Raw genomic sequence first — 288,358 nt, forward strand, 5'->3', positions numbered from 1 at the left:
AGATCCCGGGGTGAGCAGCACGCACATTAAAGTTGAGGAAGTCCCGCTGGACTTCAGGCACTGTAGGACAAACATTTTGCAATGTGAGGGACGGGCGCATCTAGAAGAGCAGGCATGCTTCTAGACACCAAAGTTTCATAGAACATTCCTTCCTGCTGCTTTATTAGGGGGAAGAACCTGTGCTGGACCCACTATCTAGCTTTAGGAATCTACTCTGAGTCTCCGCTTGCAGTTTGGAACACTGGCTGTAAGGAATCCAGGAAGCATCCAAATAAGGTACTTGTTGGTGGCGGGGGAAGCGCTTTGTGGTGGGTTAGGAAAGTGTGGACAACTGGCGTGTTTAGTGACTCTGAAACGCGCTCTGGTAGTCACCGGGAGCGACGAACCCCTGGGCCGTGTGGGAGGGCAGCTAGAGGAGGCTGAAAGTGAGCCCAAGTCCTCCCGGGGGCTGATCCAGAGGCTGTTGATTGGCAGGCCCGAGCGAGCAAGGGCTGGAAGCTAAGAGCGAGAGAAGGCTCTGGGCGGCTAGAGGTCCTGCCCAGCTGTTGCGAGGAGTTTCCTGTTTCCCCCACAGAGCCGAGTGAAGTTGAGTGAGTCACTCGCGCGCACGGACAGACGACACCCCGCGCGCGCACCCGCTCGGGCCAGGAGCCGGCCTCCTGCGCAGCTCCCCTCGGCCGCCGGGGGCCTCCGCCGGCTGTAGGCCCCCCTCCTCTGGGCCAGCCGGCGCCACATCTGGACGGCACATCTGCCCGGCCCTCCAGGCGCGGGGTTCCCATAGGGCGCGGCGTGGACGCGCAGCCGAGGGCTCTGGGGAGGCGCCGTCCGCTGCGCTCCGGGCTCGGTCTATGACGAGCGGCGGGGTCTGCCATGGGTCGGGGGCTGCTCAGGGGCCTGTGGCCGCTGCACTTCGTCCTGTGGACACGCATCGCCTGCACGATCCCACCGCACGTTCAGAAGTCGGGTGAGTAGTCCCAGCCCCGCGCCGGACGCGCCGCCGAGGGGCACCAGGGGCCCCTGCGCAGCGCTTTGACAGTCGGCCCCGAGCGCTGGGGCGGAAACAGGGGAAAGTTGCCCCTCGGCTCCCGCAGCTGGAGAGAGAAAGTTGGTTTGCAAGGAGGGCACGGGGTCCACGGGGCCCCCTTTGTGCGCGCGGGAGAGGCGGTGCGCTAGCAGCGTTCGCCCGAGCCCCCACCCCCGGAAAGGGAAGTTTATGAAGTTAGTGATCTGAAGGCGGTCCGGGGAAGCAGCGGCCCTGAGGAGGCCGCCGAGGCCGCGGGAACAGCCGCACACCTGGGCCCCGGCGATGCTGGGTGCCTCCGGATTCCTTCCCCTAGCCATTTCCAGCCCCCAGAGGCCAGTTACCTGGACCGGAGATCCTGGAAACGGCAACACGTTACCCCCTCGGCCGGTCCTTGGCCCTGAGTTCCTGGAAGCGAGTTCCAGGCAAAGAGAGCAAGGATTTGCAAAGGAGTTCTCTGGCTTCCCTGAGGGTTTGGGGTGGAGGGGCAAGCAGTGGAGTTGGGTAGGTAGATGGGGACGAGTTACGGAGTGCCTGCAGGCTGCCTGGAGAAGGCCTAGGTACCTGGAGGGAAGCATTCCAGCCTTCAGGGAAGTGAAGGTTGTCCAAGACTGTCATTCAGTGCAGAGTGGTGGTTAGAACCCTAAATCCTTGGGCCCACCTGATCCTTGTTGCTGGAGCTTTCTAAGGGGACTTAACAGACAAACAAATAAGCAAAGCAGGAATTCGGTTCTTACCGACTTGTTATGGAGAGTGCAAGAAACCTTGAGATATTAAAAGTCAGAGTGCGTGCAGCTCTAGGTGTGCTGTGTCTCGGGGAAGCTGGGTGCTGCTGGGGCAAGTCCTGCCACTTTCTCAGACCCCAGGTTTTTTTATCTGTCACATGATTGGATATGGCTCTTGGTTGACATCTTACCACCACCTGCGCCACAGCCCCAGGCACCTTTTGGTGACTTGGAGATGTCCCGTGTCAATGTTGTTTGAAACTATAGAGACACCGAGAGGCCCATCACACGGAGGTTTTTTACTTACCATAAGGATTGTCTAAAAGAAAGAGGCAAAAAAATCCAAAAGGTGCATTTCAAATGATCTAAAGTAGATGGGAAGTTTAGCAGTGCATGGCTTTAGTGAGGGGTGGCATGAAAATCGCTGTTTTAAGGAACTCAAGATATCGCCTTGTGGCAAGCAAATAAAAAAAAATAAATCTTGACACAGATGTGAGTTCTATGGTTTAATATAATTCCACAGCATTTTGTGCTTGGTTGTTTTCTTGAAGTACCGGAATGTTCCACCAGCTCTGATTTTTATGACTTTGGAGCAAAATCAGAGCTTTATTTTTGGCTAATAAATATTATGTCATCCATAATTCTCTGTGTTGAAAAAAGGCCTTGCAACATCGCCTCAGCTGAGGAAAGGAGCAGATGAGTGGGCCTTGGTTTTGTTAGTTAGCTTTTGTTTACAAGGAAAAGATTTATGATTTGCAAATTCTAGACTCAGGGTAGTTCTCCCGTCAGTTTCATTTCACCTGTATGCATGCAGTTAGCTCACAAGCAGAGTGACTTTTTCTTTGGGTTTTTGAACAGATTTACAAAGCCCGGAGGTATCATGTGTTTATGGAATTGAAGTTTCCAAGTGGTTGAATGAAAGAGTTGTTTTGAATTTGTGTTCATTTGCTCCAATTAAGTTTTTCAAAGATGGTTGAGGGCTGACAAGGGCTCTATACCAAAAATGAGAAACGTAATCTCACTTGTGTTTTAGTTTTCTGTTAAATAGTTTCAGGATTCTTTTATCATAATTGGCAGACCATGAGAACATCAAAAAAATTAACGTAAGACGAACTATAAGAATTAGATTATTTGCTGCCTCCCATGGGATCATCTCAGAAACCCAAAATCCTCTCTTCTGTCCCGTGGAAGTTAAGGGTTTCAGTGTAAGAGCATATTTCTCGAAGAACTATCTTCCAAAACTTTGTTTTGAACTTCATAGATTCCTATGTGCCCTAAATTAAGAAAAATGCACATTAGGTGAAAACTGGGTACTTGACGATTCTTAGACTCAAGAAAAGATTCTTGCGGGGCTCCATATTGGTAAAAGCAACATTGAGGTTAAGCTTTAGTAAAATCACTTTTAGTGACATGCTTGTTTTGTCAGGGTCAGGGATGAGAAATCATTAGGCCCAGAATTTGGTCTTTGGTCTACTTGCTTTTTTTTTTTTCTTTTCATTCTTCCCCCTTAGAACACATTTTCACCTCCACGCCACTTCCCCTAATAATATCTTATTTTTAGTGAGTTATGGTTGACACAGAATACTTGTCCTATTTTGAGCCCACTATCTTCTTTGAGGCTCAGCATCCCACGACTTCTCATTATGGCCATCGTGGTCAGAATCATCATTTTGCATTTCAGTTTAGTGTTCCCTCTGTTGTCAATGTGACTCTTTGGAGTTTGTTCGAATTCGGTTTCTGTTGAGTTTTCCCATTAGCCTCATTGACGCTCATTTTTCCTTGCTGACAACATGTCTTCCTTGAGTATCTGCTGCTAGGCGGATTGTGCAGACCTGCTTGCATCATCTCAAGCGAATGGGATGGAAGCAATGTTGTCCCTCTTTGAGTACGCCGTGAAGTGAGTTAGAAGCAAAGAGAATGACGCGTATCTGGGTCCCATTTGCTTTGGAAGTGTCATGGAATTCTGCTGTTTTATATTCTAGACTTTGTCAACTATTCTTAAGCAAGTTGCAGTTGCATGTTGAACATCCCATCCCAAACCCTCTAAATGGCTATTTGAATTGGTTTGTTCTCACTTTTCTGTAATTGTTTCGATTACAGACTTGGGCCATCTTTCAATTCCACAGTGGCCGGACCACAATGGCAAACTGAAATGACACCAGAGTACTTCAGAAAGTTTGTGCACAAATGGAATTTAAAATGAGTTGATAATGGTGCAAAAATTGTTTGAATTCCATGCAATTTCTAAGTATATGCATCCGCGTGAACATTTTGAAGGCTGCTGCTGCTGCTGCTGTGGGATGCCCTGATTCTTTAAGGCTTGGAAAACCTTCCACAGCACGGGCTGAGCCTGTCCTGTTTTCTGTGTTCAGGATCTCGCATTGTGCACGATGCCATGTTTTGCACTTTGGAAATGCTGATCTGTGCCTGCGTGTCTTCCAGGGGACATAGTATAACTGATGTCAGGCCTTCTGAAGTCCAGCAGTCAGTCCTTTTCCCCTGTGGATCTGCCCTGGGTAGTACAAAATTTTCACTTTCATGTTAGCCCTGACCGAAATGTGCAGTTTGGCTGGATTTTCTTATATTATGTAATTGGTCCCTCTATTCCGGTGAAATATGGGGGGAAGAAGTTTCCACTTGCAACAAATGTGATGACAAGCTGCTAGAGGGTTTTACCCACCGTCTTTAGACACAATTGTAAACCAACATAAAGCCATTCAAAACCATCGCAAAACTTTTCAGATGCTTTGGCCAAAAAAAATCATGCAGTAAATACTGAAATTTTTTTCTTTTTATTTTAAAACTGAAAGGCTGAACTCTAAATTTAGTTTTTCAGTTTTTTTTTTTTTAAGTTTGGATTTAAAAGCAATGAAGAAGTGTTGGGTGAAGGAAAGTGTGGCCCTGTCGCAGCCACTGCCTGCTGCTGTAGAGCAGTTTGGATATTATTTAGGCCCAATGCTAACCACAAGGTGGTTTAAAATAGGGTGAAGGGGAAGTGTACTTCCTGGCGGCCACATGGTGTGCCTAAGCCAAGTTCCACGTAAAAGCACAACTCCACCACCTTGTTAGCTTCAGGCTTCCAGCTCCTTCACGGTTTCAGCAGAGTTAATTTGTGACTTTCGATGGAAATGTCTGAGCAGATATGCTTGAATAGCAAGAATTCTCCCCACCTACTTTGCTCTCCCTCTGCCCCTTGTAATATCGCTGGCTGGGAACTTGCTCTCTCCGAGTAGGGCTAGATAATGATTACTCTACTTGTTGGCCTGGCCCGTGGGTTAAGAGGGTGGAGAATGCTGCGTGGGCCCCTTGGCTCAGCTCAGGGAGATGTTAGGGAGAGCTAACGTTGGACAATCTATCCCAAGCCAGCTTCTATAATATGATCTAAATAAGAAAATGTATAAGATCAACTTTGTTGCCTGTTTTGTAAAATGTCACTTTGAGATATGTGTGTGCGTGTGTGTGTGTGTGTGTGTATGTGTGTGTATGTGTGTGTTGTCTCCCCTGCATTCTGCCAGGCCCACTTTCATGATCTAGAAGTATATTGGAAGGGAAGTGAGGGAGGGGCAAAAATGCAGTATTTGAGACAGAGGAAATTTACTATTTCACATCGTGGGTTTAGTGCTCCTGATTGAATTGACTTGCTTTGTCTGCTTGATCTGCCTCTTCCTCCAGCCTTTGTCTCACAATAAGTCAAGATAGGGTGGAGTTTCTGGGTACATAGAAACAATAAAGTTGCCAGGCTGATGATGACCTGCTTGGTGGGGCGGGGGTGGGAGGGACCCTCTATGAGGGAACTACGGTTTTGCCATTGACATCAGTTGGATATGGGCCATATTCAGAGATATTTATTAGAGATCACAAATCCTGAGTACATAAGAGCTTCATCCATGCCCTGGCCTCCAACAGGTGCAGGTGAGCATAAGAAGAATAGAGAAAAAAGAGAGCAATTAGACACTGACGTTCAGGTAATCCAAAAACTCGTTAGAAGTAGTCAGGATTCTTCTACCTTCTTTTGTGTGAGGGTGGCTCTGGCTTTCACTTGCCAAGATCAGCTCCTAAGGTCTTGGCAGCCAGTGTGCAGCAACTGTTCCCTGCATGTTGTCAAATTCCTCAACGTACCACGCCCTGTTTAGACTTCTTAAGAGTTGTAGATCATCTGCCTTTATAAATAATTAGAAGGATTTTAGCTGCAGGTCAGTCAAGTGCCTGGGACTGGTGGGAATTTATCTGGGAGTCAAGATATGCAGCTCTTTCCCCAACTTGCTGTTTTTCTGATGAAATATTTTCCTCCAAGTTTTTTTTTTTTCGGCTCTCAGCCCAAAAGACAGTGTATGGACAGGAGATCTAGTGTATGGGCAAAAGGGTGCCACGTCCTGGGTTTGGATGGCATTCTGCTTTTGTTTGTCTCTAACCGGGCCTATGCCTGTGGGGTGAGAAGACTCCGGGTATGCCACTTGCTATCCTGTCCCATTTCTGAGATCATGTTTTTGGGTACTGAAGACCTTGAAGTCCTTGCCTTGATGATTGTAAGTCAAAATCTATGAAGACCTTGGTAAACTTCAGCTGGAGGGATCCTTCAGTGTGTGTGGTGTGGTGTGGGGTGTGTGTGTGTGTGTGTAAGAAAGAGAGGGAGAGAAAGAGAGAGGAAGGTATACACTTGATTGTTCATACTACATAATTCATAGTGTCTCTCTTGAAGAGGCCAGCATTCAGCTCATATTGATGTCTCTGCATACCATCCAATTCCAAAGAAGAACTTGCAATACGTGAAGAATTAGTTCAAAAGATTACCCAGTCTGCCAAGATGTTGGGAAGATAGATTTATCAGTCAAGGTAGGAGAATAAAACCTGGTTGAATGACTATAAATGCTGGACCTATGCTATGCGATCCTCCATTCTACTTTTGCCCTGGACCTTCCAGGGTTAAGTGTGCAGCCGGCATCATCTCTGTGCCACTGAGGGGATGCTGGATAGTAAATAGATTTTGTTTGTCACATCCTATTTTCCCTGGAGCAGAGGGCATTGCTTCTTGATTTAAAAGAGCAAGCAATCTTTCTCTTAATTATAATGTTCTATGTCCCTTAAGAAATTTTTTTTTATACTTTGTAGTTTCTCTTAATGGAAATTTAGCTCTTCGCATTTGAGTTGTTCTACCCACTTTTTCACTTACACAATATTTTTTTTTGAGATTTCTGCCACCTTAGTTATGTTTGTGCGGTATATTGAGACCACTGGTGCAAGGCGAAGCGTCATCGGAATGCTTTCTTCCAACTATTTCACCTATTTTATTTAAATAACCCATGTGCTTCTGAAGCCTCTTTCAAGAAGGCAGGAATGGCAAGGTGGTTTAGAGAAGACAAAAGCTCCCCAGTGCTGCAGAAGGGAAGGAACATTTTGGGTCAGGTGTGGACATCTTCAGCGTGGACCACAGCATCTCTGTTTATGAAAGTGGTAAATGATTACAGAGCATGTGAGTCACTACTGCTTTGTGGATTGCTACCCATCACTTCTAGACTTTGTAAAATTTGTCTGCATAGAGAAATCGACTTGACCTTACGACCTTGATAATTTCTCTCAAGAGAGTTAGTTGTTGGACAAGATTCCCAATGTGGGGAGTGGCTACCTGCATCATGCGAACGCAAGCATCATGTTGAACACTTAAAGTGTATTACGTAGCCCTCACTACAACTTCAGGTGGTAGGTTTTACAATACTCTTTATAAGTCCTCCAGAGATGAAGACATTTGTCTGAAACTACCTGATTACAAATGATTATGCTGGGGTTGCAACCAAGGTGGCCTGTTTTGGGGATATAGACTCACTCATTTATAGAGACCAGGCTGGCTTAATTGAAATAAACCACTTGTCTGCTAGATTATAGCAAAGGTGTTGGATGGTCCTAGAGTTTAAGAAAAATTATGATGGTTGAATTATCTGATTTAATTTCTCTAGCAAAATAAAACAATACTTGGTTTCCATACCACGGATTCGACATTGTCCTGTCTTGTGACTTCGGTGGGAAAATGAAAAATGTGCATCAAGTGATACAATCTTGGCTGAATCTGGGAACCATTATGCCATCAGGCAGTTGAAGTTCTGAGTGCAACAGGCACTTGATCTGGAAGGTTTGGAGGAGTGCCTGATGGCATCAACTATGGCTGTGCACTGGAATATTAAATGGTATCATGAAGCTCATGGAACTTGGTCTTCAAGCCTTCTCCCTGGTCTGGGTCCATCACCTGGCACTGAGAAAAGCCCTGGCAATGAGGATAACAAGTGTCAGGTCAGACAGTATTTCAGAACTCTTATGATGCCCTGAATCTTTCAGTTCATCTATAGAAGTTGCTTTATAGAAGTTTTCCCAGATTTGGAAGCAATTAAATAGATGTAGGTAATGTTATCCATGATGAGCTGTGGAAAGAAGTAAACTTGTTCAATTTATTCAGTAAATTGAAAGAAATTCTGATCAGTTGTAGAGGAGACTGACTTTTTTTTCTCTGTGTAGCTGTATATTGCAAAATGTCAAGAAAAGAAGTGGTCAAATATAATGCAGGAAAAAATTGGGACAAAGTATTTCAGACATGTGCTTAGTAGTTTGATGACTATTTTTTTAAAATCCAGTTTTATTCATGGAATTTTCAGTTTTTCAGAATTTATAATTTATAGAAGATCATTTTAACTGTAAATACTTCCATAGGTAAATTTCTAGTCCTAATTGTATAATTTTTTTTTTCTCAAAGAATGCCCCTGAAATGTACAAGTTTCAACTTCCATAAGACCCTGATCTATACCTCGCCTAACCATAGGGCTTGATTTTGGCTTGGGAAATAAATGAAGAGCTACTTCCTGCTCTTCCCAAGACAGAGAGACAGTCTATTGTTATGTCACCAAACCAAAGCTCTTCCCCAGATTTAGCTAACCCTTCACCAGTTTTCCAACTTTAGAGCCCTGTGACAAGTAGAGAAGAAGTTACAAAAAGGTCATTATCACAAAACCTAGGTTTTGTATGAAAGGTAAAGCAGAGATGACCGTTGTGTTGAGATTGTTGGACACTTGCCTAGGTGATAACAAGCAAAGACTACAGTGTGTGGTGCCTGGCATCAAGGCATTTGATTGACCAGGTTATGTCCTCCGTCTCCCAGGTCTCATTTACAGTTTGTGTAAAACTGACAAAACTTAGACTAAATGAGATCTCCGTTTTTTTTTCTTCTGTTCCAAAAGCTTTCATTCTCTGGGATAGTAGAGAATATCATTGAAGTTGACTTAGAAAGCATTGACACAATGCTTAACAAAACAGCCGTAAGTCATAACAGGTTAAACTGACAAAGACTGAAAACCTCTACTTGGAGTTTGATAGAAATGACTGTTACTAAAAAAAAATAATAATTATTTTGAAAATTTCGTATGCACTAGCATTGGCCTGTTTATCTCAGCTTAGCTCAACCATTCTGGCCAAAGAAAGGACTTACTTGGCTTTTGTAGTGGTATCATTTCCTTTTGGTTCATTTTGGTGTTGTCAGGATCCCCATGGTCTGAAATGGGAAAAGTGTCTGTGAAGACTTTTCTAAAGCTGCATATGTATTTTGAAAAGCTTTGTCCTTTCTAGAAGTGAAATTCAAGGAAGTTTCTGGCTTGGCTGGTAGGGGTTGTATATTGGGAAAGAGAGAAATGTTGTCTAATTATTGTTCTGTTGCCTTTTAATGATTTCTTCCCCAGTTTTCTTAAAATACTCTCTAAAAAGACTGAATTTGTTCCAGGCTGCTGTTGAGGCGGGAGAGCTGCTCTGAGTGCTGTAATTGGGCCTCTGTAGGCTTGCAGATTCTTGCTAGTCCTGCATGGGAATCTTTGAACCACTCTTATGTGAGTGACAGTCTTTCTACCCGTGGCGTTCTTGTTGTATTCTGCGTGACCCACAGCATTGTGCCAACACAGACCATGCTTTCATTTGTCACGCAAACAGAGGGATTTCAAAAGACCCATGGAAAAAGGATTTCAAAGATATATAAATCTATCTATCTCTCTCTCTATCTATCTATCTATCTATATTTGTTTTGTATCAAAAGTATTTGAAATCTGTGTCTGTGAGGGTGTCTTCAGAAACTATGGAAATACATGTATGAGAAATAATGCGTGAATTTCAGTCTTTTGCGATAAATGTGATTTCCATGAACTTTTGGAAATCCCTGTTCATGATAAAAGAAGAAACAAAAAACAGTAGTGATGTCTTTTAAATTCATGATTCTGGAATTTCTTATTATCTTGTAAATAGTTTCTTGCCACCTTCACTTTCTTCTATTACAATAAGTTCTACCATAAGAAGAAACTTCTGGTCTCGCAATTTGCATTACCTCTCTTGCCAGCCATTGATTTCCAAGAGTGAGCCAAGGGCCAGTGTTTTCCTTTGCTGTCTACTTACCGTTCTTGTGGCCCTCAACCATGGACTGGTTTGTTCTACTTTCTGACTCCTTCAGGAACTTCATTGTTCTCTAGACAGTCAGTCACATTATCATTTGTATTGAGGTCCAAATGTTGAGCTCCAGCATCCTGACCCTGCAAGCTGTGGTTGGCTATTGTCTCCCAATGACAGCAACTCAAGACAGTCTTATCTCTTACTGTTCATGGAAGAGGCTGGAACCAGCAGCAGTAGCCCAGCCCTGAGAACGAATTCAAAATGAAGGGTCTTGGGTCCTTCCTTGTACTTCCTGCACTCACTCCTGCATTTGTGCAAGATAGTACCAGGACACCTCGTGCTTTGAGAAGCACTGTTCTCCTAGCCCGAAAGCATTTGGGAAAGAGGAAGTGAGTTATTGGCAGTGATTCTGGTGCGTAGCACCAGGCTTGTCTCTGTTGTAAACAAAAGGAGGATTCAGATGGGAGTTGAACTTCTCTCTGAAGGCCCACCTTAACTGTACGTAATAGCGCACTAAGACGAGTGGAGGAGAGGGTGTGCTCCTGGCAAGGGTTTTACACCAGTCTCCTTCACTGAAGCAACCTTACTGGGTCTTCCATCATTAGATTATCTTTCCTTGACCATGAACTACGGAAGGAAAAACTTTGTTTCTGAACTCCATGCCAGGTGCATTTACCTCCTTAAGCTTTTGCAGTGACACATGTAGGCCTTTTTGCATGCTAGATTTGATGTTTCTTGAAATCTGTAACATTCTGTTCTATACAAAGTATGTACCCAACAGATTGATTAAAAAAAAAAAAAAGAGCAGAGAAACCTTGCTTTGCAACACATAGCTCATGTTGCTTCCTGTTGCGTCAAATCTCAAGTTATTCATCAGAACACGCCTAACATCGTAACATCTAGAATCCTTTTATCAGATATTTATTTACCTAGTTACACCCAAACCATAACCATTTGGTTTCATTTTTAGTCTTGAATTATGCTTCTACTATCCTACCACTACACAAAGCTGAACTGTTTTCTGTCACTTGCAAGAATGCTTGGACCCAACATGATAATTCAATTGGTTAATTCTCCCCCTGTGAGTGCTGGTACCCCGATTAGGTGCCGATTCATGTCCTGGCTGCTCCACTTTCCATCCAGCTCCCCGCTTAAGGTCTAGGAAAGCAGTAGAGGACAGCCCAAAGCCTTGGGATCCTGCACTCGTGTGGGAGTGCAGGAAGGAGCTCCTGGCTCCTGGCCTCGGATCAGCTCTGTTCCAGCCATTGTGGCCATTTGGGGAGTGAACCAGCAGATCGAAGATCTTTGTTTCTCCTTATCTCTGTAAATCTTCTTTTCCAGTAAAAATAAATAAATACTTTTTAATGAACCTCTTAATTGTTTTTTCCTCAGCGATATCATTTGTCACTTCTCTTGTTGACCTGCAGGCATCAGCATCAGTTCATGTGTTCTCCAAGTCATCACTTTGGATAGATGTTCCATGCTACAAAGCCTTCCGTGGATCATCCGTACAAATCCTAAGCAATCTGACATGTTTCTACATGAGGTCAGAAATGGCTTCAGTAGCTCTGTACGCCAATGAGACACAAAACTGATTTTAACAGGAGGAGCCTCTTCCCCATATGCTTCTGTAGGTGAGCCTCACATCCTGGGTGGCCACTTGACCTAGACTTGGTCATTTATGCTTCTGCCTTCCCATCACCTAGCTTGTGATAGTTCTCTATCCCAACCTCTGCCCCCATACATTTTCTCATTATCTACCAGACTCCTACCATTGCTGCAGTTCCATCCTCTGAAATACCACCTGCTCTAAGTGTCTCTTCTTCTGTGGGTTCTTTCTTTTGCATCTCTTCTGATTTTACTCCTTTTGCTCCTGGTATATCTACAGGACTTGTGTCTCAATCATATGGTCCATTCACCATGCTACCTATAGTTATACTTGTAGGTCAACTCCTTTTATTAAAATGAAAACTCTTAGAAGAAGAAAATCCTGATTCTATACTAGTACTTAGCCATGACTTCACACTGCACATGTTGGTTTATGTGTTGGACATTTTGCTGTTGTGTATTCTTTGCTTTTCAAGGCAAGATGGACTCTGGATCTAAGACAAGGTGTGGAGATTTTTCTTCTACACCCACGTGCCTCCTCACCTCCAAGTGTGTCGGTGGCTTTGTTGTCTGTAGTCACCTTTGTCTCACTTAGAAATAGGCATGGGGAAATCTTGAACGATCTGTTGTGTGTAAGTTGCTCTTTACAGTGAGATTAGCTCTGTCTGCGGTCTTTAGTTTCTGTGAATTTAGGGGTGCTGCAATGTGTGGGTTTTAAGGACTGCTGTTTTTCCATCCATCACAGGCTGCTTTTGATTCATTTATCCTTTGTGTGAATTTTGGGTAGAGGATTCCATTCACTGTGACTCTAGAAACTAGAAAACGTTATTTACTCAGGACTGCTGTTTGCGCACTACCTTTCATTTTAGTGAATCAGGAGTTATCTGCCACCGTTGGGATTGTTGAAGAAGGGGTAGCTTAAGGAGTGTTGGTGTAATGGAGAGGGGCTGAAGACAATGATCTACTTCACCAAGGGCAAATATTTCCTATTGCAAAGGGGTAAGACTGCACTTTGCAGTGAACTGTGTGGCAGTAAGAGGTGCTTAGATGGCGTTAGACACAGAGGTAAGATGCCAGTGGGAACTCAACACACAGTGCATGTTCAAGGCCCCGTGTGGTTCCAGATTCCAGTTTCTTGATAAAGCTCACTCTTGGAGGCAGCAAGGAGGCTCAAGTAGTTCCATTCCTACCATCCACATGAGAGTTCTGAAATGAGTTCCAGGCTCCTGACTGGCCTGGCCTGACCCTGGTATTTGTAGGTATTTGTGGAGTGAACCAGGAAATGAAAGATGTCTGCTTCTCTGCTTTTCAAATGAAATGAAACATGTAAAAACTAAAATGACGAGTGCTAAGGAGACTTCAATATGAATTCTTTGCAACATGGGAATTTAATAAACATGAGTCCACAAGGAAGATCTTAAAGCATTTCAGTCCATGGTCTCCATAAGCTCCCTGCAGACCTTCCTCGAATGAGCCTGCAGACCAGGCATTAGGAAGTGTGTGCTTCGTGTCCAACTATACTTCCAGATCCTTCTGCTTGCCTACTCATCAGATCATCATGCAAAAAGACACTCCTTTATGGGGATTCTGGAGCCACCAGCAAGTTTACAGATGGATGAGCTGTGCCTGTTACACTATATCTATGGGAGAACATGATGTAAGGATTTGGGTACTAGGTTTTATTCTTCTGTGACACTGTCCAGGTTGACATGATGTGCCATTGATTAGCTTTCAAAGCTACTGAAAACATTTATCTTCTGAGAGTCTAATGATGATGTAGAGGAGAATATTTGTAGCAGTTATGCAATCACATTTATTTGGCACTTTATAATGCATTTTCACAATCTCTGTGTTGCCCATTATCAGTTTATTAATGAGATGCCTGTGATATTTCAGGGCACAGGGGGCAAACATTTCTTAATCGATGACTTCCTTCTTGAATAACTGTTGCAGTGGCAATTCACTCTAACCTTCTATAAGCCAAGCTCATTGGGTTTTCCACTCCCAAGATGTAAATTGTTTTATATGAAAGCAAAGTAAGTATTGAATATCTATTTGAGTTCTGCTAGATAGAACAATTTTGTTCTTCTTGGTAACTTTCTTCAGACATTCATCTTTCTGAAGTTCTGGGAAAGGAAGTGAAAAACAGCACTTGACCTCTGCTACAACGTACTGTTTTGATCATGATCAGTTCTTTAATAAAATGTCTTCAAGAAAGGAGGAGGACGCCTGTGAGAAGCTTGAGAAATGTTGATGGGTCTACATTACTTCTCTTTAATCCGCTTCCATGTTACCCAGTGTGACCGGGATGGCTGATTTGATTCTTGCACTCTGTAACTTGAAGTGCCTTGAAGTTACAAGAAAATGAGGGAATCAGAGTGACAGCTGATAATGACATTGGAGAAAAGCATCATTTAAACTTTTAAACCCCAGTTTGCTAAGGCCCAGTGTGCACGTCACCAGTGAGGACCAGAGATGCAGGCCAAGATGTTGATTTTCTTGGACTTTTCTGCTTGTATCCTTTGCCTTGTATCTTTTGTTGTTGGAGTAAATGTTAAACTAAATATTAAAAGTGACGTAAGAGTCACACATTTGTTATTTGCCTTCTTCTCCATGCAGATACAAATAAGCAAACAATCTAGTGCCAGGAAACCACAAAAGAAAAGTGATTTGGATAATCTAGCTGCCACAGAGATTCACGGGAGGCAGAGAAGGGGAAAAAACAAATTCTAGTCTGGTAGCATTGAAGAGAATGCATTAACCCTCTCTGACGTCGTGACACTTAACTGCTACTACATCAACAGAGCAGTTCATGGGGCCAATATTATGGCACAGCCTACGCGGTGCTGGTCTACAATGTTGGCATTCAATATGGATGTCAGTTCAACTCCTGCATGCTCCACTTCCAATGTGCATGCCTGGTAATGGAATTCCACACGCCTGTGTTTGTCTTGACCCAGCTGTAGCTTCTTTGGCTAATGGGGGTAGAGTCGTGAATTGGCAGACGGAAAATGTTTTTCTTTCTTTGTCTTTCTGTAACTCTGCCTTTCAAATACATAAAATAAGCTTTTATTTACTTATTTTTTTTTAACAAAAAACAGGGCTTTATTATTGGCAATACAACTTCACTTACATGTCATATTTAATCTTGAAAATAATCCCCTAAGATGGGTGTAATTATTCCATTTTACAGATGTGGAATTGGAGGCCCAGAAAGATGAAGCCACCTACCCAAGCTGTAATGGGACCATTCATCCACTGAGACATTGTAAAGTACCATGAGTTTGTCTTTTCATCATTTTGCCAATTTCAATCATTGTGCTGTCTTACTGCTTCATTTATAAGGAAAACTGTGTAAAGTGTGTGGTTCTTCATGCTTCCAGAACTACAGTGTGGAGCAGGCAATGGAAGGCTTGACATTACAAGTTGAGTCCTTGCTTGAAGAATTGCAAGCTCTGTATAGCTAAGACGGGAGAAGTTCCTCCTTCCAGCCACACTTCTTTGACAGTTTTGTCCACCCGTCTCACTGGAGTTCAGACTATGTAATGAGTCATTTTCCTTTTCCCCTTTTCTTGTGGGGGTAGCTTTGCTTGAGACACCGGGTAGTCTGCCTTTTCGAGTGTTCTGTCACTTTTGCCAGTAGACTACAGTTGCCATTTAGAAAGGGTTGCGCTGCTCATTCTGGGTCTGCGGTTTTGCCGTTCCCTCTTCAAGATGGCCAACTTGATATGGGTATTTTTCCACAGATGCAACCCTTATTCACCACATAGATGGAAGTCTGGTGTTACATTTTGCTTCTTTTCCTAGAAGGAAAAAAAAACAAGCAAAAACAAACAATAACACCCTCTATGACTGGCAGAACACAAGCAGCCCAGATACTAATTTTTAGTCAAATTGTTTTATATAAAAGTTGCCCATTGAAGAGTAGCAGAGAGAGCTATGTGGCGGTGATGCTTGCCAAGGACCCTGTGAAGGAATCGCCTTTAGTGGTCTGTCCTACCCTGTTAAATTATGCTTCTGCTTTCCTAAATTCTTCTCCCATTCTCAGAAGAGAAGCTCATTGGATCTGATTTGGTGAAGGGTGTGGTAAGCGAGCAGTGCACTGTAACACAGACACCTCTCCCTGCTCCTGCACACTTTAGGTGATCATTTCCAGGGACTTTGTTAGGGCTGGGGCTTGGTGTCATCTTTTCTCCTTGGAGGGGATTTTCCATCCAAGATGAGCCTCATGAAACAGTGACTGGTGTCATGAATTTCCGTGATAGGTGGAGGGATTTTCGTCAAACTGGGAGAGATTTTGATGTGAGCTTTTTGTGTGCTTTTTTCTTTATAATATCCAGCTATTATTATTATTATTATTATTATTATTATTATTAGTCTGGAGGCTGGCATGGTTTTATATCAGGCTAATTCTTCTCCTGTGGCTGCAACTTCCCATGCGAATGGTAGTTTATGTCCCATATGCTGCACGTCCGATCCAGCTCTATGATGATGGCCTGGGAAGCAGTGGATGGCGGCTCAAAATTTTGGAACCCTGCACCTGTGTGGCAGGCCCAGAAGAAGCTCCTGGCCCCTAACCAGCCCAGCTCTGGCTGTAGTGGCCATTTAGGGAGTGAACCAATGGATGGAAGATTTCTCTCTCTCTCTCCTTTTGTCTCAGTAATTCTGACTTGTAAGTAAAATCATATGTATAATTCTATTTCTTTTGGAAAGCAGAGAGAAAGAGAGAGGAAAGAGCAGAGAAAGATCTTCAATTCGTTGGTTCACTTTCCAAGTGGTCACAACATTTAGGGATGGGCAGACTGAAGCTAGGAGCTAGGAACTTGAAGCAGATATTCTGTTGGGCACAGGGCCCAAACACTTGGTCCACCATCTTCCATCTCCCAGGATGTGTATTAGAAGGAAGCTGGACCAGAATCAGAGCAGTGGAACCGACACACCAGTATGACATGTGTGTTCCAAGCAGTGGTTTGTGCTGCTGTGACACAACATCTATGTGCTTTGTTTTGAGAGGGGGTTCTAAAGTCATTGTTCCAGAATAATATTTTTATGGCATCTTTTTGAAAAGTACAGTTTCTACCTACTGATTCGTGATGACTCAGATGTCATTTGGCCAAGAAAATAGAGTTGAAACCTTCCAGAAATGGTCCTTTGTCAACTTTGCTATACAGATGAAGCTCAGCACATATTTGATGGCACTACGAGCATGACAGAGATAAGGAAAGACACGGCTCACAAGTTTCTGTTGTCTTCCTGTTTATTTTCGTCTGTCCGCTGATGCAATTTTCAGAAGGGTTTTGTTGATAATTGCCCTCTCTGATCCAGGCTCTCACTGGTCGGCCACATTTGTCTCCTTGAACTCTCTGTCCCCGGCGCCTTAGAGATCAGCACACATTAGAGATTCAGCTTTCTCAGGAAACCCACTCCTTCCACCCTTCCATCCTGTTGTAGCACGATTTGCAAACCGGGAAGAGCCACTTGGAGGCTGGTGCAGCGCTGTCCAGGAGTTCCATGTTCCATGTTTCTGACTGCTCTGTGTGTGTTCCTGATCGAGTTCTCTCCTCCTCATACAATAGGTCCTTTCCTGTGTTCCATTTATGTTTTAACCATGCTTGTGCATCGCAATCCAATGAGTGCTTTCAAAACAACCCTGAGATCTAAGATAAACTCCTAGAAGCTCTGATTCACTGCCCAAGCCTAGGACCCTGGCTTCAGTGCTGTGTTATAAGATCCCCCCAGATGATTTAGATGTGGAACCCAGGTTGGCAATCACTGATGGCAATGAGAAAGCCTCTCTTGGGGGCTTTTTAAAGGAAACATTTGAAGAGAGAGAGAGAGAGGAAAGAAAGAGAGAGAGAGCACACGCAGAAGAATGACTGGACTGTCTACTGCGAAGAAATACCATTTACTGGGTTTAAAAATCTCCCCTCTGTCAATTTTAATCCCAATACAGCAAATATGAGCAAAGATTTAGAGTAAAGCTTTAGGACAATAAGAATCTCTTGACTTCCAGAAACTGACCCATGGACCAGAGCAAATGCAGGTCCCTGTGAAAGGCTGCCTTACTCTCTCTAGGTGGTTCAACCGCAAGACCTAAGGAGGCACAGCACTGAGGGTTGGGGTGGAGGTGCGAGATAAAGGCAGCTTTTCCGAAGAAGACAGTTGGCCTGGGTCTGCAAGGCTGGATATAACTCATAGAGATGCACCATTGTCCACCTGCCACTTCAAGGATCATGCTTCTCCACTTGTTTCAAAGAAACCAAGAGGAAGCTGGGAAGTGCCTGTAGGTTGACATGTCCACTGGCTTCACGGTCACAGGTTTTTGATGCCATTAACCGTGAAAACACAAGCCCCCCGGGACAACTCGTGAGCAAACTCTTCCTGGGAAAAGACAGGCAGAAGGAGCTAACTCTTTACCAGGCCAAAGGCTTTCTGATGAAAAGGGATTGGTTGTTCAGCAGAAAAGTTGACAGATTACTTAACCCTAAATACAAGATCGTGTAACTTAGGCTTATTTCCCTAGTTACTAGCCTTTTACAATCAGGGACCAACTTAACAAAACCACAAAGGGCCAGGAGTCACAAAGTGAAGGAGAGATCCCCTTCTTTTCCCGCAATGGCAGTGCGGTCAACAGAAGGTTGGAGACGCATCACAAACCCCACCCCTTGCATCAAGCTGGCTCCTGATCCTACACTGGGGTGGGAGGTCCATCCTCTGCACACTGGGATTTTAAACAAACAATAATGTCTTCATTGTCTGTGAAGACGTGAAGAGAAGCGCTTTAGTGTGTCACTTTGCATGATCCTGCGTCTCAGCCTTAGCTTCTGCCCAGATCGGACTCCAGGCGTAGTCGCCTCCGGATGCCTGTGGGATGAAGTGCAGACAGACGTGCTAAGGACATCATTCCCCAGGATGCTTACAGGTTTCTAGGCCTCCATTCCAGGAGTAATCTCAGAGAAGCGCCTGGCTTTGTAATCCTAAAGACTCCAGAGTCCTAGTTAGGTTGCACCTCAACAGTCATGTTGGATTGTGTGTCCTGCCGTGTCATGATGATGGATCTGAGACTAGGACACATGGGGATGATTCAAGAACAAATTACGCATAGCAAGATCTCCGCTTGTCCAGAGAAGGCATTTTAGGGAGCTTGCACTTCATTGTCTTCATCATGAAGTTGATATCTAAGGTGTCATCATCTTCACGGTACCTACTGCACAGACCTTGTGTAACACTGCCTGAGTTTCCTCTCTGTACTGCACCGTGTGTTCATGAACCATATGTGGCAGGCACAATTAAACAGCTGAATTTTAAATATTTATTTCGATTATTGATGTAGGCACAAGTGGCCGGTGATAACCCTAAGGGGTGCAACAATTACACAGTCTCTTTAAAATTCTCATTCTGCTCAAGTTCCAAACAGGCATGCTCATGTCATTTCTTAGCACCTGTAATCATGGAGACCCAGGCTTTTTTTTTTCTTTCCCTGTTCTATTTCTCCAGTTCTCAGTCTTAGAATTATAGGCTGTTTCTGTCCTGGAAATCTGACAGTCACATGTTTATGAAACCTGCCTAAGACACCCTAATTATAATACTTTATCGGAGGGTGATTCTGCCAGGCTTGTTTATATCATCTGTGTTTTTAGTTTTGATCTTAAAAGGGCTGTAAAAAATAGTATTTTGTCAAAGGAGAAAAATTAGCTACAGATGGAGTGGTTGGGATTATAAACAATTCAAACTCCTTCTGCAAATATTGGGCTAAGGGAAGTTATAGCGGTAGATCCAAGTCATCAAGGAGAGAATTGGCTTGGGAGAACTGCCTTTAATTGGGCCTAGCTTTCTTCTAGTGGCCATCGAGTGGCTTTCCTGAAGGCATCAAGATTTTACCCCGTGAATAAATTCCCCCCATTGTCGGTCAGGTCTCTGCCATGGTCTGCAAGAAAGTCTTCAGGCTGGCTGGCTGCGATTTAAATCCACAGGAAAACCAAGGAAAAAAAAAATCCAATGTTTTCTCTAAAATATTAATTTCCTTGCTCCGGGCTTCTGTGGGCTTTGGCTGGAAACTTAATCTGTGCCCCTCGATGTTGCATTGTGTGTCAGTCACTGGAATGGGGCTTACTGAGAATTACTAGATGCCTTAGGAGTCCAAGGAGTCGCACTTGCTATAAAAAAAACAGCCTTTAATCTTAGGCTCGGGGACTTGCATTTTGGGAGGATGTGCCAGCTGATTTGAGCCCCCACAGGTCTCAGCTTGTTGTAGACCTTCGGTCCATATCTCTCACTTCTGGAACCTCCTGCTGCTGCCACTCACAGCTGAGAGGTTTACCCCCTAACTCCAGCTCTTGTCCCTTAGGTCTCCTACTCCTGTCTTCACAGACACACTCCAGCAGCTAATCGACTAATACAAGACACACTCCCTTGGCAGCTAGATGAAACTTTGATTATCAGTGGCATCTGGGCCAAGAGTCACACACCTTTTCTATGAGATGGCTTTTGAGCTCTAACTGAGTTCTGGTGGGACCCTGACCACTTTCATTTCCAGACATCCCGGAAACATAGGAACCCAGGGAGTTTGGGGATCCCTTTAGGTCAGCATTATACCATGAATGATGATAAAAATAATACTTCGATTGTCGTGGGTGGCCGCACGTGGTTGTGCAGTCCCTTGACACTGAACAGGTGATTTCCTGTGGTTGTAAGTCAGGTGTACTGAAATACCACCAGCCCATGTGTGTACAAGGTGCCTGTGCCGACAGCGCACCTAGTTGTGACCTTAACTTCAGAGGGTCGTGTTTCAAGGAAGCCGTGGCTCAAGGGGGCTCCATGGCCCTCCAATGCCTGAACTAGCTCTTGCCAGGAAAGAAACTGGCTTTGACTTCTAAAGTGACTTGCTTTGGTTGCTGATTCCCATCACTCAGACCCTGAGCCTAAATCTTAAAAAAAAAAAAAGGACAAAAATCGTTGCTCTATTGACATCTTGTATACATGAATGATTTTATAAATTGTTCTAGTCCCTCTGTGTGTATAACTGCATTCCTTATCTAGCAACTACAGATATGCATCTATTTTTTTTTAACAGAAAAGGGAGATATCTCATAGAACTGAACTATGAGAAATAAATTTCTGTTCTAGTTAAATTACCCAGGGTTGAGTATTTTGTTAAAGCAGCACAAATGGAGGAGGCTGGCACCAATTTTTGTGGGCTTCTGAGGGCTTGGAGGAGAGCTGATTTACTCATTGGGAGGTTGCATCATGACCACTCACCTGGCCAGCGCCCCTTCATGCTATTTACTGCAAACAACATAAGGTCATGACAGAAGTGAGTAATGCCCAGGAAAAAGAGCTCAACCGTGCACTGTGAGAAAACAAGCAAAACTGCCCAGTTTAAGGGCAGATTCTCAGATTTCCTTTCAAATTTCCTGCCCTTTATTGTCCTTTCTTGAAGTCTTAACAATGTATGAGACTTGTTTCTTTTTCATTGCACTTCCTCTGCTTGAAAAAAAAAAAAAAAACAACACCAAGGGAGAGTTTTCAACGCTTTGTGTGTGTTATCTTACCAACCAGAGGGAATCCGGCCTTGCCTTTTTGTCTTCTTAAGCCAGCCTGGCAAGGGTCAGTTGATTGCTGCTAATCTGTTGGAGATCTCCCTCAGATCCTTTCAAAATGGATCACTGCTTTCGCAGAGTGTTTGAAACTACACCAGGAGTTGTCTCCACTTTCATTTCCTTAACACCAACTTGATTTTTGATTTGCATTTGGGGGGGGAAATCAACCATGAATAGATAGTATGATGGAAAGAACTTGACTTTGAAGATTGGCTTTTTTATTCAGCCAATATGTATTGAGTTCCTACCATGTAATAGCTGTCCATCGTGGAACAAGAGACCTCACAGTCCCGCCTCCTCTGGCCAATCAGGCTGTTGACCGTGCCGATCTCAGCAGTTTGTACTTGAACACTCTTTGGAGAAACAAGAGCAAGGATAGTTGCACACCCATTCATGAGACATCCTCAAGGCACTGCTCATGCAGTGGGATGGTTTTATACAATCATGCCTGATTTTATTATCACACATCATTCAAGCTGAGCCTAGCAAGTGTATTCAGAGTCATCGCCAAGGCACCTGTAAAGCTGAAGGCTGTTTGTTTTAAACTCTTGCGGCAAATGTCTTTGCTCTAAGTCAGTTTCCTCCACACCCCCCATAAAATCAGAGGAAATGCCTACGAAGTCTGCATGGAAAGTGGTCCTTTGTCACCTGACATGGTTTTCCTTCCTTTTGACCTCATGATACGCAAATGACACTGTGCAGTGCTGTTCTTGTGCTTGCAAACTTGGCAGCTGCAATGATCAAGTTTAAGTGTGTGTGTGTGTGTGTTGACCAGAACATGGTCCCTAAACTGCAAGCTAAGGCATTGTAAAGACTGGATTCTTGCATGGCTGAGAAAATAAGCCAAATATACACTAAATGTTCAGGTTTGATGAACCTGAAGTCAGATTTCTGGCGAATAGATCATTGCATCTCATTCCATTTCTCCAGGACTAACAGGTTTAAGTTGGACACATTGGAATTGTTCTGCTTTCCTGGTGTTTGGGGTTGAATTGTGCATTAGTGAAAGGAACTTTAGCATCGTCACGCTCAATCCACCTATTTGAGGGGAGAACAGGCATAAAAGGGTTTTTTTTCCCCAAGATTTATTTATTTTTACTGGAAAGACAAATTTACAGAAAGAAGGACAAACAGAAAGATCTTCATCCTCTGGTTCACACCCCACGTAGCCGCAATGGCCAGTGCTGAGCCAATCTGAAGCCAGGAGCCAGGAGCTTCTTCTGGGTCTCTCATGTAGCTGCTTTGGGCCATCCTTGACAATTTTCCCAGGCAACAAGCAGGGAACTGGAAGGGCAGAGAAGCAGCTGGGACTCGAACCTGCATCCATATGGGATCCTAGCACAATCAATGCGAAGACTTTACCCACTAGGCTACCACTTCAGGTCCATAAAAGCGGCTTTGTAAGTGCCCATGAACATAAAGTTGACCAGTGGTTGTCAGGGCTTCTTTGTTTTTTAAAGATTTATTTATTATTATTATTTTCTGATTTTAATTGGAAAGCCCAGATATACAGAGTGAAGGAGAGACAAAGATCTTCCATCCCCTGATTCACTCCTCAAGTGGCTACAACAGAACGAGCTGAACCAATCCAAAGCTAGGAGCCAGGAGCTTCTTCTGTGTCTCCCACACGAGTGCAGGGTCCCAAGGTTTTGGGCCTGTCCTTGACTGCTTTCCCAGGCCACAAGCAGGGAGCTGGATGGGAAGTGGAGCTACCCGGATTAGAACCGGCTATGGGCTTTTTTTTTTTTTTTTTTAAGATTCCATTATTTGAAAGGCAGAATGTCAGAGAGAGGAAAAGAGGGAGAGAAATCCTTGATTTGCTGGTGCAACCCCAGAGAGCTGCCGGAAGGCTGCAACAAGGCATGGCCAGGAGCCAAGATTTCCATATGGATCTGCCAGGTCCTTGGATATTGGGTCATCATCAACTGGATTGGCAGGTGCAGTAGCAGGCAGCTGGACGGGCACTTCAGCTGGCACCTGTGTGGAATGCTGGTGTCTCAAGACGTTGCAATGCCAACACTGGAGGAACCTTCTTACTGTGCCCTGGTTGCATTGTCTCATCATGATGCATTTCAATCCAGCCACAATCCTACAAAGTCATTTTATGTGCTTATTCGAGAGGCAGAGCTTCAGGAAGAAACGGATAGCTTCTAACCCGTGGCTTACTCCACAATCATCCGCAATGGCCAGATCTTGGGCAGGCTGAAGTGAGAAGCCAGGAACTCAGTGCAAGTCTCCACACAACTGGCATCACCGCAGCCTCCCAGGTTGTGCATTAGCGGGAAGCTAGAGTTGGAAGCAAGATGTGGGATGCTAATGTGCCAAGGTGGTACACAGATGTCTTAGCCAGTATCCTGACCCTAAGGCGACGTGCCTGGCCCACATCATCAATTTTTACATGAGGAAATAGCTTTGAGGAGAGGAAACGAAGAAGTCCTATTTGCGACATCTCTGAATAGAAATTCGTGGAAACTGCAATTCTGAAAGGGTGTTTATTTTGGAACCTATACCTGAGAAGAGTCTTCAAAAAGTTTATGGAAAAAATGAGCATTATGAAAAAAAACAAAAACCACATGGATTTCAAACACTTCTTTGTGCTTAAATAAATTTCTTTCAATTTGATGTTTCCACAGTCTTTTTTGCAATACCTTTATACTTAAAAATCTAATAATGTTCTCGGCTGTTGTTCTTTTAAAAATCCCTCAGCAGCTGTGGATCAAAGAACACCATTTTAGCAAGACAGACAAGCCGAATTTTTTCAGTATTGTAGAATTTCGTAGTTGTAAGGCGCTTTATTGCCTCCCCACCACTGCGTGGTAGATTTGCTCATTTTATTCATCCTGTTGCCAAATCACAAAGGAACTGTCTCAAAGCTGGAACAGATCAGCCCTTGCCTGGCAAATACGCCAAAGTCAGCAAAGGACCTGAAAATTAAACTTGATTCTCAAGTTACTGTTTATTTGCAAACCCTAAACTACTGATGAGCAATATTTTAAAAACAGACTGGCTCAAACATCCAAGTACTCTGGGGGAACTTCAACACAACTGTGATGGATTCTGCTGTATCACCCAGAACGCATTGGCACATGGAAACAAAAAAATATATGATTACATTTCAATTTGTCTGTTCACTCAAATTTTCCTGACAGGCGTTTTGTAACTCAACGGACTGGTGCTTTCTGTTGATGAGTGGGGATACATGTAGCAAGCCCTTAATTCTCTTGTACTTTTCTCCAGTGCCAGAGCCAACGCCATGTGACATCTTCCTTCGCCTGTTAAGTCAATGTTGTGTGTCACTTTGTATTTTCACATGTGCTTCACGCACCTAAGTTTGCTCTTCGGCTGGACCCCGAAAGGCCCCGTTTCCTAGATCAGGAGCTAGCTGTCTCGAGGAGGTTAGTGGCTTGCCTGTTGGCATATAGAGAAAACAGCAGAGTGATGCACTCAGGTCTTTGAGCTCAGAGTTCTTGGGTTCCTCATGAAGCCCTTCTGATTACGCGTCTCTCAAAGCAGATCAAACCGCTCCAAACACCTTCTGCAAGGAGCCTTCTGCTCTTGCTCCCCTCTCCATTGTCACTTGGCTCCCAGGGGCGACACCGACACTGCTGCCTCGCTCTTTTGGCATGGGGATATCTGTTATATGGCTGAAGTGTCGGGTGTGCTCCTCTGGGACCACTGGCCTCATCTCTGAGTAGCCTGCTGTGTCGCTGGCTTGGAATCTTCAGCCCCTTTTTAAAAGTGCCTTTAACTGTCCGTTTCCCCAGAACTAAAATAATAATGATCAAATTTCCTGGGTTTTTTTTTTGTGATGATGAAATGAAATAATCATCGCAACACTTAGAATTCAACTAAGCATGGGGTCTGTGTTCAGTCAATGGTGATAATAGCAAGTTACTATTCCCACACAGATCTAAGTTCCAAAGTCGATGACCTCTTCCCTTAAATGAAAATGTGATTATCCACATGAGAGAGTTAAATGCTCTGTAGAAAACACCCGTATTATGGAGTTAAATCATGACATTTTACATTCCAGTTAAGTCTCTACTATTAGGAGGTAGAACAGAATGATTAAATTGAAGTGCGGTTAATTGTAACTATTTGAGTGGCCGCAGGCTGAGAGTATATGATGTGAAGGGGTTGGAAGGATGAGAAGAACATGAGGATGTAGGCAAACACCCTCCCATGCCATGGGCTGTTTCCATGGAGTGATGTAGCCCTGCTGGGGCCAGAGGCTTGTGTTAAGCTGAGTGCAGCTCTGGCTTCACATCTGAAGTATCCTAACCTTGAAGCATGGTTCGGGGGCAGACGTTTGAAACTGGTGGTTAAGAAGTTGATTGGGATGTAAGTGCTTGAGTTTGATTCCCAACTTCCGCTTCATGGTTCTGTTTTGTCCTAACGCTGACCTTGGGAGTCAGCAGGGGATGGTTCAAGGTGCAGGCTTCCTGCCACCCAACTGCCAGCTTTCCAATGACCTGTCCTCAGCCATGTGGACAATTTAGGGAGAGAACCACCGGATGGGAGGTCTCTGTTTCTATCATCAACATAAATAAATAGGAGTAACAAAACTTGGTTCACATTTTGGACTTAACTCAGCTTCCATGGCTGCCCGTAGCAGTCTCTGCTTAAACGTCTCCCAGCCCTGTCTCACAGCGTATTTGGGGGTCAGGAACAGTGCATCTGGTGCCTTATTGCATCCTCTTTAAAGGGCTGCCTTCTCTCAACCCAGCAGCATCTCCAGCTCTTTTTACGAAGGGAATATGGAAATCTGTCTGCTTTGACCCATATTTACACTTGAGTAATAAAACTGTAATTGGAAAACCTTTCCCGCACCAGGGCTCAGTGGTACATTTTGCAAAGGCATCGGGGGAGTCTTCACAGAGAAATTTATCAGTGAATATCCAGGTCTCGCAGGAAATTAACATCCCAGCCAAACTCCAGTTTAGTTAATGCAAATGATACAGCACGAGGCTGATTTTCTTCTGATCTTCCAACAACAACAACAACAACAACAACAAAACCCATCTCACTGGGCTGGGTGTTTGTTCTTTGCATTTTCCCTTAAGCTGGTAGCACGTTGAGATGAAATATTGTTTAAGTCTTAAATGAGTAACTTAATTAAAAAGCACATCTTCGTTTTGACTTTTTCTGTTCCTCTGAGAGAGAACTCATTTGTGTACGTCCTCTTACATGCCCCGTGGCCCCTGTTCCACGGGTACAACACAAGGACCCTCTCAGAGCAGAGCAATGGCACCCTTGCTTAGAGGTGGCTCATTGTGCTGGGAGGAACACATTATTTTAGCTGAACTGAACTGTTACACAGCTTCATAAATCACATGCTTATTATCTCGTCTCTATCAAACTGTGCCATTTACCAGTATTGTTTTGACTGTCACTGAGAGAGTTATTTAATCATCTTTTATTTTTGCTTATCTGTGGGTCATTTTCTTTGTTGCTCTAGTATGCCATCCAAATTGTACCAACAGAGAGAGAATCGGTTGCTCAGTCGTGGCACTTTACATGAAGTACTAATTCCATAGCACTTGTCAGCAGAAACCTACTGACTCTTCTCAATGTCCCTGTAACAGTGCCCCGTTGAGCTCCTTTCGTTGACACGCCATCCCTGTTTGCGTTGATGGGGCTTACTTCTTTCGACGGGTTTCCTCTCTTCTTTAGTCCTAGCTGTTACATGCTCATTAAGGTCTCATCTCACTGTCACACTGGCATCCCGTTATAGTTGGTTTAAGCCAGTCCCTTCTCTGTTCAGCTGTAGCTTGCATTATTCTATACCTGGCATCATCATAATTTCCTTGTAAATTAAACTGCAAAATTCTCTAGTTTAAGGGGATGGTTAGATGTTCAATATGCAAACCCGGGGAACCATTCCTTATTTCCTTCATTTACTTGCTTAGTGAATGCAGTTGTATGTCTCTGTAAGTTTTCCTTATGGCAATTATAGTGAGTGGTTCAATTTGTGAGCTAAAAGGCTACTGAAACCCAACCCCCCAAAGCTAAATTCTCTCAGTTAAACAAGTAGAAAGAAGCATCAAACACAAACACACACACACACTCACACACACATACTCACTCTCCCCTCTCTAGCACATTCATAATCACCTCTATAATAGTGAATTTACACTGGCCTTACATTCAGGTGATCTCCAAATGCCTATACCCGGTGGTTTATTTGAAACCCTTGAAATCTAAGTTTTAAACACAGGTATCAGGTTTATTCAGATTGAGAAGAGAATGCATTTTGAAGTTAGGTGGACAACGTGTGATACGCTGTCTGGGCTCCTGGTGGGATTCCCCCTGGCGTCTTCGACTCTTTGTATTCTGTAAATCATGTAAGTTGCCAAGCCAGAACACCTGTGTGCCTTGACTTTCAATCTGTAAAATGAACCATGAAAGCTCTGGAACTTTGTACCCCCTTCATTCTGCCTACTGCCCCCTATGACTCCTATATGAAACCCTCTACTGATGAAAAAGATTCTTGAAAATCATTTGCCTGTGCAATCCACACTTCAATGGATTAATCAGCTAATGTCATATTCCTAAAAGTGAAGTTGCTAGACTTCACTTCACGCCCATGTGGTTTGGGTACCTGTCACTGACAAACGCAGGGAAGGCAGCCCAGTTTATGCCTGTGCTTTGTCCATGTGTGCTACCCACGCTTTGCTCAGCTCAACGTGTTATCTGAGTTGACATTATTTCCCAATAGGATTTAGATACAAATGGTGTCATGCGTTTCTCACCTATGTTTCTCTTGTTAGCAATGATGTAGGCTTACCTTGGTTTTAAAGACCTTATTCTCTGGTGACATGGAAAACAATACATATGGAAAGCAGCTTTTTACAAAACAACAATGTAGAAAATTGATATACATTATTTGTTTCCACTGGGTACTGGCAATGATTTCAGATGGCATTAATTCTGACATTTGTTGAACACTTACTGTTTTACAATGCAGGCTTTCAAAGACATTGCCAGTTCAGAGAGATTTGGGAATATTAATAGTGTCATCCTTGGAAGGTTTTAAAAAAAAAGCATGGTTACTGGTTACTACAAAAACATTTGTGTGGGAGCGAGAATTGGTGCTTTCAGGCTATGTTTTCTCCATTTCTTTCCTGTTCATACCAGAGTCACACTGTTGGCTCCATGAAATTATGCCTGCCTAATCCTGGTGGCCCAGGATCGTGAGGGTTTGGGATGCTTCCCCTCTCCTGCTCTCAAGAGATACTCACACTTATGGAGAGAACTGAGGCCTACACACATTTTAAAAACTAACCCAAAGGTCCTTTATTTCATTAGAAATTGCAGTTATGAAGTGAATATTCAGAAAGGTTGGAGGGCCAGGCGGTTGGTATAGTAGACAGGCTGCCGCTTGGAATGCATCCTGTTGCGGAGTGCTGGGTCTCAGTCCTGGCTCTCCTCCAGATTCCAGATTTTTACCAGTCTGAACCCGGAGAGGCAGTAGGTGATGGTTCAAGTAGCTGGGTACCTGCCACCCATGTAAGAGACTTGAATGGAGTTCTAAGCTCTTAGCTTGTGGTGTGCTACAATTCTGTCTGTTTTGGGTGTTTGGGGAGTGAAGTAGAAGATGGCTAAATTCTGTCTTTCTCTCTTCCTCTCTCCATCTCTTGCCCACTTGCCACTCAAAGAAACAAACTAGCCTTTACTTTTGGTTTAGATGGCTGTAGTAATTGGCCGTAGTGTTTGGTTGGCTGAGGAGCATCTTCCTTCCTTGGGAAGTCCTGTGGGAATTTTCCTAGGCTGCCCGACTTCTTCTTTGTTCTGGATTGAGGACGGGTGCATGTATTTCTGGCCAGTAGACTTGTCTGGCCTGCTTTCGAGGGCTGGGCTGCTGGTTGCCAGCGGCACAGACCATGGACGGCTGCCTGCCAGGTGGCTGTCTGTGTGTCTGATTCTGAAAAGCCAAATGCAATTAAAAAGCTTTTTTTTTTCAGAGAACAAGTCTTTCAATCACAGGCCCATATGGTGATCAGTGCCCCGGGCCTGTGCAATAGGCCAGGCTTGAGAGCAAAGCAGATGGAAAGAAGTGTAAGATGAGAAATCCTTGTAAAAAGGTAAAGCATGGCCTTTATATTGTGCTAGATCCCAAATCAGCAAAGACAACGAAGCAATAGTCAAAGCCTGGATTCCCAGAGCACTTGCTTGCTTGCAACGATGGTCAGTTTCAGATGTCTATGGCAAGTGGTAGCCTCTGGTTCTTTAATCAAACACCAACCTGGGCGTTCTCTGAAGATGTCTTCAGCAGCTGACTTCATCAAGGTAGTCGCCCTCACTAACATTAAATGGGTCGTACAAAATCAGGAGGAATCCTGTGAGAGCAAAAATCCAGATAGGAAATTTTGCATAAAGACTGAGGCATTGATTCCTGCCTGGGGTCCCAGCCTGCTCCATACAATTCAGTCGCCATTCCCGCAGTGGTGGGAGCCAATACACAATCCCACAGCGACAGGTTGGAAAATGTTCTGCGGAATCTGTGTGTGTCTTAACATTCAAGATGCTCTGCCCTGGCTCAGAGGAGTCTCACATCAGTTGCCATGATTATCCCTTGAGCTTGACGATTTCAGTGGCCCTGCTATGAAATACAGGGTGTTAAGCAGGGTGTTTGTGGAATAAAGACATTCTTAAATCCCTTTCCCAGTTATGCCAGTAGATAGCAGTAGTTTGATACAAGATGATTCAGATATAAGAATCCTTTTCTGGCCACGTGTTTAGGAACATTTTATCTAATGAGTCTGCTGATTGTAAATCCCTTTTTGGAGATAAAGACTAAGAAATCATTAAAAATTACTAATATGAGGCCTGGCACGGTAGCCTACTAGCTAAAGTCCTCGCCTTGCACATGCCAGGATCCCATATGGGCACTGGTTCTGATCCCGGTGGCCCATTTCCCATCCCAGCACTCTGCTTGTGGCCTGGGAAAGCAGTCAAGGATGGCCCAAAGCCTTGGGACCCTGCACCCACATGGGAGACCCAGAAGAAGCTCCTGGCTTCTGGCTTTGGATCGGCACAGCTCTGGCTGTTGCAGCCACTTGGGGAGTGAATCCTCAGACGGAAGATCTTCCTCTCTGTCTCTCCTTCTCTCTCAATGACTGTCTTTCCAATAAAAATGAAGATAAATCTTTAAAAAAAATTCCTAATATGTCTCTTGAGCAAGTCTGAGCTGTTGTGGGATTCTCATCTCTGACCCTATGAGACAGTTGCATACATAGACACTCTGCAGTGCTCACTTAATTCATCTTCTCAAGACATGGAACCTGTGGGCACTGACTAGGGGGAGGAAAATGTGAGCCCACATCAGCATGGCCATATGACCTGGAGTGAGCAAGGCCTTGACGTTACTCATGGGCTGGGCGAGAAGGGAAGTGCGATGGGCCGTGTGATCCTGTCATGTGCTGGGCACTACTGCCTTCGTCGTGTCCTTCACTGAGTGCTATTCTAGGTAAAACGTCTTCCCTAGAGCCTCTTTCTGAAGAAGGGTATACCTGATGTGTCTGCTGAGGTAGAACATCCCCAGCTGTTGACGGAGGGCTTGTAGGCATTCAGATAGACTGTCTCAATTTGGGAGCTTCTTCAGAAAAAGGCAGTTAGAGTCGCCTGACTCTCTGGACTGGAAACAACTTCCAAGTTGAGTTCAGGATTGCGGTGGGATTCTTTGCGAGGGTTTGTTACAGCATTTAGAGCAATATCCTCGTGAGTTGCTGTTCAGAGGATGTTTCCTTTGCCAGCCAAGCTCCTGGCTCCTCACATAAGCTGCCCTGTGGTTCCTGGAGGTTTGACTGGTATTGTCAATACCTGTGGATCAGATTGCCCGGATGCAGTATCATGTGTCACAGGTACGCTTCGCCCTCCTTACACCACCCCATAACTGCATCTCACCCCGGTTGTCAGGACACTAATGGAGTTCTCACTGATTGTTGAGGACTGCTCCCAGGTGGCCTGGTTCCCCTCCCCACCGGGGTCTTTGGAGCAGTCATTAGCTTTTATCAAAATCAGGTGATCCCAGCCAAGGTTAAGTGTAGCTTGGTTCTATGAATTAAACTGCCACTCCTACCAATACATATATGTACAAAAAAAAAAAAAAAGCAAAACCAAAAAACCCCCAAGGGCCTGTGTCTGTTGAGGAAAGAGAAGATTTGCTCACAGTGCAGGCTGCAGGTTTGTGCACTGCCTTCTGGACAGGCCAGCTTTGCTATGGTAGGGCGCCACCAAGGGTCAACTCATAGAGACTCACGCATGGCAAACGGCACTGGCATGCCCTGCATGGAGAGGTGATTGAAACACACTAGGTGGTGAGAGTGGTAACTTTTGGTGACAAGGACAGAACTTTTGGCAACAAGGATATCTCTTCAGCTGGCGACTTGTGAGGTTTTCTGTTGTAGCCTAGACCGATTTCCTGATCCTCAGTTGGTGCTGAACACATTTAACTTATCATGTATACACCTCCCACTCAGAGAACAGAACTGATTGCCTTTTATCCAAGATGCAGGGAGAGGCTCTGTCTTGTTGGCACCTCACCTGAGTGCCACTCTAGGGGCACTAACCTACTCAGGCTGTGATGTGAGTAGCAAAGCGGAACAGTACACAGCGGTTAGCTTCCTGGGTTTTTTCTCCCATCTTGCTCTCTCCTCTCCTGCAATGAGCCCTTTTCGGTCAGTTTCCTGTTGTGTTTGCAAGCCTCGGACCTAGACCACTCATGCCAGGCAACACACTTATGGCAGCCTCTGCTGCTTCTAGCTCCAGTCCCCTGCTTTCTTTTTGTTTTGATTGTGCCTGACGCCTGCCCATTCTCTAACCCTTGTAGGCTTTTGCTAGGAAGGAGTCAGTCGGTCCATGCAGGATTGCTCTCCGTCTTGTGTATGAAGTTGCTGCTCACAGCTCTTCAGGAGTGCAATTTTTTTTTTTTTTTTGCAAGGAAGTTCTTGTCGGGGCAGGGTATGAGGGAAGGGTGCTGCTTTTTGTGTGCTTTTTATGCTTTAAAATTTTCTTTATTCTGTTTGGAGGCACACAGAGAAATCTCCCATGCATTGGTTCGTTCTCCAAATGTCCACAATAGCCAGGGCAGGGCGGGACCTTGAGCTGGGAACTCAGTCCAGTTCTTCGATGCGGGTGACAAGAACCCAGACACTCCATGGGGAGATGCGGGTGATGTAACCATTATAGCAAAGACCCACGGGTGCCCATGGCTTTTGTTGTTGTTTTGCATTTCATTCAGCGTCAGCTTTTTCACCGTGTTTGAACGTGAGAGTCACACGGGGAGCTTTTTCCGATCCTGGTGACCCTTCTGTCTGCAGAATGGTCAAGCCAGAGAATCTGGGAGTGGGACCCAGGCATCACCACCATCTTCTAGAGTGATGCAGTAGATGACTGCTCTGAAGGCAGATAACCTCCCAGACAAGTCAGATACCCTGAAGTGAGACAGGCCTCCATTCCAGGTCAAGGAGGTTTGACTTCACAGCTGTAACGACAAAGCTTTCTAACCAGCAAGTAGATATTTGTCCACAACATACTACATACTAAAACAACACACACACACACACACACACACACACACACACACACACACACACAATGAAGCAAAAACATAGCCTCACTTGTTCTTATTTGTTTTGGCAGTGTCTTATTGGAAGACCTAAAGGGTTAAATTAGTTGTTACACAAACAAAACCAAATATAACCATTGCAGGAAAAAAATATACGTTCATTGTTGTGTTAGTTCCAAATTTAACACAGGGTTCAGAGAGCATTTCTGGCTATATTTTTAGCTAAGCATAGAACTCTGGGCCTGGGAGACATTGAGGATTTTAAAATAGTTTCTTACCTAAAAATATACTTCCTGAAATGAACTTGAGGCCTGAGAGGGATGAATGGGTTTATTTATTTTTTCTTTTGGATTTACTGTTACCACAAGAAAGCAAATCTTAAATTTATGTGTGCTCATATTTTTAGAGACCCAGGAAACAGGTGTTACCCCTAAGTGACAGAGGATTGCAGGATACAGTGTTAGTGATGGGCATTTAAAATTCACAGAGCAGGGAGGGAGTGTGGCTGGATATGGTACCTGCTCCTCTGAAGGCAGGAGTATCCCCAGCACAGGGAATGCACGCGAGACTTGGATAATGCCTGTGCAAGGGTGATGCTTTGCAGAAGTACCTCTGGCTCCCATGGGCCAGCCACTGACCCAATGCCATGTGCAGTCTGTGTGCCTGCCTTTCCTGATTGTGGCATGGAATATGCATGTTATCTCATGTGTGTTGATTGAATGCCTGGCAGCCTGACTGAATGCCTTACTTCGCTTGGCCTCCTGAACTATGACTTCAGTCACCCATGTCCTTTCAGGTAATCAGTGATGAGGAGGGAGATTGGAGAGGAGGCAGTGGGCAGATATTCCAGGTAGAATCAGCTTTTATTTGCCATCCTGACTCTGCCTCCCAGTGCTTGGGATTGTGCCGGGAGGGCCTCAGTGAGCAGCCAATGAGATCCCTTAAGACAACGGGCAAGTCAGATCTCATGGAAGTCGTCCCTTGCCAAAAAGGTTCTTGAAGCTCTTGGATGATGAACAGCAAGGTCTGGTGGAAAATTTCTCCTTTGGGCTGACCTGGCTATGTCTGTCCTTTGTGACAGTTTGGTTGTAACCTTGTGTGTCTTTGGCCCAGGGCTCTCCTGTCTGGCTCCTCCATCCTCTGTACTTCCTTCACTATTTTGGGTTACCAGGCTCTGGTCTGTTTCCTAGTCTGCTTGCCCAGTTAACCTGCAATTTCCTTAAGAGTCATTTGCTTTGTGTTCCTAGGGCCCAGCACTATGCAGTGGGCCAAGCCATGGTTCGTTATTGATTGATGAGTGTTTCATAAAAAGGAGTCCAACACTAATCCCTCGCAACCAAGGTCACATACAATGGCTTCCATTTAAAAATAGCCTACATGAGGGAATTCAGATCTGATGTAAAGAGGATATTTCTCCTTACTGTGTATTCGTTCTCATGACATAAAGTTCACTTGAAATTGCATAACATTTTCAGGAATTCTTTGGCAGGCTGCCTGGCGGTTGGATAATTCTCCACTGTATCTCTCTCTTCCCCCAGTTAATAATGACATGATGGTCACCGACAACAATGGTGCTGTCAAGTTTCCGCAACTCTGCAAGTTTTGTGACGTGAGGTCTTCCACCTGCGACAATCAGAGGTCCTGCATGAGCAACTGCAGCATCACATCCATCTGCGAGAAGCCGCACGAAGTCTGTGTGGCCGTCTGGTAAGGCAGCCTCCTGGGCGGTCATTCTTCCCTCTCCACTCTGAGGAGGAATGTGTGTCTGCCACGTGAGAGCCCAAAGCGGGTCTTCGGCTCTGTGAGTGAATCTGTGTCCCATTTGCATTTTGCTTCAACTGCTTCTTTTCCGTTTACTCTGTGCAGTTTCCGGGAGTAGTTAATCCATTTTCCAATAGACGTGCATGTGTCTGTAGGAGATGGCTTTGGAAGGGTTGTAGCAAAATGCTCATTATCTTTTAATTTCACTTTCTATGAACTATTAAAAATGCCTCCGTGTGTGTATGTGTGTGTATGAGAGAGAGAGAGACTATAGTTGAATACTTACAATAATAATACAATCCATCTGGAAGTACTTCTTTGTATTAATAGCAGTGGGAAGCAGGCTTTTGCCTTGGCAGTTAAGACACCAATAGTGACACCTGTTAGCAACAGATGCTTGCTTAAGGTCTCCACTCCCTTCCACCGCTATGGGGAACCCAGCTGGGGCTCCCAGCTTTCAGCTTCGGCCTAGACCCTGCCTGGCAATCGTGGACTTGTGTGGAGTGGACCAGGGGAGGAGAGCTCCTTGTGCCTGCCTGTGTCTCTCCCCTTTTCATCCTTTTAAGCTAATCAATAATTAGATGCTAAGAATGTATCCCACTTGTCATCTTACTGATTCTTCCTCAGGACCCCATTTGTGGCACCAGGAGCTTTGTTTTTTTTCTGGGGGAAGGGGCAGTCTTAGTTCTTTATTGTAGCAGAAGTGGAGAAGAAAAGTTGGGGGTGGGAAAGCACCTCCCACATGAGAGGATGCTTGGGGAAAAGGAACACTGGACTGCTTGTTCAGAAACCCCAGTTGTAGCCCTCATAACCACCAAACTACACGAGACTCCTGCTCTCCACTGTCTTCTGTCTCTTTCTCATTATCTTACCCCCTTCCTCCATACATGCACATGTGTCATTCGTTCTTGTGCATTGCTTGACAAACTCCTGGATTATGAACACAGAAGCATAACAAGGAATAAACAACCTGGATCATTAAAGAGATTCCGATGTTTCCACTTTACAGCCTTTCATTTTGGGGTTAGACCCTATGTCTCCTAGCCAGCTGCCCAACAGGTGTCTGAACCTAAATATCTTGCCTTCTGAGAGCTTCGCCAGGCCGCATGTGTTTAGCCTTGATGGAGTCTTTGCAGATTTCCATATGTTCCAAGGGTTGAACTGCTTTCTGAAGAATTAAAGGGATGTGAACAACAAAGATGCAAGCCTGCTGTGTTTCATGCATATCCAGGTTTGCCAATGCTTTTGAGTAAAGGGGCTCTGAAAAAAGTGTGTGCTCAGAGAAGAAAGCTAATGTGATCAGAAGTTTGGACCATGTTGCACTCAGATAGTGGCTAGGACACCTGAGCTCTAAGCAGAAAGAAGATAGGGATTCAACTGGGAGAATGGGAGAGACTCAAGGAAGATATTGTATAGCTGTAAAAGCTGGCACTTGGCATGAGTACATCCTGTGCCAAGTGCTTGTGTAGCACTCCCTACTTCCGTTTCCTGTTCAGCTGCCTGCCAGTGTGCGTCCTGGGAGGCAGCATATAACTTAAGTGCTTGGAGTCCTGCCACCCATGTAGGAGAGCCTGATGGAGCTCTGAGCTCCTGACCTTGCCCCCACACTGGCTTGTGCGTGCATTTGGAGGGTGAACCAGAAAATGGAAGCCCTCCCTCCCTGTCTCTCCCGCTTTGTGTCTCTCTTTCGAATCAATTAACCTCAAAAGAAGAAAGGGAAGGGGTATTAGGTGGAAAATGAGCTCTCCTTTACTGGGACAGTCCAGTAAATTTCAAGATGGGCTTGGGGATCTCAGCAACAAAAAATGGAGTCCCTATACCAGACAGCTTCAAATTCTTCCTCAGGTAGCCCTGTTCTCTGTTTGTTGTTGCTGTTAAGATTTATTTGTTTGTTTGTTTATGTTTGGAAAGGCAGATTTGTAGAGAGAAGGAGAGACAGAAAGATCTTGCGTCCTCTGGTTCACTGCCCAAATGGCTACGATGGGCAGAACTGAGCCAATCTGAAACCAAGAGCTCCATGTAGATGCAGGGTTCTAAAGCATTGGGGGCATCCTCTGCTACTTTCCCAGCCACAAGCAGGGAGCTGGCATGGAAGTGGAGCAGCTGGGACATGAAGTAACACCCATATGGAATCCCAGTGGTTACAAAATGAGGACTTTGGCCACTAGGCTACTGGATGGGAAGTGGGAGACAGGCAGGTCATGAACTGGTGCTCATATGGGATGCAGGTGCTTGGAGGTGGAGGATTAGCCAGTTAAGCCAACATGCCAGCCCCTATTGCTCTGCTTTACTTAGATACCCACTGCGGTGTGCGATAATACCCACCCTACAAGTCCAAGTGATTTAGGTTCCTCTAGGCTACAGTCTTGGCTGTTCTCAAAACTGTGAGTGTGCAGGGGTAGGGAGAGGAAAGGCCCTTGCTGCTTCTGCCTCCCTGCCACAAGAATAAACACGATAACCGTGGCTTTGACCCGTGTGGGCCCCATGGAGTGGGGCTTTTGGTATTGATATCCCATATGGGACCAGTGTGAGTCCCAGCTGGTGATAATGTGCCTGGGAAAGCAGTGGCGGATGGCCCAAACCCTTAGAGCCCAACATCCGGTGGGAGACCCAGATGAAGCTCTGGATCCTGGGTACAGCCTGGCCCAAACCCAAATAATGGGGTCATTTGGGGCGTGAACCAATGGATGGAAGATTTCCTTCCCCCAATCCCCGCTGTAACCATACTTTTCAAATAAAGAATATTTTTAACATTGTTTATTTTCATCTGTTTTAAAGGCATAGCAACAAAAAGACAGAGGCCTTAATCTATTGGTTCACTCTGTGAATGTTCACAACCATCATGGTTAGGTCAGGCTGAGGCCAGGAGCCAGGAACTCCACTGGGGCTCCCACATGGACGGCAGAGGCCCAAGCATGAGAGCTAGGACCTGTTCCCTCCCAGGTGCTTTGGAAGGAAGCTGGATTGGAGGCAGAGAATATAGGATTAAACTAATACTGATACAGTCCCCTAACACTGGCCCCAGGGACAGCTAGCCAGTGCACCCCAGCCTCAGAGCTTCCAGCATTAGGCAGAGGCTGTATCGACAAGCCTGCAGGTACTGCGTGGTGTTGCAATATTCCCTCTGTTCACTGTGGCTCTCTGTTCCCTTGCTGGGCTTAAGGAACCCAACATGAAAGCATTAAGGCTACCGTAACTATTTCCAGGAAGGCCAGAGTAGACATGAGGCTACTTTTAAAAATAGCCAATGTGGAAACAGAATGATGTTACCATTTTAAGGGATCCCAGTGCTTTTCGTAATTCTTTTTTTTTTAATTAATTTTAGTTTTCTTGGTATTCATGTGTTCATGCATCCATTCATTTAGATTATACCAATTGTGTGCCACTTCTTTGTAAAATGAATCTACTTTTGCTAAATCGGAAAAGTAGTTTGGAATAAAAATTAATTTCATTATACTGTTTCTTCTTCCGGTGGCTCGGAGGAAATGGCACGGGATAAAAAGAAGTCTTTATGTATTCAGCGATGTTTTACCTTCCTGTGGTCAATTGTGTCCAAGGGTGTTTTTTTGTAAATGTAGCTCAGCCTGGCAGGAAGCTGGTATGGGATGGATGGAGAAAGCGGATAAGGACTTTACCTAGGTCCTAGTTTTAGTTTTCTAATTGCTTTCTTTTTGTGATCTTACTTTTCTGAGTAACTAAGAGATAGAAAGCAAGCCCGGCAGAAATTACTGAAAGGGCTGCCCAGTAATTACAGAGGAGCTGTATTTCCTGACTCGCAGTTTCTTCCTTGGTCTCCGGAAGATAGGCAAGAAGGAGGCCCATGCTTTATGCTGAGTGTGTCGGAGATTCAGCAAGCATAGCCACATAGCTTGCAAAGTTCCTGTTCAGGAGTGTTGGGGCGAAAAATGGATAAACATTTAAGTCTGCATCGTTTGCTATGTGTTCCTGTACATTTTCTTTTCTTATTTTCTTCTTCCTTTTTTTTTGCAGAGATTTATTTCATTTTTATTGGAAAGGCAGATTTACAGAGAAGACAGAAAGATATGTGCACTGGTTCACTCCCCAAATAACCATGATGGCCAGAGCTGAGCCAATCCAAAGCCAGGAGCCAGCAGCCTCTTCCAGGTCTCCCACACAGGTGCAGGGTCCCAAGGCTTTGGGCCGTCCTCGACTGCTTTCCCAGGCCACAAGCAGGGAGCTGGATGGGAAGTGGAGCAGCTGGGACATCACTACAGGTCCAAATGAAGGATTCTGATTGTTGCCCTGCCGTAACAGGAGGAACCTTCTTAGCAAGGGCTTGTTCCACTTGTGCCTGCTGGAGGCTTAGCTCACAAGCCCTTGGACTCTCCTCTGGAGAGAAGCCCACGTGCCACTGCCAAGGTCCAACATAGGCGCAACGGGGTGGTAATCACTGACTCCATTCCTGCTCTGGCTGCTCTTCCCTCACTCTCAATCCTGCTCTTCCCGTCCCCTTGTGGTCCTGTGGTTCTGCAGCATCCTTGAATTCAACAGTGAGAAAATGGGCCTTGTCAGCCTTGCCCTTTCTTTTCTGGCTCTGCACTGCTCTCTGTTTATGGACCACAGAGATTTCTTAGCTACTTCTTGGCTTCTTGCTTCACACATTTTCCTCACTGTGAGCAGTGAATTTGTGTAGGGGACTGTGTGTGTGTGTGTGTGTGTGTGTGTGTGTGTGTGTGTGTGTGTGTGTGTGTTGGCACATATATGTGCTCATTTCCATGCATTCAAGAGTCCTTCTCAAGGGAGATGACACAGGCAAAGCTAACTTGACACTGACTTTGTTTAAAGCCAAATTAACCTCCTTTTGGCTCCTCTTCCATGTAGAGGAGGTTTGCCTCTGAAAAGTTGAGATGGAGGGTGTCAGACCCAGCCCCATGTGCCACATGTGGGACAGTGGCACATTTATGACAGAAGCAATGGGAAATGGGGAGAGGGTTGATGCCTTTTTCCTGGAATGCTGGAGTTTCATTTATAATAAGCCTTTGCTATTGTAATGGTGAACATTAATCATGTCATTTTTAAATGCAGTGTTCACCTAGCACCCACTTAGAGCATTTCCAAGGATCCAGAGAAAATGCTAAGTTAGTGTGTGAGCCCTTAGCCTTATTAGTCTCCCAATATGTGACGTGTAGGAACAGTCTAAGTAGAAATGATCAGTTGATGAGATTATGAAATATTTCCCTGAGCTGTAAATGACAAACACCCTTCTTCCCTGTATTTTTTTTTTCCTCCTCCACTGGTCGTTTCTGTCACTAGGGAAAATCCAATTTGTTATCTGGGGATGTTTCTTTCCATTTTCTTGGCAGAGCCGGCAGCTGACAGGGAGGGCCCTGTGACCCAGCAAATGGCAGGAGAGGAACTGTCCCTGCTTCCCAGGCCTGCTCGGTGAGAACAGGCTAGCTCGCCGGAACCCTGGCTCTGCTGATGAACTAGGCGCGCTCAGCAGCCTTGCTATTCAGAATACGGGACTACAATTATCCACAGAAGCTGGGAATCCTCTTTATTCCCATGACTTCCCCTTCACGATTTTTTAAGAAAAGATTTGGCTATCTGCATATGTATATGTTTGAAAGGCTGAGTGATAGAGAGAAGGGGAAATGAGAGAGAGAAGATGAAACACAAACTCCCGTTTCCTAATTCACTCCCCCCATGCTTCCAGCTGTCAAGGCTTGGGCGGGCAAGTGGTCAGGAACTCTGTTGGAGTCACCTACATGGAATGTTGACGCCATCCTTTGCTGCCTTCCCACACACATTAGCAAGAAACGGGATTGGAAGTGGAGCATCCAGGACTTGAACCCATCCTTCAGTATGGCTTGCTGGTGTCCTGGGGGATGACTTAATACCTTGAGCTATACACAGTACTGATCTTCTTAAGAGCTTTTAATAAGACTAATTTTTCTGGCAGTACAGTCCGCAAGGAACGCCATCAGTGTGCTAACATCTGGGTTCTGAGCTTGAGCAAAGGGACAGGAGACTGTTGAGCAGGATGTTGGAGATGTCCCTCCTGTGTGTTCCTTCATCCATTCTTTCCCTCTCTGCCCTTGTCACCATGAATCTCTGCGCTCCAGGAGGAAGAATGATGAAAACATAACGCTGGAGACTGTGTGTCATGACCCCAAGCTCGCCTATCATGGATTCATGCTGGAAGATTCGGCCTCTCCAAAGTGTATCATGAAGGAGAAGAAGGTGTTTGGCGAGACTTTCTTCATGTGTTCCTGTAATACTGATGAATGCAATGACCACATCATCTTCTCAGAGGGTAAGGTTTTTGCTCTTGCAGTTGGGCCTGCCTCCTTCTGTAGCTCAGGAGACCACTTCTCCTTCGGCAGGACGGGAACCCGTCGTCCTGGTGGCAGGGGGGCTTGGGAAGCAGCAGGGTTGGTTCTGCTCTTCCCAAATCTGGCTCACCGTTATTTGTCTTTGACACACTGGTGCCTTTCTAGAGCAATAGCTCTCCAAGTCGAGTGTCTGCAGAGGATGGATCAGCATTGCATGAGACCCTGTTAGAAGTGCAGGTTCTCAGGCCTTACCCTGGATGGGAAAGGGCACAGGGATCTGTATGCTCACAGGCCCTAGAGGTGATTCTGATGCAGCCAAAATCTGAAAACCACTGCTATGGAGATTTGGGAAGGGCACTGATTGGTCCTGGAGGGAGGACATTGGATTCAATTCAGATGATTTGGCCTACATGTTCCTAAAACTTGTCCCAAGTGCACTTGTTTTCAGAGTTATATAATAATAATAGAACTTAAAATTTCAATTAACAGAATAATATGTTGTATCATGCTTGACTAATCTAGCAATCCCCCGCTGGTAGCGTATCTAGGTGTCTCCAGTTTTGCACTTAAGGTTTTCCTAAATGTTTTTTTTTTCTTAGATCTTGTGCTTCTGTAGATTTCTGCAAGATGGATGGCTAGATTTGAAATTTCTAGACCTAAAACCATGCACATCTCAAATATGGGGAATCACTGCTAATTTCCCATAACCTCCCCAAAGAGACCTCTGGGATTAACTGTGCCCGCGTGGGATGGCAGCAGAGCAGGCAGTGGCTTAGGTCGGCCCCAGTTCACTTTCTAAAAGAATTCCAAGGCGTGTGTACAGACATCTGCATAACACAGTCTCCTTCTGTGTCCTGGTTGGTTTGCAATGGAGGAACTTATTTCAAGCCAATGGATACATGTTAATAAGCGAGTTGCAAATGTGACATTGCTGAGTTCAGTGTTTGCATACTTCAGTTCAGGTGATTGCCGCAGTCATCCGTACACATTATCCCTCCGATTCATTGTCCAATGACTGTTTCTTTCCTTATGAGTTGGGGTCATTGCCATTTCTCGTGTAGACTCAGGAAATGCCACAGAGCCTGTGACTCAGATGTCTGGGTGTTTCCAGAGACTTCACAAGTATCCTGGGGTGGGTGGATGGGGGCGCTTGCCATTTGAACATCTCTCTTCTTTGCAGTAGAAACTTCTACCCTCCCCCTGCAATGAAAAGCAGCGCTTATTGGGGGTAAAATTTAGAGTTCCAATGTTCCTCTTACTGCCACTGCTTTTTCTTTAAAAGAGCAAGAAATGAAATCTCTTGCAGCCATCTCAATTTCCCTATGCCACACCAGACACAAGGCTGGGAAGTGGAGTGTCCTGTGTTGTTCTAGCAGTCCACAGCTACACCACGGATGACAACTGCTTACACCTTCTGTTTGTCTTAAATATGTAAGGAAAGAAAGTTGAGCCACACCTTTCTCTCTGAAGTGCAGCTCTTTTATGAGCAGTGCCACTGTTGCTGACAGCTGATGCTCAGAGGAAAGCAGCTATTATGCGCAGTGTTCCTCACACCGTCTCCGCCTTGTTCTGCCTTCATCCCCTGGCTGCCCCAGGGACACACACCATGAGTATCCCTGTATGTAGATGAGAAAACCAGCCTTAAAGAAGCATAAAGAAGCCTCTCTCCATCCATGATGAAGCAGCTAGTAATTGGCAGAGCTAGGATTTATAATGAGTTATGGATAGTGCTAAAACTTGTGAGCAGGCTAGCTGGCCTGCGGCTATCTTTTCTTCCCTTCTCCCTCTCTTCCTCTGCCTTCTTGCACTCTTTCTCCCTGTCTTTGTTAACAGATTACCTGTGCATGCGATAAAATAGTTAAATGCTATAAAGTAGGGTGTAGTGGAAAGTATGTGTTCCTTTTAAAAAAAATACATTTATTTATTTGAAAGGGAGAGAGAAGAGTGCCTTCCTTCTGCTGGTTTACTGCCCAGATGGCCATAACAGCCAGGACTGGGCCAGACTGAAGCCAGGAGCTTCTTCAGGGTCTCCCATGTGGGTACTGATGCCCAAGCACTTGCCACATCCTCTGTTGTTTTCCTAGTTGCATTAGCAGGGATGTGAATTGGAGCATCCGGGACTAGAACCAGGGCCTGTATGGGATACCCAACGCTGGCCCCAAGTATTCCTTTCAGTATCTTCTAATCTCTGTGACCCTTGGGCGGGGGGCATGGTTTCCAGTCAACCATGCATCCTTCCAAGCACCTTTCTCTGCATAACATTGTGAATAAATCTGGAATTTGTTAAAAACATAACACTGATTTTTTTTTAAGTCAGATGCCTTGATATTTTCTTTACATGAAATAAAATTCACCCTTTTAAAAAGTGCAGCCTGCTGACTTGTGACAATGGAATACAGCTGTGTGGCCATAGGCGTGCTGCAGAGCATGAGCCCACGCTAAGACTATGACCACCCCTTTGCAGGCAACAAGAGGACCTTTATTATTCGTACTTTAACATTGTGGTTGTTTTCTTCCTGCATTTTGTGAACTTCCCAATGAAAATTATGGCCTTCAGACAGCAAGGTACTGCGGTGTCCTTGAGCCTGTGCTGACACCTGGGCCTGTCTGACACACAGGGAAGAATGTTCAGTCTCTGTGCCGTCTAGCTTGCCTCTGCCGCTGCACGTAGCTGCTGGGTGAGGCCAGGCAGGTTAGTTTAGGGTAGACTAAGGTCAGCTCACCTCCGCTCCTTCCGGGCTCCTGGAGGTCTCCACTGTGGTTGTGGTCACCGAGTAGATGTGCTGAGAAGTCTACAGGCAGGCAAGGTGCACGGAGACAATCCTTCCAAGGCCCAAGTTCAAGGGAACTAGTTGTTGAGAATGATGAGGACGAGCAGAGAGGAACCCAGCAGTCTGCCTGTTCATGCCAGAGCCAGGACTACGTGTAGCTGTCTCCTCCCAGCTCTGGGCAGTCTTGTTTCCTAGTGGGTTTCAGATCACCTGGCTTCCAAGGGCATTAGCAGTAGGGTTGGAAAAATACTTTGAGAATTGAATCGATTCATATATGCCAAGTGCTATGACAATGCCCAAGCAACCATTGTCTGCTATTACTGTTCTCTGGGCTTTGCGCAGAGCGCTGGGCCTGGTGCTGGCCTGAAGCATATTGCCTGGGTGTGTGACTCCGATGTCTGCCCTGGCCTGGAGGATTTGTGGTGCAGCTCTGACTGCCTATGAGTGCTCCAGCAGTGTGTTCAGACCCGGGAGGAATGGCCCCACAAGGCTCTAGGAGGGGCTTACCTGGTTTGGCTTTCTACTCAGTTCATTTGGTTTTTCGTTTCTCTCCACATGCCTCACAGAGGCCCTAAGAACCTGCTGAGTCCAGGACTTCTAATCAAAGCCAACCACACCCCTGGCATTGTTGGATAATATTACAAATTAGGCAGGCTGTTCCTGTTTTGATGTGGTGTCACAGCAGGGAGCAGCTAAATAAAACCGAAAAGCTGGCAAGAACCTCTCAGATCAGCGTTGGGAGGAATTGCAGCTCGCTGCTTGTCTGAGGGATCCCTTCTGTTCTTGAGAGGAGGAAAGCTTGCTGGAGGCTGTAGGGCTTTCTCTTTGGATGGCCAACTGGTGCTGATGATCTTACACTGTTGAGTGTTGGGATTCAGGGAGACGGAGCTGGGGAGAGCTTCCCCAGCAGCTGGCTGGCACATAGCAGGTGCTTCCTGCCTTACCCATCCCTCCCCTGGGTAAAGGGGGAGGATGGATCTCTGGTGAAGGTGCAACTCTTGATGTTTGAAGACCACTAGTGGTGGCATCACTGCAGAGCTTGTTCAGAGTACGCAAACTTGGGGCTGATGCTGTAGTTATAGTAGGTCAAGCTGTCAGCTGTGGCACCAGTATCCCATAAGAGCATCAGTTCAAAGTCTGGCTGCTCCACTCCTGATCCAGCTCCCTGATAAGGTGAAGATCAGTGGAATTTGACTCAAGTGTTGTGGCCATTGTGGGAGACGTAGATGGAATTCCAGGCTCCTGGCTTCAGCCCCAGCCATCAAAGGAACATGTGGATGGAGAATCTCTTTCTCCTTTGTCTCTTCCTGTCTCTGTCACTCTGCTTTTCAAATACATGTTCAGAGGGTCTTTAGAAGTGTGCAGCCTGCACACCTATGCCCAGCAGGGTCCTCAGTGGCCTGTGGTAGGGAGGGAGTAGAGACGGGTGTCTTTGTGAACTTCCTACATTTAACTCCTTGAGCTAATAAGTGCAAGAAGAATAAATTTGGTTTTCAACCCTGTTGATTTGGAAATTACCTAAATAGACTTTACTCAGCTCACTTGTGAAATAGGAGTTGTTCATAGCAGTGAGGTGAAAGTTCATTTGTCAGAGATCCTGCTATGTTATTTTGGTGTGGATTCATGCACAAAGGTCAGAGACCTGCTGGGTGAACTCTTGTCTTGTTCCCATAATGCTCAACTCAGCTGACAGGCCCACAGATATGTGCACTTCTCCTCTGAAATTCTCTAAAGCAAGAATCTATTTAGGAAGGTTTCCAAGATGAATTTTAAAGATCCTGTTCCGACGAATCTACAAGAGAAATTCATATGGTAGCCCTGATCTAGAGGCATCATAATGCTGGCCCTTAACAAGTGTGGGGCTGACTCAGTTTCTTTCTAAGCTGTGTGTGATGATCATATGCTGGAGCTGAATCCATGGAGGGCTAGTGCAAACCCATGTTGGGGAAGTGAAACATGTTTGTGTGTTCCCCCTTGAGCCCCAAAAATTGGATTCCTGGTCATTGTACTTTTCCTTCTTAGAACTAAACTGATAATTCTAGGTAATGAGAGGCAGACCTTTGGCCTTCTAGGACAGTGGATTAGCAATGGACTTGAGTCTCTAGACATTCAACCTTTTGTTTGCAAAGCTGGAGGCACAGATGTTCTTTAGAAGAAGTGCAGGCAAGGCGGTCCCATGCCCAAGAGGCTTCAACTGTGGGATCCCACAGATTGGAACCCACTGTTGGTGTGCTCACCTGTGCCAGCCACTTCCAGGTGTGTCGTTTGGAGTCCTTGAATCATAACTTTTCTATGCTGAAATGAAACCCCATGGAATTGACTCATCCAAACATTTCACACACACAAAAACTGTGTCTCTTGGGAGTAATGTGAATTTCCCAGTTGGCTGCCCACCTTCTGGCCACAGGAGAACCATACAAGAATCAGAGTCTTGTCCCCTCATCAAGGAGCATCCGCCCTTCCATGTTTCCATGGCAGCGCAGGTGTTTGTGAATGTATCTGCCTCCTACAGGAGCCTGTGCACTTCACACAGGAGGCTTTCTGTTCACTGCACCACATCGCAGACCCATCCCTCAGCAAATTCCTGGGGGGAAAGCAAGTTCAACCTAGACTAATGCTGTCCCCAAAACTCTGAGGAGTGACTTGTATGTGACGGTCTGTGTGACGCTCATCTTTCAGCAGGTACCTTAGGACAGAATAACAGCATGGGCTTCCCCCATGCTGTGAGGGAAAGGGTCTGGAGTCTCTACCCCATCGTCCTTGGGCGAATGACGTCACTTCTTCTTCCCTTTTGAAGAATGGGTGTAGAAACAGCATTGACCCTACACAGGGTTTCTGAGAGCCACACGAATTGATGTAACAACAGTGTCTCACATGGGGCAGGTATTCAAGCAATCTTGGCTGCCAGATGACACTGCTGTCCCATTAGACTTGAGTGTCTCACTCTTGGGTGTAGCCAGGTGAGTGACAAGCCTAGTACCAGCACCACTTGTCCCCCAGCTCCCGTGCTGGCGACACGTGTAGGTGTGATGCCGTCTGGTGAATCAAAGGGATGTGGGGACACTGAAGAGAAGGCTGTCGGGATGCTGTTCTCACTGCACAGGGAAGCTAGCAGGAATCCTTTCAGCTCTCTGTCTTGGAAAGACTGCTGTACCCTTGAGGATCCATTTGTTTCTGATCTTGAAGACACTTTGAAGCGTCTGGAGCAGGGGTCAGCAAACTTCTTTGATAAAGACCCCGATAACAAATGTGTTCAGCTCCGGAGGATGTAGATTCTGTAGTGCAACCACTCAGCTTTGCCTGTGGAGCAACCAGAGAGAGGATGCAGGAGATGGAATATGATCCTGCGACCATTCACAGAGACAAGTCCCAGGCCAGCTCTGATGGAGACAAGAGCGTTTACGTATTTCTGTCTTTAACATCATCAGTGAAAGTCAGAGTCAAACTGAGCCACGTGTCACACCTGCATTTTGTACACAAACATCGCCTTTGCTTCCCTGTTTTCCCACATTCGCATTTCATTTGACACGATTTTAGCTCTTAGACTTTTCCCTTTATCTTTTTCTTCACACTCTTGTCTGATTGCAAGTTGCATGAGATCTGTGGGACGGGAGTTGTTCATAGATAGCTTAGAAGTCATTTCTGACGTCAAGTTCAATCTGTGTAGGTCGGTAGTCCTTTGGAGTACACAGCTCCGGGTGCATGTGCATGGCCGAGCTGCGAGCCCGGTGACTTTGATGTTCATGTAAGGATGCAGCACTCTAAGCTCAGAGAAGTCAAGGGAGACAGACTTCTTGAAACCACGATTCCATTGCCTCCTTCCTCGTTGTTGTAGAATTTCTTTTAAGTGAAACCGGCCCCTTTGGTTTGCAAGCCCAACTCTGGCAGGAAGACAAATGATTTTTTTTACAGTATCAGACACGCGGTTTCCTGTCTATGTTTAACTTGCTAGCAGAACATCTCAGCCAGCTGGGTTCCCTCTGGGCCCATTGTGACCGTAATGACGTGGCCGCACGCCATGCAGCAAGCCCATTTTGTGTGTTGGTCACAGGCTGTGAGTACTTGATTGACTGGCTTACTTACGGGGTAAGGAAAGATTGTGACATGCAGCCCCCGTTCTCCCAAACTTCATTTTGCTGCAATATCAGAGAGCTGGCTTCTTGGGCGGAGGGACTCTCCATTCCTACCTGTATGACATGAGAAGAACATAAGTGGTTTTCAGGCAGCCCTAGAGGCTTTTGGTAGTGCTGCCGTTCAACCATGCAGTTCCTCTTCAGAATAGCTGCTAGCCAGCTGCGTCTTTTTATTTCGAAAGAAACAAATCAGATTTACTTCCTGGTCTAAGCACAGAAGGGGAAAAAAAAAACAGAGAATGGAAATACAGTTGAGAAGAGTGAGGAGAGTCATGAGCCCCATCTCAGGGCAGAGCAGTCAGTCATGAGAGGTGAGGCTTTGCAGCGGAAGGAGGCTTGGGCTGAGAAGCAGCGTGAGTTAAAAGCATGCTGGGACTGTGGCTCTGCGCCTGCATGTGGCTGTGGAAAGATGGACTGTGCACGCCAGAGAGCCAGGTGACTCATTCCAGTGAAGCGAAGTGTGTGTGTGTGTGTGTGTGTGTGTGTGTGTGTGTGTGTGTGTGTGTGCAGAGACTGAAGCTGTTTTCTGCCATCACAGCAGCAAAATAAACAGGGATGCCCCGAGGACAGACGAGGGCCCTGATGGAGAAGGTTTACACTCTAGACCCTGGCTTTGATGAGGATCAGGGCAGAGAGGAAGCCAGTATGGATGCACACCGTCCCAAACGCCAGCCACAGGGTCCCATGGCTAAGGAGCAGCGCCTGACCTGCAGGCTTTGGTGTCACGCCTGCCGTCTCGCACCTCTTCTGCTGCAGCCTCCACGCGTTCCACACCACAGGCTGTAGCAGGTGGGGTCAACAAAGACACTGCTTTGCAGATGCCCCATTGCTCTTCCGGGACAAGCACCCAGGGAGCCAGCTGAACCGAGTGAAATTGCCTCTTGTTTCTACCCATGCTGCCCTGCAGGGGCTGTAATACTCCCGTTTTCACATCTGGTTGATTTACTGTTGGAAAAACTCCCCTGATCCTAAATCATGTTTGTATGTTGCTAATTATGCAAAATCTCAATTTTAGCACCAGTAATTATGACTTTTTAAATTAATGTTAATTTTTAAAGAAATGATTCAGATTTGCTATTGGCTTGAAAACTACACACACATACATAAGGCTACTTGGAAAAGTCACCAAGAAACTGCAATTAGGAAGTAACTTTATTTTGAAGATAAATATTTGGAACTCTATGCATAGTTTTTCCTTAATGTACATGTATGATGCTTACAAACATCCCTTATAGCACAAATATTTTTTTAATTACAGCAAAATAAACTGTTTAACTTGTTTTCCATCAATATTTTGATGTGCTTTCATTCCTCTTTTCATGCCTCATGAGGGCATTTAGTTGGTCCCAGGGTCAAGAACAATTGATCCAAAATGTAATCATTCAAATCGCTTGCATCTTCGGGCTCCAGCCTATTCAAAACACGCATTTCTTCCACCAGGCTGACGTGGAATGTTCTCAGCTTTGGCTGCACATTGGAAACACCTGAGGAGCTTTAAAGCCTTCTCATTAACAGAGCCTCACTCCCGTAGTTTGACTTAATTGGTCTGGGTCCTGGTATCGGGGCTTTTTTTTGTTTGTTTAATTCCCTAGGATATTCTAGTTCGCAGCCAACACTGGAAGTCACTGGACGCAAGGCAAACTGTGCTGCCAAACCTTTTTATATTTTCCATCACGTTACTCACAGAACCTGGAAAAGGTCAGTAACAATTAGAAAATGGAAAGCGGCAAAAGCCTATGGTTAGAAGAGGAGACAGACAACCAAACACCTGTATGACCCCATCCCAAGAAGTAACAGATGCCTTCATTTAAAAAGGTGTGCTTTTTATAGTTTACAAGAGCAATTACTTCAACAAGCCCAAGGGCCTCCTTGGGACGAGGCATTGGAGGTTTCAGAACCGATCCGATTACACAAGGTATGACTGAGGGGTGTGATGGCAAGAGGTGCATGGTGTTAATGGGGGAAGATCCTTGGGGAAGGGGCGGTTACAGAAAACTCCCAGTTCAGGTACAGGAGAGAAGGGCGAGAGTGTGGTTTGGTAGTGTAAAGACAGTGCATGTCCTTCCCAAGTTCTCCCGTGTTCTGGGTGGGGGAGATGCTGAATGAATTTAAATGGAACCTACCTCTGACGTGGAATTTCATGAGCGCGTGAAGGGGCTGCAGCCAGCACGAGACAGCATCCAGAGAACATGGCAGGATGGGGTGGGCACGTTCTACAGACCTGGCTGTGTTGGTTTTGCTTCCATGAAGTCATAGCAACAGAAGTAGCAACGGTCTCCATTCCCATGGAGGACTATGAAAGATGCAAAGCAAACTCTTACCGATGTCTCACACCTCCTTCACAGCTCCCCAGAATGACCAGTTGTTTGAAGCATTCTGGGCAGGTGTGAGATAGTCGTTAAGTTCAGAGAATCAGTTACACGGCTGACCTGGTGATTGGGATTGGAGCGGCCACGGTGGAGACAGCTTAGTTTGAAGTGTGTACAATTGGAGTGAAAAAACAAAAATCGCTTGAAATTCAGAGACTCCTTTCATGCTTTGGGAGAAAATAACCCCAGAGTCTCTCCAGCACGCCAAAGAGCACCGCCGCTAAGCTAAGGGTTAAATTCTGCATGCTGGGCGAGTTTACTGTTCTTCTGTTGTTTCATTAAAATGGTGTTTTATTGTTTGCCCAACTTTGTTTGCTCACTATTGAGATGATGAATGGGGAATTATATCTCATTGTGCACTCCCCTACCAGTTAATTGACTGAAAACTTCTCATGGACCACTGTCTGATTGGTTCATACTGAATGCAATAGAGCCAGAGCTTTGCAAATACTTCTACTGAGGAATTTCTTGGCAAGAAGCAAGCGTTTCTCTGAGAACAGCAAGGAGCTGACTCTGTTGTTCCTAAAGCTACCCTTCTGAAACGTGGTGTCTGAAGGAATCACCTAGGAAGCATGAATTACTTTTTCTTTTCTCTTTTTATTTGAAAGCCTCAGAGACAGAGAGAGACAAACTAAGATTTCCATCTGCTGACTGATTCCTCAAATGGCCCAGAAATTCAGAGCTATATTGAGTCAAAAGGAGGCTAGAACTCACTCTGGGTTTCTCCCATGCCAGTAACAGGAAACCAAGTACATGGCACCATCCATACCTTCTTCCAGAGTAAACATTAGCAGGAAGCTGGTATGAGGAGGGACAGTGGGGCGTAAACCGAGCTAGGCACTGATGTTTGAAGGCGAGCATTCCAAGCAGCATCTTAACTAATGGAGCAACGACCTGTCCCATCTTTGGAACTTTTAAATGCAGATTCTACTCCAGCAACTTTAGAGAGAGCCCAAATGTTACATTTACTTATGCAGCCAGTGCTTCTAGTTAGACTCGCACTACACACAATGGAACTTTTTAAAAAAGATTTTTTTAATTGAAAAGGCAATTTACAGAGAGAAGGAGAAACAGAGAGATCTTCCATTCATTGGTTCACTTCCGAAATGGCCGCAATGCCCAGAGCTGAGCTGATTCTGAAACTGGGAGCCAGTGATCTCCTATATGGGTGCATGGAGGACTATGAAAGATGCAAACTCATCTTAAACTGCTTTCACAGGCCACCCGCAGGACACTGGATGGGAAGTGGAGCAGCTAGGATGTGAACTGGTGCCCACATATGATATATATGTTTAAATAGCTTGGTGTCTCTGCGTGTGTGTGTGTTTGTGTGTACACACACTGATTTAGAAGACAAATCAGCCCATCAAATTGGGAGCTTAGGTGAAATCATTACTTGGCTTTCACCAGTGTGAACTTGAAAGACCATGTATGGGTTGTCTTAAGGAGCCCTGTCCACTCGGGTCATTGCACAAAGCAGCATTACAATTGCTCAAGTTGATGACCTTGGAAAATTACCTAAACTTAGTCCAAACTTCAGCTTTCCTGTCTGTAAAATGAGCTTAAATATAATGGCAATCTCTATCCCAGAGGGATTTTTTTTCTGTCAATGAAATCTGAGTAGTGTTCAAGCTAGATGTGCACTAAATGTTGAGCTCCTAAGTATGTCTGTAATTGGAGGAGGGCAAAAAGGAGCACTTCCTGTTTCTAAGTAAAGGACAAATACTTCCTGTTGATCTCTTAAGGAAAGGAGAAGCATTTCCTGTTGGTGTCTAAGTAAAGGACTCGTGCCTGCACCTTGCACTGGTGTTTTCCCTGGCAGAGGCCCAAGGGTTAATACTGCAAGAGGGTGTGGGTGGCTCCAGTTTAGATAAAGCCACATCCTCAAGCTTGCTTCCAGGCCCAGTAGCTTTTGTTCAGGTTTTTTTTTTTTTTAACCATCTCTTTCAAGTTTCAAGACTGGCATATGTTATTCAGTCATCTCCTGCCTGCCACCCCTCAAACACACACAAGCACTCACACACACCCCCCAAGAATTTTTACATTTTATATGCAGGCTTTCAAAAAGTCACCGGAAGTTTGAAGGGAAAGTAGAATTTGGTTTCTAACTTTGAAGTAGAGATTTCTAGAATTTTCTTCAGTTGGTGCCACACCTAAACTTCAGAGTATTTCTGAAATATTTGTTTTTCCCTTGGCCTTGAAAGGAATAGAAATGAGCCGGGAAGATGTTTTCCATTCATGGCCAGTAATTATAAAAGAAGTTTATCAGTGGTAAATGAAAGGTTCATCTGGCCATTTTAATGAGTGGGAGACATAGTAAAGTAATAATGCTGTTTATGTTTAAAATGTTCTGGTTTCATTTCCTCATATGTGAAGGAGATTGTTCACCTTGGAACAAAGTGAAGAAGTGATGCCTGTCCAAATCCTGACACTATATTACAAGTTGTTGTTGTGACCTTAGTACAGAGACCTTCAAGTTTTTTCTCTACATGGCCAGAGAACAAATATCTTCACTTTTCTGGGCCAGATATGATGTCTGTTTCAGGAACTTGTTTGGTTTGCTTTTTTAAATAATGCTTCAAATAAAAAGAAGGAAAAAAAATTCTTACATCATAGGGCTCTTTACAGCCCTGGGCCCTTGGGCCATAATTTATCACACCTTGCTCTAGAATCTGAAATTTCAGGAATATAATCTCACACCACAGATACAGAGGGTGGCATTGAGATCCCAACAGTCCCAGCCACCCATCTTTGTCACCTGCAGCCCCCAGAGAAGCCAGCTGACTTGTAGTTGCAAGGTAATTTGTGTTGCTACAGATATGGAAAGCTGAGACACATGGATGAAGCAAAGCCATTCTTTAGATAACAGAGGTGGAGTCTCAGGGATATTCTACTGCATTTTGAATGCTGTTTCATTGGTCCCTTACTTTAGCTCTCCAAGTTAACTCTTCGTTAGATAACAGGGACTATCCATATGTCTCCGCAAAATTGTACCACCATAAACTTAACCTTTAAAATTGTATTCATTTTTTGAAAGGAAGAAAGCATTGGTTTATTTATCTGCTCATTTGTTTATTTCATGATGATAAACAGCCCCTTATTCTTATTCTGGGTGTGCTTCGAGGGCAGTGCCACGCTCTTCATAGAATGAGACATTTGAGTGAATGAAACTGTTTTTGAGTAGCAGGTCTGCTTTTCATGGATACCATCAAGGACAGAACTTGGCAATAAGGTAATAGAGTTCTGACATTCTTTCTCAATAGAATCAGCCCAGCCAAGTTCTCACTGAAGCATAACTGCCCTTCACTGTCTCCTGTCCACTGTATGCTTCTATGTATGTTTCTCTTCCTAAGAGGAAATCTGTCTTATGAAAGCCAACAAGTGAGCCAAAGTGTGACGATGAAGACATTATACTTAAATAGCCAGCATAAGGCACTCCTCATCAACCCAAGGGGCTCACTGGAGTGTTCTCATTAAGAAAATCACGTGCTATCTTGCAGTTCTCTCATCTTGTAGCAATGTTTCCATTTTTACTATTAAACATCCCTGTTGCACGAAACCACAAATTCTATGCACAGTGAAAGGAGGAGTATCCACTGGAAATGAGGTAACCGACTTCTAGAGACACCTTTTCCAGATCCTTCTCCCCAAAGCTGGTGGTTCCTGACCACACCAGCAGTGTTCCACACTGGAGCTTGGAAAAGAGCAAAGACGATGCCATCACTATGGAAAGATTTTTTTTAAGATTTATTTTTATTATTTTTTTATTGGAAAGGCGGATGTACAGAGAGGAGAGACAGAGAGGAAGATCTTCCATCCGATGATTCATTCCCCAAGTGAGCGCAACGGGTCGATACTATGCCGATATCATTCCCAAAGCTTTGGGCCGTCCTCGACTGCTTTCCCAGGCCACAGGCAGGGAGCTGGAAGGGAAGCGGGGCTGCCAGGATTAGAACCGGCGGCCATATGGATCCTGGGCATGCAAGGCGAGGACCTTTAACCACTTGCGCCACCGCGCCGGGCCCCACTATGGAAAGATTTTGAAGCTAGCGTATGTGATGCTTTCTGAAGGCAAGAACTGTGCCATTCTTCCTGCATTTCTGGTACCTCTTGCCATGCCGTGAGCTCTGTTACCTCAGAGTAAATGCTTTGTCCTCAGTGTAAACGGGCTTCTACGTGCTATAACAGCATAAGAAGAAAGACAACAGTGCCTGCAGTGAGCGGGCAGAGCGTGCTCCCAAGTTCCTGGAGTAGATAGAGGAGAGAAAGATACAGAACCTGCAAGATGAGTCATTATTGTTTAAGTTGTAATGAATCGGTGCATAGGAAATTGCACAAGATACCATTACATAAGATGCTGTGCGTCGGTGTAAAATAAGGTGTTTTTCCAAGATTCCTTAGGCTTCCTTTATGGAGAGTGACATATATGCTGAAATTTGGTGGAAGGGTAGGGGATCCGAATAGAAGCCTAGAGGTGGGGAAGACAAGTGTATATAAGCATCGCTGAAATAAACATGCAGAATACAGTATTCACAAAGACCATGTGGATGCTAAAATCTAAATGAGGCACAAACTCATTTCCTGACAAGGGGAAGCTCTGGGTACCTACTAATACCAACTCCTTCTCTCTTTTCTTTTTCCATATCAGAATATACCACCAGCAGTCCTGACCTGTTGCTAGTGATATTCCAAGTGACAGGTGTCAGCCTTCTGCCACCCCTGGTAATCGCCATAGCCGTCATCATCATCTTCTACTGCTACCGTGTCCACCGGCAACAGAAGCTGAGCCCCTCCTGGGAAACCAGCAAGCCGCGGAAGCTCATGGAGTTTAGCGAGCACTGCGCCATCATTCTGGAAGATGACCGCTCTGACATCAGCTCCACGTGTGCCAACAACATCAACCACAACACGGAGCTGCTGCCCATTGAGCTGGACACCCTGGTGGGTAAAGGTCGCTTCGCCGAGGTCTATAAGGCCAAACTGAGGCAGAATACGTCTGAGCAGTTTGAGACTGTGGCTGTCAAGATCTTTCCCTATGAGGAGTATGCCTCCTGGAAGACAGAGAAGGACATCTTCTCAGATATCAACCTGAAGCATGAGAATATCCTGCAGTTCCTGACAGCCGAGGAGCGCAAGACCGAGCTAGGGAAGCAGTACTGGCTCATCACCGCCTTCCATGCCAAAGGCAACTTGCAGGAATACCTCACTCGGCATGTCATCAGCTGGGAGGATCTGCGCAAGCTGGGTAGCTCGCTGGCCCGGGGCATTGCCCACCTCCACAGTGACCACACCCCCTGTGGGAGGCCCAAGATGCCCATTGTCCATCGGGACCTTAAGAGCTCCAATATCCTGGTGAAGAACGACCTGACCTGCTGCCTCTGTGACTTTGGGCTCTCCCTCCGCCTCGATCCTACCTTGTCTGTGGATGACCTGGCTAACAGTGGGCAGGTGAGTCGGAGCTGGTGCTGCTTGTGCCTGCTCTCACTCTTCCTCTGGATTCACATCTCATGCACCTTTGCCTTAAGTAATCCTGAATTGTTGCCTAGAGAATCTACTTGAAGTAGGACGTCCACTCTAAGAATGACCCACTCTCTCTTGCCCGCCTGTTTTTGCTAGTGTTTAATATTCACATCATGCCTAACTCAGAACAAATGTTTTTCTCCACGAGCCTGTCTTCAGTTCTTTTCTGATTATAACTAGTTTTCTTTGTGTCAAATACTTCTAGCACTTTATCTGTGTCTCTTAAGGTTGTATTCAGTCCTTTTCTACTCTTCTGTCAGTTGATCTCTTTTCACCGTCTTTAGAGATGTTCACCGCCTTGCCCCAGGTGGTGTGTATGTGGTCTCCTAAGGCATTTAGCCCAGTTGTAACATGTGCCAATGATGTTTGTGAATAAGGGAATAAAACCACTTTTGAGACCTTCTCAAAGACCGAAACGGGCTTCTTTTTGACCAAGGACATATATATTGGAACACAAGTTGACATTTCCATGACATCTGTTGTGAGGCTGAACCCTGTGTTTTTGCACAGTAGTGACCACCAAGAACATTGCCATGTCCTGGAGCCCAGTAACAGAGCGGGCTTGGGGAGTGCTCAGTTGCTGTTCACTCAGGCCTCTGTATCCATGACAGCACATGCACTGTTGGGGTAAACGTGTTGCAACATGGAGGAATTCAAGTGCCAGGGTAATGAGTCATGCAGTGACCTATTAAAAAGAAAAATGTCTTCTAATACTTGCCAGTAAGAAACATTCCTTGGAAAGATCTAATCAGCTGGCTTAACCCTTCTTAGATCCTTGACAAGGTAGAGTTTCAGTATAAAATTGTCCATGTAATATTAAACATTTAAATCATTCATTTCCTAGAAATATTTTTGTGCTCTCTTTTGCATTCCATATTTGCTTATTTATACTGGTGATAATTAAACAGTTCTTCATCTTAAAACTATATAGCACATCTATCAAAACTGTAAAGTGATCTCGGTTCCCCCCACCCTGGAGAAATACTTTTATTTTTATTTCTTTAAAAAGTCAGAGTTACCGTTAGAGAAACATATACGTAATAAAAGAGAGAGATCTCCCATGTACCTGGTTCTTTTCCTAAATGGTCTGGACCAGGCCTAGCGCAGGAGGCAGGAGCTTCATCCAGGTCTCCCAGGTAGATACAAGGGTCAAAGCACTTGAGCAGTTCTCCGCAGCTTTCCCAGGCATCTTAACGGGGAACTGCATCCAAAGTGAAGCATCCAGGTGTCGTGCAATGGCTCAATGGCTAAACCCTCCCCTTGCAAGTGCTGGAGTCCAAAATAGGCACTTGTTCACGTGCTGGCTGCTTCACTTCCAATCTAGGTCTCTGCTTGTGGCCTGGGAAAACAGTAGAGGATGGCCAAAAGCCTTGGGACCCTGTACTCATGGGGGAGACCCGGAAGAAGCTCCTGGCTGCTGGTTTCAGATCAGCTCAGTCCCAGCCGTTGGGGCCATTTGGGAAGTGAATCAGCAGATGGTGGATCTTTTTCTTTGTTTCTCCTTCTCACTGTAAATCTGATCAGCCTTTCCAATAAAAACAATTCTTAAAACAAAAAAGTGGAGCAGCCCAAACTCAATCTAGCACCCATATGGGATGCTACTGTTGCGGGTGGCTATTTAACTCTTAATAACAGAACATTGGCCCTGGAAATGCTTTAATTTAGTAGAAATTTCATGAACTAATACTATACCTGTGGCCTACTGTTTTAGTGCTGTGGGAGTGAACAAAGATTAACACACAGTCCTTAAGTGATAAAAACTGGTCATAATTAGTGATTTTTACTCTAATGGTTTGGATTTTCAGGAAAGAAGGAAATATGTAATTTGCAAAAGTAAAAATAAATATCCAAAATGTTGCAGTTATTATCCGGGTTACCTGCAAGAATATTATTGAATGACATGATGACCTGTAATATGATCTGTATCTCTGATGCTTGCCACTTCCACGTTTTGACATGCTTTTTTTTTAGATCTCTAAAGAGTTTTCAGGGGAACAAAGTCTATCTTGAATGGGCGTTGTGTCTTGCCGTACAAGTCTCTTGATTTGAAACAGCGTGGCAATTTTTCCTAAGATCCTGTGCATATTCAGGGGGACTGTGTGAGCTGTCTTGTGACAATAAAGATGTGGCTGCAACTAACTGGTGGTTGCCATGTCTGTCTTTGCGCTAGGTGGGGACTGCAAGATACATGGCTCCCGAAGTGCTAGAATCCAGGATGAACCTGGAAAATGTGGAGTCCTTCAAACAGACTGATGTCTACTCCATGGCGCTGGTGCTCTGGGAAATGACGTCTCGCTGCAATGCCGTTGGGGGTACGTAAAGGCCACTGCCAAAGTGCCCTGGAGAAACTGGATTCCAGGGGTTGCAAAGTAATTCAGCTATTCGAGAGCTATGTGGAGTGGAGTGTCATGTTTGGAATGCCATCCTTCTCCGTGACTTCTTCCATTGAGTTCTGTACAATTTTTTTTTTCTTGACATATCTTTCCCCACAATTTAACTATCTAGCAAGAGATGATCACGAATAGTGGGGATGCAAGAATGAATCCCACCAAATGAATATTTAGATATGCATCTGATTTTCTTTCCTTTCTGAAGTTTTCCAGAATTGCAAAATGTAGGGAAAAACGTTGACTCGAAAATTCACTTACATAGGCGTGGCTTTCTTTTGTGCAGATACAGCAAGCAGAATGGTTTGATACATTTGTTTAGGTTGTGAAAGGTCTGACAAAGTAAGGTCCATCAAGGAATGCCACCCCTAAAGGGGTAATTGTCCAAGGCTAAATAGGAGACTTACTTTTCCTGATCCCAGCACAGTAGCTGAGCTCTACCCTTGTAAGTGTCCTCCATTGGTAGTTTCCATCAGGGTCTTGGGTCTCACCTTCCCAGCCTTAATTTGCCTGGCAACCCGGTGAAGCCAAGCTCCCTTTAAGGTTGCATGACCTTTGAATTCATCTTTAAAATTCTGTTTGTATATACTTCTTATACATTTTATAGGATTGGTACAGTGTTTCAACATACAGTGCAAATAAATCCAACCAGGCAACCTGCCTTTCTATTTCCTTGTCTTTTCTTCATATGTGCAGCTTACCAGCACCCTTTCCCCACTTGTTTTCATACATTTATCAACACACCAGCACCTGTTCCTTGTGTTGTGTATCCTTGAATGCCCTGTATTCAATTTCTTCCTATACTTCTAAGTCTGTAGTTACCGCTGTTCTGATTTCACATAGACTATTTGTAACTTCCACATACAAATGAAAATAGGTGGTATTTGTCTTTCTATGTCAGGTTTTTATTTCTTTACGAAGTATTGACAATAACCAAGGTTTAGGATCAGTCTGGTTGTCCACTACATAAAGAAAATGTACTATCTGTACACAATGGAATATAAATCACCCAATTCTATTTGACTTTTGGTTTTATATTAATTGTAACTTACAAGAGTCATTGCAAAAGAGTACAAAGTTTCCACATAAAAAAATACTTCAAAAGAGTTCATGGAGAACTGAAATTAAAAGGTGTATATTTTGACGCGCAACTTTTTGAAATGCATGAATAGTATTTGTGTATTGCACCTTTGCGATAGACGACTTGAAGACTCCTTGCATTCCACCCCAGCTTTACCCAGTGTTAGCATCGAGCCTAAACCGTAAGGAATGCCTTACGAGCAAATGAGCGCTGGTGCAGTGCTCGTAATTAATTCACAGACGTTATTTGAACTTCCACCCTGCCCAGGACTCCACACTGGCTCTTCCATCATTTCCTTTCTCTCCTTCACCCTGGGATAGTCCTGTAGGCTTGTTAAGAGAGAGCAATTTAGACCAATTGTATTATAGATCATCTCTCACTTTGGGATCTCTGAGGTTTTCCTTATGATTATATTGAGAACATGTGATGGGCAGCTCTTCTCAATGCATCATCTCAAAGAGGCCCAGATGTTAAGTTTGATCACTCCATCAACGTTGTATCTGCAGGTTCTCCCATCTGCAGAGATAGTGGGTTTCTGTTTATAATTAGTACATATGTTGTGGGAGCACACTACACATCTGTTTTGCAAAGATGCCATAATCTCAGCCAGTGGTTTTTGAGGGTCTACCCACAGTGCTTTGCCCAGGGCCGTGATTACTGTAGCAATGCATTGCTTCATTCTTCACATGTCTGCTTCAGCTGAAGCTGGGCCAAGCAGACGCCAGAAGGTGGGAACACATTGTGGGTTTCCCATATGAGTAGCTAAGTCCCAAGAACTACAGCCGTCATCTGCTGTTTCCAAAGGTGTGAATTGGCAGGGAGCTGAAATTGGAAGTGGAGCTGGGACTTAAGTCCAGGTGTTCTATCCACATCCCATAGCATGGTCTTAAATGTTGTACCAAATGCCCACACAATGTATTTATTTTATTGGATGGGTTCCCAACATGGCCATTATTTGTGTTCTTGCTCATATTCCTACCACTTTGGAACATAGCACCAAGCTCTGTTTGTTGGCATCCCTTCGGGGTTTTGAGTCTTGCTTCCTTCTAGAACATATTTGGCAAGTCTGTAGGGTGCAGCTAGGTTGCCTCCCACCCTCTGTGTTCCTGGGCCCCTCTTTGAGGACCACACTGCCAAGTCTGGCCAACACTGTTATTTTCTGTTTTCCTGCTTGAGACTTCCTCCCCCACAGGACTTCCAAAAGTAACTGTTTTTCCTTGCACAGTGAAATCCGTTTTAAACAAGTTGCAGCCCCTGAGGATAATTTTCTGCCTGAAAACTTGGACAGCCCAAAAATGAATGTTTAGAATGGTGTAAGTTGAGACTGCTGTGATGCTGCTGTTTTCATTGTACATTCACCTAGATTTCTCTGTCTTTTCATGTCCTGTCTCATCCATTATTCTATAAACATGAGCGGGGGATGGTGTCTCTGTCTTTCCTCCTGTCAGTGCAATCAGCTTATTTGGGCCGAGGGTGAGCTTCCTACTTCCATCATCTGGGACTGAAACCCTTTGCTGTTGGTCTTTGCTGAGTGTGGAAGAATCAAGACGAGTAGGGAAGAAGTGAGTTCACCCACATTTATGAGATCTAATGAAAATAAATAAATCTAAAACCAAATGCAGCATAAACAAATTTTCCTACGGAAGGAACAGCACCTGGATTGTTCAACTCATCTCAAGAAACCTTTCAATAACCTTTCTGATAAGAACAGAAGGTCTTGGGGGAATTGAAAAGAGGCCATCCCAGTTTTGCTTGCTTTGATCTTAATCCCACAGCCCAGTTTCTATCATCTCGGCTTGATCTGCCTTCACTTGGGTCCTGGTGCACAGCTCTCTGCTTGATGAAGTGTGGAGATGCATGGACCCACTCTTGTCGGATGGTCCCCTCTGCCTGTGTAAACCATTCTTTTATTGACTTCTTTTCTTTGTGTCTTAAAAACATGGCAGCAGGTGTAACCCTGTCTTCCTGGGGGAGAGTTTCCATTCATAAAGTCCCATGGGAAGTCCATGTTACCTCTTGTGGGGGGTGCGGTGTGCCTCTTCATGTTGTCCTCATGGTGGCTGTTGTAGAAACCCCCCTGTGGTGGTCCTGACCTCAGGACACTTGCAGCCCAATGGAAACAGGTGCTCATTTTTTTTCTTCCTTTGATTTTGATAGGTTTATATGTGCAGTTAGATTTTTGTTTTCCTGTTAGAAATAGGATATGAGTTTGTTACAGTGGTTAGAATGTTGCTTGGGATGCCTGAAGCCCATATTTGAGAGCCTGGCTTCCAGCCTTGGCTCTGCTTCTGGGGCTAGCTTCCCAGCACTGTGCCCCGAGGAGTCCGCAGTGATGGCTCAAGGACTTGGGGTCCTTGACTTGGGGAGACTGGATTGAGTTCTGAGCTCCCAACTTTGGCCAGGAATGAATCAGGAGATCGGAGATCACGTCTTGTCTGTCTCTTTCTCTGCCTCTGATTCCCTGCCCTTCAAAGAAATCGTTTCTTTTAAAATTTAAAAATAAAAGAATATATCCTTCTGGGTGATGTGCAACTTTCAAGTGGAAGTGAGAGGGAGAAGGGTCAAAGGTGTTGCTGCTCACGGCCAGCCTCGTTTCTAAAAAGGAAACGTGGGATATGTGTTCCTTTGCGTGGTGGATTGCAGGGTGGTTTTCCACTCCACATCATAGGTCAACCAGTACTCTGCCCAGGTGACTCTCAACAACAGAATATCTCTTACCCTCCTTCTGTGGTTGGGATGCAGCCAGAGCTCTTCAGGTCTCAGCTTCACTGGGCTCCTCCCTACTCTATCATGCTGCAGTTGTCATGGTGGCTGTCTGAGTTCTCACTCTAGGCCTATTCAAGCTGGTTACCAGGGCAGCAACACCAAAGTGGGCTTTCAGAGCTAACGGCTCGGGATAAACTGGATGTCTGGATCAGGGGAGTACAGTGCTAACTCATGGCAGGAAATGAAGCTTAGGTCAATTCTGTAGGGAAAGAAGAAGATCCCAGGGTCTCGTTGTGCATACTGCTTTCTCAGCCGGCCTCTCTTCTGTGCTAACACGTGCACAGGAAGCACGGTACGGATGCTACACCACTGCCTTTAGGCAGTGACATTGGCAGTCATTTGGAGCCCAGTAGGACAGCCTCATTCAGCCCCAAATCCCACATGAGCATTTAAGGGATGGGCGGTAACAGGCCAGAAAGTGCTCTCCTGACGAAGGGTTTTTGGTGGAGGGAGAATTGACCCAGATGAAGAAAGGCACAGAAATATGATGACTCCACCAACGGTTGATCAATCAACTCATTCAGCCTAGCAAGAGCACCTTGATTTGTACCATGACTAGCACCATTTTACAGATGAGACCAGTGATGCTTTAGGAATCAGGAACCAGGAATCAAAGATCAAATTATAGCCTAGAGGCTCTAACCTTCTGGTGCTGTGCTGTCTTTTACCATTGGAGAATGCATTGCACACACAGTGGGCTGCGACTTACATTATTATCATGGATGGGGCACTTAGAGCTCCATCCAGGTCTCCCACCTGGGTTGCAGAGTCTTCAGCAATTGGGCCACCTTCTGCTGCTTTCTCAGGTACAGTACTTGGGAGATGGAGCAGAAGCAAGGCAGCTAGCACTCAAACAGATGTTTCTGTACACAATGCTGGTGTTGCAGCTGGTGGGTTAAGCCACTGAGCCGTAATGCTGCCCATATGCAGAGCCATTTTGGAAATACATGGGAGAGACAGTCATATGCAGGGGGTGCATTTAGAGATGACCTTTCTTGCAGATGTTGGCATCAATTGATTTCCTTTTCTTCTCTGGAAGAATTTCTGTGAGCAAATTCCTAAGGCTGTTCCTTTCTATCATACACCTTCAAATCTGAGATAGTAACCTCTATATCCTTACATCTCCAAAGGACTAACCCTTCATTCATTCACTCCAGAGAGCTGTAATGCAGAGCTGTTGTGTGGCACACATTCTAAATGCTAACAGGGGAGCAGTCCAAGGCAGTCTTTGTCCAGGGGCAGGGAGTCCCATCCTGAATTGTTGCCGTAAAGAAGTAAATAGGTAATGTGACATCAGGAGAGGAATGCGGTGATATGGTGATTTTAGAAAGAGAAAGTGGCATGAAGGCTAGATATTAACAGAGCGTTATTTCAGACATCCGGTTTGCTCATGGGTTAAACTACCAGGCAAGCAAGCCCTTCGGCACTGGTTGAAAACAGAACAGAGCAGAAGAGCACTGGTGTGTTGCTGTTTTGCAGAGGAGAAAGTTCATGAAATCCTCATTCAGCAAAGACAGATCCGGAGAGCAGTTCTCTTTTACAAAGAAGTCTCTGTCCCAGCCTTGGTTTCTTTGGTGTTTGTGCAAGGGTTTGTGGGACATGTGGGAGGCGGGTGGAGGTGGTGGCATTTAAGGCTCCCTTTGGTGAACACAGCAGGCACTATTGTCACGTCATCCCCAGCCACGACTGGCCCACAAGCAAACTTGATTCCAAATGCCCGAATTTTAGAGATTCGCTCAAAGCCCTCACAGAGCAGCCCATCTGAGCAAAATCTCTCTTTTTGCAATCTTGCATTTATTTTAATATCACTGCAACCTTTTTTTGGTTGCAAATCATATTGATTTATCTGAGAGGTGAACAGTGAGTGCTCTCGTTTGTTAGTTCACGCTTCAAGTGCTGGCCATAACTGGGGCCAATCCAGGTCCCCATTTTGGGTAGCAGGAGCCCTATTATTCGAGTTGTCACCACTGCCCTTCAGGGTCTGCATTAGCATGAAACTATAATCAGAAACCAGGGCTGGAAATTGAACACTGGTACTTCATTGCAGGACATCACCGATGTCTTTATTAACCTCTAAGCTGAATACCTGTTGTGCCATATCCGTTTAGTGAGGAATAACACAACTTCCAGATCGGCTCCTGAGTGTGTTGTCAAGCTGCTGTAGTCTTGTAAGGAGGACAGGAATTGCCAATGAACCCACAGGGGTAGAGACAGGAAGAATAAATAGAAGGAAGCAAACAGGAAAGCTTTAGAGAAACAGCTAGAAACCAGGAATAAAACATCTTATTTTCCTGACTTTGAGGAAAGCACAGTTTGGAATGCAGTTAAAAAAAAAACCGAGGGGTACTGCTTTGGGGAAAGCTGTCAATAGCTTTGCTGTCCTGCTAAGCTAGAGCTGCAAGACAAACCCAGCTGTGTCCCAGATGCTCAGTTGCAGAGGAGGAGTATTGCAGACTCACAGGCCACCATCTGAGCACTGCAGGGCTGCAAGGAGAGGATGACATTGTTTTTTCCCAAGAAAAACTGGAAATCTTGAGAAAAACTGAAAAGCTCCAAGGGTCCGTTGGTTACAGATGGCTTCCATCGGTGACCAGGGAGGCAGGGAGGGGAGAGGGAAGGAAGAGGAAGTTGCTGCCAAGAAGGGAAGCTCAAAGGTTTCTGGAGACACTTGAGGAACTAAAGGCCCTTTGGTCTCGGTGCACCTTGCTTGGGAAGTAGAGAGAACCTGACCAAAGCTTGGTTTGATTAAATCATTCTGCGGTGTGGACATCTGTCTTGGGTTGGTGTTCCAACCCCATAAATGAGAATTTGAGTAGATGATTAGGAGGAAATTGCAGGAAATGCCAATGAGAAAGTGGGAGAATGAACCAGATAGGTGAAGGAAGAGAGGAAATGGTATCTTATCCGGTGTGTCATCACTGCTTGAGACAGGAGCGTAATTGTATGCAGCAGTGTAGCCCTCTCACCTCTGCACCTAACTCAACAGACTCCATCAGATCCTGGTTGGGGACTGCTCTGGGGCCAAGTTGAGGGTCAGCTGTCCAGCACTCCCAGCCTGCAGCAGTGTAACCCTCTAACCTCTGCACCTGACTCAACAGACTCCATCAGATCCTGGTTGGGGGCTGCTCTGGGGCCAAGTTGAGGGTCAGCTGCCCAGCACTCCCAGCCTGCCCCATGTGCAGATAAACAGGCTCTACAGGGGAAGGATCACAGCTGTGAGCCATGTGATTCTGGCTGCTAATGGTGAGCACATGTGACTGTTTTCATGTCTCCCATGGAAACTGAGGTGCAGAATTCTAGCATCTCTTTTCCAAGTTCTTGAAACACAAAGGCTGTATGGTAGAGTTGGCACAGAAGCAACCCACTGTATCCTGCTTACCATGCACATTTTCTAAGAACTGACATTTCTAAATTCTTAGCCTTTTTAAAAAAGCAGGAAAGTCCAATTTAAAACTCTTTATCTGGTTTTTATTTATTTCACTCAAGAGACAGAGAAAACATACTCCCATCACTAATTCACTCCACAAGTGCCTGGCACAGCCTAGAACTGGGTCAGGCCATAGCTGGCAGCCAGGAACTCAATCCAGGTCTCCCACAACCCAGATATTTGAGGCCATCATCACAGCTTCCCTGGGCCTGTGTGAGCCAGAAGTTGGAGTGAGGAGTGGTAGCCAACCCACCCACACACCCTTATGTGGGATCTTAAACTCAGCTAAGCATCTCTCTCACCACCTACCCATGGCAATTAATTTGTGTGTGTTGGGGTGAGCTGGGATGGATAAAGCATAGCAGAGAGATCGAGAAACCCACATTACCTGTCCTTGGTAGGGCCTGATTTGGCCCAGGAGCTGCAAAATCAATGCAGGTCTCCCATGTGGATGGCAAGGACTGAATGACTTGAGCCAACATTGCTGCCTCCCAACGTCTGCCTTGGCAGGAAGCTGAAGTCAGGAGCCATAGCCGGGATTCAAGCTCAGGCACTCCAACATGGGGTGCTAGCAGTGTGAACTATTCAGGCTAAACAGTCCCCAGTTCCAACTTATTGAAAAACAGGTTCTTGTTATTGGGTTAACCAGGTGTAGCACTCCCGATGGATGCTCACTCGCCCCTTAACTTCCTTCTTCTGCAGTCCTTTACTGCAGGGAGACATGAAGTTGAGCGCCATTTGATCAGACATGCAGAAGACCTAGAAGATCCTGAGCCTTTCTTCCACTAGACATGCCCTTATCTGGTACCAATGCTTCAAATGAGGAGGCCTCGCTCGTCCTCACTTCCACTACCTACACCTTCCCTAACCACAGAAAAGAAAGAACATGGAAGTAAAGGTCTGAGTTTATTTTGGTGCAAAAACAGTTTTGAAATCCATCCATAATTACTTTATACCAGCATTTTTCCATGTGCTACAAAGAATATATCTGTACCCTAACATTGTTTTTGCATCAAAATAAGCTGACTCTTCTAATTCTGTCTTCCATGGACCAGAAGCTCTCTGGTGGAGAAAAAAGAGCATGTATGTCTCGTAAAAGGCCAAAGGAGTTTCAGCAGAATATTGATAGCAGTCCGTGCAATTCTAGATGCTTCTCCCTGAATCTGGGGCATTCTTTTGGTCTCACTGTTTTCATCTGTAAAATCAGAGTGCCAGTCATGTGTCTGAAGATGGCCTGGTAGCATTCTCTCTCTCATCTAGAACCCATGAGCTTTGTGTAATCACTTGCATTTGCTTTTCTTTCAGGATGCAACCTAGAGATGTGTGTGTGCGTGTGTGTGTGTGTGTGTGTGTGTGTGACATTTGATGCACTGCAGGTCCAGGTGTGGCCTGTGCAGACTGCTGGCCACAGGAGTGATTCAGATTTGTCCTGGCTTGGGGGAGGGCAGTGTGGACACTGAAACTCCGGGGGTGTCTGAGGACTTTCTGGGCAGTTTGCTGCTGCCTCAGCACCCAGGCAGGATTCCTTTTGCTTATAGATCATTTCTAATTGTGTTTTCACCAGAAGCCTTAGTCCCTTGGCAACTAGGGGCAAAAACACCTGCTCCTTCATTAAGAAGAAAAGGAAATAGCATGAGAAATACTCATTTACAAACAATAGAAACAAATTTAACTCATATAAATTATCACCATTCAACCAAAACCACTTTGCAAGAAGACATTAGGAGAAATGAAGGCATGAGAGATGTGCTTTTTGTCACAAACCTTTATTCAGTAGTCTCATAGTAAGATACATCTTCTAAAACACATATTTAGACACCAGTGTGAAAAATAAGTAGCTGAAGAATATGCAGTATGGATCCAGTGATTTTGCCAAAGTGGCTTGAGCCTTTAGCTTCTAACTGCCCGGAGCCCTAAGGACGGAGATGGAGTTGCTAAGGTTTAGGCCAAGGACTCATTGCCAGCTGCCAGCACTGCACCCTTTCTGGGTGGTCAATGTGAATATTCTCCCCTGGGGACCTCCACCTTGAATCTTACGTACCCTCTCCCCTTCTACTGATACAAAGTAAATAAGACAGAAGAATTGAGACCCAGTTAGCAAATGCCATCTAGGAGGGAGTGGCCTCCATAATAATGTCTGTCAGGGTCACCTTTTAGGTCCTTCTGGAGGCCCTAAGAATGGCCTGGATTATGTAATCCCAACAGGAAAATCAGGCACCGTTGCTCAATAGCCAGGATCCAACAGCAGCACTGATGACTCAAAGGCAGAGGGAGACATGCATAACTGGGCACTAAGTCCTCTGGCTACACATTATGGGACATGAGAATAAACAAACAACTAACAAACAAAACAAAGCGGGGGTTGGTGTAGAATACTCAAAATGAGAGAGAAGATCAAAAAAGAAAAAAAATATCAAAATCCATGGTACAAATTAAAAGCAGGCATGAATTCAGGTGTTTTAGAAGCTGCATGAATAGGAATTTCCTAGAGGTTGAAGAAAGACTAGCTTGAAACCTGTAAGTACTCCTGGTTGCCACAGCATGGTTCCTCTGAAAGATAAGCTTTACTCTCAAGCAGATGGCATCTGCCAGTTGGGGTCCAATACCTCCAGACTTGTTTGTCTTGCATTTAGAAGAAAAAGGAGGATCCCTTGAGTTAAGGATCCAATGCCCTGCACACAGTCCTTGGCCTCCCTTGCCTGTGAACTCTGCCAAAAGTCCAAGATGGGAGGCAGCCCTTGGACCCCTTAGGGTGGCTGGCGACTCTGACAGCTTCCCAGGGTCTTAGGGAAGTAGGAAATGACTCAGCTGCCAGTCTTCCTGCTCAGGCACACTATCCCTGGCTAGTGATTATGGGGATGGGGGATGGAAGGAACAGACTGGCCTCCATTGGGTCAACACTCACGTAGCCACCACAACAGGGCTGCGCCAGCCTCACCCAGGAAGTCAGAAACTCTTGAGTTTCCTGCAGGGACAACAAGGGCCCAGGCACTTGGGACGTTTTCCATTGCTCTCCCAGGTGCATTAGCAGGGAGCCAGCTGAGCAGCAGTGCAGCCAAGACTCGACCCACCCTCTGACCAGGCATGGCAGCCATCACAGGTGGAGGTTGCTAACTTGCTACAACACAATGTTTACTTCACCCTCCACTTGCTTCACAGCATGGTGTGGAAGGCCTTCAGAGTCAGTGAGAACAAACTCACTGAGAGAAAGCAGAAGTGCTGATTTGAAAGGCGAAGGGGGTACAGCAAGGGACAGGGACACCCTGGGACTCGTCTAGCTTGAGACTTGAGCCTTCTCAAGATAGACACACATCAAGGCTTCCTTAGATGAATGTGTGACCAAGAGTGAATGAAGCTGGTCTGAGAGGTACACCTAGCAAGAGAGGAGAATGCGCCTTGCTGATGGCTGTCTTGGCCTGGTGGAATATGGGATGTGGCACAGTGATTGTTATGCCATGATTCATTGAAGACTGAGTTTCAAAAGAAGAAAGTCAAAGAAGCAGGAGGAGAAGGGGAGGAAGTTAAAGCAAACCTGTATTTGTGGAAGAGTTCTCAACTTACCTGCTTGACACAGGAAGCTTGGGGGAGGAATTGCGCCATAGTTACTGCACCAAGAGGCTAGAGGCCCGTGTCCCTTATCACCTTGTTCCTGGCTTCAGGCTCTCCCTGTGGGGAAGGTGGGCATGTCCACGAATCCCCACGCCAAGCAGCTGCGATCACCCAGGACCAATCCCCGGGGAAAGGTGAAGATGGGAGTTCTTTTGACCCACTGCCAACAGCAGCTGAGGTCTGGTGCTCAGGAGATCGTTTATACCACATGTACACCCTCTCCTAGCCTATGCATGCTTCAAGGCATACCACTGTGACATTATTGGGCTGGATGGATTGTGGGATAAATCTGGGGGAGGGGAAGGGAATGACAGGATGCTATACATTTAGTTATGAGGCATAGGTCAGAGTAAACCCTGACTGGGCACCAGTTCTAATTCCCTTTTTGTTTGTTTGTTTGTTTTTGCTTGAAATCAAGCCCAGTCTGTGTTGTTGAATGCCTGCAATGGCTAAGGCAGAGTGTCCGGCACTGAACCAGGACTTGAAAGACCTAAAAATGTCAGCCTCTGCTTTGGACCTTAGGAGTTTATAATCTGGCTGAAAATGGCTAGAAGAAAGGGAGAAATTGAGGAAGGAGATAGAATGGGGAGAGAGGGGGAACGAAGAAAGGAAGGAAGATTTTTAAGTATCACACAAATCAAAACTCAGCTCTCATCCCTAGAGTGGTTTGGACTAAATGCTCGGGCACTTGAAAGCAGAAGTACATGTGGCATCCACACACAGCGTGGTCCTTGTTGTCTCCCAAGAATGCTTTGCTTCCCTGTCTTGTTACACACTTCCCTTCCTCAGCTGCACTCACCGTTCTCACTGGCCCTGTGTTTGCTGTTGTCTGCACAGAGGTCAAAGACTACGAGCCTCCATTTGGTTCCAAGGTGCGGGAGCACCCCTGTGTGGAGAGCATGAAGGACAACGTGTTGAGAGATCGAGGCCGACCAGAAATTCCCAGCTTCTGGCTCAACCACCAGGTAAGGAATGGCTGGCACATGGGGATCTGGTGCCCTTGGCTCAGTAAAGCACTCTAGGGAGTACCCTGCACAGCTGTGGCAGTAGCCAGGCCAGTTGGGAGTGGAGCAGCGGAGACTGACACACTGCCTAGGGGAGCAGCTGACGTCACATGCAAACCCTGTCCTATGTTATAAAATTGTGTACAGTCCTCACCAGCTGTTGCAATAGCCTCTCTAGAAGGAGATTCCGGGAGAAGGAACTTCAAGTTCCAGGCAGGTCCCTGCGTGTTCTTTGGCCATGGACAGTTTTGTTTATTAAGAAAATCAATGAAGTGGATGACCCTCTTATTTACTCAAAGTTCCAGCTAGCAGGACTGGGCCACGTTCAAAGAGAACTCATCATGAACTATGTGAATGTTGTTTGTCACATTTTGCAAACAGGCCCCTTTGCTTTGGGGTAAAAAAAAAAAATGTTTTTCTTTGCAGCCTTGGCTGTTCCACCAGGCCCTCTCCATCAGGAGTTTATGTTTCATCCCCTCTGGGTTCCAAGTGTTTCCTTGTAGGAATCCAGCTGCCTGACAAACCCTGCTCCTTTTGCAATTGCTAAGAACTTCCTTCCGGAGCCGAAGATTCCTACATGAGTGTGGCATGCAGTGGGCTATGTGCAGGTGTGTGCAGGTTGCACTCTGCACTGGGCCCAGCCTATGGGAGCTTGTGTGGCTAAGGAGACAGTACACCCATTACCCTGGACTGTGGGAAAGCAAAGAAGAGGAAAATACCAACAAAAGAACAGGAGGCACCCTAACAGGCATCTCATTTTCTTTCAGCAAATGGTAGCTAAGGCTGAGCAGAGTAGGGCAACGGCTCTAGACCCTCGAGGAGACCAGGCCGACTTAGTGTTTAGGAGCTCTTTGGTGAGGGCAGTGGTAGTAGAGAGTGAGGGGGAATTGGCTCCATGTCTGAAACACCCAATGAGAGAGAAGAGTGTGCTCCTGTCTGTCCTCTGGGAGAAGCCTCTTCTTGCCTCTTCTGGATGGATTTCATCATCCCTGAAGGCTACAGCTAAGTTGTAGGTTTTGCTAAGGACAGGGTAAAATCAGATAAGAAGCGGGGTAAAATCAAATAACGCATACACAGAATCAGGGCAGGTAGATGGAGCGGAAGCCTGGTTTGGGCTAGCGTTGAGTAGGGCTGGCTTCAGGGCTTCTCCTGGGTTTCCAACAGGTCATTTTTGATTGTAAAACTACAATGAATGTTCTGCATAAATCCTGAAATCAGAAGGTGCTAGCTAGCATGTTATGTTTCTTCCAAACTCAGCTGCCTCTTCTGCTGTATAATCCTTTTAATGAAGCCATTATTCATGATGCTAAAATTCTGGGAAGAATTTGCATAACACATTTTTTCTCTTAATGAGATTTGTTGCCCTATTGATTTCAAGTTAATGCTTAATATTTAATTTAATTTACTGCCTGTAATTATAGTGCCAGAGCAAAATAAATGTTACTTGTGTACCAACAATAACACTCCACTTTTAACAGGGCCATCAATCAATACTGTCAATTAGGTGAATTATACAATTAATTCGACACCATGAACTCATGAGGTGGGGAGAGACACACTTGTAGGTGTGTTGGGAAAGCTGTCGATGTTAAAAGGGAAGGTGGGGGAAATGTCAGCTCTCCAGTGAAGAGCTGAGATCCCATGGTCCCACCATGGCCACCAGTGTGAGGGACCACTGGTGGCAATGCTGATTCCTTAGCTGGGGAGACAGCTTTCTTTTTATAGCTGTCACATCAGCTGTTTACCTTCTGTCTATTCCCTCTGCCTCCCTGACTCCAAAAAAGGGATTTGAAATAGTAATCAAAATATTTGCAATGCAGAACGATAATTAAGGCAGTGCTCAGCATTTCTTGAGTGTGCTCATTGGATGGGGTTTCTCGAAGCTAGGATGAGCCCTATCGTATGAGTTAGAGGCACACACCTCTGACCTACTAGGACAGCAGTTTCCCTAGGATTGATTTAGTGGTAGAGAGGAACGGGGGCCATCAGAGATCATCTTGGGAAGCCACTCCACTGTGGCCCAGAATATTCTACAAAAAGGAACCAGACCAGTGACTGCACACCAATCTGACTTTGATATTCAGTCTTGTTAGACTGCAAAACAGAACAAAACAAAAAAGCTCTTTCAGGAACAGTGGAGATCAGTAATGACCTGAGCTTTAGGTGGAAGACGGGAGGAACAAGTGGGGCACAAAGTCTTTCTAGAGTAGCTAAAATATTCTGCATGCTATGGCAGAGGAAGGTCAATGCCAACAGAAGCTGCAACACCAAGAGAAAAACTAAAGGTGAACTGTGGACGTTGGTTAAGAACAATGTGTCACTGTTGGCTCACAGACTAACAAGTGTACGTTGTGTATGGGAGATGATCTTGGTGGAGGACTGCATGTATACACGAGGGGTTACTTGGAAAAGCTGTGTACTTTCCACTCAGTTTGGCTGTGAGCCTACACATGCTTGAAGTGAAAGGTGTGAAAAGAGGGCCTTGCCACCCACCAAACCAGCCCCATTCAAGTGTGTGTTGTACCTCTCTCCCACTCCAGGGCATACAGATGGTGTGTGAGACGCTGACCGAGTGCTGGGACCATGACCCAGAGGCCCGTCTCACAGCTCAGTGTGTGGCTGAACGCTTCAGCGAGTTGGAGTACCTGGACAGACTCTCTGGAAGGAGCTGCTCTGAGGAGAAGATTCCCGAAGATGGCTCGTTGAACACTACCAAATAGCTCCACTGGCAACAGACTGGGCCACATCCAAAGAGGCCACTGCTCTCACCGAAGAACAGAAGCAGCAAGAAGCTGCTCCAGAATGGATCAAGGCTTCCTGGAAAATCAAGGGGATCACTCCCCTCCCTGCCAGCTGGGGCGGATGAGCAGAAAGTACAGTGGCAGGGAGCAGATGACGTAAAGCATTCTATACCTTTGGCACCGTCATAGGATAAGCTGTGTTAGCACTTCCTCAGGAAATAAGATTGATCTTATTATTTTTTTTACAATAGCCAATAACATTTGCACTTTATTAATGCCTGTACATAAATATGGAATAGCTATGTTTTATATATATCTATATATGTCTATATCTATATATCTATATATATATATCTATATATATATATATATAGCCATACTCTGAAAAGAGAAAGATCGAAGATTCCCAGGAAACTGGTGGGGGTTTTTTTTGTTTGTTTTTTGTTTAATTTTGTTTTGTTTTGAGAGCTCCAGATTGAGCGAGGAAGAAAGGGATGTGACAGCATCAGCACTTGACAATCATTCATGTAGGGCTCCCCCGCCTATGAAGTGGGGGTCCTCGTGTGGGGGGACATGCTGTGTCTCTTGGACACACTTCGGCCCACATTACACTTGCTGTTGCCATCATGAATGCCCCTGGCATGGGGGTTCTCTTTCATCCCTGGAGCTAAGTACAGTCGCACTGTTTAGGGAATGTGTTGCGGGGGTTCCTGTGTGCCATTGTTTCTCCCGGAGTTTGCATTTGAGCTCCAAGCCCCACTCCCATAGGATTTGTGGAGCTCTGCTCCCATCTCTATACATTTTAATGGTTTGATCTCCACACTTGTTGCCCCAATGGTCACCTTCATAGAGTACAGAACAATCAGGGCAAGATTCCTCAGCCATGAACTTGCCACTGCATCTACTAAGAAGAGTGTTCATTGTGTAGATTCCCTCTCTGCCTGTTCCTAGTCCCTGCTCTCAGGTTGCTGCCTTCCATGAGAAGGAGCAGCCTCCCCACCAGCACCAACCCCCAAGCCAGCAACTTGCTGTGTCTAGTTTTTCACCACCCCTCCCTTGGCTTGAGTCTCCAGCTTTCTATCCTAGGAGCCGCGGATCCCATCTTCCTGAGCTCTCGAATGCTCCTACAGGTTTTGGCTCAGTGGAAAGGATTCTAGTAACACAATCCTACCACTGTGAGGACTGTGTCCTCGGGTAAGCTGAACATAGGTTTGGCTCAGCCAGCTAAAAAAAAAAAAAAAAAAGGTTGAGCCACTTTTGAAATGTTTGTAGCGTCTTGCAGTTGAGCCTGGATCCCAGGTAAGGGTAGCTAATGGTTTCCAGGGCTCTGCAGTACACATTGTTCATGAAATGAAGTTTTGGACACATTGAAAAAAAGCTGCTTCTCTTCTTGCTCTAAGCATCTATCCCCTAGACTAGGTCTTTGACCTTGTCTCTCACCAAAGACTCTTGTGAGAAATGTACACTTAAACAGTTATTCTCTGACTACATATTAGCATTTTGTCTATCTGAATTTAAAATTTGACATTGGCCTTTGATTGGACTCAAGGGGACTTCATCACGTGGTCCCAGTTAGCCCAAGGTTCCTTTGGGTTTCTCCCTCTGCACTGAGGAGGCCAATGCTTTCCCCATCACTGCAAGAGAGGATGGCCAGTGAGGACTTGAGTGTGGGACCCCAGCATCCCACCTACACGTAGGGAATCTGTGTGTGTCCGCATGGACGGGAATGAAGAAGGAGCTTCCGTACTCCATAGGAAACTTGTTAACTCCACAAACAAGCGTGAATGCTGCGAGTAAGGATCTCTTCTGTTGTTTCTTGTGTTTAAAGCTACTTATCTTCAGCCAGATGGGGATACTAGGGAGTGCCTGGGGGTTGCGGAAGGCTTCCTCTCATGGAGGTTTCAGATTGCGTGAAATGGTGGGACTTTCCGTGCCCTGCTGCGTGCTGCAGTAACACCAGGGGAGAGCCCTTAGGTTCCCCTGGCACCCAGGGGCTTATTGGTGCCTTCCCAATAGCTGTTGCTCATTGACCTCTAGTGGTGGATGTCTGGAATACTGGTCCATGCATGGAATCTTGCGAGATGGGAGCGCCTTCACCACTTCTGGGGCATCATCAGCTTAAACTGGAACGTGGTGTTCGATGATACTGTGGCTTGTCTTATGTTGTTTTTCTTACTCAAGAGAAAAGACCAAGGAATAACATTCTGTAGTTCCTAAAGATACTGACTTTGTTTTTCTTTTTACTGTTCTATGTAAAGGGAAAGTTTTATTCTTTTATGGAACACTTAAGCCATGTTCATGTATTAAAATAGGAATGTGAATGCTATATACTCTTTTATATCAGAAGTCTTGAGCACTTATTTTCATTCTATGCATTGTTTGTCTTTTATATCCATAAAAATGTTTATTAGATTGAATAAAGCAAAAAGACTCAGGTGAACTTCCTGCCTCCCGTACCTGTTCCTTACAGTTCACACATTTGCCTAACTGCATTGCTTTCCAGTGTGTACACAAAACATCCCTAAACCAACCCTCCCAGCTTTTCCATATTGATTATTTTTGTCAACCGACAGACTCTCCTCTCTCTAAAAAAAAAAAAAAAAAAAAAAAAAAATACAAGTGAAAGTTCACTAATAATGAGAAGCGGCCAGTGCTGGTGGTCTGTGCCTTGTCATGGTGACCTGACCCGATGTCCCTTTGTGTCCCTTCCGTCCCATGGATGGTTCCTTCTGGGGATTGGCACAGCAGAGGCTGCAACTAAGAGATAGTACCTGTTGCTTTTATCCTTTCTGTCCTTTCAATGGCCAGTCCATGAGCTGTGTTGCTGACTCCTGTCACTGGCTGCGCTTCTTGCCTCTTCCTTCCCACCCAACACCTGGACTTCATGAAGTGTTTTAATCAGCTTAGCTGAAGGACGAGATGCCCTTGGAAAGTTGGCTTGAGGCCATTGCTCCTGTGAAAGAAAGAGTGGATGAGATTTTCTTTCTGAACCTCATGTTGCTTTAGAAGGTGAGCGATTTTGTCACTTCTTCCAAGTCAGGAGTTCGGCTCTGAAGACGGAAGTTCCAGGCCAGGGTTGTGAGCAGTGGATTAAGCCCCCACGTGAAAGTGTAGCCTGCTCCAAAATTGCTCTGAGTGCAAGCTGTTCCACACGTCCAACGCATCCTTCTGCTGATGTGTCTGGGAAAACAGGTGGTGACCCAAGTGCTTGGGCTTCTACTACTCAGTTTGTTTATCTTGTTTTTAAAGATTTTTTTTAATTTTATATTGGAATGTTAGAATTACAGAAAGAAGGAAAGACAAAGGTCTTTTGTCTACTGGTTCACTCTCCAAGTGGCTGCAATGGCCAGAGCTGAGCCAATCTGAGGCTAGGAGCCAGGAGTCTCTTCTGGGTGTCCCACACATGGGTGCAGAGTCCCAAGACTTTGGGTCATCCTCCACTGCTTTCCCAGGCCTCACACAGGGAGCTAGATGAAGAGCAGGGCTGCCAGCACAAGCATAAATGGGATCCTGGTGCATAGAAGGCAAGGACTTTAGCCACTAGGCTTCTACTCTGGGCACAGGCTCCTTCTCCTCTTAACACAGACCCAGATGGGATTTCTGTCTTCTGGCTTTGGGCTGGCCAGCTCTGTCTGTTACAGCCATTTGGTGAGTGAAACAGCCAACAGAATATCTGTATCACTCTCTTTTTTCTTGCATTTGCCTTTCAAATAAATAAAGGAAATTGAGAACTAGAATTGTGACATAGTGTCTGCAACAACCCTATGGATGCCACTTTGAGCCCCCAGTTCTGCTTCCAGTCCAGTTCCCTTCTAACACACACACACACGGGAAAATAGCAGAGAACAGCTGCAGCCATGTGGGAAACCTGAAATAAGCTCCTGGCCTCTGACTTAAGTGTGACCCAACCACAGTCATTGCATTTAGGTCATGAGCCAGCAAGGGGAGATCTGTCTCTCTTTCTCTCCATGACTCTGCCTTCCAATTAAATAAATGTTTAAAAGCAGATAAATTAAAAAAAATGTTTAAAAAGAAATAAAAGGTGTTTATAAAGTCAAAAAGGTAAGATCCTATGTAATTGATGTAATAGTGCCTGCATCAGGGTGTCTTCACCTTGGCACCACTGACATGTTGTGTCGGCTAATACTCTTAGTAGCAGGGAGTGGTCCTATGCATTGCAGGAGATTTGTTATCTCCATGGTTGATAAAAACTAAATGCTAGTAACATCCATTTCCCAGCACTGACAACCAAATGTGTCTCCAGACATTACCCATGTCTCCTGAGGCCTGTCGAGTCATTGAGCTAGATGAAGTGTCTTACAGTAGCCCTTCTATCCAGCTGCTGCGTGACTAGTAGCAGATGAGGGATTACCTGCTCCTCCACTCACCAGCTGTGTGAACTGCTCCCACTGTCTAACCTTTCTAGACCTCCCTTCATCAAGTGTCAAGTGGGATTTGCAAAGCTCCACCCTCCATCAGACACTGTTATGGCAAGAAGTACACACGAGGCTTAGCGAGTCTTATGCTTGGGAAAGCTTCAGTACATGTTGGCCATTGCTAGGTAGGTTATGTTATGAGGGGCTGGCTTTGTAGAAGTGATCCCAACAAACAGAATTCAGAGAGCACATGGAGCACATGTGTTCTACAGGCATGTAGAAAGGGTCTGCCTTGTGTGAGCATTGTGTGTTCTCTCTATTATCCAATTTGCTCCCCATTCACCTGGGAAGTCCTAACATAAAATGTTTGCCAAGGGGCCTGACGTGGTAGTCTAGTGGCTAAAGTCCTTGTCTTGCATGTCCAGGATGCCATAAGGGTGCTGGTTCGTAACCCAGCTGCTCCACTTTCCCATCCAGCTCCTTGCTTGTGGCCTAGGAAAGCAGTAGAGGATGGTCCAAAGCCTCGGGACCCTGCACCCGTGTGGGAGAGCCAGAAGAGAGTCCTGGATCCCAGCTTTGGACTGGCTCAGCTCTGGCCATTGTGGCCACCTGAGGAGCGAACCATTGGATGGAAGATCTTCCTCTCTGGATGTCTTTCACTCTGTAAGTCTGACTTTCCAATAAGAATAAATAGATCTTAAAAAACTCGCTGGGAGCAGAAACAACCGGAAGGTGAACAGGTGCAGTACATGGTTCCCAGTCTGTGAAAGGTGCCCTGGCATCTGAGATGATTTCAGATGGTGCCAAAGTTCCAAAACACTGTTTGAGAAGATCTGTTTTGATAGTGACATTTATTAGAGCGATGATAAATATGTTCAGCCTGGGCTTTTACAAACAGTATTACTTGAAATACAACCGAGTCAAACATGGCATTGGTTTTAAAGCACATTAGGTAGAGAATTGTACGTACAGCAGATGTGGGCATGAGCCATTGAAGTCAGGGTATTCCATGTGAATAGGAAGCACATGTGTACTAGTTGCCAACATCTGTTGGGCACTCCGTATGCATCCTGTGCTATTCTCTCAGTTTTGCCTTACCTTTTTTTTTAAGGTTTATTTTATTTTTATTGGAAAGTCAGATATACAGAAAGGAGGAGAGACAGAGAGAAAGATCTTCCATCTGTTGATTCACTCCCCAAGCAGCCATAATGGTGGGAGCTGGCGTCCATGTGGGATCTTGGCACATGCAAGATGAGGACTTTAGCTACTAGGCTACCGCACCAGGCCAGGGTTTTGCCTTTTCTTTACCTGCCTTTTCTCACACAGTACTCCATTTTTAAGTAAAGAACTTGACACAAAGAGTGAGATTTTCCTAAAAGTCCCAGCACTTGCAGTCTTTAGCAGCAGGGTTTGAACCGAGGTTGTCCAACTCCAGAATTCACTCTCAGCCCTTTAACAGGAGATGAAGTTACAGTGAGAGGGAGCAGTGTGGAGCATCAGCCTAGTCTAGGGTGCTGATGGAAGAAAGCAAACACACAGCTGGGAAGAAGATGCAGCTAGCTCTGGAGGGGAGAAGAGTGACCACAGGAGAGCCCAGGAAGAAAAAGCCTTTTCTCAAACACCCAAGGCCTCCGGGCTCAGGCCCAAGAGCATCCGCCAAAACAGAAGCCAAGGCCTTCGGGTGGCCTCATTGCCCTCACCATAGCCTGCTTTGCTGGCGCTCTTTCAGTTCCTGCTACTGCAAGGTCAGGAGCATTCCCAGTTAGTCTCCGAGTGCCTTCAGCAAGGGCTCCCTCCCTCGCACCCTTCAGCATCTTCTCAACGCGGATTTCTCTTTGTGCCCAAGAGTTTCCTTTTAGTGGTAGCTGTTTTTGTTTTGAGTGCTCTGTGCAAACCACATGCTAATACTCTGTTCCTGAGGGAAATCATTTCCGGAGGTGACTAGGAAGTTTTCATTGTAACCAGGGTATCTATCCATTGTCGCCAAAGCCACGACAGTTGGCATCTGCTTTCTTCAGAAAGAGGCTGCCTAATCATTGCTTATCACATTTCTAATTAGTTTCTTTTTTTTTAACTCACATAATTATAGCTGTATACTTGTGGGTTTGGGAGCATGCCTTTCAGGCCTTCTTTGCAAACGGTGCTGATCAAGATTATAAACTCGCCCATATTTCTGCCAATCAGCCTCACAGAGTAATTTAATTCTAATATACCTCCTGATCTTCAGCATTTAAAAATAACTTGTTAATAGCCTTCCTATTCTAATTAAGCTAAAATTGCACACACTGAAATGCTTACTCCATTCCCTCCCCCCCCCCACACACACACCCTATTGATCCTTAAACATCTTTTTCTGCATGCAGCCTCTGCCAGCAGAGTGCTTCTGGAATTGTCCTCAAAGTCTTCCCTTGGTTCATGTCTACCATGATGGACAGCTGTATAACATGGTTGTAGCCCTGGGACCATGGGATCCTCAAAATATTCTTGCAGAATTGACTAGTCATAATGCAAGGTTAAAATTGGAATGTTTATCAGGAAGCAGATGTCCTTGGTTCAAATCCAAGAACTGCCATTTAACTGTGTTACTTTTGTAAGTCTCACTTGCTTTTCTTGCTTTTTTCATGAACAGGCTGGGGATCATGATAGGACCCACTTGGCAGAGTTGTCAGGGAATTGAGATACTTTAAAAATTTAGTTGGAGCAAGCATTGGGGTGGTATGTATCAGACCACTCTCTGCAACACCGGCATCCCTTGTGGGTGCCAATCTGTGCTGTGGCTGCTTCATTTTCAGTCCAGTTCCCTGATAACTTGTGTGCATCTGCTAAGACTCCTTTCTCTAAAGAAGTTTGCATTTACAAGTTGTAGAAATTAAGAAATAAACGTGCTTCTTTGGGGGCCAACATACAACTCCCTGTAAAGTTTTAGCCAATTTTTCTGGTAGGAATTTTCCAAAGATGTAAATATCCCAAACCCAGTGTCTTAATCATCTGAGACTTTTCTGGAGATGACTCTGACAGTTTGGAAGTTTTATGTGGGTACTTTATCTATGTTAATATGAAATAATTGTGATCTTGTCACTGTGTAATAAAACATCACATAAAGATCTCTGTTTTTCCTTGATGATTTCATATACATTGTATGCAGCTATCATTTTTCTAGTAGCAATTATGTTTTGAAGTCTCATGTAGCTAGAATGCAAGGAGTAAGGGAATTTTGGTTCTCCGTTGTCAATGCCCATATTTCCTACCTGCTGGGCTTATTCTGACCTGCTTCCTCTCTGTTTCTTTGTTGGGGGCTTGATATTGTCGCAAAAGCCTGTGAGCCACAAGTGCAGACCTGCAACCTGATGTATGGTAGATTCCTCCGTTAATACTCCTGGATATCCAAAATCCTGCCTGGAAGCCTTCAGCAGGTGTCCCAGCTCCCGAGACACCACAACAGTCATTCCCTCTAATCCTGGGATTCTTCACCCTTTGCGTTTGTTTTGGCCAGGCTCTACTCCTGTATTTTTTTTCTCAGTAGATGGACGCCACCTTAGCACTGAATCATTAGCAGCCAAATAGCTAACTCACTTCATCCGTGAACCTTCCCTGGAGAAGGAGATATTTGCGTCTCATTTTTCTAGTTCTTCAAAGAAAGGGAGTGGGAATGGAGGACCAAGTGATGATCTTTTGCACAATCCGACTAGATGTTCCTATCTTGCTGTGAAAGAATCCTTCAGACTTCTTTATCATATTGCCCTGTGTGATTAAGGTGGCCACACTACCTGCTGATAGTTTTCTTGAGCTTGTGTTTAGCTACTTTTTGAACCTCCTGGATTCAGAGCTGAGGACACTGAGGAAATACTGCAGAGAGAGCAATAGCATGAATTTGGTGTTTATTGTCAGGATAGTACAGGTTCACAGTCCCTTATGTGCTGCATTACATTTGAAGACTCAGAAAATATTAAAAAGTGTGTAGCTCATTTGGTTTCTAAACATGACTTGAACTGATCTGAGCCTACACACACTTTTATTTATCTCATTTAGAAAGAATATTTATATATTATGTGGCAAAAATATCAGCATGGTTGAGTAAGAAAGTGTCAATTACTCCCTACTGTAGGGCGTCACGTACTATATACATCACATTATCTTTTCTATAGTCTTCTAGAATTAAATATTTACCGGCCAATGTGTTTTGTGTACACACACACATAGACACAGAAAGACATGTGCATGCCAGACATATGTTGAACTGGCAAACTTCTTTTTATATGACCATTTAAAGGTGGAAACAATAATTTTCCCTCAACACTTCTGTGTTCTCAGCTAGGGTCCTGACAAGAGAGAGAAAGATAAATAAAAAAAAAACAAACACGTTTGTTAACATGCGTGACTCATGTATACATGGGAGATTCTTGGGGTGAGGGGATTGTAATAAACCTAAGACACAGGCTTAGCAATCAGGCTTAAAAACCATCTTCAGTGGGAAACGAGATAGAAATGCATGAGGATGGTGAGAGAAGGGGAGCAAGCAGGAGTCAGTTTCTTTGAGCAGGTTCAGCTCATTGCCTCCTCCACCAGGAGCCACTGCTGGTTTGTGCACTCCTAGCCCATAGCAGAACACCCTTACAACTGGAGATTTCCTTGGTAAAGATGATTTTCCGCTAGAAAAGGAAGATAGGAAGATCCCTTCTTTGTTAACAGAGTTCCTCCTACATCTGTTTCTCAAAATGATCCTCCTGCCAAAGAAACAGATTGGGGTCTAGTAAATTCTGGTTTCCCACAGTCATTTTTCTTGTAATATAGCTTGGTCTCTTGCAGTTATGATTGGAGTGGCATATTCTTGTATCCTGTGTGGTGAAAACAGGACAAACCTTTTTAAATAATCCAGAGCTTGTACTTCCAAATACCAGAATCCAGCAAGTGAAATTTAAAGCAAAAAGGAACAAGGCTAACAACCACTTTTAATGTTGACTTATTTTCATCTACTTGGAAAGCAGAACAAGGAATGGGACAGAGAGAGAGAAAGAGAAAGAGAAAGAGAGAATGGCAAAGAGAGAATAATCTTCCAAATGTCTGTTCAGTTTTTAAGTACCCACAAAGACCAGCCCTGTGTTAGACTAAAACCAGGTACCTACAACTTCATCCAGGTCTCTCACATCCATAGTAGGAGCTTTAGTGCTTGAACCATTCTATGCTTCCTCCCAGGATGCATTAGCAGGAAGTTGGACTAGAAGTGGTATGGGTCGACAGATAATAAACGACAAGGAGCTGAAAGACTGCCACATCCTCGGAAACACGACCACTACAGCCAAATCCCAGCCCCTTACACGTGGGTCCAACATGGCTGCAGCTCCCCAGATCTAATACCCAAAATGCACCTGAGCCTCATTTCCCTTCAGGCATGAGATGCTGTGATGCCACATGTATGCTGATCCTACATGGATTTACATGTGTACCATGTGTTCTGAAACACTGCATAGGCACTATCCATGTGTGTATTACATGAGGGTCCCCTACCCTGTAAGGGAGAATCCAACCTAGGTGTAGACAACAACTCTCCCTTCCTTATGGAAAGAAGCTGCCCCCATCCATACTGGATTGTGATCTCTACCTTTATATAAGTCCCACCTACTGCACCACCATCTCTGTCTCTTCCTCACATTCCTCTCTCAAGCTGAGACAAGACAGGGACCAAATTCACCTAGGGACCCTGTCCCTCACAGCAGAAGCTGATCAGCCAGGACTCAAATCTCCACTCTGATAGGGCAGGATGTCATAGTCTCAACTGGCAGCTTAATCCACTGCAGTACATTGCTTGACCCCAAGACTACCCATTTATCTAACCACCGAGTCTGGTTAACATTGTCCAGCTAAAGGAAAGCAAAGGAGTTAGAATAAGGTAAGATGCTCATGGAGGTGAGGACCAACATGTCACCAACCTGGAGGAACCACACATGTTCAAGGTAGGTCATAGCCCAGCAAGCACAGTCCTGACTAGAGGGGCACCTTGCACTGTCAGCCCACAGCACACTATGGACACTGTCTCCAGAAACCAGTCAGATGAGCAGTGAGTGTCTCTCATGCAGAGGAACTACACAAATGCTCTTCCATCTGTGGGGCTGAAAAAAAAAAAAAAAAAACAATGTTCCAGCCATGTGCTGAGTTAGAGCAACAGCTTCAGGATTAACGTCTCCCTAACTTGCCCCACCTGTCTCTGAATCACCTTTGATTCATGTTCTCTTCTACAGCATAGGGAGCAGGTTTTACTTGAGTTTTCTGTATCTGCAAACAGATTGGATTTACCCAAGGGGAAAATAATTCCCTTCTATTTTCTTATTGGAACCTCATTCATCAAGAAAGCACTCATACCACAAAGGAAGACACTGAAAATCAAATACTACATCCAGGATCCAGATACATTTTGTCCCAGGCCATTTTCGATAATTCGGGCTCAGGCATTTCTCAGGAAATCTGTTGCCTGCCTGTGTCGACTTCTGTGTTACTACAGCACATATCAGAGACATGAACACTTGACAAAGAAAAGATACTTCCATGCATCCCAAATGTACAGGTTGTGAAGTTCAACTAGCATCATTCAGGTTCTGACCAGGGGCTGTATCACTTGGTAGCTGATGGCCCTTGTGCCAGAAGATTCCCAAGGCAATGCATGGCATCACGTGGCAAGATGCAAGGACCATGCATGTACATGCCTGTGGGATTTCTGTCTCCTTGTAAATCCCTTATGATTTAATCACCTGGGTTCCACCCCAGTCCTGCCCACTTCCCAAAGGCCTACCTTTGAATACCATAGCCAGATTTAAGAGCCCTCCCTCTTCTTCATACCTCTCAATGGGGATTACATTTCAGCACATGAAGCTTTAGAGGAAACACAAACTACATGAAAGCAATAGCATAACCCTCTAAATCTGTCTATAGTCCACCACTTTCATATTTCCTCTGAAGAAGGTATTTAAGCCTCAATCATCTGTCCCTTCTTGGAGTTTAACATTTTCTATAGCTTGTGTACATATGAACATGCATGTACATTTGTTAGGTTTTTCTCTTGTCATCCTGTATTTTGTTGTAGGGTTATTCGTCCTGATATTATATGATGGGTAGGAACAGCAGCACTCCTTTTCCCATACATATTGTCATGTAGTATGAAGCTGCCATCCATGACATATAGTGGCCCTAGTGACCCCACAGATTTATCCTGGAAGCCAAAGCCATCATGGCTCAGCAAGTTAATCCTCTGCCTAGAAGTGTCAGCATCCTAAGTGAGTGCCCATCTAGTAGGGCTATTGATCAGCTGGCAGAGGCTGGCACTGGGGGCTAATTCTGTCAGGTCAAACTGCAGAACCACCTAGAGAGGACATAATCCAGGAGTGGGAGTGGCCTAGTAAGGAAATAGTGGGCACTTTCTTCTTGGGTTACCACTCTCACAGGGGTGGCTAGACAGAAAGGCACACACCAGTGTGTGTGTGGGCTAGGTATTTTTTTGGAGATCCCTCCAACTGAACTATGGATCTCAGAACCCCAACCATGAAGACACTACATCAGCCAATTCTGAATAGGTTTTATTGCGATCGGAACGGTAAGATTGGCAGCAATTCAGAACTGTTGAACCATCAAAACTGCTTGAGCAGAACCCTCGGAGCGTGCCTCATATTGGGGACCTAGAATAGGTGGGAGGCTGGTTGGGGCATTTCCCTTTGTTTCTCCCCTGACCCCAGATACAGGGGAAAAATGATATTAGTGTGGAAACAATGGTATTACCCACTTTTCTGTAGTCCTTGACCCTTTGTTCCCTAATCAACTAAGTAAGATTATTTAAAAAAATGCAAACAAAAAAGAAATAGTGAAGCTTTGATACATTTGTTTAAAACCTATAACTTCACAGCTGAGAATTATTATTGATGGTCTGTCAGAGAGAGTTGCATCTTTCCTTCATTCATTGCTGAGACCCCATACCAACAGATGAGTAAAAGAAAAGAATCATTTGCATCACATGAGAATCTCAGCATTACTCGGGACAATGCAGATCCTATGAACAGTGGCTTACAAGGATGATTGGAGTACAAAAGATCATGACTGCATGGTAATGGGTTGGGGGCAATAGAGCAAGGGTTGCTTATGCAAACTCCTTTGCCTTCTGGTATAGGGCAGAACCTCACTGACGCATGTTTTAGGACCTTCTTGCAGAATAATTTACTTGCAGAATTCTCTTGCGGCTCATTTTAGGGAAGAAAATTTCCTAGGGAAAGATTGTGCAAACCCCTGCAGCTCCACTCAGGGAAGCAAATGACCTAGCTGGGTGAACCCATGGGACCAAGCAAAATACCCTATCACACTGTCAATGCTGTGGTCTCAAGTCTAACCCAACAGTGGTAGTTGGTGTTGCCACAGTCAGCCTCTGCTGGCCTGCCTGCCCTCTAGCCTCCTGCCATGTGTCCAGTATACCTGACTCTGCTTACTCTCTCTCTCTGACCACTCTAGTGAATTCTTTCACCACCTGTAATGCCAAACTCAATATTTTACTTCCTGTGACATTATGGCCTGCATGGACACTTCTTCTTTGGTCACTGGAAACCAGTTGTAACAGGCAACACAGAAAATAGAGGTTGATTATCTCCACTGTCTCTGGTGCACTTTCAACCATTCTTTCTTCTTAAACTAAGTGTCCCAATGATCCTGGCTAGGGGAGCTCCCTGGTGGAGTTTGAAGGTCCTTGTTTATGGATGCCTCATATCCATTGATGACTTTTAAGGTAAAGATTGTGTTTCCACCTGTTCCATCTTACTAGGATCCCTTTGTCCTTCACCAAAATTGAAATACTGCTCCCTCCCCATTTTCCCCGTTGCCCACTCTTTGTGGCAGACCACTTCATTGAGCATAATTCGGGACCCCATCCAAGAATGAGTACAACCTGCCACACCACCACACTACCCTGGCTGATTTTCCCCTTAACTTCAGATGTAAAAGTTACTGTGATGGGAAAACTGGAGAAGGAACAGTTATTCAAATCAAGGAAAACTGTCGGCTGTCAAGTTCTCACAGGTGTCCAAAATCTTACCGGTGACAACTGCTTTTGATTAGTCAACGCTTTTGTTCACATACACTGGATTTTGATTGTATGTGGAAGATAAGGACACAAGGTCATCCACTTAGCTAGGATGTAGCCTAAGACTCAGACATTCGGTTGTCGTTATGGCAGACAGCGTCATAAAGTGTACAGATGAGCAGCAGTAGTGGTACAAGTGGCAATCACTGGTTTCTAATTACCAGGCATGTTTTAGAAAACAGCACTTGGCACAGCAGCCAGTGACCCAGTTTTTTCGTCAGCTCTCATGTGCAACCAAAATTTACTGTTGCTGGAATGCCCCAGTTTTCTAAATTGTATCACATCCTTTTTCTTGTAAGCTTTTCACCCACCTGCCTATTCTACTCACTTCCCTGCAAATTTCTCTGATACTAAAAGTTATTATTTCCATTTAGCAGAGTCAGAAATTTGCATCGCCTTGGATCTTGACAGCAATGCCATCTGCACACACTGCAAAGAATTTCCAACATCTGCTGCTTCTCAGCTAACCCCACCTCTAATAAACGAATTTTATTGTGTAGGCTTGGCCTTTACAATATGTAATTTATTCATTTCCAAATCATGGTGATCCTGGATCAGTGCATTTAATTTATAAAAAAAAAAATCTCTAATACATGTCCTGGCTTCATGAAATGCAGACCTGCAACCCACACCTGCCAAACCTCTTGGCCAAGTCAATCCCAGTCCTTGCAACTACCATATTTTCAACCTATAATCCTTTTCCTAACTTAAATCATATGTGTTAGTCAGCTTTGTATTACTTTAACTAAAGTGCCTGGGAAGGGCTTCCTGAGAAGGAAATTGTTTGCTATAGCTTACACACTGGAGGCTCACAGTCCAAGGTAAGGTGGCCCCACCAGTCTGGCAATAGCAAAACATGTGCTGAGGGAGGGTCAAATTGCAATGGAATAGCTGGCTAGGTCTGCTGAACGGGAGAGGTCTGCCAGCCACAAGCATCATCCAATGTTTAACATTATATGTTCAGCAGCTCCTTTCACTCTCACGTCTCCTTTAGCTGCAATCTGGTGGGAGGCACCATCTGAACAGCCACTCTCTTCCAACTTCCTGAAAGAGTGCAGGAACCAGAAGGAGCTCCTTTTCTCTCTCTTGGCAAACCATGAGGGGAGAAGGCACTGAAGTGCCATCTCTCTCTCCTTTTCCTTTCTCATACCTTTTCTCCTTCTGGTCCGTTCTACTCTTCTCCTCCACACACGTGTGTGCTTGCTTTCTCATCTGTTAAATAAACATTGTACACCTACGATGCTTCTCTAAGTGGAAGGCAAGGAGCTGGAATGCAATTAAATCCTACTTCTCCCACTTTAACATGATGAGTTAAGAAGAGAGAGACACGGGAAGAAAGTTTGGCTTAGGCAACTAACTCCCTCATGAGAACTACCTTCCAAGAGCAAGCCCCCAGTGACCACTTACTCCCTTTTAGGCCCACCTGCCAATCTCCATCATTGGGTCAAGTCTGCAGCCTAACCCACTAGCCGTTAGTATTAATCCACTAACTGCTATCATAAGAACTTGAAATTTAAATATCTGCTTGAGTTTTGAGAACCAAGTTCTGCTCAGTCCATAACAATAAAAATATATACAATAAGGTAGGAATTGGGCCTCTTTTCCCAAGGTAGCATATCCATGACTTTAGAATGCAGACTCTAACACAGCATTGAAGCCACAACTGAACATGTTCTTCCATGGTTTACAGAGACTGGAGAATCTGACAACTCCTCATAATTTGCACACCAAAACTAGGCAGAGGTGTGTGCTCTTTCCTGCAATGCCATCAAGTCTCTGGATAGTGTCACCTCTGGAATGTGTCATTTTGCTCTTAAGGATATGAGAAGTATCAAAATGTTTCCAACAGTTCCAAATCCTCCAGATTACAACCAGTGATAACATCCAACAATAATACAATGTCTTAAATAGGTTCAAAGCTAAGATGCCTTCGGGAAACATAGTGTTCAGGTTCTTGAATAGCTGATATAAGACAAAGACATCCTTTCAGGTTTAGCATGAAACTGTCTCCAGAACAGCAATGTGGGAGTATCAGGATACCCCTCCAAGAACCAGGTTCTCACTCCTTCTGTCCTTCAAGCCACCAGCAGAACGTAATTACACCTACAGAGAACACGCTTCCATTTTGCTTTCATACCTTTCCATGCATGGTCTGTGGGAGGATATGGCCTCTTCTGGGAAAACTCCATGCCACCCAGTGAACAGAATCAAAGTTGTTCACATCTCTCTGATCACATGAGCTATAGCCTGTGCTTCACAAGTGCTCCAATGTCACCAGCTCTCAGTGGGAACTGCCAATTCCAGAATACCCCAAATTCATCTGCCCTAGGTAGTAGTAAGCAAATGTTAGCCAGCCCATCCATGACTTCTGATGCTATCAGATGGATGCACTCTCCCTAGTCTGTTGGGAGAACATGCCTAGATTCAAAAAGAAATGTGTACCCCAAGACGAAAATTTTACTGAGACAAGTATTTCTGCTGAAGGGATACTGTACCAATGAGAACATTTAATGCCTCTGTTTTAACCCGTGTCTTGGGGTTAAAGATGACTTTAAAGTTTATTTTTGGGAATAATTGTTTCACAAGCCATTACAATCACAGCCAAGTCCCCTGCCCCTGCAAAAAAAAAAAAAAAAAAAAACCACCTCATCTCCAAAGTCAAACTATTGCATCCACCCATCAAATTTCCTTACATTCTATTTGATATGAGTTGATATTTGACAGCAGTTGATATGGGTCCAATCCACCCATGTAGTACACATTTTTTAAAAAAGCTATAGACAACCTCTCAGTACAGAAATCCTTTAAGGTGGCGGGGCAGGACAGAGGCAGAGAACCCATGAGCAAGGATTGCAGAATAAAGCTGATATCTAAATTTCAACCAGAGATTTTTAGGTCAAGAGAAAGAGGAAATAGCATCAGAAGAAGTAGTGCATCTAAAGGCTTTGGTCTGCAGGGGAAAGGAGAAGGGCAAGATCTAAAGGAGGACTGATTTGTGTGGGCTAGCATAATGACAAGCCGAAAGTTTATGCAACTTGGAAGCATGCAGTGTCTTTGAAGCCACTTGCAGAGTTTGATCTTTATCCTGAGAACTGAAGTCCTTCCACTGAGAAATCTCTTACATCACCGTGATCTAGCAGTTTGTTGCAGGAAATTCTGTCTCAGAAAGTTAATGTAAATCAATGAATAACTTGATCATTTGCTTTTGGAAATTCTTGCCAACTAAATTATCCCAACAAGTACTTGACTCATCTCTCCCTTCAGGACAAAGGAGCACTTGTCTGTGCAACAAGAGCAATAGCTGGCTTATCAAACAGCGGTTAACTCATCTAGGCTGGCATCAAAGCCCTTGGCTCGTTGCAGTTACCAGCCCTAAGTTGTACCCGTGAACCGTGCCTCCCATCAGTTCACCTTGGGCAAGGCACTTTAAACCACTAGTCTAGACCTGCAAGCCTGCAAGTAGCTTCCTGTGACTGCCTTTGAGAAGGCACCAGAGCTCATTTAATCCCACATTATTGACCTCTGCCATAGGGTTGATCGACTTAGCCTTGCTTGACTAACAGATTTCCTGGTGTGTGTGTGTGTGTGTGTGTGTGTGTGTGTGTGTGTGTGTGTGTGTGTGTGTGTGTGTTTTCTGCTGATCTGGCAGCTTTTCATCAACCTAAGGGCCCAAAGAAAGTCCCATGGTTTTCAACAAAGTGAAAGATATGCTCAGTTTTGTGTTTGATTCAGTTTGCCGAGTAGACAAAGCATAGAGTCAATTTATGAATGTAGTAAAGAAGCGATTGCTGCAGGCCAAAGGCTAGAAGACAGCAGGTTGGAATTTGAACATGACAATGCACCTGGGAACAAATAGGATTAAATACATATTTTAGAGACAAATGGAAGAAGCTTGCAAATAGATCAGAGAGTGGAGGAATGAGGAGACTGAGTGTTAAGCCTGAACTAAATTTTCAGTTTGCCAAATGAAGTGGAAAATATCATTCACTGATTTGGGAGCTATGGACAAAAGAGGGATGTGGGGAGGGATGTGGGGCTGGAAGGAAGGGATCATGAGTTAATTTGGGACATGCTGAGCTAGAGGTGTCTCTGAAACACTCAAAGGGGTTTGTCAAGCACAAACAGAGCAATAACTGGAGTCACAGGAAGTTTGGTTCTCCCCTCCACTGGGTTTTCTGTTAAAATTTCTTAGCATTTCAGCACAGAGTATTCTTTCCACTATTGTTCTCCAACTTCAGGGACATGGAAAGGACAACTTCTGTAACCTGGGGCAAGAAAGGTAACACAGGTCCCTAATGCTGTTGTTGGCCAAGTAATTTAGAGCCAGCAGTAGTGGGATTGCTTGTTTTTGGTCTTTCTGCCACAGGCAACTTCCAGTAAAATGAAGAGGTTAAACATCTGAGCTGCAGGGTGATTTGGATGTAGAAGTGATCCTTGGCTCCCGCACTTGCTAACTTGATAATTTTGGGGATTCTCAAGCTTTTGAAGATGGATTTATAAGATTTCCATCTTCTGGTTCACTGTTCACATGGCTGTGACAACTGGGGCTAGACCAGACGGAAGCTAGGTATCTGGAGCTCCATCTGGATCTCCCAAGTGGGTTGTAGGGGCCCAAGTGTTTGGAACATCTTCTGCTGTTTTTTCCCCAGGTTCTTTAGCAGGGAGCTGGAGCAGAAGCAGAACAATTAAGAAATGAGCCAGCACACATTATGGAATGCCATTGTTGCAGGCAGCAGCTTATACCACCCTACCACAACGTTGGTCCCACGAAGTTTCTGAAATAAACCAGAGAAAAATAACTTCTACTCGATGGAGTTTTGTGAGGAAGTGTATAGGACCACATACGATAGTTGTCATAGCACTTTACTATGTGGTAGGGAATCTCCATGTGTTGCATTCACCCTGTGCTTTTTCATCACAGTATTCTTAAGCTTGAGCAATTGGCTATGGGTGTGCCTTACCTGAAGGACATATAAGAGTCCATTATCATACTGTCATGATATCTTTAACAGTTTGGTTGGGAATCCAACTTTTAATGAAGATGCATACTGTGTTCACACTGTTAGCTGAACCTTCTCTGAAAAGGTGGACAAAACTCCCCTTCTGGCACTGCTGCTGCTGCAGTGTGCTCCCTGAAACCATGAGCTTTCTTCCTGAATCCCATTGGACTAGGTAAATGTAATCCACTTTTTTCTCGAATTAAGTTGTACAGAATAAATCCTATGCAAATTAGAACAAATCAAACCAGCTCTAATTGATGGAAATGAGTTCCCACAAGACAAATTTAACTCAAATGGAATGGGATTGAACCTGAGACACAAAATTACAACAGGTTGCAATTAACCTATCTCAAGCTCTGTTATGTGAGTTTCAACCAGTTTAAATTAAGAGCAACCGAACTGGTCCTGAGAACTTAGAGTGAATTCAATTTCCCTCCAGCTGAAAATCAGCTGGAATGGAGTCAAGGGAGATTAAGACATTTCCAATTGTATCATTGCATTTCCAAAAGATTAAAATGAGCCAGACAGACTGACTAGATTCTGAGTGGTTGAGTAGAAATCAAACTTTACATTTCTAGGTTAATTTCAGAACTTTCTAGAGAAATATGAGGGTACTTCAGAAAGTTTGTGGAACATAAAATTAAGAGATAAGCTTATTTTAGTGAGAAGAAAATTGAACTCTATGAAGTTCTAGCCTAGTATTCATTTCCCTGAACATTTTTGAGACCAGATATAAAATACTGTTGTAAGAACCAGTGTCGGGGCAGCTCTGTGACACAGCGAGGTACGCTGCCATCCGTGTTACCAGCCTGCCATATGGGGGCTAGTTTGAGTCCTGCAATGCATGTTTTCTTATTTTCTTTATAACTAGCAAAGCTGTTTGCATAGTTGTGGCTATCAACGTATTTAGCCAAACCAAAACAACAAGTAAAACCAAAACCCTATATTTGTCAGTCTCCCCTGAAGAACTGTGTGGCCAATGTTGATGGTGGTGGGTTCTTTTCAATTCTTGGTGTTTGCCATATGAGAGAGACACCTGGGAGCAAAAAGCTTCAGTCATATGTAAAATCTGGTGATTGAATCCATCTCTATGGAGCAAAACTGTAGAAGGATTCTGTATCTACAGAAGTAATCCCTAACAGGCAACATGGTAGAGGTGCATCCAGTATTTCAGAAGCTATCAGCACCCCTACCAAATCACCTTGGTACTTGCTAATCATCGTGGAAGCTTTAATTGCAAGCACATGGACTCTACCCAGAGGATCACCAGTAGATGAATGGCCCCTGGGTTCAACACTTGATCAACATATCCAGTCCATCCTTCTCTGCCTTGGGATGGGGCATCTCTGAGGTTTGCCCCACACCTGTTCCCAGATGTTAAGTAAAACTGAACTGTAGTTGTCCATGGCATGATTTGTTCACTATTGTCCACAGTACCAATTCCCTTTCTTCTGTTTTTTTTTTTTCTTTCACCCATCTGTAAACAGTGCTTCCTAGCACCACCAAATGAATGTGTGGCCTTCCTTCAAATCCTCATCTCCTTTCTGCCTTGAGTGTAACCAAAGGTAAAACACCATCTCCAGGACAGAGCAAGGTGGTGCAATAGGTTGAGGACACAATAACATGGTTGGAGAGGGATTAGCCTAGCAGAGGCAGAGAGGGTGTGATCCTGCGGAATAGGAGGGGGTAGGCTGATTTTAACTGTTAATAAGACAGTCTCTAACCTACTCCCTCAATCATGAGGCTAGAATGTCAATCAAGTACAGTTCTCTTCTAAAATGTATTCATACAATCCAGGAAAGAGAAGATGACATAAAAAGTCAATAATATTTAGGGTATTCATGGTTTTTTATTTCATGAAACCAAATTTTGCAAACATCAATTTTAGAAGCATTTTATATAGACATTAAAATGAAAAGGCAACAAAATATGCAAAATACTCATGCCCTCCCATCTCCCTCACATACACACACAAATATTAATCACCAGAGAACTTGAACTAATTCAGAAACAGATTAAATTATTTTAAACCAATGGAGGTATTGAGAAATCATGCACAGTAAAATGAAAATATGCAATAAAAGTAAGCATTACACATCTGCTCTTCGCTGTTTGAAATGTAAATAGATACAAGCTAATGATGGAATATGAAAAGATTATTGAATATGCTAAGTCCAACACTAGAACACATTTAAATCATTCACCTCTAATATATGGGGATCGGAGATCTCGTATATGGGATATGCAGATGGGAATTATCTCCATATCCCATCTTCTTGAACTTTATACTCACAAATATGAATTCTATCAATTTCTTAGTTAAAAAACATTCTGAGAAATCTAAGACCAAGGGTCAGAGAAAGAATGGTAGTTATCCATTCTAGGAAAAATGGGGGCAGGATTTCTACTGAAAGGCCTCTAACCCCGTGATTCTCTGCCTAATAAAATCGTTTCACTGTCAGACACTACAAACTTGCAAAAGGGAATGTCGCATATAGCCCTGGGCTTCACTCTGGTTATTCGCTACAAGGCAGAAAGCATGGTAAGAAATGGGCCAGTCACATTCAAAGAGTAACACACTCGCACACACCCATAAGGTTCACACCCAGCTAAAAACACAATGCTTTTGGAAGATAGTTACAACTATTGCTTGCTGATGGAAAACGCCACATTACAAAGTGCTTTTTTTAAAAAAAAAAATCCTACTTCCTAACTTAAATGATCATAAATAAAGGTTTGTTTTAACTATTGAGAAAACACATTCTGCAGGCACAACACATGATAAAATAAACCTGTTTTATATTCTGGCTCTTAAAAATTAGCTTTGCCACGCTCCTGATGCCTTTTAATATTTCTGCAATAAATGGTAACAGCTACATTTTTCCAAAGACGGGGCTTGAGGGCTACTAAACTATTTCGCCTCCCTTTGCTGGCAAAGCGTCACACTGATTATCCAGTCACTACACAATTTTCTTTAAAAGCACAGGCTGCTGGGACCCTCCTTGAGTCGCTCACTCACTGTGACTGAGGCATAGGATTTGGGAACCTCTCCCTCTGAACAAGTTTGCAGGTGATACTGATACTACCAGCACTGGGGCCACACTTAGAGGACCACTGCTTCAAACCATCACATCCTCTGCTCCTTGGAGAGCAAAGCAAGCCTAGAGAACCCAGAACCCACGTGAGGCTTACAAAGCTCTCTTCAAGGCCATATCTCAGAGACAATCCTTGTGAAGCAACCTCCCTTCTACCCCCTTGCCCCCCACCCTTACTTTCAGCATTAGCGTGATCTTAGGGCTCAGCATGTAAGGAACCCTTGCATAGCATTTCCGTTTTGATGAGTCTGGGCCGGGATTACTTCCTGTTTTGCATCAGGTGGTGGCTACAATCTACTGTGTTTTACAGAGACGTCTTCCCCAGGGCAGGATCCATGCCCCCCCAGAGGAACAAAAGCCACAGCTACATGTCTCTCCCTAGCAGTTCTATCTCATCCAGCAGGAAATCCATGTCCTCCCGGCTCACATGAGGGCTTATCACCACCTGGCGGAAGAAGTTGACTTTCCCTCGGTGGGGCTGGTAGCCCAGCATCAAGCTTCCTTTCTTCATCATCCTCTCCTTAATGGCTGGGGCCACCTGCGTGGAGACAGAAGGCGCGGAGGTGAAAGATCATACCACCACGGTGTGTCACCTGTCCTCTACTGATGAGAACCTCATTTTGATATATGAGAGGTTGACACTAACAACTGAGAACTCACAGCGTATGAGTTAAATTTCAAGAGATCTGCCAATTCACATCATCTTCACTATTAATATGTGCAATGATAGAGGGGGAACTTTAGGCATATGCAGATTAAATAAATTTCCCAAGACCTCTGGCAGTCTTACTCCAAACCCAGGCTCCAGAATCAAAATAATTATATACAGTTCTGCCTCTTTAACAATAAATTGGGTGTCCCCAAGGTCCTAATCTCAGAAGCACCAAATGTTATATTCCCAACTCGCCTTAACTGTAAAATACTAGCGTTCCAGCATTTTGAACAAAGTGAGTCATAAATAGAGAAACTTGTCTACTAGAGAAAGTTGTCTACTGAGGAACAATTAATATATGTATTATATACACTGCTATTTTTCTAAAAGATTTATTTATTTTAATTGGAAAGGCAGATACACAGAGAGGAGGAGAGACAGAGAGGAAGATCTTCCATCCGACGGTTCACTCCCCAAGCAGCAGCAACAGCTGGAGCTGAGCCAATCCAAAGCCAGGAACCAGGAGCTCTTCTGAGTCTCCAACGTGGGTGCAGGGTCCCAAGTCTTTGGGCCGTCCTCAACTGCTTTCTCAGGCCATAAGCAGGGAGCTGGATGGGAAGCGGGGCCGCCAGGATTAGGACCAGCGACCATATGGGATCCCGGCATGTACAAGGCAAGGATTTTAACCACTATGCTATTGCACCGGGCCTTACACTGAAGACCAACAGTGTATTAGTTTATGTGTTAGTCTATTAATAAGTCTGTATATTTTTTTATCAGTTACTATACTTTGAAAAGTACATAAAGGATCTAGAAGAAAATGAAACTTTGGCATCCTCATGTGTGAAATAAATGTACTCTGTATTTTTTTTTTAACAACAGATGTTTGTTTTTATCTATTTGAAGTGGTGAGAGAGCAAGAGAGAGTACAACAGTCTGGAAGGCAGGAGCTGTGAATTCAATCCAGTCCTTGAGCCATCACCACTATGTGCCTATTAACAGGAAACTAGAATCAGAAATGGGACAGGACTTCAATGTAGCACTCCTAATGGAATGTGCATTAAGTGCATATTAATAGACACTTGTGGTCCCAAGAATCATCTTAATCACAGTGCCAAATATTTGCCCCCGCCCCTGTTTATTAAGAGGTATAAAGATGCTTACAAAAGTGTAAAGTCCATATGTCAAAGTTTTTTTAGCTTGCATGGGAAGTATGGAGCTGGGTAACACAAATTCACATTTTTTTTCCCTCTAAAAGGTTAATGTTTGAAGAAATAAATTCCATTTAAGGACCACATGGAAAATAAGTCCCACTTAAGGACCACATTTTCAAATCAGTAACATACCAACTCAGCAGCTGGGTTATAAACGCTTAAGATAGGGAAGGTTAATTTTTGAGAGTTATAAAAAGTTGAGGATGTACTCTGGCTGGCCTGGAAATACAAGCAAAAGCTTTTCCATTTGGGTTTTATGCTAGCTCACTGAAAAAGTGTTGAGTGTGCGCTACTCGAGTATGTGGAAATACAATATAACGAGTCTCTGCTGTTGTTGTTGTCTTCTCAGAGTAGCCACTTAGCTCATCCAGAAGGGAGGAAAGCATTCCTGAAGCACGTCAGGCAGAACGTGCCTTCAAGTTTCCAAGGAGACTATTATGATTTCCAGTTCCCATGAGCCTTTCTCTCACACATCATCCTGGTTCGTAAACACACCAATGCCTTGCCAGTTACACCCTTCTAAACCAAAACTACTCCAACAACACAATCTCCTCTACTCCAAGGACAATGGAAGAAGGAGTCGTTTAGAGCCCTGGGACACTCTGTATTAGACTTGAGCCTTTTTTAAGAGATGGTCAAGGGCAATTTTGAAGAAACACTTATTTCCCTTTTGTGTTAAGTTTGGACCTGAAATCTTACAAAGCATCGACTATCCCTTGCTCATAACGCCACCATACACTTTTTCAGAAAAACCAAGCCACTATTCTAGACAAGGGTGACAGGTTTCCTACAGTATAAAGAGGCAAGGCAAGAAAACATATGGGTAGGAAAAGATAAGGGCAGAGGCAAACTTCACGGAAACTCTGGAACATTGGGTTGTATTCTAAAATGCACCACAGCTTACATTCTGAGCTTCGCAGAGGTTAAGGAAATCAATGCTGTTTCTGTACTCAGACAGCAGCAAAGGTGTCTAAGGTTCATTCCACTTAGAAACCTAGGTGTACGTAGTTTAGATAACAATGACAGACAGCACCTTCACCATCACATCTCCCCCCAAGAAAAGCCTCATGAGAGCCAGCACTGGGAAGCAATGAACTAAGTTGCTCCATATGATACAGCATCCCAAACGGGCACTCCAAACTCCTGGGTTTGTCTTGTTTAGGAGTTCCTAGCTACTGTCCCAGTCCATTTGAGCAGTGAGCCAGAGGAGGATCTCTCTGTCTGTCTCTCATTTTCTATGTCTTTCAAACAAATAAGTAAAATAATTTTAAGTAACTGAAGTATAGTTTTGAATATTCCCAATGCATACAAATGATGCCAATGGAGGGGCTGGAAATGCTAATGATCTTGAATTGATCATTACACACTGTATACATAAATTCCAATGCTGTTGCCCAGAAATAACTACATATATATTATATATCAATTAAAATTAGTTAAATAACTGCCAATTTGCATTTCCTATTAGCAAACCTGAAAAGGTTCCTCATGTAAGCAAGAAAGTTCTCAGATTTTTCTGTAGGCATTTATTTTGGGTCTTTAAATTCTTCCTCTCGTGTAAAGCATGAGAAACACCAAGCTTCTCAGGCAGACTTTTTTCCCCACTGGTTTTTCAAGATTATGAAGAAATGAGTAAGTACCGTATGACTCAGAGAACCAAGCCTGGGTTTGACAGTACATTACATATTTTATTTATGTATCTGTGGACTGCATTTCCTAGAGGCAGCTTCTAGTATGTAAAGAGGGGAGGATGTCCTTTGTCTATAATCGCTGCTGGGAAGAAAACTCATCAGCAACATCGAATCTCTATAACAAATATTACTGTTACAGCAGTAGTAATAGATGCTATTACTGTGAACAAATATTTTGCCAGTTGTTTACCATTTGTGATATTCTCCCACATGCCTGATTCCCACAAACTTAGTTTATTTAAAAGAACCCCACATTTTTGGCAATTTTTTGGACCAAGGATGGTCTCATGAACAGCTAACTTATAGCCTTTGCATTTGCAAAATCAAGTGTTTTCTATTTATAAAGCATCTGGACATAATCCAATGCTGGGTGATTTGAATATTCTCTTTCACTGATCATAGCATTCTTCATCTCACAGGATGGAATATTCACCAGGGGGGGAAATACACACAAACCAAATGTAAGTATCCGAATATTGCTCTTAAATGAAGCATGCATGGCGGAAAGCAATTTGGCAGGAGTGAGATTGCTTTCTGCTTCTCAATTATTTTACTGCTGGTTTTCCTTCAAATTGTAAATCAAATTCTGTTCTCTCGCCTCTATGCGCCGGTCCCTGCATCTCAAGTGGAGGAAGATCCTGACATTTCTATTTTGTTGCACAGTGACTTAGGCTACACATTTCTGTCGGATTTCTATTTTTTTTTTTTTTTTGCTAACTCCATACATTATGTACCAGCAATAACTTAGTCATTTACACAGGATTTCATTGTCATACCATGGCAGCACAAGACAGCATTTGATATTTAAAAGTTGCTTAAGCCCAAGGGGAAGAAACATTGAAATGATTCTTTCTCTGGCCCAGTACAGCAATTTGATAATAAGTGACTAGCTGGACACTGTCATAACGTTTGATTAAAATAAAATAGTAATACCCCTAAAATCACATCTTTGTTTAAAAATGTGTTTCATTGTAAACATTAACAATAATCCATTTTTTAAAATAGATAACGTGGTTCTGAAACTCGCTATAAGACAGGATCTGTTTAATTTTCTTCCAGGTATTACAAAGTAGTATTTTTGTGAAATAAAAAAAAAATGGTAGGAAAAAATGAAATTAAAAGATACAAAAATTACAGATTCAATTTTGTGGCTGTTCATTCGAAAATTCAACTGTCAAGTCAGCCTGCTAAGTTGCTTTGAAGTCTTCAAATGGAATCAATCTGGATTTCTGCCTTCACACTTTGGTGACGGCTGCTCTGCTTTCATTCCTTCCACTTCTTTAGCTGGGTATTATTTTAGCCAAGAATCTTTATGTTACTTTGCTCACTGGCACGAGCCTATGTCCTTTTGAACTTTTTCTATTCCACCACATCTCTATGCTGTAGTTGACGAACATGTCGCAGTTTTAACTGCTTCAATTATGGAATGTCAGGGAAACCGTGGAGTCCATCAGGATCCTTGCAATCCATTCGTGGAACCTCTCTATCAGTTCAACATGTCCCTGACTGTGATCCTCTTGCAACTTCCACCCGCATGTTCACCCTACAGGCTTACCACAGCCTGCAGTGGAATAGGACAAGGCTGGAGCCCAGAACTCCATGTTGGTCTTCCATGTGCATAGCAAGGACTCAAAGGCTTGGGCCACATTTGCTTTTTTTCCTGTTCATGAGCAAGTAAACCTTTTTTGCAGTAGATACACAGGACTTGAGCCAGCATTCGATATGAGCTGTAGGCATCCCAAGCGGTGGTTTAATCAGTTGCATCATACCACCCACTCCATAAATAGACTTTTAAAACAATAAACAACATAAAACCTATTCTTAACTCATATGCTTTACATAAATATATAGACAATGAGCCATATTTGGTCTTTGGCAACCTTTACCATCTCCTTGGACTGCATGGAAAAATACTTTTTAGTCTATAAAAAACGGCTCTCTAAAAGCAAAAGTACATAGAACATCATGTTCATAGGCTCTCTCTCAGAAATTCTGCATTGAGCCAAGAAATGATAAACATCTTGATCCTCCTCCAGCAGAACAGGAAACACGAAACACAGATGGGTAGCAACTGCTTTCTTTCAGCTGGCTTTTCTGAAACATATGCAAGTACTTATTTATACTTCCTTCTCAAATAATATAGATTTCAAATAATTTCCACCCTCATATGATAAGTTGGAGAGAGACCTAAGAGAGCTTCCAAGCAAGAGACTGAAATCTCTTTAGAGGAAAAAGCATGAAATGCTTGCACTACGTCCTCAGGACCAAAACTGTTGAGAATCAACCTATCTCCTTTCTTCATTGAGTTCTCCTCCCTTGCCCTTTTTTTAACAGTTGGGGGTCATCTCAGAGAGAGGTGCAGTGTAGATCAAGGCTGGAGCCCAGAATTCAGAAAATGAATGCATCCGAGGACTGAAGTATGCTAGTTGCAGAGAAGAATCAGCCAGAACAACTCAGAGGACTTAGCTGGATTTATATATGCTCTCCTCATTCTGAGACAGGTGCAGGTCAGTGCAGTTGAAGTTTGGGAACCAAATCAGGTTTTTTTTTTCCTCCCTCAGTGTGATCAAGAGGGAACAGTCACAGATCTCATCAGCTGAAAGCTGGTCAGCGATCAATGAGAAGTTAACCATGCAGTCTGAAATGTCCAGTCCCACAGACATGGAAAATTAGATCTATGAGAAACATGCAATTCTTCCATTTGTTCACTAGTTTCTCTTGTATTTGATTCCAATCAGCAAAGCATTACGATTGCCTTTTCATGACTCAGTGAATTTAAGGTCCTTGGAACACTCATGTTGGATCTCAGACTGTTTTTTAAAAAAAAGGTTTTTATGTGCAAGTGCAGAGTTAAAGATAGTGAAGAAGAAGAAGAAAGAGAGAGAGAGAATCTTTCATGTACTAGCTCATTCTTCCAATGGCTGCAATGGCCGGAACTGGCTTGACCCAAAGCCAGTAGCCAGGACCTCCATCCAGGTCTCTCACATGAGCGGCAGCGACTCAAGTGCTTGGGTTATCCTGTGCTGCTTTCCTAAGAGCATTAGTAGGGAACTAGCTTGGGAGTGGAGTAATTGGGACTCCCATATGGGATGCCAGAATTTCTATCAAAAGCCTGACCCACTACACCACAAGGCCTATTTTAATCTCTAAGCAAGTTGGGCTTTTTTTTTTCTATAAAAATGAACTGAATCTTACTATGCATGATATAATGTAGGTTTCTGACATTGGTCCTGAATTTAGCTAAAAATTATACTTTAGTATTCAATCTTCACATGATTCAAGGAGGGAAACTGAATGAAGAAGAAATTTCCTTAAGGGGTAAGCACACACATGCAAAGGGTGAAGTGATGTTCTTAGGTTTATATAGGAATTGCTTCCTGATAAATGATTTTATTTACACCCTTAAAACATAGAAACAGAATTTCTTGCAACACAGCTGGCTCTTGTTCACAGTCCTAAATTGCAGAAATATTTTTCTTCCTTTTGATTTAGTCCTAAGTAAAATGATCCCATCGCTTCGACATTTCATTAAGTTACACATTCAATGAAGAAGTTAGCACACTTTTTTCTTACAGTATCAAATCAGGTAAAAACGATGGAACATGTTATTTCTTTTTCTTCTTTGGCTGTATTTTTCTTCTTTCTTCTTGGCTGTATAATCTTACTAGCCAAAAAAAGTGAATATTTAGAACAACCATTCGAAACAACACAAATGTCTTTTATCTACAAAATGGATACTTTAAAATTGTGTTATATCTATATGGTGGAATCCTCGGTACCCTGCACCCACGTGGGAGACCCAGAAGAAGCTCTTGGCTCCCAGCTTCGGATAGGCACAGCACCAGCCGTTGTGATCACTTGGGGAGTGAATCATCTGATGGAAGATCTTCCTCTCTGTCTCTCCTCCTCTCTATCTGACTTTTCAATAAAAATAAATAACTCTTTTTAAAAATGACTTTCAATTTATTCTTTCTCCCCAAAGCATCTGAACTGTATTTAAATATCTATTAATTTCCAAAATTCAGAAATGAAAGCTTGCACTTTTTGCATGTGGCTTCCACACTAGTCTTCTATTTAAGTTCCAGCTTCCCCGCCCCCCTCCCCTGCCAATAACAATAAGTTTTTTCTTAAGGCGATTATTGATTATTTTGGTAGGGATTGTTTTATTGGTTTGTTTTGGTTTGGGTTTTAGAAACTTTCCATTGTGATCCATTGTGAGCAGCAATAATACTTTGTTGTATTTTTAGCAAATTCTATCTGCTGTGTTATATTGTTTAAAATGCATATATATTGTCTAAGTTAAAAAAAAAATGGTCTCTCTGGACACTTGAGAAGACCACACACTGAAAATTCATGACTTGTCTGTGTGTCCAGTTGCCTTGGGCTGTCCTGTCATTTGCATTTTTATCAAAGGAAGGAAGAAGAGCGTTATGATGGTACTTCAGAGAGTCAGTGGGAAAAGGGAATTAAAATACAAAGTTATTCTGGAATAAAAAAATTGAGATCTATGCATATGGGAGATTTTCAAAAGGTTCATAGAAAATGGATTATGAACAAAAGTCCATTGCTTTGACAAGGTTTCACAAGATTTCTAACATGAGCTTAGTTTTGAATTCTACTTTTCCACAATCCTTCGAAGTCCTCTTGTATTTGGTGTGCTCTAAAGACATCGCATGATGCAAATCAGTTGGATCCAAGCCCCAGTCGTAGCATCTCAATGTGAACTTCCCCAAGACACATGTGGTGGCCTATGGATGGAGCAGCCATCTCAATCGCTTCTTCTCACAATACTTGGGCACCCGTGGAGAAGGATGGTTCTTTCAGTGGGGCACTGGGAGATGCCATGGTGATGTTGGAAATGAAAGTTGTTTTGGCAGGAACGGTGGCTTGGAGAGATACAGGGAGAGGAGAGGGGGGTGTCCTACTCTTAGACTGTTTGTGCTCATTTTACAATAAAATAAAACCGTGTCCTTCAAAGAAGTGTTTAACCAGCATTTATGTCAATCAAAAAGCACAATAAAATGTTCAATGCATATAACTATGACCCAAAAAACAATGAGTACTTTGGTTCGATGGCTTTTTGAAGTCAGTTTTCTTTTTAAATATGCTTTCTGCCATTCGTTACCTGTCTCATTTTTATTCCTTTGTGCAATCTTACTTGTTATACTGTGATGTCTACTTTCAACCCCATAATTTGTAGGAAAGGTGTATCAGTGTCCATATTTCACACCTAAATTATCTAAAAATGGTTAGCTACAGCTCATGAAATGAGATGCACATAAGAAATGATTTTAGCTTCGCAAGAGTATGGAGGAATAAGCTACACTTTGTATATTATTTTCTCCAGTACAGATTTTTGCTCTTATATTTCTCCAAAATATATCTGTAAATTAGACAGGCACAAAATATGTGTTGATTAAAAAAAAACTGCCATTCATGCTGTTTTCAATACAAATGAGCAAAGGCACAAAAAAGCATTTAGAATCTTAGAAAGGCTAAAAAACATTCTCACATTTTGTGTTTACAACATAGAAATGACGATGACAGCAATTCCAATGACCTAATGTCAGTCATGTACACAAGCCGGCTGAAATGAACAGTCATAAAAACAAACCGAACTGAACTGGAAGCGTTAGCTGATGAATGGACACAATAAACATTTTATACACTCTATAAAGCAAAAGCTTAAGAGTCACTTGTACCCCAGCAACCATCTGAGCTAACAACTCCTGAGAAACTGTTGTGGGTCAACACCCAATGTTAGTCCATGGTTAGAGATCCTTACAATGCTCCTTCCAATCAGAGGTGACTCAACAGCTCTCAGTCCAAGGCAGTGCCCGCTGGCTCAGGGCAACCGGGAGCATGCCAAAGTACTGTGGATTGCTGTCATGACATGAAGCGCTGCCTTCCTCTTTCCTGTTCCTACATCAAGGCATTGTACACCTTGCAATGCTTGAAATAAACCTGACCAAGGAAGAAATACGTTTCTTCCAAGAGTAGCCCTGTTGCGAATCATTTTCAGGTGTTTCTTGCCCTCTGTAGACATTATCTACACTCTCTCTTGACACTCTTCGGTTCTCTCTCAGGAGTCATTAACCTTGCTTTGGCCCTAAGCAACTGACTAAATTGATGGGTCAGTGAAGTACAGATTTGGACAAGTGTAACAGGATTTTCCTCTTGCCTTCCAAAGATTCTTACCACCTGTAGAGCATTGCTCCATAAATCAGTACAGTCTCGTGTTTCTGTCTAAGTACCCAGGGCAACGGCTCAGCTTTTCTCAACAGTGCATCTGGCATTTGACAAGTATACAGAACTTTGCTCCCAGCATTACTGCCCACTACACGTGTCAGATTTGCAAGATGTTAGCCACACTGATGTTGCATTCAAACTTTACCCATGGCCTTGATGAGAGGACACCCACCTGAAAAACTCTCAAAACATATTCAAAACCTGCTTCCTTTTCCTGTGGATTTCTCAGGGTCACTCTGGTGTAGCTTCCTTTTCCTGTCCCATGTTTGGTCTGGTGCAGGCAGGACTGAAATCCTGCCTTTTGATTTATTCCATGCCAATAATCCTTTACTAAGCCATGAGGTTCTTGGGCAGGGATGCAAAGCCTCAGCTTAGCACTGAAGGTGCAGGGGCAGGTGGAAGTTCCTGCAAGGATGCAGCAATAACTCCAAGGTGCAAAAGCTGCATATGAGACATGGAGTGCTTTCCTACTGAATTACAGAACGATTGGTGCTAAGGCAGATTATGGTGGGGGTGACAAGTCAGGGTCAAGGAGGATGCAAGTCTACATTATCACACTGTCCTGACCTGAGAGGCACCTGTTCTGCACAGGCTGTCAAGATGTCTCAGTTGTACCTCAGTTAGACACCTGGTCCCATCAGCCTGCACGCGCCTTCCTGGACCTCCCCCTGCAACCTTCTCCTTACCCCTCCTATCTTCACCCATGCCCTTGCTTGCATCCGTGAGCATACATCCTTAGCTCCTTAGTAGATTTTTTTTTCTTCCATTCAATTTTCCAAAATTGTCTTTTGGCCCTTAGATTGATTGAGTACAGACGGTCATTACCTTCCCAAAAGTCAGTTGCACACAGAGGTCACCCTGTGTCTCTATTTGGGAGTCTTTTACACGTGTTTCCCCATCCTCTATTGCATCCAGCATCACGCCAGTGTTTAAACCTGAGCAAAAGCTGAACTTGTAAAGACATGTGCTTTATGTATTATGAGGATTTAAAAAACCACTATGATGGTATTTTAAAATTAATGTAGTTCCCATATTATTCTTAAAAATGTTGAGAAGGGTCCAGTGCAGTAGACTAGTGGCTAAATCTTCACTTTGCATGTGCTGGGATCCCATATGGGTACTGGTTCATGTCCTAGCTGCTGCACTTTCCATCCAGATCCCTGCTTAATATTGGGGAAAACAATGGAAGATGGTCCAAAGCCTTGGGGCCCTGCACCTGCAAGGGAAACCTGGAAGAGTTCCCTGGCTCCTGGCTTCAGATTGGCTCTTGTATGCAGCCAGTGAAGCCACTTGCAGAGTAAGCCAGCAGATGGAAGACCTTTCTCTCTGTCTATCCTTCATTCTATATATTTACCTTTCCAAATAATGGCAAATAAATCTTAAAAGAAATTTTTCAGAAAATGTTAGGAATTTCTCCATGAAAAGCTTTTTAAAGATTTATTTGTTTTTATTGCAAACTCATACATATACAGAGAGGAGAGACAGAAAGAAATATCTTCCATCCGATGATTCACTTCGACCACAGTGGCCGAAGCTGAGCCTATCCGAAGCTGGGAGCCAGGAGCTCCTCCGGGTCTCCCACATGGGTGCAGGGTCCCAAGACTTTGGGCCTTCCTTGACTGCTTCCCCAGGCCACAAGCAGGAAGCTGGATGGGAAGTGGGGCTACTGAGATGGGAAGTGGTACTGCTAGCTCCCATATGGGATCCCGGCGCATCAAGGCAAGGTCTTCAGCAGCCAGGGCACCGCGCTGGGTCCCTTTAACATGTTTTTGTTATGATGGTGAAGAAGTCACACAGTCAAAATCTATCTGCTATACAAATTTCCATTTTCTAGCTCCTCGTTTCTTATTCTCTATGTCAGAAAAATGTCTTTCTTAGCAGATTGATCTGTGTATCTACAGATAATTTCTGAAAGCTTTTCATTGGATTCTCTTATATTTAATAACTACATGACCAGACTACCTAAATTGAACATGCTTCGGTTTTCCACGTCTTCAATAGTCACTGTATATATACACTAGCACTCCCAGCAAAATACTAACTCAGTGGTGAGTACTCCTAAGGCATTACTGAGCTAAGCAGGGATGGTTTTCTTATCTAGGATATATTCATTTAATATAGCATATTAAAAACAGGATGTAACACTGAGATAACCTTTAATCCTTCCTAATACTTTTGAAGGTCAGTTAGCCTGTGTGTATGAATGCATTACTCGGATTTTTATCCTTTTATTTCCATTTTAAGTAGGAGAAATAACTTTGGATTGGCTTTTTATTTACTTGTTCAGAAACAGGTAGAAATGATGCAATTCATTTCAAGGTCTGTTTTTGCATAACTTTTGGCTTAATGGACTTGTGCCGAATGGAGAACTGAGCACAGATGTTTGTACGACACAGGGCGCGATCTGGGCTGCCAAGTCCGTCTCTGGACTTTGTTGGAGCCCAAAGAGGCTGTGTTCATTTGTTTCAACCTGTGTGAACAGAGGATGGTGTGGCTCCCTAAAATAATTCTCTCATCTTCTAAACACAGTTGTGCCCCAGTTCGAGAGAGCATCTTTGAATATTGTGTTCTACTTCACTGACCCGCAGGTAGAACAGCCAGAAATAGCTGCACAGAACAGGCAACTTTCATCTTCCTGCTCACAAAGGGGCCGGCTTTCTTTAAAAAAGAAATTGAAACGTGTATCACGCGTCAGCTTTTTCAGTGACTTTATTTTCGATTCCATAACTCCAGTAAATAGAAATCAGAGAGGTGGAATAACTAGGGGCGTCAGAACAGGGCCAGGCTCCTGATGGGAGCTGAGCAGTAGCTCTGCCCTGCACCTGCTTTCACTCCACTCTTGATGATTTATCAAGTCAGGGACACACAGCTCAGCATGAAAAACAGAAATGCAAAATGAGACATGGCTGGGATGCTGAAGCAAAGCATAGGACAATGGCCTGTTCAGAGGCTGAGACTCACAGAGACCCCGATTCACCCTGACTCCACAGTGCCGTTAGGAGCATCTGTGTGTCGGAGAAAGCAATGATTCAATGTTCAACTATTCCGATGCTCCTTTTGCTGTCATGGTACCCAGGGCTGCATTTGCCTGGAACCCTGGGATACCTCTGTGGGAGTAGAGAGAGATCCAAGTGCCCCCCTCTCTTTTTAAATTTCATTTATTTTTAGTTAATTTAATAAGTAGAGCATCACACACACACACACACACACACACACACACACACACACACACACACACACATCTTCCACCGCTGTTGTATTCCCTACGTATCTGTAGCTAGGGCTGGGTCAGGTCAAAGTCAGGAGGCAGAAATTCCATCTGGGTCTCCCATATGGGCTGCAAGAACCCAAGTACTAAAGCTGTCAGTTGCTACTTCCCAGGCACATTAGCAGGAAGCTGGATCCAAAGCAGACCTAGTAGGGGCTCGACCTAGAGTGAAGCCGGTACCGAAAGCAATAACTCCACCACTGCAGTAAATGTCCACCTCTCTCTCTCCTTTTTCCTTTGACACAGGAATGGCTGGTTCCCAACTGGCACTTCCCTTTTACAAAGTCCAGATGATGGGATAAAGATCAGGAGACTAGCAGTGCTGCTGCTGATGCTTAGAGGTAGAAATATGACCAGGACACAATCTTTGGCATTAGGATAAACTATTGAGGCTTGGTGGTCCCTTGTTCTCTGCCTTAGACATAGAAGGCCAAAGCTCTAAGCTCCAAGGACTCAGTTAGACCCCAATAGAAAGGATCAAGGCACCGATCTGAGGATTCTGCAGGGATCTGCCAACACAGACATGACCCAGTCCTAAGGAGAAGTGGTACCCATCTGTGTAACATAAGACTGGCAAGATTTTGCTATAAAGGACCAGATAGTAAATATTTTAGGTTTTACTGCTATAAAATTTCTGTTATAATTCTCAGGGTGCCAACAGAAGCAGCAGCATACAAGAGGAAACACAACTATACAGACATAGTCCAATTGAACTACATACACACAAGTGAGCGACCACCTGCGTTTGGCCCGGAGGCTGACCCCTTCTGTAGTGTGAGAATGCAGAAAGATGTACAACTAGTGATTAGTAGTATTTGTCTTAACAATGAAGACTCTGGTTGCAGTGCTAGCATCCCATATTGAAGTGCCTAGGCTGGAGTTGTAGCTTTGTTCCCAACTCTAGCTTCTTGCCAATCCAGATCTTGGGATGAAGCAATGATGGCTCAAATGTTGGGTCTTTGCCACCAACCTGGGAGATTCCTAGTGAGCTCCAACCCCCAGCTTTGTTCTGGCCCCAGCCATGGTCATCACGGGCAAAGGTCAGCAAATCAGCAAATGGCCACTTTGTGTCTGTGTCTGGTTCCCCCTCCCAATCTTTAGTTCTCTGCCTCTCAAAGAAAAGAATAAAAACAAAATGCACACATGGCTGAAAAGAAAAAAGAAAAAAGAAACCCTAACTCATAAACCTAATGAAGAAGATCCCACATCCTGACTCTGTTGATTCAACAGGAAATGCTATCCAATGCCACTGAAGATTATGGATAAGTCTTCGATTTTCCCATGTGAAAAATAGACATGATAAGAGCTGCATTGTAAGATTTTTTTTTAAGGAATTAATTAAGATGAAGTGAGAAGAGCTGTTGACTAACTGCTCGGTGAATTTCATTCCTTTCATCTCCTGTTGTTTGACTGTAAACTCAGAATGGATTCTCAAGGCAAGCCTATTTAATGCATGCTACATTAATGAGTGAGGTCAAGCAGTAATGAGGTGAGGCAGATAATTTTTTTCAGTAAACATTTGCTGAGCAATTGGCTTGATAAGACAAACTTATGGTAATGAAGAATAAATATTAATATATGTCATGATTTGCATGCCCATTAATTAGTTTCCTAATTATATTGACCTGATATGGAAGTGCTTTATTTTTAACACAGGGGTGTATTTTGAGTGATAGAAAATAATTATCTATGATCAAAGTCATGAAATTCCTAAAATCCCATGCCAGGTCTCCAGCCTGTATGGACGAGGGATAGAAAAGCAAACCCTGGTGCCAAGTACTTGGCTAGAGAGCTGCTCTGTTTAACGGAAGTCCCACGTTTGACTCGAGGAGCTTGCACTGGCAGGTCAGATCTTCTTTCTCGCCACGCATTTCCACATATTGGTCTAGGTTTTGCTGTCTCCTATCCTGCATTATTAGGGCCAAAGATGTTCAGAAGCCCATGGCCAATTTCTGCCACCTTTGGCACAGTTGATGATATCGCTCTTGCTCCCTTTCCTCTCTGTAAACCCAGCACCACTAGAGAGACACTAGAGAGACACGTATCCCTGTACATTTTCTGCCTGATTTCACATTCGAGGTTTGTCTTCCAAGACCAGTCCTTGCACTTCACCCTGTTCCTGTTCCTCAAATTCTAAAGTCTTCTCCCACTATCCTTTCCATTTTCTCTGTCGCCAAGTAGTACCCATCTGGTGCCTAACCGTGCAGGGTCTGTTCTAGTCTCAGGGTGAATAGTTCAACATGCATCACACTTACAATAGTTTCTTGGGAAGTCCCCCGGGAAGGAGTGTATACTCTTAGGGAAATGATTATCTTATTCACAGAGGAGGAACCACTGCTATTAAAAACAAAAACTTCTTCTGAGATGATGTGTGTTTGAATATACATGTGATGAAATGGATAGAGAACTGTGAAATGTCTTAATGTTCATTTAATCCCAGTGTCATGCCACTTCCACATACAGTGCCGGTAACAGTGGTAGCAAGGGGTTGTGGGTGGGAGGCAGCCTGTAGCATTGAACCAGCCCTCACCTTGTCTGTTTCCAGCACATGGAAAAGTTACTTTGGCATCAGGGACTTATTACATAAAGTACAGAATTCCAAATGCTACTCATGGCAAAACTGTCGAGCTGCCAAGCTCCACAAGGCTGGGCCTGCAGACAATAGTTCTTACCAAGCACCCCCTTGATTCTCACCGAAGCCAAGTGTGGGGACACGAGAGAGGCAAGCATCTCTCACTGAGAGTCTTCTCATGGGGACAAAGTGGCACCAGGACATACTTCACTGAGTAATAAAGTGACAGGCAAAGCCTTCTTCCAAGACGTCCCTATCTTTTTCTACTTGATATTTTGTTCTCAGACTAGGACTTCCAGACTTCCAACACTCAGGAATGCCAACATTCACGGAGAATGTGGAAGGTGTGGCTTCAAGAATACAAAGGACTTTGCAGGGTCTTTTTTAGAAATAAAATGTTAACTTTCCATTTTCTTTGAAACGAAAACTATCTACACAACTGTATTCTGATTTAAATGGGAATATATGATTTAGCCCTTTCCACTAGTTTATTCTCTCCTGCAAATGTTTCCTAATCATTGTCCGTTCACCTACGCCCCTCCTCCTCATTCTGGCTCCTGAGAGGACTGCGGTCGGAACACACTGTCTTCACCAGAGAGCACAAATGAAATTGCCCCCAGCGCACAGCATCAACTGTGCCACCGAGGTACTCACGTTGGCCCTGCAAAGCTTCTGGACACACACCCAGGACTAGACGCAGTCACAACCACCTCCCGAATCTCTACATGCATATACACACAGATCAGCAACTTGCAGACTTGATTTCTCATGGACTGAGGCAAAACGTCCCTCATCCGCTTATCCTTGACACCAGAAGATGGGAGTTGGATCCATTAGGGAGGTCCCTGTTTCGGCCATCCTACCTTCTCCTGGCACAGGAGGATTTGCACGAAGACTATGGATTGTGCCGGAGCACCATCTAGTGTAGGGTTGGAGGAAGTGCAGGAACTTAGAAAAGCAAACGCCCAAGCCAAGCCTGATTCAATTGGTGGGCGCCTCCCTTCGGGCTAATTTAGAGTTCAGAAAAGAACAATGTGTGGTTCTAGAGTTAGGGAAAAAAAAAAAAAAAAAACAGAATGAAATGAGGGTCACGTCCTCCAACTGACGCACATATTGTTTGCTCTCCCCAGCTGCCTCTCAGCGGACAGCAAGCAGCTCTGTGCGGACCCCCATCCCGCTGACTCCAGTGTCCCACAATCAGCAAATTCCTGCTTTCAAGAAAGTCAGCTTCCGGGAAAGCCCAGAGAAAAATGAGTCCACGGCGTCAGATTTTCAGACACACATCTAACAGCCCTAGTATCTTTTGGTTAAACACTAAGAGGTCTAAGCTATGAAAAAAAAATTCTAAATTTTTCTAGAAGTCAATAGCTTTTATCACCAGGAAATCAGTACCAACAACACCTATTTCACAGTGAGCTGCACACACAAAAAAGCGCTCAATAAACGCAACATTGTTCAATAACTAGAGGTGGCAGTCTGAACTTTTAACTCAGGGGGAAAGCTGAATATCATTCTTTCATAGCGTTGTGAATTCTTGTGTAGAAAACTTAGTGCCCGATTTATTTATTGCTTGAACTTTTCACTGCCATGCATCAGTGTCAAACTGCTTGGGCCATGATTGACAAGCTCTTCATACTGAACTCATGTTCCTTGGGTACCTCTAGAACTACTAACACTGAGGGGGTACAAGACAGAGTAAAACCTTGTGGAAAGCCCCAAGCTCAACAGCATGCAGTATTACTGTAACTTTCAACCCTTCAGAAGTGGCCTTGGCTGCCTTCAATCTGTCCTGACTTCCACAAAATCAACTCGCTTTCTCGTTGCTTGGCATTGTTGCTTGCGAAGACACAAGGTCAACGTCCCACTCGGTGAGTGGCTATTCCAGTATGTCTTAAGTGGATGGAGATGTTGTATTCGTGTTGTTTATGTTGCCAGGTCTTCCTTCTACAGGAAGGAAAAAACGTCCCAGCATGTCTCAGAGCCTCGAGCAGAGCCCTCTGGGAATATAGCCTTGGAGTTCGCTCTCTGCAGGAGAGAAGCAGACTGATCAGAACACTGGGCGTCCCTCACTTTTTCCTCCCCATTCTCCCATTGTTGATCAAGGCCGATGATTTAGTGCTATCTTTGATCCAGGCATGCCCTGACTCCTTATGCCCCCCACTTTTTTAGCAACGGGTGAATTTTGGGAGCATTTTTTTTAAAGAAATCAACACTTTATCAACTGGACTTGCTTTGAATTTGCTAAACTTGTGGTGTTGGCATCCCCTACGGGTGCTGGTTAGAGTCCCAGCAACACCACTTTCAGTCCAATTCCTTCCTTACAGCTGGCCCAACTTCCTAGGCCCTTGCACCCACATGGGAGACTTGGAAGAAGTTCGTGGTTGCTGAGTTCAGATCGGCTCAGCTCCCCCAGCTTGTTACAGCCATTTGGAGAGTGAACCAGTGGAGAAAACATCTCTTTCTTTGTCTCTCCTTCTTTGTCTTTAACTGTGTCTTTTCAGTAAAAACAAATAAATCTTTACAATGGAAGACTTTTTAAGTATCCCGACTATGCTTCCTTCTGTGAGCTTGTGTTTTTTTTTTAACCTAAAATGGAGAGAAGGCTTGTACTTGTCCAGGAGCTCTCTGCCAGGCAGCACCTGAGATGCACCAGAGCGTGGACAGAATGCCTCTTTTTAGGTGACTCAGGATTCCAGACTTCATTGTCATTCTTGCTGTATGCAAACAAGCCCTCCAGGTACTCCAGTGAAGGTGAGGAGAAGACCACAGCACTGCTCAGGGAAGGGTTGGGAAAGCAAGCAATCAATAGCGACATGATGTGAAATGGGTTGAACATACTAACAAAAGAGCAAAGCATGATGGATACGGAAGGCCAGGACCTCTGCAGTCAGTGGAAAAGACTGTGTGCGGGAGCTTTGGTGCCTCAGACAAGGTCCGGAGGATTTTTGCAGACATTCCCTAAGTTGTATGCTGTGTTGTACAACTATTCGGGAATTTGCAGGTAATTCCTCTTCTACTTTTGCCTTCTTTTTCAAGGTTAAATCAGAGGCTATTTCAGATTATTCCTTTATATGGCAATAATTTCCCACTCATTTCTGCTTGGAAGTGCTCTAAAAAAATGGGAAAGGAAGAGTCTGAAGAGCTTAGAGCTAGATGTGTCCTACACCCAGAGGAGTCCTTCCATACCCACGTTGTTCTAGCGTTCTAAGAACACTCACTTCACTCTCAGAACATCGTCAGCTGGTCAGTGTGGTCTCTGAGCACCATGCATGTGTTGATAATGTTGTAATAGGACTGCTAAGTCCATCATCCGCGTTGGCTGTCCCGGGTGACCACCTTCTGTTTGGGTTTCCAAACTAACAGGTGTATTGGATGCCCCACCACATCCCAATGCAGAAGCCTTGTGAAACACCACCACGGCCACCTGGAGATCCCTGTTCAATGTTTTCCAATGATGGAGACATCAGATCAACCGCCTTTCTCCCTTGCTTTTCCTCGCCAGCCCATTCTTGGAACATAACTTCCCCACGCATGGTCAAAGGTAGCAGGCACACACACAGTACACTCTGAGCATCCCTGTAAGTCTTTCTTTCTGTGGCTTCATGTCTCTTGATCTACATCCATGTTTTCTTCAAATAAATTCGTGGGCAGCTTTGATTCAAAAGCTATGAATTCGTTTGTCTGAATTAGTCCATATTTGGTTCACAATGAGCTATAGGCCCCAGCCAAGCCTCTAATCCCTCTAATCAATACAGCATTGTGTGTCTTACATAATTTTTTGGAGATAAAGGACATCAGCTGAACCACAAGGTCAATCTTTGTAGCAAATATAAAAGGCAGTATGCTTTGAGAGAAAGAAGCAAAGTGCTATTTCATAGGCAAAACTAAATATATTAAGCAGAATAAAATTTTAAAAAAACTTCACGGATGGATAGAAGTGATCTGGGGGGATTAGCTACACACATTCCATCCCTCTTCCAATTTAGTTTTTCCTTCTGTTGTATCTCCTAGAAGTTAAAGACATTTGCAGGACCGAGAAACAGATTTCTGCTGCACTGGCGCCCCCCAATGGTCTTACCACTGCACTGCGCATAGCTTTTAGAGAAAAGCCCATTGAAAAGACACAGTTTTTTTTGTTTCTAATTTCCCCCAAGTAGAATTAAAGTACAGGGCTAAACCTAGCTTCGCTCTTCCCACCTCCAACCAATATTGTTACTCCCTTTTCTCAACAAGTGAATGACACAGGGTAATGAGGCAGAAAAAGCCACTTGCTGGTGGCTGGCTGAGTAAGCTGGGTCGGGATTCTGAAATTAACCCAGCAGGCAGAAGAGTTCCAAAGGCTGTGTAGGCCCCCGTGCTGGAAACACTTTCATTAAAGGGCTGTCGTGATTCCTCACGGTGCACACAAAGAGGCACCTGACCGAGGTCTTCCCGGAGAAACTTGAGCCAGAGATGTAGGGCGGATGCGGCGTGGCTCATCAGGTTTTGTCAGATAATTTCAGGGTTATTACTAATGGCTTTTCTGCCTTTAAATTTAAGGGAGGCCAGATTCACAAACCTCACGCTCACACCAACCGACATGAAAGCAAGCTTGGCTTTTATGTTAGACGCTGTGGGGCCTGTGTCTGCTCCTGGGCGGTTGCAAGGTGCGGTTTAAGCATGAAATCCTTTCAGTGGTACATTTTGCATGGAGATGTGACAACGCAGAGTGAGGCAGTCTGTGTCACAGTCAGTTGCAGCCTCGAGGCCAGGCCCTGTGCCCATGGATCTGCCCTGTCCCTTTAAGACAGCGTTGGGGAGGAGGGCAAGAGGGCAGCCTGGGTGCTTCTTGAACTCAGCAGAACACCCTCTCCTTTCCCCTGCTTCCCCCAAGCCTCTGGCAGTCACGAAGGCAAGGAGCCAGGAGCCCACAGTGCAGAAGAACTGTCTGAGAAGGAGCATCTGCTATCTTTTGGTTCATTAGCAGGATTTTGAGAGAGGAGAGGGGCTGGTGACATGTCCCAACAGGGCAGCCTGCTGGAGGCCACTGAGTCCCTGTCCTGGTGCAGGGGACAGGCTCATTCCTTCTCAGGTCTTCCAAACGCCCAACAGTCTCGGAAGACAGTGAGAATGAGATGGGATGCCTGGACTCAGCTGAGATCCCGTCAGTCAGCTCTGAACCCGCAACTAAGACATTAAGTTTTAAACACCACGGTTTACTGACACTGTAATCTCAAGGTTCCAAATGTACTTGTGCGCACACCCCTATGACCCTCCCCATGACTGTCTTCCTATGGCAAGAAATGGGCTTCAGTCTTCATGAATGAAGACACTTCTGGCTTACACACTCTGTACATAGAGCCTTTTCCGTATGACACTTCTTCCCACCATCCAGAAATCCTTGCTTAGGAGATCAAGCATGAACAATACTTACAAGCACATACCTGCACAATTCATGACTGGATTTAATATGCACGAGGCTTACAGAGCTCAGTAAAATTAAATTTTTAATTTGAGACAAACTACAAAGCTGTCTCAGGTGCTCATTTTTTTTCCCGTCTTAATCAAATGAATTCTTTTAAGCAAAATCAGTTACTTCCAGGGAAGTGGTCAATAGAAAACTCCTTTTTCCCAGTGGCTAGCAGTGAGCTCTCCCAACAAAACAACCAAGGACCAGCAAAATTTACAGAGAACTGGCTGGCCCGTCGCTCCCACAATCCCTAGGGTCCATGCTGAACTTCATGTCTCCCTGTGGGATGAGGCTCAGATGGTTTCCCAACTGACACTGGGTCATTCTACGAGAAAACCAGTGAATCTCCAGGGGCCCCAAATATAAACCACCATTTAAAAAAAAATCTCAATTACTTCAAATCTCTGAAGTCATATTTCTGTGCAAGTTTTGAAAAAACAAAAAACAAACAAAACTGGCCAGCTTGTTGGACATTTAAATGTTCTGGAAGGTTCCTCTTAGTATCATTATTTTGGTGGACCCTGAAAATGATCTCACCAGAACCTTTCCAATCAGAAGAGAAGTAGCACTTGTTCACTCTTTTCAATTGACACTGCTATTCTGCTGGAGGAAGGTCGAAAGTCATGGACACCCACTGCATGTTCCTCTGTCTTCCACCTTCAAATGCTTAACTCAGCGACACCCAGACTTTCAGAAAAAGCATCCAACTGCTAACATGACCACCAGATGGGTCAAGATCATTTTAATAAAAGGAGAACCCAGTGGGGTAGCCTAGTGGCTAAAGTCTTTGCCTTGAATGCGCCGGGATCCCATATGGGTGCTGGTTCTAATTCCGGCAGCCCTGCTGTTTGTACCCTGGGAAAGCAGTCGAGGACGGCCCAAAACCTTGGGACCCTGCACCTGCACGAAAGACCCAGGAGGGCTCCTGGTTTCTGGCTTCAGATCAGCTCAGCTCCAGCTGTTGCTCTCACTTGGGGAGTGAACCATTGGATGGAAGATCTTCCTCTCTATCTCTCCTCCTTTGTATCTGATTTTGCAATAAAAAGAAGCAAAGCTCTGAAAAATAAATAAATAGAGGGAGAGGTATTGGTTTATCTTTAAAGCATGTCCTTATGCTTCCATACCTTGTCAATGGGTTCCAAGTTCATGGTAGCATGAGGGCCAGAGAGCGAATCACTTCTATTTTTATCAGGATGTGTACAAAAGGTCCATATGTCAGCTTTTGGGGGAGTAAATTCAGTTTGTCCAACAGATGAAACAGAAGTTATTCAGTAATGCTATCATCTAGATTCCTTCAGGAAATGAAAAGAAGTTATGATTGCATTTTGAGAGCACAGACTGCCACCAGGATGGGCAGTCTAGAGTGGCATTCCAGTGGGGCACAGAAAGCAACAGCCTCCGAGGATTGCCAAAGAGCAGCCTTGGAGTGAATCTCCAGGACGCTGGGAGCTTCAAGCATGTGGGGTGCAGATATTATAGCTAAGTTGACAGATGATAGAGTGTATTGCCTCAATGGCTAAATATTTAAGCTTCGTGGAGTGGAAGATATTTGACTGTCAATGAGCCCAGAATACAAAATATTACAAAACAAAACAAACAAATGAAAAAACATTAAAACGCTGCCTGTGAAATTATACCGCAGACATAAAATCTCAACTGTCGGAAAGCTTCAGTTTTTAAAAGCCGTGACTGACAGGACAAATTAAGCCGTGAGATGTTTGCGGTGTTTAAGAAAGATAAACTGGCAAAGGTGGAAGATGTAATTATCCAACATGCTTTCCCAAAAATGAATCTTAACTCCCTGCCAGGAGGAAGCAACAACTTCAGGATATTGTTTGACTCTTCTTTTTTTTCTGTCTGAAAAAGGGTTGTTTCTCCTGTGCTTTGGGGGGAGACTGGTTTTTGTTTTTTTCTTTTTCAGCAACAGTAAAACCCAGGAGACTCTGAGAATGCTCACCGAAGGAGCCACTTCTGCATTAGGGCTGAGGAATCGGAGAGGATCTGGAGAGACAGCTAGAACATTCTCACGTCCATCAACCCTTGCCCTCCCTGTGAATCACGCCACTGCTGCGAGGGTTTAGTTTACAGCAGGCAATAATTATGTATTGATATTAAGATATATAAGGAGACATCTTCACGATGAAGCTGTCACCCTGATTTATTAAGGGATCTGGATCGTTTTGCTATCAAATAAAAAGAGTTTTCTAAGCTAGGTCTTGAAAGAAGTTTTTGTAAAAGAAAAAAATAGAAATTTCTACATAGCGGAACTTTCACTTAACCCCCAAATTCTCTAAGGCAACATTAGAATAAATACAAAGTGATTATATGTACAGGTGGCTATTCTATATGAGCCACATGTTGACATAGGCTAAGAAAGAAATTGATCTAAGGGACCGGGGAACATTTTTTTTCTCCCCTTGGGGGGAAATTCTTAGACCTGTTGAGAGCCATCTCCCTCACAAAGCTGCTTTGACCAGAAACTGTTCGTGTCTCTCTTTAAGGGATGGCAGCTGCTGAGGACTTAGATTTGTGGAATGGTGTTAATGCGATGGGTATTTCTATGTTTTTCCGCAGCTGTCTTTTGACTGTGTACTCACTGAGGACACGAAGCTCCCCAGAGCAATGCCTGACACATTGGAAACAGCACATAAATGAGTGAAAGAAATAAAAGCTTAGATGTCCACAAATGTGTCATGATAGTAACAGATGTAAACATGGGGGACAAAGTTTTCTTTTTTTGTTTTTTTTTTTTTCTACTCGTAGAAAGTGAGGGAGCCTCGTACGTAGCCCACATTCCCACACGTAGTGCCAAGGCAGCTTCATATGGCTGGTCTTTTTGTCTGTGCATTGCTATGACCCTGGTATGTGTTCCCAGCTTTCTCTTATGTGTGGGCATCTATGAAGACCTCAACCTCTTGGTCATCTGTCCACTCCCTTTACCTAGCCCTGGCAGGAGAGAGCCAGGACTGAGCAGGAGAAAATGTCCATGAACAGTGCAGAACCCCAGCAGCAGAGGCAAAACCACTCACCCCTCTTTCCATGCACATCACTCAGCTATCCCAGAAGCATGCATCCTCTAATACACGCCTGTTTCCATGGACCAGGGAAAGAACTTGGAGTTTAGTAAAAACAGAACTAAACATAAGTACTGGCTACACCAAAACTCTGGACTCCTCAGCTGATAGGGGCCTCAATTTTCTTACATGTAAGATGGGAATGATGAAAAAATCAAATGGATTCTGTAGAATTAAGAGAGAAGGGAGATTGCGTATTTATACATATTTTTCAAGCCATAAAACACCCTGACACAAACTTATGAAGAAAGGTATCTTTGTGGTAGAATGGCTACAAACGTAGTATTGATTAGCCCACTGCCATTTTGGTAACATGACTTTAAAGTTCCTCTCCCATTAGTGAGTGGGCCTGTATTTCTTCATCTCACTTTTTAAAAGAATTTATTTAATATGTTTTTATCGGAAAGTCAGATATACCGAGAGGAGGAGAGAAAGAGAAGATATTCTGTCTGCTGGTTCACTCCGCAAGTGGCCACAACAAAGCTGAGCTGATCAGAAGCCAGGAGCTTTTTCTGGGTCTCCCACGCAGGTGCAGGGTCCCAAGGCATCTGGCTGTCCTCAACTGCTTTCCCAGGCCATAAGCAGGAGGCTGAATGGGAAACTGGGCCGCCGCGATCAGAACTGGCACCCATATGGGATCTTGGTGCATACAAGGTAAGGACTTTAGCTGGTAGGCTACCACACTGGGCCCCCCATCTCTTTTCCTTGACCAGCTAGGAAGGTATTTCAATGTTTTTGGTTTATGAGCAACAGCATATGTGGTGGTGTGCTAGTTCTGACGTGAGGGCTCAAAGATGTCTTTAAACAATTTATGTATTCTCTTGGAACTTTATCACTGCCAGGAGACTAATACTGGATTGGTTTGTTGGGGGATTAAAAATCTTATTGAGAACTTATCTGACCCATCTTAGTCTACCCCAGTCAACATACAGCAGCAGACATAGCCAACACCAGCAGAGTTGCCAGCCCTGTAACTGACAGCTAGTTTAAGACCAGCTATTTACATCAGAACTGCCCAGATGAGCTGTAGATTCAGGAGAAGTGACACGAGTATATTCATTTGAATTGGAGAAGGTTTGTGAAGAAGTTAACTTACAGAGCAGGGTAACTTCCAACCAGAGTCCTTGAGAACAGTTCATGAAGATGGAGGATCTCGGGGGGGAGGGGGGAACCCATGACACACATCAATCCTTTCACGCCTTTGGATTTCCCTTGCTGTTTCCTGCAGCATTGGCAGGATGGTTTCATCCAGACTTCCTGGCTGTACTTGCGACTCAAGCTCTGAGCTTCTGATCCCAGCAAAAAGCCCGCTCATCATTCACAGAACACTTGGTGAACAGCTGTCCCTCTGTCTCCAAGATACGATCTAAAAGGAAAGTAAGAAATGGCTCCCTGAACCCTATCAAATCTCTCTTAAAGTATGCCATCCTAATAGAGAGCCAACTAGGCAGACAGGTCTCCTTTTAAATATAGCTTTGGAAATCAACCTACCCAGCTGACATTAAAAAAATCGCCTGATACCAGAAAGCAGGGAAATATTAGTTAGCAAAAATGGAAACGGCAATAGATCAGAGGCTAGCCCATCAGAAGCCTAGAGAAGCTACAAATATTCTGGAAAATTTACATGGAACGTGGAAAGTGAGTTTAATAGGAGGTGAAAGGGTAACTCATCAAAGTTGTCTTCTTTTTTAACGGGCAAGCACACCCTTATTCACAGAACTGGTCAGGAGCAGCCAAGGCTAACGAAAGCTTTGGTGAATGTTTTGAGAGTAATTACAGAGTCTTAGGTTAGTGTGTCTCTGTCTTATATTGTCTACCTTTTGTTTACGTTCCAGGGCCAAGCTATTCATTCAGGATATGAAGAAGTGTAGAAGGATCTGGAGCCACAATCATTCCGGTAGATTCACACAGTTATCAAACCTAAAAGGATCTCTAAAACACCCACAAATTCATTCCCATCTTTGCCTCAAGGGCGCTCTTTTCAGAGTGTATATCCTGGATCTCCAGATAGTCCTCTGAGTTCTGAACCAGCAATAGATTTATATACCTGCTTAGATTTTTAGCAAGTTGGCAAGCTTCAAGAAACTATCTGAGCTGGAGACACAAAGGCAGGTTACCCAGCAATAACGAATGCAGCTCAATTATGTGAGCACTAGTATGTTGATTCTGTCGGCTACATCATCAGCAATTCCATGAATTAGACAAATCTTGCCTTAAAGTTTGGCAGAATGCAGTAACTTGCTCCAAAATCTCATAGCTAATTATTAGGAGAGCCAAGAACAACATGCCTTCATGATGCTCAACAACTTCTCTCCCATTTGAACTTCAAGCTTTGGCTCCACCCAACATTCCTGGCCTTTGAAACAGTTGGTTGTATAATGTACTTCTGTCTGCCAAGTGTTATTAAAGACCTGCTTGCATGAACCAAGTGCTTCATCTCTTTTGGTGAATTTCAGCCCCATGCAACGCTTGAAGGACTCTTTTTTCACTGGTGGTTTCCAGGTCAGCAGAGTGCATCTCCCCGCTCTGCCTTCCATCAGATCTGCATTTCCCATGACGTCTCTATGTTACCTTTCATATTTTTCCTGCACTTCCCCATTTCCTCAACAAGCACTATGGTAACCAGGGTAGAAGACTTTAGAATCAGTCTGACTCTGCCACTAACTAATTGTCTGACTAAAATCAGAAGTTAGATAAATAACTTGCCGTCTGTGAGACTAATACCAATCTATTTCATAGGATATGTTTAAGAACACTAAAGAAGATTGCATGTGGAATGGTGTTAGCCCAGTGAAAGACACTGAAATAAATGCTCAATGACAGTTACAAAAAAAAATATGGAGGCTTTCTATGAATATAAAAAGTTGGTGAATGCAGGAAGTTAAAACTATTCCTGGATTCTTGATAATGAGAAAATTATCTTTAAGATAATCATGGTCTTTTGTATTTCCACAAAGCCAGCCTTCTTTGTGTTTGCTTGCTGCTCTATAATTTATAAAACATCTTTCAAAAACATGACCCTGTGTCATCTTAGCTATAAATTAGTGGTTTCTAAGACATGGCACAAATGCCATCCTTTCACTGAAGTCTTTAATTTCCAGTGGAAGACAGTAGAAATTGATTCTACTTCGATAGACTTTTTCTATAGTATAGAGCCTGGGAAGTTTCGAATATTCTCTCACAGCTGAGGAGAGTGATGTTAGTTTGCAAACTAGCTAACTAAGGAGACTGAAAGTTGACCAGACGCACTTGCATAAACCATCATTTCAGAACTGAGGTGAAGAAACACAACAGGTGTGATGGTATAGTTCCATTGCTTCCAGTACAGATCATAGTGAAGGAGGCTGTATTTACAGTTGGTTTCTCTGATAGATTCACAGCGCAATTAAGACGCAGGCAGCCACCAACCACTGGGCTCCCCCAGTTCTGGGGGAGGACGTCATCTATATCTTTAAAGCCCTGACAATTATTATGTAGGCATTTAATGCTCTATGCAACTTTCTTTCATGGAAACTGGACAAAAGCAATCCACTGTAGTTACATTTTCTTTTATGCTTTTTTTTAAGCAAATAATTTATTACATTGATTTTCACATAATGAACACTTTATCACTGACAGCTATCTCTGGATGTACTTACAGCTTCTTGTCTTTCCTAAAACCCCAATCCTAAATTATACTTATTCTAAGCCCTCGAATGAGTATTTTATTAGAGAAATGACTTGAGATGAGAGATGTATCCTAGGAACCCATAAGAGTGCCTGCGCATAGTAGGTGCTCACAATATAGTCTTCTGCGGAATGGACAGATGATTCAAGTAAGAATTATGGCCAAAACATTCTGGACCCCTCCCCCATTACCATGTGGGCAATCGGCCTCCAGTCATCTCCCTTCTGAGCTAGGCAGACGACATCACAATTGGCTAGCACAAACTCCACCGTAGGCAGCACTGCTGGTATTTGAATGATGCTTACCATACAATAACGCTCCAGCGTTTCCAGGACTCCCTAGGAGTGGGACACTTGGATCAAACAGTGGGAAAATCAGCACAACTGGAGGGATGAAGCAACTGAGGTATGAGATGGTGATGGAGCTGGCTACAAATAAAGGATGAAACCAGGCTTTCTGGCAGCCACACACGGGACGCGTGGCAGTGAAATCTGATTTTCCAAGTGAAGACTGCAGCAAGAGGTTTGGTCAGCAGAACACCTGGGCAGGAGCAGGCTTCATAGCAGACAAGGTGAGATATCGTGAAATCAGATCCCTGCAGTCCCCGAATGGTTATGCATTCACGCTACAGGCAAGGGAGAACCCAAGGGAGTGGCACCATCACTGCGGTGCAGGACTCTTATTGTCCATCACTGCCACATGACATAAGGCTCTAGGGACGGGGACAGAGAAGAAAGCGTGAAGACATTCAGGGTGCAGAGAGTGCATCAAAGCAGAGGCAACAGGATGGATGACAAACCCAGGCCTAGAAAGCTTCTGCTCTGATGGAGGCCCCAGAGGATGCTCTCTGTGGATTATGCCATTCGATCCCCACCAAAGCCCCATGAGATAGATTCTCTTCATTATCCCTGTGTTGATGAAGAATGGAAACAAAGTAATTCTAAGTAACTTTCCCATTGCCATACAGTTGATGAATGACAGTGGTGGCACTTATTTAACTCTGGAACCAGGGGTTTAAAATCCAGTAAATATCTAAAAAGTTGTCCCTTAAGGTTTTAAATAGAAAAAAAAAATTGGAATGGGTGGGCATTATCATATGTTGGGTTAAGCTACTGTTTGTGATGCCCACCGTCTCCTACTGAAACGCTAATTTGAGTCACCACTGCCCTACTTCCCATCGAGCTCTCTCCTACTGCTCCTGGGAGCCAGCAGATAAAGGCCCATGTTTGGGGACCCTGCCACCTCGCAGGAGTCCGAGATGGAGTTCCTGACTCCCAGTATGGTCCTGGTTCAGTTATGGCTGTTGCGGCAATTTGAAGAGTGAGCCTGCAGAGAGAAAAATCTATCTGCTTTTTTCCTAGTCTGCTTTGCAAATAGATAAACCTTTAAAATTAAAAACATCAAATACAAAAAAAAAAAAGGCTATTACAAAACAGCCATGAGTATAGAGTCTTTGCAGACTTGAGAGCCCATTAACAATCCACATTGTTGGATCCCGGCACAAAAATCAGAAACAGAGATCAATAGAACAGATTGGAAAATTCAGAAATAGAATGAGGCATTTTGTTAAGTATAAACCAGGCTTCTCCTCATAGAAGTGTTAGGAAGAAATATTCAATAAATAAAAGTTGAGTAAGTGGTAAATAACATGGGCAAAATACTCAGAGTAGATTTCTTCTTTTACACTATTTACAAATATGGCCTACACATGCGTTAAGGAGTTAAAGATGAAGGACTGAATGACAGAAAAGCCAGCAGGAGATAGAATAGAATATTTATCAGATTTGTGAAAGAACAGTAGCTCCAGCTTTGAAGCAGTGGAATAAATCATGAAGGAAAAGACTGACAGATTTGAATACATAAAAGATGGAAAACTTCTGTACAATGAGGAAACCTGCTAGACTAAAATAAAAGGACATTATACTGAGGGCAACATTTGCATTCCATGTGACAAAGATCTCACACACAAACCATATATATTTCCTCATTCAAACGTATAAAAAGAACATTATATCTGAAAATATATATATATATAAATATGCAACATATTAAGAAGTGAATAGCTGGAGAGATGCCATCAGTAGACATGAAGAAGCATCATTCTCCAACCATATAAAATGGGGCCTACTTGAATAGGACTTTCTTAATCTTTTTGAGTAACACCCACCCTCCCACCACCACCACCAGTGGCAACTTCCATTGTGGATTGAACCTGGTGTTCATTCCCTACTGCTAGACGTACAAGTGGAGAAAAACTTCCTGGGTAGGTAGGCATCGCCAAGCTCAAGATGACATTGGATTTCCACATCACAAATGAGCACTTTGAGCAAAGTCTGTTCAGGAAACCGTGAAAGTCAAAGCGGATGTGTGCGTGAAAGGATGTGTGGCTTGCCTCATTAGGGAGCAACCTACACACCCTACACCCTGGGGATGGTTTCACGATGGTGCCGTGGACTATTACGCAGGGTAGGAGGCATCACGCTTTTCCTTTTAGGGGTCGAACCCAATGAGATGGAGAGGGAGAGAATCGCGAAAGAGTTTCCTCTAAGCCTGGATATGTTGATCCGCTGAGAGGAGCATTCTATCAGAAGACATACAAGAAAGAAACGTTAAGAAGAATGGAAAGTGTGAGGAAAAAAGGAGGGAGAGACAGGAGGGGAGAGAAGAAGACAGAACATCATGCACCTGCTCGTGGAATGCATTACAGCAGAAAGGAACTTGATAGGAAGGAAATGCAGGGAAGTTGGACGTGGATGGATCTAGGTAGCAGACAGAAAGAGGAACGTGTTGAAGCCAAAGGTCAACTTGATCCTTCGAGAATTCCCTATTCAGATGGGCTACTGTCTGTCTGGCAGAATTGGGCATCTCTGATACCTGGAATGTCCCCCCCCCCCTTTTTCTTTTTTTTTTTTTTTTTTTTTGACATCTTCACTTCGTTCAGTCAGCATTTAATGTGTTCTTTCCGTTACTAACAAAGAAAATGAGCAAACGTGCCACCAGGGGGCAGTTTTGCAACTGGCAAAGGAGCCTCAAAGATAGCATTAAAAAAAAAAAAGTTTGTCTTTTGTCAAGGGTCCATTCTTTATTTTACAACAATAAATACTGCACTGAGTCCAGAGCAATTTCCTTAATGGCTGTGTTGTGGGTATGAATTTTGCTCCATAAACTCAGGTGTGCAAGAAATGTCACAGTACTTTATATCTCCTTTAAATAAAATTAAATCTGACCTCCAGGCACCATCTACCAGGCCAAGCCGAAAGGCAGCATCAGCTATGACTACAGCCGCCACAGCTCCAAAGGGGATTTTAGCCTGTTCTGACCTTTAGGTTACTTCTCCTCACCAGGAGAATGTGATCTCTTGGTGTTCTGTGGCTGTCCTGTGTGTATTGACTAGCTAGGATAGGAATAGAAGTTTCAAGTTGGAACACACACACACACACACACACACACACACTCACACACACACACACACGCATACACATGCATGCAGATATCTCATTAGGGTACCCACAGTAGGGAAGTAAAAGATGGTCTCAACTTGTGAGATCTCAACCCTCCTTTGGTTTGAAGGAAATTTCCCCTTTCTCCGCTATGCTTGCCTAGGTCTCCTCTGGGGTCTCATCACCGGACAGCTGAGACATTTGGCAAATTTGAGGAGCGCCACACCACCTGCCCACTCAGATCAGGAGAGGCAGGGAGCCGTAAGATTCTGTCTTGTGCTTGGCAGAGAGAAAGACAAAAACAGAGCAGAAATAGCCAAGGCACCTTCATAGTGTCTTTGCCACGAGGCTCCAAACTGTAAGAAAGCTGCTTACACGTGTGACAGCACTACATGGCACGTTTTCTCTGTCTCGCAGTCATGTGCAGCTCAGGCATCCCTTGAAGTTACCAGCGAGCTGCGGGCTGAGCACAGGTGGATCGTCCTGGTAGAACCAAGGCTGGGGATCTACATTCCCTCTCCTCCATGAGTATCCAGTGCCAAATGCCCAGGAACAGGTAAACCAGGCAAACCAGGATGGATGGTTTACTAAAGAATTGCAAATTAGACGTCCAAAGACCAGATCGCACTGACAAATTTCATACAAGTCAGTAAATGTTCAGGGTGCTGCCCACCCCCTCGTCGCTTAGGCGAAGAGACACCCCAGTATTCCAGCTGATTCCTGAAGAGGGCTATAATTTCACCAGAGGGACCAAAGTGGTTCATTGACCTTCTATTGCAGAACAACTCAAGAATAAGACTGATTAAACTATAATGCCTGATAAATTGTGCATAATAACTCCACCTGAGAGAATGTTGAATAGAACAGCATTTAACCTTTGATCTTAGCAATGTGGGGAAGGAACATGGAACATCTGTGAAATATACTCAGCACACTAAGTTTACACGTTTTTGAAAGCTACACCGCAGCTACCATCAGAACAAGGAGAGAGTGCAAAACCACTTCCAGAAACACTGTATTCAAAAGGCACTTCACATCAGATGCTCCTTAAACACAAGTTTTGAAGAACAGATGGGCGGAGAATGAATGATATCCACAAGAAAACAGGATTTTTGAAGAATATAATGTACACATAACACGCTTAAAACACAATCACACCTTTAAAATGAAAAGTAAAACAGAAAAACCCATGTCTGCTGCTTCAAAGAAACTAATGCTTTCACTTCATAATCCAGCAATAAACGACTACATATACCAATATCACCAGTGATGATTCAAAGAAAATCAGAGTCAAAATTTTTAAAAGTAATAATAAGAAAGGAGCCAGTGTCGTGGTATAGTGGGTTAAACGACCACTGGCAGCATCAACATCCCACACAAAGTCCTAGCTGTTTCATTTCTGACTCAGCTCCCTGCCAATGTGCCCAGGAAAACAGGAGAAGGTGGCCCCAGTGTTTGAGACTTTGCCATCCACGTGAACATCTGGATGGCATTTTAGGCTCCTGGCTTTACCCTGTCCCTCCCCTGGCTGTGGCAGCCATCTGGAGAGTGAGGCAGCAGATGGCATTTCTCCCTTTTTCTCTTTCTGCTTTTCAAACAAATAAAACTCTCAACCAATTTTAGGACCTCCTATACTACATAAACACACACACACACACACACAAAACCTGAAAATACAGTATACAGAACCACGCTTAAAGTGGCTAGAAATGAGTTCAGATATCAGACATGGAAAAAAAAAAAAAGAAGAAGAACATTCGGGAAATAAAAGGGACTTGTTCCTGGAAGTGTGGCCCTCGATCCCAGGAAGCAGCCTGTCTGGGTGTGCTAACCACCTGTGTGAGTCCAGCACAGAAGTGCATCCTGCCTCACTCGAACAACATGACCTCTTGGTCAAAAGCTGGTGTCATGCAGCTTGTTGTCAGGGAGAATATTAAATTCTGTCTGAAGATAACTAGGATGGCAAGTCATATTACCCAATAAGGAGTAAAATAACCAGTCCACAAGCCAGTTAGAGAAGATTTGTTCTCCTCCTATTATTCAGAAGAAAGGAGCCTATAATAGCAGTCACAAACCTGCACACCAGCAAATTAAAAATTAGGAAAAAAGACAGTTGAAATGGCCACACGTGCGTACAAAAAGGCAGCTTATGAATGGCATGTGGAATGTAAATGTTGTTGGTGTAACATAAACTTATTTTTGAGATTTGAACAAAAGAAGAAATCGTTACCAAAAGGTTGTGTCATGATTGGATAACTTAAATGAATGGAATTTTCTATCACATTTGAGGGTCTGATTGGTTCCACGGCTTCTCTATTTTCTAGCATCGCTCCCTCCTTAGTCTCTGCTCAGCATGAAGCAGTTTGAAGAGACCCCGAGACTTTAGGTCTCTGTTCTTGAGGGCCAAGCGTGCTCTCTCCCCACACAGATGGCTATCGGGGAGCCGGTGGAAGCTTTCACCGCAGCCATCAGAGCTGCCAGAGCCTGCAGACAGGAGCTCAGAGCCCAGACTTGCCTACACAGTGTTGTGTTGCCATGGGTGAGAGGGAGAGAGGAGAGTAGCGGGAAGAGGTCGCGAGAAGCATAAACTGGCTCTGAAACCATGCATGGAATTAAAACAGTTTGTGACCGCGCAGACCCCTAATCCTGATTGCCAAAGAAAACTCCGCTGTGGCTCCGAATTGCAAAGCTCAGAAAGTCTGACAGACATTGACACTGAAAACACAGCTTTGTGTGGTGTTAAATGCATTCACGAGAGCTGTAAAGTAATATTGGAAGTCAATTAAATCCAGGAAATAAATCCAGTGCAAGTTCAATTTCTTAACTGTAAGGAGGACACGGTGACACCTGGACAGCCTTCCTCTAGATAGCCACTCGGGTGAGCCAGCAGTGTCACTGGTGGAGAACTCTACCCTATGGCTTACTATCATTGCTGTTTTACTGTGGCCACAAAACAGTAAAAAAAAAATTATGGTAGAAAATAAAGGAATCATGAAGAAATTAAGACTAAACACCTATATAATTTTACCTCTAGAACTATTTTAGCACTTGACTAGTCACCTTTTGTCTAGGTGTATACATATTTATGTATTTATTATTTTTACCGATTTGAGAATCTATGTATAGGGGCCAACATTGTAGTATAGTAGGCAGAGCAGCTGCCTGGGATGCTGCACAGCATCCACTGTGGGCACTGGTTCAAGTTCCAGCTGCACCACTTCTACTCCAGCTCCTTGCTGTTGGCCTGGGAAAAGCAGTAGCTGATGGTAGACCCTGTACTTGAACCGCTGCCACCTACCCAGGAGACCTCGACGAAGCTCCTAGCTCTAGCATTCTGCCTAGCCCAGACCCAGCCACTACGGGGATACCCAGCCACTAGTAGTAAGAAAAGATCTCTCTCTCCCACTTTCTGCATAACCGACTTTTCAAATCAATAAACAAATCTCTTGACAAAAATGAATTTATATAAAAGCATAATTTTTCAAAATTGTACAATAGTAGCTGTTACATCATTTTTTTTCATTGATGTATTGTGAATCTATCATTTTGGAACGGCATTTCAGTTTTATAAACTCTCAGAATTGTATATTAAAATTTGATCAATCTCCTAGAGTTTAACATCTAGTTTAAAGAAAGAAACACTGTTTTAAACACACACTATGGATATCTCAGGAGTTTTTTCTCTCCCTATAATAAATAAATACTTCAAAACAGTAAATTTTTTTAAAGAGTTATTTATTTTTATTGGAAAGGCAGATATACAGAAAGGAGGAGAGACAGAGAGGAAGATCTTCCGTCTGATGATTTACTCCCCAAGTGACAACAACAGCTGGTGCAGAGCCAATCTGAAGCTAGGAGCCAGGAACTTCCTCCATGTCTCCCATGCGGGCGCAGGGTCCCAAAGCTTTGGACTGTCCTCGACTGCTTTACCAGATCATAAGCAGGGAGCTGGACAGGAAGTGGAGCCTCCGGGATTACAACCGGCACCCATTTGGGATGGCGGTGCATTTCAAGGTGAGGACCATAACCACTATGCTATCATGCCAGGCCCAAAACAGTAAACTTTTAGAAGTGAAATATACAGAAGTAAATCTATGGAAAACGAAAGCATTTGACACATCTGTAAATGTGTCAGAAAAATGTATGTATCCATAAGTAATTTATAGAAATCCCGTGGTACTTACCAACACTTGGCATTAGCATTAAAATGGTATTAATTTAACAGTTTGATTAATGAGGGTTATCCATTACCTAGCTTTTAATGCATTTCCTGATAAATAGAGCAGCTGGTGTAAGTCCTCCAGCCTGCTTAACTCACAGCATGAGAAGTGACAGTAGATTAGAGTTGAAAAACATACCTTCGGGTCATCTGTGGAAGCCTTTCACTGTCAAGCAGGGAGAATTAGAAATTATCCCGTGGACCAGGGATCCTCACTGGGAGTGGAATGATTATCCTACTGAGGATCTTGCAAATGTGGGCCTACACTTTGGTTCCCCAATGTCTGGGATGTGCTGGTGGTATTAACAGCAGGTGGGACCATCAGACCCTTGCCACCTGCAGAGTGTGGACCCATACTGGGTAATGAAGAACTGTCCCATGTCTTGCCTAACTTTCAACTGTCCTACTGTATGTGTTTGGAGGAAACGTATCGTTTCAGCTGCTCAAGCCCAGCATCTAACTCCTTTACATACCAGTGCCAAACACTGAGAGCCTATTTTTAACAGGTGCAATGTTTCTACTGCCATGTAAATCAAGGGAAAGTCAATTTCTTCCGAGCTTTACCAAGAGTTGGGCATCACATTTGAACATGGTGTCACTAGCACCACTGTTACCAATACCACCTGGATGCCACTGCCTGTGTTTGTGTGTGGCCTACATTCCCTGTGTCTCTGAGACTGTGCAAGAGTGTAATCACTTTTTTTTTACGTCTTCCGTTATTGTTATGATGAAAAATTTACAGAATGAAACTTTTGGTAATATACGAATTCCTCCTTCATATTATATGCAACATCTTCTATTGCCTTTTCAAAAGGCAGTATTGCCTTTTAGGAGAGGGAAGGGATCATTGAGGGGTGGGTACTTGATCTGCTGGGGCTGAGAACTGCTACTGAAGAGGGAAGAAAGACTTCCAAGACTTCAGGCAAGGCTGTGATGACAAAGTGGAGCCAGAAGTAGGGCTGTGCAATGACAAAGCAAACAAAACGGCCAAGGAGAGGGCAGAAACGCAGAGACCAGGAGAGAGACACCACAGTCCAGACAGGAAAGCAATGAAGATTTGCTTGTGAATGTGTGCTTGCAAGCCATGCACAAATATATGCGCTCCTACACTCAGATTCATCACCAAACAGTCCCTTGCCCTGCTGCCAAACAGAAGACTTATCACACCACTGATTCTAAAATCTGACAGCTCCACCTGACACTCGTTTGCATTGGAAGGGCCAAGCCACAGTCGATTTATTTATTAGTGTGTGATTTTCTATCCAAAATAAATGCTGAAATAAATTTCAAGTGGGCTTTAAGTACATGCCAGCTTATAAATCTTGGATTCTCACAGTACAGCAAGCATAAAAGCTCATAGATCAACAATAGATAGGTGTGCGTCCCTCCCCCCTGCTGCTAAATGCGTGCCTACACCCACACAAGGAGCAAGAAGAAAAATGGGAAATGAAGAGCCTAAGCACCGATGACAATTTGTCTTCATTGTGTATTTTCACAAGAAGCCACTGTAATAATTAAAGCAGTAACATACTAGATCAGATACAGGGAAACCATGGTCCCATCATGGTCCCAACATGGCAGAAATGCATTCTTAACGTGAAGGAATGAATATTCATGGATACATAAGAGAAGCGGTGTGTACCTGCCCAGGAATGTGAACATCTTATAGTATGTCTGAATAATTTTGATTTTGTTTACCTACCCACCTATATTTTCAAATCTTCTAAGGAGAGGAAGTCTAAGTAGAATGAATCAAAACAGTCCCAGACAGAAGGATTCTGATCATATCCGTGCTTGCTTTTCTGAGCAATAAAAGATTTTAGTGCAAGAAGAAAAGTAGGAACCATATCTTTGCCAGCTTGAAGTACTCTCTCTCCAGCCCACTAAAAAAGCTTCAGTCACATTTAGATAGAAACCACCCATCAGATATGTCTTTGCTCCCTGGCCTCAGATCTGAAAACAAGCAGGTACGCTAAGTTACAGATTGGTCATGTTTTTCTTACAATAGAGTAGTTTTCATGAATCACAAATACCTAGAAAGTGACCTGAAGGTTGGGGAACTTGATGCCAGGTGAGACAATACAAGTAGTCCTGGTCTAAAGATCACGCCAAGTCCCCTTCCTCTTAATAAATCTTCAGCCCAAATCCCAAGGTTTTGTCATGACCCCATGACCCTGCCTTTACTGCTCCTTTCCTCTCACCTCCCATTACTGCCCTTTTGCACCTCCGCTGTCTGTGAATCACCCCTTCCTCTCTACTACCACTACTGGCTCTTTATGTTGTTTCTTCTTAGAATCTGATTCTTAACAAATGGCCATGGCATCTACTTATTGTTCAAGACTCTGATATCACGCATTGTGGCAGGTGCCCTTCCTATGTCTTGCACTGCCTAGAGTGTCATCTGCAGGCACTTGCTGGTTGCCTTGTGATCATCTCTGTACTCGTCGCCTCCCTGGACAGGAGCTTCGTGAAGGCAGAGACTAGGTCCTGTTGATATTTATGTCCCTGGTGCACAGCATTGTAATCTCTGGGCAAATGTTTGTTGCTTGCCTGACTAGGACATCATTATTCTTCTAAAAAGCAAGTATAAGGCTTATGGCATAAAGTCTGCTAAAACATTCACTGAGTCTCTCACTGAGAGGAAGGAGGGCTTTACAAAGAGCTGGGCAGCATGGACTCCCAGAGTATCAGAGTCAACTGTGCTTATCATGAGAGGAAAGACAACAAGAAGAAAGAGTTGCCTAACTTTGATGACATTTATCCATCCCACACCTCTGTGCTATTATCAAGGCCACATTATCCCCAGGGGAGGCACCCTGGGTTTACTTTCCTGAGCCAGCAGGAAAAAAAAAATAGGAGATGTAGTATTGATTCAAGAAATTTCATAGTCCTAGGAATCCAGACTGAGACAGGCAGGGAAGGCTAAGAGAGATGCAGATGACACGCAAGCAGTCTCAGGACCCAGTGCTTCTCCTCATTCTGAATTGTCAGCTCTCAACAGCTGTGTCCAAAGACACTTCTAGCATACTTTGTTTGAGGCTCAGTTGGAACCCCTGACTAGTTTCTCCTCCCCTCTTTTTCACGGAAGCCAGCTGAGTATAAGGTGCAGGGCTTCTGTTGTTAAGAGCACAGAATGGCTCATAATTTAATAACTGTATCAGATTCAGGCTTTGAACACTGTTTCCGAACAAGGTGATACAATAGTCACAAAGGCACAATGGAAGAAATAAAAAAACATAGCCATTTATCACACAACTTTAATGTTGCATGCTGTCTGCATATCCTATTTTGTTAAGTGCACTGTGTATAGCAGAACTTCTAATAAATTCTATAATGATTTTACAGACACACAATTGTCTTGGATTTGTATGTGTGCTAACGTATGCATTTGTAACAGTAAATAGTGTTGGCAACTGCTTGACTTGTCGTTGGTTGTTTATACAATCCATAGATAATGGACATTGAATCCATTTCATAGAGAAAAAAGATTTGCTTGTTACTTACCAGATTAAGTTTTGCCCAGAACTCTGGTCCTTCTTCCATTCCTCTGAGGCTTGGTGGAATGTACCAAAAACAAATGTTGGCATATTCAGGCTAAGATTTAAGAAAATTTGAAAGTTATTTTGTTACTTCAAGATTTATCTTAAAATTCAAGTGAACAGATAGTTTTTAACCTCTTAGCTAGTCTGTTTCAGAGTTGTCATGTATATATAACATTGAGAATATGCATGAATTTTATATAGTAGACATCCAATCTGCCTAAATTCCTTTATAACAGTCTGCTGTCAAATTTTCTTCAGTATTATGTGCACTAGAGGATTTTCTTACCTCTAGACAATGGATGATAACACATCAAAAAGAAAGCATGACAAAAGTTCAAGTTGACTCAATAAGCACACGACATACACAGATGTTCATTTAATGCCTGTTGTCCAACTCATTGATCTGATCCTTACATAATCTCTTACACCACCATATTCTTCCAAGGATTTCTTCTATGCTGTATTCAGCCCAAACTGGCCTGTACTGCTGGTTTATCTGACCAATGAGCAGCCTCTTCGAGTTTACGGCACCATGCCGTGTGTGAGCTAGTACCCAGGCATATGCTGTATTGGAGAAGAAACAAAATTGCTTTGATTCAGGCCTCCCCAACATCAGAGAGAATGTGAACTTGCTAGTGAGTTTGTACAAAATGTGTATTCATGCTTCTTATGCTTAAAACACCCTGAGTCTGAGTCCACCCCAGAAAACAACTTTATGAAGCGCGACAGGTGATTCTGAAGTAGGTAGTTCATGCTAAGCTGTGACTAAGCCACTATAGTCCTATCATATGCCCACTAACCTGTGGTTCTAGGAGACGATCATTTGTTTAAATGAGGTGTGGTATGCTAGCACAGGCTTTATCCCATGCCATCACCACACAGATGGAGCTTTGTCCTTTCCGGGAAAAATCATATAGGTAGTCAAAAACCTGCCCTCAGTGACTGGATGCTTGGGACATGACACTGGAGATTCACGTTACACACATGGACTTGTGTTCAAGAAATATTTTGAACCATATGTACCTTCTTCATGAGCTACTGACAGTATTTGAAACGCCTTCTACTTCCTACCATAAACACAGCAAAAAGTGAATGTTGTGACAGTCTTCAATGACCATCACACTTCTCCCCTAGCATCTGGGTCATATAGCAATGTTTTCCAGAAAGCACAGACAGCAATCACCTCATCTCCTAAAACCAAGATGAGTACCAAAGAGAGTTCTGATGCTAGCAGATTCTAAATCACACACGAATGCTCTAACATACCTTCAGCTCAACAAATTCTTGATCTGATTACCCTTTTGTCTTTGAAATTCTTAACATCCTTACCAGATTTGACCAAAAAGAGCTACACATCTTCAGAGTACAAAAGAGTTAAAACTGAAGCACTGTGCAATTCAGCTCAATTTCCACAAACATTTATCATGAGACTGCAGAAGCTTTTACAGATCTACACAATTTATCCTCGGATCTCTGATTTATAATTGATTTGGTTTCTGTAAAACAGAATATACTGGGCTTTGAATTCTTTGATCAATTAGTGTGAATAAATCTTTTCAAATAAAGCAACTATAACTTATTATAAAATAGCAAAAACAAAATAAGTAAAACCAAACCCATGATTATCTTTTACTGCATTGTTGGAACTCATATCAAAGAGAATCTTTTTCCAGATGCCATTTATGTCAGTTATCAATTTATAGCCTCTCAGCAATAAATTCACTCTTTTCTTACTGTCCAAAAATACTTGGGTTAGACTCTAGATATTTCTCCCTTGTCATCTGGTCCAATCTTGGATTTTTGTGGCAGAGTACAGTAAAGAAGGAAGGGATGACTCTTCCTGGGTTGCCTACTGGATCTGTGCCTCATATCAGAAGCCCTGGGCATCAATGAGCCCCTAGCACACTGCCCCTGAGGTTACATCATGGATGACTGGCAACAGCTGAATCCCGCTAAGTGGCTTTTCCTTGCCTGATCCCCTCAGCTAGTTCCTCAGGGGAGTGATTCCAGACGAGTACCTCGCCTTAAAGAGTGGTTTCTAGTGAGCTCTGAATCCTGGCACTCCACGCACATGACTTTTTCCAACCCTGCTGAATATTGATTTCTATTAAATCCCACCAGTGTGGACAAGTCCCAGCCACAGACTTGTTCACTCTCAACAAAGACATCTGCATTCCATCCCTGCAAAGGAGTGGCCTTGTCTTTGGGGGTTTTACGCCAGTCTTAGGAGTGTGGTCACTCTCTCTGCTGTCCATTCCTGTGTATTTAGGGGTTCTTTTTTTCTATTATGACACAACCCCCCAGAACTGCATTCTATTGTAAAATCTCTTCATATGACACCCCTCGAACTTCAACTTTACCATGAAGTTTTTGTCTCAATGATTCCTAATTTGAACTCACTTTCCTTTTACATGAAAAGGCCATAGAACATTCTGGAACAGCATTATCTGGCAACCTAGGCTCTACATTTTGTGAGTCAGGATCTAGATATGTTACATTTGTTTTAGTATGTTTTTATTTTAGCAGTGACACATCTGTGCTACCTTTTGTCTAAACATTCCATTTTAGAATAAAATGGCTTTGGTGATTAGACAATTGAAATCTTACACAACAACCCTTCTAATACTTTATTCATTGGGGGAAATTTGATGGTCCATTAGGTGGAATATTATCATTTGGCTGTTTCCAAAAAATTAAAATTGGCAAGAATATGCATTTTGCTGGTTCACAGAGAACGTATCAGTAGCTGATACTTCACAGTAGCAACTTCTTTCAAATGCTTTCAGGTGCTAGCATTCAAATAGCATGTATTCTTAATTCCCTTCATGTGTGAAAATCCGCTGGTTGTGTGTCTACGGAACACATTGGATCTGTGTTCTGTAAAACTCATGACATTGAGAAGGCATAAAAAGGAGTTGCACCATCTAGGGATGAGTGCAAACAAAAGTGGCAGCAAGTGCACTGTCACAATCTTTTGAAATTCATCAAGTAGGGATGTTCCATTAAAGAAAAGATGGATCCATTATGTACCGGCTTTTAAATAGGAAAAGAACAGATACATTACATAGTACTTTGATGTTAGTTCTGGAAAGGATTGTTGAACAAATTACATGGGACTACCTGGGGAAGGAGGTAATGGTCGCCAAAAAGTAGCAACTCACATTGCCTAAACTGCATCCTATTAAAGAAAGAGCCGGGGGGGCGGGGGGAAGGAGCTCATCTTCTCTTAATGAGTAATTAGACCTGAATAACAGTAATATAACAAAAAGCTAGCATTATACATTTTGATAAGTATAAATGCAGGAAGAATCTAGCAGATTCAAAGAGTCAATTATACGAATATAGAATGCGGAAGAGGAGGCATGGTGTAATTTAATTGACTTCCAGCTCACAGGTTCTAAATATAAGACTGGAATATTGAGAAATTCCAAAGGCGGCACTGAAGAACAAAAATTTTGGATCTGAACTATGAGAATATGGGTTTGAAAGCCAGCTTCTCATGTCATTGCTTGTTTAAGTAGGGAATGTGCTAATTTTCTGCTTCTTAACCAAACCATGGCATTGCTTTGGTGAGTGAAGATTTGTTGAATTTTTAAAATTTAATTAATGTATTTCCATATTTATAATATCCAACCGATAGCAGTAACTCTGATTTTGGTGAATATTATGCAAGGCCATATTAACAGAAAGAGGTGCTGTTTACAAGTGGATAAGAAGACTCATTAACATCTGTGGTAGGGGATCAGTGCTGTGGCACAGCAGGTTCTGCCGTCACCTGGGAGGCCAGCAACCCCTATCAGAGCGTTAGTTCAAACCCTAACTACTTTTTTGATTCATTTTCTTCTATGCACCCAGCAAAGCACAGGGAGAAGATCAAGTTCTTGGACTTCTGCCACTTAAATGAGAGATCTGAGTGGAATGCCTGGCTGGCTGGCTTTGAACTATCTATCCCAGCCTGAATCATTGAGGCCATTTGGGGAGTGAACCAGCAAATAAAAGATCTTTCTCTGTCACTACTTCTTTCTTTAAACATTTACAATAAAACTTTAAAAATGATCTGCATTAGTTGAGACACATCCCTGTATTAATTTCTGGGTGCCATATTTTATGGGGAACATTAAAATTTTAGAGCATCCATAAAAGAGCAACCACACTGTTCAACTTAATAAGCAGAATTTTTCTGTTATACATATTAGAGTAGGCACCGAGATGAGAAAATGACATCTGCTACATATTTGCCTCTAGGGACTCAGGGACTAGTAATAGAACTAGGATTGGCAGCGCAACTGCAATGGGGTGAGCCTTGTAAAATAAGAGAGTTTTTGTAATCCAAGAACTTTTGGGCAAAAGGAATAATGCAGCTGTAGAAGTCGGTGTAGTGAGGGGTGACGAGTCCTTGACTACTGAGGACAGTGTGTGCAGAGGGGAGGTGAAGCTAGAGACGGGGATGCCAACCACTTCACCAAGGGTTTCTTCATGCACACTGCCAAGCAGATTGCATTTGATGCTAGATGCAAAGTAGAGAGCCTGAAGTATCGAGGGTTCTCACTTGAGCTAGGGCACTTGAGTTGTTGTAGATGGATGAGTTGCCAGTGTGGGAGACAGTTGGGAGACCTAAGGGATGAGTACTGAACTAAGACAGTAGTTTTAATTGTAGGGAATGCACCCAGGATATATTAAATGGAAAGGAGAAGGAGAGAGTGAAGATGGCACTAAGTTTCTTGCATGCCTAGGTTATTACCACTCCGACGATTCAAAGGAAGAATTTTGGTAAGGGAATTAATTGCAGCATCAACTTTAGAAATGTTGAATTTGCAATGGTGTGGAATCACAGTGAAAATTCCGGGACATGCCATAGGCAAAGGACTTGCTCTTAGGAGATAAGCCAAGGATGCAGACTACCTTGAAGCCAGGGGTGGCTCAGCTACACAGGTGGTTAAATATGTCAGGGAGATTATGTGGGCAGAATAAAAGACTGAAACTGACAAAGTGGAAAGGGACTTTTAAGAGGGCCCTGAGATGATCGCTTTTCCATCTAGAGTCTGAGAAGAAAGCATTCCATAGAAAGCAGAAAAGCTAGAGGGATCAAATCACAGACATCAAGAAAGAACACATTTCAAGGGGCATGGAGTGGGTAACAGTGTGAAGAACTGCAACAGCACAGCAAGATAAAGATTAATCAAGACACAATGGAGTTAGCAATTAAGAGTTCTCTCTGATTTAATAAAATCGTAGAACAAGATAACTATGTAAGATAAATGTGCTTGATACATATTAAAAGTAAGGTTCAATAGCGATTTGAACATGAATAATTAAAGTTACCCCATAAGAGGTTGGACTGGTGAATTCTTTGTTGTACCAAGTGCTGAAGCTGAGGCTAACCACTTTTTATGGGTTCTCCCAGGACGAGTTTCCTGAAATGGACAGGAATTCGACTATATATCCAGGAAGACAATTTATAACTCTGAAAACCTTTGAAACCTAAAAAAAAACTCCTCCAAGTATAGAACTCAGGAAGAGTAAAACAAAATGTTGGATAATTAGAACTCTCCCGAGAGATCAATATAAAATACGTGAATGATAGCATAGAAAGGAACGCACCTCTATATTAGATCTCAGATCCAACAGACAAAGACAGATACATGGTTTTCAGGGGCCTATGAATAATGCAGAATTGATTTGAAATGATGACTTTCAATCATCTTTAAGAAGATGTACATTCTTCTTTTCAAGAAAAGTTAGTCAAGTACTGGGGTTTCTGTTCTGCTGTGTTCATTCACTGTTTTCAGGCTCTCACTTAGCATGTTTGCTGCTATCTGCTAAACATCAGATCTTTCTGCTTCCGTATCATACCTAATCTCACACACACACACACACACACACACACACACGTATCAGCACAAAAATAATGAATCACATTGATACTTGCCTATGAAATTCAAGACCAAATTCTACTTTCCTTCTCAGAATGAAACAAAAACAAAAGGAGCAAATGCAAATCCATTTGAAAAACCATGTACTAGGAATTCTGAAAGACTATTTAGAAAGTTATTGTCGCTATTTTTGGATTGGCTTCCACTGATAAAATAATCCAGGGACAGGGCCTGGTGTGATAGCATAGCAGTTCAAGTCCTCGGCTTGAATGTGCCAGGATCCCATACGGGTGCCCGTTCTAACCCCAGCAGCTCCGCTTCCCATCCAGCTCCCTGCTTGTGGCCTGGGAAAGCAGTCAAGGATGGCCCAAAGCCTTGGGACCCTGCACTCGTGTGGGAGACCTGGAGGAAGCTCCTGGCTCCTAGCTTCGAATGGGCTCAGCTCCAGCCGTTGCGGCCGCTTCGGGAGTGAACCATCCCTGGAAGACCTTCTGTATATCTGCTTTTGCAACAAAAAAAAATCCAGGAACAGAGGCTGACTCCTGACTACAACTCACCTGTTTTCATGAGCAGAGTGGGAATGTTTGTAGCTCACTAGCGATGAGAGACCAGAAGTTCCTGTCTCACTTTTCAATGTCTTAGAAGAATAGAGAAATAATTTAAAGTTTATTTATTTGGAAGGTTGAGTGACAGAACATGAAGAGAGAGACAGAGAAACAGAGATCTTTCATCTGCAAATTTGCTTCTCCAATGGTCCAGATCTGGGATTGGCCCCAGAATGGCCAATGCCAGGAGCCCATAACTCCATCCACACCTCCCAAATGGATACCAGAGACCCAAGCATTTGGGGCATTCTTTTCGTCTTCCTGGGTGCATGGGCAGGAAGTCAGGTCAGAAGTAGGGCATCTAGGAGCAGTGAGAATGACTGCTCTCCCTGAAATTTAATTGGCTCATCTTTATTTGTCCCTTCACATTTTTTTGTCCTCCCCATGAAATAATCCTGCTGTTTCAAGGAGTGTAGTACTTTCCCTAAACACTACACTTCTCAGTCTAAGAAGAAAAGTCACTTCAGGGTTGGGCATTTGGCTCGGTAGTGAACATCCACTTCTCATGTCAGGGTGTGTGGGTTCGACACCTCCTCCAGCTCCTGATTCTAGCTTTGTTTTCATGTGGTCCAGTAGTTAACATCCACTTCTCATGTCAGGGTGTGTGGGTTCGACACCTCCTCCAGCTTCTGATTCTAGCTTTGTTTTCATGTGGTCCCCAAGAGGTGGCAGTGACAGATCAAGGAACTGGATTTCTACCACCTACCACCAATCCATGGTCATCTGGATTAAGATCCCAAATGCTCTTTGAAAGAGGATTTGATGAAGAAACTGTTGTACATCTACTCTATGGAATACTATTCAGCATTAGAAAGAATGAAATTCTACCATTTGCAATAAAATGGTTCCAACTAGAGACCATTATGCTCAGTGAAATTCCAAAAGGACAAATATCATATGTTCTCTCTGATATAAGGCAAACTTCATGCAAAATGCAAAATCAACAGATATATAGATAAGCATGATGTGCATATATTTATCTAGAGGATCTGTATAATGGAGGCAAGTATACCATGAAGTGGGGATATATTACAGTATTCATCCCTACTTCTGAATAAAAGATGGACTCCCAATGAAACTATTAAATTTATCTTGACACTAGAATGCTGGACTTTATACCATTCTTGATACCTACAATGTCAGGATCCACTTAAATACAGGAATGATGGACTTGTGACTGACAGAAAGGGACCAAACTATTGTATAATAAGGGAAGAACAGTGGTGGGAGAGGGAGTGAAAATCCCTGAGCCTAAGAAATCGTATCATGAAAACTAAACAATTTTTAAAAATTAATGTGCTTTGGAAATATGGAAATGGATATGGACTAAGCATTAGATTTTAGAACCTTAAAATTATATTAAAAGAACATACAATGCTAAAAAAAAATACATCCCTTCTGGCAGGTTTGGCCTGGGCCAAACTCTGGTTGTCACAGACATTTCTGAAGTAAATCATCAGGTAGATGACAACAATCTTTCTGTCCATAATTCTCTACTTCTCAACTCAGTAGCTTAAAATAAATAATTTAAAAACAAAAAATGAGGTACTTAAAATTCAAGGAAATGAAGAAGTCACTCAAGGTCAAGAAAATAGAGAAAAGTGACCCACCTTCAACTCAAGCCGATGGTATTGCTTATCTCTCTGAAATCTATGGACATCATCTTATGTAAATATAATTATCATGCCTCACACATGATTCAGTACCCAGTTCACATTTAATATTCCCCCAGCTATCTCAAAAATTATTTTATGCCATTGGCTTGTTCAAATTAGGGTTCCACCAAGGTTCAATTGTGTATATGCTTGTTAAGCGTCACTCATTTGGAAACTCCCCTTTATTAACTTCCACGCCATAGACATGCTGAACATACCGGGTGAGTTGTAGAATGTCCTTCACTGTAAATTTGCTTTCTTGTTTCTTTGTACTGTTTTCAGAAAATAATGTAGATGCTGCTTCCTTTCCTGTGCTTGCAAACCTCGTTTGTATCTCTAGTTTTCAGGAACTTTAGGATTTTATTTTATTTTATGATTTGCTTCTTTGCTTTAAAGGCAGAGTTACAGATAAAGAAGTAAACAGGGAGTGGGCAAGAGTCTCCTATCCTCTGGTTCATTCTGCGAATGCCTTCAATAGCCAGGGTTGAGCCAACCCAAAGCCAGGAGCCAGGAGCTTCATCTGGTTCTTTCACATGAGTACTGGACCACTAATACTTGGGACATCTGCTGCTCGTTTCCCACGATCAGCCAGGGAGCTGGATCAGAAGTGGAGCAGTTGGCACATGAAACGACACACATACAGGATGCCAGTGTCTTAGTTGGTGGCTTAACTAACTGTGCCACAATGCAGGCCCCAGAACCTGGTATTTTAGAACTTAATAATCGGTGCAAAGCATGGTCTGGATTTTCTGCAACAGTGCTTCCCACACTTGTCCATCGAGGATCACCACAACTCACAAAATCTCCTGATTTGTCTCATTTTTGGCTTTCTTGTCCTCTTTTCAGTATCACCTCTGCCTATCTTACCATGACTTGAACAGCCGGCTGGCTTACCACAGACCCAGGAGCTACACTTGAAATACAAGTTCAAGGGGGCACTTTGGTCTGCCTGATCCCACTTGGCATGGCCTCTATGCCACTCTCTCATCCCATCACCAACTGCACCTCTCCCTTTGTGTATCATACTCCCTCCTAGCTGCTCAATCATATAGATGTCTATCTTTAGAGCCTTTGGAGTTATTTGTGGATTCCACAAAAATGACTTTCACTCAGAGATCTGGATGGCTCTCTGTTGATTGCCAATCAGTTCTCAAAAATTATCTCAGATCCCCAAACCTAGCCACATTTTAGCGTTCAGCATTTCATCCAATCAATTTCCATTAAAGTACTTCCCACATCCATAATTGTTATTATTTACTTATGCACTATACTTTCTCTCACTAACTAGCTTTAGCTTGTTTCTTAAGAATGCTTAAGATTTTTCGGGGAATTGGTGTCTTGGCACGACAGCTTAAGTCACCTTCTGCAGTGCTGACATCCCATTTTGGAATACCACATTCACATGGTTTGAACCTGAGATGTTCTGCTTCTGATCTAGCTCCTTGCTGGATCAACAGGGGATGGCAAACACGGGATGGTTCAGGGACTTGGACATCTGCCATGCATATGGAAGACCTCAATGGAATTGCAGGCTTCAAGCCTGGCTAGCCCTGGCCATTGCACACATTTGAGGAATGGAAGCAGATGGATGCACTTTCCCTCTCTTTCTGCAACTTTGGCTTTCAAATAAATAACTAAATGCATCTTTTAAATATTTCTCATTGTCTAATATTTTCCATCTTTTTACTTGCTTGTTCATCGCCTATCGCTCTCCATTTCAAGTTCAGCGCTGCGAAGGCAGAGGCTTTCCTGACTGTACCTCCAATGTTTGGAATTGTGTCTGGCAGGTAGTAACTTCCCCACACATCACACAGAATCAGTGAACACCAAATGCAGCTAGCTTGTTTACACACAGTTCTGACTCCCGCACTACAGCCTCCAGCTGATCTTGACACGAGATTAAATGTTTGTTGTAAGCTATGTGCTTTAAAAAGATGCAAGACATCTTCACACTTTATATTTCTGAAAAAAAAATACCTTTGTGACCATCATATTCTTATAGATACAGCAGTGTGACAACATCAGTGGCAGAAGTGGGTGCATGCCCTAGTGGTTGAACCACTGATTGGGATTCCCAAATCCCGTTCTGAGCTGTGTGGGCTCAAGTCTGAACTTCACCGGTAATTCTAGATTTCTGCTGATCTGAACCCCAGGGGTTGATGACTCAAGTAATTGTTTGCTACCCACACAGAGAAATCAGATTAAACTTCTGGCTTCCAACATTGGACTGACCAACCCCAGCTACTGCAGACATGTAAGCAGTGAAATGGTGGATGGAAATGTTCTTCGTATCTTTATCTCTGTCTCCATTTCTATCTCTCAGCTGTTCTGATAAACAAAATTTGAACAAAGCATAAGCAACAAAATGGCTTATCTTACCATTGCTGCAAAGCTAATATGTTCGCATTGTTTGATAAAAAGATAAAGCTGTATGCATTATTTTACATTCATTTAATCGATTTTTCACATGCAGGCACCAGCACAGCACGGTTGAATATTTGCAGTACAATCATCATGCAATTTATATATCAAGATAGAGGTCATAATTTATTCAACATTATCCCTGGTAATTATTATCGAGCATTTTAATTTTCAATACTTAAAGGCATGTGTATCCTCTGTGAATCCAACAAAGGAAAAACACTCACTAATAGAGTAAATTAACATAATGGACTCTAAGAATTAAGCTAATGACTTGTCTCTAAGTCTGCAACACACACACACACAAAAAAAACCCAATGAAATATAACAGATTAGAAAATTACCACCTTAATCATCGACTGACAAAAGCACAAACACAGTTCTGCATTCACTTACTTCCACCAGTAGCCTGAATCCTTCCCTCTTCTTGATTTCATCCACCAGGTACCTAAAATTAAAAATAACAAAAACATGTTCTTCAATCAGAGTGTCATGATTATGACTAATGCATATGATAAGGCTGTTATTTCAGATGCATTGATAAGGCTCTAAGATAGAATGTATGGGTACAGATACGGGTATAGCACATTTAAGCAGAAGCCCCGGGACCTATTGCAATTTCTGGATCTGAATAACAAGATTTACCTTTTGATGAAATCGTTATCTATCTCACACGTCAGCAGCAGACTTTAACCCCAGCAGAAAAAGCCACAGATCTATCTATAGACATGTAGGTTTCACATCCATATTCAAGATGGAGACTTAGCAGACACCTAAACTGCCTTGCTGACAGAGAGTTTTTGGTATGTAATCCTTGCTTGTGAATGCTCATTGATGAGCAAAGAAGATGGACATCTTTTCTAAGGCTAGCACAGAGCAGAGGGGGCTGAAAATCAGCATGATGTCAGAGGTAAGTGGGCTGGAGCCATTGACCCAGCGTCTGTGATGTCACCTTTTTAACCACACTGGGAGCGAAAAGCACAGACACAGGGGATGCAGAATACAACAGGGTAGCAGCTGAGTGCTGTGTGCCTCTCATGCGAAATAACCAGAAACAAGGTTAATATCTCGAAATTTGAGAATGGTAAACTAAAACGTACTTCACTGACTGAAGCTACGATGATGCAGCTATTGAATTAGTGAACGGTAAAAAAAAAAAAAAATGAGATCCTGAGAAAGATGGCTCGTTGACTTCATGGCTAAAGACTTTTGGAAAAAAAAAAAACACAAAGTAGCTTCTATCCAGGCAGACATGAACACAGAGGGAAGGAAGGAAGGGCCAACCCAAGCTGTTGAAGAATATCCGAGGGTGTGAAGAGAGGATGCAGAGCGGATGAGTACACCTCTTTCAACAGCTTTCTAACTCTGGACCATCATAATTGTCTAAACTTGCATAACTTTAGACAACAAAATTAATGAAAGAAAAATATATAGGGAGCCCAGAATAAAAGAAATGGAAATGTGTATAATTTCTGCCTATACAAGCAAAGCTTTGTGAACCACTGCTTTTGTCATCTTCTCCTTCACTTCTCTGTTAACTCAAACCCCTTTTTGTAGCCCTCCTTCCAAGGAAACTGCATGACCACATAGACCCTGAGCCTCTGCAATGTATTTCTGCTTCTTCAGAAATCTTGGGCATGACGCTATTTCAGAAGATACTGGTGATGCAGCCAACCAACTTTGTGAGACTAAGCCAATTCTTTAGCCTACCTGGATCTGATTCAGTTTCCTCTTGCATGCAATGAAAGGTTGGACAAAACAGGTAAAAGACTTCCCCCAAAGAGTGTGAGTTACAAATATACACGCATTATCTGTAATCTCAGTTTAAAACACTTCTGTCATAATGGCTGACCTTGCTCCTGGAGAAAAGAAATGCTGAAACTGAGCAGAATTATTTCTATCAAAATTTTATTTCTTGATAATCATGTAGACCTGGACTGTGTGTGTGTGTGTGTGTGTGTGTGTGTGTGTGTGTGTGTGTGTGTTGTGGAATGGATGGTATCAATGTTTTCACTGGTGTCACTCTATGAGCTTATAAAGCTTCATGCTGTTCCCTGGTAGGGAAGAGCTGCCCACATAAAAGAGCTCCACTCTCAAATAGGTTTGAGCACTGCAGAGCACATCAATTAAATAGCTCCTGTCTACAATTAGAGGCACACCTGCCTTACTTCAGGAGGGCATTTCTGGAGCTGGTGGGATAGTTCAGCAATATCATCAGGAAGTGGGCATTTTTCATTTCAGCCAAACATACTCAGAATGTTGCTGAAGCCTCCTGGCAAGTTCAACAGATGACAGCACAACTGCACACAGCAGTGTGTGGAGTTAGAGCAGTGTCCCAAGGGGGGAACAGAGAAACTACAGAAAAAGACCTATTATTTGTACCTACACCTCTCACTACTGAGATAAGGATATTTTCCTCAGACATCTTCACAGTTTCTGTACTTAGTGGCTGAATTATATACCCACCCCTCAACTCATTTTAACCAACAAAGACGATCGTCTAGGGTCCAACACAATACTTCAACAGGCTAATCTACTACCTGCAAGTGCCAGTATCCCATATCGACACTGGTTTTTGTCCCAGTTGCTCCACATCCCATCCAGCTCCCTGTTTACGGCCTGGGAAAGCATCCCAGGATGGTCCTAGTCCTTGGACCCCTTCACCCACATGGGAAACCCAGAAGACGCTCCTAACTTTAGAGACTCAGCTCCAGCCACTGTGGCCATATGGGGGAGTGAGCCACTGGATAGATCTTTCTGTTTTCTCTGTAAATCTGCTTTCAAATTAAAATAAATAAATCTTTTTTTAAAAAAGTCTAAACTCATGTTCTCAGCTGGAACATTGCTTCCTAAGTAAAATCAGCGTATTATTGGCAAGGAAGAAGACAGAATGGCTGTTGACTGTTCAATCAACAACGTATACTTCATGGTTAAAGCAAAGTATAAGCTATTTCTACAAAATAAGCCCTCTCAGAAACTATAATACTAATAAGCACTTTGAGTTTCCAAGAGGATGCTAGAGTAGTTAGCATTTTCCAAACATATTTCACTATGTTTGGAAGGCCATTCATTACGATTTCCTAGAAGCCTATTTCCCTACAGGAGTGCTAGTTTAGAAGGGTTTCATCTAGAGGATAGCTACACCTCCTTTTAAACAAATGGTGGAGGGAAATGAGTTGTTAGAGTTATGCTCTTTGCCTACATGTATGAAGCTGAGTCTTCAGAACTTTTTCCCAGTATACATGGAATCAGCCTTAAGGCAAAATACGTTTTCAAAACAGCAGCTAGGTGGTAGAATGCAGGACAAATATGTGTCTTCTGTTTTGGGATGTAATGAGGAAACCATGAAATCTTTTTATGAAAAGGTAAATGGAATCAGAAAGCAACAACAAGTTTCTAAAACTCATAGTTGCCCCTGTCAGCAAGGTTGGCATTAAGGATGCATCAGCAAAAGTTTTCAATAGTCTAGCTGGAGTAAAGCTCCTTCTAACACTCCATCTTGCTCTTGACGCATATCAATGATCACGTTGTTTCAAAACACTTAAAATTCTTCAATATTGCAGACTATAGACTCTCCAGTTTGTAATATGAATTCATTTAGGTTTTTAAAAAATTGTTCTTTTGGACTTCATTTGTTCTTCCACGAGACATTCTTCTTGTTCAGAGGCGTGCCAGACCCGTTCTCACTTCACTGATCACTGAGTCTCCAGGACTACATTATCGTCCCAGTCTCTTCTTCTCATTGGACCCTTCTTCTGTTGGAAGCACTGAGAAGTGCACAAGTCCTGAGACCTTGTCACCAGTGTGCTGCAGTTTCTACACACAACACAACACATCTAGGGGCCTGCTTGATTCATCACAGATACCCACATATTCTACCAATATTGAGATTTTTAAATAAAAAATACTATTGTAATGAAAATAATGAAAACATTTGTCCTACAGTCTTCTCGACTGTGTCTCTCTTGGCACTAGAGAAATACTCTAACACAAAAGTGCCATTGTGTAACAGTTCAGCTTTTTCATGGTGATGGCAATAAAATCCTCAGGTTTTTTTTTTCTGCAAGTTTGTGAAAGGGATGCTTCTCAAGAGACTACACATATTGTGTGTCAAGGGAATAGATAAACGATGCACGAGAGACAGAGCAGACTTGCAAAATGGAAACTCTTGAGCTGTGTGGTAACTGAGAAGATTCAGACACACGACTCCTCAAATCTTGCTTTGGAAATGCCCTTTCAGTGAGTGCTCATTTAACCTGTGTGCTACGGCAGAGACCTCCAAACTGCACAGAGCAGCAGGTAGACTTCAGATATTGGAAAACATTTCCCACTCTTCTAAGCAGGTACATCTGCTTTGTGCCAGGAGGAGTAGTTTGAACATTTACCTCTCTGGGCTTCAATTATACTTAATCACTTGTTGATTTAGGCTTTCAAATGTCACTGATGTTCAAACAACCAAAGCAAAAGTTATCTTAAGGAGTGTTCTCTCCTTTATTGGAATGACATTGTCAAAAAGGAAATGATGAAAAACCTTAGAGTTCTTCTAAGCACCGATTCTTTCTTTCCTGCCCCGATTTCTGACAATCCACAAAATTGGAATTGCTGCTCTCTTAGAAGTATCTGTCCTGTCTTTCGCAGAAGAGGGAGAGACACAACTGCTCAGCTTAGGTACCGATATTCTGTCCAAGCCTGGTCTTCAGGGCTGAGTGCTGCAGCACAGAGGTAAACTGCTCCCTGTGACACTGGCGACCCTCCAGGTCGCTCTGCTCCCCTCCCTCCCCAATGCACCTGGGAAGGCAAAACAAGATGGCCTAAGTACTTGGGCCCTGCAACCACGAGCAACACCTGGACAGAGTCCCTGTCTCGAGGCTTTAGCCTGGCCCAGTGCTGGAAATTTTGACTACTTGAGGAGTGAACCAGAAGATGGAAGATAACTGTCTTTTTTCTCTTTATCTCTCTTACCCCGAGCCCATCTTTCAAATAATTTTTTTTAATCTGTTCTTTCATTTTCAAAGTGAACATGCAAATTTCAAAATTAAGTTCTACTTCTGTACAGAAATATGAAGATAGTGTTTCTATGAAATTGCAACTTTGACCCTAATACAGGAGGAAAAAGTTGTGTAACTTTTTCAGCATTTCGAAGACCTGATTTAGGGGCCCGGAGAAAGGGGGTGTCTCAGCTGCTACAGATAAAGGAAATACAACTAGGCTGTCAACTGACAGATGTGGGCCCCATGTAGTAGCACTATGATGTACAGCTTCACTTTGCCAGAGCTGCTATTTACTGAATGAAATCACACTTGAAAATCAAACAGTGATACTCTCCGAAATGATGCCACATGAATGAGAACTGTTTTTATTTGATAAACTCAGAATTAAGTTGCCATGGGTAAGTGGGCTATAAGAAAAATGACATCTTCATTTCCATAAGTCAGTGACTTGAATGGATTTTGCTGACTGCACAAAGTCAATGAACTTCTAGAGTGGTGATCTAGATCATGTCGGGAGGCTGGTGATGGCCAATTGTTAATAAATATTCAGGAATGTTTATAAGCTACAGCTGTTGGTAGCTTTCAATTTGCCACGATAGGCATATTTACAGCATGGAAATGGACATGCGTTATAAACTGGGGCCTTTTTCCTCCTCCTGAGAACCAATTTAGCAGGTCACTAGTATGTGTGTATAGACCCAAGCAAACAAAACAGATCCTGGAATGGAGAAAATATTCCACCTTTCCTAGAAAGCAAAGCAGCCCATCAACCAGTGAATTTGAAAAGAAACAAAATCTTGAAAATAAAGGCTTTTTGTTGCTAATTTACTATAATTCTCAATTGCTGCAGAAACTGTCTTCAAGTTTATAATTATATCTTCATTCCAAGTGACATGCCTAAAGGGATTCTGCATTTTTTTCTTTGCATTGAGAAGAGTGAACAGGATGAATTTTACCTTACTCTAGGAAAACACTACTGCATACTAAAAGTGTGGAACATAAGGGAAGGCAAGAAAATTATTATGAGAAATAGCAAGAATGGGGGATGAGTTTTTAAATATTTAAATGTAGGTCACAGAGCCTGTAGTGATATGCTCATTGAAACGCTAATTCTACTCAATTCAACAAGACAAACATTTAAAAACAGTAAGTGTTTGCTGGCTAGAAACCGAACGTTAACATTTATACTCCTGTGATATAGCTCTTCAAAAATTAGAAAGCACCCTTGGACTCTACGCTAAATTCTCCTTTGAAGTGAAGGCTAACTTCATCAAAAAAAAATACAGTCGTCATAAATATATATGCTTAGCATTATTTGAGACACCTGTCATTGAATTATTTATAGCTAAAGATTTTTTTTAAAAATGTATATGTATGAAAAAAATGCTTCCACAGTTAAATAGCAGGAGGAAACACAGAACAAAATGAACAGCTATGATTATTGGTGGGATCCAGTCTCATTCTCTGACCACGAGGTATTTACCTCTCTGCCTCTGCATACACAGTGTAAGGCCCAAATACATATCTACAGGAGGGTTTGCCTCTTTCCCCAGGGTCAAGCTAGGGCCTGTGATTCAGTGACCACGGAACTCATCACTGTTTCCTGGCAACAATGACTAATTTGAAGATGGACATTTATCTTCTTCCAGAAGCAATCAGATGTTCTTTGGGATTGTTGAGAAAAACAACTGCCCTGCTGATCTTGGACCGACACAGGAATAAAGTCAGAAGAAGCAAAGTCCAGCTGAAAGACAGAGAAAGACCGAGCAACCCTTGAGAAAACACGAGGGGACTCTCCTGGATGCTGCTGGAACAGCACGATCTCCTTAGAGCAAAAAGAGAGAGCCATTTGTTCTTCATCTACCCCTCCACTTGAGTGTGCTTCTCAGTGACCTAGCATCCTCAAGGGCAGATCGGCAGTACTAATCTGTTCACAAGAAATGCATAGCAGATACCAAGGACTTTGCAAAAATTGATTTCATTGTTTGTGTCGCTTTAAAGACATACCTGACATGCACACGCACACACAGACGGGTACCTGGATAATGCAAGAGCACGATTCACTCTTTCTTCAAGGCCTAAGGTGCCCAGGGCCTTCCAGGTCATCCAGAACTTGAACGCATCTGGTCTTCTGCTGCACTGGATAGATTTATCTCCTGTGTCATAGCTGACATCATAGAACTTATCCTGCTGGAAGAGGTAAGACGCCTTGGCGGAGTAGCACTTCCTAAGTAGGTCCTTGGGAAAAAGAAGAAAGCAGGATAGCAAGAAGGTTTACTTTTATTGGTTCATCGTTCTTATTCACATGTTTGTTAACATAAAGAGAACATATTTTGTCTAATGCATAGGTACAGTTCAAAGAAGATGTTACTCCCCTCCCTCCCTTCACCTTTCTTCATTTTCAAATAATGTATTTTCAATTTTCTTTATAGTCAAAGGCTTAATGTTCCACCAAATAAAGAGTTCTTGTTAAAAGGCCATGGTTCAGCAGGTCTATACACAAGGACTATAAACAATAATTAAATCCCAAGAAGGCAATTTCACTGATGCACATTAAATCCTTTGACCATCTCTGCATTAGCTACCACAAATCAGAGAAAATGTCATACTGTCCAGTTTTAGAAAACACTTGATTTTAAAAACACAAATAAAAGAGTCTCTGTGACACTGGATCAAAGGTGGACCTCACTTAATGACTGTCTTATGTTGCACACAATTGACATACATCATTACTCATTATTTATCTGCCCAAAGATAATAGTGCTAAAACCAAGCTGCACAATTTCACTGATTGGCACTGTCCTTAGAACAGCTAGATAGACCAGTTTTGAGATGAATAAATCCACACTGAAACTTTAAAACTCCACACTGAAAGTTAGAAGGTTGGGAATCTTAACACAGTGTGTATACTTTATACAGTTTCCTAAGAAAAGGATATAGTCTTTAAACTAGATCCTTATTGAAAAGGCTAGACACAACAGCCGTGCATGGATAAATTCTGAGAAAAGGGCTATAGATGAGTGTTCAAGCCAGAATGAACAAGTTCTCACCATAGCAAAACATCAGTTCCATCCCAAAAAATCTTTTGTGTTGTCTCATGTAGGCTGCAACAAAATTCCATTTGTATTTACTGACTGCTTCCTTCTCACTGAGCAGTGAGTGACAACTTACTCTATTACTCTTAATGTTTTCCCTCACACCCTAAATTATCTTGAGTTGTAATCCATGTTGTATTCAGTGTCATCTGATGTCTCCCTAACCAGTCATTCATAGCTCTCACGGTTTAGCATCCTCTTCTTTCCAGTGTTACAAATATATTTTATGTCCATTACCCACTAGGTCATGTCCCATCTGTATCTTAGTTCACACCATGTGTTTGAACTTGTCTTTCTCTTGTTTACACTTTATGCTTCACAGCAACACATACTACCTGCTTGTAGGTTTTCAAATCTGCTAACACTAACCACTCCCTTCTTTTGGGTCCTCTCTCAAGTTTTCCTTCCCTTTCAGCTTCCTTCTCTGTACCATCTACTTTTGATATTCGACCACACCTGGTGGCCTGGTCCCATGCTGTTCCCACCCAGTGAGTAGTCATGACATATATTCTCTATTGTAGCCAAGAGAGTCCTAAAAAACAGGAATCACTTTGTACACATTTGTGTATCTATGGAATGTTACCCTGTGATTGTACTGGCCCAGAATACCCTCACTAAGCCATCAGGTCAAAGACAATCACATTCCCGATTTGCCACACTTCTCTCCCCATCCTGTGGGGGTTGAGTATGACTAGAATTACATGGATACATAAGTCTCAATGAAGCAAAGCTACTAGTCCTTTAAGGAAATGACACCAACATCCCCCATGAGAACAGGGTTCCTCAAAAATGCTCTTTTGTGATTGCAGTGAATTAAATGTGCCTCATTTCAGTTTGTCACTAAAGAATGAGAAGAAGAACAGCAAGCTATCACATTGCACAATTGAAAGCACACATTTGATGGTTTCTCAACATCATTGCCTTTGGTAGGCATTGTTCCGGAATCAAACGTATTCCATTACCAAAGGCTTGATTTTACAAGATGTATAACATTTCATACCAAATGTGATGAAGGATTCCCAATCTCACCCATCCAGGATCCACAATGATCTGGGTGCAAAATAAAGAATTACCACTCAGCACCCAGTCTGGCTCTGGTCGATACTCTAAGTGAACACAAAAGAAGAGTAGATTGCTCTGACTTAAACACCCTTTACTCTTTCATCTTCACTGTGATCTTATCAGCAGTCTCAGAACTGGTCATAGCTACCACCATTGCATCTCCCTACCCTAAAAGGTCAGGGGATTTAGCTATTGTTTCCATGGCAACCATAGTTCTGGCTATATATTACAGCATTAAAAGGCCACTGCATATATTTTAAGGAAAAGAAAACATGTATGCACATTGACAACACAGACATGCACACACATATGTGTGCTTATAAGGACATTGTGATTACAAATCCACTTGCATTAATGTATTCGAAACTCCCCCCAAAGCACATGAACTTTGGACATGTCTTGGGCAAGGTGTGGGTGCTACTATTAGTGATGGAGAGAGCCTGCATCATCATAGGCTAATGCAGAAGAGATGAGTCGAGAAAGCACACAGCACAGTGACTGGCTATCCTTCAGTGGTGACACAGTTAATTTCATCGCACTGAAAAATCCTCCTGCCTTGGGAAAGTTCCATAAAAATACAACTGGAAGCTGGGGATTTACTTTATCAAAAATAAATGAAAATAGTTCCCCCCAAAGTTCCTGCTTTGCATTTTAGTTTATACACTTGTATTAAAATGGATGAGCTGTCCTTTAGTTTTAAGATATACATCAGCTAGCATAAGATGCTCAGATCTCTGGAGAAAACATTTTGGAATAAGTCTAGTAAAAGTTAACATTTTTGGGGAAAAAAAGGTAATGAGTTATTATTATGCTATCAAATACAGGGATCATCTTCAGACCCGTAATTCTTCAGAACCATAAATACTAGCTACATGAATTTCAGCAACAAATATCCAATGGGAATCTCAGGTTATTTATACTGTGCTATTAAATGAGATTGTTCTCAGAGATTAGTGCAGCTCATATCAGGACTGGTTCATTGCAAGTGAGAGAAGCTTAAGCAACACAAAGAGAGTTTTAGAGCTCATTATGGGCATAGGTTCAGCCTAGAAGTAGAGGACCCATATCCCAAGTGGAGCAGCTGGGTTCACTTTCCAGTTCCAGCCCCTGATGCTAGCTTTATCCTAACACAGGCCCTGGGATGTAGTGTTGAGGGCTCTAGTAATTGAATTCCTGCTACCTCTTACATGAGTGCTAAATTAAGTTCCCAGTTCCTGGCTTTGATCTGGGTCCCAATCCCAGTATTGAGAGCATTTCAGCAGTGAAAAAGTAGATATGAGCTTTGTTCCTATTTCACATTTCTGAAGCCAATAAGTTTTTGAAAGACTTAAGCACCATCTCATGTCATCGCCAGGCAACGTTGGGTCGGGTTGAATCAGATCCCTCTTGAGTACACTCTTTCCCTCTTGCTGGTAGGAAACCTGGAGACTGAGGCAGGTGTGATGTGTAAATGTGGAAAGGGACCTTGTTTGGAGAGATGATGGGGATGGAGACAGGGCAGCTCCTCCAGGTGATGCCACTGGCAAAGGTTCCCTCTTGACCTTCGTTTGGCTCTTCTAAGCCCTGTGCCCTCTGTGCTGCCACCCATCCTCATCTAGGCTGCACTTCCCAGAGGTAACATGAATTCTGCTGAGTTGGTTTAGAGACAACCTCCCCACCTTGGATATCTGATCACCTCTGATGTCTGACCCAATTCTTCAGTTCTCACTCCTCAAATCTGATTACTCTGAGCTGTCTTAAGCAGAAGCATTTTCCAATCTGTATCCCGCTTTCAATCCCTCTCCCCTTTTTTTGAGTCATTTGCTATCTGTTGGCCTCATCCTACTTCCTGGCTGTAAGTCCTGAATTGTCCACCCTATAGTCAGGATTGTGCTCAGTTCGACCCTGAGGATTCTTTCCTTGTTGAAATAGCTCCTGGGAAAATGATATCTTGCTTCCTTACAGTTTGGCTCTTGTTTCCTTCAACATTGCTCAGAGAGAGCACGCCACCCTTACCTTTCCAACCTGAGCCTTTATCTGAGCCTTCAGCTGGACAAACCTAGCAGGAAACCAATTGGAAAGGGAACCTAAGAATTGGGGAGGTTTTAGGAGTCAGGTCCCCTTGCGGAGCAAAGCTGCAGGAGATGCATAACGGATTTCACCTAAAGAGAAACAAACGACAAGCATACTTTACAAAAACCACAACTCCGATTTTCATTCCCTACAAATAACCATTACTGAGTCGCCACTATTTGCCAGATGCTGTAAATGCATGAACTCATTTAAATCTCCCAACAACCAAAGAGCTTTATTATTTTCACTAACTCCATTCTACACAGTTTGCAACACATCAACATTCAGTTGATTACTGTAGGTCATGTAGCTATTGAGTTTCAACAAATGATGCTTAGATTTAGGACTTGAACCCTTAATCCATTACAACTCTAGTGAATCAATAGGATATGGGAGTGCATGTGGAAGAGGGTGCTTTATAAGCACCCAAGAAGGGTTCTTGAAGAGGCGGTTAAAAGGAACAAGGCAGCAAACAGCATATTGCATTAGAAGCCAGAATTACCAAGATCCTGTTTCAACCCTTTCTTTGTTCTGTAGAGATGACTTCTGGCCTTTCTTTGTGGTTTACACTGTGTTTCTTAATCAGATCAGATTCTTCTGAATACTTGTGACTCTAGGGATACTTAGGGATATCATCAAAAGTCTGTAAGGGATCAGCAGGTTGCATATTTCCCTTCTCATGATTAATCACAGCAGCTTTGATTTCCATGAGCAAATCAGACTCTGAAGTCTTTTCTGGAGGTAAACAAACATCGGGATTTCTGTAGGTTATAAACATGCTTATATTTCCTCCCTCCTACAATTATGCTTTTTCAGTTTATCAGTCAGAAGTGATCAAAAACTCTGCTCAATGTCTGCTTCCACATTCTGTCTCATGAAACCACTGTTTACATGCAAAAGAAAAAGTATCAACTAAATTCCTTAGAAAACAGATATTAACCAAATGTTACTAATCAATTCCTTCTAAATTATGTGTAGAGGATTCATTATCTAATAAGCACCACGATGCCAGGAGCTTGAGTAAGTACATGGCCTATTTGTCACTAAATGAACAGAACCACATTCAGGGTGCAGGTACAAGAAACATTTGGTGTAAACTAGAACATAAAAATGAACTCACAAATGGTTATACCCTCTGTCATTGGCTTTATTTACTTTTCAAGAAAAAGCTTTATTTATTTTGAAAATTTATTTCTTTGTTTGAAAGGAAGATGGGAGAGGAGAGGAGAGAGAGAGACAGTGAGACAGATTTCTCATGCACTGATTTACCCCTCAAATGGCTGCAACAACCAGGAGTGGGACAGGCAGAAGTCAGGAAGCTCTAGCTCCCTCTGAGTCTTTCCCGCATGAGGAGCAGGGACCCTAAAATTTGGATCATCTGCTTTTGTTCTCTCAGGTATAGCAACAGGGACATGGATTGGAAGCAGAGCATCTGGCACTCAAATGATCACCTGTATGGGATGCTAACATCACAGGTTGTACCTTTTCCTACTGTGCCACAACACCAATTCCAGAGAAAAGATTCTGAGTGTCTTAACATGAAGATATTCCCACGGGTTTATAGAAAATGTAATTTAAAGGTAAGTTTATTTTAGTGCCACATTTGCATATGATGGGGTTTCAAAATTTCATGGAAAAGGCATATTAAAAAGAAGTTATATATACATGAATTATAAAAACATTTTGCATTGAAATAAATGAATACCTTCCTATACAAGAACTGTGCTAGGCACTGGTGATGTCACGGCACATGAGAAGCGTACTGTCCTTAAGAAGTTTCAGAATGGGCTAACGGGAGGAGAAAAAGCAACTGGAGTACAGTGCACTATAAAAACAAGAACAAGATGCTACAAAGACAGGTCATCTTTCCAAGGGATGTTAGATAGAGCTTTTCAGGTGAAGGACTGTGTCAGCTGAGAGGTGAAAGACAAACAGCAGCTGGAAAGAAGTCGAGGACAGAATGAGCCCAGTGTGACTTCTACTAATGAATGAGGTAGAGTCTAGCCAGAGAGAAGAGGTTGGGAAGTAGAGAGAAGCCAGATCTCCCAGAATCTTACATGGCACAATAAGAATGATTTGGCAACGAGAGCTCCACAGGCACACACACAGATTACAACTTACACTTCGGCAGTGATTTGGAAGAATAAAGCGAGAATCAGCAAACGTGGACTCTGGTTTTTGATTTAGTCACTTAGTGTCAGAGCTCAAAGCCAGTCACTTCACATCGCGGGCTTCATTTTTCTCACCGTTTTAATGGAACTGACGATACTTGTTCTAACCACTGTACATGAATACTGAAAAGAAGAATGTGGATTGATGTGGACCGGGAACACCCCTCAGCCTCTGGCCAACATCCAATCCACCACACATTCTTTCCAGCACATTCCTGCATCCTTTGTCCCTTCCCTGCCCTCAGCAACCAGTTTTGCTTGGCTTTCTTCATGCTTCCAGGCAAGCTTCAGGACAGAATATGAACCTTAGGGTTCTCATTGGTATTGAAACGAACATTTTCACAATCCTCACTCACCTCCCCTTTTTAATGTATTGTATTTGCCAGTTACAGAGTTGTAGAAATGGACCAAGTAGGCACAATCTGTTAGGATGAATAAAAAAAAAAAATCTTAGTGTAATAGGCAGTTATGTATGGTCTTCATCTTCCAAATGGAACTGAGCCTGAGCTTACTTAAGATCACATCCTTGATGGCCTGGGTGCTGTGGCTTTTTACAAGGCTCAGGGTGATTTGAACTGGTGTGGAGTGACAGTCGGTTAGGGAATGACCTGAGAGATAAAGAGCTGACCTACAGGCAGGTATAATCTTTATGGCTGCCTTCAGTTTCCTTATACAGAGAGGGGGAAACGGTTGTGCTAACTGGTTGCTGAATAATCTGCATAGGGTGATGGAAGGGGGGAAGCACAGGGGAACCCCAGTGCTACTTTTTTTCAAAAGCAATTAATTGAATCATAGAGAAAGCAAGTGTTTTGTACTGAGCCATCATTCTTGATACTCTGAGAGAAGTTTTCCATGATGGACACTTACATTTGTTTTCAATCTTTGCTCCTCTTTCGAGAATTGCTAAATTGCTCTGCGGAGGTAACTGGCGCTCTTTCCCTTCACATTTTTGGCCTGTTTTGTAAAGTGCCCTCTCACTGCGTTGTAAGTTGTGAATTAGACCTTTCACCTCTGTGCCACGACTCAGGTGGAAAGAGGCCAGAGACACACGGCATCCCTTGCGGACAGGAGCTCTCACTACCTTCTGGCTGTCGCTCAGTTAAGGCAAGTGTAGACGTCATAGGGTCCCAGCCTCCTTGGACTCACCCACGTTCTCAATCGGTCCCTTGAGCTACTCTGCCCTCCAGCGGTAGCACAGCAGCATCACAGCAAAATGAATGAAGGAAATAGAAGCTTTCAAAGCATTTGTTTTCATAGCCCAAAAAGGCTGGGTGGTGATAAGGTGCTGGGGTGAAGGAAAAATGAACCAGAGGGAGGAGACTGGAATTTTTCTAGTGCCCACTCTAAGCGTAGGACTAGAAAGGCCTAAGAATATACCAGATTTCCTGACAGAGGCTTCCATGTTACCACCAGGTGAATTTGCTGAGAGATTACAGGCATTGAACAAATTTGGTGTTACTTGTAAAAATCACTGATCATCCTGAAATGTTTGAGCTATCCGTTTTAATACCATAGCCCACTTCTGCCTCCGGGAATCCTCCTGGCAGAGTCAGACAGGTGGGAATCTAAGGCCCATAGACCGAGCCAGGGCTGTTTCCAACCAGTGAGTATATTTAAGTGCATGACCTGAGATCTTGTATCTCCTCCTGAAGTATAAATCTTCCTTAAATACCCTGAACCAGGGATTGGAATGAGCTAAGTTGAAAATGAGGAGACTGAGCTAAAAGATACTTTTGAGAAATGCAACTTCACAATTTTAAACTGTGACTCAGTCTTCAGAAGAAAGGAATGTTGCATTCGGCTTCTTAAAGAATGTGTAAGTGTTTCTATAAATAGGTAAGGAACATTTGATAGTGCAAAGATCACTTGGCAATACCTTTAAATGTCCCACAAGCATTTAAAAATAACAGGATGAGGCCTCTCTTCTCAGGACATGTGGATGTGTTCCAGTTCTCCCTTGGCGACCATTAGCATGACTTCCCTGATAAAGGTGATTTAAAACAGTGGCTTACAAAAATAAGACTACATCCTATAGAAAGGCATTATTTTAAAATATGGGATACTGTTTGCACCCTTAAATGAGGGCGCTTCAAAAAGTTCATGGGAAATGTGTGTTATAAAAAACCATGCACAGGTTTAACTTCTTGCAAAAATGAACCTCTCTATTTATCCCACTTCCCACAGACCTTTTCAAGTGTCCAGCTATACTTTTCCAGGAAACTGATGCTATGTGGAATGCATACCTCCTATTATATTCTATTATGATAAGTGTATTAACAGGCAAAAATTGAAAGCTCATGTGACTTACCTACGTACTTCAAAACCAATTGGTGCAGTGATTTTTAAACCTGGATAGTATTAGGGTCATCTGTATGATTTAAAAAAAAATAGCCAGGCAGAATTCTTCTGAACCAAAAATCAAATTCAAAATTTCTGGTGCCAGGTAAGGGAAAATAATCGATTTTTTCAAAGTTCCCCAACTGATGCCAATAGATAACCAAGATTGAGAATCATCAGTGTGAGAAATCCTATCCTCTCATCAAAACAAACTTAGAAGTTTCAGTATTACATTCATGTTGAAACTGGAGGCAAGTGAAGGTTCAGCATGTTATGCGACCATGTATACCAGTTTGATCATCTGACTTTTTTTATACACTTGATATTCACTATCAGAATTTTACCTGTTGGTACAAGTGAATGAGAGTTTCACTGCAGAGATAAAGAGAAGATAGGATAGAGATGGAATTACACTGGAATCCGGATCAGAGAGTGAGGAAACCTCCAAATTATAGCATGAAAGTCCAGGGATGTAATTTGCAAACAGGACCTGAAGGCCTCCAATGTTTTGATTTGCTGTGTCTTTGTGATTTCAGTAACTAGTGGTAGAGGGGAACTATTGGTCTTCAGGAACCAATTATATCAACGTTGATATGTGTAAACTTCATTCATTTATCTCTGATAGGAGGGTTTGTGTCCTGGCTCTTCCGACATGACTTCTGACTCTGAGTTTCAGTTCTGGTACACATTCATTTACACCTGACTTTGTGGCCAAAGAGATGTAAGGCAGCTCGCAGGGTGTTAGAGCTAGGAAAGAAAGAAGACAGAAAATGTGAGTGTGGTGCACATGGTTGGGGAAACAGCGGACGGAAGAATGAGGAGGAAGCGGAGCAGGAAGAAAGAGGTCAAGGCCAAGAGAAGGTGGGATGAGCAAACACAATGGATCCTATAGGGATGTTTGCATACCAAGGGCGTTTTGGAAGAGGCTGATCACACACATCGTGACCCATACACAGCAAAAGCATCCAGAAAGCTTGTCTGTTGTTGCTTTGCTGCTTTTAAACTCTGTGTATCTACTCTGTAGCTGTTGGCTGCATCCTTTTGCGTAATCATGTTATGTATCATTCATCTGACCCACCTCTTAGAGATACTGTGATTGTCTGTAAGACAGCATTTATTAGCTAAACACAGATGTGTTCTGTCTCAATGACTTAGTTACACCTCCCCACAACCCCAAATCAGTGCACAAACATGTATGAAGCTGCTGTTTTTCAGGTTGGACACAGATAAGAAGGAGCGAGGCTGGGGCTTTGGTCTGAGGCTAAAAGAGTAATTCCACTCAAGCAGCACCGTAGTTAACAGAAGCAATCTCTTTGTCCAGCTTATTGTGATGCTGTTAACGAGGGCCCGGTTTCTGTTCAAATGGAATTTTCCACGCACAACAGCAAGGCATCTGGCCTGCATTTCTTGGAGTTTGAGCATCCTCGAGAGGTCTGGCCTCTGAGGCCTGGAGGGGAGACAGGAGATTGATTTTATAGAAGAGAAAAATGCTGTGGAGGAAGGCAATTTCAGAAGCACAAGTTTTGTGCTCTTCTTTATATAAATCCCGCTGATGAGTTGTTGGAAATTGTTGATATTACCATAACCACGGGCAATCCTATTGGAAAGTAACCTTAAATAATACATGAAAATGAATTGGAAAGTACTTGGTAAAACCTTTGGCTAGAAACAAAGATGTAGTGGACAAAAACGTTTTGTTTTCAAAGACTTCTAATGTAATACAGAGATGTCCTAAAATGACAAGGACTTTTTCATTTGTTCAGATGAGAAATTCTGTGCATACATATGTACATATTCCTCAAGTTGAACATCCAAAGAAGAGAAATCAGATTTTTTTTCAGTGTTTCCTGGGTGCCTCAAAATGCTGCACGCTTATGCATATCATTTACTACGTGCACTTTTTCTTTTCCAAAATATATAGCTACTTCAAATAATTCATGACAAGTGGAGTTTAAAAACAAGTCATGTGGGGGTGGCATCTCACATAGTCCTGAGACCCCCTGCATTTCATATCGGAATGCTTGGGTTCAAGAGCATCTCTGCTTCTGAACGAGCTTCCTGGTAATGGGAGCCCTGGGAGGCAGCGGCTGATGATTCGGGCACTTGAGTGCCTGCCTCCCACATGGGACACCCGGGTTGAGGTTTGGACTCTTAGCTTCCACTGGACACATTCATCCTCGGGTGCTGTGGGTATTTGAGGAATGAAGCAGTTTCGAAATCTCTATCTCTGTTTCCTTGCCTTTCAAACAAATACAGATTTGAAGCTTTAAACAGGGAAACAATTTCATTTTCAGGCAAAAGAATACTGAAATCCATATGGGAAATAGTTGTTGTAGGGAACTTGGAGCGGTATTGTGTCACAGCACGTTAAATAGACACTTGGGTACTCATACTATGTGTCAGCGCCTGGAATCCAGGCCTTACTTCTGCTGAGGACCCAGCTTCCTACTAATGTGCCGGTGATGCAATAAATGATGGTCCAAGCATCTTGGGTTGTGGATAGAGTTCCTAGCTTCTGGTCCAGCCCTGGCTGTTGTGGGCAATTGAGGAATGAATGAGCAAATAAAATATGTGTATGCTTGTGTGTGTGTTTCTGTCTGCTTTTCCCCCACTCTGTCATCTTCCATTCAAATAAGCATGGGTTTCAAACAGTTTTTGTACTAAAAATAAACATCTCTTCATTCCATTTTTCATGACCTTTTAAAAATTACTTTGTAGGTGGTGTCTAACTTTACAGAGAAAATAAATGAGGTTTAGAAAGATTAAATGACTTGAGAAAGTCATGCCCGACGATCTCAAGCAGCAGTGGAATTTGATTTCACATCTTTCTGGGCTTTGAGGCCTGTGAATCAATTCATCCCTATTAAATCACGTTTAATCCCAGGAAAATCTCCTAGTTGAAGATGTATTCCTAGATGCTGGTGAACGCCAACGTCCCCTCTGAACGGCCGAAACAGGTCTGTATACTCAGTGAGATAATCATTTCCAAATTGCAGAGATACAAACATGTAAACACACCTACACAACAGCTTCGAACCAGAGTCTTTTTTCTTTGATTAGAAAAAGAACAGCCAGGCCAGGCATTAATCCTAGGAGCTAAGAAAACAGTGTCCCACAGCCATGTACCTGGGTTTGGATTCCCAACTCCAGCTCCTGATTCTAGCACCTGGCCAGTGCACACCTGGCTGACAGTGAGGATGACTCCGGTGGTTGAGTCCCCAACACTCAAAAGGAAGATATTCATTGCATTCTCTGTTTCCAACTTTGGCCAACCCCAGTGCCAGCCAGATATTCCTGGCATCTGGCAAGTGAATTAGAAAAGTAGAAATTTCCGTATGTGTTTCTATCTCCCTCTCAGATAGTTTTATAAATAAGTGGAAACGAGAAGAATGGCAATTGATTGTATTTTATTTTCATTAAGGCAAATTTTCAATCCCTTCATGCAAGATCCATGTAGTTACCAAAAGAGGAGCTGTAGCTGTGAATTATGGCATCGCATATTAAGCTGCCACCTGCGACACTGGCATCTCACATCACAGCATTGGTTTGTAGCCTGGATACTTTGTTTCCAAGCCATCCTCCTGTTTCCCTAGGTGGGAAAGCAGCACTTCGGTTCCGACCTCACATGTGGAAGATAAAGGTAGGAGGGTTCCAGGTACCTGGCTTTAATCCAGCCTACTCCCATGATGAAGACCATTCAGAGAGTGCATCAGAAGATGGGCGAGCTCACCTCTCTTTTTCTCAACTACATAAAATAGAGTAAGATAGTAGCCTTTATTTTCTTTAAGGCAAGCTTTCAATCTTTCACACAGTATATATACAGCTAATAAAAGAGATACTTGATTTTAAAAATAAAATTGCCATTGCTTTTGGTTGCTTTGAGAAATCTATCATCGAGTTTCTATGAAAAATGACATAAATGACCCAGACCTACACTAGCTTAGAATATCTAATTTTTGCCCTTCCCGCTATATCCTAAATGTGTGTATGTGTGTGTGCGAGTGTGTATGTATACATACGTGTGTGTGCTTGTGCATGCTTGTGGGGAGTGTGTGTGTGTGTGTGTGTGTGTGTGTGTGTGTGTGTGTGTGTGTGTATCGGGAAGGAGGCTGTACTCCATAATGGAACTGGTTAGATCTGGGCTCACTCTCCGTCATCCTGAGGTTGTACTTTGTCATTTGCTTGGGATACTTGCTGAAATAATGGGGCACGAAGGGCCATGAATCTCAAACTGAAAGCTGATTATATGCGAGCAGCAAGGAGAGGCTACCATGACCAAGGAACGGAAAGGAGGGAAGAGGGCAGGAAGGGACACAGAAGGGCTCGCTGGTGGGTTAGAAGCAGGGCAAGAGATGACTTCTGGGATCCTCCAGCCAATCAACCTCAGTGCAAATTACAGCTCCAAACCATACAAGGAAACGCTTGCCTGATGAACTGCAAACATCCTAAAGGGTACAAGCAAAGCCTGTGCATATAAAACAGCCAGGACTGCAAATCCTGGGGAGGAGGAGCTCCATTCCACAAAGGACAAACCCACCGGCAAGAGTGTGGGGATGAAACAGATAGTCAGCTTGAACAGCCAGATTGGGTAGACAGAGTGAATGAGGATTAGTAAAATCAGCAACTCCATGTTATTTTGTGTTGTTCCTTAAAAGAGTAAACACTCACATTTTTTCCTAAACATTAACATTTACATTTGCTATTTCTCTATAAAAATTGCAACTCTAAAGTTCATCATTTCAGATAACAAATGAGGTTGCCATCTTTATTGGAATGTCTAAACTAAGTGATTAAAAGCATGAACTACAGAGTGAGCCTGGATGGGTTTGAATCCCAGTCCTGTCCCTTCCTAGTTCTGTGAATCTGGGAGTGTTATTTACACTTTCTGTAAGCAGGGTTCTCATCTGTACAGTTGGCAGCGTAATGATCCCTCCCTCATGGGATTGCTTACAGATGTTAAATGGGTTACTAGGTTCAGCTACACGGTCACCTGTCCGCTAAGATTTCCAGGCCTATCTTGGGTATAAGAACAGTTAAGGAGCTTCCAGTCCCATCCAGATTCCAGGCCAGCTGTCTCACTATCACAAGACTTTGTGTTTTGGGTTGAGCAAATGGCAGGCTATTGTAGCAGCATGAAAAAAGACAAAGAGCCCCTGGGAGACTGGATGCTTGAGCTGAATTTTGAGAAAGAACAAGACAAAAGTCTGGTTTTCTCCTCAGTAGAAACAATGTGTATGCAGGAACATGAACATTCAACCTCGCATTGCAGCCCTTCATTGGTGACCTCCATTTCTTTCCAACTCCATGACCAGAACATCACCCCCTGGTCCTATGTCCTGACCCAGACATCAGACTGCTCCCCTCTACCCCACACTGCAAAGACCACGCATTCTTGCTTTCTGATCATTCCGAATTTGTGAGAAACCAGGGGATGACTGTAAGTTGTAGCATCATGAAGTGAAGCCTTAGACACAATCCCAAGCTTATCCCAGCTGAGGGCATTCCCCAGAACAGCACCAGGATCCAAGAGCTATTCTGCTCCCGAGTCACGCTAAACCCTAGTGATCGGAGTCATCTCCCATCTCTCCTGTCTCACAACTCCCAAGGAAGGTGTTCTGATGTGGACACTCTATCTTCTATGTGATCACATCTGGCCTGCCATTGTCTGGTCATTTTGTGATAAACACAATCAAAGCAGCATTGCTCAAGGGATGCCTGGAACTGCAGAGGCTTTGGCAAAAACAGTCCCATCCAGGGAAGTGAAACGCCATGAGATGCACATCAACTCACTATTGAGTCAGTATCAGACTCCACAATGCACTTTGGATTATGGCTCCATGAAATTAACCTCACCATGAGTCACTTCCATGGCTACGCTCTTTTATTTCTTTCTCTTGAATAGTGATCATCATTTTTTTAAAACAAATGAATAATAGCTGTATATATAAATGAGCTACCACGTGACCTTGCAATGCATGTATACCAATCAACATAGAGTCATCAACATTTCCAACCCTTTGACATTATTTTGTGATTGGCGGCTTGGAGCTTCGTCCTTTTCCTTGTGAACTGTTGTGACTCTGCTGCACTGTGTAACAATGGGAACTCGTTCCTGTGCTCTAACGCTGAAGATGGAGGAGTCTGGATGATGGGTACCAAATTGTAGTCCTTTTAAAGAAAAGAATCATTTGAAACCTCGACTCTCCTCTAAAGAGAGTCACTTTAAAAGTGAAGGGGGTCCTATCACTTTCATAATTGGGAAATAAAATCTGTTGGAGAGAGCAACCCTCTAACACTTGATATTGCTACCTTACAGGCAGAAAACATTTTTTTTCCCTTATTATAGATAAACCTCTCATTCTCTCAAGTTCTGAAAACAGCCGTGTATTTCACTGTGCTTCAGCGCATCTCTGGCAAGCTGGATATTGAAACAGCACAGGAACCCTGACGGTCCTCGGTATTTCTGTAACTGGATGTCGAAGGTTTAATCCGCACTGCAGCGCTGTCTACAAGGGGTAATAAAACAGTGGAATAATATGCCAAGATAAGATCCAAAACACATATAATAGTGACAGGTGCTGCTCCATGACAAGGGCAGAATGAAATGTACTAAAAAGAGAGTAGCACTATAAAAAAAAAAAAAAAAGAAGAAGCTGTAAACTTCTTTCTAACAACTGCCACCAAACTAGAAATGCGAAGACACAACCTGTTCTCTTTATTCCTTTTCTGTGTCTGGGGCCAAATTCAAAACCTAGCACCCCAAAAGTAAGTTGTTCCAGTGAGAGAGGGAAGATGTGTACAGCTGACACGATGTAGGCTCTTTGTTCAGTTCCCTTCCTTTCCTTCTGCCACACACATGGATGTCATGTACTGCTCTTTGATGCCTGTCCTATCCACAGCCCCAGCCAGCTGGACCAGAGGCAAAAACAATAAATAGGCAATTAACACAGAGAGTCTGCTCTAGCCTGTGCTGGCTTCACAGACACAGAGGAAACATTATACAGTGAGCTATCATATTTTACCCACCATTTCACCCACCACAGAAACATAAAAGCAAGTATAATTGTTATAATCTGAGAACAACAGCACTTTGCATGTATGAAAACATTTGATTTTGCTTTTTAATGTATGCTCAGATAAAGGGAACAAATTTCATATATTTCATGGGTACAAGTCTAAGAAGACAGCCATAGTTCCCTCTTTTTTTCCCTCCTTCAATCCTTCTGTTCTTTTTTTTTTTTCTTAAATTTTGTGAAAATATAATTTCAATACACTCGATCCTCACAGGCTTCATGCAAAACTATTCATAATATTAAACCAGTAAAAAGTAGAAACGGGCTTGTTTCACTACCCATAAATGGTTTCCAGTTGCTTTGGGGCTAGCATGATTTCTAATATATATATATGGTTTAATCTACTCACTCTAAGAATATTGAAGTTGAGTGATTTTCAGACCATTCAGACATGAAATATGATTGATCATGATTTTGCCCTCTGACAGTGTTTCATACTCTCCTTGTTCAGTGAATAATATTGTGAGTCTCACAAACGCTACTGAGAAAGATGAGCAGTTGAAATACACAATATTTGGGGTGAGCATTTGGGTCCGTGGTTCGGACACCAGTCTGTTTAAGCCTGCTTGTATTCTAGGCAAAGGTGTGTCTGGTTTAAACTTGGACTCCAGACTTATTTCCAGCTTCAAGCTGATCACACCCTGGGAGGCATATCCCGGGATTGCCCACATGGCTGAGTTTCTGCTTCACGCAAGAGAAGCCTTGATTGAATTTCTGGTTCGTGGATTTGGTCGGAACCAGAACTAGGAATTTCGAGCTTTGGAGGGGGGAACCAGATGATGGGAGAATTCTGCCTGTCTCGGTCTCTCTGCTTGAATCAATAAGCAGCAAAATACACAGAATCTTGTTGAAAGGAATTTCACATAAATTAATTTGAAATAGTGTGAGGTACACTTAATACAATATTTGGGGGAAAAATTTCCACCCAAATAGTCTATATTGTTTATCCTAAATTCAAATTTGGCTAGAGAGTCTACACTTGGCACTTGCTGAATCTAGCACCCTTCCCTTCACCGTGGAGCGAAGCCTGCTTCTCCAGTGTGCTCACTGCTGTTTTGCAGTGACAAAAACACTTGCTCCACATGCAAGCCCATCTCATCTTCCTCTCAGTCCAAAGACCTACGGGAGAGAGTCTTGGATGATTAGATCCTGTGAGTCGTGCTCCCTTCCTCCTGCCCCTGTTTTCAGGGTCCTTGGATCCTGTTCATTTTCAATCACTTCTGATCATGCCCTTATCAGACACTCTGAAGCTTTCGGGAAAACCAGGGACTACCTTAGACACTGCCATTCCTAGTGCAACCTCCTTCCTTTCTCTCTCCAGTTTCTACTCTACCTTATTTCTGTGGGAGACAGAGCCAGAGGAGGCCTCCTGACTTCTTATCTAGAACTTGAGCCAAGGGGGACTAAAATGCCTATAACCTTATCCTGACAGGGAGGTTCTATTCTTTCCTGGTGCCCTCTTGTTTATACATTCATATATCAAACACCTGCTTCTCTTCGAAACCCTTCTCTCTCCCTTAAATATCAGAACAGGCTTCTCCACTGGAGAAAGGGGACGTGAACATGTTTTCTAGATAATCAGATACTCTTCCAAGCAGTCTTGGAATGTAAAAGGTCAACATCGTCACTTTTGAGTTCATTACTTGACCACACATATCTTAGAGCACTGTGAAATTAAAATCGTTTTTATATATCATTACTTTTATAGATTAATGAGAAAATAATGTAAAAGGGGATATGCCTCAACAACACCTAAGGCGTTGGGTTCAAATATCCTTCAAATGTAAAATAGCATTCTTATAGAACAAAAATATAAAGGAAAAAATTGATGATAATCCTATAAATTTCATAGGGATGTCACCTGAAAAATAAATGTGAAGAAAGTGATTTCTCATAGAGAACAGACTGTAATATTAGCAAAACAAATCAGCCAAGGGAAACACCAAGAAGATTTTGGAAAATTAAAATTTCAAGCATGTTTTGGAATGTTAACGAAATGCATTTAATATTTGAAAAAAAAATGTGTTACTAAAAGTGACTCAAGTAGAGCAGGAAAATCTTACAGTTCAATAAAAATGTGAAAAATAAAAAAAGAATCATCTGCCCCAAAATTCCAAAGAATTGGTGATCTCTACGCAAATTATTTGAAACCAGGAAGTTTTAAAACTGGCATTCAAAAATGCGGTCTTACTAAAACAAAGCAAAAATCTAAAGACATAGATCCATCGATACATTAAAACAATAATTTACTGCAACAAAATGAGGTTAATCAGTAATGAAGAGAATCCATTAACATATTTAAGTGTGTGAAACTATGGATATAGCTCATTAGATGATAAAAAGAAGATAAAATTCAATACTCATTCCTTGGGAGGATTATATAAAGAATGCATATCTTAGGGCAATTCAATAAAATTACAAATAAAATAGGAATGTTTTCTGTTTATTATTATTGTTATTGAACATACTTTTGGAAATTTAGTGCATTGTAAATGTGACTACTATGAAATGTACATATTAGAAGGAAAACAAATTATAATTTATACTGATATATTCTTTACAATGTAGGTAAGTAAAAATCTTGGCTTTCTCAGAACTAATAAGAAACCTACTAAATCAGTTAAATATAAATAACTACTTAAAACAGCTTCCTTTATACCAGCATTAGCAATTATAAGGTTTTTAACAAACACACAAGATGTTTCCATAATGACATTAATGAATATTCATAATTAACCTATCAAAATATGTAAGTTTCTCCTTGACAAAAACCAATGTAAATCTGCAGAACTGAAATATTCATAGCCAAGACGACACAAGTCTATGATTGGTTCCAATTTGTTTGTTTTTTGTTTGTTTTGTTTTGTTTCACAGTTGCACAGGGAAGAGGAGGAATTAATTACCCATGAGAGCAGCATAAGTCATGGATTGATCCTTACTGAAGGCAAGTGTGGGCTCACGGGTGCTCCTATCAGTTCATTATTCCCCACACCAAAAAGCTCAAAAGAGATTTTTCCAAACATTCTTTGGAAGAATAAACAGATAGGGATAAATCATATTTGCAAAAGAGTGAAAGACTTGCCTATCAGATGCAAAATTTTTAAGTTATTACATCAAGTGGATTTGTCCCAATAGCAAACAGCAGTTTGATCCAATAAATAGATTGCTCTGTCAATGCAGCATCAAGTACAGTTTGACTTAGACCTAACTTATTCTGACCTCTAATTAATGTTCTACTGTGCCCCAGTTTACACAATGTCCTAAATTTGCTAATGTTCTTGAAAAACTATTGTTTTCCACTTTAGATCCATCAATACATTTAAACCTTTAATACACTTCCACTTTAGACTGTTTTACCCTTGCTCTAGTATCGGGGTGAGGAACCTTTTTCTGCCAAGTGCTATTTGGATGTTTATAACCTCATTTGTGGTTATAAAAAATTGTCAACTTAAAGATCAGCCTACTGTACATATTACTTAACATAGATTCCTGCCTGTGGATGCTTTGGTAGACCAGCTCAAATGATTCTGAATCAATTCGGATGTTCCTCACCCCTGCTACTTAGAGTTCAAGCCAAGTCTCATCTGGTATATTTCTTTTTCATGATACAGTTGCATAGGCACAAAGGATTCCCCTATCCACCTACACATTCCTCCCCTGGTGTTTTCCCCCATATTATCACAATAGCCTAGTCCTTCAGCAACACTCACAAATCCATCATTCTGCTGTCTAAATGTGTCATAGCATTGTAAGTATGGAAAATGGTAGAAACGGGATAATGCAGAAAATATTGAGCACAATGAGACAAAATTATAGAATGTACAAAACAGAGAGTAGAAATGATGTGAACATCTGGATTTAATCGGAGCAACTTAAAGACAGTGGGAAGCAGAGGCAATGGGGAAGCAGAATTTTCAAAACTCGTGAAATGTCCATTGTGTCATGAAGCATAACGGAGCTAAAGACAGATAAGTTAAACAAAATCCACATAGCTAAACAGAAGAAAATTAAAGCACAAAAATATTTTAAAAGTTAGTAAAAAAGGCTATTTTATAGCCAAAACAACGGTGATTAAATAGTTAACATTTCGATGAAACACCAAAAGGAAAGAAACTAAGTACATGTCATCAAGGTTTTATGACAGAATTCTGTACGAAATGAAGACATTTTCTAAGAAACAAACTGTAACAGCACACGTCATCATATGTCTCATTAAGAAATTCCTAAATATGATCTTCAATAGGAAAAATCTTTCCCAAATGGGACTTGCGAGGTACAGCAAGCAGTTAAGATAGGCACACTCGCGCGCGCGCGCACACACACACACACACACACACACACTCATAGTAGCCTTTTGGAAAAGCCAGAAACAGGAATAACCAAAATTTACATAAAAAAGCATGAACAAACAGGTTGTGATGCATTCACATAAATAGCATAAAAATAAAAATAACTATCAGACTGCTCAATAACATTGATAAATCTTAAAGATATGTGATGAGTTGGAGTCACAACAGTGACTGGAAAAAATCAGTTTGCAAACAGAATCCTCTTTCCAGCACTCTTTCGGCTAATGGTTTTGTTGAATCAGAAAGGACCAAAGAACAAAAAGTTGAAATGTTATTTTTCCCCCTTTTGATTCATTTCTTAGTAAGTCTTAATCTTCTTTGATGTTTGACACAGAAGCAAGGTTGAGATTCCATTCTGGGATGGCTGCAAGATAGTGTCTTCTTCACCTGGAATGGTATTCGAGAGACTCATACACCCTCGAGGTTTAGCAGAAATAGAGAGGCAGAAAATATGAAATCCAATAGTGGGCAAAACCTCAACTCATCTAAGCCAAACTGATGAAATACATGTAGCTTCATCAGTAGGACCAGGTGGCAGTCACCCAAGAGTTTTGAAGGAACTCAAGGATGAAATTGGGAAACTGTTATCCAAGATGCCGGGTGCAACACTACCAAGCAGCCACTGCTAGCAAAATGACAGATTGCCAATGTCGTTCTGTTCATTAGAAGGGGTCAGCAGAGGACCCAGGGAACCTCAGATGGCAAGTGCCTCCTCCGTTTGTCCAGTCTCCAATAAAGAATAGCATCATTAGGCACTAAAATAAAAATAACTTCCTAGAGGAAAGACAATATGGCTTCTGAAAAGGGATAGCATGACTCACTGATTTATTATTGGCCTCTGAGGCATGTACATAAAAGGCCAAATGTTGGCACCATCTAAAGACTTGTTTTAAGTGCCGACATAAGCAGGAGTGTGAGAAGGCAAGGAATGCACCAATCCACATGGATAAGACAAACAAGGCTTTTCCCTACTACCTGTCAAGAGGAATTCCTCTGTACTAGCAGCAAGGGACATTCAGAATGCACAGTCAAGGGTGTGCTACTTCACACTGTGTGTTGGGGGGAGGTGAGGCGGTCAGCATTGCAGGAAAGCAGCTCAGGCTGCCGCTTGTGACACCAGTGGACATGGATACCATGTCCAACCCAGCTTCCCATCCAGGTTCCTGATCGTGCAGCACGAGAAGGCTGCCACTCATGTGAAAGACCCAGACAGGGTTTCTGGTTCCTGGCCCAGATTTGGCTGTTGTGAGAGTGAACCAGAAAATGGAAGAGCTCTCTCTCTCTCTCTTCTCTCTCTCTCTCTCTCTCCTTTTCAAACAAAGAAACACACAGGTTTGCTTTTAAAAAAGAAAATTACAAAACCTATTAACATTTGGAGTGTTCATGCCCATCAGGAAGTATTTTTCTTGAGCATTAAGGAAATGCTAGTGTTTGTACTCAGAAGTGGGACAACAGAATTAATTCAGATGCCTTCCGTTTTCAAATAAGTCACAATCCACCATGAGGGTGACTGATTCCAGTACCAGTGGAGTGGGCCTGATGGTCCCCTGGCCAAGCTCTGCATTCAAACCCGTGTGCCTCTGTGAGTAGCTAATGATTGATACCAAGTAAGACAACCATGATTATTTAACAACGCATGTCTCACAGCCACAGTCAGCAACTGAATTAATACATGCTGCTGTAGAGAGCATGGAGGTAAAACAAAGGGTAAATTCCATTGTTAAAATGAATGGAAATGACATTGTTGACAAATCAATCCTACAAAATGATGTTATTGGCTTCTGTGGTAGAGAAATACCTAAAGGACTTTGAACAGGTGAAAGCCTTTACCTCACAGAGAAAGCAAGTAGAAATGATGAAGGCTTTTGTTGGTACACAGCATCAAATCTGATGCGCCCAGGTATACACACTGCACACAGATGCGTAACATCTCCAAAAGCTTTGCAAAAAAGAAAACTACCCATTGTTTACTGGATTTTTTAAAGCATAGAAATTTATATATATACATTATATTATATATTTTCATAATATATAATATACATTTTAAAGATTTATTTATTTTCATGGGAAACTGAATCCACACAGAAAAGGACAGTAAGAAAGACAATCAGCCTGCTAGTTTGCTAATCAAGCGGCCACAATGACCAGAACCAAACTGATTTGAAACCAGGAGCCAAGAGCCCCACCCCACCCTTGAACTCCACCCCCCCAACCCCCTGCCAGTGGATACAGGGTCCCAAGACCATGGGCCATGCTTGTCTATCTTCCCGGGTTACAAACAAGGAGCTGGATGGGAAGTGGGGAACCTGGTAAACACATTGGAATCCATATGAGATCCCAGCACATGTAAGGCAAGGACTTAGCCACCAGGCTACCACGCTGCGTCCATAGCACAGAAATTGGGAGGTGGGGGGAGAATAAAATAAAGAAATTGCTGTGTATGAATCTAGAACCTGACCAGTTCTGCCAGTTTGGTGCAATTCTCAACCTTGCTGAAAATCCAGGGAAGACTACTCTTTCCTTAAACAGGAACATTCGAGACACATGGAACAATGTGGGCAACACCAAGCACAGGAGGTTGACATTCCTCCCACCAGTCACGAAGTCACGTGCTTCTAATCAGTTTTAAAACACCCACCTTCTTCTTTCCTGCTACATTAGCTTGGAAGCTGTCATTTAAAGAAATTTATCATCTACGAGTTACAGAGGAAGCGTGAGTGTTCTTTGGCATGAGGAGAAAAAAAAAAGCTCTTTGATGATTAGATTAGTCAACGTGTTCAGAGCCTCTGATGGCACTGCTGAGTTCTGTGGAGAAAAACAAGAGCTGAAAAGGAGTCTTCACAGAAGCAGGCACCATTTGTACCCGTTTCCCCAAGAGGATATTTGTTTTCTCCTTTCTTCTCTTGCACACTTTTAAAAAATGGCACACATCATGGTCGCCATTTGTAATGTGAATTTTCATTTGGAATAGAAATGAAATCTTACAGGTGCCATTGCTCCGTCAACACTTCTCTGTCCCCTCCTGGGGGACCACCCTGGGAAGTGGCATCCTCTCCTTTGTCTTTGATTCTCAGCATGGCCCCGTGTGGCCTACGGGTGCATGCTTGGTGACTGTGTAGGGAGTGAGCTTGCTTGTCCTCTTCTTCTGACACTCCTCCTTCTCAAAGAAAAATGAGGTTTTCATTCTGAGTCTCCTGTAGCATGGAGAGGAAAAGAATTGCCTGCTTATCTCAAAGGCCTCACATTGGAAAGCGAGTGAGCCTGCAACTGCATGTCATCACTCTAGCCAAAGAGGATTCCTAAGAAGTAGGTATAAATGTCGATAGATAAAATTAGCAGGAAAGGCTTATGTAGGTAAGCATATAAATGTCTTGTCTGTCAGACTTACAAACCTAAACACCCCTGTGATGTCAAAGATTGAAACACTTGGCAGGTCCACGCACACTCGCACATACACACTCAAAATCTGACAAGGAGAATGTAGCCCTTTTTTTTTTTCCAGGGGGAAACTAGGAAACAAATGTAGAAATTAGATACAACGGCTAACTATGGATCCTCCGCTTCTAGCTACGACCTTAAAGGAAGAATAAGCAATGTATGTAAAAAGTTGGCCACAAAGATGGTAATAAAATATGTACATTGATAGCTCCAAATTTAAACCATAGAATTCACTGGCAATAAGTCTGTCAAGTTAATTAGAGTGTATCAAAATGATAGGTTACTATTCAGCTATGTAGTAGTTAATCTAGAGCAGAAAATACTGTGTAAGAATGAAACTGTCTAGTGATTTCATCATTGTTTTTAGCCTTTTTGTACTGCTGTGGAAGCTGATCTTCCGACTTTTCATCTGTTGAATGCCCTGGTTAGTGGTGAAATAAGTCCATGATTATGGAACAGATTGAAAGTATTTCTTTGCAAAAAAAAAAAAAAGATAGAAAAAGCAGGAAGGAGGGAGGGAAGGTAGAAAGAAAGAAGAGAAGCAATGAAGTAAGGAGGGGACTGAGAGAGGGCAAGGGCGAAGGAGGAAAGGGTTTATTATTGTATTTATGCCTATGAAATACATGAAATCTGTTCTTTTGACATTAACTCAAAACAAAAATAATGTGAAAAATAGCATATAGAATGCATATTGACCTGAAGTAATATTCGTAACTTCAACAGAAATGATTGCTAAAAGCAAAGCATGCTAAACATTTTGTAGATGAGGTATCATGCATATGTAGATATTTAAGCTACGCTGGGAAACGGTCAGCACATGAAGGCCATTTAAGGTACCAGTGTTGTGGTCATGTTTATCAGATTCATCTGTAATGAACACGACTTACTTCTGAAACAAAAATGCAAAAATAGGCATGATTTTTAGACTCTACGTCAACATAGTCTTTCTAAAGAAAGAAAACTTAAGAAAAAAATTTGGCGTTGGTGCTCTCTGTCCCTTGGTGGAATGGGAAGGCTTTGGAAGTGAAAACCAGGAGACAATCAAGACCAGAAAGCAGGTGCAGTAATCTATACTCGGAGGCCTCTGATGAGCAGGTTTCATAGTCTCAGCTATCGTCCACAAGCCCTTCCAATAAACACTTGAAAATCAAACACGCCAAGCCTGAGAATTTTCTCCAACTCTACAAGTGATGCTTAGAGTTTATCGCCTTTTATTTTAGATCAAACTATCAAAACGATCTTTAATCCAAAACAGCCGGTGTAGATCCAGCATTTACATCTGAAGTCAAGCTATTTATCATCAGAGATTTTTAAAACGCCCTTGATTTTCTTTTCATCCCTAAGATGCCAAGAGGGTTAGTGATAGTACAACTTCAAGAGTGATAGTTAGGCTTTGTTTCTGAAGCAGCCCTCTTTACTAACACGGGAAATTAAAAAGGCAAACATGACCAGCTTGTCAATCTTAAAAACAGCCTTGTGACTCTCGGCGATATAAATGTACAAACCGGGGAATTCATTTTTTCACAGCAGTATTTTTTATTACTTTGCCTTTGTTTGAGTTTATACCTTAATACCAACTGAAGGAATATGTTCAGATTTAAAATCAGTATGCATCAGCTACTGCTGAAGGTACACTCAAACCGTGTGCTAGGACCTAGGCAGCCAGATTTTTGAATCATTACACCTCGGAGCACTCAAAAAGAACTATTTGGGGTAGAATAAAAACTCTTGGTTATTGCTGACATGAATGCAGGCATTCTGGGAACTTCTAGCGAACTTAATTGTTGATTTGTAAAATAAAGTTTTAGTGATATTTTTTCCATTTTTGATGGGTATGTGGTATGCATTGAGACATGGTGATGAGAAGAATGACAGTCCCCTTGTTCTACAGCTTATGTGAGAGTGAGAAAGGCATTCAATGAGAAAATCATGCTTTTTGGCAACAAGGAACAGTCTGAGACAGAATGATGGGGAGACAGCAATGTCCCACTAGTCCCCAACTGAGGAGATGATGTTTAACTTGTGCCATGTAGGGTGAAAGTCACTGACATTTTGAATAACATTTTTGAGGGTGAGGTCAGAATACTCTGCCCATGGCACTTCGGAGATGATTCCTGCACTACACCTCGTTGGGGGGGAGACAGGTGGATAAGAATCTGAACAGACAGGCCATGCTAAGTTCCCCCAGGTTACTACTAGTAGATCAGAGCTGTTGTCTACAGGGACATACATTCATAAAAATCCATACGGATAGGAGTTTTCCATGGGCATAGGAGTCTACTTCTCTAATGGGTCTTATGTCATATGAAATTTTGGTTAAATGTCTCAACTTTTCTCCTAGCAATGTCATTTCATACGTAAACATAAATTTACCTGTAAAATTCCAGCACCTTTTGATGCGTGAGGAAAACACACTCCTTTTGCTGTTCCCCGTGTGTTCCCCTCTGGATTTCACTGGCGTCACTCTCTTGGTGTGTGTGCTCCCTCTTTGGTCCCTCTGATTTGGCATTCCTTCACTTCTGTACTGTCATTGTGCTTTGAGGATCTGCAGGTCTATACTCTAAGCCTCCTTTCCAAGTTCCCCCTGACTATCTCAATCCCCTCCTCTCACTTCACCTATCATCTTCACGTCAGCAATTCTGCATTAAACTTATCCAGCCAGGCGCTTTTCCGAAACTCCATCCATTTGTCAACTGCCTGTGTGACATCTTCACTTGAACACTTCATTAAGATCTCAAATTTAGCATGTCAATGGGTAAAATAAAGATCTTATTGTTCAGTCCTTTCCTTCTCTAGTGAACTCCAGCTCCCTAAATAGGATCCTTCACTTAGCTGTTGCATTAGTAATCAGGGAGTCAACCATGGCACCGTCTTTTCCCTTGTCTCCCATATATAATTGGTAATTCAATCATGTCTGTTTGACAGCTGAAATATATCTTGTTCTTCACAACATTCGATCATTTCCCTTGTTGCCAACTCTTGCTTGGATACTGCAAGTGTTAACCTCACATCCCTTCTTGGCTCCCCTGCATTTCATTTTTTTAAGTGAACATCTTTTTAGATTACCCCTATGCATTATGTTCTGAAACAACTGCATTCAAGGTAGAATAAAGGGGAAGAAAACTCACCTTGTGTGAATATCATTTCCATGAGAGTGTAAAATCTTTCACAAAAGTCCCCACCACATATGCCCTACTTCACCTTAGCCAGGTCAGTGTCCTGAGGTGACTGACAGGGAGGTTGGATGAATGAGAAATAGGATATGTCCAAGAGAGGGAAGCCAGAATGGCTGCTGATTTTGTAATAAACAGAACCGACCATTCTTCAGTGAACTTTTTAAAATAGCAATTAAATAATTAAAGATGCACCGTAGGCTCTGATCACGGGGGATATCGTCCTTAGTCACTGAATCAGTGCAGTGCCTGGCCTGCATAAATCAGTTAAAGTCAGTTGAAGGGATGAACAAATGAACATGAACAACAGAGGCACGGAATACAAACAGACAAATCAGAAAACTGCCAGCACAAACATTCCTAAACTGATTGCTATAGCTCACATCTCATGCCTTAACATCATAAAATGTTAGACAACTCTTTGAAAGTGTTCAGTTCTTTACTCATGGGATGAAATTCTCCTAATTCCTGCCCTAGCAGTAGACATGAATATCACTGTTGTCATCAGGATCTAAGAACTAATTCTAATGAGGAAATGAAAGCAGGAGAGAAAAGAGAAGACAGAGAGAGGAAGAGAGAGAGAGAGAGAAATGAAGAAGAAAAGAAGGAAGGAAGAAGAGGCTTTTATCCTTTTGCCCCTGTTAAGGAGTTATATGATCCAGAAAAGCATCGATTACCTTTTAAGTAAATAAATGTAAATAGATTTTCAACTAAATCATTCAAATACCATTCAACAAGAAGTGATTAATAACTAATAAGTTATTTATAAGAGTAGCCATAACCATTTTATTCTAAATTTTCCACTGTTGAGAAGCATCGGGCCAAGAGATCAATTTGTTATTCAGATTGGCTGATTAGGGGAAAAGCAAATGTAAAATACATGGCACAGAAAAGAGGCTTGAGGCCATTGCGTTTTTGTCTCTAGTCCAAAATGAATTTGAATTGACCTCCATCCCTGTAACATCCCAACGCTGTATCTATGGACAAATTGATAATGTTCTTTGGCTCACAAATGATATACCAATCTTCAGTTCTAAACACAGCTATTCCACAAGTTGAAAAATTAAGTTGGAGCAAGTTAAATGCTACTGAATACACTTAACTACAGACAATGTAATAATAAAATACAAGGAAGCAAATTCACACACCTGTGACTGGCTATTCTAAGAGGTAAAAAATCTGTTCCCAGTTTCTGGCAGATATTCTGGGTGGTCATGTCAAAACACATGGGGCATGATACTACAAATATCACTGAGAGTTTTCTTTATAAGAGTTGTAAATATTCACACTTGCAGGATTAATTTTAAACACACTTTTCATTTGAAATAAAAGTTCCTTAAAGACAGAAAAAGTGGCTTTACCATTGGCAAAGGAAGTCCCCTGAGGGAAAAAAAAATGTAAACAGATGGCTGAGAAAGATCACCCACACACTGAACACAGATCTTAGGAAGGCATCTCTAAGAATGAAGCAGCACTTCCCAGCCTGGGCCACTGCCCACCAGAATCCTTATTTAACCCACGGGAAATGCACACTTTATACCTCTGGCCAAGAAAGATCTCAGCAAAGATCTCGTACTTCACAAAAACCCAGACTGTTCCCCAACTCTTCCCAAAGTGAGCGACAAACCATCAATCCCCTAATCAATCAATTTCCATGATCAACCCTGAAGTAACATCTTCCCCCAGCGACGGGCTGTTAAGCCTGAGCTAAGCATATTAAGCATCCAATTTAATGTATGACACACATCTGTTCAGCTTTCTCGGCAACAGCAGCTTCAAGATAACGTAAATCCCAGACTTCATCAAAGAGAAAAAAAAAAATCCTGGCAACATTTAAAACAGAGTTTTAAAATATAATCCAAATGAGGGCGGGAGAGACCATGTTGCTATAACTAATGAGATTACGTAATAAGAAACCAAATCCTAGAAATGATCTGAGCAGAAGCACTTGATCTTTTACCTGGACTTATTCATCTTTTCTTTCAAGGCCATCTGCATTTCCCCAAGACTTGAATGTACACCAGGTCAGCCAAGCAAGGTGGGAAAGGAGCCCTCAGCAAATACTTTGAACACCTCCCAGCCCAGGGGTTCTGGAGGAAAACTCACCGAGTGATCTTTCACAAGGAGGGCACAGCACTGGACTCCAGCCATCAGCATCTTGTGTGGGTTCCAGGCCACTGAATCCGCCCTGTTGTGTGACATAAAGAAAGGGACAGAGCAGGAAGGAGTCTCACTTGGTCTCTAAGGATGGAGAGCGGATGGACAACAACAGTATCCCTTGGGAGTATGCGCACACATGCCACTCTTCTACAGGAATCTTGTTTGAACAATTAGGGGGGATGTAGAGAATATTTGGGGGGTGGGTTGTTTTAGAGTTTTGTTGTTTTTAAGTAAAACAATGGCTTTGTTTTTGTCTGTTTTCAAAATGTCACTTGGACGGCAAAAACCCTAAGAAATTTCTTTTGGCAAAATATAAGCTAACCACAAACTTGGAAACCTCATTTACCTGTGGATGCCACGGAGGAGCTCGCGATGCTTCCTGGACATTAACGCTGAACCACCCCAAGAAGCCTGTTGAGACAGTTACACACACAGTAAGCAGTGTTATTTTATTATTGTTCACCAGGGAGCTGTCACAAGGCCTTCGTTTTATATAGTTGGTTATTTGGTTTTATGTCCTGTTAACTAGTTGGCGCTTGGGCAAGTTTAGATCACTTTGTCAGCATAGGTAAGTCCCCCAAAAATCCTTACAACGGAACTCTATACATCACAGATACAATGACACAGTAACAAATTGAGCTGCACATAAGTGAAAAGGGATTAAATGGACACAGTCCATGCATTCTCTGGATGCTTAAGATCTAAAACAAAAACAGCTTCATCATAATAGCATTTGCCATAAACTCTCTATAAGGACAACTCAGGGTAGTAGGCTCATTTTCTATGTACTGAAAGATGAATATCATGAACAAGGCAGATACTAAGCCAACTTGGAGGAGCTAAGTGGGAACATATCAGTTAATGAAAAAATTAGATCTTTTTTATCCCAACGACTCTAATAAATACAGATAAATCAAAGGTAAGAGAAGGAGAGAGAGGATGCCTTGGACATCAGAAAGTTATTTATTACAGAGGTAATTTCAATGAGCAAAGGAGGAGCAAGGAGAGAAAGATGAGAGCTGAAATCTCATAGTGCTAACAGGAAGGAATGAGGAACTGATGTAAGCAATACCAAAATAAATGGGACTGACATTGCAGTACAGTGGGTAGAAGTGCCACCTGTGACACTAACATCACATATGGGAGCTGGTTGGGTCCTGGCTGCTCCACTTCTAATCCAGCTCCCTGCTGAGAACCTTGGAAAAGCAGTGGAGAATAGCGCAACTGTTTGGGCACTTACACTCACTGTGGCTTCTGGCTCCAGGCTCTGACCTGGCTCAGTTCTGGCTGTTGTAGCCATCTGGGGAGTGCAGAAGCAGATGGAAGATCTCCCTCTCTCCCTCCCCCCACCCCGACTTCCTGATAAATAAATCTTAAAAGAAGGAAAATTGAGTTCGGTCCCTGTATGTCTAGCAGACCTTCAAGTTTCGCGTATAGCTCAATGATGCATGACTGTGACAAGAGAAATTGAGTCTATGTTGAATGCTCTCCAACTTTATTTAAGCCTCACAATTTCCTCCTTGAGAAAACAATTATTATCACCTCTATTTTTTGTAGATAGGTTCAAATGTTACAGACAAGTTCTCCAAGGTCTCAAAAGTATGAAAATCAGACTTTAGGATGTTAATTTCTTCTCTTTTCATAATATGATGACTTGGGTAAAATCAGGCAAATTGGGGGGAAAAAAACTACAAAAACTTGCAAACTGGCCAAATAGAACACACGAGGGTGATGGGAATCTGTTAAATAGGAAGTGAGCTCAAAAGTTACCTGGGATATAGACAAACAGCATCCTTTCTTTCTTTAATTTAAGAAGAGAAGTAAATTTCACTGTCCTAGGCAAGGATGTGGTGAGATTGAATTAGGAAGATGAAAGCAATATCTGCAGGATGCTCAACATATTACAAAACATGAATTTATTGAAAGGCAATGAAGAGAAGGTACAAGACAAGCCACTTGGTGGCCTTTAATTTCCTTCAAAAACAATGCTTTCATTCAGGGCTGGAACCGGGGTGAGGAGAGTCGATCGGCATGCTGCACAAGATAAAGAGGAATCCATCCACTGAGGTGGACCCTGGTGTGGCCTGAAGAGTGAAATCGTCTCTGCATCAGAGCCCCAGCAGGCTCACTCGATCCACCTTGGTCCCAGCCCAGAAACCACAGGCAGGTTCGTCTTCACCAGCTCCAGCATGTTCCCAAAGGTTTGTGAATTCGGATACATCGTGAGGGTGGGTGCATGCGAATCCCAAAGACTCCTTGGAAAAAGAACCATGCCTTGGAGTCTGTGGTCAAATTCCCTTCTCGCTACGCCCGCTCCTGTTGAAATTCACAAAGGACTGCAGGCAACTGTGGCTGGGCAACAGCATTGCCTCCTACATCTAAGGAAAAAAGAATTTTTAATATGTTTTTATTTTGAATTTTGAATCATGTGATACAATTTTGTGTAGGCTGGGATTCCTTCCAAACTCCCACCCCCCCCATCAGATTTTTCCCGTTTTGTTACAATAGTGTAGTTCTTCATAATGAATCATAATTCTATCAGTCTCTTATTTAAGTGTACCCCAACATTTTAGCCACTAGGCTTCTGTGCTGGGATCCTATAATGAAGTGCCACTTTAATACACATGTGAACATTTTCTCAGTGTTAGAGTTTATTAATTTGTTTGAAGGGTCAGAGAAGTTTGTGGTCAAATTTAGTCTGACATTTTAGGCAGTTGATGCCTACTCCGCTCAAAAACAGAATCATTTAATATGAGAAAATATTTTCTGATAAAAGATTTTTTACAAAATTCCAGCCATTAGTTTTTAGAAAACTTAGTTTTCCATCCCCTGATAGACTGTAATTCTAAGCTCCCCAAATCTCTTAATTCATTCCTAATTTAGAAACCACTATAGTTACTCTGTTTTACATAAACTACTTAATCCATATTTGATATTTTGCTTATGAGAGTAGAATGTTTAAGCATAATTGCTAGTGCGTTTCAGTTTTCCTCCTTATTTCCAGAATTACAAAAGTACTCACTTCACGTCATCTGTTGGGACATAATGTATTGTTATGCTTCTAAATCTATAAAAATCAGTGAGCTGTAAGTTGAAATATGAACAGACACAAATACTAAAATCAAATTGAAATAATCTACCTGAAGGATTAACACTGACATGCTATTGAGTCTGCAGCTCCAGAGAGCTTTGCCTAACTACTGCTTTCCAAATATTAGCATCTCTTTAATGAAAATCTTGAACTGTGGAAAAGTCTTTTTGATAGGAAATCATAGACATGACATTTGAAAGGGTAAAATCATTCAAGCTATGACCCTGCATGGAGGTGACACTCCCAAAGGCGCAGTTACCTCTATTGCTGCACGTTAAAAGGCATTTCTTCCAATAAGGAGAATCTGAACTATTTGCTTGCCGGAGCAAGCTTTCCTAATATCTCATCAACAAGTTCAACTGCTCCTTTTCCGGTCTGTGTTTGATTCAAACTAATTAGCTCCTGGTCTCCCAAAACAAGCGGGGAGGGGAAAGAAACATGGAAATAAAAAGCCCCGAACTCGAAACAAGCATTCATGGTGCGCTGAATTCAACTTTCCGGCTCTAGGTAAGTAGAATTCTTAAAAATAATCTTGAAGGAAAAATGAATTATGAAAACCCCAGGACTTACAGAATTAATGGGAAGAAATCCAATCCATCAAGTTACAAAATTATGAAGAATATGAGTTTTACCCATCCCTCTCAAATCATTATCTGTAATAGATCTAGATAAAACCTACTTTAATTAGAGGAGGCAATTATGTAAGGTAGATTTTGCAGTTGCTGGCTGATTGAAATCATATTTTACAGCTAGAAGATACTTTATAGGCCACATCTGCCGACGCCTTTACAAATGAACACTGTCACCCAAAGGACCAAGCTCATGATGCAGAAGCAGATTAGAATCCCAAATCTCAGCCTCTTGATTACATAATCAGAATGTATGCCTCAAACCGCACTGCCTCAACAACAGTAGATTCCAGAGGGGACCAGGGTGGGTGTGGGGGTGCGGGGCAGGAGATTATTTACAGCAGTGAAACTGTCAATGGAACCCGGAAAACTAAACCAAAATCAACATGACTTTTGGGAGTCTTCTTGATATCTGATACTATTTATCCCAATTTAGAAACACTTTAACGCTAGCAGGGGCCTCAGATCTAATTTCTGATGGAAAACTTCCTACCAAAGCTACAGAAACGAGACACACACATGTGTACACACAGATCCACTTACATCCACATGAAGCCAGAGGCCGTGTCTCTCGCAGATGTCAGCTATGTCCTCCAGAGGGTCGAAGGCTCCCAGCACAGTTGTGCCAGAGGTGGCACAGACCAGAAATGGTGCCGCTCCCTGTGAGAAGGATCCACACACAAAGACAATTGTCATTGTCACTCTAAAATTTGTCCAGTAGTAGGCTGGTCAACAAAAAGGGCTGCTGGTAAAATCACTTCCCTCCAGTGAGCATAGAGCCATCTTTTTCCTCTCAGTGTCTCTTAAAGTACATTGTCCCTGCAATGTGTTTTTATGTTCGTTACTCTCAGAGGTTATTGTGTTTGACCCAAACTCACTCCATTTAACTAACCTGGAGCAGAGAGCTGTTACTCTTCAGTAGAAAGTGAGACAGAGCAAGCATAGCAGATTAACACGGCTAAACTTCACTAGGCAAAAATTAAAGTGATGGCACACCCTCAATCTATTTGCCATTGAGGAAAACAGCTGCGGCACTAGGAATCCAACCCACCTAAACCTCTAAGAGCCAGACCAGGAGGTGAGAGAGCGCCCAGGAAGCCACAGGCTTTGGAAATTCTTGCCTGTACACAATTACCTCTGGACTCCAGAGTGTGGCTTTACTGTGGTGGTGACCTAAATGAAATGAGATCAGACTTACATCAATCATTGAAACCAATAGAAAAAGTAATTTACTAAAGCCATTTATGATGTCTTTAATGGTTGGGCTTTTCCTCATAAACTATATGGCATCCTGACAACGGTGAGAAAATACCTAGGCAAGCTATTATAACCTATTAATGAGTTTTCTTCACCTTTAAAAAAATTCTCACTATAAATATCAGGTCCAGAAATTAAAGTTTTGCAATCTGGATTTGACCTTTCAGGGTTTTTTTTTTTTTCCTGTTCCTATATTTCCTGATGTAAATGAGATAATTCGGCTGAAACTATGGGTGCAAGCTGCTATCGAGTTATGTTTTCCAAGAAAGTTTAGTTCAAGCAGTCACAAAAGTGGCCCCTCAATGGCCCAAAGCCTTGGGATCCTGCACCCACGGGGGATACCTGGAAGAAGCTGCTGATTCCTGGTTTCGGAGCACCGTTGTGGCCACTTGGGGAGTAAACCCACACGTGGAAGATCTTTCTGGCTGTCTCTCCTTCTCTCTCTTATTTTATTTTCCAATAAAAATAAATAAATATTAAACTAGCTCTTCAAAAGTCAGTGGTCAATGTAGCTTGCCCTTGTACATCCTCAGAGGGGCTGGTGTGTTGGTTCAACTAGCTAATGCTCCTCTTCCAAGTGCTGGTACCCCGATCGACACTGGTTTATGTTCTGGCTGCTTCACTTTCCATCCAGCTCCACGCTTATGGCCTAAGAAAGCAGTCGAGGATGGCCCAAAGTCTTGGGACCCTGTAACCAGGTGGGAGAGCCAGAAGAAGCTCCTGGTTCCTGGTTTCAGGTCGGCTCAGCTTCAGCCATTTTGCCTGTTTTGGGAGTGAACCAGCGAATAGAAGATCTCTCCCTCCTTCTCTGTGTAAATTTGCCTCTCCAATAAAAATAAAAATAAATCCTTTAAAAAAATGTACTTCAGAAACATGAATGTTTTCTGGTTTCCGTGATCTTTGGAATGACATTGAATAAAGGTCACTGCTCAACAGTTTTTAAATAGAACTTTGTTGGTCAAGAAGTTCAATTCTGCAGGAAAAAACAAAATGTAATGTACCATTGCTTTTGTCTGAGATAAAGTGAGAGAAAACAATGATTGGAAACAATTGCGTCTGGAGTGACTGAGAAAAATAAACTCTTCATCACATCCCATTATTTCACAATGTATGTCAGATTTGTCTCCGGTGAATGTAGGTTCAGGTGTTAGCAGACTTAAAAGAAACCTGAGGGGTCACAGCAAAGCTAACCTCATTGCACTGCTTTTAAATGTGCCTACGTGGGCCCAGCGTGATAGCATAGTGGTTAAAGTCCTCGCCTTGCACACGCAGGGATCCCACCTTGTTGCCTGTTCTAATCCTGGCAGCCCCACTCCACATCCAGCTCCCTGCCTGTGGCATGGGAAGCAGTCGAGGACGGCCCAAAGTCTTGGGACCCTGCACCCATGTGGGAGACCCAGAAGAGCTCCTGGTTCCTGGCTTCAGATTGGCTCAGCTCCAGCTGTTGCGGCCGCTTGGGGAGTGAACCATTGGACGGGAGATCTTCCTCTCTGCCTCTCCTCCTCTCTGTATAACTGCTTTTAAAATAAAAATAGATAAATCTCTTTTTAAAAAAATGTGCCTACGTGATTTTCATTTTTAGAAGAATGTAGTTTTCAGGTTCTCAACTCTAACACTTTGCCAGTCTCATGCGCTTCCATTCTTGAAGCAAACCAATGTGAGCAATGGAAGTGATAATGACTAGAATGAAACCCTCCGGACTAGAAACATGAATTCTCAATGATGCTGAGGGAAATGGGGTGGGGATTCTCTTAAGAGGATGCCAGGCAACTCGCTCACTATTTTGAAAATTGTTAAATGAAGGGGAAGAATATAACACTGATCCGGTCTTGCCAGCAGATTTCCTTAGGGAAATCTCACAGAGACGAGGGAACATTTTTCTTTACAGTAGAATGTCTGCCGATGTACAGGAAGGAGTGCAAGAATGAATTAGAACATCCCTTTGCAAAAAGAATAGATGTGGATGATGGTTATCAGTGGTCGCAAAATCCATGAGGCTAGAGGCTGGCAGGGGGTTTTACCAGGGATGGTGCTGGGCCTCATCGACCAAGGCTGTCACAGGAAGAGACACAGAGGTCTCCTGATGGTGGGACAATATCCCATCCGTGAAGGTCGCCTGGCAAAAAGTCCAACTTAAATCTCAATGATTCTTAAACTCTAACTGTACCATTACAGGGGGAAAAAAAGAAGAAAAGAGAATAAGCAGGGTGGTGTGGAGGAGGGCAGCAAACAGAACTGGAGAAGCCAGACACAGATTAGAAATCTTTATATGATATCGATTAAACTCCAGATTTGGGACCTCCTTTGAATCCTTCTTCAAATAAGCCGCTTACTTATAGTAAGTCAATGGGAGAAGTTATGATACCTGGAATGTTTGATGAGATCAAGAAACCACTTTCTTTAAATGTAAGTATAGCATTACTTTTCTTTCTTTCTTTCTTTTTTAAAGAAACTGTACCTATCTTTTTCCTGCATTTCTAATTGTTGTTATTATTATTTTACAAATGTGGCACCCATCATTCTGCTATTTAAGTGTAGCCTTACACTGTGGCTATGGACAACGGCAGAGAGTCCAGCATCTTATTGTTAAGGCATATTAACGGTTTCTTTGGCAGTTCATCTTTGGAAGTAGAGATGCATATTGCATTGCATCTTCACAACTTGGTATGATAGTTCTTATTACACAATTACTATACTTCCCCTTTAAGGAAAAGCCATAATCCCAAATCAACAAAAGCAATAGCAATAAAAAATTTACAACATGAAGTTAAATAACATGCCACCAAATGACCAATATTTTGCTGAAGAAATGGAAAGGAAAAAAAAAAAAACCTTCCTTAAGAAAGCAATGCTATTGTATGACCTATGTGTCACTGAAGAAATTAGGAGGAGTAAAATGCTGTTTTGAAGAAATGAAATTAAAAATAAAACTATCAGATCCCATGAGATGTAGCAAAAACAGCATTAGAACGACTTTTATGTCTCCCCTCCGTTGTCCCCTATGCTTTGTAGTAATATAGTCTATCATGTGTATAGTCTTGACTCCAATTTTCTGCCCTTTATGTTGGCATAAGCAAGAGTGGAAAGATTAATATTCTGTTGTTTAGGTATATTTAGACTTTTCATTGGGGGTATATGTTTATTCAGGTATAGAGATTCATTCTGTCATTTTCTTTGGTTCCAGATACTCTGGACTCCATCACATCCTTCGTTTGTGAGATTACAAGTGTGTGTCTTCCTTCACTTTTTTTTTCATTAGCATGGAAACAACTTGGATGTCCATCAAAGGAGGACTGGATAAAAAAAATACTGTGGTATATCTACTCTATGGAATACTACTCACCTATTAAAAAGAATGAAATATTACCCTTTGCAACCAAATGGTCCTAATTGGAGACCATTTGCTCAGTCAAATGAGCCAATTCCAAAAGGATGAATATGACAAGCTCACTCTAATATAAAACAGTAGGTATCTTTTGCAGAAATATTCTGCAAAATATTAGCAGATAAAATGAGGTGATATCTAGAGTTTGATCCAAATCAATCTAAATTAATTAACCTGAGCCAGTGGTTGCTAAAGCTACACGGTTGGTTTGTGAAGGGTCATTCTATTAGCTTTGTATAAGCTAGGAGTTTCCCATAATGAAAAAGTTTAAAAATTCAAGAAAGAAAGAAATGGGGGAGGGAGAGGGAGAAGGGAGGAAGGAATCTCAGAAACTACACAGAAAGCACCACCACACAGACAAGCATCCATGACTTAATGGCAGGTCTTGTCGATAGGAACTTACACAGAATAGATGAAGTTAGAGCAAGCAGTACCCATGGTTAACAACAGAACAAACTCTGCACTGAGTTCCATAGATTTTTACAAGAGTCAAAGAAATCTGGTCATCCAAATCACTAGGCAACTCTGGAATATGCTTGCCATTAGAATGTTTAAAAATCATTAATGTAGATCAAAAGAGTTACACACGAGGCCAATACCCATGCAGTATTGACAATGTCAAGTTCGAAGCACCTTTACTGACATAAAATGCCCCAGGAAAGGGGAATTTTCATGGACATTCCAAAAAAGTAAAAAGCATGCTTATAGAAATCAATTTTAAGACTCAAAAATAATTAAGGCTCTTGTCCTTATCATGTGACTTCTGAAAAAAATAGATACGTTCATTGAATCTGGACTTTTCACCCATCAGCAGACGTGGCTGGCTTTGTTGCTACCTTCTGGGAACTTACTGGGAGAGAGTAGAGGCAGAGGTATTAGGGAAGAAAAGCAGCTAAGTATGTGCAGCAAAATCCAGTGGGATTTTGGTCCAGGAAGTAAAAAGGGCTGGCATGAAAAATAATGACCCACATTTGAACCAAGCAGCCTTGGTTGGATCACAGCCAGTGACCAGGACCATGCCTTGCCTTCTCCAGCAGTTGGCTGAAGCTATGGAAGACATCTATGCAAGAGAGGACATTCTACCCCTGAAATACTCAGCCTGGGCCAACAGGGGGGTGGCAATAATGGGCAGCCTGTGTCGAAAGCCACTGAAGATGACCTAGAAATCAGGATGGATCCTAAATGCAGACAAAGGGTTTAGGTTGCAGAATTTTTTCAAAGGGAGGTGTGAAACAAGAGAGCAGATGCTGGGGCCCTCCCAGAGAGGCCAGATGCATCTTTGGTGCTTCTGCTAGCCCTGAGTGTAAGGTTCCTGAATACAATGGTATCAATGTCTGAATAGGCTCCGGACACCTGGGGATGAGAACATCCAAGAAACTTCACAGAACGTGGAGAGCCATGCACCTGGAAACAGAACATCTGGAAATGAGTTTCCCTGTTTTATCCCCAATGGGTTCTCTTCTGTCTCCCCCACACAGAAGCAGGTTGGCTGCCTGCATTGTGTCTCTCACACCCAGGCATGCATGTATGCTTTCTCTCCCCCTCCTACCATTTTCAGAATCTCTCCCCTCTCACCTCTTTTCTGGCTTGCCGGATTTGCCTCTCCAGCTCTGCAGGTATCATTTTACCTCTAAGGGACACAGAATTGAGACTTTGAGTTGTGTTCAAGCTATCAGACAGTATAAAATATCCCCGCCACCCACGAGGCTTCTGGATCCCACTCCCATTACCTTCCATCTGTTTCCACAAAGCACACGTTGTCAGTCCCAATCCCCAGAAAGGAGGCTGCTTTCCTCATGGAGTAATGACACTGAATTAAAAGGAATATCGGGGAAGCAAGAGAAGTGAGCACACAGTCAAGAATAGTATTGCTTATTATCGAGAAGGGCGTATTTTGCTATGTCTGAGCACCACTGGCTTTGGAAAAATTTGCATAAAGGAAAGTAAACAGTAATTTCACTGAGTTCCCTGGTATTGAGCTTGAGAACATGGATGTTGAGTTGAGAGAAACCAGCATTTAACTCCAAGCTCTCCCGCAGTGAGGGCCATGGGAGCTTAAACAATTCATACCTATTCTCCAAGCCTCAATTTACTAATCTATACAGTGGTGATAACAATGTCTACTCCAGCTCCTTGGTTGCGTAAAATAGGTTAATAAATGCAAAAAGCTTACCATGGAGTCTGGCACATGGTTTCCATGGAAAGAGTTTTGTCTTTATGCTACTAATAAGGCTCAGCATTGACAGGAACTCAAAATCTAGCCCACTGCTAACTTGAAATCCTTCAAGAAGCAGCAAAGCTCTATTGCACAGACTGTAATCACAGACTAGAGAAGAATTTAATTATTCCCAGGAAAAAAACAATGGATTGTAAATGCTGATCAGACACTTGACCAATCTTGTTAAATACTACAGGCAAAGCTGAAATTAGACATGCAGAAATGTGGCTAGAATCATAACAAAAGTAATAATAATTACTCTTCAGTATAGAAAAACCATGTTACTCAGCTGTGGCACAAATGGGGCTAACAGATGGTTCTGAAATCAGCTGTGGTGTTTCCTATTGGCAAGTAATTATTCTATATGCTTTGGATTCTGGGGCCCTATCCTCTCCCCCTGCCATTACAGGAAACCCACAGAATCATCTGCATTCAAACATGGAGGACGTCATTCTTTATATGTAAGGGAGGACAGGTGGTCAATTAATTCTTTGTCATGCCAGAAAAATGAAGGTGCTAAAGGACATTATTATACCAAAAAAAGTCTGAGTAATTTAATTTGTAGGTATGAATAGATTAAAAGAGTAGTCATGCTTTCACACTTAACTTGATATATTCCCTCAAATGTGGTAATTTTTTTTTCATTCTTTTGTCAAGAGAGTTTTATTGGGAGCTCTTTTTTTAACTCTGTAAAATAAATGCAGAGGTAGCGCTATCAGAAAAAATGAAACAATCCTAAATAATTAATTTCCAAATATCAAACATGACATATCTTAGAAATGCCTGCAGGATGTGTTTTTTTTAAGATTGTTACAAGAACATATGCATATTGGAGAGCAACAATGTATGTGAAAAGGTAATTAATTCTCTGCTTGCTGCATCAGCGCATGCTGGCTGGAGGTAACACGCCTGGCACAGCTAAGGGGACATAGCTAAGGTGATTTGAGCCCTGGCAACCAGAGTTATTGATCTTATGATGATAAATGCAGCTTTTCCACGATATGTACCTAAAAGGAAAACCACAGCGCTCTACCCATGAAAAACAGCAAAGTATCTTCCACCAATGGATGTGCTAAATAAAGACCTTGTAATCAGAGTAAGAGTAGCTTAGGTGGAGCTATCCTTAAGGGCTAAAGTATAGCCATTGTCAACCTCAAATGCATAGGGAGAAATCTTTCAAAATATGTGCAAAACTGAAGCATCTCAGAAGTTAAAGAGCCATGGAATGGAAAGAAAAGGAAGAAGGTGATGTTTCAGGCATGCTGAGCAGTTTCCAGCCAACAACACAACAACAACAACAACAACAACAACCACCCAGATGGCTGGAATTCAGCAATAGCAGCTGTATTTAGCAACAAGTAGTGCCTGTGCCCATCACTGGCAAAAGATAAGTCAGTCCTTCTAAGTCTTAACCTTCCTGTGGGTTTTATGATTCTACAGAAGACACAACAATGTCAGTAGGTGCTCATTCCTGTAAAGACAGAGCAGAAAGTGCCTATATGAAAGTGCTGAGCTGAAGTCTGGCTTTTCCATTCCCAAGGGGCTTTTTGCTATGACCTTGGGTTTCTCAATGAGCTGCCACTTCTTCCTGGAGTCCACCGTGCCATGGATTCTATCCGATGCTGACTATGGGATGCTCATAAGAGCTAGTGGGGCAAGCAGGCTTTATAATTGTTATCTTTTAGGGAATGAAGACAATGAATGCTCAAGGGCTTCTCCAAAAACACTTTGTTGTTCAGTTCCTACAGAAGCTACAGCCAGAAGCCACATGGACTGACTCCATCCCCAAAGCTCCGACAGACACCCTAAGGATGCCCATTGAGACAGCCTACAGTGTACCCCAAAGTAGAGAGCTGGGTTGAGCGAGGCATCAAAGGTCCAATATGTTAAAAAGAACGATGGTCATTAAAACACAAATGGAAATGATGCGGGGTGGGTATTTGTTCGACTTAGCAATGAAAACACAATTCTGGATGCCTCTCACATTGCAGCGGATAGGTTCAAGTCCTTGTTCTCCTGCCTATTCTAGCTTCCTGTGTACACTCTGGGAGGCAACAGGTGATGGCTCAGGTTGATTCTTAACTCAGCATTTCAAGACCCTCCTGCCCAAGACATTCTCTCCATAACAAGAGACTGCTTGCAGTGTAAACTGTCCCAAGTGTTTGAACCCCTGCCACCTGCGTGGAAGACTCAGATAAAGCTTCTGGATTTTGTCTTGTCCAGGACTAGCTATTCTAGCTATCTGAAAGTAAATCAGTTGATGGGAGATTCTCTCTCTCTCTGTCCGAATGTGTGTGGGGGGGGGGCGGTGCATAAAAAGAGAGAGAAAAATAGATCGTTCTTGCTTTTCCCTCTTTCTCTGTAACTCTTTCAATCTATTCATACCTACAAATTAAATTACTCAGACTTTTTTGGTATAATAATATCCTTTAGCACCTTCATTTTTCTGGCATGACAAAGAATTAATTGACCACCTGTCCTCCCAAGAGGACAAGGATAGCTTGAGCCCAGCATAGTCATAGAATGTATCCTTGCTGGGCCACAGCTACATCAGTCAGTCAACCTCCAGTCATGCTAGGGAGCTCAGCCACTGGAAGCAGCCCTCCTAAGACTGCAGACTCTAGTGCTGGGTTTGGGAGAAATGTGCCAGATTGAAGAATTAATGGTTCACTCAGATTTCATAAATTAGGAAATAGAGGCACAAAGAAGTTGATAAAAACTTACTCAAAGTCATTCAGTAAGTAGCAGGGATTGGAATTGAATCCAGGAACCCTCACCTCACCCAAAAACAGTGTACTTATCTGCAATCTGACCTTTTACTTCACTGGCCAAAAAAACTAGAAATGGGGAATAGAGTAAGAAATACAGAACACAAAATTGTGTGTGTGTGCGTATGTTACAAGCATCTTTTTTTTTTTTTCCTTGAAAAAGAAGACCCGGCTCCCTTACATTAGCCAATCAAAACAATCAGTGTTCCAAGAATTTTGCTGAGCTCAGTAGTGTTCATCTATGTTCTAATAATTGAGATATTCAATGAGAAGATATTCAGGGAGAGAACCTTTTCAAATTAAATGTCTTTCTCAAAGAAAATGTTGTGAACTATGAATATTGTTTGTGAGTAGTTTACAAAAGTGGTTGACGCTGAATTTGCCATAACAGATTCATAAAAATACTTCTAGAACAAAATACTATATTTGAGCATAATAGTCACACGTGAGTAGGACAAAATCACACCAGTGTGCTCAAACAAACCCTTTTCAATACCATATTCATATATACATAATATATATGAGTATATATTATGGATATATATATATATAAATAATATCAAGAATAATATTTTTTTACCTCATCAGATGTGAAAACGATCAATCTTGGCAACCCAAACAATCCCTTTTCTTTAATATGGGGACAATATTTGTATCTAGCTAAATTCATTGCATACATATTCGACACTGAACCACCTGCAAAAATGAAATGAAGATGGCGTGATTATAGCATGAAGTAATAGTTCCTTGAGTTCTTGATAAGTTACAGTGTGAACAGCTGTGGCCATGCTGGTCTAGTGGCACTCAGTGTGAAAGCTTCCCCAGCATTGTCCCCAACCCACTACTCCGTGGTCCACATACACATGTTCACAATCTCCAGTTTCAGCAAAGGGGAACATTTTGGTCAATTCTTTCATTCCAAGGCTTTTCCAAAGAGTTTAAATCTATGAGGTCTGGAACGAGGGTCAGCACCTAGATCTCCATAGATTATAATATTTTCTGTCGACCACCTGGTAAATAGCATTGAAATGACAACTCATGTTCATATAGCACTTAAAAATGAGGTGGTTCCAGGATAAACAAATGTGGTTCTGATATCTTCTCTAGTAAAAACTGAGTGAAAATCTGAAGGCTTGTCAGAACCCTTCTAGACTCCCAAGAGCAAGTAAATGAACTAATAGCAGATAAAGGCCCTAAATGATAGACATCTTATTTGCTTAAGGATGTGTATCATATATGCATTGTATGTTCAGAATATTATCCCTTTGGAGAAAGGCAAAAAGCTAGAATCGCACCAAGTATCTTTGTTCATATCCAGGGTTTGGTAAAGCGTGGAACTGCAAGGATTGTTCCTGCTATGAATAAGTTTCGGATGCTTGTCATGGAAGGGTGATGGCAATATCTAATTGTACTCACCTGGGTTAAATATTCCATCCCCTTCTTTCCAGCCAATAAATTCAATCATTTTCTTCAGAACCGCTTCTTCCACTAACAGAAACACTGGGGACACCTCATACGTATAACTAGATAGATATAAAAAACACTTCACTTCTATGACTAGAGTCAGAACATCCCTTCGGTGTCCCAAGAAACGCACAAAGAGTTTACTTCATCAAGTGTTCGCCAAAGCGTAGGTAGTCTTCGGAAATACAGAATTATTTCATCATTGATGGTGTTAGCCATAGTTAGTTAAGTGCTAATATGGGGTAAACTTAGGGATGCACAAGCTACACCAGCAGTTCTAACTTAGAGGAAACTTTCAAGAGAAGAGATAAAGGCAGCACACTCAATTTTTGCTTTAGCCATAAGCAGTAGCCATTGCACTCTGTATTCTGTGGATACCGATCCATCGCTGTCTAAAGAGTCATCACCATGTTGACCAGGTCTGACTAGGTTACTGCCATGCATATGCTAATAGTTCAGCATGTTCTACACGGAGACTATCTGTCCTCAAGCAGGGTTTCCTCTATCACACTCTCTGTGCTTGTTCAAATGAAAAGCTCATTGGGAGATGTCTCTCACTACTACTGCCAATCCCCTAATGTGGAGGGGTTTGTTGCTCTAGGCTGGAATGCCCTTGATGGAGATCTTCGCTGGGTTAATCCCTTTAGGGATTGCCTGAACTGAAGAAAGATACTTCCTCAATGCCACACCCCTTCATTGAGCTGGTGGTAAAAGGCCTGGTCACTGTGCCATCAGCTCAGACTGCCACTGAGACTGCAAGGCAGTTTGGTTCCATCCCTGCCCACTCCCCCAGTCACTGCCATTGGTTTCAAGGGTATTCCTGAGTAAGCTTGCTATTACCAAACTCCATCTGTAGCAGCTTCCCAGGGGGCCCAAACTATGACAGCCATGGAGCCTTGAGTTTTAACGTTTGAGTCTTCCCCTCTCTTGAGTACTCTGGGGGCGACTAAATATCTACAATTTACTTCTCAATTAGGTGATTACATGAAATTGTATCTGAATAAATGTATACTCTAAATATATATGCTAAGCTGACACACATTATAGTCACAGAATTTAATCTAATTATTTTAACATCTGGTAAGGAAGGTTTGGGGATAGAGGCACAAAATTGTATGTGGAAGAGTTACTATGTAATGTCAAGCTAGGTTCCCAGCCCTACAGATACTTTTTTAAGTTGAGACAGCTTCTATTTTTAATCACGGATGAAGCTAATGCACACACACCAAGTCTATGAAAAAAAAATGTGTATTTGTTTATGTAAACTGACACATTTTTTTAAAAATGAGTATAACACTTTCTCAACTATAAACCTGGAAATAGGCCAGGAGATAGAAGAGTGTGGCAGAACATACACTCACAGATTGTCACAGTTTAGGTAGATGGTTCTGCTTTGCAGCAATTAGAAACCTTTAAATATTGCAGGTAGAAAGCTGAGATGAGGAAGTCAAAACAAACAAATTAAAACAAAACAAAAAATAAAGCATTGAACCTATAAAACCAGTTCAACGTCCTCTTCCACCATTCTGACATGGTATCTGCCCTCATGGTCCAATAAAGGGTCTCTTGTTGCACCTCCATGTTGCTAACCAAGTGGGCATTTTTCATTTTTTTCTATCTTCATTTTAAATACTGAATAACAAAGGACACACTCTCTTCCATGGTTTCTGTCTCTACTCTATTGATTTTCACCACCTTCTCTCTCTCTCTCTCTCTCTCTCTCTCCACTGTAGGCAGATCTCCTTTCCCCTAGCCAACCAAAAAATGTTGGATATCTTCCAGGCCCACCTTCAGAGCCCTGCTCTATCTTCATTCTGTATCAAGCTGATAGCTGGAGGGTGCTCTCCAATTTTGACCACTAACTTAAAACCACCTGTTAAGTTTGGGAAATGTATCAACCAATGGGGCACACACTCAGAAATTCAGACTGGCTAATCTGTCTTCTATCCAGCTAGGTTTTAAAGCTCATGTGTTAATTCTAATGAAGGTTGACAATGACCAGTTTAGAGGATCTTGTTCATATCCACTGTTTCAATCATCATAAGTTAAACAAAACACTTTTGCACTTATATTTTCCTATGGATGTCATAATTTCATATCTAGATATCTTTCAGTGTGGTGGATTGTGTTCTTGCGTATCTGAAAGTGACTACAGACACAAATGCTCACAATTGGGAATTGACTTCCTGATCTTGCCTCTTCCACGCTACACTTGAAAATTGTCTCCCTCTCCCAGGGCTTAATATCTCAGCGAATGACGCAGGCATGAACTCACCTACGAAAGCCTGAAAAAGCAGGCATCTCAGGAACTTCTCTCACTTCTCCATTTTCCTGCGTCATCAACACCTTATCCAGTCCTTTCCATTTTCTCTCTTAAACATGCATATTTTTCTCTCCACTCCTACCATTAAAGTCCATCTCTCACCTGCCTAAGGTGATGCACTCCTAATTGTCAGCGATCTTTTCCACAGCATAGCCTGTTGGAAACCTTGCACAGCTTTCGGTAGACTCGTGCTCGCTCACCAACATGGCCCAATGGATTCTGCTCGATTAGCTTCTTGCTTTCTGATCTTATTTTCTGCTGTATATCATGTACCTCTCCAACTACATGCACACTGACTTTCTAATTCGTAGAATGTATCATGCTGCCTCCTGCTACGGAGCCTTGGTACACTCTATTTCTTCTACTTGGAGCACAGTCCTTTCTTACTGTCTGCTTAATTCCTAATCATTTTTCAGTTCTTCACTGTCATGTACTCAGACAGACTTTCCTGCACTCCCATCAAGGAAAAAATGTCTCATTTATAGTTATAGTAGCATGTAAGTCTCTTTACAAATCTGAATTGTTTCTTAGCATTGTGTGGGTGGTTAGCATCTCTCTCACACCCAGGTTGGTTTACATCCACAATATCTCTGCAGTGCTTAGCAGATAGGACTTTCCATACAGGAGTGCTAAAAGATGGCTTAAGCAGTCCTGTGGTCAATGGCACAGCAGTTTCTGCCTACCATTTCACAGTGCCACTGTACAAAGCAAACGACTTTTTGAATACTGCTAAATGTCATAAAAACCCGCTCCATTATTTATTATGAGACCATGCAGAAGAAATAATCAAATAGAAATGCATTAAATAAAATTTCATCTATTTGAAAAAAATCTCTAATTCATATTTGCTATGACATTCCAGTATCATGACACTTACACGCTTGGATTTAATGCTTCTGTTATAAATCGTGCCACCAAGGAGTAATAATCAAGTCCAGCATACAACTGATTGAAAAATCGTGGGTGATCTGTGAATTGAAAACAGGGTATTCACTTATGCAGCAATAAAAAAATAGACACTTTCGGTACAACAATACTCCAAATGTAAACAGTCACACACAACAGTGCATGTGGCATGTTTCTGTTTAGGTGGCATTCAACGCAGCAATGTTGTCTTATGGACGCAAAGCTTGGAATTCTTGGTGCTCATGAGAAGGCATTTCTGAATTGGAAGACACTGAGAGAGTCTATCCGATCAAAAACATTCACAGTCTCTGGGTGATCAGTTCAACATGCACAGCTCTGCACAAGCCCGTTGAGCTGGATGTTGAAGGTGCATGCACTTCACTGAACAGAAAGTCCTTCCTAATTTTTAAAAGTCAAAATAACGATTGTGTGCACGGACACACCGCTGAAAAGTCATCCCACAGTCTAAGTAAAATTCAAGCGCTCTTCTTTTTAAAGATTTATTTTATTCTTTATTTGAAAGACAGAGTTACAGACAGTCAAGGAAAAATAGAGACAGAGAGATCTTCCAATCGCCAGTTTGCTTCTCCAGTGCCAATAAGGGCCAGAGCTGGGCTGATCTGAGGCCAGGATCAAGGAGCTTCCTTCAGATCTCGCATGTAGGTGCAGGGGCCCAAGGACTTAGGCCATCCTCCACTGCACTCCCAAGATAGAAGCAGGGAGCTGGATTGGAAGTGGAGCAGCCTGGATTTGAACTAGCACCCATATGTGATACCGGCACTTCAGATGAGGATCAGCTTGCTATGCCACCACACAAATCCTAAGCAATCTTTTAAGAGCTTTGGTTTACTGCTTTATTTTTTACCATTCATACCCAAACCAGAATCCCTGAGACATCTCAAAATCTTGGAATTTTAACCATGTAGCAGAGCCTGCTGCTTTTGTGTTCTGGAGATCTCCATGTTGATTTTGTCACTTCCAATGCATCTCATTTGCCACAGGTTCATTCAGGCTATGGTGGTGAGTAGCTTATCATTTCTGACTGGACAGGACAAAGGCATCATGGGAATGCAGGTGATTCGGCTTCAAATGACTTCATTCTCCTGAAGATTCAGACAACCTGTCCCTGGGACTTTCAGGGTTGTTTGTCCTGATTTAGAAAAAAGGCCTCCCAATGGTTCTTGGCTTTCCATGGAGTGAATATTCACAGAGTACCAGACTCAGGGGCCTGACAATCCCATCACAGCAAGCTCAGCATGACAGAAAACAAAGAGGCAGGAGGTCTGTTTCAAAATTGGAGTATTTGAAAACCGTTTTACTCAGACCTCCCATTCAATTCACAACACTTCTTGGGGGCTTTTTTATTTGTTTGTTGTTTGCCACTTTAAACTCAGTATTCAATAAAAATTGAAAGACTCGCAAGAAAAAGCCTTTTCAACGAAAACATGGAAAGCGTCGTCTGATCTGGCAAAGGAAACTAGACATTACTACAAGTAATTTGAATAATTTTTTTTTTAGTTCTGTGTTAATTTATGATTGATTTCCATGGTAACATTATGGCAAATATCCAGTAAAATGAAAATCTACTGCATTAAATGTCATACTACACTCCTGACATGCACTATAATAATAAGATATGTATCTCAGCTTCTGAAATGCTAACTGGGTTTTTGATGCATGCACCAGACTTTCCTAAGGGAATACAATCCAATTATGTTTAGCCAGGATTTTATTATATTCTTTCCACTAAATTTAGTCCAGTGTCAGAATTCACAAAGCATATTGCTTGTGTGGTCTTAAGCACTAGATTACCTTTATGTCACGTGCAGAAATGCCTATTTTGGAAACGTATTCTTCCATTTTTGCAACTTGCTCACTGGATGCTTGGGCTATTGAGTCAAATCGGAATCATATCTCACCATAAGACATGTACCCATTACTACATTCACAAATGATCACAATGCCGCTTGCACTTTTGCAATCACAATGAAAACCTACCACGGATTTACTTTTCTTGTGTCCATCTAAAGGTTTTCTTTCTTTTTTTTTTTACCACATTTGTTGAAAGAAGCTGGTTATTACAATCAGATATAAAGGTAGTCACTGACTTCTAAATAATCTATTTATATTATAGGTGTCCTCTACTTTTAGAGATGTACTTATTTATTTATAATACAGAGTAACAGAGAGAAAGATCTCCCAGCTGTTGATAAACCTTCCAAAATGCCCACAAAACACAGGACTGGACTCTGACTAAAGCCTGGAGTCAGGAGCCAGGAGCTACATCTGAGTCTCCCACCCGTGTGACAGGGGCCACACTACTTGAGCTGTACATGAGGAGAGAACTGGGTTGGAAGCAAAGTAGTTGGGCCTCAACTATGGAATGCAGGTGTCCCAAGCAACTGCCTAACTCACTGAGCCACCACACCCACCTCCAAATGCCCTCTTTAATCTTTTTTAAACATTTTGAGACACCAAAACTTTAAAAATTTTAACAAATCCATATAATTAAAACAGTATCTTCCAATTTAGATCAACATAAAATATACAAGTAGAAGGTTCTTCATTAAAAGCGGAGTATGGAGATTGGCAACCAGCAGGTAACATCGAAATATAAACACCACGTCCCTCTCAATCCATCTTTGGGCTTGACAATGAATTTCGATTAGGTATTAGTCCGAATTCCACTATAGAAACATCAGAACCACTATGTTTAAATCCACATTTTGTAAACAGTACTATACTTCATTTCATCAAGAAGTAGATGAATGAATGCTTTAAAAGCGTAAGGACCTGTCCAAGTTAGAGATCAAGGTGGCAGATAAACGCTCTTACTAGTTTTGACACTGTAGCGAATGACATCCTTGCAAAGCTCTAGCAGTCTGTCGTGTGGCTCGCCTGTGTCTCTCATCTCCAGATCGAGAAGCTGTTTCAGCTGTTCAGGAGACCGCCATTCACAAACCTGGAGATGAACAAGAACGCATGCTTCATGAGGTGCCCATCTTAGCCAGATTTTGAGAGCATGTAGGAACATGGATTCTATGAAGCTACCAGACAAGTGGAAGGGACCGATACTTAAATGTGCAACCAACATTTGGCATGAAGAGATATGACAGTCACACAGATGATGACGTTGAAAACAATGGGGGAGGGGGAAAGTCCATCTTGGAGTTATAGAGCCAAAGGCATCCTGGAAATGAAACTTACTGTTCCAGAACATAAGAGCAGGGTGAACCAAATAAAGGTTTGGGAGAGGGAATCCAAGATGTGGTCTAGAACCAGTTAACAGAAACCACAAAGGTTGAAAGCATGGTAGCTCATGGCACAGCTGAAAAACTTTGAGAATTCAGTTTGGTTCTATGGGAACCTTTGAGATGTTCCAAACAAGAGAAAAGCATGATTTGTATTTGTGTTTATGACAATTGTTATACTAACTTTATAAAGAGTCTAAATTTTGGAACAGGAGGTTTCTGGACGAGAACAAAGCAAATGAACATCTGACTGAGATTAGATGTTGTAGGAGTGAGCATAGAGTTTCTAGAGATACTAAAAATGCAGAAGCGGTAGATTTGGGACTCTAGCTAAATGTTGAAGCTGGAAGAAACAAATGAGTCAAAGATAAGTGTAAAGTTTCTCTTTTGGACCCCAGGTGTGATGGTGGCAATGGGAACGAGAGATGAAAGATCTGATTACATATGGGATAAAGTTGATGAGCTTGGAGTATGTTTAGGTCTAAGCCACCTTCAGAACATCCAAGAAGGATGTACCAGTTGGTCCGATACTCTTGTGAAAACTCATTGGCAGGGTTCTAAACATACACTGTGATTACATAAGATGATATGTGTCAGAAAGAACCAACAGTCTACATTACATCTCCGCTGGGCATTAGCAACACTTAGATTCGGGTAAAGGTAAAAGAACCAATCTATGCTCTGAGGACAGGCCAGTGAGGTGAGAAGACCGCCAGGAGAGACCAGAAAGAAAGAAAAATGTTGTTAAAGGAGAAGGTTACTATTATTAAATACTGCTGAGAAATCAGATGAAAGACTGAGAAGGGCTCATGGGATTTCCCAACATGGAGGTGTTCTTGGCAAGAGCAGTTTGACTTAGAAGCGTGGGAGTAGAGGCCAGATTGCTGTGAAGGAAGGACGTAGGAGGTGGAGAAAGAGGGAGGGGGAAGTGTAGACGTGTTGAAGAAGTTTGGCTGTGAAGAGGAGAGAGACGGGGAGTAGCCAGGGAGTAAGAAGACTGGGGGATGGGAAGTTAAGAGAAACCTAAGAAAATACCAAGTTGTTGAAAAGTGTGCCATTAAATGCATGTTCTGTAACTGGCAGAGATAAATCCAAAATGTTTCTGATAATGGAAAGTAATGACTTCTGATACACTGTCAGCACAGAGGAATTTTACACGGGTTTGGCTGAGGGAAAACAGCAAGACTCCAAAGGCCGCTCATAATTTGATCTCCTCTATATAACATTCTAGGAAAGGCAAACGCTCTAAGATCAGAAGGTAGACCAGTTGTCTCCTGGGACAGGAGGTGAAAAGGTGTTGAGCATCAGGAGCAGGGGAGAATTTGGAGGATGACAAGAGTGCCCTATATCCTGATCATGGTGAGGGTAACATGACTTGTCAATATTCATGGACTGACGCTCAAAACGTACAGTTTACTGAACACACATTATACCTCAATCTTTAAAAAAAATGTGGCTGGACAGGGCACTAGGAGCAGTCACCTTTAAGCACAAGGATGTGTCACAGGCTGCTTTCAATGTTGTCCTGTGGGATCTCAAACACAGTAAATTATGTGGGCAGCATTAGGATCTTAGGCCTTGTCTTCCCATCTTATTTCCTGCTAAAAAAGTAAATTCTTTCCAGGTCAAAAGGTCCTCCTGCTATGTTGAATGCATTCCATCCTTTTCATTATTTGCTTTTCTTGTTTTATTGAATACCCCGAAACATAAACACCCTTACCTCTACTTGTCTTTCTCCAACATAATCTTACCTTTGCATTCCATGCTGACCCTCATCTTTCCCATTCCTCTGGAAAATTCCTAAAGTCTACTCTAACTTCATGGCATCCCACACGTTCTCCCCGGGATCCTCTGTTCTCCTTTTCAAGGAAAACCTACCCTTCCAATTAGATCATAAGTTCTGTTCAAAGCTGGGCCTTTATCTATCTTTCTTCTTAATCCTCCAGGGCCAGATAGAATGCCTTGCCTGTAGCTAGCACCGAGTTAATATTTAATGACTGAAAAAAAGCCAATTAAAAACACTTACTAGAAGAGCAAAGTGCTCCAAAATAAAGCAGATCTGAACTATTGCAGAAGTGTAAATACTGGAAAATATACAATTATAGATTATTAATTTCCATGAATAAGAATAATCAACAGTGATTTTTTAAAAAATCTATTCAAAGTTCACATCTTATGGCCATCAAGCTTTCCCAAATACATGTGATCAAAACCTTAAAATAAATATCATCACATTTAAAATAATTATTTATTACTGACTAATATAATGAGAATAAAAATATTCTGTATGTCTATTTCTTGGTAAGTCAATTCCAAAATGAAAAACAATGAATAAGTAAAAGTATTATTTATTGATTTCAAACCATAAGGAAAAGTGGTAAAGAGCACACATTCTAAAGGCAGGTTGCCTGGATCACAGTTCCAGCTCTGACACTTACTAATGCATTGTCTTGGGCAAGTATTTGACCTCTTTGTACCTTTGTGTGTGTGTGTGTGTCCTCTTCTCTAAAATGACAATAATAGAGTGCCAGCCCTGCGGGATTTTCCAAGCATTAGATACATAGATACATACAGAATGGTCTTTGTAATAGTGCCCAGCACATCGGAAGAACTCTTAACAATTTATCCGTGATAGTCCTAGTTTCCACTTGAATCTGAATTTGAACCTGAATTTATAACCTAGAACCAATTACTGCTATCAGCCAGGAGTTAAATTTAACAAGCTTTCTAGCCTAAGCTCAGACAGCTTCCTGATAGGACTTTTCGATAAATTTTTAAACATAATTTGCTCATTTTAGCAGCAAAACAAGATACACATGAAAATGAAGAGCAAAGTATGTTTTCGAGCATGTATAAAGTAGATCAGCTATTAAGTATAGCTATTCTATAGCTGTTCATGGGCTTATGTAGCAAACTATGCAGTCTCCTTAACTTTCCAGGAAACAAAGATGACATGACCCCAGACCTTGGCATCTGGTATCCTTGAGACAACAGCCTTAAGAAAATGAAAAATCCACACCCTCCTGCCCTTCACTGCTTTCCTTTAGGTACAGCCATGCTGGGGCGGGGCGGGGCGGGTAGGGGGGAGAGGGAGAACCTATCCTTTCCATTCCTGGAATTTTTTTATTTTTACCTTCTCATTGATATCTGTAGCCTTCTGAACCACCTCTTCCATGATCAGCCTACAGGCCTCTTCAACAAATTTTTCTCCAGCTTTTGCATCTGTGGTGGGACCATTCAGTATGATGCCATCCACAAGGACTGCATCCTTCTTACACGGAGCTCTCTCTTGTGGATCAACATCTCCTAGAAGCAGAGACACAAAATGTGATGGAGAATCTCATTAAGTCATACAACAAAGTGCACAGATAAGAAACAGACTCTTCTCCTGGCTCCACATGGTATGTCTTCTCTTAAAACATAAAGGGGTCTCGCGGGGCATTCAAACAACCACATCACAGACCTAAGGGCAATTCCAGGAAGCTCACAATTTACCAGTTAGGTATATGGATCTTATTATATTTGCTCCTTTGGATCAGGTTGTCAGGACACAGAGTAGATAGCTGTCTATTTGGTATAATTTTGGGTCTAAGCAGGAGGGTGTTATTGTATATGCCAACCCCTATGCTGGATGCTATCTGAAGTTGAAAAAACAATGTCTTCTACAGCTAGGTTGCTTGCCAAGCTCCACTCCTCAAAGAAGTGTAGCATATTGCTTGGCATTTCCACACATACAAATGATAACCATCGCTCGACACTCCCACACCAGAGCAGGGTGGAAGGAGCAGAGTCCTGCCTTCAGAGAACAGGGCGGGAAAGCGACTCTATATTTTACCTGTCATTCCCTATTAGAATGCCCATCTGAGTTCTGACTGCTCTACTTCTGACCCAGCTCTCTGTTAACATGGCTTCGAACACAGCGGAAGATGGCCCAAGTACTTGGCCCGTGGCATCCATGTGGAAGACCAGAATGGAGTTCCCAACCCCTGGCTTTGGCCTGACCAGTCCTAGTTATAGTAGCCATTTAGGGAATGAACCAACAGATATAACATCTCTCTCTCTCTCTCTCTCCTTCTTTCTCGTGCTTCCAAAAAAATTAAATAAAATTTTTTTTAAAAAATAGCTAGAATGAATTGTTTTGACTTTCAGCACCTGACGCATGGACTACACAAGTCACTGGATGGAGGTGGCAAGCTTCTATCTACATTTCTTTGTGAAAATTCATGTAGCAGGTCAGAATTTGGATTATGTTCTGTGTGAAGATACAGAGAATAGCACCTGATCACACACACATTGCTTTACTCAAGGAAACAGGAACACCTTTCTGGATTGGAACATCAAATTAAATTTCATAAAGGCCCAGCCTATGTTTGATATATGTGCGTTAGAGGAGTGGAGAGGGCTCATCCGGTCATCTTCAAGACAGTAAAGAATGCAATCTTCAACGGGAGAGAGCTAGCTGCTTCTGTCTTGGAGGACTGAATCACACAAATCTATGCCACAAAATGTGCGCCCTGTTCCTTTAGGTGTGGGCAGTTCCAGTGATTTTCCTCGTGAACTAGAATACAAAGTCTACCCAGGAAGAAAGATCTATTTTCCATTCCTGTAGCATCTTGTTTAGCATCAAGGAGTGCGGAAGAGCTCAAGAAATGTAAATGTGACCCATTTGATTCACTCTGGCAAATACCTTTTAGACATGTACAAAAAGGCCTTTGTAAATGCAAGCCTGTGTCTATCTCACACGCACGTGCTCTCTGACAGTGTTTTAAAGATGAGAGTATTTTCCTGTTTAATGAATCAGTCTTAAAGTTAGAAAGAGCAAATATAAACATCGCGCTCTTCTTCATCTGAAGGGCAAGGGAGAAAAGCACACAGATTCCATCTGCTGGTTGCCTCCCCAAATGCACACAGCAGCCACAGAAGTCAGAACTCAGTCAAGGTCTCCTAGATAAATGATCAAATCCCAGTTTCTTCAGCCATCACCACTGCCTCCCAGGGTTAGCCTTGGTAACAAGCTGGAGACAAGATCTCGAACTGAGAATCAAACCCAGGGACTCCACGATGGGATATGGCTGCTGTAACCAGCATCTCAAAAAAAGCAAAGCTAAATGCCCACCTCTTCTGTACTTATTTTGCTAATGTTTCTTTATAGTTTTTATTTATTCAGAGAGAGAGAGAGAGTGATTCCATCCACATCAACAGTACTGTGCCAAGTTGAAGCAAGGGGCTCAGAACTTCATCCAGTTTTCCCATGTGGGAGGCAGGGACTCAAAAATATGAACCATGACCTAGTTTGGCTTTTTTTCCCCCCAGGGTACATGTTACCAGGAAGCTAGAAATAGAAGGAGAGTCAGACTTGAACCCAAGTACCCCAATCTGGGATGCAGGTATCTAAGTCACTAGGCCAAAGCACAGGTCCCTGTCAGTAATCTTAACGTTACACTGGAAGCCTGTATTTACAGGATCCTGCACATTAAAGATGCTGATTCACTCCCCCAATCCCTCAGCCATTTTCTGTAGCATAGGGAACAGCTCAATGGTTTGTGTAAAGTCATCTTCAGTGCCTTGAAAGCCTTCAAACTTGCAGCTTTAAGTAGAGGCAGAAGGCTGGAACAGAATATGTTCAGAGCTGTACCGATGCCAATCCTTGACTAAAGGTTAGAAGTCAGCAGGGAAATCTATATCTTAGCAGAAAGGTTACTGCCTACCCAAAATAGCCCTCTACAGAAATAATCCTGGCCTGTCAATCCAGATAGCTAACCAATATCTCCCCAGACTTCGGTCTTGCTGCTTCCTCTTTCCTTCACGGGACCACCTCTCCCTTCCCTATGATGTGCGTGTTCATTGAGTTGTGGAATTTTACAGAAACCATTTTTAGAAGTCAGCACTGCACCTCACACAGTGTCTTATATTTTAAACACACTTTAAATGTGCTGGGGTCTATTTAAAGAAACTCTCGGAATGTATGTATTTCAAATATTTCTATTCTTATCGAGCGTTCCAACAGTATTAACACTTATTATGCCTCAGACTCCAACTTTGCTTTAAAGTCAAATGTCCTAGCATAATGCTACAGCTTTAGAAAGCCTTCAGTTCTATTATGGGCAAACACGGATGGTCCTCGCAAAAGCCCCAGATAGAAATGTCACAGGAAGATACCCTAATTTGGGAAAGTCAGAATCTGCAGCAAGGCCCCATTTTTTATCCTCTCCCTGAAGGGGAAGCTGTCTGGCTTCCCATGATGAATTTTACTGCTATCCTTTACTTTCACTTATCTTTCAACTTGAAAGGATGCCTTTAGCATGGTTTGGGGCCAAATGCTAAAGCCCTGGGTGAGCTTTTAGGTGATAATGCTATGCATTTGAAGGAACTTTCCCAATTTTTTTTAAGTGTTTTTTAGGTACTAAAAATAAAATGGGAAAGGGGGCGATTATTCTGGAAACCCTGGTTATGTCAGTAGGCAGTGCTACAGTGCTATTATTAAGCATACAGCGAAAAGTCAGGCTTTTAAAAACCTCATTAGTAGAAATTTAGGCTTTTATTGTCCAGAGAATCACAGCAGCTGTGTCTTTCTCATGCCTTTCTCTCTCTCTCTCTCTTTCTCTCTCTCTCACACTCTTGCGCTGTCTCTCTCGTTCCTTCCTTAAGGTTATTTATTTCTTTCAATGACAGAGTTAGAGAGAGAGAAAAGCACAGCAAGAAACAAAGAGGTCTTCCACCACTGTTCCAATGGTCACTATGGTCAGCACCGGGTTATGGCAAAGATAGGAGCCTGGTTTTTTTCTCTTTTTTTCCAGAGACTCCAACATGAATGGCAGGGGCTTAAACAATCTTCTACTGCTTTCCTAGGCTCATTAGTAAGGAGCTGGATCAGAAGTGGAGAAGCGGGGGCTTGAACCCAAGCTCCCTTAAGCGAGTGGAAATGAGTCTTAACCACCTGCACCATAACGCTGGCCCTATGTGCAGCTTCTCGTGGCAGACATGTTCACTTTTAATTCCAGACACAACAATGCTCCTCCCTCTCACACCGCATTTTTCCAAGCTAGGAAAAAACAAAACAACAAACAAGCAAAAACAAACAAAAACCCCTCTGGGGCCAGCATTGTGGTGCATGAGGTTAAGCCACTGCGTCTGACATCAGCATCCCATATTGGAGCATCGGTTCTATCCCTGGCAGCAACACTACCAAGCCACCTGCCTGTGAATGCAGCTGGGATAACAGCAGCAGTCTGTCAAAGTCTTTGGGTCCTTGTACTGATGCAGTTCTTGGCTCTGACCTGACCCAACAATCAGTAGATGGGATATTTCTCCCTATCTTCGACCCTGTCTGAGTATGGAGGAGTGTGGGAGGCCACAATGTAGCCCCTACTCAGTAGCAGGAGATGTCCTTGCAGGGGGAAGAGAACTCCACAATATCCAGGGAGCGAGATGGCAGCCAGAATTGCTGAGCCACACCGACTGGGTTACTGACCAAACCTCCCACCTTACACTGTGGCTATCTCTACAAAGGTTTTATTCACTGCCCCGGATTCCAAACTCCTCCAGGGCTAAGCTCGTGTCTCCCTTGACTAGATTGCAGAAAACAACGCAGCAACTGTCTTTCAACAATCTCCAAGCACTGTACAGTTATCTTGGACATGACCCCATGTAATCTTTTCGAAAGATGTAATCCTTGCCTTCCCAATCCATTGGCCTAGGCATTAGAGGAGCTGAGTTCTGCTTTTACTTGTTCACTTCCAAGTTCTTTGGTCTCAACTGCCCATGCTTCAGTTTTCATACCTATAAAATTAGTAAAGATTCAGATTATTGGATTACTATCCAAAAAGGTTCTTTCCCTGAGGGGAGCTCAGAGCTTGAAATGTTAGCTAGCTCCCTAATTCACAGTGACAGTCCTAATACTGTATGCTGAGGGTGTTGGGACTCAGAATTGATGATGGTCTTGAAGGTCCTCCTGAGCTCTGCCGTCTTGTGGCTAGATGCTCATTTTAATAGCCATGCGCAATATCTACCCATCTCAACAAGTACCAGACACCCATCGTGTGCCACGCCCCAAGCTAGGAGTCAAGATGTGAACTTGAACCTCTTCACAAGTGTCACTGGGGAACCAGGTACTAAAACATTAAGCCATTCAAACCCTGTCTATAGGGCTTATGAGGTGCTAATTCCTGTTATAAATGCACTATAGATACAACGACATGAATAGTAACAGAGATGCCAGGTGGTAGCTCAGTTTTACAGATGAGGAACAGAGTTCTACTGTGTTTCCCTGACCTGTCCAAGGTCACAGAGCAGCTGGACAAGTGTGCCTCTGGGGTGTAGGAAAAACAAGATAGTCTATCATGTCATAGGAACTGGTTATAATGGAATGAAAAGAAAAGCAAGGATACTGATGATAGTGAAACAATACAGAAATGAGACAGAAAAGCATGCGCATGTGTACATGTGTCTAGGAACCTCAGGAGCTTCTGTCTGCCCAGGAAAGGGATAAAAGAAAAGGGGACATGGAGATCCATCTTATACAGAAAGTGATGAGTTCGAATGTCACTGATAGAAAGTCACTGAGAACTCCTGATAGGACAAGAAGAAAGATTGAGAGAGATGGCCATCCTTCTTCCAGGACACAGTTTTGGTGATACTGCCAGCTAAGCAAGGATCCCTTTGCTAGCTCCTTCAATGATACAGGATCTCAGAGTTGCTCTGGTTTCTGAAAATAACCTCTCTGCAATTAGGTGAGCTCCCTAAAATCCTTCCACTAACCTCTTCTCAGTGAATACCAATATTCTGAGCTTTGTAGCACCACAGAACCACAAGTAACATTTTAGGAAACCTGGGCTTTGTAGCCATGTGAGATTAAGACAGTTAAAACTAACCAGACATGCTTACTAAGCATATTTGCTGAGCCCTCAGTATTTCTCATGTATTTTTACTGTTTATCAAATACTGTAGGTCACCCAATTATCAACAGAAAGTAATATGATTTTTTTTTTTTACCATTCCAGCTACATACAATTCAGGATGCTTGAAGTCAAAGCATATGGTATTGTCTTAGCACAAGGAGTCTGAAACAATCCTGACAAAAAAAAAATAATAATAAACACAGTACAACCACCTGGGTAGCTTAATCCTTTCCTGTAGCTTTTCTGGTTTCAATGTGGCACACACACAAAAAAGAGAGCACAACAGTAGCTGTGCTTATAAAATGATAATGGAAGCTAACATTTCATGAACACTTAAAAGAACCAGGCTTGAACAAGCTGAGCATTTCTTCTTAGATGTTTTATTTACAAGAAAGGCAGAGTGACAGAGAGGGCGAAACAGAGGAAAAGCATCTTCGATCCACTGGTTCTCTCCCCAATGGTTGCAGAGGCAGGGACTGAGTCTGACCCAAGTCAAGATTCTGAAACTCTCTCTGATCTCCTCTGAGAGTGGAGAGGGAGCCAGGGGCACAGGACATTCCAACTACCTTCTTCTATCTCCCAGGTGCATTAGCAAAGAGCTGGAAAAGAAGCAAGCAGCTGTGTATGAACCAGTACTCCACTGTGGAATGCCAGTGTCACATACGGCAGCTTATCCTACTGAGCCATTTCATATGACTTACGTCATTTAGCCTTATAGCCAACACACAATGAAAGCATTTTGATTAACTCCATTTTACAGACAGGAAAGCTGAGGCAAGGGAGATGAAGAGAATTGCCCATACCACATAGCTAGTAACTATTAGAACCATAATTCAAAGCCAGGCAACTTCAGTCCAAATATCATGCTTTTTTCCCCCCAAAAAGGCAAGTACGAGCACATGACTTCCCTTGTCTCATCAACCACACTCAACTATTTGGACACAATTTCATACTCCTAAAGCAGTAAGTAATTATCTCGGAAGTATGTATTAAATTGCAATGTGCTGCAATTTAATATCTAGTTTTAAAACCAATTTGCTCAAGTGTTGACTTCGGAATTTTAAATGTATTCCATTTAACCAGCAATTTAAATGAAAATTTAAATAAATGCTATAAATGGGTGCTTCATTTACATGATCTGTTGATGAACTCTGATAAGGGGCTCCTCCCGCCCTCCCCCCGCCCCCCGCCCCCCGCCCGGTTCTGCCTCCTGCCCAAGGCTTCCGTGAAGCATCTTCTAGGTGAGGAAGGGCAAGTGAATCTCTCACCCTGCTAAGACCTCCCACATGCAGACAACAGCTATGAAGCCAGAGCCTTAATGGAGTGATGACAAATACTTGGAAAAACATTTAGAGGGAAGATACTGAAAATGTCAATGGGACCTCCCCAAGGGCATCTTTAAATAAGAACAGATGGAGAGAGCTAAAGAGGGAGGTCTCCATCCTTGTGGGGCGAATGCTTTGCAAGAGTGTGGTATGCAAATTGGGGCTCATGTGTAATTGCTCAGGAAGTGGAGGATAAGTGAGGCTGCCACCGGCCTCTTCCTTCTCATCCTTCGTGTGATACACAAACAGCATCTCTTCCACGTCTACTGGGAAGTAATGTTCCCAAAAATACCATCGTGCCTGGGAGCCAGGGGAGTGGACAAGAACTGTAAAGTGACAAGAGCAGGTGCTCCCAGATGTAAATGAAATGTGTTCTTCACAGAACAGCACCAAGCAGGTCATCAAGACCCTGGTGGGGGTTACTCCTTAGCCAAAATCCACTGAGATAGGAGTTTGGATCCATTCAGAATATGTCAAAGATATTTCGGGTCAACTGTGTGTGGACTCATGGGAACTCAGAGTTTTAAAGACATTCACAGATTGAATTTGAGGGAACTGAGGTTCAGTGGCACACAGCTGGCTTACTACTGATGTAGCTTCTTCAACAAGGTCTACCAGATGCTTCAAGGGTTGTTCAGGATTCATCTTTCTTAAGTATCTAGGGCCTGTTTCCTTACAAGCTACAAGGTGTCAGCTCTCAAATTTGAACTTAGTCCTAACTGATTCCCAGGGCTGAGCTTGTGAGCTCTGCTCTCTAGTACAGAATCAGAAGCAATTGGGAGAGTGATGGAACTTGGGCACTGAAGGCAGATTTTCTGATTGACAGCATTTGCCTATTTCTGCATCATGAAGAGCCTTATCATGGTTAATTTCATGGTACCAACCACTTTTCAACTGGCCTATGATATTTCTGAATATGTAACACTCATGAACCAGTATGAGATGGATTCAGCACATTTTAGATGAAAATTCTAAGAAAATGAAAATTCATCTGTAATGTAATAGCATTTGACAAACATGGGTTAGGGTAGTTCTTCAGCTACCATGCCCTGTGCAAGCTCTGATTTTGAAGTGCTTACAACCTTTCCTGAGACCTTTTGCTGTTGGCCATTATTTGTGTTGCCCACTTACCCGGCAATCCTTCCTAAGGGATAACTCGGAGGTGGATATTCTCTAATAGACAGATTCCAGCAGAATTAATGTTCAGTGACCCACAATGACACCAACTTGCCACGCATTTGTGATTGGCCATCTCACTGAGGTCACCTTACAAAGAAACTACTTGATTTCAACTCATTGATCAGAATCGGGTTCTGGGAAATAAAGTTCACCAAACAGCTACCATTTTTAATTGTGTGTTCATGAACCGCACAATGTACAAGGCACTTAAGAATTTATTTTTATTGGAAAGGCAGGTTTACAGAGAGAAGGAGAGACAGAGAAAGAAAGAAAGATCTTCTATCCACTGGTTCACTTCCCAAGGGGCTGCAATGATCAGAACTGAGCCAATCTGAAGCCAGAAGCCTCTTCCAGATCTCCCATGCAGGTGCGAAATCCTAAGGTTTTGGAGCATCCTCTATTGCTTCCCTACACTGCAAGCAGGGAGCTGGAAGGAAAGTGGAGCAACTGGGATATGAACCAGCTTGTAGCTTGTGGGGATCCTGCTGCATACAAGACGAGGACTTTAGCCACTAGGCTACCTTGCCAAGCCCTGTACAAAGCACTTAAAATTACATGTTTTAGTACAAAATTTTCAATATCCTATATGACAAGTATCATGCCCAATTCCACCACCTGATAATGAGAATCAAAGAAGTTACTTAGTTTTGCGGGGTTCAAGGAGCAAAGGTAATATTCAAACTATGATTCATTGCAACTCCATTGCCCTTTCCAATATATTATGCATCCTCTCTCGTGGGAAGAATTAGATTAACACACACAAAACAATAAAAGAACAATTAACTGCTAAGCTGACAAATAGTATTGAACACTTCTGGGCAAAGCTGTCATCATACTTACTTTCCTCAATTACTTACTAAAATTCTCTTGTTGTGCCATCAACTTGAAAAATAAGGCCACCGACTAATATTACGGAATTCAATTTTTCATGGATTTTCTTTCTCCTTTATCAATGCGTCATAGAAATTAAGTTCTGCACTAAAACTGAACTGATGCCACAAGAAAACATAGTAGGATGAAAACGCATATGAAGGAAATAGGCTTCTTGGGTTATGGTTTTTGTCCATGTAGTATCTGAAAGAGCAGATGTGTCATAAAATATCAGCTAAGTCCTATTGATTTTGTGAGTCAATACTAAGTTTTGAGAGATCGAACGACATAGCATCCAGAGTGCTAAATTTGGAACAATCCTATCAGTTTAAAAAACTCACATAAAGGAAGGATTTGGCCATATATTTAACAGGCAAAAATTGCAGCATGAAAGTTTAAGATTTGTCGATGCTGTGGCTAAATCACAAAAATAAATTTTTAATACTTAGCACTGGCTTGTTAAATCAAGTGGTTTAGATATTTGCTCTGCAATATTCAGCAGCAAGAAACTAATGAATGTTGAAACTCTTAGAATCATACCAAGCAATCTCACATCCTGCTACAGAAAAAACAGAAATTCCAACTCTGATTTACTCGTGTTTTCAGGATGCAGTCTTACTTTTAATTATTTGTCCTAGCATTATGCACAAAAGGAACTTTCTGACATTTGGGATGGGAGACTCCTAGTCCCAGTTCTGGCTCTCAGTAGTCCTATGGCTGAATACTTTTTCTCTGCTTCAATGATGCTCTCAGTTAAATGATGTGCTCCATGATGTTCTGCCACTGGGACAATGGTTCTATGTGGAGAGGCCGTTTTTCAGCTAAAATGTTGCTCACATAATGAGCATTGATCACAGCCCAGCTCCTCTAAATTTGGGTCTCATGATTGGTGTATAGAACTATGATTTTCTATAGTGTTTTGGGACATTCGTGGAGACAGCTCAGGGAGGCAGTGATGAGGAACCTGCCAGGTGGCCTTTTAGCCCATTAACATTTCCTCACCCTGAATGCACTGGCATAAAAATCCTCACCTTCAATGCACCCAAGATCCCATATGAGCGCCAGTTCTAATTGCAGCAGATCCACTTCCCATCCAGCTCCCTGCTTGTGGCCTGGGAAAGCAGTCGAGGACAGTCCAAAGCCTTAGAACCTTGCACCTGTGTGGGAGACCAGGAAGAACTCCTGGCTCCTGGCTTTGGACTGGCTCAGCTCAGTTCCAGCCGTTGCAGCCACTTGGAGAGTGAATCATCAGATAGAAGATCTTCCTCTCTGTCTCTCCTCCTTTCTCTATATCTGACTTTCCAATAAAAATAAATGAATCTTTAAAAAATTTAATGCATTTCAATACTTTGTTGTTAATAATGGGAGGGACAAGAAATGACTGCTTGAAAATTAGGGATGAAACCAAAACATAAAAGTAGATAGAAAGTAAAAGAACATAGAAATGTTGAATAGAGATTCCAAACATGCTGAAAGCATGGAAGTTTACAAAACTGCCCCAAAATGCACCAAATTATTAGTCTTTAAAATAATTACTCAGTGCGAAAGTCAATTTTAACCAACTCATTAGTAGTGCTAGTGAAGTTAATGCCAGAATTGGTTAAGTGAGTGTGTGAAAGTTCAATAAAATGTTTGATTGCCTAATAATAAGACGCTTAGTAGTTAGAATGATTTTATTCTTGTCTCTGGGATATCAAAATTATATCTAGGAATGTAAATTAACCATCATGACAAGATATATACAAAAAAGAAACAACACGGTAAGGTAAGGAGGCAACAGGATTTCTCACCACCAACCACAGTGTCTACAAGATCTGCAAAAGTAGGCAAGACTCTCCCCTCTGTATAGTAAGCTACACAGCTTTGCACTTTTATAGTAGTATAGTCCTTTAGTAACAGTTACCAGTTTAGCATTCTGCTAAACTTCATGGAATCATAGGTATAGACAAAAGTAGATCTAGTGTCCCATTGTCAAGGTAAATTGAACTGTTTCATTAGGAGTTCCCCTTTTATTCGGGAGTAGAGGTACCTGCTTCCATGTATCTTCACCTCCTCTTATGCTAACCTCCTTTACATAATTCATGTATGATGACATATATGAAAACTTCTAAATTCCATTATCTGCAGGCTTTCTGAAGTATCCTCACACTCTTCAAATATCACTTTGGATGATCCTATAAATACCTGGAACATCACTAAGTTCATCAGACACACATCCTATACTTGCACATCCTATGCTTTTCCAAGTCATAAGAGCAAGAACTTGGCGCAATGAGGTGGAAGGAACCATCTTCTCATCTTACCACCAGCTCAGAGATGACCAGACAGACAGAAACTAAAGCCTATAGTATTCTCAGAATTTCACATTTGGAACTCATTACTCCCACACCACAGTCATTGTGCAGTCACCACAAGCTATGCAAGACAGATTCAGTACACTGAGTACCTCTAGATTGCTGTGGTCTCAGCACCTTGTTACACATATACATATAAAGCTTTCTCATATCAGAAATAGGGCTTCATGTACCTTGGTGCAGTTTCCAACACTACATCCCACCCCACTGTCTCCAGTTGGTGGCCAGAGATACACTAAGGGTACCTCTCCCACCTGACACTTAGCTGCTGCTTCTAGGATGGGACCAACCAAACATCTCCTTTCAAGTTCAAGGGAGTCCACAACCTGACCTCCAGGATCTAGAGACTGCTTTTAACCCATCCATCAAAATTGCCTTTGGGAAACCTCTTTGAACAACCCACTGGCCCCTGTGCCCAATAAAGGCATGCTGTCTTGCCCTGCCTGCATTCTTTACCTCCACATGTGTTCTGCAGGTGTGCCCTGTAAAATTCTCTGCATTGTGTGGAGGTATTGAAGCCGAGCCTACAATGGCACCCCTACTAGTAAGATCCCTGGAGATCCCTGGAGATTCAAGCAGGCAGACCCCCTGCAGGCACTTTCTCTGCACCTCTAGGGGTAGGCAGATTTACAATGTCAGTATTCACCAGCGAGCGACAGGAGCCACCAGTCAAACTGACAACATCCAAAAGGTTCCATTGAAAGACCTGGATACAATGACACATGCTTCATTGAAGAAGAGTATGCACTGTTTTTGTAAAGAAAAAAAAATCTATCTGAATGCTAAAAACCACATGGTTTTAAAAGAGAAATTAAGGTAAAATGAAGCAATATAATACAAGAGAGCTAAGGTGGACAGATACAATTATCTTGCCCATTCTGGATCCATTCAGAGATCTGTCACATTAAAAGAAATTGTGGGTTTCCTTTTCATCAACAATCTAACTTAGGTGCAATTTCACATAGCAGAAAGTTTTCAATGATACTGCATGCCCACCCAAGAAACACTAAAAGCAGTAGTCTGACAAAAAGCTATACAAGTTTCACACCAAGCAACAATGATGCAACCTTTAAAAATTATTTTGTAAAGAGTGCCTGGGACAATGATGCTGGGAACTCTCCTTGGGTTACTAAAAGCAGCCATTGAAATGTTTCTTTTGCCACAATTGTTCTCATTTGGCCCTGGAAAAAAACTGCAGGGAAACCTCTGTGTTGCCTGACCTACCTCTTAAGTAGTAGCCCTTGGAGATTTTATACCTAAGGAGACTTCAATAAGCCACGCTCACCATGACCCAGCAGATGTTTCATAAAAGGAGGAATAATTCCTGGTGGACGGCTCCTCCTTCAAGGTCAACAACTACCTAGTGAGAAAGGAAGAGCTGCTTTGATGGTGACTTTCCCCATCAGGGGTCCTTATCCATGGAGCTGAGAAGTCCAGCTTGAAGCTGTGAGCTGAGATCCACCCAGGTGTACACAGGGGAATTCTGAACACGGGGTTCAACTTTTCCACCCCAAGTTCACAGCAATCTGACTTCATTTCCCTTGCTAAAGCTCGCAATGGTTGTTTTTAAACCGCTGGAATCGTGAAACATTTGAGTTACAAAGATCTTGTAGAGAATTCTGTCATGGCAGTGTCAGCTTGGAATCATGGCCATTTGCCAAATTCCCTTCGGAAGATCCCCAGGGCCTCCCTTCGGCCTGGGACGCCTTGGTTGCTTTTTTCGGATGCCTATTTGTCAAGTAGCAGGGTGCAGGTAGGACGCCAAGGATGATGCTATCCTTGGCCCAAAACAGAAGCCAAACCATCCCTCCTTCAGACCAGGTGCACCCATCTTGCCTGAAGAAACCCACAGCTGCGTGCAAAGCAGTGAAAGTTCAATACCTGGAGTATTTAACGACCCACCCACACGTGCCTGAGTAAAACCTCCGCACTTTGAATAAGTCAGTTCTTTCAATAAACAAAAGCAAACCACTAGCAGCTAAAGAAACGGGCGCAAAATTCCAAGAAGATGGGGAGGAGGCAGGTCTTCCCACCCATCCACCCTCGGAAATAACCGATCAACAGGCACGGAGAGAATGAAAACCAAGCGAGGAGGAGGTTCGGAGTTTAAAAAGCAGGCGCGCCCAAAGGAGTCGTTACCGTCCACCGAGCCCCTGTGGTCCGCGTAGCCGCTCATCGCTGCTCCGGCTCTGGGCTGCCCCAGTCTGGGCTGCGGCTGCTGCAGCTGTTGCCAAGGCAGCGCCCCACTGGGGGCCTCGCAGGTGCACCAGGCAGCCGCTGGGCGCACACCCAAGCAAAGGGAGACACAAGGACGCGTGCTCAGCGCTCCTTTTGCTTTGCCTTCCAAAGCTCCGGTGCCAGGCTCCTACACCCAGCGGCTCTCTGTTAATACTTGGAGTTCAGAGGACTACATGTCAGGGGCTAGACCAAGGGGGGAGGGGTGGCTGGGGGAGGGGGGAGGGAAACCTCGTATGTAGGGGCGGGAATACTTTGCAACCAGAGGCTGGGAGCAGCCCATTAGCTCTGCTAGGATAGTGGATGGACAGTTCCGGTGAGTGAGCTTGAATCTGGTGCCCTTCCCTGACTCCAGCTCTTTGAAGTAACTTCTTGCTGGCGCTGAGCTGACAAGTGGAATCTGAAGCTAAATATGATGCCTCTTCTAGGCCAAGAACTCAGGAAACTATTTTAGGGCCGCTCTGGTGAGAACAGGCGCCACTACCCATTCATTCAGTATTGCCCTGACATTTAAAGAGTTTTAAAAGCAAAACTTTTCCCCTGGTATGGTGTCAGTTTCCTCGCCTGCGCAAAATGTTAAGTTCAGAGGAAGGCCAAGTTATTGCCACATGCTCATGAACACAGGAAGGTGACAAATAAATGACAAGTGCCCCAGAGTTGCTTGGTCTTCAGAGCAAGATTCCACTCTGCACTGGATCGGCTCCAGCAAGCCTGAGGAAGGTTCGTTTCAGTCCTGCTCCTTTGTGAACGTAAATAGAATCAGTGAACATTGCTTTTTTGTCATTCGTCTAGCAGGCCATATGTTTAAAGTCATATTCCCTTAGGAGCTTTTTAACGGAGGCTGTTGATACGATGGGAACGATCAGTTAGTGCCATTTCAAAGCACAGTTAGGACAACCTCATTGTGAGGCTGCATTTGTAATCCGGAGCCTTCAACAGCCTTTCCGAAGCTCCCTGCCTTTCTCTTTCGCAGAGGCTGGGCGTTAGATTTCCTCTGGCAAGCGTGAAGTTCACACAACAAAGAGTGTACAGTTATTCCTCCCAAATAAAAATGCATTCTTTCTAATGTGCCATAACCGGCATTGCTAAGAATGTTACAAACCTCGCAGATGTGTATTACGAAGATGTGGTATGTTTCCAGGACTCCTATCAACTGCTCTGTGTAGTTTCACCAACGGAATGATGTCTTCTGATGAAAGCTAAATAAGAACTTTAGGTGCTAGCCCTTGGTGAGTCCATTAAAAAAGTACTCAAAGAAGTATGTATACTCTGGCAAGCTTTTCCCTTGTCTCTTTGTGGCATTATAATAACCCTGTCCATGTGGCTCAAGATACTAACAGTGTCTGCTGGAGTCACTTATCTCTCTGTGAGAGACAGACCAGGTCTGCTGGGTCCACGGAGGGGAGCAGAATGTCCATTCTGAGACCTGGGCAAGGATCTTTGCTTCCTCAGACAAGGAAGTGTCTGTTCACAGCGTCTCAGCTTGAAAACCAGAAGCTGGTCCTCAGAAATACTCGCTGGTGCCTCTCCTCTGTCCTATTTATTCCTGTGGCAAAAGTATCGCATTGTATTCTTCCTAGCTTTCAGTCTTCAAATACTAGGTTCTTCCTCTGTGCCAGACACTAAATGAATGTGAAGCAAAACTCCTACCTACAGAGGATTGTAGCACAGCTGAGAAAGAGAAAGGCTTGGAAACAGTTAAATGTTCTTAAATGTCTTATGTCCAGTGAAAGCTATGTGACACTCAGGAGCCACGCAGAGAGGAGGGACAGGTCTATTGGGGGAATTCGGAATGCATCCAAGCAGAAATAGAGAATCTCAGGAGTGACAATTTCTTTGTAGTTCCCATATTCCCTCTTGGAAGCCTCTTGAATCCCTGCTGTCCCCATTTTCTAGACAGATGGAAGCTCAGGTTAAGAAACTTGCCCAAGAACCCGGAGCTGATGAGTTTCAGGACCACCACTGGCAGGTGTCACAGAGCCTGCCTTCTCCAACATAGGACTCTACTGATGAGCAAAAACACTTTCCACACTCCCACACGGACAACCTTCATGACAACCTTACAGAAAAACTAGCCTTTCAAGAGTACCGGAAATCGGGCTGCGCTAAGAGTGTCTAGGTTTCTTCACAGGATTGCTTCTACTTGTCTAAGCGAGATGGGACATACCAAAGACTTTGAGGAAAGAACTTAGGAATCATGTGTACCTATCAGCTACCACTGGAGTAAGAATATCATTCATCAGTTTATTAGTTTCAGTTATCCCAGCTTGAGCATCTACTCTGATAAATGCCCATTTTCTGGAGGTTGATTTCATTCCAACAACAGATTTCCCCAAGAATGTTTCAAGCTACTAGCAGATTCCACGCAAAGCTAGCGGGAAAGTCGCTCTACTTTGAGCTGTCTATTGAAACAGTTTGCTTCAAGTTGAGAAACATGCCTTATGTGGTCAGAAAGAGGAAGAGAAGAAACAACATTCGGAGTTTCTATTCCAATGAGAAAGACAGCCAATGCTTATGATTTGCAAGCAACCTCCCATTATCTGAAGAAGGTTTACAAGCACTTTACCAGAAGTGAGGAACACAGAGATCTGGAAATTGGATGGTTGGAAGACCAGAGAAAGAAAGCAAATAAGAGCCGAGCTAGCTCTAGACTTTCAAAAAGTAGGAAGCACAACAACTTATTTAAAAAAAAAAAAGATTTGTTTATTTTTATTGCAAAGCCAGATATACAGAGAGGAGGAGAGACAGAGAGGAAGATCTGTCTGTTTATTTACTCCCCAAGCAGTCACAATGGCCGGACCTTAGCTGGTCCAAAGGCAGGAGCCTGGAGCTTCATCCGAGTCTCCCACGCAAGAGCAGGGTCCCAGGATTTGGGGCCATACTCAACTACTTTCCCGGGCCACAAGCAGGAGCTGGATGGGAAGTAGGGCTGCCGGGATTAGAACTGGCACCCGTACAGGATCCCAGCACGTGCAAGGTGAGGACTTTAGCCTCTAGGCTATCGCACAGGGCCCACAACAACAGCAACTAACTTCTTACAGGGACAGGTCTAGCTAAGGATGTTCCTTCGCCTTCCTCTTGCTGCAGGAAAGGACCATCACTCCCAGAAGACCCTATCCTCAAGTACCCAGAGAGAACCTCACGTCTCATGTTTGTAGCAGGTGATCAAATCCACATATGCCTGATTGCCGTGACATGGATGCAAGGGTGGAGATGGAATCAATCAGCTCCTTTTGAATTGACCAGCCCAGTTGTAGCACTTCAAAAAATAACTATCCATTTATAAGCCACATGATCTCTATTACAGCCCCAAGTTCCAAAGAGTTATGAGAGCAAAACTGACTTATCGGGAGATGCCAAAAACCTAATGTTTCTTAGGAGTGGCCACAGAGCAGGAGAGTATACCCCTCCTCTCTGGCTGAGTAACTCCCAGCAGACAAGTAGGGCTTGCCTGAGTACCCAACTCAGGTCTTGCATTTTTAAAGATTCGTTTATTTATTTATTCTTTGGAACACAGACACACACGGACAGGGGGCTCTGCTATTTGCTGGTTCACTCCCCAGCTGTCTGCGTCAGCTGAAGCCGACAAATAGGAAATTCATCCAGGTCTCCCATGTGGGTGTCAGAAATGCATTCGCTTGAGCCATCATCACTTCCTCCACTTGGCTAAGGGACACAGGGAACCCTCACCAACCGCTGAACAGACGCTTCCCCACCTCCTATGCATCTTGACTCTCTCAGGAGAGCATGCAGGGAGAAAATTAAGAGCTGCCAATTAGAGCTAATTGTGAAGATTTGGAAACAACTTTTGCTTTAAAATCCCTTGACTTTGAAAGTACTTTCACCCAAATTAGTCATTTGTCTGCCTTAATTGCCATTGATGTTTTATTGGGGTGGGGGAGTGAAAGCAGTTTGAAAAGATCCCTGGGTGGATCGCTGGGTGCGTGTAGGAACGAACTTTCAGAAGCACGCAGCAGCAGTTCCTTTGGATGTATTTATAGGACAAACATCATTACCATGTGTGTCGGTTTTAAACCTGGCATTGCAAAGAAAACAAGAGCAATAAAACCTAAAATGGGCTCAGCAAACTTAACGTTTTCTTCCAACTAGGTAGTGATTCTCCAGTTTCAACTTGAGGACTCAGCATAAGGGATGGATATTGACATAAATAAAAGTAACGGGAAAAATGATGGGAGGCAAAATGGGATTCCTTGTATACTAAGGATGTTCCTTCGCCTTCCTCTTGCTGCAGGAAAGGACCATCACTCCCAGAAGACCCTATCCTCAAGTACCCAGAGAGAACCTCACGTCTCATGTTTGTAGCAGGTGATCAAATCCACATATGCCTGATTGCCGTGACATGGATGCAAGGGTGGAGATGGAATCAATCAGCTCCTTTTGAATTGACCAGCCCAGTTGTAGCACTTCAAAAAATAACTATCCATTTATAAGCCACATGATCTCTATTACAGCCCCAAGTTCCAAAGAGTTATGAGAGCAAAACTGACTTATCGGGAGATGCCAAAAACCTAATGTTTCTTAGGAGTGGCCACAGAGCAGGAGAGTATACCCCTCCTCTCTGGCTGAGTAACTCCCAGCAGACAAGTAGGGCTTGCCTGAGTACCCAACTCAGGTCTTGCATTTTTAAAGATTCGTTTATTTATTTATTCTTTGGAACACAGACACACACGGACAGGGGGCTCTGCTATTTGCTGGTTCACTCCCCAGCTGTCTGCGTCAGCTGAAGCCGACAAATAGGAAATTCATCCAGGTCTCCCATGTGGGTGTCAGAAATGCATTCGCTTGAGCCATCATCACTTCCTCCACTTGGCTAAGGGACACAGGGAACCCTCACCAACCGCTGAACAGACGCTTCCCCACCTCCTATGCATCTTGACTCTCTCAGGAGAGCATGCAGGGAGAAAATTAAGAGCTGCCAATTAGAGCTAATTGTGAAGATTTGGAAACAACTTTTGCTTTAAAATCCCTTGACTTTGAAAGTACTTTCACCCAAATTAGTCATTTGTCTGCCTTAATTGCCATTGATGTTTTATTGGGGTGGGGGAGTGAAAGCAGTTTGAAAAGATCCCTGGGTGGATCGCTGGGTGCGTGTAGGAACGAACTTTCAGAAGCACGCAGCAGCAGTTCCTTTGGATGTATTTATAGGACAAACATCATTACCATGTGTGTCGGTTTTAAACCTGGCATTGCAAAGAAAACAAGAGCAATAAAACCTAAAATGGGCTCAGCAAACTTAACGTTTTCTTCCAACTAGGTAGTGATTCTCCAGTTTCAACTTGAGGACTCAGCATAAGGGATGGATATTGACATAAATAAAAGTAACGGGAAAAATGATGGGAGGCAAAATGGGATTCCTCCTGGCAACTCTATGTAAAGAAGGGTAATTGAAAAGAAGACGCAGGTGCGGCCTCCTGGGTGTAATGCAAATGATGCTTGCTTGGTTTTTCTGTTTCTGGGCAACTTTTAGTTACCAGTGACTGTCAGCTTTCTCTCCTGTTAGGCTCTATTCGTGGGTGTCCCAAGGGTGTCCTGGGGCCCCAGGCTAAGGAAAAGCAGCAGCAAACAAGGCCAACTTCAAGGCAGATGCATATGAATTTAACAAGTTTTTTCTATTTTTTTGTTTAAAAACATTTTTCTTTGCTCTTTGAAAAACTGGGCCTAGAACTAGCCCAGGTGTGATGGCTGAATTGGCTAATCCTCTCACATTAAGTGTCCGAGTCGCACACTGGCACCAGTTCATATCCTGGCTGCTCTACTTCCCATCCAGCTCCTTGCTTGTAGCCTGAAAAAACAGTGGAGGATGGCTCAAAGCCTTGGGTCTCCACACCAGCATGAGATACCTGGAAGAAGCTGCTTGTTCTTGACTTTGGATTGGCTTAGCTCCAGCCATTGTGTCATTTGGGATTGAACCAGCATGTGGAAGATCTTTCTCCCCTCTCTCTTCTTTTTTCCTTCTTGTAGATCCAGGTTGCAGATACTGACAAAGGATTCCACTGTTGCCAGACCAAGGATGCCACATCATTTCCTCAGTGACTTCCTTAATGCCTCCTACCATCTTTAAGAGCAACGCCTTTAGTGAATGCTCAAGTACTCTGATATTTTCATGTGTTGCTTTAAAAGACAGAGGGAGACAAAGAGAGAAACCAGCGTTGAGAGAGAAACCATCTACTGATTGAGTTCTCAAGTGATTCCCAGTGGCCAGAACTCTGTAAAATAACACACCATCACAAAGAACAGTGTGAAGGTTTTTAGATGGTGGCTTGTGCTTCGGCAAGCATAGTTTAGGAGTTTCAGATGAAGACACAAGAGTTTTGATCTTCCACAACTCTGTATTGTGAGAAGTGCATCAGTCTGTTGATCCCGTGGGAGGGCACACCACCAGGGCATGGATATGGGAGGCCTGGTTCATTGGTGACATCTCTAGCTATTAGCTCCCTCAAGTTCCGATAAATATTAGAACCATTGCCCCTGAATGAGGCTTGGTTTCTGAAATGGATGCTGACTTGTTATAGCTTATAGCCAAACGGCTTTATCCATTCTAGCCATTGAGTTCTAGTCACAGATATAATTGGAAAGTGGTCCATTCAGTATAATAAACAAGCTGAATCAGATGCTTTCTGGGGCTAAGAGGCTATGAAACATAAATGTTTTTGTATGCTGGCACCATAGTTAATTGTATTTCTACTGAGGCTTTGATGAATATTCAGAAAACGAGGTTTTCCATAGTATGTTCAACACTTATTGTTTCTGCCATTAATGTTTCTAGAACAAATTCAAGGTCTTAAAAGTAGAAAACATACTGTTTCTGTTGTTACAATCCACCTTGTGTAATGAGAAGATAGTGTATTTTGTAATTGCATTAAGGAAGCTATACAAGTGTAATGAAATCCATGCTAATCAGAATAGTCAGATGGAAATACTTATGTTCTAGTTAACTGCGCTTGTTTCCCTGGGATAGAATTATTCTCATCATATTCACCAGGCCTTAACTGGATGGAAAGCATTTTAAGTCTGGTGTCATGACGAAATGTCCTTTTATTGTAAAATTCACTTATCTTTCAGTTAATCAATTAATGGGTTTTATTTTTGTTAGAGCTATCTCAGTTACAGAGAAAGTAATCTGAGCCGAATTTCCACAAATTCTCTTCCTGGCAATCCTCAATTTCCCCTCTTAACACATCTTGTATTGCTGTGGTACCTTTGTTATAGTTCATGAGCCAATAATAGACACACTCAGGCCAGAGACTGCATTTCAGAGGTGGGGAACATCCATCCCACAGGCCATATGAGGCCTGTGAAATCATTTAGTCTGGTCCTGCCAAGGCAACAGCAGGTGGGACTCAAAATTCAATCAATCTCTAACTGACTAATCTTTAAGTCGGTAATTTTGTGTGGCCCGTGGATGATGCTATAAACATCCAAATGGCCCTTGGAAAAATCAAAGATTCCCTACCCTGCTAGAGTGTTCTCTTTTGTTGTGCATCGTACTGGTTTTGACAGAGGTGTATTGTTAAGCATCCATTACTGCAATATCACACAGAACAGTTTCATTCAGCTAAAAAAAAGTCCTTGTGAATTTACCTGACACATTTCTTTCTTCACATTTTATTGTCTGATAATAGCCCATTGGTGGTCGCAATTAGTATAATGTTTTTCTTCCTTTGTTACCTCCTTGCTCTCCTTTCTTTCTCCCTCTCTTCCTTCTTTTCACCCTTGCTTCCTCTGAAAAGCTGTTAATAAACTGATGAATTTCATCACAACTGACGGTATCTTAGCATTAGGAACTATAATAGTAAGAGAGCCCCTGGGCTTAAGCCTAGTAGACACCCCCTCTTCCTTTGTCACACATGACTGAGAGTAACTAGCAGAATGAACTCCATTTTTTTTTTAGCAGCTGCAGTAGTGGACAGAGGTTGACCTGATAAAGCACACACTTTGTTGGCCATGGATGTGCACAGCGCACACACAGAGCGTGATGTATGCTTAGGAAAGGTGTCATGTCTCTTTGGCTACTTTCTCCTCGAGATCCCCACTCTCACATCTCTCTCCACCCTGCTCAATTCCTCCAGAGGCTGCCCTGTTTGGGTTGCACCAATCCCCAAGCCTTCTGGCTCTCTGTCGCTGTGATCTGTCAGTGAGGAGACCAGGCAGGAGAAGGAAGGGAGGGCAGAGCTGTGTTCTGTAGACCTGTTTGAGATCGCCTTCCGCTGCTCTGCCCCCTGACACCAGGTCACTCTTCCTCTCTCCTATTGGGTCTTGTAGGTACTCCTCCACCTTTTTACATTGGTTCAGGAATGTTTTTACAGGCTCCCTTGTGGCTTTCCTAACCCCTGGCTACCCTTTTATAATTAATCCCTTTGTAAATTGACACCTCATTTGAACATAGCATCTTCTGGATACTGAGTTCTCAATAGAGGCAGGTTGAAATGCAGATTATTCCCAGCTCAGGTCTTAGTCCCAGAGAACAAATCATTATGGAACCAAACATCGATCCCAAGCTGTGTTGCTAATCATTCTGGAGCCTAGATTTTAACCATTCTGAAAAACTTAAGAAAAAAGTCGGCTGGGTGGCAGTTTCGCCAGAGCAAAAAGTCAAAGATTTGTGGTAGAAAAGGAAATACGTCTCTATACATTCCCCTTGTCATGGCCACTGGGTTGATCACACGATGCCTGGACATGCAAAAGCTACCTTATGGCCATGAAGGGACCAAAATAAAATAATTTTTAAAAACACATAAAAAAGAGTCAGGAGGGAAAAAAAAGATGTGTGTATGTGTATATTGTGTATATGTGTGTATATTTGTGTGTGTTTGTGTATATATGTGTGTGTGTATCTGTGTGTGTGTTTACTATGGGATCCACCATGAAGTGTGTTTGCAATCACATTTTGGAGCCCCAGCCTACAATAAGGAGCCACCTCTTTGGATTACTCTCCAACATGATTTGGTGTTACATTTCAATACTTAATAGAAATGATTATGCCACAGAGAGTCAACAAAACCTGTTCCTCCCCTGACAGAGTGAGGTGAGGTTTGGTTAAAAACAACCCAGGGACGGGGGGGGGAATCGAACATTCTTTGGCAAGGGTGAGACAGAGCATGGCTGGGAGACCACTGAGCCCAACTCCACAAAACACACATAAACACACACTCACCACAAAACACACAATAAACACACCACACACCACACAAACACACATAAGCATATGTACACACACATAAACACACATAAACACACACACAAACACACACATACACACACGTGCACACATATTGGTCTGCAGGGCAGACTGCCCTGGGACTTGCCAGCTGCACTTTAGAAAACAGCTCTGGGGAACCTGCAGAGCGAGTGGTTGGACCCCGTTTCTGTATGGGTAACATCCACAGGGTTGCCTTGCTGATTAAGGAAGAAGCAGCACCTCAATTCTAGACAACCGGAGGTCAGTCTACCAAACTTAATCAAATAATATTCACTGAGGCTCTAAATTATGGTACATTCTATAAAACAGAAAGCATATGAGCACTAGTTTCTGATTATACTGTGACAAAATGACGTAAATCACAACGAAATACAGAAGTGACTTTCACCTGAAACTGGAAAATCTTCATAACAATTTCTCAAATGAAGACCTTCCAGACAGAAAACAATAATCCCTATCTTCTGACAGCTATCTCTTTGCATTTGTTCTGGGGCCTGCACAATAGTGCATGGTGCAAACCAGAGCATTCATCTGCTGCTTGATAGTTCCTGGGCACCAGCAATGATGCTGCATGAACTCCACGTAAACACGACTTTGCACACTATTGATACGATCTGTAAGGCCTACACTGCTGATGTGAGCTTTGTAGCTCAAGGAAAGCCTAGGGTTTTTATTTCAATAGGTGCTGTGAAATTGACTTTCAAAATGGCTAAGGCGTGCCGTACTCCTGTGAAGTTGGACAACGACTGCCCTGCCTTCCCCTTTTTAAAAGCTACACTTCTTCATCTGAGAAAGAGACAAAGACAAAGAAAGATCCTCCATCCTGCCGGTTCACTCCCCTAAGTACCCTCAGTAGCTGTGCCAGGTTAAAACCAGGGGCATGGAAGCCCATGTAGGTCATTCCCATGGGAAGCAGAGGCTCAAATGCTGTAGCTATCTCCTGTCTTTTTCCCAAGTGTCCTTTAGCCAGAAACTGAAATAGATGCAGAGCGGGAGTTCAAACCCAGGTACACATATGTGGGATGCAGCCATCCTACATTGTGCATTAACTGCTATGCTAATTGCCCATCTTTTGTCCGCCTTCTAAAGACTAACAAGTTGAAATACAGTGTCAATAGGATGAGTGTTGAATCTAAAACTACACCTGCCCAGCCTTCAAATCAGTCTTGGTCACACCCCACTAGTCAGCAGTTCCAAGGGACCAGGCACTGGTCCTGGATTTGAGGGTGAAGAATTGGTTTTCTCTCTTGACCTTCTATCCAGTCTGTCGGCTGCACCCTCAGTATGGACGGCTGAGCCACAGCTCCCGGGCCTCTGCCATTTACACCAGATAATAGCCCTCTCATAAAAGTATCATGATATACAATTGCTAAGAGTAATGGTTCTTCAGGAACAAAAGTGGGTGCTACAGCTTGATGCCACTAAATTGTGTCTGAGGGGTCACAAATGATTGCTAATACATGGAGAACAAGGAGGTCTCTTTTACCTGATTTAATGCATTATCCACGTTACGTGCACTAAGAAAGCAGAAAAGCAGAGCGGTAGGTACTGCGGTCATTTTTGTAGGTTATTTTTTTATTATTTGAACATAGAAAAGATAATTAATTGCAAAATAGAAGCATAGGCCACAGCACAGTTTTAAGGATAATTGCTTCCTTATACAGAATAGTCTAGAGGGGAGTTAACTATTATTATTAACGACTATTTAATTTGTAATGATACAGTTTGTCCCAATTTATATTGATTTTATTTATTTTTTTAAATTATAATTATCTGCTCTAATTTAGTTTCTTGTTATTTTTAAAATTTACTTTGTTATTATTGTCGCAAATTAGTGATTCTCTTGTGAATCAATGACACTATTCAGTTAAACAAAAGAGAGAGAGCTAGTCAGGAGAAATTAAAGTGGCATGAACTTTAAGAATAGACAAGCCGAGGCAACTTATGTGGCTGACGTCAGTGGAGCCCCTTCCAAGACTCTGCTTATGCCTTTGGAAGCAGGCATTGGTAAAGGTTAGCTATGCACCAGACAACACCATTGCACCAGCACCTTTTTCAGATAAATTTGAAAGAAAATCAGTTCCTACTTTAGTTACAGGATGATTTGAGTCCTGTCTCAGCACGCAGGATAGAAGTCCCACCTTCGGAAATGCATATTGCTATTTAGGCAGGAGGGGAGTGAATAGCAACATTTAGTTTTCTCCTGGGAAAATACAAGAGAGAAGTAAGACCAACATGGAAACGGCCAGACCTTAAAAAGCAATACATCTAATTTGTATCCAGGCATGAGCACACAGAACGAAGGGGGAGCGGGGAGAGTTTAAACATCTCAGGCACAGGGGAGCTAGAAAAAGCAAGAAAAGTCAGATGGGCTCAGGTCTGTGTGACTGGGCATCAGAATGCCTCTGACCTTCTAACCTTCTTTTAAACAATTCTTTTATACTATTGTTTGAGCTGAAGAATAGCCAGGAAGCAGCAATTTTAAAGAAACGGATCGATGATTATTTTTTGAGTCTTTGTAGCCTTCTTCGGGGAGTCTCATTCCTTTTCTCCATTTCCTACCACCAATTGTGACTGTTTACATAGCTAATGATAGTTATGACAAATACTGGTATAATAAGTGTGGACATTGTAACTCACAAGCATACAGATTTGTTGGGCTATCTACTCTTCAAGTCAAATAGCTAGAAGCAGAAAGAACAGAAGCTTCTAGACGCCTGGCAAGGATCTTTCTGTTTCATCATTCCATTGCACTTAGTGCAAACAACGCATTAGATTAGTGATTGATGTCTGTGATCAACTACAAGAAGTGCAGGCAATGGGATGACTGGAGAACATTTAGCAGTGGCTTAGTAACTGTTCGAGAAGGATCACAACCTGTAAGTGCTATGCTCAGCTGTAGATGAGGCGAGGGATGTGGACATGTACCTGGTCTACATATCCCTCCCTGTGAGCCCCAGGGTCCTTCTGCCCGATTGTGGTGGTGATCTCCCCTGCAACCAACTCTTCAACCCAACCCCATGGTCATTCCAGACAACCACAGTTCTCAGCATTGAACCGTATTGAAATGCCCGCTTCCCTACTAGGACAACTCTTACCCCATGCTCATTTCGTGTCTCTCCGCCCTTGCTATTTAACTTCAGGAACACCCAAAATCCACAACCACAATCTTTTTCTTATCAGTCTACTTGAGTCAATGATGCATTTCACCAATTACCTTTTTTAGGATAGTAAATCTTTTGTTCCTTTGTCTTTTGACTGCACGCTGCTTGAAAATGTACAGCAATCAATCAAAGTGGTCTATGTTTAAAAATTATTTATTTATTTGCTTCATCAGTACAGTGACATGGAAAGACAGAGAGAGAGAGAGATGTAGAAGTAAGAGAGAGGGAAAGAGAGTGGGCGGGGAGAGAAAAATTTCATACATTAGTCCACTCCTCAATGCCCCAAAAACAGCCGGAGTTCGGCCAGGCTGATGTCAGGAACCAAAAAGTTCATCCAGGTTCCCCAGGTGGATTACAGGGGCCCAAACATCTCAGCAGTCACCAGCAATTTCCTAGAGGCATCAACAGGAAGTTGAATCAGAAGCAGAGTAGATAGGACTTGAATTAGGACTCGAATTATGCCAAAGGTACAAGCAGCGACTCAATCAACTGAGCCACAACACTGCTTCTGTCTCCTCCTTTCCTACCACAGCATATTCAGAAGCCAGAGGCATATTGACATAAACATCTTCAAATAGAAATTTTTAACATGACTAGAAGTGTTTTAAATAGTTGTTCATGTTATTTCATAAGTAGCGTTACAGACAGATGGGGAGAGAAAGAGAAATTTTCCATCTGCTGGCCCACTCTTCAAATGACCAGAGTCAGTGGTGAGCCATACTGAAGCCAGAAATCAGGAACTGCATCCAAGTCTCCCACATTTATGGCACAGGCCCAAGCTACTGGGCCATCCTCCACTTCTTTCATAGACACACTAACAGGGAGCTGGATTGTAAGTGGAACATCTTGGACACACAGATGTTCATATGAGATGCTAATATTTCATTGAAGGGCTTAGCTGCACAACACTGCGGGACCCATTTAGCACACTTTCAGGTTGCACCTCATCATGTGAGTGGGATTCCTGGAGCTGTGTGGTTGGTCAGCTTTCCCTCAAATCCCCTCCAATGGTTATTATAAACATTCAGAACTAGCCTGAAAATTACCCAAATCCTCAATTCTTTCAGACAATTATTCCTTCATGCATTAGCAATTTGACATCTTAAGACCCAAGGTAATGAATGGAAAAGTATACAAATGGGATTACATCAAGCTAAGAAGATTTTTGCACTGCAAAGGAAACAATTAACAGAGTGAAGAAGCAGCTAAAAGAATGGGAGAAGCTACTTGCCAACTTCGAATCCGCTAAAGGAATAATATGCAGAATATAGAAGGAGCTCAGAAGATTGAGAAACAAAGCAAGCCAGCCAAGAAATGGGCAAATAGTATCAACGGGCATTTTTCAAAGAAAGAAATGCAAATGGCATCAAATGACACATGAAAATTGCTTGTCAGCACCAACCATCAGGAAAATTCAAATACAAGTCACCGATCAAATCAGCTCATTTAGAATGTATCGAATCAGTTCATTTAGAATGAATAATAAACAAAAATCAAGCAATAACAAATTCTGGCAAGGAGTTAGACAAAATGATACCCTAGGACACAGTTTGTGGTAGTACAGTTAATACAGCCTTATGTAAAAAATACGCAAGTGATCAGAAAGCTAAAAATAAATCTACCTTAAGACTCTGCCATCCCATTCCTTGGAAAATATCCAAAAGGAGTGAAGTCAGAATATGAAATAAAAGCCTGCACTATTAATAGCTCAATTTAAAATAGATAAGCTATAGAATCAGCCTAGAGGCCCAGCAAATTACGGTTGGACAGAGAAAACTAGTGGTTGGAAGGAATATTACTCATCCAGAAAAAAAACAATGAAAGCCTGATATTTACGACAAAATGGATGCAATTGGAGATTATTATGATAAATCAAATAGCCAAGACCCGACATATGTCATATCAATTGGCATTTATCTAAACGTATTGATTCACAGAAATTTTAAAGGCAATAGAACCTTCTTCCCTGTGTTAAAAGAAGAAACAGAAAGTGGAGAATACTGAGACAGTGACAACTGTGAGGTTGTCAGAGCCAGAGTTCTCTGTGGGACACGGCCCAGGTCCCTCTGTGGGACTTCACCTAGGTCACTCATCCGCAGAATCCCTCCCTCATCCTCTTCATCAACAAAGGGTCCTTAATACATAGCTTCTGCATTTCTGTGCAATTCATTTAAGACAATTAAGCACTAAATCTGCGCTGGGTTGAAAGAACTGAAATAAACCAAATCAGTTTTTCAAGATATCTTGCTGTGTTTAAGATAGCTTTTGAGATGTTTATATTAACTTCCTAAAAATTAGAATGTTGGACTAGAAATAATGTTTTGCCATAGTTCATAAAGTCTAAGAAATTCAATTGCAGTGGCTTGCTTAGATGCATCATCTTTAACATTCATCCATAAACCGTAGATGAAATCGTGTAAACAATTTTAGCACAAAATTATCCAAGCATTTTGGAATTGTGCTTTGTGCCAGCATATTAATTTTATGATTTCGTGATAACTGTTCATTTTAGTTATAGAAAACTTGTAAGTGGTTTCTTTCTCTGGAGATACAGGGAGATATTAGCATATTATCTTTCTATAAATCCATTCTTTCTTCTCCAAAGAATGAAAAACAAATGACACTGCATTTTCTAATGTGAAGACACTTCAAAAAGTTAGTAGGAAAATGAAATGAAAAGGTAAATTTATTTTGGTGCTAAACATCCATTTGAAATACTTGCATAATTTTTCCATGTTAAGTTTTTTGTTCTCACATATACATGGATTTCACAATTTTTAATGCAGATGAATATCTTTTTATTTTCCATGAATATTTTAAAGTGTCTTCATATCTCTCCCCCCTCCCATGTAACTCTTCATACATTTTACCCCTTCACTGCAAATTCACCTTGCACCTGCTTTGTGATGTGGGAGATGAGTCTTCTCCATAGACCTCCCCCTCAGCAGCCTGAACAGTGTTACTAAGCTGGTTAGTGGAGGACAAGGGACAGACTACTGCAGAAAAGGAATGGAGCTCAGTCTTCCCGGTTCCAATGTGCTCCTCCTATGATACAGTATTATTCCTGCAGAGCAGCAAAGGCAAATTTTCTGCTGAAGTCCCAGCGTTTGCCCTCTTTAGATCTCATGTTGAAGCTTGATTGCCACTGTGATGGTCCTGAGAAGTGGGGTGTTTAAGGCTATTTGGAACCTAAGGGCTCCGTTCTTTTGAATGAATTAATGTCATTATAGTAAGAATGAGTTTGATTAACAGGGAAGGATTCAGGGGCAATATTGTGGCTCAGATGGCTAAACTATGGTCTGAAATCTTGTCCTCCCATATCAGAATGCCAGCTGGATTCCTCTGTTTCCAATCTAGCTCACCGCTAAGGCTATTAGGGAAGCAGCAGAAATGATTGGCATCCACGTGGGAAACCTGGGTGAAGTACCTGGCTCCTGGCTTCAGCTTCACCTAGCCCCATCCATTACGGCCATTAGGGGAGTAAACCAGCAGATGGAAGATCTCGTCCTCTGAATTTCTCCCTATCTGTTATTCTGCCTTTCAGATAAGTAAATAAATATTTTTTAAAAGATGAGTTCTATCTTCTTGCCTGCTTTTTGTGCATGCTCTCCTGATCTTTTGCCTTCCACCATGAAATGAGCAAGCAAGAATGCTCTTGCCAGAGACTAGCATCTCACAACTCTGAGAAATAAATTTCTTTTCTTTATAAGTGATACAGTCTATAATGTCCTGCTATAGCACCCAAAATGAATTAAGAACATTATCCAGAGCCAGCAGCAAGATCACTTGCACAAAACAGCATTTAGCTGTGCTTCCAAAGACAGCTAAGGAATTCCCCAGGTACCTGCTTCATTTCTCGTTGCCTTTTGACAATAGCTTCTTCTATGTGAGTCGTCAGTATCCCTTCACAAGTCTGGCAGCTTCTGAAATCATTTTCAGAAAATTTATCTGGTACCTGACCGGCTTTCCCAGAAGCCACCACTTTAACTTCACAGGCTCTGTCACAGCTTCCTGGTAAATTTCTTAGAATTCCCAGCAGATGGTTCTCAGTGTACCAGCCCCAGCTTCATCCCAGTGACTTTGGAAAGGCACAATCCAGGTTTCTCTGTTATCCAAAGACAATCAACCACGCTCTTACCAACACTACCAGAATCCCAATGCAAAGAACACCTCTCTTCAAGGTTTCTCTTTCTTAGATACCACCCTCAAAAGCTCTTTCTGGGTAGTGGGCATTTGGCAGAGTGGTTAAGGCACCCCTTGGGATAGCTGCAGCCCATATCAGGGTGCCTGGTTCAAATCCTGGAGATTCTTCTTCTGATCTGGTTTCTGCTAATGCACACCCCGAGACAGCAGCCAATGACGGCTCAGCTAGTTGGGTACCTGCCACCCATGAGGGAAGCATGGATTGAGCTCTGGGCTCCTGGCTACAGCCCTGCTCAACAGTGGCTGTTAACAGACTGAGGGGGATGAACCGAAAAATCAAAGTTCTCACTTTCTATGACTGACAAAGAAAATAAAATATAAAATTATTTTTCTATGTCATATTAGCCAATTCCCTGCTGCTCAATTTCCCTGTTAACAACTTTTCATGTAGACTTTACTTTTTCTATCTCCTAACAGGGCTCTAAGTAGAACAGGGACTGAGACTGAAAAACGCCCCAATCTTAAAAAGTGTCAGTTCTCGAAATATGAGAACTAAAGAAGATTTTATTAAGAAGATATTTAAATAGATCGTGCCCTTTAAATCTTTTTTTTAATTGGTCTTGCATTCTATAAATGCTTTTTCATTTGGAACTGCCAGCTCCAAAAGTCACAGTTTCCACTTTATAGAATGCTTAGTATAAGAAAAAATAGATCCATCAGTCTCAGAGTGTCTACCTGGCGCTTTGCATTGCGTAAACACCACCTGTAATCCTCAGCAGAGCTGGAGAAGGTGAGGATCATCTTTCCGGTCGCAAACAGAAGAAAACAGAAGCTCGGAGGTGTGGTGGACCGTCCCTGACATCACTGTGTGATCATCTGTGTGATTTCCTTGACATACCTCTTCCATGGTATCTCACATGGACACAAAATAAAAACTTCCCTTAGCATTCTGAATTACATAGATCAGTCCTTTCATACATTGATGGCCATTTGTTGAGCATTTGCTATGCGTTATGCTGGGTTAAAACAATAAAAACTACACAGTCCTGTTCTAAGGAAGTTATCATTTTAAAAACACTTTGTCACCTAATAATGGCCAAGTTTTGCACTTTTACTCCTTTAAAGGATCTTGCAGGAGGGCTATTTTTCCCCTCCTGTCTAAAAGATGTGTTTACTTATTTGAGAGGCAGAATTACAGAGAGATGAATGAGAGAGAGATAATTGCCTGTGCTGATTTGCTCCCCACATGTCCACAACAAGCAGGGTGGACCCAACTGAAACCAGGAGCCTAGATTTCCATCTGGATCTGCCACGTGGGTGGAGGAAGCCATGTTCTTGTGTCACCTTCTGCTGCATTCCAGACTTGGTGGCAGGGAGCTGCATCAGATGGAATCACATTTGAGCTCATGTGGGATGTCTGTGTCACCAACAGTTGCTTACACTGCTACCATACAAAGCTGGTCCTGGGACTGGTGCTTTTCCAAAGTTGCTGTGGATTACCCCTGCTGACCAGCTTTGTAACTCTAGATTTGATTGTTTTACTACCACACCTCTGAGCTTCTGCTTCCTTCTCCATACAATCAGAAAGATAATGCTCACCTTTCTATCCTCTTTAGGTCCTGTGCCTCAGGACACCAGTTCAGGCTGTCTCCTGTTCCACTTGCAGCACTGCTTTCATTTCCGCTCTCCCTCTTCACCACTTGGCCAGCTTGATCATCCCCAGATCTGCTTCAGTGTTCATGTTCCCAGATGCCTCTCATCCACCCTGAGCCTCCTGCCCCACCATGCAGAGCCTGGGAGAGGATAGAGCTTTTCCTAGGTGAGGAATGTGTCTCGCTGGGACTCAGCGTTGGGATTCTCTCTGGTGCACTGAGGCACAGCAGCACAGTACTTTCACAGAGACAAAACACCGTTTCCTCTCCCTTTCTCATGACTTTTATTTTTCACGAGAAGGCCACCCTTCACCCCAGATAGCTGGGTAAACATTACTCACATTCCATGAGCAACATTTTTAAAAAGATTTATTTTTTTTTCTATGAAAAATCAGAGTCACACAGACCAAGACAGAAAAACCTATACTTCCCAAATGCCCATAGAAGCTGGAGTTGGACCAAATCAAAGCCAGGAGCCTGAAATTCTTCCAGGATCTCCCCAGACACATTGACAGAAAGCTGGATCAGAAGCGGAGCAGCCAGGACTGGATTCGAGGCACTTCCATATGTGAGGTGGGCTTTCCTTCCAAATGTCAACTTAACTGAATTTGTCACAATGTCTGCTTCACCATTTTCAGCTTTAAGAGTTATCTCCTCTAGATACCATTTTCTGGCAGAGCTCAAGCTGATGAATCCCTTGTGCGGTCCTCATCCAACCCTGGACCGTGTTGGCCACTCCTTCACATCTTGCCATAGAAACTGAGAACACTGGATTGCTGAACTATACCACAAGACCCAAAACTGTGCCATGTGGATGACACTTAATACTATTTCTGGAGCGAGAAGAGATAAGATAGGAAGCAAAAAATGGACAAAGGAAGGAAATGAGCTCTACAGACATTTTATGGAAATGTGGTAAATGATTTAAATTTACCATTGAACATACATGAAATCTCCTAAAATAGGTTCAAGGTGGCTCCTGGCTAAAGCTCTGTTCCATCCAGTGACCTCAACTAGAGATAGAAGGAATAACTCCACCACCACTATAGAAATATCATCAAACAACTGTTAACATTTAGTGAGCTCCTATTAGGCTTCAGGCCCTTAAGCATTTTCTATGCATTATCTTCATAATCACCACCATCACTCATGAGTGAACACTTACTCTATATGCTCATGAAAAAAGGGAAGCTTAAAGATGCAAAGGAACTCATCAAGGTTAATGGCAGAATTGGGATACTCAATGAGGCTCGTATAGACCCAAGCCAAACGTATGATCATCACACCGTACAGCATTGCTAAGGAAGTCCTGTAGGTTTGCATGCCCAGAAGGACACACGTAGTAGAAGAGCAGATCTTTCAACAACAGAAAGACTTAAAATTCAGGTCAATAAGCGGAATTTTAAAATCCACAAAACCTAAATAGGTCAGCATGTGGTAATACTTCCTTATAGAAGCAAAATGAAAACCACGCCAAGGATGCGATCAGTTTGTTTATTTGGGTGGAGTGGGAAAATAGGAAACAAACTGAAGCAGGTAATAACATAGTTTGTACCATTTCCCATTTCCAAATGAGTCAGAATAACAAGCAATAAAATGACCATTGGCAATTGAGGCATCAGATAGACTATCATGAAGAAAGTATTATAATAATGAAACTCTTAGAATCAATTCCTCAACAACCTGGAGAGATTTGGTGTCTGATCCTAATACATGTCCTCCCTGCAATACGTGGGGAAAAATCAGCAGGGGGAGAAGTTACTTTTGAAGGGAAGGTGATGGAATTCTAAGCAGCAATGAAACAAGCTTCACAAGAGTCTGTTTCAAAATTAAATGGTTTGTATGATGTTCACTTTGACTCCCAGTGCATAAAAATATAAAATACTATTTTACATGCATTTCCACAGCCCGTTTCTCTGTAATACCTCGCTGCTTTGACAAGTATGTTATGTTAGAAGGAAATGGCACGTAAAGGGAGGTAGACTGCCTGGGGACTGATTGTATGGGAATTTCTGTGATTTGCTTAAGATTATTCAAACATCAATGCGAAGGAACGTGTCTTGCATCTTTCCCTAAACATTGTCTTGACTCTCCTGAGGAGTCAAGACTGAAAATTTGCAGCTCTGGGTTCCCTACTTGGCTCTGGATGTGCTACATTTCAGAATGGTCCTCTCAGGTAATTTCTCCCAATGATGGGCCATTTGTTGGCTAAAAGGTCATTTCCTAAGGTGCAGCCAGAAAGCAATAAGAAGAATTTACCTTCAGCCTCTTGTCCTCAGCTCTGACTATACATAAACCAGTCATGAAACATTATTTGTAAAAAGAACCACTCTGTTCTTCTCACAGGTATGCCCTTTGTGCTATAGTTTTGCAGTTTCCCTGGGATAAAATTTGTTTCTTTTCCCTCTTACTCCTAAGTCTTTTCTGGACCAGTGGAATGAGGCAAAAATAGTCTACTTTGGTTCTGAATATGACTCCTTTTCCACTCATTTGCTTTGCCTCTGCCTCTACCCTGTGAGTAGGCCTAAACGAATCTATTGGGAGATAAATGCCAGATGGGCCAAACCAGGTCAGCCCAGTTATCCAAGCTAAAGTTTCTAGAGAGATGAAAAAGTTCAGGCAAAAGATGATTGTTAAGACACTGCTTATGATGCCCTTGTTCCATTTCCCAATGCCCAGGTTGGATACGTGGCTTTGTTCCTGACTGATGTTTCCTGCTGATGTTTAGGGTTAAAATAATTGGGTACTTGCCATTCTTGAGTGATCTATTTTGCATTCCCTGTTCCTGGATTTAAGCCTGTCCTGGTAGGGGTATTTGAGGAATGCGACTTCAGATAACTCTCTCTTACACATTCTCTTTCTCTTCCTCCAACTGTCATATAGACAGGTAAAAAAAATTAAGAGAAAAAGCCTAACCAATGTCAGTAAAACTACCCGTTAGGCCTACTTATAGGGTAGAATGAAGGAAAATAGCCAAGGATAGAACTTTGCAACTAAGCCTCACCTAAATGGCTAATTCACCAAATCATTCGAGAAATAGTTTCTTGTTATTTTAAGGGAAGTCCTGAAAACCATGGCTCCTAACACTGAGATGCCAGGTATTGCAACCAGGAGCTCAAGTTCTATGGCCTTTCTACAAGAGAATTTATAACTCCTACAAGAAAAGGGTCAGAAGGCTCCATAAGCCATACCATGGCCATCTGAAGAAACACGATGAATAAATATGATATCTAAACACCAGATACCAATGACCACTCCAGGGAACACTTGAGTAATCACAGGTGGGAAAAAGGTGGAGGACAAGAAAAGATAAACTTTACCAACTGCCTTTTGGGTCCGCTGAATGCCTATGAGGATAGATTCTGTGTCTGGCCTGCTCACCCTGATCCAGAACACAGGAGTGCTCACTCGTAGAAAAAATCCAGGGTCTGACAACTCAACAGACGTGGAGATCCCTTCCTGGGGAGAATATCTTCAAGTAGTCATAAGAACCATTGCTTTGAATTAGAAACAAATATAAAATGATGCAGTGTATATTTAATAAAATATAGTACAGACTTTACAGCATAGGTATACTTCACATTTTATTATTTTTAAAGTACATGTTATACTTAATGTACATATATTTTAATACATGCTTTATGTATTTTATAGTGTTATGTCGTTGCAAAGCATTGACTATATAGAGAGATACTATGGAATATTTATGTGTTTGTTATTTTCTATGTCTTTTTATTTCTGCTGAACTTTTTAAAACATATAAGTGGAACACATTTTATATCTTCCATATGTAGTCATAAAAGCATAATATTTCCCACCTGTCCCCTCTCCCTCAACAACTCATCCCTTTCCTCTCCAAATTTTTATGTGAACATACTTGATGTTTTGTGTGAGTAGGATAATTTAGCAAGCAGTAACCAATTTAAGTTTCTTACAAACATGTGAGGTAGACAGAAACTTTATATGTATGTTCCCCATGAAGTACTGAACATGAATCATTACATGGTTGACCCAAGGACACAGAGTTGGTAAGTGGCAGAATCAGCAGTCTGGTCCTTGATCCTCAAATCATCACTGCTACCACAAAGGTGCCTGAGAGACATCTAAATGTGAAGACCTTGGAACCCTAGGCACTTACAGGACTTTCCCAACATCACACAGCTAGTGGGAGCGTAAGGGACCAGGCTTCACACCTCCTGGCTCCTTGGACGATGTTCTTTTTTCTATACCACCTTGACAATGTGGACAACCGCTTCATGAGCATCTATATTTCTACATGTGTTCATAACTTGGAGACATCCCGTACTCTAAATCTCAAACTCAGTGAATGGCAGAGAGGGAAAAAAATGAGTAAGTGGTAGACTCCCCATAGGTAATCAAAGGACTGCTTTTGAAGGGCTATAATATTGTAATAATATAGGGGAAGTCAGTGAGGTGAGAGAAAGCAGGAAGAATGAGAGGGAAACCCCTGAACCTATGGAACTATATCATAAAAACACACTTGATCTTAGCCCAAAGGCTGAAAAGCAATTTTAAAAATGTGGTTTTTTTAAGATTATATTGCAGTAGAACAGGGTTTCCATTTCCAGATAAAATCTACCAGGGATTCATGAATCTACAGACTCCATTTTCTTGCTGCATGTGTTGAAAAATGGGGAATTTCTGCTATTTTAGTGCAGGTTATCTGAGACATTAAGATATCTGTGTATCACCTCAGGATCTACCAACATGTAGATTCTGATTAAGATGTCCTAAGCAGGATTGTAGATCCTGTGGATTTAATAAACGTCTAGCTGGGAGTACTAAACAGAGTTCTACAATTAAGAGCCAAGGTCTGGATACAGACAAATCCCACTCAAGCCCAAGACAAGTAGAAATCAGAGCCCTAAAATGTGATTAAAGGTGATTCAGAGACCTAGGTATACAACATGAATTAATGCAAATATGGATATGTGAATGTATAATATATACTCCAGGTTGTCAGAAAGGACAAAATTGCCAGAATTGTCTAAACAAAGATAAGTATGTGTGTCTTGTGATATGACCCAGTAGGAATATCCAACATCCTCTGTAGAATTCTTTACCTGAAACACGTAGCTGAACAGCAGGAACATCCCAGTAGAACTAACAGTTTGGATGGGAACAATATGCCAATGTCCATGAAGTATTTTTTAAAAATTCATAATGTAAGAAAAAAAAATGACCTGATTTCTTCAACAAAATTTGCACAGTGGAAAAAAAACACAGAGGAAGAGACAGTCTCTTGCAAGACATAGGCGACTTACCGATCAATTTCAAGACCTTTTAAAAGATGTGATTGGATCATACTCTGAAAGCATTGGTGTATCAGACAATCCAGAAAATTTTACTGCTAATTTGAGGATGTTAATGAACTATTATTTTAAGTAGTAAAATAGTTGTGGTCTGTTCTTTTGAAAACAACCCTAGTTTTAGACATATACACCGACATACTTAGAAACGAATCAATCTAATGTCAGTGGAGCTAGTCAGTGATGGCTGAAGGAGAGCAAGGGGCAAGCAGGTTCACGGGGGGAAATGTCTGAACTCAGATGCTAAAAATGTGTGGGATCGGTGTGCCAGTTTCTCTGTTTTTCTATGTGTTTAAAATTTCCAAGGACAAGGTTGTAAGTAAACAGAAAACAAAGACATCAAGAAAGCAAAATGGAGGAAGAAAGAACAGAGAGAGCAAAAGAACAAGGGATTTTTTCAGAGATAGAAGTATCTTATCCATATTATCCTCCCCCAGAGGGGTCAGTAGGCTAATTACAATTCCAATTTCTGTGTCAGATATATTCTAGGATGTATCATTGAAACGGTGGAAGTTAAATTTTGAACAAAAGAAGAAAAAAAGGAAAAGAAAAAGCTGAGATTACCAGCTAAGAGTGCTCAAAACTCTCCCTTTTATCATAGCTTCTTGACAAGTGTGTTAGAGAGATTCTGTAGATGTAGGCAGAGCATTTGTCAAAGTCTCTAGTGATCTTTATAAAGAAGGTAAGAATTGTAGCTCCGATGATGGCATGGCAAGGTGAATTTATGACCGAACATCCATCCCCAAGAGGCTTCGGTGATGAGCTAACATCAGGTTGGAGGCGGCTCTCTAGTGCAACACCGAAGGACTCCTGCTCAACATGTTGTAGTTATTTTTTTAAATCAATGATAGATGAAGATATACAAGATATGTTGCCAAAATCGACAAGGGACATAAGATCTAAAGGACTATCTGAGAACATCTGTTGACAGAATTATCCAATGATTTATCAACATGATACAACTAAGATCCAGTGTCAACAGGCTGAAGTTTAGTAGTGAATCAACCAAGAAAATCAAAACAAAAGAAAGATAAAAAGCATATGAGTAAAAAATAGGCATTCCTTTGCACTAGATGCAATTGGGATCACTAGTTAGCTATAGTGATTAGGGCTCCTCCCTCTGATTTTTGCCAGCATCTTTGATCGGTTTTAGAAAGAACTGGTTTATGGATTTTCCCTCACTATGAATTCTGGGAGTCAACATTGTGACTGGTGGGGTCAGCATTGTGGTGCATTGAGTTAAGCCAATGAATTAAGCCATCGCTTGTGAAGCTGGCTTCCATATGGGAACAGGTTCAAGTCCTGGTTGCCCCACTTCTGATCCACCTCCCTGCTAGTGGACTGGAAGGAGCAATGGAAGATGGTCTAAGTACTTGGGCCCTTGCAACCTGTGTAGCAGTCCGAGAACAAGTTCCTGGCTGCTGACTTTAACCTGATCCAGCCCTAGCTGCTGAAGCCATTTATGGAGTGAGCTAGAAGATGGAAGATCTCTGTGTCTGCCTCTTCATTTCCTCTCTCTCTGTGACTCTGCCTTTCAAATAAAATAATCTTTTTAAGAACAGAATGTAAGAGGCTCCTAAAGCTAATTTAATTGCTATTTTGATTTTAGGGTACATTAAAATAATTAAACTAGCGAAAGAGAAATTGGAATGAAAACAAAAATCACCTCTACCATTGATTAAGCATTTTACTATGAGACAGTATCTATGAGTATTTTACAGACATTGCCTCATTTACCAGCTGTCCCATCCTCTCCATCAGGGGTGTTACTAACCTCATTTCATAGAAGGATCTACTCAGGTCCAGTTGGTTCAATAGTTTGCTTGAGTTTACATGAATGAAAAGCATCAGGACAGGGATGGATGCAGATAAAGCCCCTGCACTCCTGCAGTTTAGGAACACAACAATTATCCTTCAACTTCGCACCATGTATAGGGTTGAGTGAGGCTAACAGGCTTTCTGAATGCATCAGAAATTTCCAGCCTGTGCCCAAAGGATAACGTTGTTGATCATGTCATTCAGATGACAAGCACATGGCATGAGATCCAAATAGAAGAATAACAGACGATTTATTCTGTCACAGTAGATGCTTCATAGATGTTTGCTTATGAACTAGCATTAGATTGCAAAAAAAAAGAGTTGCATGGCATCTGTTGTTTTACCTATCTATTGCTACATAACAGGGCATCCCAAAATACTGGCTTCAAAGAGTACCAGTGATTTAACATTGTATCTCTCTTGGATCTGGGACCTGACAGGGCTTAGCTGAGTGATGTTCATTCTCTTACACTTTCATAGCCTTGCTGGTAATGGGAGCTGGTTCGGGGCGAAGGGGGATGTGTATATATACTTTTTGTTTCCCCGTTGTAAAGGGATTTGTGATTGAGGTCACTATCTAAATATATAAAGATACATTAGCAAGAGAAACAGATGCATATTTATTTAGCAGGAATCTTGCATAACACAAAATCCACCAGAAATGGAGACATGAAGAAACAGGAAAATCTGGGTATCTTTATGCTAAATTTGATGACATTGACAGTTGTGAGAAGTGCGTATAATCTAACAAAGGAAACTATGTTTAATCTATTCGAGAGAGTAGATGGAAAGCAGAGAGGACTGAGCACAGCCGGATTTTTTATATTCTGCTGTGTATCCCTATTGTCGCCAGAGATAGAGATCAGCCTCTTCCCCAAATGGCCACAATAGTCTGAGCTGAGCCAATCCAAAGCCAGAAGCCAAGGACTTCTTCCAGGTCTCCCTCATGAGTGCAGGTTCCCAAGGATTTTGACCATTCTCTGCTGTTTTTCCAAGCCAAAAGCAGTCAGCTGGATTGAAAGTGGAGTAGTAGCAGCCAGGACAAGAACTGGTGCCCATAGGAAATGCTAACACCACAGCACAGAAGGTTAGGCTGTGCCACCATGCCAACCCCAAGAAGGCCCCTCTTGAATGAAGACCTTGGGACCTGCTGCAGCAGAGAAGAGCCAGGGGAAAGTGAGAGTTGTCTTTGTACTTCTGCTGCTTTCTTAAAAGCCAAGATGTCCTGAAACTCATTTCTGCAGTGTCATTCATATACCTGGTGCAGAGATGGGACAACAGAGCACTGGGGCTCCTCAGGTGTCTGGCTGCACCTTCAGGAATCTCTCCTTGTGTCTCTCAAATACAGTGGCTTCTTCATAGGCATCAGAAATACATACATCAGAGGCATTAATTCCAAGCAATGACAGAATTTCTTAGTAGCTGTGTCACCTTTTCTAACCTGCCCTGGCAAGCCACCCTATGTGAAGTCTGCATTCCTTTTGTCAGCCCAGCCATGGGCTAACATAATTTCAAGGGAGGAGAACATAGACTATACCACTTGCTAGAATGGAATAAAGAGAGTATAGGGGACCAGAAGTCCTGTTGCAGCTACTTTTGCAACATACAAAATATCACATCTGCCTAAGAACATTTGGGGTGGTGAAGGGGAACCAGAATTGTTCTATGTGACCAATAAAGATGGAGCTAAGATAGGATATGCCGAGAAGTAACGTGGAGACTGATATGGGTTCAACCAAGGAAAATATTTGTTGGAGTCTCTTGAAATGGGATGGATTTTTCTACATGAAAGTATTAAGTAGGGGCTTCCAGAACATTTCTCGGGTCTAATATAGTGAGATTTCTGGTCCATCTGGCAGGGTGTTCCTGAACAAGTCTCCCAAGGGGTACCCACAGCCAGAGAGTTGGTGCCTGTGGCAGGATATTTCCATGAAAACCAGAAAGGCAAGAGTGCTGGCCAAAACTGAAAGTTCACACTTTTTTACTAAAAAGAAATAAAATCTAAGGAACATGAGACCCACTCTGTAACAGAGGGGTGATGGGTTTACTGAGTGTAGCAGAAGCTGAAACAGACATCACGCTGGGGACTAGAACAAGGGTTTGAAGCCAGAGACATGACCTGAGAGAGACTAAAGCAGAGATGGACCTAAAGGTATAAAAGGATATGTGAAGGATGGTGGAGAGGATCTGAGTAGTGAACAAACTCCTACAGGTGCTCAGGTGCTTGCAAGAGGATGGCTGCTGCTGGCCAGAGCTCAACCTGACCTAGAAGAAAGCATGGACAGCAAGACTTAAGCATCGTGTGGAGGGTTGAGAAAAACAACAAAGGGCCTCTGCATCTCACAGCGTCACAAGTCATCAAGTAAGTAAGTATTGGTGTCTAGGCATTTAAGAATCAAAAGTGATTCTCAACAGTAGGATTATTACAGTTGTCACTAATACATTCTTCAAAGGAACTAGTAAGGGGATATATAAATGCTCCAAGCAGAAAATCCAAGTCTAAGATGATAGATATGTGTTACATTGGTTTGACATTGCATTGTTTACATGTGTAGAAGGGTTGGACTGTACTCTATGCACAGTTACTATTACTTTTTAACTTCAATTGTTAAAAAGTGCTACCATGTTCCTGCTGTTACTAAAGGAGCTTGTCAAGGTGTTTTCCACTGTCTGACAACTAGCCAACAATAACCCCACATACCATTGTTGCAGTGTGATGAAACCCAGGCAAGAAATCACAACCCTGTTGCCTTGCCCTGCAGCTTACCCCCTGGTTTTAAGAAGTTTCTATTTTATAGTGAAAAGTCCAAGCCTGATAATAATCTAGCACCATGGAGCCAGAGCGTGTCTGGTGATGCTGATAAAAAATCATTGTTCCCACCGGGGTTGGTACATAGATGAGAAATTGTAATTGTGTTTTATTTGTCTGCCTATTGGTGCATCTACCTATCACCATAATCATTATCTGTCTACATTCCTATTTAAACGCTGGCCTGTCTATTTATCTGTGTATCTATCTACACATTTAGATATGTATGTACACATTTATCAATCATCAATCTATTATTTATCTCTCTGATAGCTTGCCTCATCTCTGTGTCTATCCATCTATCTCTTGTCTATATACGGATATATTCAGATTTATGGAAAGTACTGTATCTTTGTATACAAAATGGCAGAAGGAAAGATGTTATGACAAAATTGGCAATGGCAAATGCACAGCTGAATCAATAAAGGAAATTTGATTCTGGATCACCTAAAGGACAAGGACACTGCTGTCTTCTGAATGAGCCAATGAACAATTAGCCTTACACAACGGTGAAAAAATGAGGAGGGGTACAGATAGAAATGCAGTCACCTTCCAGCAACCTAAAATGACACCTTCAGCCGTACTCAAAAAGATACTTGCCCCCAGGGACCTGGCATGATAGCCCTAGTGGCTAAAGTCCTCACCTTGAATATGCCAGGATCCCATATCGGCTCCAGTTCTAATCCTGGCAGCTCCACTTCCCATCCAGCTCCCTGTTTGTGGTCTGGAAAAGCAGTGGAGGATGACCCAAAGTTTTGGGACTCTGCACCCGCATGGGAGACCCAGAAGAGGCTCCGGACTCGTGGCTTTGGACTGGCGCAGCTCAGCCATTGCGAATCATCAGATGGAATATCTTCCTTTTTGTTTCTCCTCCTCTCTATATATCTAACTATCCAATAAAAATAAATATTTTTTAAAAAGATACATGATCCTGAACCTTCTCGTCCCATAATGTCAGCATACCTACTTAAGATCGTTTCTTCATTCTCCTGTTTGGAGTGGCCATTGTACCAGACCCATCAGTTGCATATTGTATCAATTTAGAATCAGTTATAAGCATTTTAATCCATACAGAGACTCAGTTCTACTATAAATGGAGAGTGTGATTCTTGGCTTAAGCATCAAACTTTTCTGTAAAAACTGAGCAACAGGCCTTGACCGTGTTCTTGTCTACACTGTCCGATTCAATTTCCTGGTTATGATGGTGCATGAGAAAAACTGAATTAAACAGCTGATTGAAATGGGAGGCCAAAGGTGCAAAGAGGAAATGTAGGTGAGACCAAGCTCTCCACTCACAGGTGAGAAAACTGATGCGAAAAGAAGAGAATTCACCTGTCTTCTGGCCATTTTTTTCTGGGGGGAAAAAAAAAAAAACCAGAAGAAATAGAACGTTCACTTTTCCAGACCTGCCATCTGGAGTGGTTTTTCTATTCCTTTCCCACCCTTACAGCATAACCTGGTGGGAGACAAAAAAAAACGCTGTGGTTCAGGAAATTCTTTAATCTGGTCTCAGTCCCATCCCAGGCAGCTCTGAAACACTCCACGAGGTTCCTTCACCAACTTAATCGAGGGCACAGCATGAGGTTACTTCTAAAGAAATGTTTGATGAATGAATAAATGCACTTAAGCTCTAAAATTTCACGCTTCTCAGCATAGCAATAAGAAAAACACAGGAAGCCCTTTTGAATAGGAAATTGCTTCATCTATCAGAATATGGATATACCCAAATTCCTGGATTTGTGCTAAGATAAATGCACAGTAATTCTGAATTTTAAAAAATACATTCAGAAAAGCAATTAACTTAAAGGCACCATGATGCCCCGGAGATATTCATTCACATCATTCGTTTTAAGAAGATGAGCACTTAATTTTCATTCACTGAAGAGTCAAGACCCCTGGGACAGCTTTATAAATTGAAACTCATTTAAGCCTCCCAGATCCTTGCTTCCTCCTCAAAGCAAGGCTCCACAGACCACAATGCCAGCATCACCTAAGAGCTTCTTAGAACTGTCCAGTCCCCCACTACAACCCACTGCGTCTGAATGTACACTTACAAGAAGACCTTCAGTAATGTATGTGTGCATTAAAGTTGCAAGACGCCGCCATCCATCAGTGCAGCACCGTTAGCCTTCCATCAAGGAGCGTCATCCTTCCTTGGCAGGTTATATTCCTCCTCTGACCTCGAGCAAAGCACCTGTCAGGTACATAATCCATCCGAGTGGTCATTAGTACCTAATGAAACCGACTTCGAAAAGCCCCAAGAATACTTCCTTAATGATTAGATTGAGCCACATGAAATCATTGCCACTCAGCATTTTCAATTAAAAAAATAATAATAATTACTTCCTGAAGGTCACAGGCTTGAACTCAGACCTTGTCAAAACTTGTTCTGACCCACAAAATACTCCTTGGGATGAATGTTTGCTGAGCCCATTTTATAGCTGAGGCAATGTTGATTGCCACACGCGGTGGCCTAAAGATGGCGCCTGGCGGAAATAAACACGTCAGCAGGAGTAGCTCCTGTCACGTACATTAGAGAGTATTGCGCAGGCGCTTGCACATGCGCTGAGGGCTGACGCGTGAACAGCGGTGTGATCAGCGCGTGCACAGGCCTCTTGCCCTATCCGAACTGCAGGATTGGCGCGTGGTCTAGAGGCTCACCAATAAGCCGCCACTTGGGCGGAGCCATCCCCGATAAGAGCGAGAGCACGAGCTGGGTCGGGGCCTTCCTCTTCATCATCTTGGTGTGCACAATAAAGACTACCGCGGAAGACTTCACTCGCGTCTGCCTCTTATTGCGGGTCGATAGGAGCGTGGGCGCGACAAGGCAACTGATGATTAGAAATATTTTTTTCTTTTTTTCCCCTTGGGATCTCTTCTCCTCTAGTTAGTCACAGAACAGTTCAGATGCACAACTACCCTAAACCCAAGACCCAGGTCTCTCCTAATATGAGCCTCCAATGACCATAGGCATTTCTATGACCACAGAAAGCTCTAGAGCCTGAACCCTTAGCAAGTGTTGGATAAAGGCTAGTTTTTGTGCTCTGGTGTCAAAAAAAGTTCGAGTACCCTTGACAGATTCTCAAGTCTTCAGTTAAATCTCCGTCTAGGACATGAACACAACTTGTAGGGATTTAGCCAATCTCTGTCCTCTCTTTAATATCCCTCCCTCCCTTCCACTGTCCTTGCTTCCCTCCCTCTATCCCTTCCCTTCTTCCTTTATTCTATCATTCTGCCCTATAGACGGATCACTGGAAATTTTCTTAGTATCTTATCATAATCAAATACTTCAACCTTCATGTGGTGCATTCCTGGCTCTCCAAGCTGGCTATTATGGTGATCCTCTAACGTTTGAGTCCCAAGCTTCATATTAACCTCATAATATCAGGGGTGTCATTGATTTTGTGAGTTAGAAAGCTGAGCTTAGGGACTACCATGATGGCTCAGTAGATAAATCCTCCCCTTGCATGTGCTGCTGGGATCCCCTGTGGGCACGGTTCATGTACCAGCTTTTTCATTTTCCATCCAGCTCCTTGATTATAGCCTGGGGAAGCAAAAGAGGATGGCCCAAAGCCTTGGGAACCTACATCCATGTGGGACACCCAGAAGAGACTCCTGGCTCCTGGCCTTAGATTGGCTCAGCTCTGACCATCGCAGCCACTTGGAGAGTGAATCAGCAGACTCAAGATGTTTCTCTCTGTCTCTCCTCCTCTCTGTAAATCTGTTTTTCTAATAAAAAATAAATAAATCTTAAAACAAAAATCTGAGCACTTAGCTCTCCATTATCCCCCTTCATGTCTACCAAAATGAAAGATTTCAACATGGAAAACCCAACTAAGTCATGGTAGCAAGTGTCTCTGGAAGATCAACCAAGCATTGTGGCCCAGACCTCTGCCTAGGCCTCAGAGAAATGGACTGGAGGGGATTTTCCATTGGTAATATACATTGTAAGAAATTGTGACCACTGGTCTTTCCTAAAAGGATGCTAATGGATATTGATTCTTAGTTTGGGAGTTTGGTTCATTAAAATACCGAGTAAGAACTCTATGGGGAATGAGTTATATTGATTGGTTCATTTTGTTTTATGGGTTTGTTTCCTATGTAACATGTAATGGTATTTTATGGTTGCTATAATATGCAAGAATTAAAGATGTAATTTGGCTACACAGGAATTGGCTTATAAATTATGAAACATTCTCTTCCATCGAAATCCTGTATAATTAAATAAAATCTTAGCAAATGTTGTCTTTTTATGTAGCTTTGTTGGGGGGGGGGAGAAGATAGAAGAAGACTCTTTAGCTTTTTCTTTTTGTCACTTTTAAGCTTTCTTAGCACTAGCAATGAATTGAGGAGCCACTAGCAATGCACTGAGGGATTCCAGACAGAAATACTATTCTAGCTTTGTTGAGGTGTCTGAAGTCATGTTTTCTTCCAATTTTTTGACTTCTAAAATCTCAACATGAGTTGCTACAAGTGGTGTGGTGAAAAGAGCTCAGGTTTTGAACATATTTAGACTTGAATTCAAAATACTTTTTTTTTTTTTTTTGCTTTTTGTTTCAACTAGATAAGTTACCAAATGAGCTTTTCTGAGATTTTTAGAAAATCATGTTTCCCACACAGGTAGATGCAAAACCAACCACTCTTTTCTCCTTCCTCATTTCAGTAGACAGATTTTTCCTTCCTGCATTTTGTCTCTGTCCTTAGCCGTGTGATGTGCTTTGGCCAGTGGGAGGCTAGCTCACATGATGCAAGTGGCAGCTTGAAAACTGATGGCTCAGTTGGGCTGCCTGCCTTGTTCCTCTGTCACAGCCATAAACAAAGCATGTCTGTATTAGCTTCCTTGTCCCAGAGGAAGGAAGACAGGCGCCCGGAACTCAGCCAACTTGATCAGCTGACTCGTGGCCTGTACTGTTGTGAACAGAATGAGCAATCATTGCCGCGTGGTGCTGGGGTTGATAGTGCAGGTAACTGAAACAGCTTCACCAGGTTCTCATTAGCTTCTTCCATTGTTCAAGGGGCTGGCTTTCCATGGGTGCTGTCCTTTGAGATGAGAAAATGCACATCCAAGAATAAAGAAACTGGTTCATTCCTGGATGGTTATATATGCATCCAGTGGTAATACAACCCTTTCTATTTGCAGGAAAACAGTTCATTGACACAAGAGTATATTTGTGATTTTTCTGGGAAACCTGAAAGACTAAGAACACATCTTTTTCTACAATGAAACATATATACTAGGAAATAGAACTACTAAAAATAAGACTACCTACCAAGAAAGAAGATAATAGAAGGAGAAAAAATTTAGAAAAGGTAACTGTAACATAGATGTTAGGCTATTAAGCAGGGCTCAGCTGAAGGGACTTTGTGGGTTAACCCTCTGTCTGTGGTACTGGCATCCTATAAGGACACTGATTTGATTTCTGGCTGTTCCACTTTCGATCCAGTTCCCAGATAACATGGCTGGAAGAGCAGCAGAAGATGACCCAAGTGTTTGGGCTCCTGCATACAAATGAATTCTATGATGCTCCTGGATCCTGGCTTTGACCGGGTGCAACCCCAATTATTGTAGCCATTGTGCGGAGGGAATGAATGAGTGGATTATAGATCTCTCTCTCCATATATATATGATATATCCATATATATTATATATGGTAAAATAAGATAACCTACCAAAATCATATATATCATATATATATATGATTTTCAACTAAATCAATAAATCTTAAGTGAATCTTAAGAAAGAAAGGCTGAGTTGAATAAAATGAAGATAAGAAGGAACTCTAAAGAAGGGTGGAAGTGGTTTCTTTTTCTTTGTTTCAATCTAAGAAAAGACAATACTCACAGGGTGCCCAGCATCTGGTAAGGCCTCCTAGATGGTAGATTCACAATGGCTAAGGGAGTTATCAAGAAAGATGAATTAAGAGAAGTCCCCTGCGATTGACCATCTTTAATATCAAAGGCAAGAACAACTAATGGGTTTTCCCCCTCATCCTAGGAAATGCTTGTCCTTGAACACAAGGGGATACTGAGTGAGCAAGGATTTCTGAAGAAACCAGGAAGATTGGGAAAGGAGTACATTAAGACAAGAACCTCCTTATAGATGCTGGTGCTGGGCAATGGAAAAAGAACTTAAGCAAAGGGAATGTTGTTGTTTCTGAGTTGTAGAGTGCTATTCACTAGGTCCCTGAGCTCCTTATTATCCAAGGAAGGAGCAGTGAACAGAGAAAGCTCAGCATTTGGGGAAAACGCTGAGTCTTCTGGGTAATAAATAACAAGTATACAGAAGCTGTAAGATCCCCTGAGACTGAAGACTCACAAAGTGGCAGTGATGTTCATTGTTGAACAAATGTGTGACAAAATGCTTCAAGAAAAGGATGTTCTGCCATGAAACATCATCTCTGTTCACTATAGATAATTTTCAAATTGTATACATCCGTAAAGACAGAAAACAGTGTTAGTGGAGATGGAAAACAAAAGACAAGTACCTAGCAGGGAAGCGAAACACAAAGGCTGAAAGTCTACAAAGAAGGGTGGCAGCACCACACGAGACATTTAGACTGCGATATCAGAAACTCAGCTATTGGAGCCATCTTGGGGAGGAGTAAGGCAGAAAGCACGCTTCGTACAAAGCCTACATTAGGAAACGCTCCTCTTGCCCTCTCATCCGCTAAATTATAACCATTCTCCCACCCAGGAAAGAAATGGTATTTATTTTCCCTGAAGAATATGGATGTGGGGGCTCTGGTTCCTATATGGTGGGCCACCACATTGACAATGGGCGATTTAAAAGAACCTACATAGTTGACAGCCAAACTCCCATCCTCCTCGCTTTGTGCATAGCCTGAGAGCCTGTACTTGCGTAAGTACAAGGCATGAGGTTGGTGATATGATCTGAAGAGACAGATTTTCCCAAAACAAAGACTTCTGAGTCTGCCCATCCCCCAACCCACCTCATTCCCTAATTTGGCTGACATATAGTGGATTTCACAAAATTTGCCGCGACATATGCTGAGATTTCAATCAACCTTTTAGCGCTTCCTGTGAAATGTAATTTGATTTCCAAAGATCTCACCACAGATTTTAAAATCTTTCAAAATCAAAGACCATGTCAGGAATGTTTGTACATAATCATTGTTGAAAAAGAATAATGTCGCCTTTTAAATTATTTTAATAATAATTCATTTTATTTTGGATGGTGCTTAAAATATTTTTAAATATTTTTATTGTAAAGTCAGATATACAGGGAGGAGGAGAGACAGATAGGAAGATCTTCTGTCTGTTGATTGACTCTCCAAGTGACTGCCACAGCTGGAACTGAGCTGAGCTGATCTGAAGCCAGGAGTTAGGAGCCTCTTCTGGATCTCCCATGCTGGTTCAGGGTCTTAAGGCTTTAGGCCATCCTCGACTGCTTTCCCAGGTCACAGGCAGGGAGGTAGATGGGAAGTAGGGCTGCTGGGATTAGAACCGGTGCTCATATGGAATCCCAGCAGATGCAAGGCTAGGATTTTAGCCACTAAGGAACTGCACCAGGCCCTTGAATGATGCTTACATAGTTGAGAGGGATGCATGCCATGTGGACCACCGATTAGGGTGGGGAGCGTTGAGCAATGGGGGAAAATGGGTGAGAACTCATGTTCACCAGTGAGAGTTGCAGACCATCAGTGAAGTGCCCACAAATTCCCTACTAGGCTTCCTCCAAGTCCTGGGTCTCAAACTTTCCAGGTGGTTCTACAATCTAGCCTGATAAGACTTGGCCCCAGTCTCAGCACCTGCTAGCTGATGCAGTTACTCAGGCTCATGCATGCACCAGTACATACAGTCAAATAGCCCAGCCTGGTTCCCCCTCAACCCAGCTTACACGCAGGCCAATGGGCTTTGAAGTCCTGCCCAGCCTGTTCTGCCTCCAGCCCCAGCTTTCATGCTCACTAGCAAGAGCAGTATTTCAGTAGTGGAACCCCTACAGCTCCCCTACCAGACTTGCCCTCCATCCTGGATATGATGTGTGCTGGTAAGAGCTGCAGCCCAGACTTACATGGCTCACCTTACCTCAACATGCACCACCGGGTAGTATAGTCTGGTTTGGCTGGGTCTATCTCCAGTTCCAGCTCATGGTAGTGGGTACTGCAGCCTAACTCATCCACCAATCCCAGCCCTAATGCAAACTGGCTGGTGTTTTGGCCCAACTCAGCCTGCCTTGTACATAGCTACGCTTACCTTTCATTGGACAAAACATATTTGTATGAATATATCTTGCTGCAAGAGATCTGAAAAGCAGTCTTTCTGCAAGGCAAATACAGATCCTCAAGGAAATTCTTTCATGGAAGAAGAGAATGAATTTTGGTAGACAATAAACAATCTTTAGCACATACATACACATCTCAGATATACACACAAAATATATAGTCCCAGATACACACACAATGAATAAACTGATCTGAAAAGAACAAAATTGATTTTCAGAAGCAGAAGACTTAAAATTATATTTTCAGATAAAATATATATGGATAAAGAACATATTTCCATTAAAAAGAAAATAACATAACAAAATTTACTCGAAATAAAAAATATAAAAGTGACATAAAAAGTTGAATAGACTGAAACAGCCAAAGAAATCTCACAGAAAAGTAAAAGGCAAAGGGATTTGAGGTAGAAAACCTAAGTTTCATAGCAAACATTTTAAAAAGAGGTAATACAAAAAAGTTAGCTAAGTAATTGTAAGTTTTCTCTTAGCAATGATCCATCTATTTGAAAATACACAGTGGATGTTCAACAAAACAAAGAAAAAAATTCCCACAAAATGCATAGTTATGATATAACAGAATGGCAAATCAAAATTTTCAGAGTGGAAAAAAAAAGCAACATTTCCAAAGTTGTATTGGAAGATAAAATTCAAAAGCATCCTACAAAAATCTGGGGATATGGGATGCACAGCTTAGAATCCTCAATTCAGTCATGGTAGAAAATACAAGGATACAGTACTCTCTTCAGATACGATGTGACACAAGATGTTTCCCTTCTGAGCACTCTTTCCCAGAAAGCTTTTGGAAGATTGTTGTCCATTGAGATAACAGGTTAAACCAAGGGAGAGGGAGCTATTACGGCTGGGGACACCAGATCCAACACAACGGGGAAGAAAACGGACATCTCAGGATAATGACAGAGAGGGGAGTCCCCAGAAATCGTCTGCAAAAGGTTAGAGAGCAGCCAGTCAACACTGATGAAACGTGGTATTATTCTAAGATAGGTGGAAGTAAGCAAAGATATTAGAGTACTGTTAAGTCTCTTACAGAGGAAGTTAGTTCATATTCATAGACTACTTTGCATGAATAGAATCGTAACAGTTCCTCTCTCCTGAAAAGATCTGCTAAGGAATAATTGGTGAACTACTCTTTGAGTGTATTTAGAGTTAAAATAGTATGTTCACTGTTAATTTAATTGGAAACTGACACAACCAGATGACAGAGGGAAAGTTAAGCAAAAAAAAAAAAAAAAAAAAAAAAAAAAAAAAAAAAAAAAAAACAACCATGCAACCAACGAACTTAAAGCTAGCAATTTAAGAGAACGGGCGTTCAGCTGCAATGGTTAAGCCACAGCCTATGATGCCCACATCCCACGGCAGAAGCCCTGATTTGCAGTCCTGCCTCTATTTCTGATTCAGCTTCCTGTTAAAGGTCTCCCTGGGAGGTACATGCTGGCGCACTCACTTGGGTATTGGCTTCTGCGAATCAGACTGCATTTGAGGCTCATGGTTTCGGCTTTTCCTATCTCTGGCTGTCTTGGACATTTAGGAGCTGAGCCAGAAGATGAAATCTCTCCCCTCCCCCAGTTTCTTTCTGTCATCCTCCCTTTAATTGCTAATGAAAATTAACAATTTCAAAAGTGACTCAAAAGTATGATTTAAAAAAAAAAACTGGGGTAAATATAAGGAGAAAGAGCTAGACACTATTCAACCCAGCTGCCTCAAAGGTGCGGGACTCCCTGAAAAAGGATGGGCATTGGCATTGTAGTAGTGTCATTTAACTTTCTTTTTTTAAGATTTATTTTTTTTATTGGAAAGTCAGATATACAGAGAGGAGGAGAGACAGAGAGCAAGATCTCCCGTCCAGTGATTCACTTCCCAAGTGACCGCAATGGCCAGTGCGGTGCCTATATGAAGCCGGGAACCAGAAACCTCTTCCAGGTCTCTCATGCTTGTGCAGGGTCCCAAAGCTTTGGGCTGTCCTCGGCTGCTTTCCCAGGCAACAAACAGGGAGCTGGATGGAAAATGGAGCTGCCAGGATTAGAACCGACGCCCATATGGGATCCCAGCGCTTTCAAGGTGAGGACTTTAGCTGCTAGGTCACACCGCCAGGCCCGTGTCATTTAACTTTAAAACCAGTGACATTTATGGGTGAATGTGGTTCTGTGGGATGAGCCACTGCTTCTGACACCAGCAATCCGTGTGAGCTCTAATTTGAGTCCCAACTGCTCCACTTCTGATCCAGTGCCCTGCTGATGTTAACTGAGAAAGCAACAGAAAATGGCTCAAGTATTTGTGCCTCTGCAAGCCAGGTAGCACACTTGAATGGAGTGCCTGGTTTCTTGGGGAGTGAAGTAGAGGATGGAAGACCTCTCTGTCTCTCTCTCTTCCTCCTCTCTTTGCTTCTCAAATAATTTGGGAAAGAAAAAATTATGGCATCTCTTGTTATAAAGTATTCATTTATACTAATTGTTCTGCAATGACTACTTCTGGGTCACTCTGGTCATCGTCTGTATCCAAAAGGTCAATCCTGGGAAACTGGATGTTCTGCTCTCTCCAAAAAAATATATAAATCTTTTAATAAAAACTCGAAGGTCATGGAATAAGTGTTCTATGAAGAACAAACACTGTGAGATGAGCAGAGGATCACAAGGTGTCTCCTAAAGCCTTCCCTCTTCCAATCTACTAAAATAGAAGAAATATATATTCTTTAACTAGAGAAGTACATTTAATCAGCTCTATCATTTATAGGGCTAACTCTACTGACACAAACAATATGGGTCAACTTAACTAAAGAGTTCCCACGATGCTGAGTGAAAGAAGTGAATACTCATTGTGTTCATTTACTTTGCCACTACATATGACTCACATCCTTCAGGCATATTACACAACCAAATGTAAACAGTTCTATAGGAGTTTCACTCCCACAACATCTCTAAGATTTAATATTTACAACTGTAATACCATTACCTACAAAGACCTTTAACACTTGTTGGAAACCTACTGTGGTTCAGTGACTTCGTAGGTATCATCATTCATAACACTAAGATTAACACAGAATCATTTGTCATCATCCCAAATTGGAGATTACAAAAAATGGTGCTCAGGAAATGAAATAACCCTGCTCCAGGCCTAGACCTGATCCCTGCTCGGTTGATATGGTTACACAGAGGAAGCCAAGGACTACTTGGGATTGCTTGCGTCTATTTGAAGTGGTGGTGATGGTGCCCTCATGCTTCGTAACTATTGTCTCCTAGCTTAGTTTTTTTCTTTCTTCCATCATCCTCTGTTCATCAGGGTAACTTTATGTCCTGATGTTTTGAGAGATTCCATCCTAGCAGTTAACTTCATCAAAAATACAGAAACATTGGAAACTAATTGAAAGAATGACTGATCTATGGTCAGAGCAGCCAGAAATTAACAAAACTTGAATGAGGAGATTCAAACAGTCGGATGCATTAGATGAACTGTGTGAGATATTCCCCAAACACATTTCACAAGGGTTTGACTCTTGTCAAAGAAAATAAGTGGAGCCCTGGTGATTTCTTTAAGAAATGGTTTCAATTCACTTGATCAATGGCTGAGGCTCCAGAGGTGACATGACCTACCTAGAATCGTTCCTTTTTTGTAGAAGTAAAAAGAAATGAATAAAGGATGGAGCAGTAAGTAAAGTTCCATTCTGATCAGAAAAGAATACCTTGCTCTGATTCTATTAAGAAATCTCTAAGGTTGGATAAATGGCAGAACACAGACTCTGCCCTCTCCCCAGCCCCTTTCATTTCTCAAAGAATCAAAATGAAGACGCCGGGAGGGAGATAAGCACTGCATTAGACAGCTTCAAACAATTGCTTCTTAAAGACAAAACTGAGAAACAGGCTAATTAATTTACACAGTGCAGGATGTGCCAAAAGCACAATAAAAATCCATCCTGCTTAGTGCCCAGCCAGATTTTGGTTTGAAAAAAAAAAAATTGCAAAGAGCTCTGTATTATACAGCAAAACCATGGTGTGTGATTCTCAGATACTCAAATACATCTCTCTAATAGGGACAACTAAACTATATCTACTTACAATGCATCACATTTCTTTACATCTAATTAGTGAGCATCTGCATAGGCTTAGTAAGCTAGAAAGAGCAGCCTGCCTGGGATTTTGGTGGCTTGGATCAGGGTAGTAGCAAAACGTATTATGAAGAGATTAAATTTAGGCTCTATTTTGAAGACAGAACCAACAGAATTTTCTCACAATTTAATATAGATTGTAACAAAGTCAGGGGCATATCAGAAGTCTCCTGAGATTGGACCCAGTGCGGCAACCTAGTGGCTAAAGTCCTCTCCTTGAGCAAGCTGGGATCCCATATGGGCACCAGTTCTGATCCTGGGGTCCTGCTTCCCAACCAGCTCCCTGTTCGTAGCCTGGGAAAACAGTCTTAGGATGGCCTAAAGCCTTGGGACTCTGCACCCACAGGGGAGACCTGGAAGAAGCTCCTGGCTCCTGGTTTCAAACTGACTCAGCCCCAACCATCGCGGCCTCTTGGGGAGTGAATCATCAGATAGAAGATCTTCCTCTCTGTGTCTCCTCCTCTCTGTATAAAATAAAATTTTATTCCAATAAATATAAATATCGTTTTTTTAAAAAAAAGTCTCCTAGGATTGTTGACTTTGAGAAAGTAAAAGATAGAGTTGCACTAACATGAGTTGAAGAGGTGGGGAGGAAAATTCTATTTGAGCTTAACTGAATGTATCCACCCTGCTTCTATATCTAAAGCTAAAGTGCAGAATTGAAATACAAAGACACAATTGGGTGAGAGAAGATGTAATATTTATTGTAAGCCTATCTGGATTCTGCTCATTTCTCTTCACTGTCCTCTTTGTATTTAATTAACAATAGACTACATGTTAGATATTTAGCCTATGTTTCACTTTAAAGTGCTTAATAGGTCAATATTGAGTATCACAGAATTTTAATATCTGTGCCATAGAGCTGATAAGAGACATGGAATTCTAATTAAGGTGATGCGATGCCAAACAAAAATGTCCAGGCTCTTGTTACAAAGCCATGCTGCCTAGGAAGACACTCTGTGAATTTTTTTACTCTTTGAAAAAGTTGAGCTTTCATTAGTTGGAGTATAAGTTGCATGGGATAACCATTTAAGTCCAATGGTTAACATGTCTGTATTCACATCAAAGCATTTGAGTTGAATACCTGGCTTCCAACTTCAGCTTCTGCTAACGCAAGCCCCATCAGGAGACATTAATGATTCAAGTCATTGGGTCCTTGCTGCCCAATGGAAAATCTGAATTGAGTTCCAACTCCTGGCTTCAGTTCAGCCCAGTCTTAACAGTGGTAGACATTTGGGAGTGAATCAACAGATGACCTCTTTCTCTCCCCCTCCTCTCTAGCCTTTCTCTCTTCCTGACTCTCTGTTTCTCTCTCTCTATCTTTGCCAAATGAAAACTCTGGCAGAGCCTCATCCTAGGGCCAAGTCTCCTGCTCTCTGCCTTTCCACCATCACCATGATATTTCTCCTTTCTGAATGAATCAGTGGTAGCTGCCATGGCAATGATTCAGGAACAGAAAAGAAGAGAGGAGAAAGATAAAGCCAACTTGAAAATCACATGCATCATTTCTAATCATGTCATATTGGCTATCCCTAAGTGGGACATGCTTCTGTTTGGGCTAACCTGAAAACCATGGCTTCTAATGAAGTGGAGAACAGGTGTCAGAGGTCAGTGAATATTATTTCCAAACAGGGTGAGATCTTCTCCTCATGTCTTCAGGTATAAGCTTATGGAACAAGTTCATTTCACATAGATTGGAATTTTAGAATGTGACAGAAGTCTAATCTGGGTATGAATTGAATTGGAAAAATACCAATTAGTTTTTATAAAATGTAACAAAACTCAGCATTCTGAAGGGTGAGGGCAAAGTGAGTTGTAAACTGTTTACACAGGTGTCATATCGAGCCACCACCTTCGTTCTAAGCCCAAATACCTGTCATTCTGACCACGATAGATCCTAAATGATGTGAGTTTTGAATTAGCGCATGCTTTCAGTAATGAATCTGTCATGTAAACTGTGGCTCCACAATAATTATAATTTCCCTTTCCATGATCCAATCTCCAGACAGTTCTTTTCCCGCAAATCAGATCATGTCAAAATAGCTGCTACTTCTCAAGTCACATTTTAGGAAAACAGGGTCAAAGAAAGTAAAATCTCTTCCTCTTTCCATTATTCAATAGAATAACAATGAGATTAATGATCACGAGACATGAGAAAGCAATTTTAAAATCTAAGTGTCAAACTCACATTTCCAGCTCAAACTTCTAGCCCAAATTGAACTTCAAATCTTTATATATAATTGGAAGTCTGATAGGCATTCCAAATCCAAGAAACCTGAAACTGGACATAAAATATTTACTCCACACATAGCCTACCTATCCCAGTTGATGGCGAGTTCCCCCTCCTAGTTAGCCTTTCCTTCCATAGATTAAAAAAAAAAAAATGCGAACATCTTACTGCCTCCCCCATTTCTCATAGCCATATCCCGTTCCATTTGCTTGAAAAAAAAAATGTGCCTTTTAAACACATACGGGAGGCTAGCCTGGTGACACCATAGACTGAGCCAGTGTGTGCAGCACTGTCATCCTATGCGTGTTCCACATGAAGTTTCAGCTAATACACTTGGGCAGAAGATGGCCGAAATAATTGGGTCCCCGACACCTATATGACAGAGGCAGATAAATTTCCTAGTGTCCCCACTCTCCCCTGAAGATTAGGGGGAAAAAATTCCCACCTCCTAGCTTCAGCCTGGCCTAGGCTGAGCCATTGCAGCCATTTGGGTAATATATGAGCAGATGAAAGATTCCTCTCTCTGTCTTTCAATGCCTTTCAAATAAGTAAACAAATGAATAAGTACATTTAAAATATATACACCCATCCATAAATGATGACTTTTTATCACATCTAGCACTACTGCCATGATACCAACTGTTATTCTCTCACACACAGGTTATTGCAATATCTTTCTTCCAACTGTACCTTCCACAGGTGATGCTCATGAGCAGCTGGGATTCTGTTCTTTACACGTGATTCAGGAGCAGGTATTTAGCCTGGTGGTTAGGATACAGGTTCGGACGCCTACACCACACAGCAGGTGTATGGATCTAAGGCTAGCTAATGCAACCCTGGGAGGCAGTGATGATGGTTTAAGTAACTGAGCTTCTGTCATCTATGTGGGAAATCTGAATTTAGCTGTGGCCCCTACTACACTATTACAGACATTTGGGTGAATTAACAAGTAGATGGGGTTGCCCTATCTATCTGCCAAAAAAAAAAAAATTGTAATGAAACATAAAGTATGACTCAAATGATTTTTTTCCCTTGTGCTCAAAATCTCCTGGAGTCTCCCTCTCCCTCCAAGAGTGGCTGAGGTCTTGGATGTGTCCAAGGCCAATGGGATCCATTTCCTGAGCCCTCTCCCCCGACTCCCACAGTGGATGCCACACCGGTCTCCTCACAGCTCCAGAATCAGCAGAGTGTCAACACTTTAAGCATTGTCAGTTCAAGACCTTTTCCTGTTAGTCACCTACCCACAATTCCCTTTCCTCTCTAATCATCCCATTGGTTTTCTCCATCATGTCCATTAAGTCCTTGCTCAGATATCATTTTCCCTATAAGGCCCACCTTCCTCCACTTCAATCACACCTCATCCCCCAAACTCGGGATTTGTCCTATTGATTTCTTTCTTGCTTCCCAGGGCTCTCCTCCTTTGCTGAGTTGCTGTATTTATTTCCCCCACATACAACACAACTCCATATGGTCAGGCTTTTCTGCCTGCCCTGTACCTCACCATGAACCCAATCCTGAAACAATGATGATTAAAAGAACTCGAAAAAGGAAGATTAAAAATAGCAGTTTTGAACACAAAGCACACACACACAGCTCACACTCACACACACACAGCCATTTGCTTTTAGGAAAGCCTAGAAAATTGGCTAGAATTCAGAATATAAGCAGGAGATATTCTCAGGGGTTTCATTTCAGTAACTGTATCTGGTATTAATGTAGCACATAGGTGTTGTTTAAACGTGCACAGTCAATACATTATGCAAACAACACCCAAGCCAACGGCCTGCAGAGGGCTTGGCACAGATGCTGCCCTTAAGAAAAAAAAAAAGTCATGATTAATTCATGACCAAGGTCACATCCAGTGTGAGTAGTAAATAAAGCCTTGCCCTGAAGGTCAGTTGCTGCCAGCCTGGCAGTACCCAAGGACAGAGCCTAGCCCCTTCACTTGTTCTGTATGCACACGTAGGTCAAGGAGTATCACAGCCCAGACAATCCCTGTTTGTGACAAATGAATGAATTATAAGGTTGCTAAGAAGACGGAATACTCTACGGAGACAACTTCCAGTTGTTTTCATGGCCATCCCTGTTGTACTTCTTGGATTTTACTAAGATGATTAAAGATGAGGGTGAAAAAGACTCTCAGGAGAGGACTCTTCTAAGTAATGATCTGGTTCTACAGAAAAGGTCAGAGACACAAAGTTTTCAGACCAATACCGTCCATCTTCCATAGAGTCGACAAGCAAATGAGACTTAGAAATACATCCTCATGTTTTTATTACATTTGAAAACCAAATTAATTTTCCTAAGAGGTTGCCCTGATGGCAGGAAATTTCTAGATTGCCAGTGACTAAAATGACAGCTATGAGGTTTGGCTTTACAACTCTATAAAGCAAAGTCTCAGCAGTTACGGAAATGGAACTCCCAGGTGATACATCTCCAAACAGATTATACACATTCCTGTTAGCAAATGCTTGTCCATCGTGTTATGATCCTTAAAAACTCCTAAAGACAGCTGATTTTAGGTGGTTGGGAAAACAAAGACACCCTCTTCCCTATTTCCAATCTCTGTACCTGCCAATGATTTTCTGAAATTCTTTCTAACAAAGGATCATGTTTTTTTAGTCCACAAAACTACTCTGCATGCAAATATCTCTGAGACTGGAGCACACAGAAGGCAAAAAATGTCAACTGTGATTCACAATAAGGGGTAGATAGCTTATCAGGTCTTTACCAGAGAGTGGGTTCTGCCGGTTCCAGATTCCTCCAAGAGAATCCAAGCAAGAAAAGGGCACTGGGGAAAAGCAAAATAGATGGTGCTAATTTGCATTTCTGCTTGAGGATGCCTTCCTTCTTCATTTAGCACAGGTCTCCAACAGATCCATTTCCAGGGATATTAAAAGCCAGCCACCCACCCACCCACCCCTCCACTGCTATAGCTCTTTGTCCTCTACTTGTCTGTTTTCAAGAGCCCAGCACCCACTTCACAAAATGCAATGCTGGTTTGGTCTACATCAAATGAAGTTATTCTGGGGGGAGAAGGGGAAGCGACAAAATACCATACAGCAATTGTTCTAGATCGCTGTACCCAGATGACTGGTAAGGGCCTCAGATTTCCCTCTAAAGATAGTAACAGTGCAAGTGAGCTTGCTGTGGTCTAAGTGTGGGCCTGATGTTTATTTTCAAATTTCTTGCCTTTTACCTAAAAAGCATTTTAAGTACAGGCAGCAACCCAACTAACAAAGTGATACAAGTTTATTAACAAGGTGAGGCAATCCCAGACACACAATGGGCCACATTCAGGGATGGAGTAGGCCAGGAAGGGAAAGCGTGAGAAAAGTTCTTTTTGTCCGCCTGTTCTGTGTCCCAAATATATATATATGAAAAAAAAAGAAGGAAGGAAGGACGGACGGAAGAGAGAGAGAGAGAGAGAGAGAAAAAGAAAGAAAGAAAGAAAGAAAGAAAGAAAGAAAGAAAGAAAGAAAGAAAGAAAGAAAGAAAGAAAGAAAGAAAGAGAGAGAGAGAGAAAGAAAGAAAGAAAGAAAGAAAGAAAGAAAGAAAGAAAGAAAGAAAGAAAGAAAGAAAGAAAGAGAGAGAGAAAGAAAGAAGAGAACCTTTCATCTGCGTGTGCTCTTGTGGGGTTCCGAAGGTGAATGTCTACACCACTGCTCCCCTCACATCAGGTCCTAGGTAAAGGAAAGTTGACTCACACGTGAGTAGGTAGGGTTATTACACACAAGGGCGAAGAGTGGCTTCCAAGCTGTGCTCTTAAACTAGCTACCGGCCTAGCCTGTATCAGGCTCAAAGCTGGAAAGCAGTAGGTTTACTGGAAAAATCTCAGGATCAGTGAAGGCTTGAGGGAAACAGGGTGCTTTCTGCAGAGGGAGCAGTTGAACAGCCCAGATCTCATCCAGCTCACCTGGGAGAGCTAGTGTGAGGTGGCCTCACACTAGTGCCAGACTCCACGGGAGAGCACAGCCTTTACCACCCTGCTTTGACCAGCCAATGAATGTGCTCTGCACCTCAACAGGGCTGTAATCTTGGGTAAAGCACCTGTTTAGGGCAAACCCCAGCCACACAATGTAAAGAGACTGAGAGATTGAAGAAAGAACATAATGTATGATGGCAGATAGTGTCACTTATGGAGGGACTTACAGACAGAAGTGTGGTCTCAAATTGAAATAAGACAATGGATGCCTAAGACATGGGCAGGGGAGAAGAGTTGGCCCATGGCTAACTGTGGGACATTCCAGATGTGAGATAAGAGTTATCTTGGCATGGGCTAAGAGCAGATGGCTATCTTTACAACCTTACACACTTGTAGACTTTAGCCTAACCTCCAAAGTTACAAGAGGCATGTGATAGTGATGACATTGATCTATGTCCTAGATGACTGTAGCCATGTCAAATAGAATCCCTACAGCTCTCAACTGAGGACAAGTCCCAAGCAAGGTGATCACCCAAAGGCCACCAATATCTAAGTCAGATTATGGAGTGTGTCATCATGGATCCACAAGACCAAATTATCACTTCTTTTAGATATTGGCTTTAAAACAGCACTCTGTCAAAGAGGACATTTTTCACTATTTTGTTAGAAACATTACTAAAATTTGCTTTTCAGAAAACCATGTCATCCACAGTGGTTTCACCCACTTACAGTTTTTGAGTTGCAAGTTCAACACAATTGCACTTGTCTATTTAGGAGGACGAGGGGGTACAAGTTCTTGTCTCCAAGCATGAAAGATTTCAAGATGAGACAAATGAAAGGATACAGTCAAGAGAGGATGCTCTAGACCGTGCTGTAGCTCACAAGGGTTAATTCATTGCTTTTCAGTTGTGAACAGGTTGCCCCCAGACTGTCAAGGCTTCATGAAATCACTCGGTTGGGCCCTGCCCAAGCAGCCATAGGTGGAATTTGAAATTCAATAAATAATAGGTCGATGGGTTATGTTGATGATTCTCTTTGGCCCACTAATAGTGTTATAAATCTCCAAACGTCCCTGCTCTCCATCCTGTAGATCATCCAGAAGCATAAGAAGTAGTATTTGAGGCATTGAGGCATTTTTTTCCCTGAAAAGGGCAAATATTTCAAATAATTCAATGACCACACCATTTCTGAGCCTTTTTAGGAAACCCAGAAGTGTCGTGGAGTGAGGTTCCCAAGAGGGAGTAGAAGTGTCAGGCATGGTAATTTTGTGATACTATTAAAATAGGCAGGAGGCCACCACAGGATGCACCTGACAGCCATGTTACGTATTTTCAGCCAACTCTGGTTTTGGCCAAGTAGCTTTGCAACAACAGGGATTTCAGATTGCTATCTGTGGGAGGAGTTTTAGAGGCAGCCCTGGAAGAGTGGTGACATATTTCTTCCAGCTCTTCTGCTTCATAGTTTTTTTTTTTTAACAAGTTCACATTTATAAAAACTCATCACTATCAGCTTTATGCTATCTGTCTTTTACACTGTAGTTAAAATATGTGTGTAAAAATAATATGCATAAGGTCCAGAGGATAGTTCAGTTGGCTAATCCTTCACCTTCAAATGCTGGGGTCCATATGGATGCTGGTTCATGTCCCAGCTGCTCCACTTCCAATCCAGCTCCCTGTTTATGGCCTAGGAAAGCAGCAGAGGATGGTCCAAAGCCTTGGGGCCCCGTAACTGAATGGGAGACCCAGAAGAAGCTCTCCTGGCTCCTGACTCTGGATTGGTTCAGCTCTGGCCATTGTATCCATTTGGGGAGTGAACCAGTAGATGGAAGATTATTCTCTCTGTCTCTCCTCCTTTCTATAAAATCTGCCTTTCCAATGAAAACAAAACAATAATAATAATAAAAATACACATATGAATTTTTACCCCAAAATAGCCAGAGAATCATGACTAAATGCTTTTAATGAAAAGACAGGGTAAGATTAAAAAGACATTTTGGGGGAAGGGAGTTTTGCCTATAGGGATTCCCAATCCCTTTAGGAAAATCCAATGAGAAGTTGAAAAATATGCAGATGCCAGAACAAACCCAAGATCAGCTGAATCAGAAGCTCTTCATGTGAAACCTGAACATCAGTGTTATAATTTTGGATGCTCCTCCAGCAATCACAGTGTTTGCATAAGGACCAAAGATCTGTGTCACAGGGCAGTTGTCCTCAGAGATGGATGCAACACATGGTGTCACATGGGTGTCAACCGCAGTGGCTCCCATCACACATGGCTGGATTCCATCCTGGAACTTCCCACTAGCAAGTAACACAACCACTAGCTACTTCTATATTTTCTCCTACTTTTGTCTTCAGTGACTGCATTCTTGCAGAGTGGAATGACTGAAGGACAACAAAACCCCTTACAACTACAAACTAATTGCATCTTTTACACAGGTCAATCCCAACTTGAGCACTGTAGGCACCCAAGTACATTCACTTGCATCTTTTCATAATTGTCATTGTGATGATCATGATGATGATTAACCCTGATATGGGCCAACGAGACTACAAATGAACTACATTTGCTTTGACTCAAATCCAGCCGAGTCAGTGAATTACCGAAGACAGATAACCGCAATTTGGCAGTCACTTTCTTACTTCCTTCTAATCAGGTATTCCCCAGAAGGTTTTAAAGACAGGATATTTCCCACCCCTACCTCCTGAAGTTCTCTCAACAAGTTTCTGAAACTCATTTGAAGGCTCAATCCACCCACTGCAGGTACTAAGTATAAAAAGGGAGTCTGGTGATTAAAATAAAAATTAACTTACCCTTACAAGAGAGCCTGAGGACAAAAAAGTCCCCATTTTCTCTCATAAAAGAAAAAAAAATATTCACACAAGTTTTGCAGTTCGGCCAAGATGAATCACTCATAATCTAAAAATATTGGCTCCTGTTGAAGTCAATATCAAGATTCATTGAACTGTGGAGTAAATATTAACAGAGGTGAAACTGAGGTTAATAGCAAACCTCGAGGGGCACTACATCTTCATATTTGCAGAAATAAAAAATCAGCCCATATACTGCTCATACATACATTCAAAAGCCTCTTTAACCAAAAGCCCCTGAAAAATCTTGCTGTGACAGATTGCCTACATATGTGGCTGCATTTCCATGTATATGAACAGTCTCTGCATAGGGAGGCAGTCAGGAAAGCAAAGCCTTCATCACTTTCGCTAGGGATCATCAGCAGCCAATCAAAGGGCAGCTACTTATTTACATACAAGACCTGATTGGAGGAGGCAGATCCTAACCAGCATCTCATTCCCTTCAATCTCACTAATGGAAGCAGTGCACTGCTCTGACCCACGCTAATGTTCAGGTCCCTAATAAGCCCATCTTCTCCCCGCAAACAAAATGAAAATAAATATTCTGAGCTATTGGCTTCATATAAATTCTAATAAGTTTGTTCCTTGTCATCAAAAGCAAATTTAATAAGCTAATATTTCTCAAGGAATTTTCACTAATAATAATAAATGGAGGGGTGGAAATCATGACACGGTAATAAACGCTACCGCTTGGGACTCCAACAACGTCTATTGGTGTGTAGATTGCAGTCTCAGGTACTCCTCTTCTGATCGAAACCCTTGCAAATGTGCCCAGACAGTGTCACAGGATGAATCAAGCTTTCAGTCCCTGCCACCCATGCTCCCAGTGGGAGAAAAACGGAGTTAGTAGCTCCTGGCTTCAGACCGGCTAAGCACCAGTCATTGCAATTATTTGGGGAGTGAATTAGACAGATTATGAAAGATTCTCTCTATCTCTCTCTCTCCCTCCCTCTCTTTCTGTACGGCTCTGCCTTTCAGCTAAATAACAAATCTTTACACATACTAATGTAAGAAATATAAGATCACAAGAATTTAGAAGAGATTTCTCAGCTTTGGTGTAAAAAAGCCAGTGTTGAAAGCCTGACTCGACTGCTCCTTAGCTCTGTGATGTGAGACAAGTCACTTAACTGCCCTGTGCTTCAGCTTTCTCATCTGCAAGCACATGAGTCTGTCACCATGGAGATTAAATGTTAGGACACCTAAAGTGCACTAAGTATAATAAGGGACATATGTGTTCCTGTCATCAAACAATTCTAAGGAAAGGGATCTTTGGGGCCTTGGGGTCCCGAAGCCTCACACCTTTTGAGCCCCCAATCCACAGGCTGAATCCCCCCTAAACAGCTGACATATGACAAAGCTCTGCTGCTCAGAACTGCCATGGACTGAAATACTCGATGTGGCTGCTGATTATAGCTCTGTAATAAACAATAGCCTGTTAAGACATGAATATACTAAAGCCATTTCCATTATGCACCTGATACCGCAACACTTCAGAGACCTCCAGAAAAGACCAGAAATTGGGCATGCACCACTCCTGGAAATGTATACACTTTCCTGGAAAACTCGACTCAAGCGAAAGGAGCAAGAACACAAGTGCCTTATGTCCTCAGGATAGTGAATGGAGAATCTCCCACCAGCAATTCCTACACTGCATTTCCAAGCATCAGTCTACCTTGCCCCCAACCCCCGTCCCTGCATTTCCTTCCAACTGCCTTGCCCTGAGGAAGCAAGACCTGCTAAGGTTGGAATGCCCAAGATAAGCTACTCCAGAGCCCACTCACTCTTCCATTTTCTCAAATGTCCCTACCCCACCTAACACCTCAAAGACCCCCAAACTATAAGAAGGCTAGTCCACTGAAGGACTGGGCCCCAGCCACATGCTTTTTCTGTTTTCATGCTGTCAGTTGGCTATCACTTTGGATTTATAGTTTAATAAATCCAGTTTGACTATGAATTTGCTCCCCATTTATTCTCTGTTCTGCACCTGTTCCCCAACGTTTGGCGATCCATTTCTGTGCCTCTTTCCTAGCACAAAGCACCATCTCCTATGCCTGCAGATCACATACACCGATGAACTTTGTGGGTTGCAGCTCACAGTGGTGTGGGCCCATTCTGCCTCCATGGGTGCCCTTTTATGCCATTTACAAACCTTATGCCCCTGTTAATCTTTATCTATACTTCATCTTCTAATTCTTTTGTGCATTAGAAATAAGACTCCAGGCCACTCATCCCTCAGCAAAGTGCATTCCCCATAGAGCCATCTGACCCCATAATTTTGCTTAAAACTCTATCCTGTAGCTTCCCTTGTGGGTTTAGCTCTGTCCCGCTAGCTCCGGCTTGATTTCTCCGAGCCTCGGGTTTTGCCACTGTCATCTCCAGCCTCTGTTACCGTGGCCACTACTATGCTGATTGTCTTCTCAGCAGTTTGCACATATGATCCCTGTACCAAAAATAACCCCCAGCACCCTGCTGTTTCCTTTTCTTTCCCACAGAGCTCACTCCTGCTTATCCTATAAGACTCAAAAATCCCCCTCTTCTCTGAATATTTGACCAGCTGTTCCAATAGATGGATTAACTACCCTACCTTAGTGTTCCCTTTCTCAGCCTTCATAGCTGCTGTGTTGCTGTTTTTGTGAACACCCATTCATTTATAAATCTGTCTTCTGCTTTGCAATCCATGGGTTCTACCAGGGCGTGGATCATCCCTGATTCCCTGCTCTATTCCTAGATGCTAACACAGTCTCAGTCTAGTGATGGGGTCCACGTGAAATTTGGTACAAAGCATGGTAAGTGAATTCTCTTCCCTGTCATCTCCCTCCTCCGCCTCGGCTTAAAGGATTTTAGAGGAAGATATAACTCCTGGACTAGATAATACCCCAGTAGAATGATACACATGCCTGCCCTAAAAAGAGCAAGGATTAGGGATTTAAAAAGTTGGGATAAAGAATGCATACGTTTGAAGAACAAAAAGCAATTGGAGAGGAACAGAAGGTTATTCACAGCAGCGAAAAACAAAAACAAACAAGCCATGAAATGTGTAGGTGATGACAGATGAAAGAGAAAGAATTCACCCAAGCAGACAAGCGCCAAATGATCTCAAGATGTCGATTTATCTTATTATCACAAAATTTCTTCCGAGGTAGATACCGTGGTTTCTTCCCAATGAGAAACCTGAAGGCATGCGAGTATGAACAACTGAGGAGAGATGAGATCTGAGGCTGGGTCCAAGCAGTTTCAACAGCGATGCCTTTCCTGCCACATCACATCGTTTTTAATCCTAAACACAGCAAGTTTCTCTTTTCGCTCCGTTCTCTCTCTGGGAGCAGAAGGAGGAGACTGGAATGGCACAGCTCCCTCCCCTCTCCTAGCATTCTAACAGCAAACGCATCAGCAACATAATTCTTCTTTTGAAAATATTTCCACCATGTTCTAAAAATCATTTAAATGCCAGGTAATGAGTGGCCCTGAAAAAACTTATGGGAAAGACATAGGACAAAAAAAATTTTTTTTAAGATTTATTTATTTTTCTTGCAAAGTCAGCTATACAGAGAGAGGAGGAGAGCCAGAGAGAAATAGCTTCCGTCCGCTGATTCACTCCCCCAGTGACCACAGCAGCCGGTGCTGCACTGATCCGAAGCCAGGAGCCAGGAGCTCTTCCGGGTCTCCCACATGGGCGCAGGATCCCAAGGCTTTGGGCTGTCCTCGACTGCTTTCCCAGGCCACCAGCAGGGAGCTGGATGGGTTTCCCAGGATTAGAACCGGTGCCGATATGGGATCTTGGGCACGTTCAAGCCGAGGACTTTAACCACTAGGCCACAGCGCCAGGCCCCACAGAAAAATTTAGAAAGTCATGTTTTTGCCAAAACCAAATTGCCTTTTAATCCTACACACACACATACGTGTATATGTATATAAATATATAAACTGTAAGCTCTGTGCCTTAAGGGTTTTTGTTTTGCTTTGTGTTTTATTGATTGGAAGATATTAACTCTAATTATCTTTAGGAATTTATGTTAGTTTGAGCTCTTACAATTGTAAGGGGTAGTACAGAACTGGCTCGGGTCATTAAGTTTTAGGGGTCCACACTCAACTTGCAGAATGTTTCCTGGGAGCCTGGAAGTGGCAGGAACACAATTGTCCAAGTTCATAGAGAGAAAGAGAATCGTCCAAAAACTTTTAAATGAGAAAGAAGGGATGATAATTAGTCATGAAAAAAATTTAAAACATCATGCGCTTATTTATAGAAATAAAAATCTTGAATCTGACAACAAAACAGGCCATGTAGGTGTTATTACCATAATTGGGTATTTCTGCACCACGTTTCCTGGCTGCTAAGATAATACTTATGTGTTCTCAGCAGGGAATACATAGTAGATTTTCTCTTCAAGTCATTATTTCTCTTATGAGACAGGAACTTTTAGATCAACTTTCAGAAACTGAGGTTACATTTCTATATATAATTTCTCTATTGAGAGAACACTATATTTTCTATCTGAAAGAAAGTATTCCAGCTTAGTCTGTTTTCTTTGGTGTTTCCCTTGTGCTGTAGATACTTGAAGCAGAGTTACCTGTTCCGGTTTCAAAACTGTCGGATTTATATACCATCTGTGCAAAGAGCCTTTGAACTGGATAAGAATGTAAGAATGCAACTTTTTACCAATGGCTCTGTTCTTCCTTTTCCTGAGGATTTTGGAGTTTTTGAGAAAAAAAAAAAAAAGACACAGTGTTTTTTAAACAGGAAATCTTTTTTTTTTTTCTATACAAAAACTGAATGTGACAGAGAGCTTCCTAAAATTCTTTTTTATTTAAAAGGCAGAATAATGGGGGTGGAGAAACAGAAGATGAGAGAAATCGCCCATCAGTGGTTTACTTCCCAAGGACCACAAGGGCTGGGTCTGGCCCAGACTCAAACTGGAAATGAGAAAATTCATCCAGTTTTCACACATGGCTGGTACGGGCCCAAGCATTGGACCATCATCTGCTGTTTTCCCTGGAATGTTAGCAAAGAGTTAGACTGGAAGTGGAGCAGCAGGGACCTGAACTGGTCCTTTTAGGAGATGCTGGCATTGTAGGCAGTAGTTTAACTCACAATGCCACAATTCTGGCCAAGAGGAAGACTTCTTAAAGATGCAATCAATATGCAAACAAATTGTTAGGTTTCAGATCTACTTAGATTCTAAAATAATGGTGTCACATCAGTAAAAGTGTCCATATTTATATCAAAGCCCTAAGTCCAAAATACCAAAATCAAGAAAGTTGTTAATGACTGTAATGATCATTGCCAAAAATCTCACTGAAAAAAGACCATTGGTATTCCAGTAGAGTGATGGGCTTATGACTATTTATGAAGGACTATGCTATTGTAATAATATAGGGAAAATCATTTGTATGTGGTGGGCGGGGGGAAGATTTGAGGGGGAGGAAATCCCAGGGCCTATGGAACTGTATCATAAAATAATAAAATAAAGATTTTTTTGTTTGTAAAAGAAAAATCATTGGTAAATATGCCACTGTAGAAATCTTTCCCTCTTTTTTTTTCCACTATGCTAAAATTTCCCACTAACTCACCCTCGATTAGAATACATCTTTGAGACAAATCAAATTGCTATTTTGGAATTCCAGTCTAAGATGCCTGGAGCTGTGACATGTGCCTATGCACATGGAAGTCTGCTTGGAAAAACAATTTATCTGCAGTCCAAACTCCATTGATTCCTATTTTAGTGAACTTCAATGAGGCTTGTGTATGCCAAAATCAAGCGTTTAACATGAGAAATGTTTACAGAAGCCTCCGCTGGGGTTCCTTTCATGTATCCTTGCGATTATTTTGACATCTTGATTGAATCGAGTGGCTTTCCAGAAATAAAACCTAATTTATTACGTTTCACCTGCAGGAAATAGCAGTCTAATTTATAATGGTGTGACTCGAAGCCTGCCTGCAGGAAGAACAGAGCCTCAAGCAGACGGTCTCTTGAAGGTCATCAGTGCACCTGGCTGCTGATCCAAGCCTCTACCTGCTCTTCGTGAACTTACAGTGAAAAGCTGGAAGAGGCAAAGTTGTTTTGCTTTCTTGAGTCCTTCGCTTCCAGGTTCCTTTGATTATCTTTCTTTTATGGCATGTGGGGATACACCAGAGGATGCCAGCTGAGGGCAAACCATGTTACGTGGTTTGGAACCCATATCTGCAACTTGCTGTCAGTGTGGTTTGGGGGAAGTGCGGACTTGTTGGGCCTGTTGGCTCATCTGTCAAGTGAGGAAGGTCGCACCTCTGTCTTGCTCAGAAGACTGCGAGGCAGGTGAAGTGGGGCATGTGTCCAGGGCTGTCCTAACAGAGCCCAGTGTACAGAAGTGCTCTGCATGTTGCTGATGCGTTTGCTGTTAGAATGCTAGGAGAGGGGAGCTGTGCCATTCCAGTCTCCTCCTGTATGTGATCCCTCTCTCTTGCATGTGCTCGAACCATGATACACCCCAGGGAACCCTCACCAGAGGCTGAGCTAAAGATTGCCCAACTGAATTTTCAGCCTTCAAAACTATGAGCTAGATGAACCTCCTTCCATGATAAAATACCCTGCCCTGTGTAAGCAGATCAAGACACTACCTTTGCCCAGGATGTCTCCATCTTAGAGTCCTTTCTTTGGAGATTGCTGGAGATTGCTGAAAATCAGGAGAATTTATCGGGAATCAGGTGTTATAGGAACAACTTTGACATTAAGGTTTGAGGTTGAGCAAGAGGCTTGATTGTTTCTAGCGATACGTATATGTGAGTGGGTCAATATTTCTTGTGGCTGCCTACAAGCTTAGCCAGGGCTCTTTTTAATTACTTAAAGAGAAGTTTTGTTCTTTTCTATTCTTGTTGAGAGGCATAAACTGCACCCATAGAAGAAGGTTCGCTGGGAGACAGCTATGGCACAAGCAGTTCCAGCAGGTACACATCAAGGTGGGCTTTGTGTGAGGCACCTGTGAGAATACAACAGCAAAGCCTGCCTTCTGCGGATGGGCACCTGCCCCTCTCGACTGGGTGGATTGCTTCTACTTGTTTAGACTACAAGCAGTTGGTTGTGAGAGGCATCTAAACCTGTATCCCCTGTCGAACACACTGGTGTGCAATGAGTACAAAACATTTCCATCTGCACCACTGCCTGGAATTCAAGCACTTGTCATCTTTTATTCTCAGTTTCCCACTGTCCCTTATAACAAATGCAAAGTGATTCATATAATGGTCCCTTTCAAAATTTCAGCCATTGGTTTAAGCGGTGTTTGCATATATTCAAATGCTTTGGGTGAGTGCATTTTCTTAGCAGGTTGAATCTATTTTCATTTTGATAATAGAGCGTTGTTCAGTTATTGAAATGATTAAGTACCATTTCATATGCCCTGTGAGAGACATAATAAACATAAACGGGTGTATACACAGGTTCTTTTTTCCTGAGTGGAGACCAAGCAGGTTTCCTACATTTCCTCTGCATCTTCTGGTTGAGTCTTTCTGTTTTCCAGGAAGCCTCCCTTCTCTACTATCCGTTGAAATTCTTCCTTCCCACTCCTGATTCCCCATCAATGCCCACATCTCACATGACATTTTGCAGTTTTCCTCCACCTCCGTCCTATTCATTTCAGGGTGGCTCTCTCCTTTAATAAGGTTTGACTTTTTGAGCAGATCCTATGCTGATCAGTCAGCTGAGGAGCAGCAGGGGAAATAGACAGATGTTTAGTTTACACTGTGTGGTTTTAATAGCCACACTCTTATTTTTGCAAAGTGTAAGTGACATGTATTTTGGGTAAGAAAGAAGGCTTCATTAATATTTCTTGATTTTAATAATGTTTAGCATATTACTACATTTACTTATAGTATCAAGGACAATTATAAAACAAGCAAGCAGTGAGCCTAGCAATGACGACAGCCAAGTTTCACATCAGAGGCCCCAGCCTGGCTCCCCTGTTCCAGCTTCTGCTGATGCAGACAGGCCCTGAGAGGCAGCAGCGAAAGCAGAAGTAGTTGAGTTCCTGGCATTCATGGAGGAAACCTAGACTGAGTTTCTGATTGTCTGCTTTGGCCTGGCCCAGTCCCATCTATGGTGTGTGCATGGGGAGTGAAGCAACAGACAGAAGCTGACTTTTTCTCTCACTCTTTCTCTTAAAGGCATTGCAATAAAGAGCAAGATTTAAAGGAATATTCAGCCACTGACTGAAATTCTCATTACAGTAACCCAATGTGATTCATTGCTTCTGACTGTGGACTGAACTTCCATATCCTATCAAAATTGATGTGTTAAAAATCTAATCTCTCTGCAATGTTTTTGGGAGTTGGGTTAGGTTTTGTCCAAGAGTGAGGTCTTCATGGTGAGATTAATGGCCTTGTAAACAGAGGAAAATCCTCTGCCTGCAAAAGACCAAGAGGGCCATTGCCAGACAGTGTATCAGTCTTTGCCTTGGTCTTGGATTACTCAGCCTTAAGGAGAAATAAATTCATGCTGTTCGAGACATTTAGCCTTTGCTATGTTATTAAGCTGTTTGAACTAAGACATTGTCCAATGTGCCTCTGACCATATCTTCTAAGTATTCTGAAATATATGTATATACAGAGAGAGAGTTCCCATTCAGCAGTTCACTCTCCAGATGCATACAACAGCTTGATGTCGGGAGTTTGGAACTCAAGTCAGGTCTCCCATGTGGATAGCGAGAATCCAGCTACCTGAGCCCTTGTCAGGCTGCTTCCAAGGGTCTGCATCAGCAGCACGCTGGAGTCAGCAGCATAGCCTGATTGTCGTTCAGCAAGTGAGCATCTGGAATCACACCTGCATCCTGGACATGGAGGAAGAACCTCAGTGGACAGGGCCCAGGTAGGTGATGACACCAAGTGACAGCAGGTGACCATGGAACTGCTCCCAGCTTATACGATTTCACATACAGAACAACACAATGGAATGGGGACTTGATGCAGAAGTCGCTCAGTTATTTAAAAATATATTGCAAAGTGGTGGCTTAAGATGGCATTGACCCTTTTTATTTTACCCCACACATTTCTGAGAATTGATTCATGTTGCTCATTTGCCAGTGTGAGCTAGATATGTCCGGAAATTATCACCCTCATATGTCCAGTGCCTAGACTGCAAGATTTCAACACTGGGAGCTTGAACAGGTAGGACACCTTGGGCGTCATGCATCCTCCAGTACAGTGGTCTCCTTTTGGCTACAATGAGGCAGCCAGGCAAAAATCAATCCTAAGGATTTAGTCTCATTGGTCATCACAAAGCATCATCACTTCTATTGTGCTCTGATAGTTGAGGCAGTCACAAATAGCTACATAGACATCTGAGTGGGAGATAGAGATGCGACCACTTAATAAAGAATGGGGAAACATGGCATCAGGACCACTGTTGAAAATATTTTTGGCAAATAAAATCTGCCCCCAAAAATATACTTTGAAGAAAAATAAATGATTCTTCTGAAAGTCCAAGTTAATGTACTGAAGTTTATACCTGCCATACCATTTTGGGGCTCACTCACTGTACAAGAGCTAAGTACCACTAAAGCAGTCCAATAGCATCATTTTACAGCTAGTGAATAGGAGGCATAAACAGGTCAGGGACTTACCGAGGGCCCCATAGCCAGACGGTGTCACAGCAAGCCTAAATCCCAAGCTTGTCATCCCCCCCAATCTTCCCATGGATCCTTACAGATTTGTTTCTTAAGTCAAGTTTCCTGGGCAGGACCACAAGGAGGGTAGCTCCTAAGTGCCTACCATGTATAGGTGTTCAACGATAAGCATCCTACTGTATCAGGATACTGGATAAAAGGCTATTTTTATCCACAACATTTCCCAGATGTGAAGATGGCAAAGACTTCTTTCACAGTGATGTTATAAATACGTCCATGGACCCAACAATCAGAGCCGAGAGCAGCCACAGACAGCTGCTACAATGACACCAGTGAGTTTCAACCGGGTGCTGATTTTTGCCTCCTCTCTAAGCCAAGGAAGAAGACATGTTCTTCTGTTCAAATCCAAGGGGATACTGAGGCATTCATAGCTTTGGGCTGGAAACTTCAGGTTGCCAGCCCATTTGTTCTAGGGGAAAATAAAATGTGATTTTTCTATGTGCTGGCAAAAAGAATATTGAAGTTACTGCTTAAACAGTTTCTTAGAAGTTAAATCACTTCTGCTGAGGGAAAATGATGAGTCAATAGAAACTAAATCATGATCAGATGAATTAAATTTTTCTCAATAAAGTGCTTTCTTAGAGGAAGGGCAAAATGTTTAGAAGAATTGGTTTCCAGTAGATTTTGTATTAACAATCATCACTTTTCCATACTTAAGACTTATCCAGCCTGTTGTTATGGAAATAGGAGATATGGTCCCAGATGCAATGGTATAATTTCACAGAAAGATTAAGTACAAGGGCAGGAAAAACATAGTTAAAATAGAAACACTTCAGTATCCTATTAAGTCCAAGAAAAAGCAGTGTGCAAGAAGGCATGGACATTTCCATCTTACATTCCTAAAGTTTTGGTTCCAGAGGACACCTGCTGTTTGACTGCCTCTTGCTGCTGGATGGTGTTTAACTGAACAATGCAATTTAAAATATATATAAATTAGGACTGGACAAGATCTTAGGGAACATTTTGCCCAAAAGATTAACTTTATAGCTCATGGGAGTAAGACTTTAAGAGAAGGACTAACTCCCTCAACTAGTCGAGCCAGGATCAGAACTCAGCGCTCCTGGATCTGACACCACAAACACTTTCCATTTCAGCATCTACCCATTCTTAACAAAAGTATGGGCCATAATTAGAAGCCAGAGACTCTCACAGGAAGAAGGGATTTTTTTCCGACAGCAGCTACTGCTGACCTCACAGCATGCAGCCTCATCTACAGGGAACGCTTTCTGTCCTTAAGGATCTCCTGTTCTCTTTCCAGCCCACAAGGTTACGTGGGGTGATCTCAGTCTCAGTAACGCAGCATAGGAGTCAGATTGGACCATTCACCGCAGCTCAACCGATTCCACTGTGACTGGCTGGAGAACGAATGCATTACTCAGACAGAACCAGTGGAAGAGGCTCAGAATTTGTGCTTCTTTTAATTGAGAAAGAGTCCAATTCTCTTCATTTTTCAATGTTTAAGAAGCGTACTTAATCACTCAAGCCAGAGTGTGTTGGATTTTCTATCACTGGTAATTATAAGAGTTCTAAATAATGGAAGAGCCTGAAGACAATTAGACCTATCTCTTACTGCAAATGAAAAGGCAAAACAATGCAAAGAAAAGCTGAAGGCAGAGAATCGAAGTAATGTGTGTGATACCAGAGAAACAAAGCCAGGTTAAATATTCGCTCGCTAAACCCCACTTTTACTGCTCTCATGTGCAAAATTATTCAACAGGAGAGAAGCCAGTTTAGGGTGTGTATCCTTCAGGAAACCAACATGAATAGACAATTCTCCCCACATTGCTCAAGATAGAAGGAGGAAGATACAGAGGTAAGTCTAGGAGCAGATTAGTTTATCAGTAATTAAGCCTATATCAGGACACAAAATTGGAGACCGCTGGTGAGGACGGCAGACAAAACTCAGGAATGAAAAGTCACACATGGATTGCTAGTCAGCGAAGAATTCCTGACGTGGGGTCAGGATTGCAGCAGCAGGGAGAAGCTTGCTCTGTGTAAAGTCTTCCTAAACTTCCCGAACGAACCTACACACTCTGCAACGTGCCCCTTCAACACTTGGCATGTGTTTATTTTTCCTTTATTCCTATAGTATATTCGTTTGTGAATGTAGCTACTGCACTGACTTATAAATTCCTTGACATAAATCATCCTATTTCCATTTGATGTTATCGCCCATGGTTACCCAGAATCTTGTTGCTCTCTGATTTTGATCCCAATGAATAGACTGGACTTGGGATCAGAGGTCATGTTACACAGCACTGGGATTGAGTAATCTATCACCTGGGAAGATCTAGCAAAAGTCTGTACATGTGTGATGAAAGCAATGTCATGCAACAAAAAATAGTGACAATGCTTCTCATGCCTGTGCATGGCTCGAGTATACCACTCAGCTATAACCTCCTCCTTCCCAGCCAGATCCCTCCTCTGGTATGGGTGGAAAAGCAAAGGTTCTGAAGTGCCAGCATGCCATTGTCTGGTCTGGTCTCCCCTCATGAGCCAGTGCCTGTACACGGCTGAGATGCAGTGTCCTCATACTCAAAAGAGAACTAGTATTTCCCCAAACCTGTCACTTCATCCAAAGCATGTAAACATAGTCCCTTTCTTGAAGTGAGAAGAGGCTGTGTCCCTGGATCCTGGTCACCAGCAGGTGAAGGAAAGAAAGGCACGTCCCTTCTAGGTCTGGCCCATACGACCGCTATTCTAGTTTCAGCTACACCAAAAGTAGACCCTGAGCTAAAGAAGAAAGAAGTAATTTATCTGTGCAGTGACCTCAGGAGGAGGACTAGAGACAAGGGACAGGGATAGAAGGAGACCAATTAAAGATATCTAATCAATGAGTCACCATTCTAGGCAACACAGCTTGGTTCTGTGGAGACCTGTAAACAGCACAGAATTTCCCAGTTCCAAATCTGAACTGGAATATTTACATACCAAGTCCTTATCTGAGGGCTACACAGCTGGATGAGGACACATGTGAGCAGAGAGGGTTCAAGTGGCGAGAGGCACCTTATAAAAGATACAGGCTGTGGTCCTGGGACTGAAAGCTGTATTTGTAGGCACTGTATGCAAGGGTCTAAGGCAAAGTGGACAAGGCCTTGAGGAGGCTTTCTCTACACCCCCGGCTCCCATGCAATTCTATTCTTTCTCCTTAGTAGAACACAGAGGGCAAGAAAGCCCTAGAGAATGGCAGAAGAATAGGGTTGAGAAGCCCAGAATGAGCCTCAGGAAAGCTGCTCACTGGCCAGGAACACCCTATTGGAATTTACATTAGCAAGAAATAAGCAATTGTGCTAAGCCACGAAAATGGGAAGATTGTTTGTTATAACAGTCAACCTACCCTAACTAATGCAGGGTAAAAGTAAGTAGACGTCCAGCCAGCCGTGCTCCCCACTTCAATCCTGGCATCAGTGGGTGACAGATGAGAGCTTTGCATCAATACCTTGATCATAAAAATCAGTGAGCTGCCACATTCAAGCTCTGGAGTCTGCAAAGCAATAGCAGGCAAGCAGGCCTGAAAAAGAACCTCTGGCTCCCATGCAAGGGAACACCTAGCTGAAAAATGCTGGGAATTTCTGAGCTTTGGGGCTTTATGCAGTTCAAGTTCTCTCTCTCTCTCTCTGGAGAGAAGACAGGTGGAGAGGTAGACACCTCCCAGGCATATTTTCTTGCAGGTGTGACAGACCTCTGTGGAACTGCAGACTGAAACCCGCCAGAGCTTGGGGAACAGAGGCCAGACATTAACCCTGTGCCTGAGCGCTCAATAGTGACAAGGAAAAAAAACTCATTGTCATCCAAGAATCCTGCTCAAAATCAAAGTTAACCTCACAGTGGCTGTCCCTGTCCCAAGGATGAAGGGATGGGGCAGCGATATCCAGTGACTCAACAGCTCCAGGGAGGCGAGAATCAAATGGGACTAGCAACGGTCAAGGGTTGATCTCAGGCCATCACAAGCCACTGGCCTTCAACACAGCCCATGTTAACCTTTGTTAATGGTGTACCAGTGCCACACAGAGCACTCGAAGCCAAGAGGCACCATTTCACAGATGGGAAAACTGAGATTTGGAGAGCAGACATGCTATGTGTGAAACTATAGGAGCTAGGGAGTGACCGAGCTCTCCGATAGCAGCAACGGTGCATTGTCTAGCAAATCCTGCTTCCCCATTCCCTAATGTCTCCTCCACACAGTGGAAATACACACACACACACGAGAAAAAGAAACAGAATGGATGAAGAGTTTTTATGAGGCCAGAAAACTTGGACATTTACCTTAATTTTCTAAATATTTATCTAAACAGTGTATATATCTAAACAGATAATCAAATTAATGTGTATAAACAGGTGTCTAAATATTTTCTCCAGTAGTGTTTGTGCTATGTACGGACTAACAGAACAGGTGTTTAAAGACATTTTGTTGAAGGATTAAGTATATGCAGAATATGTGCCTTGATACTCTTCTTATGTTGACAGAGATTGTTTCTCTCTCTCTCTCTCTCTCTCTCTCTCCCTCTCTCTCTCTCTCCAGCCTAATATACAACTGGTAAGAAAAGATTTCACTGCTGCAAAATCTTTATTCTCCCAGCTCTGGTGTGCCATCCACCCTCTCCTCCAGCAACCACAGCATAGCATCATGCATCAGAAATCTTTTCCACCAGCTGGGATCCCCAGATCCCTGCCTCCCCATACTTCATCTTACATTAAGCCCCTTCCTCCAGGAAGCCTTCTCCCCGAGGGAGACCATCCTGTTGATAAAAACAACCAGCTTTATATAAAACTTTCACAATTTACAAAGTAATTTTCCCCAAGGTTAAGTCATTTGATTGTCACAGTCAGCTTGAGAGCAAGGCAAGAATGATATTTTTAACTCCTGTTTCAAATGAGAAAGCTGAGACTCCAAGGAGCCAAGTGATTTGCTTAAGATCATCAAACCAGATTTGCATGGCTTTCTTTTGCCAAGCTCTGTGCCCTTTACACCAAATGATGCTTGTAACCAACCTCCCTCCTGTCAGCTTCAGAGGCAGTGTGCGAGGCAGCCTTAGGCCATCTACCCCCAGGGACCAGACTGGTACCAATCACCACCAACATCCTCAGCAACAAAAGCCAGATGGGCTCTCACGCTGAGGACCATCCCATCTTTCTCTTCTGGGCAACGTGCTGGCCATAGAGGCAGGTGAAGAAGCACAGGGAAGCTGATGGCCAGGGAAGAGCCTGTGTGGTGTATGTGCACCTGCAGGGACTGAAGATCCTGCCACGAAACTCCCCCTCCCGCAGGAACTCAAAGAGAAGCTCTGACCCTTCAAATGCCTGAAGTCACATGTAGGAGAGTTGAAGCCCAGCTCTTTGGTAAAGTTTAACCTCCCAGAAACTCCAAAATACTATTTCAAGGTATTTTTGAGCATCAGCGAGGATGGCTAAATAAGTGACATAGGGCAAGATCTCAATAACGAAAATTATCATCAATATTTACATTTTGTAGGACTATGAATAACCATGATGATATATATTCACATGATAATAAACATGAGAAATTGTATATCATAAGTAAGACATGGTAGAAAAAGAAAACTGTATCAGGACACTTTTGAACTAGTATTATCACACAAGTATCAAGTGTTGATCCTGCACTATCCTTCCTGAAACTTTGCATAAACAAGGGGGAAAGGGAGCTTCATCCAACATCATTCCTCAGTGCGAAAGGAGCTGAGTAAGATGCACTTGTCTAGAATACCAGCTAATAGCCTCCCGTTTTGTTGTGGTGGCGAAAGGATTGTCATAGCAATCTTGGACTTGGTACCGAATGAAGCAGCCTCAGTAAAGCGCTAATCACCAGTATGGCTGCGGAGAGTACATTGCTGGGTGATCTCAGAGAAAGACACATCCAGACCCACAAAAAGACCAGATCTGAGTGCTCCAAGGGAATCCTCACCTCTACAAGAACCATACCTCTTCAAAAGGTCCTGACGTGTCATCTAGCAGCCCAAATTTCAAGAAGTGGAGATGTTTCAACACAGAGAACCAGAGTACCTAGAAGGACTGAGTGGAAAAAACAAGTCTTGTGTCCATGTTGAGTTTCTAGTACCAATATTAGCAAGGTTGTTTTTTATAATAGAATGATTAAGTTAACATGTCACCTTGCCAGGGTGCAGAACACTCAAAAAGCTGGTAAAGGCTGATGCCTGAGCATTTCCAGAAAACACTGGCACTTGAGTCAGTAGCCTTAACAGAGAAGATCCGCCCTTCCCAAATGGAAGAGGGGAACATCTTAAGGGTCTTAGAGAATGAGAAGAATACACAGTGAGAGAAAGGGTGAGTTTTCTCTCTCCTCTTGAGCTGGGACTTGGTCCTCTCCTGTTTGTAGGCCTCTCCACTCCAGGGATTATACTTTTGGCTCTCCTGCTTATCAGAAATTTAGACTAAGGCTGGATTATCCAACAAGCTTCTTTCCTATTCTCAGAAGGAATATGGTGGGACTTGCTGGCCCTTATAAATATGTGAGACAGTTCCCATAAGAAATATCTTCCTAAGGGTCAGCAGTGCGGTGCAGCATGTTAAGTTGCCACTTGGGAAGCCTGCAGCCCATCTCGAAGTGCTGGTTCACCTTAGTTATTCCACACCTTGCATCCAGCTTCCTGATGATGTACCTGGGAGGCAGTATGTGATGACCCAACTGCTTAGGGTCCTGTCGCTCATGTGGGAAAGCTGGGTGGAGTTCCTCCTCTTGTCTTTAGCCAGGGTTGTTCCTTAGTGTCGCAGGCATTTGGGGAGTGAAACAGTTCATGAAAACTCTCCTCTGTCTCTCTGCTCCCTGTCACTTAATTTTCAACAAGGTAAGTACTTAAATTTTTTACAGCATCCATATGTCTACACATGTAAATGTGTATATGTAAGTATGAATGCATTCCCATACATCCTGTTTGTCTGGAGAACTCGGCTAATAGGGATGGCTAAGGGGAAAACACTCCTGGAAAATTGGAAACTGTTCTGCTTTAAGCAACTAAATTATAGTTGCAAAAGTGTTCATTGTCTAAAAAGAATAGACATAATTTCTCTTGCTAGAAATAGGGATTCCCCGGACTCAGAAAGAGCAAGAGGATCTGCTTATTCATTCCATATGCACTTCGTGCATATGTTTAGTTACTTCCCTTTTCTAGACAGTGTACTCAATTTTGAGCAAGAGATAAAGAATAGCATCTAATTCAAACTGACAGAAAGCTTGTGTTCCGTTGGTGGATAGGCAAAAGTATGGTAGTTTAAAATTATGACAAGTTGTATCTTCCCAATATAGCTGATGCAGCCATCACCTCCCATTGCACATGACCCTCTAAAACCTTGCAGTTTCCCCAGCAAGAGGCAAGACCTAACTCCCCTGCCCTTCGTTTTGGGTAGGCTGAATGACTGCCATCTAGCTGAGCAAACGCAGAGAAAATGACACTGAGTGGTTTCTATGGTCGAGTCTTACAAGTGAGTAGTTTCTTGCTTACCTTCTGAAAGACTCAGCTCTGAAGCCTTCAGCTTCTTGGGAGCAGTCCACCCGCCCTGAGGATGTCCTCCTGTGAGGAAGCCCAAACCATCCTTATGGAGAGACCACACAGGCCCAAGAGGACATTCAAAGAAAAGGACACATGAACAGCGTAAAGATGCTCCAACACTCCCCTCTCTACACAACTTGACTGCAGTCCCTGAGGACTCTGAGCTAACTGTCCAGTGGTGGCCTTCCTGAATCCCTGACCTACAGAAGCCATTACAGACACAATGATATGGAACACTATGTTGTGTGGTAACTTGCATTCATAACTACAGTGATGGCCCTGAGAACCTTAATTGCTTTGTCACCAGTCTTTACAAGGTATATATTCCATAAAGAGCAGTTGAATCTGACTGCTTAGAGATGTGCAAAGTACATTGGAAGTATGAAGGAATTATGATTTATTAATAAGTAGGAAATGCCTCACAGAGAAGGTGGCATACCAGATGCATCTCAGTGGGTAGATCGATACATTTCTGTGAAATGAGGAACAGGAAGGGAATAGCAAGTGGAAGGACAGCCATTGCAAGGCACAGAGGCATGAAACAGCTTGGAGATTTAGAGTGTCATAAACAGTGTCATGGAACACAGAAACAGGCAGGAGGGAGCCGACTAGGAGGAGCCTTGCATGGTCAGCTAGGAAGGTAATCTGAAAGGTCGCTTCACTGGGCCTGCGCTGAAACACGATGTTACTATAGGCCAGTTAGGCCTTCCCTGGTGTCTCCTGGTTTTTGCATGCCTCCGGTGGGCATATGGTTCTCTTCTTTTGATCTTATGAAAGACTGTTTCACCTGGAAGAAAAAAAAAAAAAGCATCTCCTTGGGGCACTCCCATCGCATATGGAAAAGCAAACCAATCTCCACCTTAGGAGTGGCTTGTGCACATACAATCCATTTCCAGAAATTATTGTCTTCATTTCGGTCAGTGCTTTGAAGGTCGCATGGCATCATAGCTGCTTAGAAGGGAAAATAATGTTTATTCCACGTCTAAGCATGGGCCTGTGATCCTTCAGAAGTTACATAGAATGAGAAACGATTTTCTGCTTTCATACTGGCTTATTTTAACAGCTCAGGTGAGATGCCCATAATCAAATGTGAACTGGTGGTCTGAAGGATTTCGCTCTTCTGCTGCAATCCTTAGCGAGCCACACCTTTGACAGTGGGAGATTCTGAGATACATCTTGATGTTTAAAAGAGAACTCTTTGCCTAATTGGTTTCATGTTCACCTTCCAGGAGCTCGTGTTTAAAACTCACCATGCTCTATACTTACCAATTCCGCCTGTACTTCTAGAAATAAATGTGACAACTTGAGCCAACTTTGTGGGAGGAGTTGTCCACATGGCCTGTTTTCCAAAGAAAATATTATTTAAAGGAACAAAATTAGCAGCCTCCCTAAGGTGTATTGTGAAGGTGTGTTGGAAAGTAGGTCAGAGTCAGCTTTGTCGATGGAAACGTAGTTCCTGAGTCACTTTCTGCTTTAAAAGGTTGTTGCAAACACAGATCAGTTTAAAAGAAATATAGAAAGCTTTTAAGATGGTTTATCCAAGAGTTTTAGCAACGCAATCTGCTCAGTGGTACAAGAAGTCCCACAGCCTACTTGGCTTAAACAACCAAAATGCATTTCTCACTGTTGTAGAGACTGGAAAGCTCACAGTCAAAGGGGCCTGAACAGTCTGTTTCAAGGATCCTTTTTTTCTGCCCATGACCATTTTGGTATTTACAGTATCACTTGTGAGTCACACAAAATCGTCAACTTAAAATTTAACCTGCTAGAGTTATTGACTTCCATTTCCTGCCTGTGGTTGCCTTGACAGGGTCAGATCAAACGATTTCATGAGCCTTATACATTCCGCTGGCGGGAACTCCTCACCCCATTCAGATAAAGGCTTTTCCTGTTTGGTAGATAGCAACCTTCTCACTGTGTGTCCACATGCCCACTCCTGGCGCAGAGAGGTAGAGAAAGATGCAAAAGGGCATAGATGCTGTCAGATCAGAGCCCCACACTTCAAATGTCATTGTGTCTCAATGACTTCCTTAGTCTGGAACTCCAACACTGGAGTTGCAGTCTTCAATGCCTGCATTTGGGGGCCACAAACACCTTCCATTCACAGTGGCTACCTTTTTTATGATAAGGTAACTTGCATGAAAATTGCCCTTGCTAGAAGGGATCCTGCTGTAATTAAATTATGAAACAACGGGCTTGACTGTAAAATACTCTGGCATTTTTCAAATATTATGTGGTACTTCTCTGAGTTGATATTTTTTTAAAAAATGGACTTCACAATCTGGTATTTTTTCCTATAAGCTTTTGCCTAGGTAATTAGTAAAATCTCAACTGAAAAATTAGATGGGGTCTCTCTGTTCACTCTCACCAGTTAAATTTTTCTTTTCATTTGATATAAATAAAGAATCCATTGCTATCACATTACTTTATTACAAGAGTCTTTGTTTTCCTATCTGAAGTTCAACCACCTGCTTTTATTGTTTACTCACTTTTTTTTTTTTTTTACTTTACTTGTAAGACAAAGTGAAAGAGAGACAGAGAGACATCTTCTCTGGGCTGGTTTACCACCAAGATGTCTCCAACAACCAGTGCTAAACCAGACCAAACCCAGGAGCTCATGGCTCCATCCATGTCTTCAACAGGAGAGGCAAAGGTACAAGCTCTTAGGCCGCCATCTTCTGGTGCTTTCCAAAGTGCACTAACAGGAAGTTAGTTTTATGAGAGTCCTATGTTCGAGTCAGTACTCCAATATGGGATGCAAAAATCTCATGCAGCAGTCCAACCACTGCACCGCACAAACCTTCCTAAACTCCTACTTCTGCTTAGTCGTAGTTCAGATTACGACATATGGTCATTAAATAAACTAAAGTGGATTATGGTATTCCATGTTAATTGTTCTCTTACACAATGGTTTATAAAATAGCCTTCAGGATGTGTTTCCTATGTTGTTTTTGTTTGTTTGGCAGAAGTTGACAACAAACCTAAATTAAACAAACCTGCTTCCCACAAATAACCAATGTCATGTTCGGTATCGCTTGTATCTTTTAACACATGCTAATCAATATATTCTAACAGAGATAGAGAAATGGTAGCAGGGAGAGAGGAAGGAAAGAACAAAAGGAAGGCGGGAGGAAAGGAGGAGGCAGCATAAATAGAACAACAGAAGGAGGGAAGGTGAGGGGAGGCTAGGAGAACAGGGGAGAAGAGAAGAGAGGCAGCAAACAATCTCTGTCAATGAAACATTAATGTTTGGCTCCTTTCTTTCAAGCATCTCAAGTGAAACAATAGATAGGAGCTCTATATCTCATCTGTCGTGCATCTCAAATAAATAAAATCAAATAAAAAGGAAAGAGGGGGCAGAGAATTTCTTGTGCAGTGAAACAATGTGGGAAAGAATTGGTTGAATATTTCTGACTTTCCCATCCAGTTCCCTGTTTGTGGCCTGGGAAAGCAATCGAGGATGGCCCAAAGCCTTGGGACCCTGCACCTGCGTGGGAGACCCAGAAGAATCTCCAGGCTCCTGGCTTCAAATTGGAGCAGCACTGGCTGTTGCGGTCACTTGGGGAGTGAATCATCGGACGGAAGATATTTCTCTCTGTCTCTCCTCCTCTCTTTAAAAAAAAAAAAAAGGCAGATGTACA

The 288,358-nt window shown here is 42.7% G+C and overlaps 2 protein-coding genes across 3 annotated transcripts; one reads left to right on the forward strand and one right to left on the reverse strand.

Moving 5' to 3' along the window:
* The first annotated feature begins 552 nt into the window (after positions 1 to 552).
* TGFBR2 (transforming growth factor beta receptor 2) lies at positions 553 to 75,236 on the forward strand. Of its 2 annotated transcripts, XM_040963915.1 has the most exons (8): positions 570 to 964; positions 14,957 to 15,031; positions 34,470 to 34,638; positions 40,779 to 40,969; positions 54,910 to 55,709; positions 57,952 to 58,093; positions 69,889 to 70,016; positions 72,596 to 75,236. In XM_040963915.1, exons 1-8 carry the CDS (start codon positions 871 to 873, stop codon positions 72,773 to 72,775), a joined length of 1,779 nt encoding a protein of 592 aa, XP_040819849.1. In that variant the 5' UTR covers positions 570 to 870; the 3' UTR covers positions 72,776 to 75,236. The 2 variants fall into 2 exon arrangements, with proteins under 2 accessions (XP_040819850.1, XP_040819849.1); XM_040963916.1 differs by lacking the exon at positions 14,957 to 15,031 and having other exon boundaries at positions 553 to 964.
* A 19,504-nt stretch (positions 75,237 to 94,740) lies between these two features.
* On the reverse strand, positions 94,741 to 217,961 carry GADL1 (glutamate decarboxylase like 1). The gene is made up of 15 exons (XM_041003895.1): positions 217,925 to 217,961; positions 204,294 to 204,466; positions 200,745 to 200,871; positions 197,881 to 197,971; positions 194,633 to 194,739; positions 193,797 to 193,912; positions 189,961 to 190,040; positions 189,806 to 189,860; positions 184,132 to 184,248; positions 180,215 to 180,279; positions 179,815 to 179,896; positions 150,997 to 151,196; positions 144,364 to 144,415; positions 133,376 to 133,465; positions 94,741 to 94,914 (listed from the first exon to the last, which is right to left on the reverse strand). The coding sequence occupies exons 1-15, from the start codon at positions 217,959 to 217,961 to the stop codon at positions 94,741 to 94,743; spliced, it is 1,566 nt and encodes a 521-aa protein (XP_040859829.1).
* Positions 217,962 to 288,358: the final 70,397 nt, after the last annotated feature.

This window comes from Ochotona curzoniae, unplaced genomic scaffold, assembly GCF_017591425.1.
Source record: "Ochotona curzoniae isolate NIBS_2020 unplaced genomic scaffold, NIBS_Ocur_1.0 contig_1302, whole genome shotgun sequence".
NCBI lineage: Eukaryota > Metazoa > Chordata > Mammalia > Lagomorpha > Ochotonidae > Ochotona > Ochotona curzoniae.

Coding starts and splice junctions, on each gene's coding strand:
- TGFBR2 (XM_040963915.1), top strand. CDS start 871: ATGGGTCGGGGGCTGCTCAGGGGCCTGTGGCCGCTGCACTTCGTCCTG. Junction 965..14,956: donor ACCGCACGTTCAGAAGTCGG/GTGAGTAGTCCC, acceptor TCCATTTTACAG/ATGTGGAATTGGAGGCCCAG. Junction 15,032..34,469: donor CATTCATCCACTGAGACATT/GTAAAGTACCAT, acceptor CTCTTCCCCCAG/TTAATAATGACATGATGGTC.
- GADL1 (XM_041003895.1), bottom strand. CDS start 217,961: ATGAGCGGCTACGCGGACCACAGGGGCTCGGTGGACG. Junction 194,740..197,880: donor GAAGCATTAAATCCAAGCGT/GTAAGTGTCATG, acceptor ATATCTATCTAG/TTATACGTATGAGGTGTCCC. Junction 184,249..189,805: donor TCCGGCAAGCCAGAAAAGAG/GTGAGAGGGGAG, acceptor TCCTTCTCACAG/GGAGCGGCACCATTTCTGGT.